This window comes from Amphiura filiformis, chromosome 2 (assembly GCF_039555335.1).
Source record: "Amphiura filiformis chromosome 2, Afil_fr2py, whole genome shotgun sequence".
In the NCBI taxonomy this organism is placed as follows: domain Eukaryota; kingdom Metazoa; phylum Echinodermata; class Ophiuroidea; order Amphilepidida; family Amphiuridae; genus Amphiura; species Amphiura filiformis.
This window is the reverse complement of record NC_092629.1, coordinates 78,397,999-78,628,816: the sequence shown is the minus strand read 5'-3', so window position 1 is coordinate 78,628,816 and position 230,818 is coordinate 78,397,999. Positions and strand designations below refer to the sequence as shown.

The 230,818-nt window shown below is 37.6% G+C and overlaps 6 protein-coding genes and 1 long non-coding RNA gene across 7 annotated transcripts; 6 read left to right on the top strand and 1 right to left on the bottom strand.

Annotated features, from left to right (window-relative positions):
* Window positions 1–8,933: 8,933 nt before the first annotated feature.
* LOC140146651 (proteasome subunit alpha type-7-like) lies at window positions 8,934–35,593 on the top strand. Its single transcript, XM_072168521.1, has 6 exons — window positions 8,934–9,092; window positions 13,267–13,393; window positions 19,466–19,590; window positions 22,754–22,876; window positions 32,095–32,277; window positions 33,425–35,593. The coding sequence occupies exons 1-6, from the start codon at window positions 8,991–8,993 to the stop codon at window positions 33,527–33,529; spliced, it is 765 nt and encodes a 254-aa protein (XP_072024622.1). The 5' UTR covers window positions 8,934–8,990; the 3' UTR covers window positions 33,530–35,593.
* A 2,490-nt stretch (window positions 35,594–38,083) lies between these two features.
* LOC140143605 (bromodomain-containing protein 7-like) lies at window positions 38,084–69,653 on the bottom strand. The gene is given in 16 exon segments (XM_072165421.1): window positions 38,084–40,503; window positions 41,849–42,081; window positions 43,538–43,649; window positions 43,652–43,655; window positions 43,839–43,963; window positions 45,168–45,279; window positions 47,571–47,706; window positions 48,634–48,811; window positions 50,324–50,441; window positions 51,096–51,274; window positions 52,589–52,699; window positions 54,249–54,393; window positions 58,679–58,745; window positions 59,445–59,715; window positions 60,186–60,412; window positions 69,471–69,653. Coding segments are annotated over 16 exon segments (2,283 nt in total). The 5' UTR covers window positions 69,523–69,653; the 3' UTR covers window positions 38,084–40,290.
* Window positions 69,654–69,874: 221 nt separating this feature from the next.
* Window positions 69,875–102,344, top strand: LOC140146650 (pachytene checkpoint protein 2 homolog). The gene is made up of 13 exons (XM_072168520.1): window positions 69,875–69,920; window positions 77,061–77,273; window positions 81,863–82,028; window positions 83,529–83,652; window positions 85,115–85,261; window positions 85,888–85,960; window positions 86,628–86,691; window positions 95,494–95,580; window positions 96,560–96,666; window positions 97,668–97,821; window positions 98,816–98,928; window positions 99,800–99,869; window positions 100,643–102,344. Exons 2-13 carry the CDS (start codon window positions 77,185–77,187, stop codon window positions 100,736–100,738), a joined length of 1,290 nt encoding a protein of 429 aa, XP_072024621.1. The 5' UTR covers window positions 69,875–69,920; window positions 77,061–77,184; the 3' UTR covers window positions 100,739–102,344.
* Window positions 102,345–110,229: 7,885 nt separating this feature from the next.
* LOC140143595 (hyalin-like) lies at window positions 110,230–180,836 on the top strand. The gene is made up of 26 exons (XM_072165411.1): window positions 110,230–110,313; window positions 115,425–115,562; window positions 116,159–116,439; window positions 116,942–117,017; window positions 117,443–117,715; window positions 119,502–119,750; window positions 119,988–120,215; window positions 168,532–168,780; window positions 169,169–169,420; window positions 169,870–170,145; window positions 170,745–170,993; window positions 171,383–171,634; window positions 172,085–172,360; window positions 172,961–173,212; window positions 173,394–173,642; window positions 173,776–174,027; window positions 174,220–174,471; window positions 174,763–175,014; window positions 175,186–175,437; window positions 175,625–175,811; window positions 176,391–176,578; window positions 178,072–178,323; window positions 179,325–179,576; window positions 179,774–180,025; window positions 180,151–180,307; window positions 180,583–180,836. The coding sequence occupies exons 1-26, from the start codon at window positions 110,241–110,243 to the stop codon at window positions 180,662–180,664; spliced, it is 5,751 nt and encodes a 1,916-aa protein (XP_072021512.1). The 5' UTR covers window positions 110,230–110,240; the 3' UTR covers window positions 180,665–180,836.
* On the top strand, window positions 131,476–146,471 carry LOC140171991 (hyalin-like). The gene is made up of 9 exons (XM_072195342.1): window positions 131,476–131,710; window positions 131,886–132,137; window positions 136,478–136,729; window positions 137,053–137,304; window positions 137,489–137,740; window positions 138,685–138,933; window positions 139,907–140,158; window positions 140,464–140,611; window positions 146,366–146,471. Exons 1-9 carry the CDS (start codon window positions 131,476–131,478, stop codon window positions 146,469–146,471), a joined length of 1,998 nt encoding a protein of 665 aa, XP_072051443.1.
* Window positions 151,912–156,253, top strand: LOC140137225 (uncharacterized). Its single transcript, XR_011856810.1, has 3 exons — window positions 151,912–151,922; window positions 154,667–154,965; window positions 156,143–156,253. It is a non-coding gene; the product is annotated as an uncharacterized lncRNA (long non-coding RNA).
* Window positions 180,837–189,508: 8,672 nt separating the features above from the next.
* LOC140143584 (hyalin-like) lies at window positions 189,509–227,842 on the top strand. The gene is made up of 17 exons (XM_072165400.1): window positions 189,509–189,755; window positions 189,950–190,201; window positions 203,943–205,187; window positions 205,598–205,630; window positions 207,292–207,423; window positions 208,030–208,307; window positions 218,570–218,645; window positions 219,504–219,773; window positions 219,869–220,117; window positions 220,381–220,608; window positions 222,347–222,595; window positions 222,873–223,124; window positions 224,649–224,900; window positions 225,202–225,453; window positions 225,724–225,975; window positions 226,817–227,068; window positions 227,703–227,842. The coding sequence occupies exons 2-17, from the start codon at window positions 190,018–190,020 to the stop codon at window positions 227,840–227,842; spliced, it is 4,344 nt and encodes a 1,447-aa protein (XP_072021501.1). The 5' UTR covers window positions 189,509–189,755; window positions 189,950–190,017.
* Window positions 227,843–230,818: the final 2,976 nt, after the last annotated feature.

The window sequence follows — 230,818 nt, the reverse complement described above, 5'->3', positions numbered from 1 at the left end:
TCAGTTGGATTCCTTACAACAGTTCCATTCCAATTTGTATACTTTTATGCTCTTTATGTTACTCCTCCTAAGGTTTGCGTTCACTAATTTACAGCCCAATACGAACAATTTTAAAATATGATCCCTAGATGACCTATGACCTCAAAACATTTTCACTCACTTGATGCCCCCTTACACAATTATTACCACTAGGTAATGTTTGACATTGAAAATTACTTTTACAAAGGAGGGCAATTTCCCCATCGCTTTATCTAAATCAACAATGACCTCATTTGACCACTAAATGACCTTTGACCTCAAATATCTCCACTCACGTGTTGTCCCCCTACTCAAATATTATTATCACCAGGTTTGGATGGCATGAGTTGGAACCGACGTTTGCACCTTTCATAGCTCTTTTTGTTTTTTGAGGATTTAAGCATACAAAGTAACAAGCAAACTTTCAAGAAATATATATTTTTTTAATTACCAGTATATATTACAGGCCTACACAAACTGAACCCCAAAATAGCACCTTTAAAGCCAATAAGTGAATGTTTAAATTGATAATATTTGTAGTAACAAAATCCAATCATTACGTATGCTCTAATCATGCTAATGCTTCATTGTAGTTTTGACATTTGTGTCGGCATCATAAAAATAGACCCAAATATTTGAAAGTGATGTGTGCATCAATAGCTTTTGATCACCATCTTGTTGTAACCAGGAAATGTACACAGGCCTATCTTATTTCCAAGCAGTGATCTTGTTTATTTATTAACACAGGTCTTCCCTTAAATAACTACGGTATGCTGCATGTTGCAGGGTCAAACATGTTACATGTAGTTGAAAATTATCCAACATATATTTGATAACAGACCATGCACAGACAGACCACTATCTATCTATGAAGAGATTAAGGAACATGTGTATTCATTGCTCACTACTCAGCAGGTAGCTCTCAACAGAGATACAGGCCATATATACATGGCAGATACTGAACAACAACAAAGCATGTATGGTACCCGGTGTGTCTGCCCATAGAACCCATAGCCTGCCAAGCTCAGTGTGCTAGTGAAGAGAACCATCAAAACTTCCTAGTCTAGATTCAGAAATATTATTTTCCTAAAACATACACCTATTTTACCTTAAAATGCAAATTCAACACAATATTTCTGATATCTGCACAGGCCAATTTTAGTATTCATGTTTGTCATAATCATTTTGATAATTTTTTTGCAATATTTTTACAAGTTTCCGTTTTCATCTTGAATTACTAATAGAAACAACAGAAAACTGAAATCAAACAATAAGTGCTGGGTTGCCACGCCAACCCAGCACAAAAACAAAAAGGGAGTATTATTTAAAAAGGGATAAACTATTTAAAATGGGAACCTATTTGTGAAAAGCGGGAGGAAAGTTAAAAGGGATTATTTGTAAAAGGGGAACTATTTACAAAATGGGTGAAAATAAAAAGGGTATTATTTGTAAAGGGGTAATTCGAAAACGGGGAAACTATTTGAAAAGGGGGAAATTAAAAAGGGGAAACTATTTGAAAAGGAGGATTCGAAAAGGGGGAAACTATATGAAAAGGGAAAGTTGAAAAGGAGAATCTATTTGAAAAGGGGAAAGTCGAAAAGGAGAAACTATTTGAAAAGGGGCAAGTCGAAAAGGGGAAACTATGTGAAAAGGGGTAAGTCGACAAGGGGAAACTATTTGAAAAGGGGAAAGTCGAAAAGGGGAACTATTTGAAAAGTGGGAAAGTCGAAAGGGGGAACTATTTGAAAAGGGGAAAGTCGAAAAGGGGAACTATTGAAAAGGGGAAAGTCGAAAAGGGGAACTATTTGAAAAGGGGAAAGTCGAAAAGGGGAACTATTTGAAAAGGGGAAAGTCGAAAAGGGGGAACTATTTGAAAAGGGGAAAGTCGAAAAGGGGGAACTATTTGAAAAGGGGAAAGTCAAAAGGGGAACTATTTGAAAAGGGGGAAAGTCGAAAAGGGGAACTATTTGAAAGGGGAAACTATTTGAAAAGGGGAAAGTTAAACGGGGAAATATTTGAAAAAGGGGAAAGCATTTCGCAAAAAGGGGGAAAACTGAAAATTTGGGGAGATGAATTATAAAATGGGGAGTTTGGCGGAGATCAGACACCGTAGGCCTACCAATTAATTCGCATTAGTGTCCACGTTTACAGCCGTTTTAAAGGAAATTATAATCATCCCGGCCGACTAGAACTTGTAGAAGCCAAATTAAATTACAGACTTTATACATGTAGCCGTGAATTGAAGAAGAATGGTGAGAATAACAAGAAGAAGAAGAATGCTACAAGAATGTGGTTATTATAATAATAGTTTGGCCTCCATGGGCCAGTGATCATATATCATTGCGCATGTGTGAGAAATTGTTTCCTTAATCGAATCGTCCCATGATCGTCCTACCATGGAGGTATATAAATAAATGGAGAATGATCGCCAGAATTCTAATCTCCTAAGTGGAGATTATCCCGTTACCTCTATTCATTGAGTCACCAAACTTGAATAGACCAGCCACTTCAGCCAAGCTATTGATCTCCACGATGGTTATGAGCCTCTACCATGGTTCATTGATTGTCACTCCCAAAATTTCCTCATAGGAATTGACCCTACATTGACCCGTACCGGAAGCCTTGTAAAAGAGACTGTATAATGACGTCAGCTAGTCAATCAGCTAGTTCAAAGTCACCAGTTTTGATAGCTTATAGTTTCAATGTATGATCGTGCGAAAACCCGAAGAAATTCGGATGTTCTGTTCTCAAGTTATGAAACTGTTTTCTACACTAGTTGTGCCGTAACTTGACCAATATACTTAGTTTTCATGTTCATATATTAAGCTTTTAAGGGGGTCTGAGGGAGTTCAAATATAGTGCAAATGAAAGCAAAACGTTTTTACCTTCCGATTGTGAAAAAATTATGTTGGGCCAATTTGGGCCATTTGAGTTACGAGCGAGCAAAATTTACCGGAAGTACTTCGGAATTCAAGCAAAAGTGATGATCAGACAATCTTTTCTAGAGAGAAATTGATATACGGAATGTATAGGCCCTATACATACTTTGTTTAAACAGTTTCTCATAGTTTAGTGTATGATAACCGTGATTTTGGTTGAAGCTTCGGGTCAAATTGATTGAGTGCCATGACGGATATGTCATGTTATTGTTTTTAAACTTTTAATTCTGTATTGTCATGAAATCGTATAGGCCGCCTAAATCATCATCAAGTTAAACTTGTCATTGTATAATAAATAATTATCAGTATTTAGGCCTAAATGATTATTAATATTATTAGGAGGCTATCATTTTCTTTGGAGGAAGGGTTTCAAAATATACGGGGGGTCATAACTTATTGAAAAAAAAAGTCATAATTCAATTTTTCATGACCAAAATGTAGGGAGTCACAAGATGACAACAGATAAGGTGTTTCTTTTTTCAAAAGACTGATTTCTTGATCCAATTTAAGCACTCAATTTTTGGCGAAAATGAGATTTTGATAGGCCTATCAAAATTTTATGAAACATGAGCACTTTCCAATAAGTATAAACTTCATTTTACCCCATTGAAATCAATGGCCAGTGAAACGGACTTCACAATGTAATCAGCTTAGCATAATCAATATAAACCTGAAATTGCCTATTCAACAATAATTGGTCATAACCAACGTAGTACAAAAGAGGCTTGGCTGGATCATTCTCCATTTATTTATATACCTCCATGGTCCTACACTCATAGAAATGACTTGTTCGCCTTGTTGGCGCAATTCAAAAGGAGTAAGTTTGGACAACTCAAAAATAGTGTAAAAGTTGCCAAAACAAAATTCATTTTAGTCATCCGAACTTAAAAAATGCTGAAAAAGCTCAAAAAGTTCCGTCAACTAATCAACTTTGTTGGCATTACTTAAAAAGTTGATGTAAGTCGTTGCGTCAACTTTTTAAGTAATGCCGACTTCTGAATTCAAGTTCAGGGAACTTAGAAAAATAAACAAGGTTCAAAGAACCAATTAGTTGAGTTATTGTAACTCAACATGTAAGTTGATGTAACTCGTTCATATTAAGTTACTGGTACTTATTGTTTTGAGTTATTCCAATTTGGTACTTTGTTACTTAATTCACGTAATTGGATCATTTTCTGCACAATTAGCAGTATTCAAATATTTATTTTTGTAATCAGTGCAAAATTGTGTATACTATAGCACACCTCTAGAAAATTATGCTAACCTAGGCTAGTTTCATTTTCTGAGTTGTAACAACTCAATAAAGTAAGTGCAAATGAGTGCGACCAACATAATGATATCGAGTCAGCGTTACTCAAAATTGTACGCGTTGGCATTACTCGGAAAGTTGACGCAACGACTTACATCAACTTACTGAGTAATGCCAACGAACAATTTCTATGAGTGTATTAAAGGCACATGCACATTAATAACATTTTATTCTATGCAAGTCATATTCTCTTTTTCATTCATGCAGGTATATGTTTGAAAACATAAATGTTCGTCACCTTAATTCAGGGGCGACGCTAGAGGGAGGGGGGGGGAGGACCCGACCCCCCAATACACAATTTTGTCGGCAAAAAGTTGACTGTTGTCGTCAAAACCATATGATTGTCGGCAATGTAGTCAAAGCTATATGATTGTTGCCAAATTGCAAGAGTCATATAAAAGATCAATGTGTTACGAAATTGTGCTGTTGTTACGTAATAGACCTATTGTTAATGTTAATGTTATAGTAGTTACTAATTAAAAAAAAAAAGTTTGGCGAACATTCCCCCCCACCCACTTTTTAGATTCTTGAGCGCCGGCGTCCTGGCTAAAAACAATTGGGTCTACAATTCACAAAATATTTTCGTCGGCAAAACATGATGTACACCCCCCGAATCATATTGTTCTAGCGACGCCCCTGCCTTAATTCTGAACATTGGGGACGGCCACACACGATCAAAATATTGATCAATATTGGGGACCCTACATTACCAGTGGCGTAGATTTCTTTTTGACATTGGGGGGGATGAAGTTTGAAAAAAATCTTGAAGTATAGTCAATCCAGCACCCATTTGGCGACACAATTAGTTTATGATATAAATGCGCGCGAAACGCGCGAAAATTTTTGCTATTTTGAAGCTAAACTAATGAAATATGGTGTAAAAGTAGATTAAATGCGCGCGAAGCGAGCGATAATTTGCACTTTTGGGGCTAAAATGTGCAAATATGAGGTTAATTTGGTCAGAAACCCATTATCAGGCGTCAACATTGAGGGGGGGATGATTGTATGGACCATCCCCCCTGGCAAAATATTGGGGGGATAAATCCCCCCATCCCCCCGGGATCTACGCCTATGTACATTACAGGCATTTATATAGCGCATCTACATCAAAAACGATGCGCTTGGAAACACAAGAAGCAACACTGAGAAACAATGTAATAAAAAGACAAATAACTTTTGTTTTGAGATACCTCTTAAAGGGGCATTTCGTGATCCACAGCCTCATCCCCCACTTTTCCCAAAAAAGTTGAGATTTTTACACCACTGGATACCTCTGGCTACATAATGTTTATGTACCAAATATTTCTTGCAGATTAATTCGTTTAGCAAAAATATCGCCAAATTTGAATTTCGTTCTGGTGCACCAGAACGAAATTACTAACACATTGTAATACACATAACTCGCAAACGCAAAATCGGAATCAACTGAAATTTTGGAAATAAGCTTTTTTCGTGGATATCTACTGAAAAATGTCATAAAAAGAGGATGCTAGGATCACGTAATCCTCCTTTAAAAGTGGATATGGAATCATAACCCTAGATGCAGGAGTGGATACAAAATCTACCATTGTGCGTGTTTGATATTGATCAATAAGATGATGGGCCGCTTTAGTCGAAGGGCGAGCGGAATATATATATATGTTTTCTTCCGGCGCCAAAAACCCAAGTTTTTTGCAGATATCTTCGGAAATACACCGATTTGGAACTGCTACTTTGAAGTTTCAATATGTTAATGAGAAAAATAGGATCTCTTTTTTTTTTTTCTTTGAACAAGTTCATTAGGATGATGTTGATATCAACTGTGAATTTTGTTCATTTTGAACAATTCCAAGTAAAAACGATGTGATTTACTCACGTTTCTACTAATAGTGACGTTTCACCACTAGGGCCTACACTACAGTGGCTTAGTCATCCGGCATGGCAACTCAGTCATCACATCTGACTGCTTGCTTTTATAGGCAACAGGATGAACCGTGGAGGGCGTGATGAGTTGGTCAAAGATGTTCAGATGATGGTGGATGCGATATCGCTATTTTTGACGTCGCCATTGGATTAACACATAATCATGAAATCTTCACAAACAATTCTAAATTTGTTATGTGGTGTCAAAGCAAAATTATCTTACTCTAAAACCGTTGGGGTTCTGCAAAGTACCCCACTGCAAGTATGTTAATTGTCCATTTATAATCGCTAACCGTGTATTGTGAATGGGGCTGTCAGCCCTGTATCTTCGCCAGCCTCGTACGTCCGAATTGCGTGTCCTATGCCGCCTGAGATGTTGTTGAGTGCGTAGGCCCCCTCGTCCTTGTTTAGAGTGTCATGTCCTTTTCGGCGGATCCAGATGTGGCTTCTTTCAGTCATCAGATGTGATGAGTTGCCAGTCTGATGAAGCCATTAGTGTACGGTGAAACGTCACTAAAAACGTGAGTAAATCACCTCGTTTTTACTTGGAATTGTTCAAAATTCACAAAATTCACAGAGGATCTCTTATTTGATATCAATTTATTACATGAATAGGCCTATCATTAATAAAAACACTGTAGGCTATATACCGTATTCATGGATTTATTCATGCTCAGGCCGGTCCCTATATTATAAGGCCTGAATGTACAAAAGGGACATTTACATGGTTTTTTTTTGCAAGAACGCTTGATCATGTTGATAGGGAATACATGTTATGTTATAGGGAATTTCCATAACCTGACCACCTTTTCTGACTACCTTTTCTGACCACCTTTTCTGACCATCTTTTTTGACCATCTTATTTGACATTATTTTGATGCTTGCTTCATTGTTATTATCTTTACACTTTGCACAATAATGTTGTACCATTCTGGATGTTAAGTGACATAGAATTGAAATTATCAGTGAAATTTGTTTTGTTTTTCACAGGGCAGTTAACTTCTCAGTTTAGAGAGGAGACAATTATCATTTCAGGTGCTGGGTCAATAATCAAGTAAACACAATTACCACTTCACAAGGTCATATTCATGGTATTTGTCATACATGCCCTGATTAAGGGTGCAGCGCTCAGCATGAATGTGAATATGGGTTTAAGGGTATACGAGGTATTGTTGGTCGAAGCAGATTTTCATTATCTGAATCAATATATTATTGAAAAATAACACTTTGGTGTTTTCCAGAAGTTCATTATACAAATCATATACTTTGGAAAACTTGCTTAATTTATTGTTAATGAGTTACGTATGTTTTACAAAAGTGTTGTTTTAGTGTTTCAGCCCTCTCTACAACATAACTCAAGAACCACATGACCTACAAAAGTATATCTGTGATATTTGAATTATTCTACACGCTATGAATAAGCCCAATCGCCATTGTAACTTTCGGGTTTTTTGGGACACTTTGACCTCTGACATATCTGGAAAATTGCTGTAATCATTAATCATTAATTTATTATTGTAATAATGTTATCATTATAAATAATAAAATAATTAATTTATACAATAATCAAATTTTTGGGTTTGTTTTTATTCTAGTAACACGTTTTAAATTATATTTTGTACGCACAAAACCCCAATTTTTCTGAATTTTCCCGATAGGTCAAAGGACAAAGTGTCCCAAAACTGCAAAATGTGTCCCACAATGCATTGCAAACTTCCAATGCCGATTGGGCTTATTGAGCAATGCAATTTTTGCTAAAGCTCACTACCATTTCCAAGGTGCTGTGAACTACTTTGTTTTCTGCTGCTTCGACCAACAATACATCGTATACCCTTAATTGTCCATCAGACAGACAAAGTCTGAACAGGGAAGTGCTGAGGGTAACACTAGGGAGCACTCGTTCGAATGAAGTCAGGAAAATAGGATGTGTGCAAAATTTAATTTTATTTGTTTTAAATAATTTCATTTACCATGAAAGTGTTGCAGTTTTCAAGTTTTAAGTTCAAGTTTTTATTTGGAAATTGCTTTTACATCAGTGGCACTCGATCCGATGGTGCATCCAAGACATTAAATATAGGCCTACAAATAAAACTGTATTAAACAAAACAAAATCAAAGGATACTCGACAAGCAAAAGGTACAAATAAATAATCTAAAGTGAGAAAGAAATAACAGCCATGTACCCTTAAAAATGTTGTTTATCTATTAACAAGTCCCAGAGAAAAGCTTGCAAATTATCACCCAGCACTTATTATGGTGTAAAACACTAGGATCCAAAACATTCTCATCTATTAGTGCACAGTTCTTTAACTCCAATACATTTGTTCATTCATTGAATGACCTTTGAAAATTGGGGTACAAAAACTCATACTCTGCAACTTGAGGTCAAATTTTGATTAATGATTGTTTAGTTTTATGTTATTGGACTATGGCATTGGGATAAGGCCATTGTGGTCTATAGTGTAAGAATCAAATATCACAGGGCTCACTGTAAAGGCTGGTCAGAAAAGGTGGTCAGAAAAGGTAGTCAGAAAAGGTGGTCAGGTTATGGAAACACCCTTATGTTATACGTCAATTTCAAAGAATTCCATTTTCCAAATATATCAGGTCTCACCTTCCTTTTATTTAATTGTACACACTTTCTTTGCGAAAATCCCTAAACCCGCACTTTCCCTTTTTAGAACTTTTGTTGTAAATTGTAAAGCATGAAATTAGACTCTTTCCAGCCATAGGCATGATAACGGTTAATGAAGCAGACAGTGCGAAGACTAGTCAGTGCATGTTTTTGCATAGTCACACACGGAGGACTAAATTGCAAGCACAATGTCTTCACGTTATGATCGAGCTATAACTGTTTTCTCTCCCGATGGGCATCTTTTTCAGGTCGAATATGCACAAGAGGCTGTTAAGAAAGGATCAACTGCGGTAAGTCAGAGAAAGATTATCAGGAAATGTGGAAAAAAGATGCTGGAAATTATCACTGCAATGCCGAGCCTGTCAAATTCGGAAGCTTTGTCAACATGGTCAATGACAATGCAATGAGTATACTATAAAACATCTCAAAAAGTAACTAACCCACCCTAAACAATTCACAAACGGGCTATTAAAAGTAGTATTACAAATCTGTAAAATGCGTTGGAAGCCAAATTTATTATTTACTGCACATTTTGACATCCAGAAAACATTAAAACAACAGTCAATTTTTAAAATGTAGTGAGGTCCTTTGAAAGTTGCACTTGCAACAATACAAAAAAACACTCGGATTTCATTACACAGATTTCCTTCCATTATACATGTACTACACCCATCAAAAGTGTGAAGCTGAATTTATACTCGATCGACGAGCGATGCGATTAATCGCTTTTGAAAAAGCGATTTGCAATCGCCGAATTTTGCGATGCATCGCCCGTCGCTTTAAGTTAGGTATGCTCATAAAATTTTGAAGTTCAATATTTTTAGCTGAAAGTTCTTTTATTTGAAAGAGAATCAAATTACCTAAACAATAAGGGGTCAATCATGTTTCTAGTGCATATACTTTTGAAGTTACAGACAAAAATAGTGTCACCAAATTGCCCAAAATTTTGTGTGTGAGATTGTGACAGCAGGCACATGTACAATGTACACTACTGTATGTGACCCCAGATGACCTCCTATTCTTTACTGTAAAGAAAGCTGTTTTGGATGGTCTTGATTTACACACAAATTGCTTTTGCGCTTTAACGAGTGTCCACTTGGTGGAACATAGATTACACTATGTGATAGCTTATGAATCCATTATTATGCTAGTACCAACATACATAATACACATGTCACTTGTATGACCCACCCTAGGACCCCCGGGGGATGTGCGTCATGGTTGGGTCATTTACCAACCAATTAGTGACGCAGGGTACGGTCACTTAACCAATATGTGCGCCACAACATACCCCGAGGGGTGCGCCAGTGTCAGTCACTTTACCTAGGTGCGCCAATGGTTAGGCGCATCAGTGTCAGTCAAAATACCTAAATGCCTAAAATGGTGAGTCAAATTTTGCGTCATGAGGACAGTCATAATCCTTAACATGTGCGTCACAATTTTGACCAGGGGCTCAGTCATTGTCGGCAAATGTCAGTCATTGTTTAGACGCACATGTGGGTCATGGTATAGTTAAATCCGACGCACCTATGTAAAGTGACTCACCACTCCCGGGGGTCATAGGGTGGGTCATACAAGTGACATGTGTATAAAGTCAACATCACTTAGGTTTTGGTTGTCAAAATTAATTTTTAGTAATTTTTTCCATTGAGCCCCACAGTAAAGCCATTTTTGGACAGTACAGGCACATTCCACTTCCCTATGGACGAATAGCGCCACCTACAGTGTGTGATGTGAGCCTGGCTATTTAAGTTTTGCATTTATACTTATCACGGCGATAGCGATTGCAGACGACAATTAAAATATTCTAAATGCCACAAAATACATTTTTAAAACATGAGTTGCTGTCAATAATTATTTCTTTGAATTAATTTATCACCGAAAGTTAAAAATCGGGAAAGGTAAATTAATTAGCAAAATAATAGATCCAGTTGGTTGTATATGATTGGTTGACGCATTCACGTGTCAAGCGATATCGCTGGGAAGTTGAGATTTCTTCAACTTGCAATAGCGATGTCGTTTTTGCCTCCGCGATTTGAATCGATTGATCGGCTTGACGCTCTGGAAATGTAAGTAAACATTGAGCATGCGTGAAAATCGCTTTTCTGCAAAAGCGATCGAGTATAAATTCAGCTTGACAGTGTCATCGGCCCTGTAGGAACCCATGGTAGGCATGTTCACAAAATTTTCAAGTAGGACATTTCACATGGAAATTATTTTGTTTAAAAAGGTGATTATTTAACTTAATAAAAAATGAGGGGTCAACCATGTCTGTAGGTCAAAAACTAGCGAAGTTATGGGCAAATGGCTGTTTTTAAAAAACTGCACTTTTCTGCGACCATCATTGACAATGCCTTACAATGACTTACTGTACAAAAAAAGCATGTAATGCATCATTTTTTACCACGATGATCCATTTTAAACAAAGGCGATTTTATTTTATGAAATCTAACTTTCACTGCATGCTGACTTCTGTATCAAGGATAAAGTACCAGCACTTTTAAGACTACGTCGTCAAGTTTCTGGTGTCCAAATTTCAAATTTTTGTATTTCCCTATGGGGATTGGGGATTACACAGTTAAGCCATTGACTGTGAGCTACTGTGGTCCAAACTTTTTGGATTGAATGTCGCCCTCTATAATACGCAATGTGGACATGTCTACCCATGGATTCGATCCATGTACCACTATTGAATATACAAATCAATAGAATTTAATTTACGTGACACACAGTGCAGGTCAGTCAGGGTCGGAGGACAGTTTGCTACATGTATGTACCGCTGTCTGTGTAATAAAAGTCTGGCGATCACCTTTTGTACCGCTGATATGCAGCTGTCAATCATGCACAATGAGTGACATGATGATATGTTAAACTGAAATATTTACGAGTAGAGAATCCATTTAGATTCTTGCAATTTTGTTGAGGAGAATCTTTGCGAGAATGGATTCTCGCCGAATTTCTGACCCTGCCCTGATAACATTAATTTCTGTTTTAAAAATTATACAAACTAAAATCTGAGGGCCTGACAAATTTGTGATAACAAGGTTCCACTGTAAATGTTTCTTGAAATTAACTTTAAAAAAAAATGTAAATGTTTGTGGGCACGTCAGTCCATGTCAAATCAACCAGGAGTCCCCAGGTGACCCTCTCAGTGGCCACAATGAACCCATACAAAAAATTGGCCCCATAGGCCAGGCTTCCCGTATGTTAGTGTGCGTCATTGCGTCCAGACGCGTATTTTACAAATTTGGACGCAAGTTCACATGGCTAATCAAGTATTTTGCGTCCATGCCACATGCATGTGGACGCAGACAAAACTTCGAAATTTTATCATTATTTGATGATAAAAATAAGAAATATTTATTCTTTTATATTTTTAAGATAATAAAAGCCCCAAAATTTTGACCCACCTGCTGAGAATTTAAGTAAATTCTGCAATATTTGTAAATGCAACGTCAGGAAAACGTGCAATTTTTGCATGCTTTCCGAACGATCTGGGATCTGATGGCCTGGGGAAGTCCGGATTGATTTGTTTACAAGCAAGCATGTGCCGCTAACGTGCGGTTAATGTTTATTTAATTATTTCACAAGCTGACAATATTCAATTTTTAATATTTTAAGTTTATTTTCTCATAAATAATCTAGGTTTCCTACTTATTATTCATTGTTACGATGAATAAAAGCAATTTTAAAGACAAAATCCAAATGATAACCCTTTTTCGTGTTATTTGTGGCAGTGCGTGTTTTAGTTTTTGTAGCATCAACAACACGTTAATTTAAAAATAGAAATTTATGCGGAAGTGAAAGTACGAACGAAAATTGCTCAAGATCAATTGACAGACTTTGCTCATGTTTTTGCACCTGTTTTTGACCATGTTTCTGACCAAAACTGACACAGAAATGAGAAAAATTATCATAGCGAATGGAGATGGAATATCACGGCGAAAATGCACTTTTTTTTTTTTTTAACAATCAACATTTGATGAGGTGTAGACCTGGGGTATGTGTGTATCGTCATAATCGTGAATTTCAGATGGACGCACAAAAATCTGTCTGGACGCAAGTTTTTGCAACCTCGTCAGCAAACTTGCGTCATTACGGACGCACATTTTTAAAACCTTAACGGGAACCCTGCCATAGGCCATGTCGTTTTTGAGAAATGGCCCTTTGAAGTTTGGCCCGGACCCCCCTTTTGGCACTCGCATGAAGTGTCATTGGTGATTTTACCAACTTTGGTGGCTCATAACTTCTGAACAGATATAAAGCTGCAATCTTGGATTCTAGCTAACCTTATGTCATATACTCAGAATCTGGCTCTAAATTTCAGATATTTTTGTATGGGTTCATTGTGGCCACAAAAGATTATTCTGATGGAATTTCATCAAAATCTGAGAGGGTCACCTGGGAACTTTTCAGAAAATTGGTTGATTTGACATGGACTGAACTTTCTACTTGTGTTTGCAGGTTGGTGTAAGGGGTAAAGATCTGGTAGTATTGGGAGTAGAGAAGAAGTCAGTGGCTAAGCTGCAGGAGGAGAGGACAGTAAGGAAGATATGTGAATTAGATGATCATGTTTGCATGGCATTTGCAGGTAAGAAGTTGGAACAAATTGTTGAGTCACTGTAGCCGCAGCAATGTCGTATCCAACATTTTTGGCAAAATTGAGTTATTAGTGCATTTAATGAAATGGGTGTAATTGGAAAATGGGCATATTATATTCCAAGCCTCAAACTTAATGTAAAAACATTTGCACAAAATTGATTTCTTCCCTCGAGTAAGCCAAGGAAGAAAAAAATTCATCTTTGACCAGGCTTTGAATCTGAGACCCTTGGGGATCTCAACCAGATAGTCTACATTTTGTACATATAGGAGCTGAATCTCATATGGGCTTATATTAATTATTGAGTTCAACACCCATGTCAACCAATGTTTAATATAAGCATAGGGAAAATGCACCATTTTTGAGAGTAGATGCGCGCAACAGTTTTTGAAAATGCGCACAAATTATGCGGATTTTTCTCCCCAAAAAGTTCAATATGCAAAATATTGCAAATACCCAAATTGCGAAATTTTTGGTGTTTTTTGCCCATCGCACATTTTCCCTGTCCTTGGTTTAACACCATAAGGTGTTAGGATAGACCCTCTAGATCACTGCTAGGGGTAGTGGACGCAAATTGTAGGGTATGTTTTTCGCTGGAAGGCACGAAAGGTCGCACAGGGTAAAAAATTGAAAATCTTCGATCTTGTTGAAAGATACATACATACATACATACATACAATAGGCTTTTATATAGCGCCATTTCAAATGATCACAGCGCTCAAAACAACATAGCAAGATAAATATACAACAAAAACATGATAGAATATAAGAAAAAGTTCACAAGAACTAATAACAAGCAATTATGTTTCTGAAAACAGAAATGTTTTCAGCCCTTTATTGAACACTGGCAAAGAGTTGGAGGAGCGGACTGAAACAGGTAACTGGTTCCACAACTTGGGAGCTATGAAAGCAAAAGCCTTATCAGCGGCTGACTTAAATGAACGGTAGTGAAGTTTGGGCACATGCAGGCGAGTGGCATCAGTGGCAGATCGAAGTCCTTGCCTTCCAGGGATGTATAATGTCAAGGAGGATGCCAAATAATCTGGCCCCAAGCCAGCAAGGCACTTGTAAACATACAACATGGCTTTGTAGTAGACTCTCTCCCTCACGGGCAGCCAGTGCAATTCGCGGAGCAATGGTGAAGCATGGTCTTTCTTGGCTGCAAGAAAAATAATCTTGGCTGCCCAATTCTCTAGTCTTTGAAGACGAGCAATTTCAGTGACATTCGAACCCAAAAGTAAGATGTTACCATAATCCAATCTGGACAGAATGAGCGAGCGAACCACATTGTTACACGTATCAAAGTCTAGATAATGACGAATGCGAGAGATGTTACGGAGATGGTAGGTAGCGCTGCGTGAGAGAGAAGTAACTTGGGGAGACATGGACATTTGGCTATCAAAAACGACACCAAGGTTACGCACAGTCTCAGTTGGCTCAATCACAGTATTACCGATGTGAAGTTTGACAGCAGGCATGCGGCGTTTGTTGAAAGGTGACAAAGCAACAAAAAATTCAGTTTTGTCGTTGTTCAGCTTTAACCAATTACGCGTCATCCAATTTTGAATATCACTAATGCACTTTGTAAGTTTGGAGAGAGCTGAATCAATAGACAAGTTACTGGATGGGTCAAAACTGATGTAAAGTTGAACATCATCCGCATAGAGATGGTAAGATAAGCCATGTTTCTGAATAATTCTTCCAATCGGAATGGTGTAAACAGTGAAAGATAGAGGACCCACTATGGAGCCCTGTGGCAAACCGTAGTCCAAGTTACAATTGGCAGATAGGGCACCATTGATGGAAATGCTGGTGGTACGGCCACTGAAATATGATTTGAGCCACATAAGAGCGCTGCCTTTTATGCCAAGTTCGTATTCCATCCTGTCAAAGAGGATGCTATGTGTAACAGTATCAAACGCAGCGCTTAAATCAAGCATCACAAGGAAGACACCTTCACGATGATAAATTGAGGTCATGATGTCATTTTTAACCTTCAAAAGTGCCGTTTCGGTGCTGTGTGCGGTGCGGTAGGCAGACTGTAAAGGTTCACCTAGATTACACTCACGCATGTGGTTGCTGATGGTATTTACAGCGTGCTTCTCGATGACTTTGGATAAGAATTTAATGTTCGACACAGGACGGTAATTTTTGAGGTTGTTAGGATCCAGGGAGGGTTTTTTGATGATTGGACTGATGATGGCATGTTTCAGTGCAGCTGGAAAAACGCCTGTTGACAGAGACATGTTAGCAATTTTGGTTATAATTGGTACAAATGCGGTAAGATTACTCTTTATAAACCATGTGGGAATGCAATCAAGCAAGCAGTTTTTTGCTGAAAACCCTTGAATGAGTTTGGACATATCATTCTCACTTAACAATGGAAACTCAGATAGTTCATACACAATATTACTTTGGTTACATGAGTCAATTACACTGTTACTATTTACACTGCTTCTTTCTACTTGAGTCCTTTCTGGATCTTATCAACTTTGTCCTTAAAGTAAAAAGCAAAATCATCACATAAACATTGCAATGAGTCATGAGTAGGTAAGGTCTTGTTGTTATTATTGAGAAGACCATTTATGGTTCTGAAAGCAGATTTGCTATCAGCGTTCTTTAATTTATCCCTAAAATAAGCCTTCTTTGCACTTTCAATCATGGTATTAACAAGCTTATGTTGGTCAAGATAGAGTTGATGGTGCACCTCTAATCGTCCAGTTCTTCGCCATTTCTTTTCCAATTTGCGTCGAACTCTTCTAGCTTCATGAATTTCTTTGCTATACCATGGCTGACGAACTCTACGGTTACAAGTTCTTTCCGTAGCAGGGGCATGCTTGTCCAGGGTTAGGATTACTGCTTTCTCAAACATTTCGACAGCAGCGTTAGCATCATCAGGGTGTTATTGAAGAGATGAGCGCTGAGCGAAAGTCACTTTCAAAAGACACTGAATCTATGTCTTTCACTTTACGGGAGGAAATAATTTCCTTTTGATCGCTAGGTTTCTCAACGTTGAGCTTGCAGTGGATGACGTTATGATCTGATAACCTTGTTCCAACAGTACATTGAAGAACCAGATTTTCATCGGTACGGGACATGACATGATCTAATGTGTTACCACTTATATGTGTAGGCCCCACAACATGTTGGTGAAAACCAATTCCTTCTAAAGATGATAAATAGTGGGCAACATCAGCTCTCTCTGGCTTGTTTACGTGAACATTAAAGTCACCTAAGAAAATGATCTTTCCGCTCAACGTATTCACAAACATTAAAAAATCGTCAAACTCGGAGAGGAACTTTGATGTTGTGAATTTGTTTTCAGACGATGGGGGAGGCCTGTAAACAATGACATACTTGATCTTACTTTCTTTGTCAATTATGATAACATGTTCAAATGTCTCTGCAAGGAAATCAGAAGGGTAAATCTGCAGCTTTAGTGCTGATCTATGAAGAACGCCAATTCCACCATGTCGGTCAGTTTTACGGGGCATATTGATGAAATTGTACCCGGTAGTGTCAGTTCACCAATGACTACTTGATCTAAATCAGCAGACAACCAAGTTTCGGTAAGAAACATAATGTCTAATTTGTGATCCATTACCAAGTCCGAACATGTTGTTGTTTTGTTCCTTATACTACGTGCGTTCCACTTACATACATTTAGGTTAGTATTGTTCTTGGAAGCAGTACTGGATTGGGTTGAGAATGTGTGTTTATCATAGTGAGTTCTTTTCTGTTTCACTTTGAGACCAGATTTTACACCACGGCGTGTGGGTCTAAATTCATCTCTCTCTATACCCAATGACCAAATTGTATTCCAAACATCTTGAGGAAGTTTGTCATTACAAGTCTTATTATTCTGATATTGAAGTAGCTCAATTCTGGTATATACACCCATTGTGGTGGTGTGAGATTTGATTGAATTAAATCTCAACAATATTGAATCTAATGAAGCCAGATCAATATGTATTAACACAAGTCCAATGAAGATGATATTGATTGCATAGCTCACTGTCCTGTGCAATGTAATGGTAGTAGCCATGAGCATACAGTTTGATACAGTGCATGAAATAAAAAGCTGGTAAAATACTTGCAAACTACAGCAAAATAGTCAAAAATAAGTTGACCAAGTTGACTGCCAGGCTTATATCTATCATCAGTTCAAAAATAGTTGGAAAGTTCAAACTGGAAGTAGTATAAAATAATACTAGTTGTAGAGAGCTGCCCAAGACAGGCGATCATCAAGAGTGTTTCTAGTCATTCAAGATGTATCAAATTACTTGTTTGATGACAAGGATTAATTATTAAGGCCAAAAAAAAAAAAAGGTTTGTCTCTGGACCTTTTGGCTAAAAAGCTATGTGCTATGCTTTTTTTTTTTTTTTTTGAAAAACAGGCTATGTCCTATGCGATTTTTTTTTTTTTTTTAAGTAACAAGAACGGCGCCCAAATAACAAGGCATACAAACGTAGTTCTTACTCCCGGTTTAACTATTCTAACCGTCACCTCCTAAAACCCCTAACCTAAACCCTAACCCTAACCTGTACTAAAAAATATGCTAAATAATTCAAGTTCCCGTTCAAGTTCTGAAAATTTTCGATCACACGACGTGACAATGTAAATGTTGTGAGTAGTGCCAATGAATTGGTGCAAAATTCAGCACCACAAATGTTGATGTGCGCCGCTATTTTGTCCTACATTTAAACATTACCGTAAGTAAGGAGTACAAAAAGTTGACATTTATGTGTTGAGGAAACTCCAATATTTACTCGGCATGGTATGAAAATTAGTTAAATGATGATCTTTTCTCTGGTATACCGATATGAAATCGCTTATAAAGCAGCAAAATATCTGCACATGGGGAATTCCTAATGACGTGTTCTAGATCTACAAGTAGAGTCGATTGTCCCGCTATTTCGCTCGCAGAGCCGTTACTTGTACTGTTTCAAGAGATCGGTATTCAGAGCGAACATGTCATACAGTTCTTGGAGTATTTATATTTGACATTTTGTCAGAAATGATCGCCAATTGATTGTGCGAAAATGTAATTTTTCTTGAAAACTACGATGTTTTATCATTCAAAAAAAAAAAAAAAAGCACTAGCGCAGTAGCGCCACGCGCTAAATCTCATTTTAAAAGCTATGCGCGGGGTCCTGAGACAAACCTTTTTTTTTTTTTTTGGCCTAAGTGCTATCTCGACCTTTCGTTATTGAGTTATCCTGATTTTTATAGCGCTGGTATCGGCAAGCATTTTCATTGTCGACAATCGATAAAAATTAAAAAGCCGACATCGACAATTGTCGACAATCGGGCCTAATTAATGTCCCAAAAATTCGCACCATGGCAAATTGCGAGATTGCGACGATCAAGGTTCAAAATTCGGCAACCTACAGTCAATGATCGTTATTCAGCCAAGCCCCCCTGACGTCACATGGCGGCCGTTCTAAAAAAAACCGAGATGGCTGAAGCCAAATCAACTTCGACGAAAATGGGAAAGCATGGAAAGGGGTCACAATTTTGCTGGATTTGACCATTTTGGATGCTATATTATGAACTATCCTTTAATATTTAGATAAAAAAGGTTCATAACTTTCTTGTCGCATGAGATCTTTTGGGTTGCTAGTAAAAAAGGAGGAAATTAGCAAAGTTTCTGCCAATCAATTTTTCAATTTCAATCGCAAAATTTCTGATATTTTTTGTCGATACATGCAAAGCTCTTGTCGCCAATCGGCAAAAGTGCTCTTGTCGACAATTTGGTCGACAACGCCTTGTCGATACCAACACTAAATTTTTAACGTAATTTTTAGTAAAAATGTTGATTAGTTGCAAAGAAGGTTATATATGGTACCATGTATTTAATTGAACTAATCAGAGATATCATGTGGTATTATGGTAAGAATAGTAGTAGGGTTTTAAGGGGATTAAGCTTAAAATTTCTACAAGCTCTATCTTGATTGGTAATTCAGATGATTATATCATGTAATTAACCAATCAGGAGCTCTGTAAGAAGGTAGTTAGTGGCCATGGGTGTTAATAAATGTTGCATTTTTTCTTGATATCAGGTCTGACAGCGGATGCCAGGGTGATCATCAACCGTGCCCGTGTAGAATGCCAGAGCCACAAGTTGACGGTGGAAGACCCAGTTACAGTGGAATATATAACAAGATTTATAGCGCAACTCAAACAGGTTAGTTAACACCAACAGCAGAAAAAACTGCCTTCATCATGCTGCAGCTCAATTCGTCACTGAGCGGGAAATACCTCATGTACTTTTGGCCCTTGATCATGGATAAAACCTCAATAGGTATAGACTTTATATTGAACTTGAAGAGGTTGCTTCATCCATGTTCAAGGGCCAAAAGTACATGCAGGAAACACCTCGTATTTACTTTTTGCCCTTAAAATGGATAAAGCCTTGTACATGTAGGTGTAGACTTTATATTGAATGGTTTGCTTCATCCATGTTCAAGGGCTAAAAGTACATGCAGGAAACAGGTTACTTTTTGCCCTTGAAAATAGATAAAGCCTTGTAGGTGTACACTTTATATTGAATGGTTTGCTTCATCCATTTCCAAGGGCAAAAAGTACATAGTTTTTCCTGCCCAGTGACGTCATATAATCAATGGCATGCCATCTGGGGTAGGCTTGGAGTTTGCAACCAGCGTTGGAAATAGCTGGTATCGCGTAGAAAAATGCTACATGTACACAAGCCTTGTAGGTGTACACTTTATATTGAATGGTTTGCTTCATCCATTTTCAAGGGCAAAAAGCACATATAGTTTTTCCTGCCCAGTGACGTCATATCAATGGCATACCATCTGGGGGTAGGCTCGGAGTTTGCAAGTTGAAACATTTCGTGGCTAAAATACTGGGACAAGATGGACCAAAAACCATCCCTAGTCATGTTTATCCTATAATTGTGTATAATTTTGTGTGCTCTGCATTTGTTTGTCCCAGTAAGGTCATCTTTGTGGGCAACTTCTAAAATTTTGTTTGCCCTTGGCCACGTGTTCACGCTACACCAAGAAATGCTTCAGGTACATTATTTTGATACCTAATAGTAAGGGACTGTTGCGTTATTGACCCGCAGAATTTTCCGGGTCGGACGATCAAGTTAGACTAATACATAATCGGGCCGTGTTCTTTACATCATCGTCCCCTGGAATCACTGAAGAATGAAAAGGTCATTCATAAACCAGATAATTGAGATGAGCATCATGACCGCCCGCAGTGAGAATCGATCTTGTAATTTGCCGGTACTCGATGCTATTGTTATAATTGGCAATAACTTCTCAAGACCACTTATCACAACACAAAAGGAGCTGACCGCATGTAATAGCATTTCGCTGTCAAATGTTTGATTCTGATCGATGATTGCTGAATAGGCTGACTATTATAATAAAATAATTATACGAAACATTTTATTAAATTTCATCATTAATTTTATAATAAGTGTCATCTACTGACAATTTACTGTACATATTAACCCTGTCCCAAAAGAAAAAAAATGTCTGAACACTTCTTTCCTTTATTTCATACATTATTCTTTATCTTGTTCTATTTTACTCTGTTTTTCCGTGTCATGTGTGAGTTACTATATAAATAGTTAAACTTTAAAAAAAATAATAATCAGGGTAATTAATTTGCTTTTGAAAGTTATTTATTTTAAATTTTACACAATCTAAAAAAAAATAAAGTTTTATTAATTCTATAGTCAAAAAGTCAAAAGTAGAAAAAAACCTTCAGCAGTATTGACATATTTTCTTAAGAACTATTCGATCTGTTTGGAAAATAGTAGGCCTATCCGCCTACATGTATGTTTTTAATTTTGGCTAAAAAACTAGTAGGCCTACACAGAAATTAATAACTCAAAATGTATACTGAGACAAATCAGCAGTGGTGTAGCCAGGGGGGAGCCGGAGGTATAAAACCCCCACAAACTTTTCAGGGATAAAATGGGAACTGCAAAGAGAAAAATGTCGTTAAAATGACTAAAACGGATGAGAAAAATGACAAATGGGACTAATATTTGGCTGTTCTACTTCACTCTAAAAGGCTGGCTACAACCCGATCACAACCAAGTAATATAAAACACGATTTTCTTAAAGTGCATGCTACTTTTAAATAAATTGTTTTTCCTCATGGCTCAACCCCGGGGCTCAACGATGCAATATTAAAATTAAAGTTTAAAATGTCATATACATCTGAGTCTATTATCTGATTTAAACTATAACAGATTATATAATGAAATATAAACTAGGCCTAAACGAAAGCAAAGTTAAAATTCAATATGACCCTAAAGATAAATAAATAAATATGTCAAAATAAAAATGAATTAATGAATAAAAAACAAGAAACGGCTTAAATATTGAAATGAAAAATGGATATGATAGATGAATATTAAATAAATAAATAAATAAACAAATAAATATAAAGAGTTAAACAAGCAAATAAATATATAAATGGTCAGATATTGAGATGGATATTCATGCAAAAAAAAATCGGATAGATCAGTAAATGGGGCAAAGATAGGTAAACAGATAGATACATTAATGAATTAAAATAAATAAAAAAACTTATAGATAAAACTGTAAATTTTGGAACAAAATTAAAGCTTTTTGAATGAAATACAGCTTTATGTTTTATTATACACCTAAAACATGTTTAACCTTGTCTTGCTTGATATTATAATACTTCTCGTGATTTAAATGTTGTATTATTTTATTTATTATTATAAATTAAGGAAATATATAGTAATTTAAGACGGTTTAATCAGGAATCGTTTCTCGAAATCAATAACATGGTTTATAAAAACTAGTCCAGTACTCCAGTTACGATCAATGTAATCGGTGACCAAACTAATTGCCCACTTCAGCAAAGCACTTGAAATTGGCCACCGCAAATTGCTGCTTGAATACACGATCGATCTTGGGGTCATCGTGGTCATGCTTCTTCCGTCCCGGTCTTTGAATTTCATCGGGTAGCTAAGCTTGTTTCGTCCCGGGTCGTCCCGGGCAGGTCTTTCGGGTCAATAACGCAACAGTCCCTAACAATCCAAAATGGCAAATGTCCCAGGCCAAATAAAGAAAGTCTGTCTCTCAGACACCTGCACACATAGCTATGTGAACTCCAATTTAGCTTTTAGCGCTATGCGTTGGCCATGTTTTTTTTCTTTTTTTCCCCCACCACCGCGGCTTGCTAACTCGCTCTTTACTTGCCCCTATAATTGATGTGGCGTCAACTCTCCGGATCTAATTTCTGAGGAAATATCAGAGTTCCTTTATTGCAAGTAAAATCATCATGCAAAGTTTTGATTATGTTATTTTTGTCCGTTTGGTTTGCGTCATCAGCGTTACACCCAGAGCAATGGACGAAGACCGTTTGGTTTATCAGCGCTACTCGTAGGCTTTGATTATGATGGAACACCAAGGTTATACCAAACAGACCCAGCTGGTACATACCATGCATGGAAGGTAAGCATAGGGCTTGAAATAATCAGGAGGCAAGGGCAGTTGTGGCACTGATTGGACTGACCTGCATAGTTTACTCAGCTGGTTGATAGTATATGCATGCAACTATAATACTTCATAAACTCCTACATAGTGAGAACCAATATCAGAGCAAATGTTAGTAAATTACTAGCTGTGCATAAATATCGTATAATGGCACGGGAGCGAACTCCACATGCTTTCAAACGCGTTCATTTTTCTTACGGGTTGATGCATTTATAGTTGCTTGCATTTTCCAACATTTTTAGTGACAGTTTTGTTTTATTATAAAATAGCAAAAATCACAGGATTTGTTTTCTTGTGTATGAAATAGGTTTATCTGGTTAGTAAATGTGTATCACTTGTTGATCGAGAAATTGTATAAAATAATATGTACACTTGTACTCAGATGTTGTTGCATCTAATGCACTTCCCCCTTCGGGGCTTGTGCATTAGACACATTGTGATGTGCCCTGAGTAATTTAATTTAATTTAATTATTTAACTTTGTTTACAAGCTGAAAGTATTTCATGAGATGGGAAACCCCCTAGTACGTGCAAGATAATGGTGTGGAAAGTCGTTTTGGAATTCCCCCAAATTATTGTAAACAAAGTCAGAGCTATGTTTAGAACTTGGAAAGCCCCAGTTCATTATTGCACCATCAGGAAAACCCCCCAGGAAGTGATGTAATGTGAATGTGTATAATTAATCTTGGGAAATCCCAAGATTGCAGCAATGTTGTGAAAATGTGATTGAAGTAATGGTTTATTAATAGATGATGGTTTTTTTGGCATGAGTACTGATATAAAAAGCTGGAGGTTTTGTTGGGACTTTACAGAATGTCATGTGAGATTGAAAACTCCACATGTGTGTGATGGTCTTCGTGCTTCAAAAAAGAAGTACATTTTAACCAGTTTATATAGCCAATAATTGAGCTAATTTTAATACAGCAACGAAGAAGACAGCGAGCACACAAAAGTGCTCTTCCTCATCAAAGGATTAAAAGTTCTTCTGTCAAATTGCTGGAGTTTGCTGGGTTTGTGAAGGCAACGCATCTGTCAAAAAACAGTGGAGCTGTGTTAAAGAAACCTGTTCCCTGGAAAAGAGTGGTTGGTGAAAGAAACACCATTTTTGGAGAAAGCAGCGCAAGGAGATATATTTGTGGAGAAAGCAGCGCAAGGAGATATTGTGGAGATAGCAGCGCAAAGGAGATTGGAGGAAGCATCATCATTTTCGTATGAGGATTTTATGTGCAAGGATTTATAAATGCAAGTGTACGATGGACTTCGCTGATTTTCGTGAGGACAAGTGAATAAGGATATATTACATCAGTCGTCCAGAACATTGCAAGAACTCTAGGATCACCAACAAGAAGACAGCTGGTTAAGTACTGATATAGTAAAACTGTCATTGTGTGATTTTATTGTATATGCGATATTGTTATTATATGTACCAATCATACTCTGTTTTCAATTAAAGACTTAGATTTTGTTAGCTTAAACAAACAGTGTATTTGTGTTGTGCATTCGTGTGAGTTCGGGAAAAAGGTGATTTTGGCCTTGAGTCAAGTACGACTCAGTAACAAAATTGGGGGCTCGTCCGGGAAATACACTGTAAAAAAGTTGACATTAATATACTGAGTCTTGAAAGTGAAAGTACAGTATGACAGAGTTCAAAGCAGAAGAGTTTCTTGAAACTATAGATTGGGAGAAATTTGATAAGTTGAAGAAGCCTGATTTATTAGCACTTGCCAAACATTATGACTTGAAAGTAAAGCAAACTACAAGAAGACAAGTAATCAAAAATGTCTTGATTGAGGTTTTGGTTGATGAAGAGTATTTTGAGGATTCCATTTTGGGCAAGAGAAAAGAGGTCGAAACTGAAATCGGTGGGGATTCGGCAGTTAAATTAAAAGAGTTGGAAATTCAATTAGAACTGAGGAAAATAGAAATGGACCAAAAAGAAAAGTTGGAAATTATCAAGTTAGAGAATGAAAAACAAGAAAAACAAGAAAGATTAGATATGGAAAATAAAGAGAAACAAGAACGGCTAGACATTGAAAAACAAAAACTAGCAATGGAAGACAAAGCGCGTCAAGACAAGCTGGCGCTTGAGCACCAAAAATTAGAAATGGAAGAAAAGGAAAAACAAGCAAAATTGCAAATAGAAGCTCATTTGAAAGAAAAAGAAATTGAGGAAAAGTACAAGTTTGAACAAGAGAAGTTGGCAAAGCTAGGTGACAAATACTCATCAAGTTTCTCCTCAAAGTCAGGGTTTGATGTTACAAAGTATGTAAAGCTTGTGCCTAAATTCAAAGAGAAAGAAGTTGATTTAGTACTTTCAACATTTTGAAAAGGTAGCTACAAATTTGAAATGGCCTCCAGAGCATTGGACCCTACTGTTACAAAGTAGTTTTGTGGGGAAGGCCAGGAAACTTACTCAGCTCTACCAATAGAGAAGTGTAATGATTATGAAGAAGTTAAACAGGCAGTCCTTAAGGCCTATGAACTGGTGCCTGAAGCATACAGACAAAAGTTCAGAGATTCAAGAAAGCAAGCAGATCAAACCCATGTAGAATTTGCTAGAGTAAAAGAACAAATGTTTGACAGATGGCTTGGGTCAAAAGAAGTCAAAGATGATTTCGCCAACTTAAGCAATTAGTTCTTATAGAAGAGTTCAAGAAATGTGTCCACGTTGACATAAAAACTCATTTGGATGAAAGTGCTAGCAAAATTAAGACGCTAAACGAAGCGGCGACAATGGAGGACGACTATGGCTTAACTCACAATTGAATGGGAGTAGATTTAGTCATAACAGAAGTTATTCAAACAGGTTCAGCCATAATCAACCTAGAGCAAATCAGGGTGGTACACAAGAAGTGAAACCTCAGTCTAATTCACAGCATAGTGCTGGTGGTAGAGGGACCCCAGGGAGTTCAGGTAACAGAGCAAAATTTGGGACTGAATTTAAAGCCAAAGTAACTTGTACTCATTGTAAGAGACCAGGGCATACGATGACCCAGTGTTATTTCTTAAAAGGCAGACAAGACGCACAAAAACAGCAGCAAACTGCTAGTAATACTGTGGGATGTGCAGTGTCACTTGAGTCAAAGAAAAAAGTCAGTCAAATCAAGAAACAAGAATTCCCACAAAAGGGAGGTGACACAGACAAGGTGTGTGAGGAATTTGAACCTTTTGTGTTAGAGGGAGTAGTATCACTAGGTGATAATGGTAGTCCAAAGCCCATTAAGATTGTGCGAGATACGTGTTGTGCACGGTCTATGATTCTGGAAGGAACTTTGCCCTTTAATGAGGATAGTTCAGCAGGTAATGCTTTGATCCAGGGTATTGGGATGGAAATAATTAGTGTACCTCTCCACAAAATTAACTTGACATCTGACTTGGTTTCTGGTCCTGTAACCATAGGAGTTAGACATGAATTGCCAGTCAAGGGAGTGTCCATGTTGCTAGGAAATGATCTGGCAGGGGGGGAAGGTTTTTCCTGACCCAATAGTCACAGATAAGCCCTGTATACAGGATGATAATAGTGAGGAAGAGGAGATATTTCCTGCATGTGCAGTGACACGGGCAATGAGTAAGAAGGCCTCATTAGAAACAATTGAGGACAACCAAATTGACGACTTAGGCTACAATTTGGAAGACACATTTGTGTCAAAGTTGAATGAGAAAGAAGATAAACTTCCTTCTCCTGGGGATAAAAATACCCCTAAAGATGACACAGCCTCTGAGCATGAACAAATTGGGGAAACCATGAAAGACCCATTAAGTCATGACAAGCTAATTCTGGAGCAACAAAATGACCCAGAACTCAAAGAGATCAATCAAAGGGCATTGACCCTAGAAGAAGCAGAACAAAATTCTGTCTGTTTTTACAAACAAGATGGTGTGCTAATGAGAAAATGGCGCCCTCTTGATGTTCCTGCCGATGAAGAGTGGAAGGTAGTGCACCAAATTGTGGTACCAAAAGTATACCACACTGAAGTAATTAACATAGCACATGATAGTCCCATGGCAGGGCATTTGGGTGTTAAGAAAACTCATGAAAGAATTCTGAGACATTTCTGGTGGCCCACTCTCAGAAAAGATGTTTCTGAATATTGCAAAACATGTCACATATGCCAAGTAGTAGGGAAGCCAAATCAGAAAATACCTCCTGCTCCATTGAAGCCAATTCCAGCCTTTGATGAACCATTTAGTAGGGTTATTATTGATTGTGTAGGCCCCCTACCAAAGACTAAGTCAGGTAATCAGTACCTTCTGACAATTATGAACGCATCAACACGCTTTCCTGAAGCCATACCCTTGAGAAATATTAAAGCAGTGACTATAGTGAAAGCTTTAACCAAGTTCTTCACATTTGTGGGGCTCCCCAAGTCCATACAGTCAGACCAAGGATCAAACTTTACTTCTGGAGTATTTCAGCAGGTCATGTATCAATTAGGTATAGAACAGTATACCTCAAGTGCTTACCATCCAGAATCACAAGGTGCACTAGAAAGGTTCCACCAAACATTGAAAAACATGATCAGAACATACTGTTTGGAATTTCAGAGGGACTGGGATGAGGGAGTACACTTGTTATTGTTTGCTGCTAGGGAAGCTGTTCAGGAAACTTTAGGATTTAGTCTTTTTAAGTTAGTGTTTGGACACACAGTACGCGGGCCCTTAAAGTTGTTGAAAGAAAAGTGGCTCAATGAGAAATCAGATATCAATTTATTGGATTATGTCTCCAATTTTAAGCATAGGCTTAACAGAGCAACTGATATCGCCAAGGAAAACTTGAAACAGGGTCAGGCCAAAATGAAACAATGGTATGATAAGCATGCCAAAGAAAGAGTGTTCAAACCAGGTGACAAAGTTCTAGTACTATTTCCAATTCCAGGACACCCATTACAAGCCAGATATCATGGCCCATGTGAGGTAGAGTCAAAAGTGGGTGAAGTAGATTATATTATCAAGACTCCTGGTAGACGCAAGAGCAGGCAGTTATGCCACATAAATATGCTCAAAGAGTATGTTGAAAGAAGTGACAGTGGCATTCCAAAACCTGTGTGTACAGTAAAACATGCTGATAATGTAGACAAACATGCCGAATCGCTAATGTAGACAAGAGTAAAGATGACAATTCTGATGTCACATTTGACCAGGATAAAGAGCTGGAGCACAAAGAGTATAATGTAAAATTGAACAATTCTGATGTGCTCACTAATTTGGACTCAAAGTTAGGTCATCTTTCTCAAGATCAACAAAGTCAAATTGCAAATTTGATTCACAAATTTGACAATATATTTCCTGATACGCAAGTAGAACAAATGCTGCATTTCATGATGTAGATGTTGGTGATACAAAACCAATCAAGCAGCATCCTTATAGAGTCAATCCATTGAAAATGGAACATCTCAAAAATGAGATCAATTATATGCTAGACAATGATATCATAGAACCAAGTAGTAGTGAGTGGAGTTCACCATGTATTCTTGTTCCCAAGCCTGATGGTTCATACCGATTGGTCGCAGACATGAGAGCTGCAAATGTTCATTCAAAGACAGACTCGCACTCCAATTCCAAGAATTGATGATTGCATTGACAAAATTGGGAATGCAAAATTTGTTAGCAAATTTGATCTTTTGAAAGGGTACTGGCAGGTTCCACTCACAGACCGTGCCAAAGAAATTTCTGCTTTTTGTACACCATTTGGTCTGTACCAGTACAAAGTTATGCCATTCGGTTTGAAAAATGCCCCAGCAACATTTCAGAGAATGGTGAACCAAATTGTGGCAGACATAGAGGGATGTGAAGCGTATGTAGATGATTTGATTGTTTACAGTCAAACTTGGGAACAACACATGGAACAACTCCATCAATTGTTTGAGAAGCTGTCTGAAGTACAATTGACAGTCAATCTGGTAAAAAGTGAGTTTTGCCATGCCACAGTCACATACTTGGGATATGTTGTAGGTCAAGGTCAGGTGAAACCTATCAAAGCCAAAGTTGAAGCAATTGAGCAATACCCCACACCTGTAAACAAGAAGGCACTCATGAGATTTCTAGGAATGGTTGGCTATTATAGAAAGTTCTGTCCAAACTTTTCAGAGATAGCAAGTCCTTTGACTGATTTGTTGAAGAAAGATGCAAAATTCATGTGGTCAGAACAGTGTGAAAATGCTTTTCACAAAGTCAAATCAATACTCATGAGTTCACCAGTACTTACTGCACCTGATTTTCAGAAGCAGTTCAAGTTGACTGTTGATGCCAGTGACATAGGCTGTGGAGGTGTTGTGATGCAAGAGGGTGAAGATCAAATAGATCACCCCATTTGTTACTTTTCAAGGAAATTCAACAAGCACCAGAGAAATTACTCCACAATTGAGAAGGAGTGTCTAGCATTGCTATTAGCATTGCTACATTTTGATGTGTATTTGGGTACCACAGTATACCCTGTGCTTGTTTTCACAGATCACAATCCCCTCATCTTCATCAACAGGATGAAGAACAAAAACCAAAGACTGGTGAGGTGGAGTTTGACCTTGCAAGAGTACAATCTGGACATCAAACATATTAAGGGAAAAGACAATGTGATGGCTGATGCCCTGTCCAGAATTGCATAAAAAACTGATAAACAAAAAATTCCTTTAAAAGGGAAGTTGTGTGTGACAAGTAGTCACTGTGTATGATGAGTTAAATACTCAAAGTTGATAATATGTTGAAGTTGATGTAAAAGAAGAAAACATTTAAGAAAGTTTTCATTACATTGAACTTTCTTCTTTTAAGGGGAGGTGTGATGTGCCCTGAGTAATTTAATTTAATTTAATTATTTAACTTTGTTTACAAGCTGAAAGTATTTCATGAGATGGGAAACCCCTTGTACGTGCAAGATAATGGTGTGGAAAGTCGTTTTGGAATTCCCCAAATTATTGTAAACAAAGTCAGAGCTATGTTTAGAACTTGGAAAGCCCCAGTTCATTATTGCACCATCAGGAAAACCCCCCAGGAAGTGATGTAATGTGAATGTGTATAATTAATCTTGGGAAATCCCAAGATTGCAGCAATGTTGTGAAAATGTGATTGAAGTAATGGTTTATTAATAGATGATGGTTTTTTGGCATGAGTACTGATATAAAAAGCTGGAGGTTTTGTTGGGACTTTACAGAATGTCATGTGAGATTGAAAACTCCACATGTGTGTGATGGTCTTCGTGCTTCAAAAAAGAAGTACATTTTAACCAGTTTATATAGCCAATAATTGAGCTAATTTTAATACAGCAACGAAGAAGACAGCGAGCACACAAAAGTGCTCTTCCTCATCAAAGGATTAAAAGTTCTTCTGTCAAATTGCTGGAGTTTGCTGGGTTTGTGAAGGCAACGCATCTGTCAAAAAAACAGTGGAGCTGTGTTAAAGAAACCTGTTCCCTGGAAAAGAGTGGTTGGTGAAAGAAACACCATTTTTGGAGAAAGCAGCGCAAGGAGATATATTTGTGGAGAAAGCAGCGCAAGGAGATATTGTGGAGATAGCAGCGCAAAGGAGATTGGAGGAAGCATCATCATTTTCGTATGAGGATTTTATGTGCAAGGATTTATAAATGCAAGTGTACGATGGACTTCGCTGATTTTCGTGAGGACAAGTGAATAAGGATATATTACATCAGTCGTCCAGAACATTGCAAGAACTCTAGGATCACCAACAAGAAGACAGCTGGTTAAGTACTGATATAGTAAAACTGTCATTGTGTGATTTTATTGTATATGCGATATTGTTATTATATGTACCAATCATACTCTGTTTTCAATTAAAGACTTAGATTTTGTTAGCTTAAACAAACAGTGTATTTGTGTTGTGCATTCGTGTGAGTTCGGGAAAAAGGTGATTTTGGCCTTGAGTCAAGTACGACTCGTAACAACATCAACATCTCAGTACGCATGCATTATTTTGTACAATTTCACTCTCAACTAGTGATATGCATTTCTCTCTCTCTGTGTCAGGTGGCGCTGTGTAGCGCTGCTGTGGTCTTCACAAGAGTACGCCATCTCACTCGATCCGATGCCAAGTGTGTTTATTAACCTATAATTATTTATTAACCTATAAATATTTATAGACAGAGTAGATGATAGAAAGAAGAGGAGAGCGCTCACTGCACACATCAAATAAATAAATACAAGTGAATAGAGGTTAACTGTGGGCAATCGGATTATTATGTTCGAGCGATCTCCTCTTTTTTCATCTTCTTTGGTATAGATAATCGAAGTGTTATCACTTTATCAAACGAAATCTTTACAAGATAGAAAAATGAGATGTTTATTCTTTATTGATCAATGTCTCTGTTGATGAACACAAAAAAGCCAGCGATATTAGGTTTTGGTACTCCTACCAGCTCGGCGATCATCGTCTGTCGCGTCGGACGATGCATTATATTAATTTCAGATTATATTAGTTTTAGATGCAGATATTTGTTTACAGTTTCACAGAGAAATATAACCAGAAGATGATAAAAGGAAAAGATGAGATGTAGGAAGACAAGAAATAGGCTATTTCATTTAAAATCCACACTACCCCTGTGGAAGATTTTGGAAATATCTTTCACAGAGGGAGTATTAATTTCAAATGAAATGAACACATTAGGCAATTCTATTTGAATATCATACACCCTCTGAGAAAGATTCAACCTGAATCTTCTACTGAGGGAGGGTGAGTTACAAATGGAGCTGCTAATGTGTTCATTCCATTTGAAATTCTTACTCCCCCTGTGAAAGATATTTCCAAAAGCTTCCACGGGGTTAACTTCTAGTGAGGATTTTAAATGGAATAGCCCAAAGGAAGATGTGTAGAAATGGTAATGGTTATATGTGTACATCCATATCAAAATGATGCACTTGTCGGCTGCTACATGTGCCTCATTTCACATAATAGCTAGGAAAAAATACCAGATTCATCTCAAGTGGAGGTCGCTTCAAATCATCCCCAAGTGACATGGTTATGAAATGTTTGCTGTATTAATAAGCAATGTGACTTGGGGATGATATAAAGTGACCCCCGCTTGAAATGAGTCTGGTATTTATTCCCAGTTACTATGTGAAATGAGACACATGTAGCAGCCGACAAGTGCATCCTTTTGATATGGATGTACACATATGAGTAAAAATATGTTATGAATCAATGACAATATTTTCCCCCTTTGATCACATCCAGGCCAATGCCATAGGACGGTCAGCAAAAACAGTGCGTGAATTCCTAGAAAAGCACTACACAGACGAGGTTGTAGATTCAGAGCGAGGGACCATCAAGCTGGCTGTGAGGGCGCTGCTGGAAGTCGTTCAGTCGGGTGCAAAGAATATAGAATTGGCGGTCATGAAGAGAGGAGAGCCACTCAAGGTTTGTGTTTTTTTTGTCTTTCTTTGTAAGCTTGCTTTCCGATTATCATAATTATCAGTTCAGATGACAATTCTGGAAAGAAAATAAGCCATAAGGCTAAAAAAGAAAATTATGTTGTTTCCTGTAGGAGCAATTTAACGCATTGAAAATCAATCTCAGTTTTCTAAACCCCACTCGGCACTGATTTGACAATAAATATTCAACTAGTGTTTAGCTATAAAAAGCTATTTTGAAAATTCCAAAGTTGATGTAGTAATCAAAGATAAATCTACAAATTTAATCAATATGATCAGTTATTTGATCAGTTATTTCAATTTGTCATGCTATGAAAAGTTATTTTACATACTGTAAAATAATTAAGGTACTAGTTTTCACCCTTGGATATCCTAAACAAAGACAGGTATGTCAAAATTACATGTTTAAGCTCAGATTTAAGACCTCATTTAAGTTGAAATTGGTCAAGAAATAAAGACTCCATGATAAAATCCGAAGGGCGATGTAAATTGATTCGTACACAAAGTTTTATTGAACAAGAGAACTAGCGCCATGCTTTCCAATGATTCGAACATTAAAATGCAACTTATGATTTTGTTCCTTCGTTGGGTTTTAGATCACTGTTTCTTTAATTCTCAACCGATTTCAACAAATGAGGTCTTAAATCAGAGCTAAAGGGTACAGGTATTTATTGTGACGTATTTGTCCTTGTTTAAGATATACAGGGTTAACATAACTGGTACAATTCTTTTGCAGTCTATAATCCACTTGACATGACGTCATTGCCCAGCAGTATGTGCACAAATAATGGTAATTTCCATTGTTCTTTGCCCTGCTGTGTGCGTACGCATCGTAGTTTACTCAGGGCACATGCATTTTAATCGCCCACCATATTTCATATAGTACAAGAAAGCCATTGAACAGTGTAGCGGCTCATTCAAGCATATCGATAGACCAGCCCCTCACCTTTGTTGATAAACAATGATGTCAAGTGGTCTATATATTTATCAATACTTAGGTTGACTAGATTGAATCGATTTGTAGACCGAGCATGTAAACAGGCTCTGCATGCCTGCTTTAAATTTATTTGACATACACACCCAGAAATGCTAATGAGGTAATTTATTTCTTGTTTCCAAATCATTTCTCGCAGATTTACGACATTGAGGAAGTTGAGAAATATGTGACGGAAATCGAGAAGGAGAAGGAAGAGGAAGCCGAGAAGAAGAAACAGAAAAAGACCAAAGGGGAATCTTAATGTCTACAGTAGTAGGACTTTGTACAGTTGTTAAATTATCAATGTTTTGCTACTCACGGGAGAGTTAGAACCATTAGATGAACTACTCACAGGAGAGTACCATTTAATGGTGTAATTGAAGCAACCGAGACGCCACTTATAATTTAATTTTGGGCCAAAACTTTTTTTGGTCCCCAGGATTACAGTCCAATATGGAGAATTTTCTGTTCTCCCTATCTGATAGCAACACTGGCTTAACAAGTGCGGGGCACTACAGCTAGAATGATATCTATGATCTTACCCCAGAATCCTTGATATACATCCAAATGACACTCCATTACTTTGCACAGGCTCCATGTGTTTTCAATTTGGAGAATATACTAATTAAAACATGGCCAGATATATAGTCAAGAAATACTTTTTTTTTGCGCAAAATCTGAATGTGCTTTGTTCGTCTAGGTACATTTGGTCACTATCGACCCATTTTGCACTAGATAGCAAATCAGTAGAAAAGTAGTTTATTAAAGGCATTATGGGAAGTGGACGATATCTTCTCTGTTTATCTACTGTAAATGGTGGACATTTTCATGCCATTAATATTTCATGTGTTGCCAACATGTTTTAAATTTTGAGATTCTAAGCTTCCCAATACTTTGACATAAAGGGAATTACATTTTGCATGTTGTCATTTTCGCCATAGCTGCTTGGAACATGGAAAATAAACACAGCATGAAAATGTCTACTTTAAAAAGTAGCATTATTAGGTACAAATTATTTTTTGAGTAATTATTGAGTTATAAGATTATTTTTTGAATACTGTATAAGTGGTAATTTTCGCGTAGTTATTTTCGCGACTTGTAGTGAGAGACACATTTTCGCGAATGTTATTTTCGCGATTGCCCAGTCCTCCTCTATACTTGTAATACATTATTGCATACATTCGTGAGGTGTTATTTTCGCGGTTGGAGCTCTAATCACAAAATTCGCGAAAATAAAACCCTCGCGAAAATTTCCACTTATACAGTAATTGGATTATTTGATAATTGGAAAGCAAAACATTCCCTTTTGTAAGATGAAGAAAGTGTGATGGAAAGATTCAGATTCATTTATTTGGTATTTGGAAAGTGGGTAGATGATGTACACAGGGTGTCTCCAAATGATTATTAGCGGACCATTTTTCCTCGGATGACTCAATTGATTCATTTTTATTGACATAAATGGTATTATAAATCATTTTGGGGCACCCTGTACTTACACCATTGAGGAAAGTCTGTAATGTACTTGGCTGTGTAATCTAGGTACACAACACAATATTGATACCAGACAGAAAATGGGTTTTCATCACAAGAATAATTTGTAGGGTGGGGTGGGAGGAGGGTGTTGGGCGATGGTCACATCTGGGGTCGATTTCATCAACATTGCAAGTGAAAACCCATGGTAACCAATATACTGCATAGTGGGATATTTTCGCTGGGTTAATTTTTCACGATGTGATCAATTCTGGACTGTTTAGTGGGTGATTAGTTGTGTTTCCAAATATATTCACATTCAGTACTCTGTGTAATAAATATTTTAGCGGGTTAAAAATTTGTGGCTGCCTGTTTGACCAAAAATTTCCCGCTATACACTATCTTATGGAAGAGTTATGATGGGTTTAGAGTTGCGCTGGTTTAAAGGACTTGAGATGTATTGGGCTGTTCCAGTTGGGACCCATACACCCCCTATGGAAGACATGACCTTAATCTTGTGTGAATTTCAGATGGGGTTACCTGAATTGGTGACTCCATTTGAAATCTACACCCCCTGTGTGGAAGATTCAGGGCATGTCTTTCACAGGGGGTGTAATGATTTCAACTGCCAGTTTTGTGAATTACATCTCAATTTTTGTTGTTATTCATTTTGACTAGGCTAGGCAAGGATAAGATTACTTTGGAAAATCAAAAACATTACTTAGAAAAACAAATGCAATGTATTTTGTTTGCTCAAATTTTGGTCATAGTTTGAACACAGGGACTCATAAGCTTCATCACATACGTAGCTGTTACTGTGTCTGGTATGATAATAAAGGAAAAACAATGAAAGACATATTTTGTGGTTATTGATATTTGTTGTGTTTGTGTTTGTAGATTTTTACACGTGATAAAATTCACATACGAGGGTCATTCAATTTAGAGTTCCTACCTTCTCTCTTGTTACTTGGGTTCTGTAAATGGTAGCTTCTTCAAACTCAGCACGATTATACATTGGAATGTCACTACAAATGAGAGCAAATGTATATATCCTTACCAGTTTTTTGTAAGTGATCTCAGAAGCAAAATAAGATTTGATGTATCCTACCACAATAGATCGAGCATTTTCCCAGAAGTATTCTTACAAAAAACAGTTTAATTGATGGCGCACTTACGGTTATGTCAAGGTCTGTAATTAGGCATGCTTCTGATGTTGACAAACTGGGACTTATAATAATTATTATTATTATCTGTTGATCAACCATCGATGCTGCATCAAATCAATAATTTTTTCTAATGAATTATTGACTAACAAGTAAGACTGGTAAAATTTTGTTGAATAATGCAGCATTCAAAAGAATTACAGGATCAGATGAATATAATCAGCATGTTTGAAAACATAGGATATGATGATAATATTATAGATTATTGTGCTTGATCTTTGATTACATCACTTGTTCCCTATGCTGCAGACAAAATTCACTCATTACAAATATCCGCCATCACCCACATCGTGAGGGGATGGAGAAAAATGGGAGGCCAAAATTTCGATTTTGAAGCCATATTTCAAACGTCTCCACGATCAAGGTCAAATCACATATTGGGGTGGGTTTGTGTATGTGACGTGTGCTTGGGTCTATACGTCACATCAGTGGGTATAAGATGCCCTCAATGTATCCCCAGGGGTGGGGAAAGTCAATAATGTAACCATACAAAAGATGACCACCCGGCCCCCTCCTCGTTTCTGAGGGTAGGGGTCTTAATCGAGATCATTAAATGATACAGAACATATAGAGTATTCATAACCTCATTAATAAACGCGATGCGTGCGATCCAATTACATTCAGTTATTTGTTAAAACGCGAACGCAAATCGAGGTCATTAATATCTCACAATTGACCGCAAAATGCGTATTTGTTCCAATGACGCACACAATTGACCGGCGTTTGCGTGTTGTTGTGCGCCGGACAAACTGCGCGCGCGCTGGCTGCCGTATTTGGATTGCGCGCTACCATATTTGCACAGATTGTGACACGCGCTTTTGTTATTGGTCGTCTTGCTTTAGCCTGATCAATTTTTGGAAAGGGAAGATGTAAAAATCATCTATTTTTATAAACTTTTGAGCTAAATTATGTGTTTTGTAAGGTGAAGCGATTAAAGTGACGGTTATGAATGAGGTTAATAACTTTGCATCTGTAATATGTAGGGCATTGTGAAAAATCTAAACATTTTGCTTTGGACCTCGGAATATCCCTCGGGCTCGCCTCGGGATATTCCTCGGTTCCAAAGGCAAAATGTTTAGATTTTTCACAATGCCTCCAAATAACCGATGCGCAGTTATTAACCTCTAATTCAATTATGCATTATGCTGTACTATTATGACCCCTGCCCTCAGATATGCGAGGAAGGGGCCGGGAGATCATCTTTTGTGCGGTTACATTGACTTTCCCCACCCCCTGGGATACATTGAGGGCATCTTATACCCACGTATGTGACGTATAGACCCAAGCACACATCACATACAGAAACCCATCACAATATGAGACTTGACCGTGGTGATGTTTGAAAAATGACTTCAAAATCAAAAAATTTGGCCTCCATTTCCCTACCCCCTCCCATCAAGATGTGGGTGATAGTGGATATTTGTAATGAGTGAATTTTGTCTACAACTTAGGGAACAAGTGATGTAATGAAAGATCAAGTACATTTTTATCAATAATATTATCATCATATCGTGTTTTCAAAAATGCTGATATATTCATCTGATCCTTTAATTCTTTTGAGGAGTGTATAAAGATTATGAACTGCCCCTGTCAACAACAGCCAATTAATTGATATTTCGAAAATGGATTGACCTATCATCGTTGACCGATCCCAAGTTCAAACCAATTTGGATGAGATGCCTTAAGAATTGAAATGAAAGCCTATACACATGTAGATAATGCTACTGCTCTACCCCTGCTGACTCATTGTTGGTACATATTGGTCTGGTGATCAGAAGGTCCCAAGTTCAAATCCTGGATGGTCAATGCATTTTTTCACTGGCTTTTGTTTATGAGATTTGTGTATAAAGCACTTCCCATGTGATATGGGATATATTCCAGTTGAAATCCATACACCCCCATATTGAAGACATGACCTTAATCTCCCCTACAGGGGGTGTAAATTGCATATGTAGTCACCCATTCAGGTAATCCCATTTGAATTTCACCCTCCCTGTGTGAAAGATTAAGGTCATATCTTCCATAGGGGATGTATAGATTTCAACTGCAATAACCTAATTGACAAGTAGCAACACACTTGTTTTAAATAACACACACATTTGTACAGAATTACCATTTAAATAGTTAACATTTTTATTATTCACTTAAAAACACGTGACAGTTTACTATTTACATTTTGCAGTAGTCCATAAAATACACCTACTTTAATTTGAAAATTCATTTATAACATTGAAATTTGGAATAAGGATAAAAGTTACAGAGTAAAATGGTAAAATTGTATTTCTTGTATGTAATAAGTCCACCAAGCATTTGATGTGATTAGTCAAACTATGCCAATGACATACTATTCTTTGGTTCACCTCAAGTTCGGTAGCGACATCAATGCTTTTTGCGCTGTAAGCGTGCCAACAAACTGACCTTTTATGTGTGCATGAGCGATTAACTTTGCCGCACATGATTAGTACAGACTCTGCCATCTTTGTGAGTTGCTTATAAAGGGCAAAAATAGTGTACCTCCATATAAATTTGTTATGCGCCCGGCAAACTTTTGTTTCAAACTTCAAATCGGTTTGCTTGTGTTCTGTTCTAAGCACATTTGTAACGCCCAAGTTTAAAAATGCCATTTATCGTTCCATTTTGGGCTTTAGCCTATAAATGCCGTAGGTACAGTCTGCCCTTCATGAGCTACAAACTAATATGGCATATTTACCATAGCATTACACACAAGGCAATTTCGAGTCAGTACTCTTTGGGTATAATCTCCATGCTTGGGATAGGACTCCTCTGTATAACTTGTCCAATAACCGGGGTCTGTTTTACCTTCTCAGCATATTCCTAGGCCCAGACAAATTTCTGTACACTTTTCAAAATGGGTTACTTCAGTTGAAATCCACACCCATATGGAAGATCCAATTCTCCCACATAGGGGGTATAGATTTCAAATGGAGTCATCCATTCAGGTAACCCCATTTGAAACTCACACACCCTGTGTTGGAGATTAAGATCATGTCTTCCATAGGGAGTGTGAATTTGAACTAAAATTGCCCATTTTCCAATCATACAGGGAAAGTTGAGTATTACCTTCTTCATGCACTCTTAGATAGTGAGAACCAATCAGATCAAATGTTTGAAAGGGCCTGCACTCCACATATTACGTGCAATGCTTTCGGACATGTTTGCGTAGGCTTGATTCATATTTCTTGCAGGTTAATGCATTCATATTTGCTCGCATTTCCAACAGTTTTAGTGACAATTTAGTTATAAAAATAGCAAATATCACAGGATTTTTTTTTCATGTATGAAATAGATTAATAACTGCATGTATTACTTGTTGCTCTAGAAATTGTACAAAATAATGCACATGTATCAACATCTTAGTATGTGAGCATTATTTTGTACAATTTCACTCCTAGCAACTAATACGCAGTTATTAAATTATACATGTAACCATTCTCAGAGCTACAAATGTAGCCTAGTATCAAGACCAGGATTCCTAGTATCAAGAGAGGGACTGTTTAAACCCTCAATGAAGTCTTGACAACAGGCTAAACTGGTGTATGCAGACATGAAGAAAAGACGGAAGTTGACACACTTTCTTAGCAATTGTAAATTTGATATTATAACTGTAAAGTTAATATTTTATTTCTTCTGTGGTCCAGGTACGCGCAGCCTGGTGAATGACAATTGTAGAAGTGGCGAGGTCTTCTCCCCTTCTACACGCCGATCACCAACGGGTCAACCATTTTGTTGTCAAACCATTGATCAGCCAATCAGCATGACTGTTTATCGCCTGTGTGTTTACACTCGTGTATGTGATACGCACAGCCCAGATCAGGGAAGAAATAAAAAAATTAACTTTAGTTCCCATTTTACCCCTTGTCTAACCTGATCAAATTCCAAGCACCAAGTCCACTAAAATCACGATGGGTCAACCATCCGGTTGTCAAGACCATTGATCAACCAATCAGCATGATTGTTATCGCCTATGTGTTTATGCTTGTGTATGTGATATGCACAGCCCAGACCACAGAAGAAATAAAACCCTTGTCTAACTTGATCAAATTCCAAGCACCAAGTCCACTAAACTCACAAACACCAACAGAACAAAATTTTGGTAATAGTCCATTTGGCTTCCTCAAGAGAGTGATGTCAGTACCTTGTTGAGTTACTTTGCACATGTACAGATGTACTGCTTTTGATCGCATACATGCCAGTTCTTTGAGTCAACACACTGGACCCAATCTTGCACATCTTGAACTGACATCACTCTCTCAAGGAAGCCAAATGGACTAGCGGATCTACCACCATGTCTGATATATTAATGTATCTCTCAACTTTTCGTATCGGATCCTTCTATCAAGTCCATTAAGTTTTTATCAACATCATCTGGAGCAGGCTGGTTAGTATTGGCTAATGTGTCTGTCATAGTGGATGGGCTTGGTTCTTCTATCACGTCTGGTGATGATGAGGAGTCTGCGGGATGCAGGTTGACGCCCATGGCTTTACGAACGCCGGCTGTAGTTGACACATCCCCTGGTGCGGCCTGAAAATAGGATACGATAAATAAAATAATGATATATAAAACAGATAGATAAATAAACATGAGTACAGAAGCATATAAATAAACACACAAATAATAATCAAACTTTGTAACTGGCATATTAATAACTTTTTTATCTTGGGTCATCATCATTACCTACACTGTGACATAAGATAGACGGTAACACTATGAAGAATGTTAATGTATCAACATTTGTTTGTTTACAACGTTACTGGGCAATTCCAGTCGAAATTCATACAGCCCATATGGAAGGCTTGATCTTAACCCAAACCTCAATTCACAAAGCATCTGCAAGCGCGGGTATGATGCGATTGCATCATCATGTAAACAGTCACATGAGCACAGAAAGTTTGGTCGACCAAGGTACACGTAGACAAGGTATGGTCGTGTGCGTGTCTGGCACCCTAGGGGTCCCTAGTTCAAAACCACTCCAGAGAAAACAAGGTTTTTCTTCTTTCTTTCTTCCTTCCTCCTTTCTTTCCTTCCCCTTGCCAAAATAGACCTGAGTGTTAGGGTAAATATTGCGAGTTACATGCACAGGTATGTCTCTTCTGTACACAGGACAGACAGCTTAGCGTCCCATCCGAAGGACAGAATTTTCTCATGGTTCCTTTACCCAACTCTAAATGCACCATAGAGAGAGTCTGAATTTAATCTATAATTGAAGAAGACCGAATTAAAGAATAGTTTGCATATGACGTCCTGTCAACCAGACCAAAAATGCTATACTGCACAGGTCAGCAACCAATCACGTCGCAACTGTCGTCAGACGCAAACTAGTCTTTTTAATTCGATCTTCAATTATACAGATGTTGCCAATTAATTTTTTTTTCAAGTCAATACCCCAGCAAGTTTTCCACCGCTGGGAATCAAACTTGGGACTTCAATCACCAGAAGCAACAATTCTAACCACTGAGCCACGCTCTCCCTCATGAAGAAATGCAGCTGTTAATTGGGCTATTCCAGTTAACCCTAGATTTCAAATGAAGTTACCATTCAGGTAATCTCATTTGAAATTCACACTCCCTGTGTGGATGATTAAGGTCATGTCTTCCATAGGGGGTGTATGGATTTCAAATGGCATAGCCCAATTGCCACCCTGATTATGGATAAAATATCTAATTCTCAATCGAATCATCGAGCATCAGCGCACTTTTCGTGGAACAGCATGATCGTGAAACCTTAGACTGTATTGTCCAATTCTCAAAATATGTGCTTGCTCCGTATGCGTGTGGTCTTGCATGGTACATGCGATGCAAATATCTGTGCGTACCCAAGTTCGCTCTCATGATCGAGAATGAGATATTTTACCTATAGTATAGCCTACCTTTGATGTCAATGCCAACAGTTGCTGAGTAAGCTTCTCTGCAATATCACACTCCTGGTCTGATGGCCCTGGTGTGTAACTCAGATGCACTTGGGGCTTGCAACTCATACGCTCATTCTGAGTTTTCTCCAAGTCGCCAATGAGGGCGCTAGTACTGTTTAGCTTGGTCTCGATTTCTGTTTGCTCTTTTTTGATAGGCTGTGTTTCGGTCTTCTCCTTCTTAATTTCCTTTTCTGAAATTTTTAAATTAATGCATATTTCTAAATTACCAACATGTATTACAGCAAATTAATGCCCACATTTACAATTCATACTTGTTGGCATCACCAGCACCAGGCTGCAAAATAAGGACTCTGAAGGGCACCCATTTCAAGGCAATTTTGAAAGGGCACATCTATTTTACAAGGCAATTAATTACATGTTAAAGAATAGCAGCAATTTATAGGGCATCAAGGCAACTGGTAGGGGCACCAAAGGCAAATGCCTTCGGTTATTTGCAGCCTGACCAGTGCTCAATTTAACCATGGAAATAGTAGATGAGAAGGAATCACAACGAAATCGACCGCCTGTGACTAATCCCGCTTATCTATTCTTCATTACAAAGGAAGAGGACTCAACAAATTCCCTTTTGAGGACACTCATATTGCCGCCATCAGCGTGATTTGGTAGCATAACTGGAAATCCATAGCGATAAATCTTTGCGCACAAACAAATTTTGAACCGGTTGTTGTGACCTTAGTTGATGAAGCGCACTGTTAACGTTCATTTAGACTGGATTTTATAAGCATTTGCAACAGATTTCTGCATTTTCAGTTGCAGAGAAGTCAAAACAATACAAATATTGGGAAATTTAATCAAAATACGTTGTATTTTCGACTAAAGACACTTTTAAACAAGTTTTACATTTTGTAAGGATAATCATATTTTCGCTGACCCCAAATTTAATTAAAATGTAAAGGTATAAAACAAGTTGTTCCGATTGTTTCCGAAAAATGGGAACAGATTCTATCATAAGACAAACGGAAAATCAATTCTATCAAATAGCCTTCATATGTGCCCCAGACCGCCCACATAGGTCAATTTGCCCCTAAATGTTTCAAATATATGACTTTCTACTTCCGATTTTGGTAATACATCCTTCCCACAAGGCATTATTTTTGGGTATGTTATCCCATCAGTCCCATAATGCATTCATATTTCCCGCCCTTTCCTGCTCACAAGGCCGCATTTAGTTCATAAGTATTGGTCGCTTGACTGCAGCTTTAGAATTGAAAATGTCATGTCATAGAAATGTTACGTCACCGATGACCATCGTGTTGGGATATAATCCCGAGGATTATGATATAACTATAGCGGTTGACGTGTATAGAAACGCCAATGTACATGTCGGCAATGTGTTTGGAACTTTGATGATGGTTAGTTGTGATTCCTTCTCATCTACTATTTCCATGATTTAACCAACTTCAGTGCAACCAGCATGAGATGCCCAATTGATCTGTGATGCCAAGAGGGCAATCACAAATCCCCGACCTGACCAAACTTCATTGGTTCCCTATCTGACAATGGGTAATATGCAATTATTGCCCACTAATGAGCTTTCAGTTTCATCCTTAATTCCTTTATATGTGTGCATTTTTAGAGTTTCAAATGCCTAAGGGCAAAGAGTGTAACAACTATAGATATACTTACCAATTGTTGGCAGAAATGACATATCAATGCCCAGGTCAGATAGAGACTTCAGGGAGTCAAAGTCAAACTCAGGCTCAGGTTTGTTGGAATCAGACTTGCTTTTGTCTCCTTTAGGCACCTGTATGGATGGATTGATTACAAATATATATGTTTTTAATCCAGCTATTAATGACAGGTAAGCCAAGTTCTAGGCGCCAACCTGTCAGCTTTACCATAATGATAACAACTGTTAATGCCTGGATATGTCTTGACACAAAAAAACAAGCTTTTTATATGTTTTTACATTGCGTTCATTGCTTACTTTTGATTGTTTGTCAGCATTATCCTTCTCTTTGTCCTTCTCGGCATTCTTTTTCTTTTTCCCTTCTCAGCATTCTTTTTCTCTTTTTCTTCTCCCTCTTTCTTCTTCTGCTCCTCTTTCCTTTTCTAAGGATTAGAAGTGAAAACATTATTCAGAAATGTAAGTACCATAAGATATAGATAATAACTAGATGACTGGCACTCCTTGGAATGGGACGAACTAGCTGTGTTGGAATGGTGGCTATATGCAAATTATTGATGTTCATGGCCATAACATAATTTTTTGTCAAAATTATTTATGCCGAAAAATGATGAACATTTGTACTTTTATTTCTATTACTATTGTGAAAAACCATTCAGTTCAATATGTTAGGAAAATATTTTCCCTGATGATCTCATGTTGACATCAGCTAAATAAGCTGTATTTTCACTCCCAAGGGTGATAGTTCTTCCCAGTGTTTGTTGCAATTTCACCATTTTTATTTTCCACAAACAATTTTTGAGGTCATTTAGTAGACTTTCTTACAAGTCGTTTTTGTCATCCTAACTAATATTTGCCCTTTAAAAAGTGAACTTCAACAGACGAGGTGCGAAAAATTCTTACCACCAGCTTCAATCGTTTTTTTTCTGATCGTGTGGTTAAGCGGTGCCTGAAAACTGGAGGGATAATGATTAACTGCCTTGGTAAGTTCACCCCCACATATATATAAACATATCCATTTCTGATGTTTTCTATTTTTCTTCTTTGTGCCTATATCTCAATTTCATTACTGTCGACATTGATCCAGGGCTGCCGCCAAAGGGGGGGGGGGGGGGGATAAGGGGCGAGACACCCCCCCCCCCAATTCTTAATTTTGCCGGCAAAAAGTGTCTGTTGTCGGCAAAACCGGTGGATCTGAAAATTACAAGAGTCATATAAAATTTAATGTGTTTAGATTCTTGAGCGCCCTGGCTAAAAAAATTGGGATCTACGATTCACAATTTTATTTGGGAAAAATATTTCTGTCGGCAAAATATGGTGTACACCCCACAATCTGATTGGTCTAGCGACATCCCTGCCTCGGTCTGATTGGGTCAGATCATGTCACATGTATTGTTTTCCTTTGTTCTTTTTACAGATCAGTCACTTTGACGCTCATTATGGACTATTCCAGTTGAAATCCATACACCCCCTAAGGAAGACAAGACCTTAATCTCCCACACAGGGAATGTAGATTTCAAATAGATTCCCCCATTCAGGTAACCCAATTTGAAATTTACACTCCCTGAAGATGAAGGCCATGTCTTCCCCAGAGGGTTTATGGATTTCAACTGGAATAGCCCTATTCACCTCATCAATAACTTTGTTTGCCTTAGTGTGTTCTCCATTGGTCAACATGTCCAGCAAGTTGTCCACTAAATCCACTGCATAATCCCCGCAATCCTTAACATAATCCTGTAAACTGTGCACAAGTAAAAAAAAAACCATGAATACCAGTATTAGTAACAAAACAAAAATTCTTCATTTCATATTGTGCACAATATTAATGATCTTAAAGGAGAATGCAAGTGATGAAAACATCTTCTTTTAAATATTATAAACATAAATAATGAACACATATCCACTGGTTTTACTGAAAACGGAAGAGCATTTACCGTAAAATCAAATAAAACGTGTCTGTTCCAGCCCTGTGATATTTAGCCCCGTGATATCCAGCCCCGTGTGTTACTGTCTTTCTGTACGGGTGCGAGTCATGGGTAATTACCAAGGACATGGAAAACAAGATCAATGCCTTTGCAACATCTTGCTACAGAGCAGGCTTCCCGTTAGTGTGCGTCATTGCGTCCAGACGCGTATTTTACAAATTTGGACGCAAGTTCACATGGCTAATCAAGTATTTTGCGTCCATGTCACATGCATGTGGACGTAGACAAAACTTCAAAATTTTATCATTAATTGATGATAAAAATAAGAAATTTGTATTCTTTTATATTTTCAAGATAATAAAAGCCCCAAAATTTTGACCCACCTGCTGAGAATTGAAGTAAATTCTGCAATATTTGTAAATGCAACGCCAGGAAATCGTGCACTTTTTGCATGCTTTCCGAACGATCGCTGTTTGATGGCCTGGGGAAGTCCCGATTGATTTGTTTACAAGCAAGCACGTGCCGCTAACGTGCGGTTAATGTTTATTTAATTATTTATCACAACCTGACAATATTCAATTTTTAATATTTTAAGTTTATTTTCTCATAAATAATCTAGGTTTCCTTTATTAGTATTATTGTTATGATGAATAAAAGCAATTTTAAAGACAAAATCGAAATGATAACCCTTTTTCGTATTTTTTGTGGCAGCGCGTGTTTTAGTTTTTGTAGCATCAACAACACGTTAATTTAAAAAAAGAAATGCGGAAGTAAAAGTACGAACGAAAATTGCTCAAGATTGACAGACTTTGCTCATGTTTTTGCACCTGTTTTTGACCACGTTTCGGACCAAAACTGACACAGAAATGAGAAAAAGTATCACAGCGAATGGAGATGGAATATCACGGCGAAAATGCACTTTTATTTTTTTTTAACAATCAACATTTGATGAGGTGTAGACCCGGGGTACGTGTGTATCGTCATAATCGTGAATTTCAGATGGACGCACAGAAATCTGTCTGGACGCAAGTTTTAGCAACCTTGTCAGCAAACTTGCGTCATTACGGACGCACATTTTTAAAACCTTAACGGGAACCCTGCTACAGAGTCATGTTAAACATCAAGCGTGTGGAGCGGATTCCAAATGAAACCATCTATCACCTGACCAACACCACTCCACTGGTTGCCAGAGTCAAGTTACATCAACTCAAATTTCTCGGCCATATACTGCGTCTTGAAGATGGCGAGCCTGCAAAAGAATATGCTCTTTATATCCCACCACATGGGAAGAGGAAACCGGGACGGCCGCGTACACTGTACTTACAGTAAGTCCAGCACCTCCTAGGAGATACTGAAGGGATGCTGCAGCCAAACAAAATTGTTTCGCTTGCCCAAGATGATGATCTTGATGATGATGATATTTAGAGATTTTATTTCATACATTTCAGTGTGGGTATAGTGACATTACACACAAAGGTTTTGAATAGCTATGACATCACTGTATCCGCACTAGAGCATGAAGCTATCCCATTGGCACGTTCGAGACTTAAATACCATGTAGTAAATATCATATCCTGTTTTCGGTAAAACCTGTGTATATGTGTTCAATAACTATGTTTATAACAGCTTAAAGCATATGTTTAACCCTTCGTAAGTCAAGTAATCGTTTTTGAAGTTATGAATACCCAATAAAAAATTTTGGATTTATAAAGCGCCTTTCTCCGGATCTTAGAGGACTCAAAGCGCTGTAATTTCGCTGCAATGGTGAATCATCACAATCAGATCGCATCAACTAGGTTGCTGCCGAACGGCGCACACCTATCCGCATTTAGATGGTAACATCCACCAATTATCTGTGCAGCTCCCCAAATTCCATTGGGTGAAGGAAGTTTTTGATAACCAAACAACTAATCACCAATTTTTGCGATACAGGAGGAAACCGGAGATCCCGGAGAAAACCTGCGAGAGCGAGCATGGAATCGGGATAAACCAAGTGCACAGGAGTCCTTGGGCCAATACTAGATGTAACTTAACAAAGGGTCCCTGTAGTAAAATCCCTATTACTTATGAAGGGTACCATTCGTAAGTTTAGTGAAATGGAACTTACCTTTGAGCATATTGGTATGCCGTCTTATCTCCATATGCTGCATACAGTAAATCTGATTCTTCTTTACTAATGTTAGAATATGTAGAATCAAAGCTGGGAGCAAATGAACTATAGGCCCCATAATTTAAATACGATACTGAAAGACAAAATAACAAATCAAAGAAATAAACAGGTGAAGGTGAATATTGGTCATTGAGGAAAAAACAATGTTGCTTACTATAGGTCATCTACACCCATGCGCATATTTTTTTTTTGTTGTGGGCTTTGGGGGCGCCAGCCGCCCGGGGTAAAAGCAGGGGGCGGCCAAAATGAAGGGCGGCGGAAGAAGGCGGCAAAAACGAAGAGGCGGCAAAAAGAATTAGTAAATAAAAAAGGGCGGAAAAATTTGATAAAGCATAAAAATTTTTGAAAAAATTGGTACTATACATCAAAATGTGCTGCTTTTAGGGCACTAGCGCCTGAAACCCCTTTTTTTTTTTTTTGCTCTTCACTTTTTCAAACGACCGAGAAAAAATTGGGTCAACCTTTTCGCCTTTTGAGGAAGGCGGCAAAATTGAATTTTGTTCAGCCCCCGGGTTAGCGACCACGGTACACCACTGACACCTGTGACATCATCCGATATATTTCATTATTATGTTTTCAGGGTTATTAGGAGTTAAGAAAACCTAATAATGATAATATTGATGGCTTATTCGCATGATACCATAACATATCGGATTCGTCATACAAATATCGAACTCGCAGTTGGCTCGTCCGATCTTTTTATGACTCATCCGATATGTTTTGGTATCATGCTCAGCCATCCAATATTATATCAACATCCCTACAACAACAAATCTTGCTGGTTGAGCCTGTGAAAGCACTCCGGTGAGTGCACCAACTTTTTTCAGTGTAAAAGTTTAGCCTTGCTTTCTATTTACTTGATCAGTCTCTTAGTCTTGTTTTAACGTGTGGAACACAGATAGGTATTTATACGCATCAAGTGAGCAGGTGTTTGTGTTGCGTTAAATAAAAACCCAGTGCACCCAATTTTGGTCAGTGCCAAGTTTTTGGACAACCTTACCTGGTGTGACTTTGTTCCTCTTATCTTCCTTAAATCCTGGCACTGATCCTGTCCCATGGGTCAGTTTAGGGGTCAACATGCCAAGATTGACCACCCTCGAGTCCTGCTGACCTCTCTTGTCAGGGTTTAGGATGTTAAGAGTTGTGGTTCCGTTTTTGTCTTGCCTGAGAAAACCAATCTGGTGTGAAAAATAACCAAAACAAGAATGTCAATTATTGTGTCTGACAATTAATTTCCACTGTCTTTTACCCAGATGGTACAAAATGTCTCTAAAGTACAGCTACTACTCTTTTGCTGTAAATCTAATCATTCACATCAACATGATCTGACCCAACCAGGGCAAAAGTGCAGTGCTGTATGGTGCAAAAACTGATTGAGGAGCCAATGGCTCCTAACTTTATAAATTTAGGCATCCAAATTTTGCTCCCAAGTAAAAAAACTGAGGTGTCAACTCATCGTATTCCAACCACTCGAAGTCATTCTGCCACAATGGTTTAAATCTACATTCAATTTTAAGGTTTTTAGGCTTACTTCCATTTCCAGTACCATGACCTTACATAACACCTCTAGTACTACTAGCTTCATTAATATGATTTTATTGTTTCATCCTCCTCCTACTTGTTCCCACAAAGTTCATCAAATTCAAAGTTCTTTTTGACTTTGATGCCATCTGAGTACTTTTCCTATTTGCTGGCGATTAAAAGCTTTATAGTTGGTTGCCATTGGTGCCAGGGGTTGTAGGTTTAGTCGCATCGGAAAAAATCTAGTCGCCAATGCGACTAAAATGGTCGCACCGTACAGCAATTTAGGACATTGAGTTATCATTATTAGGCCATCTTAATTTAATATAATAGTTCATCTCAAAGCCTCCGCGTGCATTAGTAAAATCGCCTGCTTTTTTCACTTTATTCCCACTGGATTATGTGATTGTCCAGCCGGAAGAAGTGATCATTGATCAATAATCTGTTGAGGTTTTTTATCCATGATAAGTGAAACCTGAAACTAGTGTATGTGTGGTCACATATATGTGACATTAGTCTCCACAGCAGCCAGTTTGGTTCCGCTCCCTCCACACAAACAGTCTGCCAATGGCCACTTATAACGCCGTTTCTGATTGGCTACACGTATGTACACATAGAACTGTACATACGGGAACTTGATTGACATCAGTCAGCTGGCGAGATGGCGGGTCAAAATTGCTCATGAATAATGAAGTAGCCGTCTAGCCGATCGACCAATTGAAAGCTTTGTTTGACGTCAAGCTGGATGACGTCGTCAGAAAACCGTTAGCCAATCAAAAAGGACCAGTTTGTTATCATTGGCAGACTGTTTGAGTGGAGGGTGCGTAACCAAACTGGCTGCGAAGGAGACTGATGTGACATGATCAAGGGAAATGAGTCACATGTCGGCCCTGGTCGAAAATGAGTATTACATATGCTTCTAAAGAGGACATTTAGAGCTTTCAGAAACTGAAAATCCCATGTTGATACAACTTTTCTTCGTTAAGTTAAATGTCAATTTATCAATGGCTGAAAACAATAGAAAACAAAACAATTTGAACACTTTCTTTGCCAATATCTCAAAATCAATATTAGCGACAATCGGACATCTGACTCATTTCCCTTGATCGTGTCACATATATGCAAGGTCTATTTTTGTTTATCACAGATCACAAATAAGTTGCACTTACCTTACTCTTTGGTGCTCTAGCTGTGAGCCTGTCCTTAGCACCTTTGGCTGCCTGTAGGACTTGCTCTATAATTTCTTCTGCAGTTTCCTCCTCCAAGTCTACATGTACATCTCCATCTCTGTAAATAAACGACAAAAAGTAATTTAAGTTATTGAGATTATACTATACTTTACAATGACTGCATTGTGTGATGTGTTACGAATTTGAACAATTTACGCAGGCGCTACACAATCTAGCCAAATTGCTATGCAATCACAAATCATGTCAAATTGTGGGATAGGCTTTTACGACGGGAATTCATAACAATTAGTTTTGCAACGGGAATTCATAACAATCATGTCATTGCTATACATAATTATTGCTATACAAATAAAACTTTGTCACAATTTTGTCACAATTTTGCTATGCAAAATTCTGACACTAAATTATGCCCTGCTTAGGGTGCATATTCCTCGGTTCCATGTTCAGATATTTCACAATACCCTCAAAACGATGCACAGACATTAACTCTCTTCACGCGGGTGTCGACTGCAGACGACAAGTTTCAATTTTTTTTTAAATTTCAAAAATTTCAGAAATGTAAATGTTCATGACCATATTTGGAATCAGCATGAAAAATGCATTAAAATGAGTACAAACAAGCCTAGTATTGGTTTAGTAGTTATTAAGATAACTCTTGATAACGTTGGGGAAATATTTCAAAACTTGAACTTTTTCCGTTGAAGAGCATGGCTAGCACGCAGAGAGCATTCAGCTCTAAATGATGTCTGACCTGTCTGTTTGGTCCTTGGTAGAGGCATCATCTGTCTCCATGGCTTCACCATCTACACCACTGGAGTCTTCTGTTGCTGTGTCACCATCTTGTGCCTTCTTTTGAGATCTTCTTGACTTCAATTTGGCGTCCCCTTCTTCATAATGTCCGTAGGCCCTCTTGAGTGTCATCAGCCTCTCCTAATGTATGAACAATAACACAAGCACGTTAGGCTTCCCAAGGCAGTGCACAAAATGGATGACGGTGATAGACAATTCTTTCAAAATCACCCTCTCAAAAATATTGATAGTGGCCTCACTTCCATTCTTCCCACTAAATATGCAGGCAGAGGCCATTATCCTACATTGGGTTATTGCAACTGAAATCCAGACCCCCTATGGAATACATAGGATACATGGATTTCAAATGGAGTCGCCATTCAGGTAATCCCATTTGAAATTCACACTCCCTGTGTGGGAGATTAAGGTCATATCTCCCATAGGGGGTGTATGGATTTCAACTGGATTAGCCCATTTGCAGAGCATAAGAAACAACTCAGTTGAAGGTGAAACTGAAATCTCGGGGTGAAAAATATTTTGCAGTGTTGTCAGGGGTAGGAGTAAGGTCATTCCCAATAAATGGAGGGCGAAAAATTAATATTTTTTAAATTTAGGGGGTCATTCACCCCCGATCGGGGGTTAACGCTACCCCTGCCCAATATGGGTGAATAAAAGCATGGTGATGTGAGGTGCTCGGCAAAAACATCTTGTAAGGTAAAAAAGCCTATCTGAAAGCTGGGTTAGGATTAGGGTTAGGATTGAGCTTAGGGTTAGGAGTAGGGTTAGGATTACAATTAGGCTTAGGGTTAGATCGACCCACATGTGTTCCTTTGTGGTGCATATTTGTCTCCCATAATTTATTTTGGCTTCCCCTTTTGTTTTTTTACAAAAATATCAGTAAACATATGGTGGAAAGCATTTTGTTTGAAGAATTGAGTGATTAACATTTAAATTAATAAAACTATTTCATTATGTGTATAAGAATGTAAAATTTGAAATTTAGAGCATCTTAAACTTATTTTATTTTGACCATGTCAGGGAAAAAAACATGGTAAAAATATATATTCCACATCAACTAGATCTCCTTATTAATTAGATATTAAAATCTTTGCAAGCTTTGAACATACCCTTTTTGGCCTAATAGGTTCTTACCCAGGGAAGATATATTGCCCTTCCCAGAATCCTTTGCAACAAAATGCATCACCTCATGACACCAAATGACACTCTTATTACTTTGTACAGGTTCCCTTTGTTTTCATGATGAGAATAGACTGGCTAAACATGGGTTGATAGTCAACAAATAAACATATATTTGCAAGATCTGGATGTGCTCTGTTCATTGAGATACTTGTTGTCACTATAGATCCATGTTACACTAGATAGCAAATCAGTACAGAAAATTGAAATGGAAGAAATGCATTGTGGGAAGTGTAAGATATCTTCTTTAGTTCTTACCTTTTTCATAATCTTAGCTCCCACAGCCAAGAGTTTCTTGGCTGCTTTGTAGTATATTGTATCTGGACCATTGTATATGGTTGCGTTATTGCACATTAAGTTGAAATCATTCTGAAATGAAAACCAGGAATTTGTAATGCATTCTCATTAAAATAGCAAGAATTAAAGGTAAAATAACTGCGCATCGGTTATTTGGAGGGCATTGTGAAAAATCTAAACATTTTGCCTTTGGAACCGAGGGATATCACAATACCCGACATATTACCGATGCTGACAAGTTATTTTCTCATTCATAACCATCACTTTGATCCCATCACTTTACAAAATAACAAACAATTTTCCTCAAAAATAAACAATTTTTATGTTTTGCCTTTCCAAAAATCGATCAGGCTAAAACAGGACGACCAATAACAGAAGTGTGAATCACAATCTGTGCAAATATGGTAGCGCACAATCCAAATATGGCGGCCAGTGCTCTCGCATTTTGTTTGACGCACAACACGACATGTATAGCTTATGTTAATGAGGTTATGAATGATATTTTTTAACTTGAAAACATGGCCTACTGGTAAAGGCACCATTATACAAGGTACTATGAAAACTATTGTAATACAAAATAGCTTTGGTAACAGACATACACCCACATACACCAGCACATATCACTTACCCTGTATTCAAGTCCATAGCAACCCCTCCACACATACCCGCACACACACCACTCACCCCATATTCATCTAATGAATGATACTCCTAATATAATCAATCTTCTTTTTCATGGTACTGAAGTCCATAGGCTGTGTGATGATGGTAGCCATAACCCCTCACACACATACCCATACCAACCCCGCAACCCCTCGCACATACCCGCACACACCACTCACCCTGTATTCGTCTAATGATTGATACTCCTTATTATCAATCTTCTTTTCATGGTACTGAAATCCATAGGCTGTGTGATGATGGTAGCCATAACCCCTCACACACATACCCATACCAACCCCGCAACCTCTCGCACATACCCGCACACACCACTCACCCTGTATTCGTCTAATGATTGATACTCCTTATTATCAATCTTCTTTTTCATGGTACTGAAGTCCATAGGCTGTGTGATGATGCTAGCCATAACCCCTCACACACATACCCATACCAACCCCGCAACCCCTCGCACATACCCGCACACACCACTCACCCTGTATTCGTCTAATGATTGATACTCCTTATTATCAATCTTCTTTTTCATGGTACTGAAATCCATAGGCTGTGTGATGATGGTAGCCATAACCCCTCACACACATACCCATACCAACCCCGCAACCCCTCGCACATACCCGCACACACCACTCACCCTGTATTCGTCTAATGATTGATACTCCTTATTATCAATCTTCTTTTTCATGGTACTGAAGTCCATAGGCTGTGTGATGATGCTAGCCATAACCCCTCACACACATACCCATACCAACCCCGCAACCCCTCGCACATACCCGCACACACCACTCACCCTGTATTCGTCTAATGATTGATACTCCTTATTATCAATCTTCTTTTTCATGGTACTGAAATCCATAGGCTGTGTGATGATGGTAGCCATAACCCCTCACACGCATACCCATACCAACCCCGCAACCCCTCGCACATACCCGCACACACCACTCACCCTGTATTCGTCTAATGATTGATACTCCTTATTATCAATCTTCTTTTTCATGCTACTGAAATCCATAGGCTGTGTGATGATGCTAGAGTATCCTGGAGCAATCACATCATTGACAGGCCATGCAAAGAAACAATCAACATCTTTTCTGTAAAAAAAATCCCAAAACAGAATACAAATCAAATTTAATTTACAGGTTAGGCCAAAAGGAAAGTTGTTTGCTTGTCCTCGTCCGGCCGATCATCTCGGCAGTCCCAACATTGGAACTTTTTTTTTACAATATTCCCAAAAAACTCATGAAATTTTCGTCTACAAAAATGAAGATATGAAGAAATGTGGTAAATTACCACTTCCTTCATGTTTCCCCTGTCCAGTCGTACCTGGCTGAGGGTTTTGTATTATCATCCTCAGCATCTACACAAGTAAAAACATTGTTGAACTTAAAAATGCAGCATTTTAAGTCTGCCAGACATGTACATGGCCCATTTCACGGTTAGGCGCCACTTTTTGATTTTCAACATATCTGGCCTGGTGTGTAAAAAATATTGGGGTTACAGAATTTATTGTTGGTGATTTTTCATTGTCTCTATATGGCCTACCTCCACTAGCTTAATCAGCCTTTCTGCTTTTACCTTTCAGGTGCACAGGGGTCAGAAGTGGTCAAATAACCACATTTCACTAGCAACCTGGAAACAGACATTTATTTTCCAATGCTGCCACTTTAAACTATGTTGAGCCTACCAGCTGCTTTTGTTGTTTTTATATAGTTAACAAGTTGCACTAAACAGCCATACATGAACAAAGTATTAGTTGTCAGTTAAACTAGCATGAGAACCATTTAAATTTCTGAATTCGGATGTGACATTTTACGTTCACATCTATGTACCTTGTTCAATGTGGAATAGATCAAGTAATACTTTACATGAATGGCAAACAAGTGCGTGTTGGTAAAGTTTAGAGTCTTTATACTATTTGTTGAACAAATTACACTTGCTCTTAATATGTAGACACCACGATATTTTGAATTTTTGCCAACAAATTCTGTTCACAATTATGTCACATCCGATTAATTTTCCAAATAGTTTAATTTATTATCAAATATGTGGCATAATGTTTTCTCCTTGATTTTTAAAAATCCCCTGCTACGAGCTATCTAATGACACCATTTAATGAAAACTTCTTCATCAACTTAGCTTGCAGATGTCATTTCAAAGTTTCCGTTCACATGTGTTACATCCATGATACCTGTCACATCCAAAATAGTTTCTTCAAAGAACTAAGACAGGAATAGGGCTAGGATGCTAATTTGAAGTTATTTCATTACAGGTTTGTGGGGTTCAAAAGGCACAACAAATCTTTAATTCAGCATGCCTTCTTTAATTGTGACAGAAGATTCAAAAAGCTTCAATTTCCGTTCACATGTCACATCCTCAAAATTAGTAGTTTTTAGGCAAAACTACTTGAATAACTTGATATTTGACTTTCTAAAATAGGTTTATTATTTTGCACATGCCATATATGATAATTTCATGGTACTTTGTTGTTGTCTTTAGGGGATAGTTTTGTATACAATTCATAAAAGTGGATGTGACATTTTTAATTGTGAACAGAATATTTCAGTATTATAAACAGTGTGCTTGTCAAAAATTAGTATTAAATATGAAGGGTCAGAAAAAACATTTAGCATTGCTCAATTCAATAGAATCTCACAAAATATATGTGTTAGAAGTGGGGAAAGCTTATATTTTTGACAAGTAATCTGTTCATAATAATGAAATATTCCGTTCACAATTAAAAATATCACATCCGCTTCTATAAATTGTATACAATGTTTTAAGGCCAGTGTAATGGGAGAGAACATGGACCTTTTCGAGCATCATTATTTCTGAATTGTATGTCAAAAGTATATAAAACTATACATTTTTGGAAAGGAAATGAGTCAAGGAATCCCATGGTGACGTCAGATTTGTTCTAAAATCTCGAGTTTTGAAAAAATCACAAAATTCACTTTTTACCCCAATTTTTTGTGACAACTTAGAAAAAACCCGTTCGAGTAAAATAAATTCAGTTAGCTTTTCATAAAGAAGAGACATGAACTTAGGGAAGGTTTTTTATTTTTTGAAATTCGTCTCTTTTTCGAAATATTCATAAAAACATGTGAAAAAAGCAATTTTGTTACTCTATTAAGCTAAAAATGGCACAGAATGGTGTATATTTTTGTTTAAAACAAATATTTTGAAAAAATGAGAAAACCTTCCTAGGCTTTGATGTACTCTAAACGATAGTGCAAAAAGTTTACCTTTTGCTTGCATATTTTTCGAGTTATCTTGTCACAAAAATCGTGTAATATTGTCAAAAGTGAACTCTGAGAAATCGACGTTTTAGTAAAAAAATGTCAAAATTATGCACAAAACGTCCTTATATTTTAAAACGGTAAGACTTTCACGCTTGTAAAAGCTGTATCTGGTGCATGGTCTAAATATGCATCTTTTGCACCAATAAATCTAGAATGTCTGCTTTCAGTGCGCCAAAATTCAAAATAATTAAAAAAATCTAAGTGGCATTTTGACTGCAAATTTTTGTTTTGTTTACACGACATTTGCTGGCGTGAACAACAAACCGAATGCGCCTAGACTGCGTTGGACATACGCGCAAGAGAGTTGCGCTGGCGTCACGCTAAACGAATCGCGTTTAATCAAAAAAATATTTCGCATTCACGCATTTCTGACTCATTATTTCCGCCAATTTACTAAGCTGTCTTGAGCCATGTGACTTTTTAGAGTTGAAAAGAGTGAAACAAATCAAGCAAAAATACGAGTAAATATTAGCAAGTTGTATTTTATCAGTTTCAAGTGAAAGAATACATCTTAGTGTTGATAAATATCAAGAAATCTCAAAATCGGGCGTGAACGAATGTGTCTTCCATTACTCTGGCCTTAAAATGAAAACTTACACAGGTTGATGTGTTTCAATGCATCTCATTGGATTTACTGAGTATGTGAAAACTCTTAAAATCATCATTTTCTAAAAACATACTCTGGTTTACAGTGTGTGGTTTCCGTTCACATCACATCTGTCACATTCAAATTTTCACAAACATCAAAATCTTGAATTTGACCCGTGTTTTCAAACTGGCTAATATTATTTGTGAACATTACCCATATTATGACCTTCAAAGCTGTGAAATATCAGAGTCATTCATTGATTATTAAAATTGTTGAGTAAACCTTTTCATGTCAATTTCCCTTTTTTACCACAAAAATTACATTTAAGTGGCCATAAATTTGTCATTCCACATCCACATTTGCCCAAATTTGGTCAGAAGGGAGCCTATGACATACTCATGTATGTTCAATATCTATTATATATGCATGGGACAGTCAAAGTATAAATATACCCTACTCAATATTGATCAAACTTGTTAAAAAATTACATAACATATGAGACAATAAATCACAATTTTCTTCGAGAAGTAGCGAGAATTAAGCTGGGATATGATGTTTTGATGAAAATCTGGTCTTATTTGGATAAGAAAACCCCTATTAAATGAAATTTAATCCATTTTGAAAATTTTGAGTTTTTTTGACCAAAAGTGGCGCCTAACCGTGAAATGGGCCACATGTCAAATTAAGTAGGGTTTACCTTGAATATGTCTTTGGTGGAAATTCTGTGGTCAGTGAGTGTTTTACTAACAAACAATTCAAGTACTTGACATTAATTATACTTTTAGTACTTGGAAAAAAAACCGATAACCCCCCCCCCAAACTTTTCCCGACCGACCTACCCAACTTCTGAAAGTGATATGAACAAGCAAACAATTTTTTTTGCTTTAAAAGGCACTTTCATACTTTGATGCATTCAGTGATTTAAAAATTAAATCAGTTGTAAAATTCCATCACTTCAGCTGCAATCGCTGAAAACTCCTCAAAACAGGTTACCACATGCAATAAGTTGCGCTAAAAATTTTGTATATTTGCACTGCACTGTCATGACCTTAGCGCCACCTAACGCACAAACTAGTTCATTTTTTATTTTCCACACAGTGGGTGCCCGGCGTCTCGTGGTTCGAATGGTCACATAAAATGGTGGTTCCATGTGTCAGACGAGTCAAACCTGAGCACATAAAAGTTGCAGGCCTTATCGAAAAGAGCAGGGTGATCATCCCCGGGCTTGTTACCTGCACCCTCCCTAGGTCCCAGGGCAGTAGTAGTTGTGTATACAGTGATGGTAGTAGATTAGTTGTGTTAATGTGATGTTGTGAAATGGTGATTTTGTTCAAAGTACACTGCTGAGCAGTGGTGCGCCAGGATTATAGGCAGAAAATCCAAAAATCCAATCCAATCCATAGCGCATATTGAGTGCCTGTTTTCATACTTGGAGTTCTTGGACTTGATTACCACGTAAGATCACTTTTCTTCTTTCCTAAATCTTACCTTTGTAATGTCCTCTGCAAATTTTCAAGTACTTTTTGTAAAGGGCTTTTTTCTGATACGGACGAAACTGTAAGAGAAAAAGATATTATTCACCAATAAATTTGTTAATAACAACAAAATAAGATTCTTTAATGCATAATATAGTACTTTAGTTGGTATCACATCAGATTGTGGACATCCGATTCATCTCCCTCTGCACCTTGGCAAACTTCAATTGACCTTTTCGGTAGCCTTTGCGGGTAGACATGAGATGTCGTCAGTTGACATCATGCCGATGTGCACATCATTACCTAACATTGTTACTGCGCATTTCAAAGCCATAAAGTGTGCAGTAACGATGTGCACATCGGCGTGACAACATCAGATCTCAGGTCTACCCGCAAAGTCTTATGGGATTTACCGAAAAAGTCAATTAATATTGAAAGTGTGACCTTGTTTGCGCTCTGTGAAGTGACAATCCAATATGGGGATTTTTAGCACCAGGCCTTTCTCTTTTGTCATCATATAAAATGTATAGCAATGTTAAGGTGTTGAGTCTGAGGGTAGTGGGACCTGAGGTGCTTCCATCCAGCAACTTTAATCATCTGATGAACCAGCATCTGAAAAACCAAAGCCCTAATGAGATAACATTTGTTGAGTTTTTTGATCCTCTGCAAATGCAATTTCCAAATCCAACATGAGACAGTCATTGCACATACAATTATCTTGCACTGACATCATGAAATGTTATAAATAAAATAATAAATCTGTTTATGCAGTTACTCACCAGCGTCTTTCTCCCTTACAGGCCTATTAGCAGGTGTCGCTTTCTTCTCATCACTAGTATCACCCTCAGTTCTAGCAGGAGACATCAGCAATGCCTTCTTAGCCTTGGGAGGAGCGCTTTCCGTCTCCATATCTTCTTCTGTCTCTACCACCGTGTCGTCATTGTTGTCTTCCTCCATGGTGGTGCCATCGCGGCTATAATCGTCATCCTCTTGGCTGTTGGTTTCGTGGGATTCGTACGACTCGTATTCTCGTTTTGTGGCCGTTTTATCCTGGTGGGTAGAGAGAGAAAATATATTAAATTAGACACCAAAATAATTGGAAAATGGTCAATTGTAAACATACATGTATCACAATCAGTAAATACAATTTTGTAGGACTACATGTACTCTACCAAGAGTGGGCCATTTGATCAGTTATTGGCATTCAGAATTGTGTTCAGTGCTGATCCCCTATTGACAGATCTGTCAACATGGTGTGAAAAGTGTGCCAAGGTTCCATATAATAGCATTAATAACATATTTCTATCGGTTGATTTTAATTTAATATCCTCTTTGGTTTATCATTGGGGTGGGTATGGCCAGCTGGGAGTGAAATTAGCCAAAGGGGGTAATTACATGTAGGGGCCTACATGTACCAGTAATTAGGCTTAGTTTTAAATAATTTTTCTTAGCAAAATCAAACTATCCATTTAATTTCAAAAGTAATGTTTTAAACCTCCAGGAAAAAAACAGGATAGTACCTTCTTCTTGCTGTGTTTCTCATTGTTTGACTTCTTTTTCTTTTTCTTCTTCTTGGGGTGTTGTTCTCGAGTTGTGGATGCATCACTGGCAGTGTTCTCTTGAATATTGTATGACTCGTTGGTCCCTGTCTGACTCTTGGTTCCCCCAACCTTCAACACTAACTTTAATGGAGGCTCTGACATACTGGTACTTGCAACTGATGATGGTGCCGGTGACGGTGCATCTCCTAAAATAACGAAAATATCATGACGAGTTCAGATGTAAAATTAGCACTACCTTCGGGTAAACGTCGAACAACTGGATACAATGACAACGTATGGAAAAATATATTTTTGTAAACAATTTGAGGTCATTATCAAATTGATATTTTGTACAATTTGTACAGCTATCGAATCTACCCTATCACAAGCAAACGTACCTGTATGTAAAAAGTGCCCTTAAATACTGGACATCGCCAATATATTTATGACAAATGACCAGAACACGAAAAGTGTCCAGACCTCACGCTTGCTCTCTCGGCTACAACAATGGCGTAAAGCAGATGACGTATTTACCAACTCTGATGATGCGTAATGACCTGACCTTGTCAGACCGATGAGTTACATAGGTTTGATCCACCAGTCCCTTTACTGCTTATGCACGGTCATTTTATTCCGCCATGTTTATTGTTTCGAGATCGGGGCCAAGGAACTTAGGCTACACAACGTGCACAGCTCTGACAATTTCCCACAATGCCTTGCGCATTTCCAGAAGAAGGCCTGGCGATTTCCCACATTTCCGGTAAAATTGTAAACAACGCCTGACGTTTCGATAGGGAAAATGGAGATAGCGAAGTCGCATTTTACATCAAACAGCTGCAAGAGTAAAACGTTCTGAAGGATCGGTAATGATTAACAGCTGGTCTGGTGTATTTGATGTTCATATTGAAGTTTGTAAGTTTGTGACTTTGTACGTCATGTGCAATAGATATTACAGGAAGCTTAAATTGGCACGCTTTCCTGCAATATGTCTGTCGCTTACGAAAGTTATTTGGAGTTCAGGGCACGTCACACCGAGTGTGACGTGACCGCGCTGGGCATAACCTTCGGGCTCTGTTGCTATTTAGTATACTATCCAGAAATCCGCGCACACAACACAAAGATGATTCAGAAAACTCTTGAAGATAACAAAAGCTACAAGAAAACAAAGCAAGGACTTGCCACTGGAAAATCTCAAACAATAGCACTGAAGGGGGAAGATGGAAACATAAACACTCTTCCTCCTTTTTTTCAAAAACCCGGACGTGAAACATGTTTTTTATTTTACTTGGCCTTATGCAAAAAGCAACCAACACGGTCATTGCATGATGATGATTGGCAGTTGGCACAAGTGATGCCGATGGGCGGTACGTACGCGACGGTACGGCGATGCCGATGCGCTGCACATTTTGTGATCATCATCATTTGTGACCGTCCACGGCGAATGAGCCGTAAATTCCTCCCCCGGTCAATTTTGTTTTATTTCGTGTTTAAAAAATAAACATCATAAACTTAATTTAAATGGTATATCATTTGACTTCAAACGATATCCAGAAGCGGGGTTATCATGGTTTGATAAACTTTACTCCTTCAACAAAATTATAGCTTTTTACGTTTTTACATGTGTCTCTTTTTCCACATTGCTGGCAATAAATATACAGTCATAATAAATTGGCGGTCATTTCAAATCATCCCCAAGTCAACGAGGCTTAAGAAAGTTCTCTCATTGTTAATTGTTGGTTATGCATACCTGTACAAAATACAATGCCTGGTAACCCACCACTCGAACAGGATTAGCAAAAGCAAACAAAGACCCGAGCTATTAAAAGTTCTATAGCCATCTAAGGTAGACTCGCTGAGTCTCATGGACGCCGTTCCTATGTCCATCAGACTCAGTATTTCCCATTTTGGATGTCAATGGAAATACACACTTAACGCTTATACCGGTTAAAAACTTGAAAAAAATCTTTAAAATTTTATCAATGTATATAAAAGTGGTACCAACCGTATTGTGCTTGCTAATTTAAGACTCGGTTGAAACAAAATTAACCCTAACCTCCTACCTGGTTTTTCACAGTAGCCACCAGGGCAGACAAAACAATACAATACAATTTCACTTAAACTCTACACCATACAAAAGCATACAAATTTGCTTACAGACTTGCAACAAATTATAACCACTACACCATACAAAAGCATACAGGCATTTAAGTGGGAAACTACTACACCATACAAAACCATACAGGCATTAGAAGTAGTAAACTACTGCACCATACAAAACCATACAGGCATACAGGCCTAAAAATGATAACCACTACACCATACAAAACCATACAGGCATTTATAAACTAGTAAACTACTACACCATACAAAACAACACAGACATTCCCCTAGTAACTACTACACCATACAAAACCATACAAAGGTATTCCAGTAAGTAACTACTACACCATACAAAACCACACAGCTGAATTGAGCTGATGCAAAACCATGCAGGGATTCCTAATGGTAACTACTACACCATACAAAACAATACAAAGGCTAACCCCTACAGTAGCAATATCCCTAGCCATTTTCTTTCTACTGTAATGTGTAGCTGATAAGCCACGGCGCAATTAGGGTCATATTTATACCGTAATGTCTAGCTGATAAGCCACAGTGCAACTAGGGTCATATATTATACTGTAATGTCTAGCTGATAAACCACAGCGCAACTAGTTGTAAATACTATGTAGGCCTACTGTGTCAGTGAAATAAGCTGCAGGACTTTTGATGTTTTATGTTAATTATTTGTGTGTGTGGTTTTTTTTTTTGGGGGGGTAATTAATTTGTAATTAATTCAAATTTAATACGTAATACTGTATCTAAAAGTTTATTATGCTCCATTTTTTATTTTGTAAATTGTTTTTGTAGCCCCAACCTGAAAATTTGAACCAGAATTTTTGGATTTGTTTGACCTATAAAACAATTTATTTTGGTAGAATCGGCAAGTTCATTATACTTCCTTCTGACATCCTCATTGTTATACTAAGTACACCAAATTCTAGTGTAGTAAATCGTTCAGGTGTTATAATGGTATTAGTGACCACTAACTTACATACTAGTATTTTGTAAGAAGGAAAGAACAGCATCTCAATAATAAGATGTAATCTTCTCTGGTTAAATCCAGATCTTAAAAGTCTTGCTTCCTTCAAAAGAAAGATTATGATTTATTCAGTGATTATGATTTAAATTTTACAGTCTAATTATTTTGCATTATGTTTTTGACATGTAGGCCTAAATCTAGGTCTAAATTATATTTACACTAGGAAATCCCCTTCATGTTTGTTTACACTAAAAAAGAAGACAATTATAATTTAACTGCTCCCAATTGTAGAGTGTCAACATTTTTAATATAAGCATACATGGCTTTAGAGGCAAAAGGACTGAAACCTTAAGCTCTCTCATTCAAAAGGCTAGTGGGAGGGGTGGTTTTTTTGGGTTTTTTTTTTTTTTTGATTTTTTGTGTTTTTTTTTCTTTTCCAAATCTTTGTTTTTCAAAAGTTTAAACATTAGGCCCCCTTGACCTTAAATGTTCATGCCAGTGCCTGTGACAGCGCCAGCATAAAAACATCTTGCAAACCGCACATCCCATTAGGGTGAGCAGTGCACTAGACGCCCATGTTCCAAGCATAGGACACAAGGATGAGGCCTTCTAAACGTGAAGCCTCCAATCCGCTTTGTATCGCTGGGGAACTTGCGTCTTCCACATGTGCAGGGTGTGCGGCTGGCACTTGCTCGCTGTGGGCGTCCATGATAAAATGAATCCACTATATATTTTCCACTGTTTATATAGGCATTTCTCCTGCCATATGCTAATTTTCAAGTCATGTGATGTGTAGCATAAAAGAGTAGACCCTTTCCCACTATGCTAATTTTCAAGTCACCTGATGTATTCAATTCAATGTTATTCTGTAAAATGAAAGACCCATTCCCGCCTTTATGCTAATTTTCTTCAAGTTACATGATTTATTCAATTGAAAACATGTAAATTCAAATTCTTCACTGAATTCAATCTATCATGTGACTTGGAATGGCATGCAATGATTACATAACCATTGCCGCCATTCCAAGTCACATGATACATTGATGATTTACATGTTTAAAGCAGATTTACATGTTAAAGAACAATGTTATTTAATTATCATCCCAATTTGCATATAGCGGAAAATAGTCCAATAGCAATGCAGGATACATCATGTGACTTAAAATGGCGGGGAAAAAAGTATATATATAGGGGTCCCAAGCTCAAAATCATTCCCTTTCTTCGTGACTCTCATCCAGTCAAGATGTCTGCACGTGAGCTTAGAGACTTGCAGTCAAACTTGCATGACAACGAGCAGGAGATATTCCTGGATGAAGTTCTAGGGAAAAAGCGAGAGAAGAGAGTGAAGAGAAGTCGAGAGGAAAGGGCAATGGAAGATGTGAGCGAAGAGGAAGAAGCTTCTCAGGTGGAGAAGAGGAAAAAGAAGAAGAAGAAGCAGGAGGCATGCTCACCGCTCACAAAATCAAAGATCCATGGGATCATAGAGACTGCGAAGTCTAAAGAAGATCAGGAGGAGGAGGATCGAGAAGAAGTGCTGCAAATTGGGCAGCCATTAGGAGATACAACGATTCTGTCCCTGGTGAGAGTTCAATGGCTAAGAAGCTTAAGAAGAAGACAAAGAAGATGAAGAAGACGAACCGGCCAGCCACAGAGTCTGAAACTGAAGAGCTGGATCTGCCTGCTAAGAAGGCTAAGAAGAAAACAAAGAAGACGAACCGGCCAGCCACAGACTATGAGAGTGAAGAGGTGGATCTCCCTGCTACAAATATTCCTCTGCGAACACAACCAAGCCAAAAAGAAAAGAGTTGTTCCACCAGCATCTTCTGTCCACGTTAGTGATGACGATGACTGGACGGCAGAAGGGAGCCATGTGAAGGTCGAGGACTTTGATGGGCCGACACCAAGGGGACCAACCTTCAAAATCACCCCTACATCTTCACCAGCAGAGCTTTTTTAAGATTTTTTTCATCTTGGCTATTTATAGAGATAGCCAAGTGGACCTCAAGCTGCTGAAGAGGGCCGGGTTCAGACCTACAACAGAAGCCGAGGTTCGAGCTTATTTTGGCCTGAGAATTGTGATGGGCTTGGTTAAAGTCCCAACACAAAAAGACTACTGGTCTACACACCCAGCCTACCACAACCAGCTGGTTTCGAGGACTATGACTAAGACAAGGTTCGAGAGAATCTCACAATGTGTGGCGTGCCAGGATCCAGATGAGTCCCCTGACAATATAGAAGATAAATCTCACCGCTACTGCAGTAAGAAGGCTCATCCTCTGTTTCATATTCAGAATGTCTGGGACGAGGTGAACAGAAACTGCCTACGCCGCTTCAATCCGCATCAGACCTCGCTCTGGATGAGGCCATGGTTAAATATAAGGGGTTTCTTGCATGGTGTAAGAAGTTTTTATGCCTTTGAAGCCTATTAGAGCTGGATTTAAGCTGTATGCGATCTGCATGAAGTGCAGTCGGCATCTGGATACATGTGTAATTTCATGATCCATCCAACATCTCCAACCAATACAGCAGTGACGATGAAGGAGATTGTTATGGAGGTAACAAGTCCATATCTGGACGTCTTCCATCGATTTTACACAGACAAGCTGTACACTAGCGTGGCTGTGGCTGAAGAGCTTCTACAAAAGAAGACATACATCACTGGCGCTGTGAAATCGAACAGCAAGGGGCTACCACTGGCTCTATCCAACAGTGTCAAGATCCCAGACCACAAGACCATCGCCGCCATGGCAAAGGCAGATCGGGGGTCTCTTCTATGGCAGACAGAAAGGACAGCTGACCTGCGTGATATGGAAAGACAGCAAGGTGGTGCAGTTTCTGTCAACTGCTCATCAACTATATGGCCAACCTTCGGACACCCTGACACGAAAGGTAAAGGAAGCTGGGCAACAGAAACGAGTACAGAAGGCGATTCATGCACCTCGACAAGCAATTAGTTACACAAAAAACATGGGTGGAGTTGATCGGCATGATCAACTGAGATCGTACCACACATGCGCCCGCAAGTCGCAGAAATGGTGGAAGCAACTTTATTCTTCCTCATGGATGCAGCCGAGTGAATGCCTACATCTGTTTTAAGTTGAGCAGAGAGGCTGCAGAGGCAGCTGCTGCAACAAGGCGCACACAACCAGCAGGGACTTCTAGAAGTTGTAACGCCCATCTAGAGCTAACAGTTCTAGAGATGGATAACGACTCTGATTCCGTCAGCATTGATTCTCAGGCCTCATCAGGTGATTCATCGGACAGCGATGACGATGATTTCGGGAGCTCATCTCATGCTGACTTCACACTTGATCTTGCGGTTGGGCTGATCGCTGGATTTGCCGAGGGCATGCCTCAAAAACAACAGCGGGCATCCTCTGTTGCACCAGTTGCGGCTGCAAATGCTCACGGTGGTCATGGTGGTTTAGTAAAGATGGACGCCGAGTATCCGAAGAGATGCTGCTGGTGCAAAAAGGTGGGCAAGACGACCAAATCAGGAAATCCTATAGTCTCACGATTTGGTTGTGCTGTTTGCAATGTGCATTTCTGCAAGGGAACACAATGCTACCAGCTCCATCATGATGCTCCTTGGCTGGATGTTGAGACTACCTCTGAAGAGTCCGATTAAATGTGATGGAAGAGTTAAGAGGGTCAGTCATTCCACAGTGCCTACTGGTTAAATGTGGACTGCTCCAGGACTGAGCGTTGTGTGTCAGGTCGTCTCAGTGTGAGGAGACAGGTCAGCTAATCTTTCCTTTTACTTGTTCTCATTTCTTCACCAAATCAACTCCAGTTGGCAAGGGTTAGTTGTGATTCCAGAGCTACATGGTAGGGTTAGAGGCGCTGGATGCTGTCAACTTACTACAGACTAGTTTGGTCATTTGGATCTTCCATTTGACGTTGACCGGCGATCCCCATATGGGCAAAGTGTCTTGCTTTGTCAATTTATAACCTAGTATGGGTGCCAACTGGTGCTTGATCTTCTTTTATTAGCTGACCTGTCTGGTGCATCCTTCATCTTTAGGCCATAGTCATGCCACAATTTGTATTTTTGGCCACTTCTTTTTCTGTATTTGGCAAAATAATGTGCTGTTTTTTCATAGCTTACTGTGGCATGCATGTATATATATTATTGTACCCGGTATTTAAAAAAGGTTATTAATTGTCTTGGGGGACTTAGATGTGCGTTCGTCTTGCCTAAGCGCCAAGACAGTTCTTAGCTAAAAAAAAATAAAATAAAATAAAAAAATGTGCAAGTGATAGATTGTCCTGGGGGACTTGGATGTGGTACCCTTGCCTAAGCGCCAGGACAGTCTTGATGCTACCAAAAAAAGCACAAAAAAAAAATCCAAAAGATGGGGATCAAGGTAGAAGCGTTCCCGTCGCGGTTCCGAGAAGTTCATAAGTTAGTATAATGAACTTGCCGATTCTACCCCAAAATTAATTGATTAAAAAAAAAATCAAACAATTATCCAAAAATAGTATTCTGGTTAAAATTTTCGGGTTGGGGGCTGCAAAAACAATTGACAAAAAGTGAAGCATAATTTACTTTTTAATATAATAAAAGAATTAATTACGAATTAATTACCACCCCTCCAAAAAAAAACCACAAATAATTATATGACATTTTTATAACATCAAAAGTCCTTCAGTAGCTTATTTCAATGACATTGCATAGTATTCTAGTTGCACTGTGGTTCATCCGCTAGACATTACAGTAAAATATATGACCCTAGTTGCACTGTGGTTTATCAGCTGCACATTACAGTATAATATATGACACTAGTTGCACCCTGGTTTATCAGCTAGACATTACGGTATAATATATATGAAACTAGTTGAGCTGTGGCTTATCAGCTAGACAATACAGTATAATAAATATGTCCCTAGTTGTGCTGTGGTTTATCAGCTAGATATATTGGTGTAACCCAACCGACCCTAAAATTAGGCCCGACCCTAGAGGGGTTTTTTTTTCATTTTATTCAATTCAATTTATTATTTTTTTTTTTTTTTTTTTTAGGCGTAATATATGATCCTACATATAGTATTACCACACCATACAAATCATACAATTGGTGAACTTGTTTGTTACTGGACCATACAAAATCATACAGTTTGATTTGTGCAGAGTACTACACCATACAAAACAATACACAACTTTCACTATTTTCTGTTGTATTGTTTTGTATGGTGTAGTGGTTACTGCATGGGTCCATATCAATACACACAGAGCCAAATATCATTTCAGTACTACACCATACAAAACAACACAACAGTGAAACATCTGGTTCTATACCATGGCCTACAAAACAAGACACAGCTAATATATGTTAAACACTACACCATACAAAACCATACGGTTGGTGAACATGTAACTACTAGACCATACAAAAGCATACAGTTTAATTTGTGTGTGTAGAATACTACACCATACAAAACCATACACTATTTTCTGGGATCGAAAGCATTTTAGTGTCCAAAAAGGCAAAATTATCGTCAAAGTTCTGCCGAAAGCGGCACCTTTGCGAAGGGTTCAGAATTCGAATCGGGAACGAAAATATCCGATCTTTGCGATCAAAAACACAAAATTACAACTTTAAACATACTATTGGCAAAAGACATTATTACCAAACAATACAGAATAGAAAATTTGACATCATTTTCTCAAAATATTGAAAAAATTTGCTCACTAGACATCGAAAAAAGTAGGCAATCCAATTCCCGCTCAAACGCTGTGGGAAACTGAAAGTGCGATAATCGTGACTAATCTAAGGTAGAAGCTTATTATCCACTTCAACAATAGGATTATTGATTAGTTTTTGACTATGAAAATGAGACGGATGTCGGGCCAGCAAGTTACCGTTGAATATGACATTCGTACACGTTTTACACCGTAACTCAGAATACAATAAGGGAATTTACGGCTCATTTGTGCTGCCGGGTCACTGATTTTAACATTTATTCAACATTCAAATTTCGGTGATTGCCCAAAAGCGGTGTGCATCACAATCACTCGGTGATGGACAATACATTCAGCTATAATTTTCTGTACCAGCACAGAGATACGAACAGCAAGCGTCTATTACCAACCCTTTATTCTGACATCAGTGAAATGAAAAGGTTGCCAAATTCGGCACCTATAGATACCCATATAAATAACAAAGAGAGTGTCGGAAGCTTACCTTCGATGGCTGTTTTCTCTGGTTTAACTTTCTTTTTATGCTTTTTACCCATCGTGGTTATTAAAGTGTTATTTCCGCTTGGAAATAAATATCTTCGATTTTAAAACAAAACCGTGTTGTGCTCTACAATACAAAAATATTACCAGTATTTTTTTCCTTCACAACCTTTTGGCAGACGCCATGAATTTAGCCCACAATGCATTTCGCTCAGAAGTAATTTTGTAATTTTGATATATTTATTCAATGCAAATACATAGAATAAAACGAAACATTAGAATGACATAATTAAAAAAAATCGTATTTAATACAGTTTCTATTTTTATATTAGTATTTGAATGATTTAGATTTATTAATGAAAGCAAAATGACCTAACTTTTAACTTCCGGCTTTATTGACCTAGAGCGGAAGTTTTGAAATGTTTTTGCCTGACTGTGAATTTTTAGCCGAAGTGTAAGTTGTGTTTAAGATTATTAAGATGAAGAAAACGGGGTTAAATGTGTTATAATGGTTAATTAACTTCTTAACCATAAGTTGAAGTAAAAATCTAGCACTGCGTAATCGTAAATGTCCGTCATCATAGCCGTTCCTGACTACGTTTTTGCATAAGCTTAAAATTTCCATCAATCCATTATTTCATTCAGCATGTTCAGTGACCGTGAGTACATGATTCATCATGAATGATGATTAATGTGAAAATAAATATGAGTGAGAATTGAACTGTAAGTTGAACATGATGTCATGTGTCTTGAACTCGCCACCCAAAAAAGTTGGTGGAGTCGCGTTCATTTGCGTTGAATGTTATGCGCAGAACTTATTATAAAACAAAATAACCATGAATGATAACCAACAACTTGAGCATGGCCGTATGTGTATTACATCCCAACTTGGTTGCGTAATGTATGGAAACACATTTTTGTGCACAAAATTTTAGGCCTATATAACAAAATGTATATTTTGTACAATTGTACAGAGCTATCATTTCGAATACAGGACACTTCGCCCACAATGCACTTCGCCTACACGCCATTTCGCCTACGTGCCATCTCGCCCCCTAATTTATAGCTATAGCGCCAATGCAACGCATTGTGGATGTATACGATCGATGTGCACAGGATGTTTGTGTAAAATTCAGACCTTACTATCAATGTAAATGTAGGCCTATTCATTAAATCGCCCCCATTGAATGGACAAGAATAGGCCTAGTGACCACATCCTGGTGTAGTCTTGAGAATAGCTCGGTGTCGATATTTATTTATTTATTTTATTTATTTATTAGACTTCATCACTGGCACATGTATATAGTTATTGCACATCAAAATTTTGACAAATATAAGGTCGTGTGTCATGAACTGGGGGCCAAATGCGTTACATGCTCAAAATTAGAAAAATAATCACGCTTTCACACAAAAATGATTGTAATTCATCTCATGTTTGTCAGAAACCTAAAAGTTTTATATCACCATAAAGCTGAAAGTGTAAGGAAGACAATTGTTCAACTTTTAAGTTGATATACGGGGTGCCACAAATATTATATAGGGTGGAAAAGTTACATTTTAGTTCAAAAAGTAAACAAATTGGTTCCTCTCTTACTCACTAACATAAACACCTGTTCTGCTAAAACCTTTTTAGATGTGCTAATAACATTGTAGGCTCTCAAAAAAAGCAAACTTGTAATGATGAGTTATGTAGTCTAACTGAGATACAGGGTGTTCAAAAGTCATACATAAATTTTTATGATTTTTATGACATTTTCAATCAAAACTTTTTTCCTTCATGTCCTACACAAAAACCAATGGCATATTTGAATTCCTCATCAAATTTCCTTCTAAAAATATAAACTATTACAGAAGTAGGGTAACTTCTTCAAGTAATATGACATTCAGAACATTTCGGAGCACAAATGCATGCTTAGTACAGTAACGTATAGGAAAAGCCTAGAACCCATGACACAGAATGCAGCACATTAACAACAAATTAAACCAGCTTGGAGTAAAATTGGTCAAGTTACCTACTAGACATAAATACCAAAACAATGGTACATAATCCATCCTAATACCTTGCTGGGTTGTGAAGTTACAGTAAAAAATAAATTTGAGAGGCACTGAAAATCAATATTCCCTATACTTTAACACACGCCTCAACCGTAGGCACCTCAACCGTAGGCACCACCACCCCTGACTTTGCATCGTTTGATTTGCAATATCTCAAAAAGTAAATCCAGTGTGAAGTTTTTACTTTCCACAGTTTTAGGTAGATAAATTAGCAACAAAATGAAACCATTTCTAGTTCAGTAGCCCTCTAAATTCTTGAGATCTGGGCCAAAACGTCCTGAAATTTAAAAAAAAATGTAACACCACCACCTTTTCCTATACCCCAATTCATGACGCACGACCAGGCATAAATATAAAAGCTTTTTTTATAAAAACATGTTAAAAGACCAGCGAATAGGCTGGGATAAACAGGTGTAAATTCACCTCTAGAACCATCCCACCTAGGCTAGAGACCTAAATAATTTGGAAAAAAGAATGGAATGCCAGAGGCAGTGTTCGAAATAAGTGCTTATCCTCTTGTCCTCTTGTCCAAAAATCACTGGGGACAACCATATTGAGATATGTACTTATCCTCTGGACAACCACTATATTTTACCTCTTAAATATGACACATTTTGGGGACAACCAAAATGTTTTGGGGACAAGCAGAATTTATGCTTCAGTTATCCTCGGGACAACCTCCACATTTTCCTTATTTCGGACACTGGCCAGAGGCAAGACCTTAAATGGGCCTACAATTAGGGCACCGGCAAGTAGAAAACCAAGTGCAGGTATCAGAAGGAACAAATTTGGAATAAAATTGAGACTTCAAAAATCCAGAGCTTGATATTTGAAAGAAGAAATGGAATTGGATAATCTGGTTTCCAGAGGCAGCTGGTTCCACAAGGGAACAATGCGGTTGAAGTATGATTGTTTGTGGGATTCAGTCTTACACCTCTGAAAAGATAACATAAGAGGATCCGCAGAGAGCCTAGTGGTGGGATGGTTCTGTTGGTTTTACTTTTAAAAACAACAAACTTATCTGCATCTAAATCATATTGCCCCAACTTGCATCTGACGATGTGTTTTGAGTTGGTAGATTTTTCGGTACCCAAAATTTCCAATTTGTTTCCTCTTTGAAAATGCACGCTTTTTGATACAAATATAATTGTTTGTTAACTAAACCCATAAATACAAGAAAAGTATACATTTTCTGACAGGAAATTAAACAGGGAATCCAAAAATGATATTAGTTTTCCAGTAGAAAGATTGGTTAGGGAGGTAGTGGACTTTGAATAGCAATATTTTCCATAAAAAATGTTCGATCTTCAGTGAGATATATTTTTTATATATTATACCCTATGCTGAAAAGAACATCATATTTAAGTTCCTGGGCTCAAGAGCTTTAAAAAAATGTATACTTTTATCTTGATACCTGCTATAGGTTTCGCTGTGTGCAAACATATTTGAAACGCACATTTGAGGCATTCCGAATAGGGATTGACACACAAACAGTGCAAATTAAGGCATTTTCTGTAATCAAGTGATTTGCATTAGAAATTCACTAAATTTAAAGACAGAGTTACCTTTTTTAGTTTCTAAATTATTGTTCTTAAGTCTTTACAACATAAAACCAATTAAAAGAAGCAAATATATATCAATATTCCCCCATTTTTTTGACATTTTTAGTTAAATTTACATATCAATCCTCCATATCAATCCTCGGCTCCACCCTGTCATGTTTTCACTAAAATCAAAATAACTTTAGAATGGTTTATGCTACATAAATTGTTATGGTATCAATACAAAGGTCTCATCAAAAGCTTTAAATTGATAGGTAATTTGTCTAGGTAGGTGACACCCTTGACTTAAAAATACTAAGAATTAGCACAAAAAATCTTGCACAAAAGTACTGCTCCACCCTATAGAGGCCGTCAGCGTGACGTCATATGCCGCCATCTTGTAGGTACACGCTGCGATGGTCATTCTATCTCCATGCGTGAACAGCAAAATCACTGCGTGATAACAGCTGTGTGGCAAGCTGCGCCCTGCGCGTAGTGTCCGACGCATGAACACGCGTATCATTTGTACCCACAAGATGGCGAAAGGCTGACGGCCTCTATTGGTGTACCCAGTATAAAACGCATGGCCATCTATGAAAAAAGCCAAGATCACCAAGTTCCCTTCTGGATGATAGTGGAAGAAGGTCAAGACTGCCTAACCGCTCTTTATAGTCCTTGTCAGGATAGTGCATAATGAATTTGGTAGCCCGTCTTTGGACACCTTCAATAAGCTGGACATTTTGTTTTGAAGTCCCGCTCCAAAGACAGCTACCATACTCAAGGTCACTCCTGACAAGGGCAGTATAAAGAGTCTTAGTCACTTTAACTGGTGCATTAAAACCAACTGTTCGCATGATCATCCCCATCTTTCGGTTGCTCTTTTTAACCACTTGTTTTACATGAATACTCCAGTCAAGCCTGTTTGAAACATTAACACCAAGATCTTTATAAATGGCATCAATTTTCTCAAGGGTAGGCCTAATACCATTCATCTTATAAGCAAATTGAACTTGATTTATGCGCCTGGTCATTTTTTGCTTATCAGATTTTTTATAGACTGGAATTACATTGGCCTTCAACCAATCACTGGGTAAATTACCTGAATCAATTGACATATTAAAAATATGACAAAGGGGAGATGCAATCTGGTTAGCACATTCCTATAAGGTGGTACTACACCCCTGGCAAATTTTGTGCCTATTTTGCATTTTTCTCAAAAATTAAAGCGCATTGGTGACAAGTAAGATGGTCATGTGTCATATGTTGGGACCCCAAAATAGTGGGAGGCATTACATTTTTCTCTCCTCTTCCAGATTTAACTTGTTGGTACAGAGCTATTCTTTGTCCAATTGCATAAAGTTTGGGCTCATTATACAGCTTGATTATTCTACTTTTCAAATATGTTTCACAATTTGAAATTATCATTTGTTTAATTAGTGAAAAATATTAAAATGTTAACGAGGATAAACCTGAAGGATAAGCGGTAGAGGATAAGCGGTAGAGGAGTATGTGCAATCTCTATGAGAAATGTTGTGGAAACATGATATCTTTTTGAATTTTAAATTTTATCATTGCTTAATTCTGTGCTATACATGCAAATCATATCTCAAATCAAAGCTTGTTCATTCATTATTCATATTCAACTATTAGTTTGATCTATTTCATGTTTTCAAGTACTCACTGAGAACTGCAAGTCACAAGACCCACAATTTTTCCCTATTCACTAACACAAATGCCAAGGATTTTCAGTCACGACATGCGTTTTGGCTTTAAATTGTTGTTACTTGAGAATTATACACCCTAAGATAGGAAAAGTATACATTTTTGGAATGCATTTTACCCAGGGAATCCAAATATGCAGTTAAAATAAATGTAGGATACACTCTAAAGAAAATATTTTCAAAAATGTAATCAACATTTGGTGCGTAAAGTTACGTACATTTTCACACCCTGTATCACCACTTTGGCCAATCATAACATAGTAAAAGTACACATTTTATTAAAGCTCATAGTGTTGCCTGCCACAAAATTAGATTACATTAGAGGTATTCCATATCAGTAGCAAATGCAATAAATTATCAATTTTCTAGTAAAATTATTTTTTTTCATGATATCACCCTATATATTTTCTTACACACTCTGTATACCAACATCAATTTTGCATTGTTGGATTCCTTGGAACATTAGCTTTCCAAAAATGTATAGTTTTGTTGGTGTGAGATGTATAGTTTTAGACATGTATCAATTTAAGTGAAAATGAAGACAAATGATCAAAATCAGTGTTTGTAACGCAAATGTGCCCCACCATATGACACGTGACCAGATAATGTATATTAGGGGCAAGGATTACATCTACTGCACTGAAAAGTTTATTTCAGCACAGACAACAGTTGTGGAGTTACAGTCAAAAATGAGGGAAAACCAATATTTGATCAATAAATCAATAACTACTTGTCTTGAGTCACTGAGATTTCAGTGTACATGTAGTACCGGTAACTGGATTCCTTGCCCCTATAATATGCATGTATAACTTTTGCTACTTAAGTGTTTTATTACTTTTTGAGAAAAATGCAAAAATAGTCACAAATTTATCAAGGGGTGTAGTACCCCCTTAAGACACGCGGAGATATGCCATCAGGTCCTATGGCCTTATTAGTAACATCTAGATTTTTCAGAATGTCAAGCACATTATCAACCTGAAGTTTAATATTGCCAAGGGTTTCATGTTGGAAAATTGGCACATCAGGAAGTGTAATGTTTACCTTAGGCTGGGTAAAAACAGAATAAAAACTAGAGTCAACAGACGCTGAATACAAGCCGCAATTTGACCCCTATAACTTGACCCCTGGGTTACGGATGGGGTCAACTGCTCTTGCACTGTGCTTAGGATGTCATAAGAAATATTCCTGGTGAATTTCAGCTTAATCGGAACTTATACATGGATTTTGATTTTTTGAAAATTTTTGATTGACCTTTTGACCCCTTTAATGACCTTTGACCTCAATGTAAAAAGAACCTTATGTACACCGACAAAATGCATTGTTCCAATTTTAATTAAAAAATTCTAACATGTTCAGTTCTTGAGATAAAAATTCTTGAAGTTATTCAGCTAAAAACAGGAAGTGACCCCTTAATGACCTTTGACCCCCAAAATAAAAATACCATGCATACATCAGGGAACACTAATTCATGTATGTTGGTTATATTATTCTGGTCTGTTTACATTTTGAGATAAAATTTTTTGAACATTTTTGGTTTTTGACCGAAGTAACCCTTAATGACCTTTGACCCCAAACCTGTAGGCATCCTAAAGACCCTGGCTAGTAGCAATGCATGTGTGCTAATGGCGACTCTCTGCTATATATTTTGTAAAGACAGTGATTTTTTGAATATTTTTAGCTTTCAGACCGGAAATGACCCCCTTAATGACCTTTGAACTCAATTCTTTTTAGGAAGTTTTAAGCACTGCCACATGTTGATTCATATGCATGAGTCACATGATCATTGCATGAAATTTGTGGAAGGAGTAGCATTTTTTGTGAAATCACACTTTTGACCATTATAGCTAGGTCAAAGGTCACAGCAAGGTCAAAGTCAAATGGAAGGTTTGGCCTAGTCCAGTGGTCATTTGGCTCAAGTATGGTTGAAATCTGTCGAAGCATAAGAGAGCTAGGGCGAAACGTGGCAATTCACGCAAAATGTCACGAGGTTGCCAGAAGAAGAAGAAGAAGAAGAATTGAGAAGAGACAGAACAAGCCGACATCCGTCGTCGGCTTGTAATAATTGTTAAACATTGTAGCCTTGCTTATAGGTGAGAAGTCCTACTCCTATTTATCGCACAATTTCCACCTTATAGTCGAGAAGTAGGTCCTATAGTTGTATTTCCCCCTCACCTAATTTAGCTATAGCGGCAATTAGAATAGTACCGTAGCTCAGTATTGCGATTATTCCCTCAAGAAATTGCCTTTTAAGTGATTATAACACCAAAATATGTACAGTTTTATTTGCAGATACGTATAAATTCTCTCAAATCAATCAGATTCAGATAGAGAAAACATTGTCGTCAATTCTCTTCAAACCATCTTGTTCCACAAAACTCTGCTGATTTGACCTTTGACCTTGATGATGTACAAAGTGAGTGATTTAGAGGAAGCTCTGCCTGATACACCTGTGTCATGTGTCCATGTTGAGGTTACGCAGAGCCCATGCAGGTAAGCTGAACAACACCAATTTTTAATTTCGTATTTAATCTTTTTAAACTTTTCTCGTGAAACTGGCCCCTGGATAGTGAACCAAAAATATCAAATTCAAAGCAACTATAGCCAAAATAACAAATTCACGATCATGAGAAGATGTACCTTCTGCGCAAGCGTACATTTCATAGAATAACACGATCGCACAACCTGCATGACCGAACCTTGACCTTGCCTAGCAACGACCGTGTGATTGGTCAATTCTCAAAAGATGTGTTTGCGCCGCAAGCGCCAGTCTTTGCGTAGTACGCTCGGCGCAAATAACTGTGCGTACCCAAGTTGGCTCTCATGATCGAGAATTTATTATTTTGGCTATAGTGGCAGTGCTTATTTAACGCATCCAGCACAGCTTTATTTTTATTGGCCCCTTGGTAATTGGAAATGGCCTCTGGGTCCCAGTTTAATTTGTTGAACCGGATGCAATTTTTATGTAAAAGTAGCCCCTGGTCCATCACTCCTTACTTTCACCCATGGTACCGGTATGTTTAGTTTTCTTCACCTGGGAACCCCAATTATACAACTGATATGAGTCATTGACTTTAAGGCTAATGAAAGTCGATTCCTAGTTTCCCGTTACCCTACTCCGCTCAAAACCAATTGCTGGCCAAATATTTCATTATTTTGAATAAAATGTTGATTTCTAACAAACTTTAACATACCAATAAATAATTGTGGTTTTAAATATATCATAAATATCTTTCTGTTGATTTTCAGGGATTTTCTTTGCAGTAGGAGCATGGTATATGGCTCTGGTTTTTTTAACATGTATCAAAAGGCTAAATGACACTTTGGGAGACCCCAGCAGAAACATATGACCTATTTCCGGATAACTTTTTATATTTTTATGTAGTGTAGACCTAGGCTAATCTCCCATAGCTTAACAAAATTTGTCCCAGTTTTCTTTCTTTACTTGTGACAAGACCAAATGTCCAATTGTTAACGGAAATTTGTCAACCTAACAAAAGTGACTAATTTGCTTTGTTTACAAAATAAAACCGGATCAGCTCTGAGTATTCTGTTCCATATTTTATGAACACATGTTAGTACAAGATCCAAGAAATCCAAGATTTACCTAAATAATTTCTAACATGAAAAAATTTTGAGCACTTGAAAATTATGTTTCGGACGTTACATTTTCCGTTAACAATCTTGCTCTATTTTTAACATAGTCTAAGTGATTGTTTTATCATGTAAAACATACACAAATACTTTAAATGTTTGCCTCAGGGCAATATAAATAATTGCAAGTGCAAATTTTGTATCGGTTGAATGTTTTCAAATTATGGTGAAGCATTACTTAAATGGGTCTCATTTTCCGTTAACAGTTTTGTAACATCCGAAAGAATACATATTGTCTTATAATTATGTGAAGAACAATACTAGCTTTGAATTTTCATTATTAAGTTGAAGTAGACATGACAACAAGTATCTAAATGAAAAATGATTTCACTTCCTCTTGACTTTATGTAAAATGTTGGCCACACAACATTTCCGTTAACAATGGTAACATCCGAATCAAATGTAACATCCGAGACAGAAAGAGTGACATTTTGTTGAAGAAATTTAATTAGAGGGGAAATAAAAAGGTCAAATGGATTGGAAATCATGGGAAGGCCATAGTAGAAATATTTTTACCATACCCAGGTTTGTTCTTTGAGTGTGCAAACCGTTAATATGTCAAGTTTGTTTCGGATGTTACAAGGCAAAATGTTAACGGAAAGTGAGGCCAATAACAGGGCATTGTAAGAAGATTTTAGAATATACACTTAAATGAATGTGAATTTCTGTACATTCTCATTTTCCTAATATTGCTGACTCCATTTCACCTTTGTAAACCTTGCTAGTGGAAAAAAATACAAGTTGTTAGCTCTACAATATCTATTGTCTCTATGCATAACACATAAGATAAAAAGCAACATAATTAATTTGGTTCACTTCTTTCAAATTAATTTCATTACTGACATATACACATGTCCTAAGAAATTTATTTTTAATTTGAAAAGCAACTTACACTGAATATTTCTCCATTACACTAGCAAAATACTTTGATTTAAAATGTGTTTGGATGTTACCCATTTTTGTTAACAAGTCCAAAATGAAGTTGTAATTTCAATAAACTTTATAATATTTTAGCATTAGATGATATCTAAAACTTATTGAAAATAATTAAGTAGCAATTTTGTCATAATCATTTATTTCAAAATTGAAAAAAGCTGCATTTTCATAAAAAAGTAATAATTTTAACATAAAATATATAAGTATGTACATGTGTTAGGCCTATATTGGAATCACTATGCACATATTCCAGAAACGAAGCAGGAGAAATACTTACTATGCTTCATACAGCTTCATTATGTCCGATAAAACAATAAATTATCAATGGAAACAAATTAACCACTTAGAAAAATACTCTTACAACAGGACAAGTTTCATGGGAATTATTTGTTAACACATACTTATGAGCTGTTTTAATACGATCAGTTTTTGCATATTTTATATGTGTGCAAATGATAAATGATTGTGCCTTGCATTAAAAAATTTCTGAGTGTCCATCATGGCAACATACCTGTTGTATATGCAATAATCTCATGTTTGTTAATTCAACTTCCAACCATCAAACTTTGTAAAAATGTTAACATCATGTAACATCCGAATCACTGCCATTAATTATACACGTATTTGTACATATTTTGAATCATTTGAATAATTTCAACAGGTTTTCTGATTCAAAGTGATTGATATTATGCTAAAATAATGAAATGTCCCAAATGTTTCCCTCAATAAGTTCAATTAGATTGCAATTGCATGTTAACGTAATGTAACATCCGAAACACTCTTAAGTTGGGAAGACATAAAAGAAAGCCTGATTATGATTGTAAGAAAGGTGTAGCCCTTTGTATTATCAACTTAATGCTTTAGGGAGCTAATTAATTTGGTTTATTATGATGTCCAATGCACATTTACAATAAGGATGTGGGTAACAATGTATATGAATAAATGCCATATCAGTACATGTATATACGTCTAAATTAAACAATTTCTTCAGTAAGATAAAATATCATTTAATGATGATTAGATTTTCAAGTGATAGGTTTAATCATCTGACAGTGATTATCATTTACATTTTTGAATTAATATGTGCTTAGAAATAGGGCCAGATACCTGCAAATAATGCATGTTAACAAAATAATGTAACATCCGAAACCCACGAGTATCTAGAGTTAAATTTTTACTATAAAGGCATTATCAAACTTATTTTGATATGTCAGTACTTGGTTATCATTACCTTGTTCACATATGGATTAGCAATATATGTGGATGAAATTAATTACATTTACAGCATATTTTTGACCCCCAAACCTGCTATTTTGCCCATTTTTCAGTTTCATATGCCTGAAAAGTTACCTAAAAGTGATCGCAGAATGGCCATATTTGGACAATAGTAACTTGGACTCATTATTTTCCTATGACAACTAATTTGGTAACTAATGGGCATTACAGTAAGCAATATCTAGCTTTGGCAACAAGTTGCTTTTTTATGAAAAAATCTCATTTGACCAAAGGGTCTACAAAGTTTACAGACCAAATGAACAGAATTAAGCTCCAAGTTTTGTATTTTCATAAAATTCAAGTCATCTGCTTTGAGAAATGACATATTTTAAGTGTCTTCTGTCAATTTCATTTTTACCCTCTCAGTTCACACTTTTGATACATGTTAAAAAAACCAGAGCCATATGGTTAATAATGAATTAATAATGAATACCTACTCACTTCTCTGTCCCGCACTTTTTGATCTGCACTGATCTCATTCCGTAAAAAATATTGTGAAACTTTTTATAATAGTTGTACAATCACCTTCATGTGGTTGTAAACTACATCTGTAAACTACAAACTGTGATTTATCACATGTATACATGGGTAGTTATTGGTTTACACCTGTAACAGATGCAATAATGAAATGGCATAAAATAATGAATAATGAAAAATGAAATGGTCACCTACACAGTCATGAAAAATTGTGTAACGGGAAACAAGGAATTGACTTTCATTAGCCTAAACACTGCCATGCTGCTATCAAATAAACAGAGAACATCCATGCCTTTTGCTCTTTTCAGTTTTTGGCCTTTGTCCATGGAATCGAAAAATTAGGTAAATTTTCAAAGCATTTTATTGATGCCTTTGCTTGTCCTTATCCAATTTTACTGGGACTATGAGAAAAGTACAATGTATGGGCTTTCTTCAAGTGCTAAAATCTCAATTTGATGGGGCATAGTGGGGTACGTATGAGGCTTTCAGCCAGACCATCCACCCTTTCTTCGTAAGTAATTAATGGGCTATTCCAGTTGCAATCCATACACCCCCTATGGAAGACATGACCTTAATCTCCCACACAGGATACACATTTCAAATGGAGTCACCCATTCAGGTAACACCATTTGAGATTCACACCCGCGTGTTTAAAAGATTAAGGTTATGTATTTCATAGGGGGTGTACATGTATGCATTTCAATTGGAATGGCCCAATTTCTTTTGTTATAAATCCACAGTACTGTGAAGACCGGTGTGATCAAGGAACATGTCAGTAAATACCTGGAGAAACAGAGGATATCGTATGGAGACATTACTGTGACAGAATTCAATGATCCATTCCTATCAGAGCATGTGCAGAGTGTTGCAATATGTGATACAGAGCTGGATTGTAAAGGAAAACAGGTAGGGTAGGAATAGGATAGGTGCACATATAGGTACTCATCAATACCTGGTAGTGTACGAGGGGGGGGGGAGGGGAGGGGGGTACTCAAGTTTCAGAGTGTACACGTGTGACCAGAAAAACATGAATTAAGATTCCTTTCCAGAGAATGAACGCGATTTGCACGAATTCCGTTTTGGGGGGTGAAAACGCATGTTTTTAAGAACAAGGGTTGTTTATAAACTTTAGGGTAAAGCCATGATTTCTGCGTGTTACAAAATTAAAAATCTGTGTTACAAATTGACGATTTCCGTGATTTTCCGTTTTCCACAATAAACCACTGAAAAGTTCAAACAAACATGTTTTAAAATTGTACTTTGTCTTACCTTTTACTGTAGTATGGCCAGAATCTTGCATTTTGGGCTTAAAATTAATGCTAGAATAGATGGTTGATTACTGCTAAATATACATTTTTCTTTGTTTTATTTTGCAAATCAACACACAAGTTAGACATTTTAAACAGTTTTCACTATTTTGTGGCATTTTCAATTTTCTGTGAGCAAACCCCAAATTCTGTGAATTTGTTCGTTTTTTTTACGTATCACAGAGAAATCATGGCTTTAGTTAGGGGTTATTATAATCAGAGATGCCACTTTTCCTGATTTATCAGGAATTCCTGATTTTTGCTATTTTCAGACATAAAATTCAGGATTTTTTTTGCAATGAATGAGTGCACTTTGTACACTCTGCAAGTTCCTGATTTTTCTCAACAAGCAAGTGGCATCTCTGTATAATGATCCCACTATTTCACAAAGCGTGTTTCCCTGGTATGTTTCCTCGGCTCGACATCACCCAAACATAAAATATTAGAAAATTATGAACAAAAATATCCACTATAAAGGCTTATTTTATCAAAAAGGTGGTACCTTTCAGATAAAATTCTGCTTAGTTGTATCTTTCAGGTACAATACTGTTTAGGGGTAAAATTTGTTGTGAAACGGCGCTAAATTCCTGTTTAGGGATGTGTTTTGCTCAAATGGGCAAATCCTATTGAGGCTATGTTTTGAAAGTTTCTGGTCATGCGTGTTTACACCGTGAAACTTTGAAACTGTGGCCACCCTTCAGTGTAAAGAGTTATTGATTACCATTAAAAAAAAACAGTGATTTCTAGTGCGCTATGCACAGGCACAACACCTAGATGTTGATCCACAAGCCTCAGCACACTTTACACTACGGCCCCACATCATACCATAAACCATTAAACAACAATTCAGGGACTTTACTGCTTCAAGAGTGCACACTCTAGACATTCCACAAATAACTGGTCCTATAGTTAGTGTAAAATATTTGATACACCTGGAGCCAATACTTGGCAACCATGGGCTAAAAAGACCGGTTGCCTGCTTAATATAAGCGATATCCATGATATTGTCAAACCAATTCTTTTGACAGCACATTGTCCATGAATAACAGCTACAGTAAAGTGATGTTTTTTCCTTTTTTTAAATTTGCTTGCCATACAGGCTATAGATTTGTGCAGCACTCAGCTATTCATTCATGTGTTTCAACTTAATGAAGGCGGTCCAGCAGCAGAAGAATTGGATGATGAAGAATTATCAGCTGCAAGTCATTGGCTGCTGCCTTCAGGTAATTATGCCAGGGTTCTTGCCGTCCTTGAAAGTCCTTATATTTGAAAACACCTTTTCAAGGCCTTGAAAGTCATGGAAATTTGCACAACATCCTTGAAAGTCCTTGAAAATTGGAGTTTTACCTAAAGTATAATTTTAAGGAGCTGTCACTTTCGTTAATATGTGCCGCATGGAGAGCCGCATCATGATTTTTGTGTTGTTGTAAGTCTGTGAAAATCATGCTTTTGGACCTTGAAAGTCCTTGAATTTGAAAAGCTTCAAGGTGCAGGAACCCTGTCCAAGCTTGTAGTAGAATTGGGCTATTCTCAGGCGTAGAAAAAATGTTTATTTCCCAGGAATGTAGACAAATTTTCCTCCAATGTATCAGGATTTCCCATGATTTATTATGTATTTTCTGTCCAAAAAAGCACAATTTCCCTCTACATTACCAAATTTCCACGGAATGAGATTCCTGAATTCCCCATTTTTTCCAGGCCTGGCTATTCTATTTGAAATCAATGGAAGACATACCTTAACTCTTCCACACAGGTGGAGTAGATTTTAAATGGAGTCACCCATTCAGGTAACCCCATTTGAAATTCACACTTCTTGTACTGTGTGGACGGATATGGTCATGCCTTCCATAGGGGTGTATGGATTTCAGGTGGAATAACCCATTGGAAGCTTAGCCCAGGAATTAAAGGCAATTGGCATTCTGTCAATAGTCCCATCAAGTAATGATGCTAATTAGCATGTGATTGTTTTTAAAACACTGTTTAAACATTAGAAGGGGAGGGGATGGGTGAGGGAGGCTTGGTAATTTGCTTTAAACCTGATTTTTTTTTCAGTTTCAGCACATTAGCATTGAGGGGTTTGTTTGTTTATATATCGAAATATATTTAAAAAGAACCAGCACTGGCTGGCAGGGGTGTGTTGCAGACCTTCATTTTTTAGGAGCTCAATTGCACCAGAGCTCCTAACAGCTCTCCTTAAGAACATTCCAGGAGTATGATTTACTGAGCTCCTCACTACTTGAATCTCTAGATGTTTTAATACAGATATTAAAAGATTGAGCTCCTTGTTGAGCACCTTAGTAATCTCAGGAGAGTGATTAACAGAGCTCCAACAATTGTCAAAAACGAAGGCCTGGTGTTGTGTTGTACCGTAGGAAGATATAACTTATAAGATACTTAATTTAACCACTGAACCAAGAAGATGAAGACTGAGCACCCATGGAGACGAATTTTCTGACTGCTTACAGAAAAGGTTTTAGAATGCTTCAACATGTGTTCAAGGATTTTACACCAACCTTCCTCCCCATGTCACAAAGAAATTTACGCCACTGCTGTTGCCCCCTGCCTGCCCACCCCCCCTCATACACGCACACCCCTATCATACTTATGAAATCGCTGATCAAAGGGGCCCGTGCGTTCATGTTACCCCCGTTTTATGATTCATGTTCTCTTATGATTATTTTCCAGCTGATATCCATGGTATATGGGACAGTTTAGTATTTGATGGTCGAATCAAGTCACAGCTACTAGATTATGCTACCACAACGCTGCTCTTCTCAGATCACCAAGTCAACCCCAACATCATCGCATGGAATAAGGTAGTTTTATTACATGGTAAGTAATTCATATTATTTAGCTATAATGTCTGTGTCAGTTGGGTGATCGTATAGGTTCTAGAAAGAAACAAAATATAGCACTGGTGTTACTTATTAATAATAGATCTTGCAGCAACTGATTAGACTATAAAGAAAGTAAAGTATATGTATGTTATCGAATGCAACATATCTTGGCATAATTATAATGAGGGTTCACTTACTGAACTGATTTTGGGATCTGAAGCGCCGCAAATTCCACAGATAGTTGTGCACTCTGTAGTTAGTGGTAATGGCTTGTGCATGGAGGATTTAAATTATCACAAGGTCTGGGTGAGCAATCTCAATAGCCAGAGTATGCGCAATGGCCATGGGGACTGTGGAGAAGTCTAGCAACTGATCATCAGGAACCTTGTGGTGTGGTGTAGTATTTATAAGTGATCACACCAATCATATCCTGTGTTGCTCGTACTTGATGCAGCATATGAATGCGATGGCCACTGCCTGGTCAAATACACAGAATTATCAAATAGATTTGTTATGTTTTGATGGTCACACAAGGGGCATGGGCGTTGTCCTCCAGAAAAGGTGTATTATCACATTATACAAAATGCATGTGTATGTCTTTATTTTGTGTTTACATTTCAGGCCCACCAGGCACAGGAAAGACATCACTATGTAAAGCGCTAGCCCAGAAATTATGCATACGATTATCAGACAGGTAGGATACAAAAAATGTAGATATAAAATTATATTTTTGGCTATTCCAGTTGAAATACATACTCTCCCATGTGGGGTGTGTATTTCAAATGGATCACCTATTCAGGTAACCCCATTGGACAACTATTACTGTAAAGTGAAAATTTTTGCAGAACATAAACTTTTGCGCTTTTTGCCCTCATCAACAAAACTAACATGAAAATAAAAATGTGTAGATGTTTACTTTATCAGGGGTGTGAGAGTTCAGATTAAAATCTGAATTCAGATTTGTTGATCTTGATTTTTATCTCTTTTTCTGCACTTCCTCTGTACAAAAGTATAGGAGCTTTCCAAATTTCAGACTTTTTCAGATTTTTTCAGATTTTTTTATCAGTGGTCACTCACACCCCTGCTTTATGCATAGGTTTGAAACTTCCCAAATCGTAAATTTAATAACAAGCAATAAAGTTAAAAATCGGCAAAGCCCAAAAATTATGTATGTATGGACTATATTCAAGTACTTGCCCAATATCCCCTATTCTGAAGCTTATAGGGATTCAAATCTGAAATAACTAAGAAGGTTAGTTTGTAAAGTTTTGTGAAAGCAGGCATAATTTCATATTTTCCTCATCCTTGGTTTACAATAAAATTATGTTTGAAAGATAATAATCTTAATTTCCTTTTACCAGATATACATATGGTCAGCTCATTGAAATCAACAGTCACAGCTTATTTTCAAAGTGGTTCTCAGAGGTGAGTTTATATTTTAAATGTAAGGCACCACAAATATGATCAATCTTGGGATCAACCGTTGATGCTACATGTATTTAACCTAGGCACCGGAGTTTCGCGCGATCGCGCAAAAAGCGCAAAAAATCACGAGACTCAGTACACCGGTCGATCTTACCGTTTCCGATGTTGATTAAGATACTTCTTGCATCGATCCCGAGATGCGGAAAAACCAATAGTCAATTTGTCCCACATAAATGAATAAATAACAAAAACCCCCCGATCCCCCGGTGGACTCACCCAAAAGGTGACGTCACACCATATGATCGTCCTTATCCTCCTTGGTCTCCGACTGACACAGGCGTGCCTATCGATTGTTCATAGCACTGTGTATCAATTTCTCGACCAAAGGAGAGATATCTGGTTGTAGTTTCACACCTTAGGTAAAACCAAACCGGTATTGTTCGGCTGAGGATAGTTTTGACGGCATTTTCTGGCGAAAAAGTGACAAAAAGCGATCCAAAACTTAGCTACATATCGTGCCTCCGTTTGTATCACGGGACACACGAGCAATTCAAAATGGCGCATTCGTTGGCGCCATTCATTTTGTTTCCCACGTAAAACAACCATTGCAGCCTGTAAGTTACAATAGATGTTTGTACATACACATTGTATTTCATGTACGGTAGGTTATTGTTGCTATGTTAGGGTGATTACTCTATCGTTATGTCTTCATTACCGTCCGATAAGACGAGTTAATCAGATATTCATACGGTGGGGATTGGTAGGGACCCGTCTGACATTTTAGTAATAAAGTTAGCCAGTCCTTACTTTACCACTAACGTTAGCGACCAGCCTCCGTGCTCAGGTTTGCTTACTGGGCTTGAGTCGCGTGTTGGGGGGTAGTGCCCCCTCCCTTTCTCCTCGCTTCGCCTCGGCCCTGTCGGGCTTGCCCTTCCCTGGTGACGGAGCGGGACCCACACCCGCTCTGTTTCACCCACAGGAGTGCTCACGATCTTCTAGATGTCTTTCTTTTGCTTAGGACTCTCCGAGTTCCAGCTTGACGATTGGGATAGGCTCCGTCATCGCCATAAGACGAAGAAGAAATCTACCAAGGGCACTGGTAAGGTCGACACGGTGGATTCTGCTGTGACAGCCCCTATGGGTCATGGCAGGTCTGCTTAAGGGGCTCCGGTCCCCGGACAAGCAGGCGGTTCCTTCGGGACTGCTAGAAGCGTCCAAAGGCTCAGCAGCCAGCGAAAGCACTGACTATACGTCGGAGCAAAGTAGCAGGCAGCAGAGCGGTAACCACCAGCGAAAACCCTAGCGGGTTTTGCAGCAGGAGGATACCAGTCGACACGGTAGATTCTGCTGTGACAGCCCCTATGGGTCATGGCAGGTCTGCTTAAGGGGCTCCGGTCCCCGGACAAGCAGGCGGTTCCTTCGGGACTGCTAAGCGCGTCCAAAGGCTCAGCAGCCAGCGAAAGCACTGACTATACGCCGGAGCAAAGTAGCAGGCAGCAGAGCGGTAACCACCAGCGAAAACCCTAGCGGGTTTTGTAGCAGGAGGATACCAGTCCTCTAGCGAAAATCCTCACAGGTTTTTAGCAGGAGGACACCCGTCTGTTGCAGGCATATCTACGGGCTCAAACAGCCACAGTAGTAGCCAGCGACGGGCAGCATGCAAGGGTACCCCGGGCTTGCCTGGGTTGAACCCTAGCATGCATGGGTTCAGCAGAGACGATACCGCGGCTAACGCTGTGGGTGTAGTCTTAGCAGAACCAACTGGGGTTGTCACACGGCAGCGTTCCATGGCGGGACCGCCGAGTGATACCCTGGGCCCTAGAATAGCTGCTGGCTGTCCATAGGGACTGGCTGGCGATTATTCAGGGGTTGGGCTCGCAGTCTCTCACGGGACAGCGACCCAGGTGCATTCGGTGGCAGCTACAAAGGCGAGCTACGGCTTGACTTCAGTGGTAGCCGCTATGCACCCGCCCATAGCTGCCGTGAGTGGTCCGCCACACACAGCGACCTTGGGCGAAGCTCTAGAGGGTACAGTAGGTAGCTTGAACAGCCTAGCTGATCAACAACCCACTTATGTCCTCGAGAGCCAGCGGAGCGTGGGTGATCCATTATCGTCAATGGGTCAATTACCCTCTCTTGATCGATCACTGTCAAATCAACAGGGCATAGCTCCATTGATTGACGCTGCCTATTCAGGTGGCGAGGTGATTGATCGGGGGTATGCACGCTCAGCTACCCGTGGTACTAGGCAAGCTCCCTCTAGCCAAGGGACAGCGGTATAGCGGGTACCCATACACACGGCTTGATCCCCTTGCGGGGAACGCAGTGAGGCATGGGTACAGTGGTACACAGCCGGAGCCCTCACGGGCACCTACGCTGGAACCACGCATACAGCGGTACACAGCCGGGAACCCGCGCGGGTGCCCACGCTGATACCGCACCGGTACCGCAGGTCCCGCGTTAGGCGCCACAGTCTCTGTGGCAACAAGGGGGGGGGGGAGGCGGTGCTGGTACTGCAGTACCATGGGGTTACCCTGGTGGCGGATCCTTTCAGGGTCAGCTGCCGGCTGGGTATGCCCCGTGGTACCCGCCGCAGGGTGTTTCTTCCACGGCCTAGCACCGTGGCAAGTGTCAGGCCAGCCGGCATGGGGCTAACCCAGATCTTGATCAGGGTAGGCCCGGGCTGCTAGCGCTAGGGACGGCTGCGAGAGCATGCGGACCCAGTGGTGCCATGGCGGATACCTCAGGGTCTTGCGGGAGTACTCCCTCTTCTGCTGGCAGGTAGTCGGCGAGCCACACAGTGGTTATGCCTTCTTACCCGCTTTCAGATGCCCGTCCTCAGTTACCGTCATCATCGGAGCATGATACGGATACTGTGGGCGAGGGAAAGGAGTCGGAAGCTGAGTCCGTAGTGACATCACTACAATCTCCTTCCCCGCTGCCCCTTGGGGAGCAACAGCACTGATCTTCCTCGGACACCCCCTAAGGGGAGTCCATGGAGGAGGACCAGGGATCCTTTCAGTAGGATGCTCAGCTGCTGCTTCCTCACAGGGGACGCCTGCACTCTCATTCCCGGCAAACCTCACGGGTAGATATCGTAGGGCTGTCGAGCTCAGTAGAGCTATGACGCCGCGTGCTTGCACGCTTCCTCTGCGTGGAACGCGGGAGGACCACGGGACCTACCTGAGGGGATCCGAGAGGGACCCAGATGTCGTCAAGCGTATCACGCTCAGACAACATCTGAGCTCTTCCGCGAGGTGAGCCTATTAGCGGTGCTAACAGCTAGCCTCAACAAGAGCTCCATGGGCCTAGCCCATAGGGTGTCCACTCAGCGCCGGGGGGAGGGGCCTGCCACTCCAATCGCTCAACGCGATGGAAAGGCATGGTCCTTTTTCTCTTTGGATGCTTCTGCGCACGGTGGAGGACCGTGCAAAGAAGCTACCACGGGAGCACTCTGAAGAAGTCGGAAACTGCCCTTACCATGGGTAGGAGCTCCGACTTCAGCAGGCCGTGCACCACCAACAGTACCCGAGCCCACTACCTCTGCAGCACCCATTTCTGGGAGGCGCAAGGGTAGCACAGGAACAGCTGGCAAGCCCGAAGAAGAGCAAGCGCTCTTCCAAGGGAAGCTAGGCAGAGCATTCCTGGGGGCTCAGCGGTTTTTCCACAGGGGATCTCCCAGTGGACGACCGCTTATGGCTTTCACCCAGAGGTGGGAAACCATCTCTTTGAGCGCCTGGGTATGGTCAGTGGTGAGTGGGGGTTACAGACTGGCAACCCAGTCTCCCCACATTCGTCTGCACATTTCAGAGGTCCACAGTAGTGCCGTCAGACGGCCCCCAGCGTCGGGCACTACTGACAGGGATCACACAGCTTCTCACGAAGCGGGCGATTGTCCCGGTCTACCCCCCGTTCTACGGGTGATCTTGGAGCCATTGGCTCCAAGGAAGGCCGGCGACGGGAGCCCCATCCGGAACCGCAGGCTGTTGAACACGTTCTTCAGGCCCAAGAGGTTCAGAATGGGGACTCTCGCCTCGGTGCTAGCCTGCCCCATCAGGGGCATGGGAACAACATCGCTAGATCTCTCGGACGCCTATCTGCATATGCCAATCGCCTCTCAAGATCGGAGGCATCTGCGCTTCTAGGTACAGGATCAAAATTACCAGTTTTGATACCGCCATCCGCCTGTCCATCTCTCCCAGGGTGTTTAACACTCTTGGTCAGAGCGGTGGCAGCGTACCTGAAGCACAGGGGTGTCAACATCAGTTGCTACCTGGACGTTTGGCTCATATCACGGACGCACTCCACTGAAGACTACGGGTCTCATGGGGTTGATAGTCCGTAGGGTGCGGGACCCTGGATTTTTTGTTCAGCTCATAAAAGTCCAGCGTGGTCCCGACGCAGACACCACTATTTGTAGGGGCCCAGATCACCCTCACGGAGGGGTTCGCGGCGCTCTCACCCGAGCGGGTGACGAACATGGTGCGGTGTGCCTGACTCTTGGCCGAGTCTCGGGCAAAACCCGCTGTGGCATGGATGAAGGTGGTAGGCCTAATGGCCAGTATGGTAGACCTCGTACTGTACTGCCGTTTCTACGTTAGGCTTACCCAACTACACCTTCTAGCCTGCTTGCAGGCCCAGTCGTCACCAATATCCCTCGCGGTTCCCGTTGTCGGAGATCGCGAGAGGAACTCTGGTGGTGGACCCATCAGCCCAATTTGACCCAGGGTGTCAGGTTTCCTGCACCCCGGTATGTCACGTAGTGACGACCATAGCGTCAAAAGCGGGGCTGGGGGTCCACATCCACGGAGACTCCGTCTCGGGCCTATGGGGGCCATAGAGACAGAGTTTCACATCAACCTCCCTCGCTTACGAGGAGGTGATCGTGGAATCACATACCGTTGTCCTGACGGATAACACAACCGTGGTAGCCTACCCCAACAGACAAGGGGACTCCGGGCCACCACGATTGAGCCTGCATGCACGAAACCTGATAGGGTGGTGCAAGTTCAGGCAGATTACGATGAGAGCGATACACATCGCTGGCGTCACCAGCATCCTCGCGCACAATCTGTCACGAGGAAGGGTGCCGGGACCAGCAGAATGGTCCCTTGCTCGCAGAGTCGCTCAGGCGATCTTCAAGGGATGTACCACCCCACGAAAGATCTGTTCGCATCTCATCGCAATCATCCACTGCCGGTGTACTGCTCAAGGGTCGCGGACCCCAAGCATTCACCGTGGGCGCTCTGTCCATAGACTGGGGAGGGATGACAGCTTATGCAGTCCCTCCGATCTCACTACTCATGAGGGTGGTGGCCAAGATCGGGTGGGAAGACTGCATTGTCATTCTGCTAGCGGCAAGGCCGCTGGCACTCCCAGTACCAGATCTACTCCGGATGCCCGGAGCGGAGGTACCCAGTCTATCACTAGAGCACCTGCAGTTAGCTGCATGGCCCTTACCAGGGAACGCGCAGCGGAGGGATACTTTTCATCAGAAGCTGTTTTTCTCATCGCCGGGGCTAGACGGAAGTCTACCCTCCGTACGTATAGCCAGAGTCTGGCTCCATATACGCTTGGTGCAATGAGACAAATAGCTCTCCGCTAGAACCTCTGTGCTGCTAGTTCGGAGTTTCTGACAGAAAAGTTCCAAGCAAGACTTCAGCGGGCCACTGGGGCCAGCTATAAGTCAGCTGTCCTCTCCATTCACCGAGGTTTCGAGGCGGGTCGACTATCATAGCCGATGGTTACCTTATTAGTCTACGCCTCGACGGTATGTTCAACGATTGTCTACCAAAAAGGAAAGTGATCCTCCTAAGGGATCCCAACACAGTCTTAGATTACTTTAAGGGTCGCCCTTTTGACCTTCCGTCAAAAGCGACGCTTAAATACGTAACTCTCAAGATGGCTTTCCGGTTTGGCGTTGGCTTCGGGACGGCGGTGCTGAGTTGCACACGGTCTCGAGGTTAGCTTCCGTGTTCACAAACACTAGAGCGACACTGTTTGGCGCTCTGTTCTCGTGACTCTGAACAGGCGCGGTGCATACCGACATTCGTCCCTCTCCAATCCCCAGGGTTGGGCAAGGTTCGGCTGAAGCCAAAGATAGGCTGGGGTGTCCGGTAAGGCGCTGCAGCACTATTTCTTCGAGAGGAAGCCTTGCGAGGGACTCACGACCGCATTCATCACCCTTACAGAGTTTTCGGTCCAGCCGCTGTCGCAATGGCTGGTCCAGGTGTTGGTGGGGTCGGGGATCGCGAAGGTTTAGCGTCCCACGACCCACTCGACACGAGCTATCTCATCATCTTGGGTATACCGTTCGGTTGTCCCTTGAGGAGATCTAGCAGGCGGTGTCCGGAAGCCACCTTCGCCCTTCTCTACGATACTTCCGTTTACGTTAGTAATCAGAGGCAGGCGGAGGTTTACCGGGACATTGTTCGGCGATCATAATACGGTGGTGTACGGGTACCAGGTTTTCAGGCTATACAGAATCCTCGGCATGGTAAGAACCAGTGTCGCTATTCTTAACCACCAAACTTATTAAGTAAGGAGGTTTATGTCTGTGATCGCGTGGTCTTTTTGTTTTCCCGACCGTTGGGGAAAATATTTTCTGACCTCGCGAAAACCATCGTTACCGCTCCCGATCCCTGATCAGATGCTGACCAATCTTGTACCTCCATCCGTCGGTTACTTGCTAGATCGATCTTTCAGATGTTGATGCAAGAAGTATCTTAATCAACATCGGAAGCGGTAAGATCGACCGGTGTACTGAGTCTAGTCCCAAACAAAATGTTTGGTAGACTCATAACCGGTCGCGATCTTACCTTTCGATGTTGATTATCCCGACCCGCCACCCCCTACAAGTTTGGTCCGAGTAGGGGATCCCAAGTCGGATAAGGGGCGATCATATGGTGTGACGTCACCTTTTGGGTGAGTCCACCGGGGATCGGGTTTTTTTGTTATTTATTCATTTATGTGGGACAAAATGAGTATTGGTTTTTCCGCATCTCGGGATCGATGCAAGAAGTATCTTAATCAACATCGGAAAGGTAAGATCGCACCGGTTATGAGTCTACCAAACATTTTTGTTTGGGACTATTTTGGGGGTCCATCGCGATTTTGGTGGTCCATCGTGAATTTTGAGAATTTTGCCAAACACACTACTTTTCAATGTAAATTCACCAATAAACAAACACAAACTGATAATAAATAGTTTTCATGCAAACATCTAAAAAAAAAAAATAATGACTCACCAAGCTTCCAGAAGTTGTAAAATATAATCCGAATAGTTTATAAACATGGTAAGTAATACTTGAACATGTTGAATAGAACTCTGGGGATTCGGTGAATTAATGATGTAATTAATAAACTATCGGCCTACTTCCTGCATCCACTTCCTGAGATGTGATGTTTCCGTCAGTTTTATTCTTTCTTGGCTCAGGGATAAGAGTGGGAAACCCGTCACGTCATATGAGGACGGGTTTCCCACTCTTGCGGTACGGCGCTACGTTTCCGCGCGGGTATTAAAAAGTTTTCAGAATAAAATTATATACACGGAGGGGGGTTATAATTTCCAGTGTAGCAAAGGCTCAAATATTTTATTCGGAACACGAAGAGGGAAATAACAAGTGATAATTATCTGCTTAGTGATGTTTTTCAGCAGAGAAAAAAAGGTAAGAAATATAAGTCTAATTTGGAAGCTTATACTAGCATTGTTTTTGCAATGGTTTTCCGTGTTCCTGGTTGAGTGGTTGACTAGCAGCAGGGTAAATACTGGAAAACGCATTTTCGCGCTTTTTGACTTGAATTTTCTCGCTTTATAAAAAACCGGCCGCGCATTTTGCCGTTTTAAATCGCGCGAAACTCCGGTGCCTAATTTAACCCCATGAGAACTACCTGCCGATTGGCCAAAATGAATATTGTGTAAGGAGGGCATAAGATCATCAGCAAATGCAAGTTTGACCATGAATAGTTTAAAGCCTATAGTCATAATTGGCAATTGAAATGAGCATTCATAATTGTTATTATGATCAAAAATTAATGGTAAAATGTTATTGGTCAATTCAGTACATACAAATAAAATTGTTATTAACAGCATTCAATGAATTGATATTTTGTATTATTTATAAAGATCGGCCATGCATCGACAGTCAATCGAAATATCAAACAATTTTGGTTCCATTGTCTAGCAAATGGCAAACTCAGGCAGTGATACATCAGAGTCAGATACACACAATTGAGATTTATTCGCCTTACCACAGACGTCCCTCTCCCAATCAATTAGAAAATCCCATAGGAAAATTGCTGAAAAAAAGAGTACCCACTACTGTTAGGCTTTTTGAACTCTGGAGGTGCTTGGTCCTCGGAAGGATAGGGAGGACAATGCACACACACTCCACATCTATCATGTGCCTTGTGTATCAATACAAGGACGTCTGAAACAATGTTTAATCAAGGATCAGAAGGGGTGGTTTTGTGTGTGTAGGGGTGTGTGTGTGATACACGGTACAAAATATGCCTACCAACTGTGGTCGGTATTTTTAATGCACAACAGCGGATGTATCTTTAAAATGCATTTGGCATGCAATTGTGGCCTATTGAAGACCTCCGCTAACCGAGGATGGTGCTTGTTTGCTGGTAGATAGATCTACATTGTATGGTTTAAATGTGAAAAGTCTCTTGTGTGTCCTCGTTGCAGGGAAACACTGTTGCACCACAGCATACAAATTCTTTCTATTCCTACCAATTAAACACAATTAAAAAATAATACAATAATATGAATGTTTTGTGATCTTTTGTATTTGACAGAGTGGGAAACTTGTGATGAAGATGTTTCAGAAGATCCAGGAACTTATAGATGATAAAGATACACTGGTCTTTGTATTAATTGATGAGGTTTGTGTGTGATGCCATCTATTCTACTATTCTATTATACAAATAATGACTGCTATGAGGAAAATGGTTAAATTTATACTTTATAGGCCATGATTTCAAAACCATGTTATGACCTAGCATGGTTTTGAGATTATCAAGGGCCTATAATTGTGACCCCAGATATAGCCCCAGATATAAAGCAGTCAATATTTGTTTTATATACCAGTCAATATGTTTTTTGCAGCCATAAGTTGTTATGGTTGCAGACTAAGATTCCAGGCAAAGATTCTTGTCATGAATTTGAGTTAACCAAGAATTTGGTCAACTTTGGCAACAAATTGACAAATATGCAAGATTGTCATCAACTACCACCAGCGCTTAAAATATTGCAGCTACAACCCTGATCAGGATGCTTGACACGTAGATCGACCATGCCCGAAGCAAGGGGCAAACATGTAGTCCCTGGCAACTATGCCTATAATTGTGAGTTGACGATGCCTATAATTGCGAGTTTTCATCTTACAAAACCAAAATGTTGACACTGACAGTTTCATAATGACACACTTCTTCAAAGTGATTGGTATCTGATCATCCTCTTTGCTGGTGGTAGCATAGCTCCATCTCAAGGGGGTGTGGTCATGAGGAGAGGGCCATACATGTGATTGAAATGGTAGGCTCCCTCATCTCTGTTCATGATGGCAGGACCTCTTTTCAGTTCCATTAATTTTCTGAATCTGAAGTGAGTTCTCTATGCCTGTCGCCCAAGGCATTGGGCCTAGTCAGATCAAAGCCCACATTTTTAGCCAATCAGATTATAGGAATCTATGTAATAAGTATATTATAAACTATTATTACACTATACAATAATCTGAATTTCAGAAGTCACCATTAATGTGGATTTCCAATCGTGTGTGGATCCCTGCCCCACTATCAAAAGCTCATATCAACTGTAATAATTTCATCTTTGAATTAAAAAGAAGTGTTTACTCTCTTTTTGCAGGTGGAGAGCTTAACAGCAGCAAGGAAGAGTACATTGAATGGGACAGAGCCGTCAGATGCTATCAGGGTTGTCAATGCATTACTCACACAGATAGACCAGATCAAGAGGTGTGTGTTTGTATCCCTAGATGCCTTCCTCGAAGAAAATCAAATCAACTTTTGGATTTTCTCAAAAAATGATTTTTGCAGGAATCTGTTATGCTATTTTGATTACTTGCATCATTTCCTTTCTGAAAATGTATACTTATATACTTCTCATCATTATGTTTAGGTATACAAATAAAAAACAATATCTAAATAAATTACTGCCTTGAAGATTGTGTCTGTTTGTCTGCAAGGCCTGTGTGTCACACCGCTTTAGTGTTAAGGTTAGCATAGTGCGCATTATCGACACCGCACCGCACATTACAGGTAGAATACAAATAAGCACATATTTAAAAACAATGTTTGCCGTGCTCATGACCGAATAATATAGCGGCACACTATTTTGCCTTCAGTGAGGGATATGAAAACATGACATAGTTGGAACTCTTTTCATATATGTGACCCCTCGCCACAACTGAGCCCGGAAGTCGCCAATCATCATTTTTGAGATATTCAACCAAAATATTCTGCTTGAAATTAGCTTTAAAATGATGTATATCATGTCTATAGTACTTGACATTTAAGTAGTGAACAATCAATAAAACAGTCAATAAATCCTTTGTTTCCTATTGTTTATTGTTAAGTTCGATGGAGCATATCTCAATAGTGGCACTGGCGACATCCGGGCTCAGTTGTGGCGAGGAGTCACATATAGTCCGTATATCTTTCACAAATCAGTAAAGTAAATTCAAATTTTGAGATTTTCTCAAAAACTTAATTTTTGCAGGAATCTGTTATGCTGATTGGATCCCTTTTATCATTTCCTTCCTGAAAATGTATACTTTTCATCATTACATTTAGAGGTACAATAAAAAACAATATCTTAATTATGACTCGAGGAAGGTATACAGACTATAATCTCTGCGGGTAAACCTGAGATCCTGAGCTGCATATATTATGTTATGATAACCTTTTAAAAAGATATCTGTGATGTATTTTTTATGTTGTGTTATCCTTATTTCCAGGCATCCGAATGTATTAATCCTGACAACATCCAACGTAACAGAAGCAATAGACCTGGCATTTGTAGATAGAGCGGATATCAAGCAGTATATAGGTCCTCCGTCATCGGCAGCTATCTATAAGATATATCACTCTTGTCTGAATGAGCTCATGAGGGTAAGGCTTCATAAAAGTAAAAATTAATTTCACATCCCCATCTTTTTGGAAAAGTGAGTAGGGAGTGAGGTTTTTTGTTGTTGGTGTTGCCAAGTTGACCAAATCTAGCAGTGTTCAGCATCTGGCAGGAAAACAATGAGGCCCTTTTTAATTTTACGGATGAGGGGTTATATATCCCTTAGAGTTCCATAAAAACACTTACAACTGATTGATTCATGCTGACTAATAAACTTTTTTAACATTTTACTGAATTATGAATATTGTGTGTTCAGAAACGGCTGTATTAATTAGTTTTTATGGTCAATATGCGTTTGTTTCAAATAAAACCACATGATTCGTGCTTGATGATTAATTTTCTATCATATAAGGCATAATGTTGTGATTGCCGGAGACATCCTTCAACATGTTTAATATGAAACTTGCACATGTGCAGTACTTTACTAAAGTAGATGCTGATACATTTGATGTGCAAAGGGTAAGATATTGAATATTATCTAGTTATATCTAGTCAGTAATTCTGATGAAAACACAAAAAACTACTTATGCTATCAGTGTGCTCTTTGCAGGAGGGGGTTGAATCCCCAAATCAGTTAGTTTGCTAACTCAGCCCCAAAAATAGTAAAATACAACCTCCCCATAGTGTAAAATTGAAAATTGGCCAGGTATGCACAAAACTTTACCTTTATTTTGGGCAAAAATATTGTAAAATTGAAAATTGGCCTGGTAAACACAAAATTTCACCTGAATTTGTGGCTAAATAGTGTACAATTGAATGAAAATGTGCACTTTGTGCGCAATTATCACAGTAACAGAGGACAGAAAATAATGCCCGCCAGGAATTTTTTGTCTTTGCCCCCTCAACTGACCCGGATATGTCACTGAACTAGTAAAATACTTGGACCCCCAAAGGATTTTTGCAAAGACAACACTGGATTGTGTGATAAATTTTCAACCACTTGACTTATCAGTGAAATGTTCATTCTCACCCTTTCAGACGGGTATCATCAGTCCAGCACAGCAATTATTTGATCTCGGCGGGTTAGAAGTGATGCATTATATCGAGAACGAAGCTACAAAACTTAGTTTAAAACTCAGGGAAATTGCAAGGTAAGCGATCACAAATTGATATTGCAACCAATGAAATGTGCGCGTATATGTCACTACCAAAGTTGCGGACCCATCAATATACACATTTTTTGGGAATTACTCAAGTGTGATTTGTGCAGGGGTGTGCTGCTGAGAATTTGAAAGTAAACCCATCAAAATACCAATTTCTCAAGAAATTTGGACCCATCAATATATGAAACAACAACTTTACCATCATTTTAGGAATTTTTTCGAAAATAAATCTATTTTCCGAGAAAAAAAAATGAAATTTTGACAAATTTGCCATCCATATACTAAAACTGGTCTAGAAAAATGGCTCATTGATATACCAAAAGGCTGAAAATACAACCCATGTGTGCGCCACATCCTGGTATGGTCATTTGTACTGTAGATAAAATAATTGGCGTATGATTTTGTATTGGACGGAGATGGTATTATTATATGATTGTTTTGATATTGCAGGTCAACACCCATTGGGCTATTCCAGTGTTGAAATTCATACACAACCTAATCTTAATCTTCTACAGACAGGCATTAAAATTTTCAGCATTTTAGCTGATTTTAGCTTTTTTTGTTATTGTTTTCAGTGTTTTTCAGCCTATTTTTGAATCAAATTCACAGAAAATGGTAAAAAAAACAATGGTTTTCAGTGTTTTTTCCAAGACCAGTTTTCATGCCTGTACAGAACTAGTGCAAATTTCAAATGGGGTTACCTGAATGGTTGACTCCATTTGAAATTCACATGAATTACCAGTGTAGGAGATAAAGGTCATGCCTTTCACAGGGGGTGTATGAATTTCAACTGGACTAGCCCATTGCTTTCTAGTCTACAATATATTAAAATATTTTTATGTTTTCTTCTCCCAAACAGACAAAGTCAAGGACTCAGTGGTAGGACACTCAGGAAACTTCCATTTCTGGCACATGCCTTATATGTAGGGGTAAGAATACAACTCCATTCATGTTTAATGAAGTCGGAAATAAAGAAACTAGGTCATGTCTGATGATCCTATTAATGAAACTCTTCATGATCCGTGCACATAAAAGGGAGGTTGACTCATCTGATGCCTTCATCAGAGAAAAGGAATTGCAGAAAACTACAGACTTTGTCATTACTTTTACAATGCATCTTGTCTCGGCATCATTGACATGGTGCCTTCAGGATAGAAATTTTAGAGGGTTTGTATGTTTGAAAATAAAAGAAACTAACCATAGAGCATGCTGTTTTATTTTCCACTGCTTTCAGAATTGCAATCATCACAACAAATAATAGTAAATAAACCGTATCAGACACAAACTAGTTTCTTCATCTCTGACTGAGAAAAGAAATCTATTCTACAGGCCAGATCGATCCAGATTTTGTGTTTTGGGAATTAATTTGTTTTAGCTGTATGAAATTAACGACAGCCAAAGTGGATTGATTTGATTTTGACCAAAATTTTGTTTTCAAGATTTTTCAAGCTGTCGGTGATATTTTTAGAAAACCTGTGGTTTTTTTCTATTACATTATTTTATTTACCAGGCATCCTATCAAATCAATCATAACATTACGGTCCCTATAGGAGCCATGCAATTTTGTGTTATAAGACCGTGGCGTGGTCGATAAAATAAGAACAATATCCAATCAGGTGGCAGTAATTATATAAAGTTGTTTAAAATTATTCAGCATTGTACTAAAGTGTTGTTATTTTCTGTCATTCTTCTCTTCTTTCAGACACAGACTGTGACACTAGAGGGTTTTCTTGATGGACTAAGTCAAGCAGTCACCAAACAATTCACAGAGAGGCATGACCTGAACAAGTCAGAATGACAATAATAGCAGGGATAATATTCAACTTTTCTATTGAGAAGTATATTATGTGTGTGACAATAAATTGAAATATTCTGGGAGTGTGTGGTGACAATAGGGCTGCACGAATACTTAGTCGTAGTCATGGCTATTAGTGGTATTTGCAACTTTCAACTATGACTGGTTGTAAATGATGTCGTGAAAAGCTAAGTGGAAACATCCTGGAATGGAAGCATTTACATAACATTTAACTAAATATGAGGAGTTCAGATGCGAAAAGCGATTTCCATATTCCATATTTCTTGATTTGAACTATAAGTAAATCTAACTTATCACATATGAAGATCATAATGAAAAAATGTGTGCTGTTTTTGATTATAGTTTAAAATTATACAATGGATTTTTAGTAGGGTGTCAATTAAAAACTAGCATTAAAGGGCAGATTTTGATGGCCTTAACACAAAAAGTTTGAAAATGGCGTATATTGCCATTTGCATCTGAGCTCTTTATTTTGACCATACCTTGATGAATTGAATAGTATCAGATATCAATTGATACAAATATATTCATAGATAGTGTCACAAATCATTATTTATGTTTTTAGCAAAGCTAAGTTAGTACAATTTTACATTGAGTTTTAGCAAAGCTAACTCATTTATAATAATAGTCATTATATTTATTCATTAGATATAGTACGAGGGGTGATTGATAAGTTTGTTCACCGACACATGAGACCAAAAGAATTGAGCATTCTCAGGAAACGCTGACTGTCGGGGTATAATTATTTCAAACAGAAAAACACGAAAATGTAAAAAACTTTCTGTGTATTCATTCAACTGCACAGAATATCCATCAAAACTGTATGCCTTTGTGTGATTTTGGCCTGACAATATGGTCCAGGACCATCCATATGGTCTGGCACCATTATGGTCATGCACCATATAGTACATGACCATATTTGACTAATAAATATTTTAAATTTAAATACATGCTGGAGCATGTTTGACAAAGAATGCTCCATCCATATGTTTGACAAACATGCTCCATTTTGCTCCTGGAGCGTGTTTCTAATTCAAACATGCTCCTGGACCATATGGTGCAGGACCATATGGTCCAGGGCCATATGCTCCTGGACTGGACCATATTATTATACTGATGTGAGCAGTAACAAAAAGGCAAAAAAGCTGAACAAACTATAGCTATGCTGGTATCTGAGACAAACCTCTTTTTCTTTGCTCTTAGAAAGAAATAATCTCAATTGGTCTCCATGTACGAGCTCCAGGAATCAAATATATCGTCAGCCTGCTATGCTAATTGCCTAAGTCATTTTTACATGTTTCTAATTTGCAATTTTGATTTTCTGAGTAATAAACCAATAATTAATCAAATTTCCAGCCGCATTCTTCAATAACTTGTGGATTACATCAAAAGAGATGTATTCCACAAGTTAATGAAAAATGCGGCTGGAAATTTGATTAATTAGGGGTTTATTACTCAGAAAATCAAAATTACAAATGAGAAACATGTAAAAATGACTTAGGCAATTAGCGTAGCAGGCTGACGATATGGTATTATAATGGTTTGTACAAAGAGGATTTAAATACAGAAATAAAGAGTCAATATAATATCAACTGGATTAGTTTGTTGTATCTGTATGAATTTGTATGACACTATGGTACTTAAAAATGACAGGATCAGACTTATTTATTATATTTAAAAAAAACCCAGCATTATCATTGTAAAACAGACTACACTTTGATCAGTGGCGAGCCTGGACTTTTTGTTACGGGGGCAACAGAAACATGAATAAGTTTAGTTTCATACTATTTAAAATAAAAGTTGATTCACATTAGGCTCAGCAGTTTGTGTGAAGTGCCTGAAAATTTGCAAATTTGCAAAATTTGAAACTATTTTATACGCAAATCAAGGTGTTTACCACATGTTAAAAAGTTAAGTAAGAACTGGGAATATTTCTTTTTATTTTTTATTTTGAGTTGTCAGAGAAATGGTGCAATCCCCCTCCCGTCAGCCACGTCACTGACTTTGATCAGCTTGTAATGGACAGGCTACATAACATCATGATTTGATATAGTATATAGCACTAAAAGCAACGGGCGCAGTATGTACAACATGCGTTACGCAAGCTTCTGTGTATAGACGAGTGTAGGATTATGTTTATGTATCAAAAATTTCTTGCAGATTAATTCGTTTAGCAAAAATATCGTCAAATTTGAATTTCGTTCTGGTATAGATGAGATGACCTCAATATTTATCAACAAAGGCAAGGGACTGGTATCATCTTTATGCTTGAATGAACCCCATGCAACCACTACACTGTTTAATAGTCTTATTGTGATGTGGCGGGAGTTTTAAAAACACGAGCCCTGAACAAAATATGATCTTGCGCAAGATACTGCCAGGCAAAAACAATGGAAATTGTGATGATGCTTGCGCATACTGTCAGGCATTGACGTCAGAAGTCACATCATCTATACCAGAACGAAATTACAACAGTGGCCTATGGAGCTGTGTAATACACATAATCATGCATAACTCGCCAATGCAAAATCGGAATCAACTGAAATTTTGGGAATAAGCTTTTTTTGTGGATATCTACTGAAGAATTTCATAAAAAGAGGATTCTAGGATTACGAAACCTTCCTTCAAATGGGCGATGCCCGATTTTAAATTGGGTGTAGTAGCTACTGCTGAATTTAGTATGGAGTAGCTATCTACTGCTGATTTTATTGGGGATGAAGTAGCTATCTACAGCTGATTTTAGTGTGGATGAAGTAGATATCTACAGTTAATTTTAGTGTGGATGAAATAGCTATCTACTGCTGTTTTTAGTGTGGATGAAGTAGCTATCTACTGATTTTAATGTGGATAGAGTAGCTATTCAATGCAGAATTGAGTGTGGATGAAGTAGCCATCTACTGCTGATTTTAATGTGCATTAAGTAGATTGATTGGTTACCTGGGAACCAAGGGAGAACAGTGCTAGTTCATTGATTGGTCACCCCAGGTTAAATAATAAATAAATAAATAAATAAATAAATAAATAAAGATATCTACTGTTGATTATAGTGTGGATGAAGTAGCTATCCACTGCTGATTTGAGTGTAGATGAAGTAGCTATCTACTGCTGATATTAGTGTGTATGAAGTAGCTATCTACTGCTTATTTGAATGTGGTTGAAGTAGCTATCTACTGCTGATATTAGTGTGGATGAAGTAGCTATCTACTGCTGATTTTAGTGTGGATGAAGTAGCTATCCAATGCAGAATTGAGTGTGGATGAAGTAGCCATCTACTGCTGATTGTAATGTGCACGAAGTTGATTGTTTGGTTACCTGGGAACCAAGGGAGAACAGTGCCAGTGCATTGATTGGTCACCCCAGGTTAAATAATAAATAAATAAATAAAGATATCTACTGCTGATTATAGTGTGGATGAAGTAGCTATCCACTGCTGATTTTAGTGTAGATGAAGTAGCTATCTACTGCTGATTTGAATGTGGTTGAAGTAGCTTTCTACTGCTGATATTAGTGTGGATGAAGTAGCTATCTACTGCTGATTTTAATGTGGTTGAAATAGCTATCTACTGCTGATTTTAATGTGGTTGAAGTAGCTATCTACTACTAATTTTAATGTGGTTGAAGTAGCTATCTACTGCTGATTTTAATGTGGTTGAAGTAGCTATCTACTGCTGATATTAGTGTGGATGAAGTGGCTATCTATACTGATTTTAGTGTGGATAAAGTAGCTATCTACTGCTGATTTTAGTGTGAATGAAGTAGCTATCTACTACTGATATTAGTGTGGATGAAGTAGCTATCTACAAAAGCCTCGCAATTCCAGCTGATCAGTTGGGCTATTCCGCTATTCCAGTTAAAATCCATACACGACATGGACGACATGACCTTGATATCCCACACAGAGGGTGTGTAGTCTAAATTGAGTTACTTAAAAGGGCATTTCGTGATCCACAGCCTTATCCCCCCTACTTTTCTAAAAATAAGGTGAGATTTTTAAACCACTGGAAACCTGGCTAAATAATGTTTATATTAGCTATCTACTGCTGATTTTAGTGTGAATGAAGTAGCTATCTACTGCTGATATTAGTGTGGATGAAGTAGCTATCTACTGCTGATGTTAGTGTGGATGAAGTAGGTGTCTAATGCTGATTTTAATATGAAGTAGCTATCCACTGCTGATTGTAGTGCGGATGAAGTTACTATCTACTGCTGATATTAGTGTGGATGAAGTAGCTATCTACTGCTGATTTTAATGTGGTTGAAGTAGTTATCTACTGCTGATTTTAGTGTGGATGAAGTAGCTATATACTGATGATTTTAGTGTGAATGAAGTTGATTTTAATATGAAGTAGCTATCTACTGCTGATTGTAGTGCGTATGAAGTTACTATCTACTGCTGATATTACTGTGGATGAAGTAGCTATCTATTGCTGACTTAAGTGTAGATGAAGTGGCTTTCTACTGCTGATATTAGTGTGGATGAAGTAGCTGTTTACTGCTGATTGTAGTGCGGATGAAGTTACCATGGTTACTATCTACTGCTGATATTATTGTGGATGAAGTTACTATCTACTGCTGATTTTAGTGTGGATGAAGTAGCTTTCTACTGCTGATTGTAGTGTGGATGAAGTTACTATCTACTACTGATTTTAATGTGGATGAAATAGCTATCTACTGCTGATTTTAGTGTGAATGAAGTAGCTATCTACTGGTGATTTTATGGTGGACGAAGTAGGTATCTACTGCTGATTTTAGTGTGGATGAAGTAGCTATATCTACTGCTGATTTTTTGGGTGGACGAAGTATTAAACTATCTACTGCTGATTTTAGTGTGGATGAAATACCTATCTACTGATGATTTTAATGTGGATGGTGCTTGAGTGAATCTGACATCACATCATAAATTCCAAGATAGCCAAATAGGTAATATGTTTAGATCTAAAGCCAAATTGCTAATCATTTAGAATTTCATAATTATTTATCAATGTAATGTATGTATATGTTGAATACAAGCCTTTCAAGTATTTTTGAAAAGCATGGTAGAAGTGGACGGCAGTTAGAGAAAACTTCTGGATTTTCCTTCTTATGAATAGTTACCTTTTGAGATCTTTAACTCATTTGGGACTGCACCAGCAGTAATAGACAGATTGAATATGATAGTTAATGAATCGATATTTCCTTTGCAATCCTTTTTACTATGTAATTACCAATAGTATCGTGACCAGCACTTTTGTTTTGATCAAATTTATGTGTGATTTTCATAACGTCCTCATTAACAATTGGTTTCATAATTATACATGCCACTGCTTAATGGGATAATCATAGTACTTCTTGCCATTTTGTTTTTATCTTGTGAAGCTAATTTAGGTCCGATTTAACAAAATATTCATTAAATTCATTTGAAATTTTCCGGGGATCTGACACCGTAATCAGTAGCGCAGTGCATGTTGTCATCAACCTATTTGATGGTAGTGCATTTGTTATGTTTGCTTTTTTTGTTAAATGCATTTGAGTAGTCCGCCATATATACGGTATGATATACGTCATATGCACAACCTCTATAGCCGTGCATGCGCAGATCATTGTAATTCTCATTTACATTATGATCATCCTCTTGGCAGTGTATGCGGTTCTCATGAATATTTGGCAAACAGGCCAATGGTGCTCCAATTGTATTGGCTGTGGACGGCGAAATGTAAATTGGGTGATGATGTCACAGCCCATTATAGTCGGTCTATGATAACTTGTTGTAGGGCCTTAATGTAAAAACTTTTGATTTCGTTTCTTCCTTAGGGGTTAGTTCTTCAACGTTTCTTTAATCCTCAACCAATTTCAACAAAAATCAGAGCAAAGGGGTACAGGTACTGGCTGCTTATTTGTCTGTTTAGGATATAGGCCTACAGGGGTGAACATAATTGGTACCTTAATTATTTTTCGCACTGTATGCTGTTCAGGGCTGATCACCCGCTCAGTTGCAAAACACGGACTAAAATAAATCGGGCAAATTAAATGATTGGGAAAACTACAAAGAAATATCCAAATACTAGATTAAATGTATTTGGGTAGGTGTCTTCTGCTGACTCGATGATAGACCAGCGTGAACCTGGCACATCATCACACAGACTGTTAGCCCTGATATGTGTCGTCTACATACCTTCAAACCACTTGTAATATTCATCTACAAGTGCGTACTTTATATCAGAGAGGAAAATCCCATCAACTGTTTGTGAGGCTTCGACTTTGTTGGCATCCAAAAACACCAAAACAATAACATCATCCCCATCGACGAATTATGGTAGGTACACTTCTACAGCTCAGCCACAGACCAGAAACCTCGAGGCGTCGGACTTCTTGTGTCGAAACACATCTATAAGTGAATACAAAGCATCAACTTCATCAGAGAGAAAATAGTAACAACTACATTAATTAGCTTACATTCCATTGCAAATCCCCGGCTGACTGTTACAGTTATCTGTGCACCAACTGAGTCCCCTAATACAGTGCATCAGAAATGGATGATTTCTACAGCTCTCTCACAGTCCATCTGGGAAAGGCAAAGAAACACGACAAACATCTTGTCATTGGCGACTTCAATGCTAATATTGGCCAGGAAAGTCACATATCTCACCTAATGGAGATTGGATCCCATTGTGGTGAAACAAACAAGAATGGGGAAGCGTCTGGTGAATCTTTGAGCCTAGAAATCGCCTTTGGACCCGAATGCATCCTAGAGGCTCCACGCACCAGTTAGAGATCATATCCTCATCAACAGTAAATGGGTGAACGCATTGCTGAATTGTAGAGCCTACAACTCTGTGGAGCTGGGTTCTGATCATCTATCGCATACTCAGTGTACTACTTATCACCAGTCTTCGAAGTACCAAATGGGAACCATTCAAGAGGTCAAAGTACAACTGGAAGAAATAACAAGATTGTGGCACAAAGAACAATTTTTCGATCGAGCTTTCAAATCGTTTACAAGTCGACAATACTTTAACAACAATCACTGAGAGGTATGATCTTTTTGAGTAGGCTGTCGAAGAAGCAAAATTCCTTGCCGAGCTTGGTGTCAGACAAGACTGAAGCTGAGAGTGGACAGAGTTGCAGCAAAGACGAAGTACCTGCGTGTGCAATTCCGGCAGTCGATAGAAACTTGGAGAAGGCTCAACACCAGCCTAAATGAGTCTTACAGATCTGACGAACTTGCTTCGCTACAAATTAAGATGGATGATCTACAGAAAGCTGATAAAAAGGGTGACTATTATAACACCTCTGGTAAGAACAGAAGATCTAACCCAAAGGTAAAGAATCGTGATGGATCAGCCCCGTCCAGTAACAAGGAACTACTTGCTGAGTGGAGAGAGTAGTTTCCACCTTGTTCAACAATGACAATGGATCACTAACATCTGATCTTCCACTAGGGGCCTACCTGCTGAGTTTGGCATACCCATTTGTGATGAGCCGCCCACACTTGAGGATATGATAGATGCCATCCAGCGTATGAAGAGCAACAAAGTTGTTGGGCTGGATTGTGCGATTGCCTGAGAGGTGGCGGTGAAGTTATGGCCAACATCGTATTCACAAAATTTAGTCTTCCTGATCCTGAGCAGTGGATCGGCAATGTCATTGTTCCATCACCAAAGGAGACCTCAGCCTCATGACAAAATATAGAGGGATTACACGGATGCCGATTGCTGCAAAAGTATTCAGCAACATTTTGATGATGAGAATTAGAGACCACATCATGATGGCAATAATAAGGAGGAACCAGAGGGATTGCCCCAGGCAGAAGTTGCTCACCACATAAAATCCACATAAAAGAATCATTGAAGCCTTCCCAAGCTACCAATTTCTACTCACCCTCACATTTATCGACCTTAAAAAGACTTTTGATTAAATCAACAGGCGTGTACATGATGAAGAATGCAACTGAGGCTACCAACTTTGGGGTCCATTTCACTATACTTTACGCAGCTCCGTAAGTCTCGAAACCGTTTGTAACTTACAACGAGTCGTATGTTTCATTTCACTCAACTTACTTTAATATGACCGGTACCTTTTGTAAGTAATAGGGATTTACTACAGGGACCCTTCATAAAGTTACGTCTAATATTGAGTATTCGTAATTTTACAAACGGTTACTTGAGTTACGAAGGGTTTAAAGTTTAGTGAAATGGATCCTAGGTGTAGTAACACACCTTCGTCAGTCAAGTCGATGATTATAAAAGATCTGGATTTTGCTGACGACATTGCTTTGCTTGAATCTTTCATCTCACGAGCACAGGCACAACTGACCAGAACAGCAGGCAGAGCAGAACAGGTGTCAGCATCAGCTTGCCCAAAACTAAACGCATGACAGTCACATGCAACCCACAGCCACATAAACCACTACCAATTGTAGGGGAAGCCTATCAAGCATGTATCTAACTTCACTTGAAATATCTGGGATCAATGGTGGCCTCTACTCCCTATTCCAGTAGTACCAGCGACCTAACCAGGCAGAAATCACTTGATTGGGCTGCTTTTTGGAAGTCCTTCAATCTCCACTGCAACCAAAATCAGGCTTTTCCCAACACCACCTGTTTAACAATGCTTTTAAATGGCTGTGAATCATGGGTAATATCTGGTGACATGCAAAGTAAGATAAATGCATTCGCCACATCATGCTACAGGACTATGCTCAACATCAAGCGCATTGACAATGTGAGCAACGCCCAGATATTTGTTACGACCGACACCTACAGCCTGTCTCAAAAAAATTGTGCAAGTGAAAAGCGCCCTCTCTGGCAATTAGAAAATACCGTTGTGACATGATCATTAATGATGATCAACGTCAAGGGCTTAGCTCTCAAATACTGTTTGTTCTGTTCAATTTGCTCTTTTTAATCTCGAGATATGTTTAGTTAACAACGAAAGGGTAAAATCACAATTGTGCCACTGTTACTAGGGAATAGGGCTGTATATTGCTTATGCATTTATACTTATCACGGCGATAGCGATTGCAGACGACAATTAAAATATTTTAAATGCCACAAAATACATTTTTAAAATTTCAGTTGCTGTCAATAATTATTGCTTTGAATTATTTCATCACCAAAAGTTAATAATCGAGTAAGGTAAATTAATTAGCAATATAGATCCAGTTGGTTGTTTATGATTGGTTGACGCATTCAGGTGCTATAGCGATATCGCTGGGAAGTTAAGATTTCTTCAACTTGCAAAAGTGACGTCGTTTTTGCCTCGGCGATTTGAATCGATTGATCGGCTCGATGCTCTGGAAATGTAAGTAAACACTGAGCATGCGTGAGAATCGCTTTTCTGCAAAAGTGATCGAGTATAAATTCAGCTTAATGCGTCAGTGTAAGCATTTTATAGTCTTATTTGTGACCGACTGCTAACTGTCAGCTGGCTAACTGTACCTGCAAGTACAAGTATTTCGTTATTGTAATGTCAATAAGCAGCTCATACCAAAATCTCAGTGACAGCTATGTCTTCTGTACACATGTTTGTCACCAGACTCATCCTTTTCTGGGCCATCTTCACTCCTACCGAGAGTCAAGGTACTAGTAGATAACTGTATACTGTAATCTTACACTCATAAAATCTGTTTTGATTTTTGTGTTTGAAATTTTTACATTGTGTTCTATATTTCTTATAAAAACACCTACAACAACAATTGCAATAACAACAAATGATCTGCAACCATGGCAGCAGCGTCAAAATTATTCTGGGAGAACATATAATTTTCCATTTGTAATTATGATAATAGGCTATTAAATATATCTTTACACGATATATAGTAAACTGCAAGAATTAATAATAAGTGAACTATAAATACCTAACAATTTATTATTTTGAATAGGCTCACTGAACCTTAACTTTGTTCACTTGTGACTGTTTCGTAGTCACGTATATGGATTCAATTGTTATGCCTCTGTCACACATTGACGGACTGGGTCAACGTACATCGCCGTATGCAAAAATATTTTTTATCCGGTAGCGAAATCACCAGACCGACCGAAGATTTGGGGTGCGGGCCTCACAGGAACGTATTGCAACGAACATGGCCGTTTCGACCGATTTCCGTTCGTTTACCTATGCGTTATGGCCGGTATAAATACTGCAAGTGTCCTATGTATGACCAATATATATTCATTCACTGATGTCCGGCAAAGGATCTGGAGCAAATGTATTCCGTCACCAGCACCAGCGAACCCTCCCGAAGACCTGCAGCATATAAACGAAAGAATAAAGAACAATCACAGGAAATATACAGGACAATACGAACACACATCGCACAACTACCTAACATGTGTATTCGGCATGCGGCACACTTCACTTCAAGTTTTGTGCATGCACAAAACTTAAATGCCGACGGACTTCACAAACATCACCTAACACGAAATGCATTTGGCGGATGATAGCAGGACATATAAAAAGAACACATAAAACGAACAATGACAAACAACAACGGATTTACTAAAATACCGTTTCTTGTACGTAGGGCCGATTCGGCGATGTGTGACAGGGGCATTAGGTTAAATTTTAAGGTTATTGTTATCTGTATGCCTACCTGCTGACACACAGCAGTATATGCCAAAATGAAATTTATTTAATGCTAATTTATTGCACAGACTAAGGAAGCCTGATTACTTTTTTGAAATATCGGAGTGGGAGGGTTTTCAATTAAATATTTTTTGTGTGAAAACTGAAGCATCTTATGTATAAAAGAATATATAAATTATTAACTCTACATCATATATAACGATTCGTGATACCCAATCGCGGTAAAATTGATCTGGTTTAGAAGGAAGGTATGCTAATTTTATATACGCCAATTGTTTTTTGAATTGAATGAAAATGAAGACTGAAATATGGTGAAAAATGTAAAATGACACAGGGCCCTATGTCACTTGATCGATAACGCAAAGTATCCTTAAAAAACTAATTATTTTAGAATATCTCCTGAAATTCAGTGTTACCTTAGAATATCTACTGATATTTTCCGTTATTTTAGAGAATGTTATGAATTTTTGTGTTTTTTTAGGTTTTATTAAAATGTTTCGTTATTTTGCGTTATCGATCATGTGACATAGGGCCTCGCCAATGAGCAAAAATTGAAAATTGCCCAAATGATGGGGGGTGGGCGTGGGGGGCGTGGTGGGTGTGTTTTTCAGGGGGGGGGGGTGTGTGAAAAAAGTATATGTTCAAAATTGGCCATATTTTACTCCCACGAATTTCAAAGCACTGAAAATTAAGGAAAGTGCCAATTTTGGGCTTCAACTTTTCACTTTTATACACATTTCAATGGAGAATGAAAAATTCACAAGCGTTTTTCCGGAAAATTTTCCTTTGCGAAAAAAAATTTAAAATCTTTCTCGTTTTGATTTTTAGAATCGTTAATTGCATATTACTTTTTGGCTTGGAGAAAAAAAGAAAGAAAAAAAGAAGAAAAAAATTCAAATCGACGCGAGTTCCTCAGGTGCGTGTGGGCGGTCCGTCAATATGTGTATGTATCAGGTACACAGTAAATAACTTCCACCCTGATTTGACGTGGAAATTCACTCGCGCATCTCAAGCAAGAGGCCCTATGTCACTTGATCGATAACGCAAAGTATCCTTAAAAACAAATTATTTTAGAATATCTCCTAAAATTTAGTGTTACCTTAGAATATCTACTGATATTTTGTTGGGATTTTACAGAATGCCGTGGGAGATTGAGAAACTCCACATGTGTGTGATGGTCTTCGTGCTTCAAAAAAGAAGTACATTTTAACCAGTTTATATAGCCAATAATTGAGCTAATTTTAATACAGCAACGAAGAAGACAGCGAGCACACAAAAGTGCTCTTCCTCATCAAAGGATTAAAAGTTCTTCTGTCAAATTGCTGGAGTTTGCTGGGTTTGTGAAGGCCACGCATCTGTCAAAAACAGCGGAGCTGTGTTAAAGAAACCTGTTCCTGGGAAAAGAGTGATTGGTGAAAGAAACACCATTTTTGGAGAAAGCAGCGCAAGGAGATATATTTGTGGAGAAAGCAGCGCAAGGAGATATATTTGTGGAGATTACAGCGCAAAGGAGATTGGAGGAAGCATCATCATTTTCGTATGAGGATTTTATACGCAAGGATTTATAAATGCAAGTGTACTATGGACTTCCAGCTGGACTTCGCTGATTTTCGCAGGACAAGTGAATAAGGATATATTACATCAGTCGTCCAGAACATTGCAAGAACTCTAGAATCACCAACAAGAAGACCGCTGGTTAAGTACCGATAGAGTAAAACTGATTGTGTGATTTTAGTGTATATTGTTGTTATATGTACCAAGCATACTTTGTTTTCAATTAAAGACTTAGATTATGTTAGCTTAATCAAACAGTGTATTTGTGTTGTGCATTCGTGTGAGAAAGGGTAAAAGGTGATTTTGGCCTTGAGTCAAGTACGACTCGTAACATGTTGCATTTGTTCTTGGGTTGTCACTGTACAAGCCTGCACCACTAAATATATACCAGGTGTACATGATGATATAATGCTATTAAAATAATTAAGTCAAATGCTTTCAAGCATCAATATCTGATATTATTCGTGACATGTTCATATCGTGGTGCATATCATTCAATGGACATCTAATTTATTACCCTTTACAATGACACCACATTTGTAACAAGCACATTTTTCACTGCTGAGTACATGTCTTGTGAATGATGTGGGTTATCAAACAGAATGTGCCAATTGACCATTACTCTGTGCTCATATAACACTAGTCACTAACTTCAATAGCGAGTGGAAAAATCATACGCAGCCACAACAGCCTGGTATCTCCTCCTCATGCTGCTCATCAGCCTGGTCACACGTTGATGGTGCTGTGGGTTGGCATTCCATTGGTCAACCAGGATTCGTCGCAGGTCATTCAATGTGGTTGCATGTGGTTGCACATCACGACCAAGCGCTCCCACAAGTGTTCAATCGGGTTGAGGTCTGGGCTGATGGCAGGCCATATAGTCGTTGATAACCCTGGCTCTGCGGGGGCGAGCGCGAGCGTTTTATCTCGGAGGATTGCATTGGGTCCCAGATGGCGAAGATATGGAATTGCAACTTGCTGCACACAGTAATGGTTAATTTAGCACAATTTGTTTGAGATCCCACTACATTCACAGCCGCAAAAAAGGCGATTGTTACAAATATGGTGTCATTGTAAAGGGGAATAAATTAGCTAATCATTGATATGTAATGCGATATAAGCATTACAAAGTAATCTCAGATATAGATGCTTGAACAATTTCCAAACTTTTTGGAGGAGCTTAATTAATTTAGTTTGGCACTATACAGTGTGGGCCAAAAACAACTTTACCCAATTCCAGATGGTGGTTGCTCGAATAGTAGAAGAGCTATTCAATGTATATATTTGTAAAAGTATGTGATGAAGAAATGAAAGTAAAAGAAGCTAAATTAACAAAATGGTGCTAGTTTTACGTCCGAGGGTCAAAAATCACGTTGTCCACACGTAATTCAATGCTATGTGTCCGATTGCTAAGAGTACGGCATACATATGCGTTAGGCATACATGTAATTGGTAAACACGGTTGGCTTGTCTTAAAAAAGTGATGATTGTTTTACATGCATGAAAGAAATGCAACCGATTTTAATCCCCATTTATATACTTGTCATGTACTCGAACTTCACTCCTGTTATTGACCAACAATTAGCATAAAAATTACAAAGGTTTTATCTGGCGCAATTTTTTAATTTTAAATAGGCCTTCGTGCATTTTGTGACTGCATGGCTTATTTCTAAATAGGTTGGCAAGGAATTCACAACACAAGAGATGACTTTTATGGCAGAGGTATACTTAATTAAGAACAGAAAGCTTTTTGGTAGTGCAGCGTCAATTTCAGATTCGTTTCCCGAACGTAAGATCCCACCTGAACCTACCATAACTCTACATAAGAACAAATTTCATAACCTCGGAAGTGTGATGAATAGATGAAGCACGGAGCGCACGTCCAAGAACTGGTCGTTCAGCTGAAAATATTGCAGCGGTTCAAAGGGAACTTGCAGCTAACCCCAGAGTCAGAGTGTCGACGCAACAATTTGCCGAACATACCACATACGCAATAAGTTCAATAACTTCAAACTTTCTTGTGATAACATTTCGTAATGACAAAAAAATAAATCAGGTCTGAGGTAACAATTGCTTTGCGCATATTTGAAGAGAATAGATAGTGTTTATCGGGTTATCTTTGCAGCGTGAAAGCTGCATATCATGACGAAATATCATAGCTTGACATTTAAATTGTTCATGTTTGATTTATTTGATTGTGTTATATAAAATTGCTGAACAAATTTGTGCGTACACTGAGTGGTTCTCATTCTTTATCGAACTCGCCATTGCAAGTGATGCGACGCGACAGCTAGTAGGCCTTCGCGTGGACAAAGTTAATTTTGACTCTTTGATTTAAAACTAGCGTCACGTTTTTAATTTAATACATTTTTGGATAGTTTTTTCACCAAATACTCTAAAGAAGATGTTCTTGACGAATATGTTAACACAAGTTGCAGCAGACTTTTCAATTTTGAGATATGAACCTTTTAAATTGGGTAAAGTTGTTTTTGGCCCACACTGTAGGTCAAGAATATTATAAACGTTTTTTTTATATTTTTTTCGGCTTCAGGTTCCATTTGTAATTTTGATAGCACCTTATGTGGATATGAGCAGGTGTATGACGATGATTTTGATTGGAGGTCACAAAGTGGACGTACCTCGTCAGGGAATACTGGTCCATCATCCGACCATACAACTATGTCAGGAAGTAGGTACTCACATACTTTACTCACACACTTTACTCTGTCTTTGTTTTGTTCTTTTTTGTGTCCATTCTCAATCTTATTCTTCTTGTCATTTTAGTATTTGTTTTTCTTTCCCTTTTCTTTCTTTTCTTTCTTTCGTTCTTTCTTTCTTTCTTTCTTTCTTTCTTTCTTTCTTTCTTTCTTTCTTTCTTTCTTTTTCTTTCTTTCTTTTCTTTCTTTCGTTCTTTCTTTCTTTCTTTCTTTCTTTCTTTCTTTCGTTCTTTCTTTCTTTCTTTCTTTCTTTCTTTCTCCCTTTCTTTCTTTCTTTCTCTCTCTCTTTCTTTCTTTCTTTCTTTCTTTCTTTCTTTCTTTCTTTCTTTCTTTCTTTCTTTCTTTCTTTCTTTCTTTCTTTCTTTCTTTCTTTCTTTCTTTCTTTCTTTCTTTCTTTCTTTCTTTCTATCTTTCTTTCTTTCTTTCTTTCTTTCTTTCTTTTTGTTTTTTGTCTTCTTTTTTCTTTCTATCTTTCTTTCTTTCGTTCGTTCGTTCGTTCGTTCCTTCGTTCTTTCTTTGGTTTCTAATTCTTTGTTTTTATTGTTGCTTTTGATTTTCGTCTATTTAGGTGGTCGATATATTTATATAGAGGCATCAACTCCAAGGCAACCTGGAGATAAAGCTCGACTATTGAGTCCACCAGTCAGTGATACATCTGCACACTTTTACCACAATTGCACTCTTCAGTTTTGGTACCATATGTACGGAAATAGCATTGGGGCACTCAATGTATACACAAAATCCACCATTGAAACTAGTGAATTAATTTGGTCGTTGCAAGGCAATCAAGGAAACCTTTGGCATTTAGCTACTTTCCAGTTTACTCCGCCAAATCGGCAAACTTTCCAGGTAGGAGGGCATTTAAAGAAGGATGATAGATCAACAAGCTCATAATTCCCTACTTTACTTCATCAAATATCAATGGAAAGTTCGTAATTATTTTCACGTTTATCCTGTGGAATATTAGGGCTGAAAGATGTTTTGTTGCCAAATTTTGTTGCCAAATGAGTTGAACCACGTGATTCGTGCTTGATAATTATTTTTCTTACATATATAAAGGCATAATGTTGTGATTGCCGGAGACTTCCTTTAAGTTTCAGGGCCAGCGTCCGTCGAATGTAGTGGCGAGGAAAATAGCACATACGAAGACAAAGTAGCCCGTCTCGGACGTGCAGACGGGCCAGATCTATTTTACACACCGGTTAACTCACTTATTATGCACACAGTATTCCATGGGACCTATAAATATTTTGGTCCCTTATCAAAAGGGAAATGGTAATTATACCGGGACACAACTGCATAGGAGGGAATGGCTTTATAACACATAAGATGATTTTAATTTTCGTGACAGATAGTGTATGAAGGAGTAGTGAAAGGTGGTTCATCAGGGGATATTGCTTTAGATGACATAAGCCTTCCAATCTGTGGTAAGCAACAATGTATGGTCATACCTTCATGTAAGCTTCACGAGACTTTTATATCCCTAAACCTAACCATAACCATAACACTAACCCTAACCATAACCCTTGCCCTAACACTAACCCATATAACGAATCCTAACCCTAAACTCTAACCATAAAACCAAACCTTAGAATTCGTGCGTGATAATGCTTATGGTACAACCCCATTTATGATGTTTCAAGTGTGGCGTTACTGTTATTTAAAAATATCATAATCCTATAATTTTATGTTATAAAACAATCATTTTGCCAAGTGATGGAACATATAAAGACTATATCTTCTGCAGGACTCCTCCACTGGGTGACAGTTACGACAGTTACATACTTTATTGTCTTTCATTAAACATTAAATTTGAAAATAAAATTATGTATTATTATCTTTTCTATTTTAGAAAGTCTTTGCCCACTAGATTCAACAAACCCGGTCGTTAGCGGGTGCCCCGACGATATCCATACAACGGTTGAATTAGATTATATCGGCGCGTACTTTGTTAATTGGACTGAACCAACAGCAACGGACGAGGTTAACGAATGTATAGACATCATTGTATCACATGTACCATCTACTCATCTATTTTCTGTTGGTAGAACTGGGGTGGCTTATATCTTCAGAGATCAAAATGGGAATTCAGCAATTTGTTCTTTTGACGTCAATGTTGTAACAGGTTAGATTTAAAAAAGTTATATTAACTTCTCTTTAGAACTCTTATGTAAACCTTTAAAGGTTAATTCAGCAAATGTTCAGGTCCTATGCCACTTGGAAGCAAAAGGAAACCTCACGAAATGTCCACTCATTTTTTATCAGAATATTGTAGGATTCTGGATTGAGTACAAAGTTGATGTTACTTACCAGACTTTCATACACTCTTTGATAGCGAGAACCAATCAGAGCAAGCGTTAGAAAAATCCAAAACATGCATTGATCGTAAATAAATGAAGTGTGACGACAGTGTTGTGACGATCAACAACAATGTTGAGAAAGAAGTCTGCTAGACTTCGAAACGTCCACAGTGTGTACTGATTTATTGGACTAGAAATATGAAATCTCTTCATTTATTTATCAACAACAGTTCTGATGAAAATGTTCAGTAATGCATTGATTGTGTCTAATGCACGGGCGCGCACTCCGCGTACCACGCACAGTGCTTTCGGACGCGTTAATTTGTCTTGCGGGTTGATGCATTTATATTTGCTTGTATTTTCCAACACTTTAGTGACAATTTTGCAACAAAAAAAGCAAAAATCGTGGATGAAATAGGTTAATAAATGCGTATCACTTGTTGCTCGTGAATTGTACAAAATAATGCACTTGTACTGAGATTTTGATGTGTCTAATGCACAAAATCTTAGTACGCGTGGATTATTTTACACAATTTCACACCCAAAGTGATACGCATTTATTAACCTTTCATACACTCTTTGATAGCGAGAACCAATCAGAGCAAACTTCGGGGCTCGTGCATTAGACGCATCAACACCAATCTCATGTGATTAATGCACGATTTGCCGTGATCTAGGGGAGGGGTGCGTTACACACCCAACCCTGGTTACGGGCCTGACACGCCATGTAGTTCCAACCTGTTTCTATTTTTGGGTTGGTTAGCTACTTTGTTAATTTGGTTGTGAGTAATTTGATCGTAAACTTCATTGTTAATACCCCTATGAGACCTACCTGCCGATTGGACGAAATGAATATTGTGTCCAATTTTGAACTAATCAAGGAAGGTATTAATAAAGATCATCTGCAATTGCAAGTTTGACAATAAATCGGTTAAAGCCTAGTCATAATTGGGAATTTCAAGTTATCAACCAATCAGAAATGCTGTTAGATGACCAGTAGTGTCCAGGGGTTTAATCTGTTTTCATATGTGAATTATAGGCATTTATGTCTTGAAACGTTGGTAAAACTGTAAATGGGAATCGATCAATACAGCAATGGTAATTAATTGTAAACAATTTGGTGACAGTAATATGTATGAAACCGATACACGAAAACATTACATTTTCTGGGAAAAATACAACCGTCCCGAAAGCACAAAAGAACTGCGATAAAATTGAAAATCAAGATACAAATTAAGAACTGATTTGTAGTTAGGTCTACAGCTCGATCAAAACAATCTGGATGTTCAGTATTTGCTGATGTTTGCCGATAAATTTATTCATGAACTACCAAGTGAAATAACATTGACTGTAGCTGCAACATTGATGTGACTTTACTGGTAAATAATTATATTGCTAAAATATTCAATTTGGAACATTTATAGTATTCAGCATGGTTTTACATTATATTTTGTACATAGTGAAACATGTTGTGGAACAAAATGACTCAAGTAATTTAATGTTTCTTGTAATCTTCTTTGTCTCTTCTTTTAAAATTTGCTGCTCATGGCTATCGCGTGACTCCAATGGATGAAAGTAATCTATCTTATAATTTTCATATTCTTCCGACAGTTGATACAACACCTCCATCGATAAGTAACTGTTCAAATAACATTACTACATCAGCCGACCTTAGTGATGACGGAGCAACTGTTTCCTGGATCGAGCCTTCTGCTACGGATCCATCCGGAACACCACAAGAAATGCGATCACACGGGCCCTCTACGAAATTCCCTTTTGGGCAAACACTAGTAACATATTCATTTCTTGACACATCAAATAACACAGCCACTTGCAACTTTACCGTGACTGTTAATATAGGTTCGTTTGTTATTTGAAATATCTGACGGTATTCGCAATAAATACAAGTTTTGATGTATAATATATAATATCTTAGAAATAATTGATATGAAACCTATTAAGAAACCTGTTGCTGCTAAAACATTTCAATTATCATGAAACGTCTGGTGAACTAATTCTGAATCAAAGTTAGGACACTCTTGAATTAAAAACATAGGAATTCACAATTTACCCAATCAATTTCCAATTTTGCTGCAGTTGATACAACGCCACCAACGGTCACTCGATGTCCATCTGATTTTGACAGCGTAAGTGGGAGACACGTCACGTGGAGAGAGCCTGATGTATATGACTTATCCGATAATATCACCACAGTCAAATCGCATATACCAGGAGTATTCCTTACCAACCAAACCCATGTATTGTATACATTCACGGACCCATCTGGGAATATGGCCTTTTGTAGATTTACAATTAACATTGCATGTATGTACAATGAGGTGTTAAAGTAACAGTAACATTCGACCGGTTCGAACAAAGTTGGGAAATTTAATTGTTTGCATACACAGCACTGAGCAAGAACCCCCAAATAAAAACAACCAAAAAAACCAACAAGAACAAAATAGGTAATTATTCTTTTTTTTTCTGCAAAATATATTTCTGTGCGGGTCACAACCAATGTCTCTAACAAGTAAATCCTCCCTCCCACAAAAACAAAGTTGCAGTAAATTGTATTGATTTTGTATTCAGTGTAATGGAAGGAAATCTGTGTAGTGATATCTGAGTGTTTTTGTATTGTAAAAATTTGTATGTAAATGCAACTTTCAAATCTGAACCTCACTACATTAAATTGACCGGTGTTTTATTGTTTTCTAGGCTATCGTATCAAATGATGTGTCAAAATGCGCAGAAATAAATTCTGCTTCCAACGCATTTTACAGATTTGTAATACAATAGCCTCTTTTTGAATAATGGCCATTATTTAAGGGGGTTAGTTTCTTTTTTTGAGATGTTTATATGTGACTCACATTGTATCTAACCTTTGCATGTGCTTTTTTTAAATGTTAAAACAAATTTGAAATCCGCTGACGCGTTAATCATTCACGATATTCTTATATCTGCTTGCTTCATTTGTACATACGATCAAATAACATCCTTCTTTTTCTCAACCACTGAATCATTTTTGTCATTACTGCAGACGATACCACCCCCCCGGTAATAAGCGATTGTATTGATACGATAGAGTATGCTGAACTCGGTGTATTAGAGGAACCAGTGTACTGGACTCAACCTTCAGCTACCGACGATTATGGACGAGTTACGTTAATTTATGCCACTCACACTCCTGGTGAAAAGTTTCCGATCGGAACAACCTCAGTGATGTACTTATTCGCTGATGATTCTTACAATATCGCCTATTGCAACTTCTCTGTCGCTGTACATGAAGGTAATTTGTATACAACAAGTAGTTTCAAAACCAAACTTGCGTTGTTTCAAATGTAATGTGGCTGTGTGTTTTTGATATGTGTTTTAGTGTTGTTTGAAGAGTGCAGTATAAAATGTATTTTGGTAAAATTGAACTACTGATGGTTATTTGAATTCAATGAGCACATGAGTCAATGGTCGCCCCCGGAATTTAGCCAATTCGGCTCAAGTCATATGAGGCCTCATCCGGGGCTAAATATGTAAGTTACCTGTTTGCAGACAATTTATTTTTAACGTTTGAACTTTCTACAAACTGTTGATTATAAGCTATTATATTACCAGTCCGGTCCGACTGCCTGCCCAGGAAACATTGCCGGGCGAATGCTCTATTTTTGGTTTAAAGTAAACAATTCGGTAAAATATACAATATTATTAATGGATGTACAATCAGTATTTTTTCATCAATTTTAATTAAAATAAAGGTAATTTGCATATTTAAATTAAATCTTTAAAAAAACGTCAGAAATTGTTTTGTTATTTAAGTTATTTTCCTCCCGGTGAAATGTTGTTCTCCCGGTAAAAAAATTGTCAAATTATACGTGGGTCATGTGTGTAAAAGTCAAATTTCCACCGATCTTTTATAAAATCACCATGAGCAATTTAGGGATTAGTCTGCCAAATTCGGAAGAGTTACCAAAGTCTCTATGTTGCCTACGCAGGCAACATGCTGCCTGGTCTGGCAATGTTCACTGGGCAGGCAGTCGGGCCGGACTGATTACTCATGGCTGAGTCACTTTGATGTGGGTAATTTGTTATTTTGCATCAGATGCGATGATTACCGACACCATTTCATTTAACTTATGAGCATGCATACTTTTCTTTTTGTAGTCGATACAACGCCACCAACCATTCAATCCTGTCCATCTGATATTGATTTAGAGGTTGATCTTGGTACATCTAGAGCATCTGTTTCCTGGATCGCACCATCAGCGTTTGATGTATCGGGTAACGTGTCACTCGTGTCTCAAAGTCATCATCCTGGAGATACGTTCCCAACTGGCAAAACAGAAGTCGTTTATTCCTTCACAGATGATAGCAACAATGAAGCATTCTGTTCGTTTTATATCAACGTGAGAGAAGGTATAGGTGCTAATAGCTAAAACGCAAGTGTAGCAAATTATGTCTACTCATTCTCTTGGTATAAAGAGGTTCCATAAGGCTCTGAAACCAAAACATATTTTCCGTACGATTTTTCCCCGACCAAACTCATCTCATGGTTCAAGGTTACTAGCATATTTAATTCAGGCTTCCGCTTTCCCCATTGTAATTAGAATTTGATAATATGCCACGAAAGCACTCCGGCTTCTAGAAGGAATAGCCATAAAATGAGGCATTAAAGCACCCCATTTCTAGAAGGAAGTGTAATAAAATGAGTTATGAAAACATCCCGGTTTCTAAAAGAAAGAGTAATAAAATGAGTTATGAAAGCACCCCGGCTTCTAAAAAGAAGAGCCATAAAATGAGTCTTGAAAGCATCCAGGCTTCTAGGCGGAAAAGTCATACTTAGATATCAAGGATTATTGAAGTGTGCCGGTACTAATAAGTGCACGTTAAACCACCCATATTTATTTACATTTTTATAGCTATAACGTGGCACCAAATGGTTGAAGTATAAATATAAAATTTATTTTGGAAAATCAGAGTGGTCAAATAATTATTTTTTTTACCACTTTTTAGATATGAATTCGTAACTGCACATTATAAAATAAATGGTCAACGACTTGAATTGCGACTTATACTGGTTTTATACTTTCTACCGCTTGCCGCTGAGCGACGTGATGCTTCATCATGCTGCTTGTACTTGTCTGCAAGCGGAGTGGCACATCGCTGAGCGGCAGCATTATGACTCTGAAAGCCACTCTTGCCGCTCAGCACCACTCCAAAATCGTATTTTGTTCTCATACGTCAGAGCGACACCGCTGGGAATTGACTTGAATTCAACTCCCAGCGCTAGCGGTGCTGCCGCCGCGGCAAAGCGGTGAAGTGATCGATATATCGGCTTGCCGCTGGTCACCGCTAGCGTTTCTGGTGCGAATGCGCAGTGAAGTAAAATCATCTGCAGAGCGGCAAAGCGGCATGTATGAAACCAGTATAAGACGTTGAATGTCAAATAATGTATGTATATTTCTATCAGCATTTGTAGGTAACAATTCATTCCTATACATGGATACGACCCCTCCTGTCATCGTCAACTGTCCTTCGGATATTCATGAATTCGCTGAGTTGGGCACCCTACAATTGGCGGTAGGATGGTTAGAGCCTTCAGCTGTGGATTTGAAAGGAATTGCAATATTAAAAAATGCTACACACAGACCTGAGGATTTGTTTCCGGTGGCATCATCAACAAAAGTTTCTTACATATTTATAGATGACTCTGGAAATCTTGCAACCTGCAACTTCTCTGTTATCGTGTCAACAGGTACGGATATTTCTCCTTAATTGGACCAGTCAGTACAGAAAACGTTGCAATAAATAATTGAAACATCACGATGAATTCAAATAAGTAGCGTAAGATAAAACTTCCATCGGACATGACACAATGATCTATGATCCCACCAGGGGATATTTTTTTGATTTGATTTGTTCGGGTTGTGACAACCCTGGATAACCCAAGAAAGCCTCTATTGAAGCTTATTTCCATTGGGGTCCATTTGAACACCGGGACGGGTTTGGGAACAGTCAGGGGTTAACACCCTACTCTTTTCGAAACTGACTGCGAGATACATGTACAGGTATGGCTCTCTGCACACGGGACCGACGGCTTAACGTCCCCTCCGAAGGACGGAGTACTTTCATGATTCATTTACCCAATTCTAAATGAACCATGGGGGAGAGCGGAAGTCTAAACTTAATCTACAGATGTTGCCAATTAATTTCAGACTTTTTTTTTCCAAGTCAATATCCCAGCAAATCGCCACCGCCGGGAATCGAACCCGGGACCTCATGCATCAAAGGCAAGTACCCTAACCATTGCGCCACGCTCTCCTAGTAACATATATCTAGTAACATATTTGAACAAATTCCAGAAATCAATGAAGCGTTTTCCTTTTGTCTGTAAATTTGCTTGGGCATTTAGTTATGTACAGGGTGTCCCAGAATGATTTGTACCGTGTTTGCAAAAATAACTAAAAATAGAAGACGGGCAGTGTATCTATTGCATACCTTTGAAAAATGGCACAATACGATTAAATGAAGAACGTGTGATGTTTAGCACAGCATTTCGACGACAACTACTGTTGGGGTTGCGCCTTAAAGCTTGCCGGACAGCTGCAATGTTCGCTCTAGTTCTTATATAACAGTCTTACGAGCACCTGAAGCTTCACTCTGCCGATTCCTAACAGTTCCGTGCTCGTGAAACTTCTTTACGTTATACACTATCGTCTAATGAATCTTCGTTGCGTCTCAACATAGCTGCCGGTTTGCCAGTGAGTTTTGAAAGAAATCCACGCTGCTGTACAGTAAATTGAGGAGCCGTCTTTTCTGTACCACAACCAGTTCGATCTCTGCAAGCATGTCAAATGACATGGACCTCACACCACAATAACTATATTTAAAACTACCGCCAAAGAGAGAATGGGATTAGGTCACAAATCCTTAATTCCATATAATTATTGCTTCGTAACGTCATAAATAATAGATAGATATCGGCTATTTAGTGGAAATATGAACAGGGCACAACTAAAATACCTCCATAACTTTTTCCAAATAACTTTGTGCTAAACGGTTAGTAATGTTCGAGATTTTCAAAATAGGTTGAGTTGTCAAAACTTAGAATTCACCATTTTTACGCAATCTTCTATAACTTCTACTAGAAACGTCCAATTTTTAAAATCTAAAAAATCTGAGAAAGCTAAATATTTGTAGAACTTAAAATACAAAACAATATGACCATTCAACATGCCCTTTATATCTAAAAAATTCCATCTTTCCCGGTATAGATCATTCTGGGACACCCTGTATATCCATGAAGCAATTCCTGGAGAGGGCAATCCCTCATTTGCATGTGACGCTTTCTTATTTAAATTAGCCATTGTGTTATTGCTTAATATTCATATGTTATTCATGTGTTATTGCTTAATATTCACAAGCTCTCCTTTGTACACGCGCTCCAAAGAAGTGTAAAACCAAGTTCTACGGCGAAAGATCATTTGCCGCAGCTGCACCAAAGGTATGGAACAAGTTGCCTTTCAAGCTTCGTTCAGTATCAAACATAAAAAAAAAAAAAAAGGACTCAAAACTCATCTTTTCAATGTATCTTGTTAGACAATATGATCGTCATCTCATTTCAGTTGTGCAATTTCATTTCTGCAAGGTTCTGAATTATATTGTTTTTAGAAGTGTGAAATAAGATGGCATGTGGTTTGTTCAAATACTGCCTTTTTAAAAGCGTTTTTTAATCTTATTCATTTTGCTACTTTTTAAACTTGTGTCTTCAGAGTGTAGACTAATTTTATATACCAGTAGTTTGCTGGTCAAGCTTACGGTATTTTATTGATTGTGTAACTTGTACATTATTTTATGTTTTAGTATATTATGGTGTGTATAATGAGTTTATCATGCTTATTTTTCATGTATACTATTTTGTTTTAGCATGTAGGCCCTAGTTGATATTGTATTAGTGTATGTAGTTTTTAAGATTCTGTGCAGCGCCTTGAGGCTGTTTTTACATCGTAGGGCGCTTTATAAATCCCATGTATTATTATTATTATTATTATGGGGAGCACTTTACACCACCAGGTTGGGCAAGTCATGAATAATTTAGCGTTGTGAAGCCAAATAAACTTATTATGTCCCAGGCTTGAAAAAAAATTACAGGCAGAGGTGGGAATCGATCTCGGTACCTCCCGGTTAAAAAGCACAGTGCAAGACAACTAAGTCAGCTAAATATCTGTTGTGAGACGTCTAACATTAAATCAGTAAAAAAAGGAGTAGATTCTTATTTTGGGCTCAAATTGTAGAATAGGGGTAATGTTTGTCTCTGCTCTAAAGAAAATAAAAATTGAGATCTTTAAACAAAATGTTACGGCTCTATTTAAAAAAAAAAAGATTGATATCAAAATAACTTTAAAATCATTTCACGAGGCGGCATTGTCACAGACGAACACTGTATACGCTAAAAACTAGATTTTTACCACTAGACGACGTCGTAGCACAGTGGTAGAGCATCAGACTGGTAAAGATTGTTGGTTCGAGTCCTCCTGTCAGCAATGTTTGTTTTTGTGAATGCAATGCTACGATACCATTCGCTCAAATTTTTCTTATTTATTTATTTATTTGTTTTATTTATTTATTTATTTATTTATTTGTTTATTTGTTTATTTATGTAAATAATCATGCATGTATTTATTTTGTTTAATCACTCACTCCCACTCTTTAGAAAAAAGGGCTCTTGGTCAATCAGTTAATTTATTCATTGTTTGATATGATATGTCTATTGATCGAAATTGAATATCATATAATTTATTCATATTCATTGTTTGTGAATTGATTGATTAATTAACTGATTGATTGATTTGTTGAGCCGGTGCAAGTGAGTGCGTGAAATGTTAGAGGTGAGTTACTTGAACAAGCCTTAATAATTATAATAAATAAATAAATAAATAAATAAATAAATAAATAAATAAATAAATAAATAAATAAATAAATAAATAAATAAATAAATAAATAAATAAATGAATAAATAAATCGCTTTCCCCCTCTCAGCCTGCCACAAATATTGTGACCACCCCCTGTTGGACATTCAAATTATTGGGATCCCAAATAATGATTAAATACATCAGATTTGTAGATGTAGGCCTACAGTAAAAAAACTTTTTTTTAAAAACTAAACCGATATTTTACTCATTATTGACCATGGTAGGCGAAACCGTCAATAGTGATTAAAGAATTTTGTTCAAAATAAAATTTCCATATCATAAGCGTTTCCGGACCTTTACTATTATCCTCCCCTCCACTCACGTATACATAAGGTTTTCCACGAAAATCCTTAGACATGGGTCTCCTTTTAGATTGTCCGTGCTATGTGTGAAAAACATGCCGGAAAACATGTTGCTTTTTTACTATTTTCAAGCTCAAATCCTTAGATATGGGTCCTTACTTTCCTGACAATCCTTAGATATGGGTAGGGGGCCTACCTATTTTCGGTAAAATCGTGACCCTTAGAAATGGTTATGGGTTCGGAAGCTCGGGCCGCACATTGTCGAAAAATAATCCAAGTACCCGCCCCCTGGTTATCCTAAGCCTTTTAAATCGTTTTAAGGCCAAAATCGCACCCCTCTCACCCCAATTTTACCCTCCCCAGGACTCATAATTATTCACAGCCCCTGATAATCTCCTAAATTATTCAATTGTTTTTTTCGATGGGCCTAAACTCCTGTAATATGCATGCACATATTGAATACAGCAAGCTACATTCAAATTATACATGCACGATGCAAGTGCTATTCCAGAAACGCTGCACATCAGTGACATCACTTAATTAATATTACTACCGGTAGTGAATAGCAAGCTTCGAAGGTTGAAAGTGCGCCCGCTTTACTACCTGAGAGCAATCCGGTAGTGGCGTTTCAATTTATTACGTGTTGGGAAATCCACAAGATCAAATAGAACGGTGAGTGATGATTATTTACTTGTTTTTAAAACAAACTTCTTAGGCCAGTAATAAACTACGTTCACGGCCGACAACTATAGTTTGAATGATATTTATTATCACACGAGGAAATAAAACAAACGAATATGGCGCCTCACGTGCTTCAGGTCAGGTCAGTGGTCAAAGGTTTTTTATCGCTAAATCGCTGGCTGAATATCGTATCAAATTCAAGTGATACACTACCGTCGTATTATTGACACCAATTCCTAATTTCGACATTACTATTGCGAAAGGTTATTCCATTATCAAATTAGTAGACTTTCTGTAAAAAACAAATCACTGGTGCCTGATGGGAAATACTAGTGCGCCATCACCGGATTGCTCCCTGCTCTGCTAGCTGGCGCACTTTCAAACCTTGCTACTCGCATTGAACAGGCAGAGTTCGCAAAACTAACGGCGTCGTTATTTGCCAACCCTAAAAGGGATCGAAATTAATTATTCATAACCGATCGATAACTGGCCTCATTTTCTAACTAGCAAACCAGCGGGATTTGTCATAGGTTTGCGTTGATAATAGAACAACCGTGAAGTTAGTGTCACCCCCTTGGTATATCGTTGTGGTGCGTTATATAATTTACATATACGTCTGGTACGAGAGCACGGTGACCGAGCGGAACGGGCTCCGACTCATAATCGGAAGGTTGCGGGTTCGAGCCCCGGCGACGCCATCGTGTTGTGCCCTTCAGTAAGGCACTTTATCTCGATTACTCCTCTCCATTCAGATGTATAAATGGGTACCAGTATTTTTAAATGCTGAGAAGGTAACAGACTCGCTGTGGAGGCAGTGTAGCGATCCCCCTATAGCAACATTACATGGACAGATGGAGGATTCGGGTCCAATCGCCAATGAAAGAGAGATGGGCACTCCGATCACTGCTTATACAGGATTGTCTCATTTACCTTTACCTTTACCTCTGGTATTATTATTATTATTATTATTATTATTATTATTATTATTATTATTATTATTATTATTATTATTATTATTATTATTATTAATGGTTTTAAGTGATTCAAGCATGGTTATCCATTTGTGAGCTAAAGCAAATTAAAACACACATGCTTTAAATTTCTTAACAATCTCAGTTGACACGACACCGCCAGAAATTACTTTTTGTCCCGATGATATAAGTGACACGATTGAAATTGGCAACGAAAATAAAAGTATATCTTGGATTCAGCCAAAAACATCTGACAACTCAGGCAATGTGACACAGGTAACTCAATCTCACATATCCGGTGATTATTTCAAGCCCGGAAAGACCCGGATCACCTACTTATTTGCAGATGAGAGCGGAAATTCAGCATCGTGCGATTTTGACATTGAGCTAACTCTAGGTGAGCTTGAGTGATATTGCAATAAATGTTTTGTTGTTCTTATGCACTGTGTGCTGGCCATGGATTTCAATATAAAAACTCCCAAGTTTTATGATATTTTCCCAAAATATCAAGAGCTATCTGAAGAACCACTGAACCAATACTGGGCTTGTTTGTACTCATTTTAATGCATTTTCATTCTGATTCCAAATATGGTCATGAAAATGTACAATTCTGAAATTTGTGAATAAATTTTTTTTGAAACTTGTCGTCTGCAGTCGACACCCGTGTGGAGAGAGTAAAAATTCAAACATGGTAAGAAATTGTGTTCATTTTATAGACTAGTGATTATCAAATTAGTTCCTTTCGTTGCGTTATCTTTAAAGTGGATACCATTAAGCCACGAATACTACACTGTCCATCAGATATCGTTACCGATGTTGAAATCGGATCAACTGGTACTGTTGTGAACTGGACAGAACCGTCTGCTTCAGATGAATCCGGAAATGTCACCTTGCTTGCCAAGACTCACTCATCTGGGGAATTGTTTGGCGTTGGAACAACTACTGTAATTTACCTTTTTGATGATCCATCTAACAACATTGCAACTTGTGTATTTCAAATACTAGGGAATGGAGGTGAGCTATTTTAAAGGTGATTTGTACATGAACTTTTTCCGTCGAGATGAGAGAAAATTGTATGATAAAACAGAAAAAACAAATGTGACAATATTGAATGAAATAAAACTATACAACAGTAGTAGATTAAATCCCAGTATATAGTCCGAAATTTCCCGCGCATTTTGTTGTTGTTGCGACACATGTTTTGTTTTTGGTTTCCGCAGTGAATTTTAGTTTTTCGATTCCGCGCTGTTCGATTCTGCGTAGTTATTTTCCGCGCAAGCAATTACCTTTTGAACGGCGTTTTGTGTCCTATTCCCAACTTTTGCCACGGCAAATATTGATCTGATGATATTAAACTACCGTGTGCATCGCACGGGCAAAACGAGTACAAAACGTAGGCACGGTGGCGCAGGGGTACGGGCTCTGCCTTGTAATCGGAGGATTGCGAGTTCGAGCCCCAGTGGTGCCATCGTGTTGTGCACTTGAGCAAGGCGCTTAACCCCACTTGCCTCTCTCTACCCAGGGGTGAAATGGGGAGCTGTTATAAATATTGTAGATTGAGCGCCGCCCAAAGGTATGAGCATGCCTTGAGCATTGTATGAAAGCTGACATACTTGTTCTAACGACAGCGGAAGAAATGTAAAACGCTTTGATGCACGTGGAAAGCGCTGTACAAATACCAATATTTATTTATTTGTTTATTTTTCAAAACATCGACATATATTCTGACATTATTTTACATACACCGTTTCATTCTGCTTTTAAAGTCGACCGTACTCCACCGAGAATTCTTAGCTGTCCACGCGACATCCAGGCATCAACGGAACAAGGTTCAATAGGAGTGTCTATCTATTGGGCTACTCCATCAGTCACGGATCTGTCAGGATTTGTTGACATCCAGTCGACACATTTCCCAGGGCAGCTATTCTCCATCGGAGATACTGTTGTTGAATACACATTTAAAGATGGATCTCTTAATTATGATAAATGCAACTTCACTGTGACGGTCAAAGGAGGTACGTTTATATGTAGTATCACAATTAAAAAAAAACCCACCATATTTCATTATGCAATATACGTCGTACAAGTAGTTCCCTCCCCGCTCTATGGGAAATGTTTGGAATTGACGGGGCTTGTAACTTGCGAACAAATTACATTCCTTGACACTGGGGAGAACTGTAGGCATTACATGCCTCATCACCATTCTGTTGTTTCTACCATTGTCACCCCCCTGGTTGATGGGTCGGGAAATGACACTATGTTACAAAACTCTTCACCCCCACACCCCTTGGGAGCATCGACTGATGAATCTCTATGTAATCTCAATGTACAATCCCTACCAGTGTATTATATTTTGATATGAGGTAAAACGTAAATAGATATAAGAGGGACTTATATAGACATTGGATTCTTTTCACATTTATATAGAGCCTATGTGCAATATTGATCTCAAAGTCATTTTCCAGTCGTTTTTTTCAAGTAAAACGGTTTCTGTTGTTTTATTTACCAAGTCCTCGTAACATTAAACATAATACCAATGACGGCCTTTTTAACAATATTGGTACGTAGTTCACGCTTGCCATCAAAATGATTTTAGGAGATGAGTTACCATAAAAATGACATTTGATTTGATTAATTTTCGTCCTGTTTTAAAGTTGATACAACACCTCCCATGATAGGTGTGTGTCCTAGAGACGTGAGTGCAGTCACAGAGCTAGGCAGCACACGTAAGACGGTGTATTGGACAGAACCGATAGCATCAGATATTTCAGGCAATGTGACGTTGTCGAGACAGAGCCATTATTCTGGAGATGACTTCCCATTGGGCTTGACTGATGTTAGTTATAAGTTCATCGACGGGACTGGCAATACTGCTTGGTGCAACTTTAGTGCAATTGTTAATACCGGTAATTATTTCTTTTTGTATAACACTATTTTAAAATCGCTCCATCATGTGTTCTAGTAATATAAATTACAACATCAGTAGCAATGTATTGTGGACATTATCTAACACAACACCTGTACCCATTTACCATTATATTGTTAAACTTCGTAGCATGTATGTTTTTGGTATATCTGCAGAGGATACCGGGGCCCCTACAATAACCAATTGTCCATCTGATATCATCGTCGAAGTTGAAGAAGGATCTGTGTCCTCACCCGTATCATGGAGAGAACCTTCTGCTATGGATGCCTCAGACAATGTCACATTGCTAGTGAAGACTCATCAATCAGGAGAGCGATTTGCGATTGGCGCCAATACTGTTATGTATATTTTTGCGGACTCTTCAAGAAATATGGCATTTTGCACTTTTTCAATCAAATTCACTTCTAGTAAGTTGTACCTCAAATTTTTATTTTTTTTTGCTTGCATGACCCTTTATTCTTCAAAATGAAGTACAGTGTCGAAACAGCAAAGCTTCTATATTGTCATTGATATCAAGTGCACTATTATACATTTCCTACCAACTCCAACAATTAAACGATAGACGGATTTCATCACAAACACATGCTAAGCAACTGGTAAACAGTTAATACCAGCTGGGACAAATATAATACTGGAGATGAAGTATCGTGAAATTATAATTGAATACATGAATTAAAAACCCACCAAGTCCATGGAAAATGATTGTGAGGAACCAAAAAAAACATGTATCATTTTAATTCCTTCAGTTAGATTTACCTGGTACATAGGGCAAGTTTTACATGCAAATGAGTGCGTTAAACTGTATTAGGTATGACGGTTAGGATTTCGGGGACTTCGTGAGGGGTCATTTTGTATGCCGGACTTGGGTGGTGTTTTGAATCACATAGTAAGTGTATTCTTTACCCTTTGCTCTCAGTCTTTTTTCTTGTTCTCTGCCCATTCAGCTTCATTTCTGCGTTTTTCACCACAAAACACAAACAGAAACGGAGACTTCCTACTTGAGTTTGCACAGGAGAACAACCTTATCATCACCAATACCACATTTCAGAAGAAGAAGTCAAAACTTTGGACATGTGTGCTGCCGAGTGGATTCAGAGCACAACTGGATTATGTTTTAATCAGGAAGAAGTGGAAAAATTGTGTAATTAATACACAAGCCTACAACTCTTTCGCAAGCACAGGTTCAGATCATAGGATAGTGACTGCAAACATCCGACTCAGTCTAAGAGCCAACAACAAATCACCTTCAAAGAGAGTGAAATATGATTGGGCCAAACTAGCAACAGACCCTGAACGTCAGGACAGGTATACTCTGGAGATTAAAAACAGATATTCTGTTTTATCTGATGATAATTGTGCAGACCAAACACAAAAGTATAATTACCTGATTCAGGCCAACAAGGAGGCTGCTGAAAAAGTAATGCCTAAACTGCCAAAGAAGCAAAGAAAAGCACTTTGCTTTGACTCAAGAGTAGAACAAGCTAGACAACACCTAACAGAAGTCAACAAGAGACACGTCAAAGAGAATACCAAAGATACTCATTTAGAATTTGAGCAGAGCAAGGATGAACTAGACCAGGCATATGAAAGAGCAAATAGGGAGTTCATAGAGAACAAGTTGAAGGAATATGAAGAGGCCAATCTGAACCACAGACATAAACTAGCATGGGGTATCATCAATTGTGTTAGTGGTAGGAAAAAGGCAAGGAGTGGAAGACTAAAGGATGACAACAAAAGAAGAAAGACTGAAGAAATGGCATGACCATTTCAAGAACCTACTAGGAATCCACCACAAGTGACAATGGAAAATGAGGATATACCAACTATATTTCATGAACTACCCATCAGAACAGATGCTTTTGATATGGAGGAATACCAGAAAGCAAAGATGGCTATTAAGGAAGGCAAGAGTTATGGAGAAGATGGTATTCCACCAGAGGTGATCAAGAGATGCAATATTGACATAATCATACTTGATTTTTGCAATCAAGTACTACTAAACCGACAGAAACCTAACCAGTGGTCCATCTTGAACCTCATCCCAGTACCTAAGAGCGGCGATCTCAGCCTAACAGCCAACTACAGGGGAATCAGCCTAAGCTCAATAGTTGCTAAAACATTCAACAGGATGCTCTTGAACAGGATCAGACCACACCTTGATGATAAGCTCAGACAGAATCAATGTGGCTTTAGAGAAAAGAGATCGACCACTGGGCAGATTCTTGCCTTGAGAAGGATTATTGAGGGCATTGAAGAAAAGAACCTCTCTGCAGTGGTAACATTTATTGATTTCAAAAAGCTTTGATACCGTCCACAGAGGGAAAATGATCAAGATCTTGAAAGCTTATGGCACCCTAGATATCATTGTGAATGCAATTGAAGACACCTACCAGGGTACAGAGGCTAAAGTGACGACCCCAGATGGTGACACAGATGAATTTGAAATTTTAGCAGGTGTGTTACAAGGTGATACGCTGGCACCATATCTGTTCATCATCGTCCTAGACTATTGCCTCAGATCTGCAATAGACGGCAGGGAGGAGAGATTAGGCTTCACTATAAAACCTAGAAAAAGCCGGCGAGTTGGTCCACTGAACATAACTGATCTTGACTTCGCAGACGACATTGCGCTACTATCTGATACTGCCAACCAAGCACAGGAACTGCTCAAAAATGTAGAAAACGCTGCACTTCGTGTGGGATTACACATGAATGCGAAAAAAACACATACCATGGTGTACAACCATTCAACAGATGTTGAAATCCAAACCGAGGATGGCAGCTTCCTGGAAGAAGTAAAAGACTTCAAGTACTTGGGGTCGTGGGTCAAGAGTACTGAGCAAGACATCAGAGTAAGAAAGGCAATGTGGCATGGAAAGCTTGTAACAAGCTCAATAATATTTGGAAATCATCTCTACCCAGACACCTCAAAACACACCTATTCCAAGCTACTGTAGAAAGCGTCCTGCTGTATGGTTGTGAAACCTGGACCATTACCAAGAAAATTGGCAAAGCAATGGATGGCTGCTATACAAGAATGTTAAGATCAGCACTAAATGTGAGCTGGAAAATGCATATAACCAATAAGGAATTGTATGGGGACATTCCACCTGTGACCTCAAAAATCAGCACAAGACGGCTACGGTTTGCGGGACACTGTAAGAGAGCCAAAGGGAGGATTACATCTGATCTGGTAACATGGAAGCCCACCCAAGGAAAACGAACCAAAGGACGTCCCAAGAAGACCTTTGTGGACCTGCTTCAACAAGACACAGGATACACAGTGGCAGAAATTGAGACCAGCATGCAGGACAGGCGGTTATGGCGAGCCATCATTGATGCCCGACAGCAAGAGTCGACGGAGTAAGAGTAAGAGTAAGAGTAAGATGTCGTCATCACAGTTGTTACGACGTATAACCTCAATTTAGCACATCAGCCATCTTGCCCTGTTTGCGAGGGCACTATAATATGTGTAAAAAACCCAAGGACTTGTGTGGGTTTTGGATTTCACATGCTCAATAGACGCACGGAGAGGGTGGATTGTGTTGTTCTTTTATACATATGATAGGCCTATGTACCGGGTGTCCCAAAAGTAACTTAACATTGTGAATTTGCCATAACTTGCATTGGGTTAATAGTGTTGTTACAAAAATTGCACAGTATGTAGATATTTCTTTTAGAAATGTTATGATAGCAAACACGCCTATGTGGTCATGACCCTTTGGCATAAAATTAACGGATATCTACCGTACCGTAAAACCCACTTTTATAAACGCAAAAAAAGTCTTGTCATTTGAGACGTGATAACACAATATAACGTGTTATCGTTTTAAAATATGTTTTGTTTAATTTTGCTGTGTTTGTTTGATTGTTTGTTTGTTTTCAATGCGTAATCTTCATTTTCTGTTTTATCTGGATTTTATATGGAAACTGCTTAAGATCTTTTCTGAGAATTCTTTGTTCTCCATTGAAAGGCAACGTACTGATCGTCTTGGGCTTTTTGCCACCGCTCGTCGTATGACTTAAATGTTTGTAGCCGATCTTCCTGTTCTTCCACGTCCTGCCCGAGGTAGATCATGAACAGATCCAGTTGATAGGAATTTCTGCACTAGTTGCTGGATTGTATTTCGGCTGGGTGCATAATTTACATTAAAATGTTTCTAAAACTTTGCTTGAGTGAGGTTGTAAGACTTTGTCTCGGCAAAGAACCATGCGATCTGAATCCGTTAATCTATAGGAAATTCATCTTCACTAACTGTTTTAAAGTAAAGTTTAATATTGTCAATATATCCTTGACAATTTAAAACAGCAGTCACGCTTACGCTAGGCCATGTAATCCATGAATGTTCATACCTAAATGTAGCGTGTGCAGTGAGTTTAACCAACTTTATTGTTCAGGGAAGCACATCATTCATGTGCTTGAACAAAGAACATATGAGCTTGCTTTTGCTTTAATACACACATACTGTCGCACAGTAAGGTCAAGGGGTCATCAATAATGCTGTTTTTGGTATCAGAATAATTCTAAAAGATCAATCTATGTGAATATGTTCTCCATTTTGGTATGAAGTAGGAAATATTTGAGATATGGCAATTTCACAATGTTAAGTTACTTTTGGGACACGCTGTATATGCAACAATTTCCCAACAATTTCCCATGCTTAACCTAATTTGGCCAAAGTATGGACTTGTGGGTTTTGTATTCAGGTATTCAATTGATTGGATTTTTTTTCGTTCTATTTCAAAGTTGACACAACACCACCCAGAATAGAATCGTGTCCTATAGACATCAGTGCAGTCACTGAACTAGGCAACATACGCGAGACGGTGTATTGGACAGAACCGATAGCCTCCGACTTGTCAGGCAATGTGACGTTGTCCAAACAGAGCCATTATTCTGGAGATGACGTTCCATTAGGCTTGACGGATGTTAGTTATGAGTATATCGACGGGACTGGCAATACTGCTTGGTGCAACTTTAGTGTAATAGTTTACACTGGTAATTATTTTTGTTTATATAACATTATCAGAATAGTTGACTGCAGATCCGTCGGATAACGCTTTTTCAATGTGAAATGAACTTTGTTGCTTGGATGATGTCACGATGAGGTTAGCATTTATTCCGTATTAAAAAGCGTGTTCCGACTCGACCGGCCTTTTATTATATCGCTCCATTACGTGTTCTAGTAATATATATACATTACAACATCAGTAGCAAGGTTTTGCGGACACAACAATAACTAAACAAAATAACAAAACAGCTATAATGCTAGAGATGAACTATCATGAAATTGATTGGATTTTTTTTCGTTCTATTCAAAGTTGACACAACGCCTCCCAGAATAGAATCGTGTCCAAGAGACATGAGTGCAGTCACTGAACTAGGCAATATACGCGAGACGGTGTATTGGAGAGAACCGATAGCCTCAGACATTTCAGGCAATGTGACGTTGTTCAAACTGAGCCATTATTCTGGAGATAACTTCCCATTAGGCTTGACGGATGTTAGTTATGAGCATATCGACGGGGCTGGCAATACCGGTTGGTGCAACTTTAGTATAGTCGTGAATACCGGTAAGTTTGTTTGTTTGTTTTTTGTACGACATTGTTAAATCGCGTCATCATGTGTTCGCGTAATGAACAACTGCAGCAACTTTCTGCAGCAACAACAATAAAAAAAACAATACCCATTTACCACAACATTTTTTAAAAAGCTAATAGCTTTAACATGTATAATTTTGTTTATGTATATCTGAAGAGGATACCGTTGCCCCGACAATAACCAATTGTCCATCTGATATCATCGGCAAAGTTGAAGAAGGATCTATATCAGCACCCGTATCTTGGGAAGAACCTTCTGCTATGGATGCATCAGGCAATGTCAAATTGCTAGTGAAGACGCATCAATCGGGAGAAAGATTTGGGATTGGTGCCAATACTGTCTTTTATATTTTTGCAGACCCTACTAACAATATGGCATTTTGCACTTTTTCAATCAAAATCAATGCTGGTAAGTAATTCATACTCTATCACCAGATCGCTAGTATTCTTTCTTTTTACTTATAAGATCATTTACCCCTTAGAAGTACGAGTTTCATCAGGAACGATTTAATATTGTCTCAAACCCAATGTTAAATGACTAAGGGTAATCTAACAGTGTCTAAAGACAATCCTTTACGCAAATTTTAGCAATAATTTTTTTTACCAATAATTCCTCGTTACTTGAAAAGATGAGAATATGGACATGATGGGATTCTTAACTATAAGTTATATTAAGAATAAGCAATTGTTCATGCTTGCCATCATAAGAATGACATAAAATGACAAATTCGTTTGATTAGTTTTCTTCCCATTTCAAAGTTGACATACACCAGTGAAAATTTAAAATGAGAATTCTTTCAAAGCGATGAAAATTGGGTAAAACTATGAAAATGGACAATTTTCTCATTTCCATGAAACTTCTTCATCCAAATGAATGAGAAATACCATTTAACGTGTCAACAACCTGTCACAGGTCATTAGTATTTCTCATTAATTTGGATTAGAAAGCTTCATAGAAATGAGAAATTTTCATTAAGCCCAATCGCCATTGTAACTTCCGGTTATTTTGGGACACTTTGACCTCTGACATATCGGAGAAATCACTGTAATTATTATTGATTAATTTATTATTGTCATAATGCTATCATTAAAAACTATTTAAATAATTAATTTATTCAATAATAATGTTTTTTGGGTTTGTTTTTATTCTTGGAAAACATTTTAGATTATAATTAGTACGCACAAAAACCATTTTGTCTGAATTTTCCCAATAGGTCAGAGGGCAAAGTGTCCCAAAACTGTAAAAACTGTCCCACAATGCATTGCAGACTTCCAATGCCGATTGGGATTATTCTCATACTTTTGTCCAATTCTCATCGCTTTGAAAGAATTCCCATTATAAATTTCTACTAGTGATAGCACCTCCTAAGATAGAAGCGTGTCCTAGAGACGTGGTTGCAGTCACTGAACTAAGCAACATACGCAAGACGGTGTATTGGAAAGAGCCGATAGCCTCAGACATTTCAGGCAATGTGACGTTGTCCAAACAGAGTCATTATTCTGGAGATGACTTCCCATTAGGCTTGACGGATGTTAGTTATGAGTACATAGACGGGACTAGCAATGTAGCTTGGTGCAACTTTAGTGTAGTTGTAAACACTGGTAACTAATTTCTGTCATTTAAAAAAAATGAAAACAGCAGCAACATACTGCAAGAACTTTTGTGATAACATTAGCAGTATAATAATATATCACATAATGAAATATCATAGCATAACAACATAACAACAAGAATTTATATGCACGTTTGCCTAGAGATTCAAGGCGCAAGAGAAAATAAAACCAAAAAATTCTAAAATACAAAAAGCAATGGCAGCAAAAATTACGGAAATAAGTGAGTTTTGATCATCGACTTAAATGAGTCCAGGCTGATGGCATTCTTATAGATGGTAAGCCATTCCAAAACCTTGGCGCAGTCACTGAAAAGGATCTATCCCCAGCACACTTCCTGGTGCGAGGAATGATAAAATTAACACTCTCACTGGACCTAGTACTCATAGCATGTATGGAACTCTTGACCGTGAGACAGTTGGAAATGTACTGAGGAGAGTACACAGGGACTTGTATACAAGCGTGAGTGTCTTGAAATTGATTCTCTCATGAACTGGTAGCCAATGACGATCTCTTAAGAAAGAGTAGGCTCACATGATCAGACTTGGGCTTGCGATATATCAGCTTGGCACATATAAGTATAACCTATTTTTCTAAGGGGCACTGCTAATTGCATTGGTGACAAAAATTATATATAATTCCCCAAACTGTTCATTTATTTTAACATTAAGATTTAATTTAAATCTGGTCAACCAGATATACCTATTTTTGACGGACGACCGACGACATCGTTGCGACTGAAAACTTACAACACTTTCTCAATCATGTCAAACAAAATCACCTCTCGTATGTAGTTCTTATTATGAGACAAATAGGTAGCCAGCTCACTTTTAAAAAGAGACCAGTTTCATGTCAACAAAGATTGAATGTTGGCCCTAATACTTCCATAAATATACATGTAACATAAAGTTAATAGTGACCGACCGAGTAAACCCAATTATGTTCACACCTTTCACACATTTAGCTGATTCTCGACCGCCTACTATCCTATTCTGTCCAAGTAACATGACGGTGGAGATAGACCAGGTTTCTTTTGGAGCCATCGCCAGTTGGGACGAGCCTGTAGCAGAAGACGCCTCGGGTTATGTAATGCTCTTGATACAAACTCATGTCTCAGGAACCTTCTTTACCATCGGAACCACGATTGTATCATATATTTTCCGAGATAATGCCAACAACATGGAGAAATGTTCGTTTTCCGTAGCTGTTACTGGAGGTAAATCGAAGTTAAAACATTTTCTTTCTTTAAAAGTTTTTGTGGTGCACGAACTCTCTTCGGGGTACATTTAAAAGAGCATTATTAATCTCGGGCGTTTTGAAAAGCTCAAGCACAAGTAGTTTCAACTGCCCTTTTAATATTATCAAGATAGATGAAGGTGGTCCTCAGAGGTCAGTCACTTCAGTTATTATCCTTCTATTCTATTTAGATACTCCATACACACATTCAAACTTGGAAGCACGTCTTCTATTAATGTTGGTGTATGTAGTGTAAAGATTATAATTAAATTCGATTTCTTTAAGATTATCCGCCAGATGTCGGTGCTGTCAACCGTCTTCAACAGTCGGAAGACTCGCGTGGCGGAACAGGAGTATCTTACGCAGCATTGGTTCTGTCGCTGTTGGTCATAGTGTCTATCATATTGGTTGTACTCGGACTTGTTTATTTTCGGTACGTATCAGGAGACTTAACTTGCGCACTTAAGGGCGTACTACACCCATATATTGGTTTGATTGGTCCAAAAATATTTTTTCATATATAGCTAGGCGATATATGCACGAATCATGTGAAATAAAAAAATATGAAAAACATCGTGAAAGAGTGTCCTTTTCACCCATTTGTCTTAAAGTTGGCTGGTTGGTAAGGACGCTTATACGATCCACGTAGTCTTCTTCACAACCGGGTTCTGCCGTTTCTAACATTCATCGATATTCACATACAGTACGTATTAGACTCGCTACCGGTCCAAAATACGACCTGCCTACTAGGGCTGACACGTCAATTTGTATTACCAGGAAATACACAGGTCAGACATTTGAGAATAATTCCCGGTAATAATTCTTTAAGATTTGGTAAAAAAGTTGGTAGCCGCCTCATTATGCTACCTAATCAAATCAAAACAAAATTTTGTTGAAATAAAATTAAGGATCGAATGCGTTTTAGTGTCAAAAAGGCAAAATTACCGTCAAACTTTCGCCGAATTCTGCACCCTTGCGAAGCCCTCCGGCGGTGGCACAGTTAAATCGGGAATAAAAATATCCGACCTTTGCGATCAAAAACAACAAATTACAACATTGGACCATGTTTGGACATACTGTAGGCAAAAAAACACTATTGCCAAATAATATAGAATAGAACATTTGACATCAACTTGACAAACTAATGAAGAAAATGTGCTCCATAAACATTAAGTAAGTGCACAAAACAATTCCTATTCAAATGCGTGTATAAAACTGAACAGGGCCGGACGGCTACAAGACTACCGCAGAAGTTCAAAGTTCTCGTGTTGCCAGATTCAAACATGAGCATGTATGCCTAGCACCTTCTCTTGGTAAAATCCCTGATAAAATCAAGAAATGTATGTTGTGCCTCTTCCCTCCCCGTGAAGTGGCGTCATGGGGGGGGGGGATCATGGGCGTAGCTAGGAATTTTTAAGGGGGGGGGGCAAAGGAGTGAAAGGGAAACCCTCATTCAAGGGGGAATTTGTGACGAAACAAAATAGGCTCAAACGTACAAAAAGACCCTAGTAAAATTCTTCAGGGCGACCGCATCCAAGGGGGGCGGACTTCCCACAGGGGTGGGGTAGCTTCCCCATTGCCCCCCCCTTATGTATGGGCCTACGGCACTGGACGTATGAGAAATTTGCTCAATTCCGCAATTTAAGACATTTTAACAATTCCGCAATTTTAGACATTTTAAATGGTAGGCCCTAATAAAGTAAGTAGAGAACGTGAACATATTAAATAATAGTAGACCTATTATACCCGTATATTAATACTTGGCTTTTGCAATAATATACTCGCCTACGTGCCAAAACTTGCGGCTTGCCCCTTCTCGGCCTGCTGCCTAAAACTGAATACCGGCTGCCATGTAGGTGTAGGGGGATAATGTTTTGGTATGTCGATAGAGGGGTTGGCATGTCAAAGTGGGGAGGGCAAAGATTTGTTGGCATGGGGAAAGCAATTCACCGCCCCAGATGGCGAGTTGCGATAATATAAACTGAATCAGCGGTGTAAAGCACGAGTATAGGCCTACAATTCCGCAATTTAATAATTAGGCGTACATAACACGGAAAAATAAAAGTTAGCCCGGGGTTATAACACTACTAAAATATTCAATAAGCATGATAAGGGGCTCACTGGGGGATTTCCAAATGGTGTAGGCCTACCAACTGAAATTTCTTACCTCTTGCATTCCCCTTCCCTTCCCCGGCCATAATCGCCTTTGTTGTCCCTGTTTGTTGTTATAGTATTAGTGGTTTATTAGCCAAACACCGAGTACTAAAGACAAAATCTCATCCCGAGAAAAAAATCATCAGACATTTTACACGAATCTGATTAGGCCTACTAGCTAAGCCTATGATAGGCCACCTACATCAATTGGCCTACTGCTGATAGGATCCTATGTGCCAAATATTACATTTCAAAAATACCAAATGACAATTTAAATGACTTACCGGGGTATCCTTCACTTTTAGACATTATAATTAATTTTAATTTTTCACACTTTGCTGGGATTACTGGATAGGCCTTTAAAATTGTATAGATGGGAATGTCTAAATGCGAGCGTAGGGCCTACGTAGCGTGCCGGATAACATGCAGGAAATTTTTCATGATTTTTACTGCGTCATACTGTAGGCATAGGCCTACCCGTGACGTGACTTCCAAAAGTGCGTGTTATTCAAAAATCAGTCGTGTCCCATTTAATGTGCACCAAATATCGCTTTCCCCCCTTCGATCTGCCCAATTTTCCCAAATTCCTTTCCCCGGCCCGTCTTGGCTTGTCCAATTTTTTTTTTCATACTCCATGGCTCCGTGTTGGGATTGCCCCATACGCCGAGAATTCTTGAGCTTAAAAATACCTAAATATATACATGCATAAAACACGGCAACTGGTTATAACCAGCCCGGAGACAGCTCGTTATAAAAGTAATTATAACGCACGGGTGATGTAGTCAAAATTCGCGTGTCAAAATTCGGATACCGTGGCGAGTGCAGAATTCTATGGAATATATTTGCTTTTTTTTGCCTTGGATAGCGACAATGATAGGTAAGACACAAAAATATGAATCCACTTAAAATATTATATCACTGTATCAATTTTGGAGTTCCTAGTTGAAATGGATTAGAAAATAACGACAAAATAGTTACCAAAATTAGCAAATCTAAGCTTACGAGTCTTATTGAATATGGTGGGTATAGGTGACGAGAAATGCAATTTTTTTTTTTTTTTTTGTAGTATGGTTGTGGTAACCTGTTACCTATGGCTTAAGTAAGTTTCAGTGAAATAATGTCGCTAGTTACAAATACAAAATATTGCTCAACATTGAAAATAGAAGCATTTTAACCAGTTCGTTTTTGATAGATGTGGAGCTCTGAAAATCACCAAGTTCATGAAGCCATCAGGAACCACTTATTCCCATTTTACATATCAACATTATTTCTCTAATGCGTTGGCAACACGTATCCAAAATTTTAACGAAATCCGTTGATAGCAAGCTTTCCAAAATGAAGTGAATTTAAAGCATGAGTGATGTACCTCCTTTTGGCTTCTATCTTCAAAAGCATGTAAGCTACATTCATACCGATGCCACCAATATAACGAGAAGATTTGCCCCTTCATTTTGCATACCACTTTGTCCATTTTTTCTTATTTCTTCACAAAATGCAAAAAAAAAAAAAAATGCAATGGGTGTAGTACCCCCTTAAAGGAAAAGTAAAAATTTAAAAAGCACAAATTTATTTTACAAGATAGATGATCGAGAGAGGTTGCATACATTTTGAGGGTTCCTGCAACTGTTTTGGACAAAGATTCTGATCGGGTTTAGAATTCTGTTCTTGTCATTCTATCGGACTGCTCCCGACATACCTTCAATCCACAATCCCATTTTGAATGTGTTCGGAGCACGCTCAGTGCCTCAAAGATATATGAACCTGTCCACTTGCCGAAGTTCCACCCCGGGGGCACTCAACTTTGGAGGTGACGCGTATGTAGGGCTGTTAAGACCCCTTTTTTCAGCATGCGCTGTCACCCAAAGACCCCATATTTTTTTACGAACACATGCTCGCTCCGCGCTCTGTCACCCGAAGACCCCTATTTTTCCATTTGATCTGTCACCCAAAGACCCTTACAAGTTCAATTTGAACAGCAACTTTCATTTATCACTGATTTTGTTACTTATTTTGAACAAATAAAGAAATTTGAAGCCATTTAGAACGAGAAATTCGATTTTCGAGGTTTTTGTGGCGCTGTTTTGGTTCTCACCCAAAGATTCCATTTAAAAAAAAGGTCATGTTCTCACCCAATGACCCCATATTTTTTACATTTTGCTCTCACCGAATGCCAAAAATCATGCTCTCACCCAATGACCCCATATTTTTACATGTTGCTCTCACCGAATGCCCCTTAGTGCGAAAGCGCCAGCCCTACACCTATATCCATTTCAAATTGAAGTGCCCCCCGGGGTTCCACCTACCGAAGCTGATGCACAAGTCCGTGGTCTCTTGTTGGCGACCTGCACCTCCGTCTTCGTGATGTTAATTATCAAAATTGGAGCTGCTCAGCTGCACCACATCATCCAGCTACCGCAGGTCTCTTTCGCCACCAGTCAAAAGTACAACATCATCCGCAAAGTGAAAGCTGCAAAGCTGCTGATCAGGCGTTCCCGTTATGCTATGAGTATACACTAGCCCCGATGCATACCCACCGCTGTTCACTGTGACAGCCCATCTTTCACCTTCCTGCTACACCAAATTAAACGCCCCTCAAACTCAATGCATCAACAAAATGGGCCCTTTTTCCTCTTTAGGTGCCTCTCGGACATTCGTCTCAGGGTGATCAGTGGTCGATCCTACATGATCTCTCTGACAGAATCTCTCCACTTATCTTCATGATTCGACATTGGAGATTTATACAAAGCATCACCCCTCTTAAACTGCAGACCCATGCCCCTGCGTTTTCACAGCCAAGCTTTCCTCCAAAAGTTGGCCGGCCATCCTTGGTCCTCCCCAAGCCAGTCGGAAGACCTCCACATTCCAGATTTTACCACAGTGTCAATTTTGAATGTTTATTGCTATTTACCCATATGCTTTCAGCTCTTCCATTGTTATGCAGTCATAAGCAGGTGCCATTCCATCTGGTAACTGTTAAACACCACTGATAACTTATTCTGTTTAATGGGATATTTTGTCATTTTGTCACATAGTTGTAAATGTCCTAATAATGTTCTCTCCCTATGTCTTTCACATCCGAAATTTTAATCCGGACTTACCCATGCTTGTTTGCTCTTCGCTGTGTGCAATTTGATACTTGATTTCCTTAATAGTAGTTGAAAAGACCTATTTTGATTTAGCAGCTTGGTATGCATTGTTCACTTTCTTACATAAGTCTTGGACTCACTTATTTTTAAGTCCTTTATTTTTTTTTAAATATCTCTGTTAGGAAAGTTATACCGTACTCATTTAGTGAAATCCTTCATCTGTTCTAGCCTGGTCTATTTGCTTTGTTTCCTAATTATCAACGCATTCTTCTTCTTCTTCCTATATACGTGCATACCTCAATTTGAGTATTGTCGCACGGGCTTAACGTGCACAGTTTGCCTATGCACGATCCTGGAACCTAGGATTGATTGCAGATATCAGAACCGGGGATGGTCCCCCTTCTCTTTTCGAATAGCTCTGACACTTAACGTGCACAGTTTATTATTGGTCATTAATTTGTTATCATGTTATTAACACTCATTATACCATACAATTTATTACAGGAGGAAGACCAAGAACGAGAACATCTATCTAGACGGACTGGCTATGTCCACAACGAGTTCACTGAAATCATTTAACTTATAAAGCGATATACAGTAGTAAAATGGGTAAACATTTTTTAAAAAGTCCCAAGTATGCTCGCAAATGAGATTCCACCGTTCTTTATTTGAATTATATTTATGTATATACAAAATATCGCATTATTCCGTAAACCTTTCAAGTAAAAGCGGGCAACGACTCTGGTAATTTCAGGATGCTGAAAGCGTCTACCAAGTTGTACTTGAAATCCATCCTCTTCCAAAAGCACCCTGAATACTCCCCCAATATGATCATAGGCAGCTTAGGTGTGTGTAGGTAAGATAGCTACATTCAGATATTTCTAAGCACCTGAATAATAATGTCACATTGTAATTTGGAACATCATCGTACCTTTCCACATGTGCAGCATGGCTTTTGTGGAGGAACTGTTTGATCTCATGAGGGATGAAATCAAAACTCGACCGCCGGTTGACACGCGGTTACCGGCGGTAGAACCGCATTCCATTGTTTAGAAAAAAAACCCGACCGTCAGTTGAGTTTTTATTTCATCTCTATGTGTATGTGAACAATTTGCTAGATGGACACTTTTGTATCACATGAAGCATCAAGATGTTTTGATATGTTGCTGTACATTCTAAACAGCGCAAGAAGCAAAACGACTTCTGGATATTACAGCTAGCAAGATTCGCTGAGGAAAACAAGTCATGATAATTATATTTTCATCGTCAGGACTATGGCTGAACTTTTGGAATCAGTTCGAACATTATTACTATAAATACTAATGTTGTATAAAATTATGATTATAATTGTGTTAACTATGTTAATTGTATATCCATGATTTTTCTGAATTGAAGTCATACTATAAATCAATAAAAGTATTTGTTTTAAAGTTTACAACTGCCTGGTTTGAAATTTTTATTTGAACCTGGATACCATTGATACGCGAATATCAGAATGTCACTTTGATTTTATTGTGAAGTAACAGCAGTATATGACAGAATTGCATATTGATAGAATCCAAGACAACTCGTACCATATCTTCAAACGTGTATTTCAAAATAGATGTTACGGGATTTGTTGGAAGAGGTCTCATAATTTTAGATATACGGCCATGCAGGCATATAGTTTTGAAAAGAAAGATAGAACAGTTTACCAACCCAAAGTGTTACAATTAAACAATTCATCAAATAAACACAAATCCCGACCGGCACACAACCCAACTTCAAACAAGTATGGGAATGTGCCGGTATGCGATTCGAACCCACAACCTTCCGATCTCCAGACGTCGGATTCTTATCCATTAGGCTCCCAGCTCCCACTGATAAACGGTGGTTGAAACTGGGTATAATAATGTAGGCAGTCAAGGTATACATACACACAAACAAATATTACGTAAGTACACAAGTAAAGAAGATCATTACTGATTCTTAATCATTTTCCGAGCATTCCCTTACTTTGCCGGCACATTCCCTTACTTTTTTCAAGTTGGGTTGTGTGCCGATCGGGATTTGTGTTTATTTGTTGCCTTGTTGCCTTGTCCCACTGTGTTTACATATAATTTTGATCAATATGCATGATATGGGTATCCTCCACCAACATAGATATTACATTTCTGAGTTACTTTCTTCATTGGCCAAAAATCCGGCAAAAAGCAACAATTCTTGGCTTATAAGACTAGTTTGTACATACCCAGGTTTTCCCAATTTTGCGAGGGCGTACTTACATTATGACGTCATATCGTCATTACGTTGGTACTTATTTTGGTATAACTCGATAGAGGTGACACATATATAGCTATTCTTCAGTGGTACAAAATAGAACAGCATGGGGAGGTATTTCAGAAGGAATTCCAGAAGCATACAAACCAGTAACAACTTGTAATAAGCCAAAATCTTCAAGGTCTGAAATATACGGGACCTCATCAATTTTCATTGGTTCTAAGTTAAAATGTTTAATTGTAATGTTACACAGTCCTTCATTCTGACACTGTATAAGACATGAGACTCGCAAATCAACATCGGGTAATTGCGTGAATAGATTCCGTTTTACTGACTTTGGTGACAAAATATCACGGGACCCCGCGGACACCCGGGCAGCGTATCGGCGAGCCCGCAGTGAGTTTCACTCTCCATTTCAAGTACTGAGGACGAGGGTTGGCAAAAGTGACGAATTTAGTATATTATATGAATAGCTTATTTCCAAACCATGTTAAATCCACAAACATATGTTTCTAATTTACCTGTGCGATATTGCAATGGGTTGTGATGCTATTAGTTTTTAAATTTAAGTTGGATGCACCATTACAAAGCAAACACTGGATGGACAGTAACAATACTGTGTGAGGCCTTTGGTTCTCAAATGAGAACAATAGTCTGCATATTGTTATGCAGCATTTTATGGTAAATAATGGCTTGTTGATGGTACAACCCATCGTTGCTAATGTCAAACTTGTCAAAGTAATTGTGATTGTATCACACAAGTAAATGAGAAACATGTGGTTGTGGACTGAACACGGTTTGGAAATAAGCTCTTCACATCTTGAACAAACTAACAAAGAGGAAAGAGCAAACATAACGGCGCGACACGGCGGCACCCAGTGAAGACGACAACGTTTTGCATGACATAAAAGCGCGAATTATACATGTTAAGGTATGTATATTCGAAAATGAATGCATTTTTCAAACGAAGGTCGAGCTTTATTACTGGAATGTGCAACAGGCCAAGTTAATGCAAGAGTATGCGCTTTGGAATTCAAATGCTGAGTATAACCGCCTCTTCAATATAAACAAAAATAATCTCCCCGGGCAACATCCTGTCAAAAACAACAACAATAACCACACAAACAAACAAACAAACAAAAAACAACAACAAAGGACACAAAATGACAAAATACTATGCATATTAAAACTAGGGTCAAAACAAGTCTACTATATGCAATCATTATAATGGAAAGTGGTCAGTAGATGTCTTAGCAGCCTGGTTCACAATGAAAATACGATTTTCTGAACAGTCAAAAGCGTTCGTCAAAAATGTTCTTCAAATGGAAACAAATACCCCCCAAAAAAAAACAAAAAACACGCTACACCTTGATATCCCAGTATACACCAGATACTGGGATACCCTAACCCTCCAAGTGGTTTTTATCGGAGAGAAAAAAATGAACGAAAAAGGAGAGAAGATGAGCAAAAAACTTACTTGGTCGGAGTTGGTCTCCCCGGGGTTTCGATCCCAGGACCCCTCGCGTGCCAAGCAGTGTGTCGCAGACCGGTATGGATGTTTAGCCAATTCTTTGGATGGTTATGAAAAAAGAGGCATAGGCGTAGATGATTAGGAAAAAACAGGCATAGGCGTTAGATGGTTAGGAAAAAAGAGGCATAGGCGTAGATCCCGGAGGAATGGGGATAAATCCCCCAATATTTTGCCAGGGGATGGTCCATACAATCATACCCCCAATGTTGACGCCTGTATGTGGGTTTGTGACCAAATTAACCTCATATTTGGCCATTTTACCCCCAAAAGTGCACATCAGTTCAACAGTTAAGCTTCCAAATGGAAAAAAAAAAAAAATTCGCGTGCATTCCCAGCTAGCCAAAATACGTTTTTATAACGTTAAAAAACCGTTTCACTTTGGTTTGGAAAACGTTTCAATATTGCGTTTTAAAAACGCAAAAGTGTGGAGTTTTGAATACGCTTTAATAACGTTTTTATGTAACGTTTTTAAAACGCTATTATAACGTTAAAAAAACATGTCAGTTTGGTTACGAATGCGTTTCAATATTACGTTTTAAAAACGTAAAATGTGGCGTTTTGCAAGCGTTTTAGTCACGTTTTTAAAACGCCATTATAACGTTAAAAAATTGGTAAAAAACCGTTCTTGGGAGGGTTTGTGTTACCTTTGGGGAACAACAATGTAACGAACATGGAAGTTTGTTTAAATACATTTTAATTTTTGTTAAGTATCGAAAAACAGTTTAACAATAATTCTTTACCGTACTTCTGCAGCAAACGATGCGACGTTATGGTTACATCCGTACATGTATAATGTTTTGTGACTGGAGTCCAGACGCAAACTCTGTAGTAAAACATGAAGCCGTGTGCTGTTATACATCAGCCATGGCTGATAAATTTACACCATTAGCTAACGTATGACCCCAACAGCTCCATGTTCCTATAGGCCATTGATAAGTTTCTTCTTACTGGCTGCAGGCTGCAACATCAAACATGTACATGTCTACACCGGGTGTCTACCTGTTTGGATTATGATAAAAGTCTAAAATATACTTTAACTTACCCGAAAATGTCACTCTTTTGGAAAATATTACAGCATCCGATTGCAACAGTTATAAGTCAGTTCTGAGTCATGAGAGTGTAATGCAGAAACAAAACAAAAAACCTGCAACGATATATTCCAAAAGAACATTTGGTCCCCGAACTTGGTCAAAGCTTGTGTATAGGCCTATACACAGACATTTAAGTCATTTCTCAATAATAATCCTGCAGCAGAGCGACGAGTTGAGTTGATAAATATACATGCAATAATATAACTAACTGCCAGACTAGACTGTCCAGTGCGATATGTACATGTTTGTAAACCGCTATACCGGTTGCTATACTTGAGTTCAAACCCGGAGTTCAAATACCACTTTCAAATCGCAGACCCTCTCAGGGTCAAGTTCGTATAGTCTCATTCCCAGTAGGCCTACGCAAATTGCCAGCATACGTGTTATCCACTTTGCAGCCAAAGCAGAGCTACGAGGTTGCAAAGTCATTTGAAACGCTTGCAAAAACAATAAATTTACGATCTTTCATAATTACAAACGGCAAGACAACGGTTTAGAAGTTCATTGATCTCTATTTTTGCAGGTCAGTACAATGAATGTATAGAAGGCCCATGTTTTCCTATCAGAAAAGTCTGTTCAAGATACATTTCATCGAAATATTTGTACAACATTTAATAGATACTTTTTTGAGGAATAACTTTCAATTCTATATTTTGACAATTGACTTAATGATGATGTTGATGATGATGGTGTTGATGATAATAATGATGATGATGATGATGGTGATGATGATGATAATGATGATGATGATAATGATGATGATGATGATGATGATGATGATGAGGATGATGATGAGGATGAGGATGATGAATGGCAACATACGATTAATTTAATAATGACAAAATAAATAATGCCTAAGTTACGAAAATATTTGGTTGTAATAAAACGTTATATGAACGGTTGTTTTGTGAGCATTTTGCACACGTTATTATTTGGTTATTAATACGTTTTTGTGCAAACAATCAGCAATCAAGAAACTACGGTTACGTGGTAGCGTTTTTAAAACGTTTTTAAAACGTTTTACAAAAACGAAACCAAACTAAAACCAATTTGAAACGTTTTGAAAACGTTTTGTGTTTGCTGGGTTTGTATCATAAACATATTCTTTCGCCAAAAGGCACTAAATACACTATACATGTACTTCAAGAATTTTTTCCAACCCCATCCCCCCAATGTCAAAAAGAAATCTACGCCACTGAAGAGTTCAATTAACCGTCAATTTCAGGACTCAACGTATTTTTGTCGCGGTCCATACCGCTGAGGAAACATATGCTACCTTAGTCTTGTGAAGAGGTTAAGGGCAACTCCCTACCTTTTGATAGAACCCCGTCTATTGTCTCAGTCCACAATGTGTAAAGGTAACTGGCAACCCATATTGTAGAATACTGCAATATCGCAATGCTACAGTATCTGTAATGTGTCAGTGCGCGCATTTTACAGTGTGATTCGTGAACCATGACCAGTGTTGTTTCAAACTCTGAACTGAATCTGAAAACGGAAGTAGTCCTATTGTATATCATGTTGCTGCAGCTCATGCCCAAATGACAGCTATGTTTTCTGTACACATGTTTGTAACCAGACTCGTTCTTTTCTGGTCTATCTTCAATCCTACCGAAAGTCAAGGTAGATATGCTATATTATTATACACAATATTGATTTCACGTTTAAATCCGTTTTGTCAAATCCCGGAAACCCGAGTGATATTATATCAGTTCGGGGGCACTCGTAATAACCGGACGTCTCTGATTTCAAAGACGGGTCAGTGATTTCACATACGGGGGTCTGTGATATCACATACGTCGAGCTTTGTTGACATTTTGACACTCGATGCAGCACATCGGAACGAAGCTGAGTGTATTAGAATAAGCTTTCCTATGTTTAGCAAATATCTACCTGTGCAAAAATTATATCTAGGCCTATCTGTGCAAATTCTGACAAATGGTCCCAGCACACACTTAGATTGCAATGGCCAAAATCAAATGATTTGAAGTAAAAAAAATCCCAATTTTATTATCCAATTCATGAATTGGATAGTAAAATTAGCAGGCACTCAACATGATCAACTACAACCCTGATAAGGCCTGTACACAAAATTATTCCCACTGCGCTGGTACGTTCATCAAAATTACTTATATCGTTTGCGACTGGGTTTTGAAACTAGGGAGTATGTGATTTATGAGACGTCTCTGAAATATGATACTGTTATGTGACATGAGGCTTCTAGAGTATTTGATATCAGAGACGTCTTTGAATTAGCAGTGCCCCCGAACTGATATTGCGAAACCAAATATACCCACCTTTGCAATTCATCAATTAAAGTACCTCCAAACATGTTAAAACATACTTTTTCGTTTCAATTTTTTAAAATCGTGTTTTATATCACTATGTGGAATACGGTTTTGAGGAAATTATAACAAAGTAGGTAATGGGGATACGCATCCTGCACAAGAACAATTAAACACAATGGGGAACGATTGCTCGCTACAAGAGGAAACTGAATATATTTAATAAGAAAGAGTGAACAGTTTACCAACCCAAAGTGTTACAATTAAACATGACAACATAATAAACACAAATCCCGACCGGCACACAACCCAACTTGAAAAAAAGCAAGGGAATATACCGGCATGGGAATCGAACCCACGACCTACCGATATCTAGACGGACGCCATATCCATTAGGCTACCAGCTCCCACTGATAAACGGTGGTTAAAGCTGGGTCTAATGTTATAGCAGTCATGGTATACAATACCCACAAACAAATATTACGCAAGTACACAAGTGAAGGAGATCATTACTGATGCTTAATCGTTTCCCCAGTATAATTATAAGTAAAGTAGGTAATGGGGATACGCATCCTGCACAAGAACAATTAAACACAATGGGGAACGATTGCTCGCTACAAGAGGAAACTGAATATATTTAATAAGAAAGAGTGATACAATTAAACATGACGACATAATAAACACAAATCCCGACCGGCACACAACCCAACTTGAAAAAAAGCAAGGGAATATGCCGGCATGGGAATCGAACCCACGACCTTCCGATTTGTGTTTATTATGTTGTCATGTTTAATTGTAACACTTTGGGTTGGTAAACTGTTCACATAGGTGAAATCCACATATAAGTAAAGTGGATGATTTAAAAAGGATACTATTAGTAAAACCACATACTTGGTGTTTCTGGATTTCAATGTAGATATTTGTCCTTGCAAGTAGGCAAAAGAACCCGAACTAGCTCTGGTATCAGTCTTTCAGAGACACCCTGCACCTATTCATTAATTTGAATGGGCCTACTGAACCTTAACGTTGTTCACCTTTGACTGTTTCGTAGTCACGTAAACCCATTCGTTCGTTAGAGTCAAGTTCAAGTTTATTATTACCTATATGTCTATGTCACACAAATTAATACAAGTAAACAGGAAAATTAATATAACATGGCTTGATCACACGAAATAAGGTAAATGTATTTATTGTGCCCAAAACATCTTTACAATTCAAACAAATGTGATTTCTTAAATACACTAAAACAATATTACAAAATAAAGATGTAGATAGTTATGGACAATGTTATTCTGCGTATTATGATACCTCATTCGGCACGATCCGACTTTATTTTTCCAAACTATACACATTTGAATTACAAAAGGTAGAGTTTAAAAAGTGACGAATTTGACTATTTGAAAAAGATACTAGGTAGCAAGTGGCGTCACTGTGCTTCTTAATTTGTGATAAAATCTGAATCTAAGAGCTGAAGTCACGTTTGACCCCTATGACCCCATGAGTTTTACGTGACATGTGAGACGAAACTGTAAGATAAGAAGATCCTTTAAGAAAAAGGACACAGCAGTCGCTATTTCACAGCTGTGTAAGAATCAGTAAGAAAACAGCCACATCAGTGACCACGTTACGGCTGGGTAAGAAAAAAAAATAGCCTGAAAAATAACGATACCTAGTCGTTATCATGACTGAGTAAGAATCTGTAAGAAATTAGACACAGTAGTGACTATGTCACGGCTAGGTAAGAAGAAAGATCACGAAAGAAACAATACCTAGTCGTTACAAAATCACGACTGAGTAAGAATATGTAAGAAAACAGGCACAGTAGTGACTATGTCACGGCTGTTGACACAAGCGTGTAAATACGAACACTTGTAAGTAAATAAAACACTTGAATCAAAGCACTATTTCTAAAAACAATAATTAATAACAGAAACTGTCCAGGCATAGGCACCACTAGTTAGTATTTGCTCAAATAAACAAGTTGATTGTTGAAAGGCTAACTTTAAAACAGTATTGAATGATATTATTGTTTTATACAAAGACATCCAAACTTGAATACGATACAATTATCAATCCTTACAGATGCGGACTGCAATAATGCTCTTGGGATAGAGAGTAGGCTCATTTCCAACGAACAAATAACGGCCTCTAATTATTATCCTGGCTATCCTCCACACGATGGCAGACTCAACCATGCTACCTATTGGGCAACGACCAACTCACATCCGTGGATTCAAGTTGCTTTCGAAAATACTGTCTTTATAACTGGGATGCGCACACAAGGTAGCGGAAGACATGGCGAATGGGTGACACAGTTGCAAATACAATATGGTGATGCAGAAGATTCACTGGCATACATTATGGATGGTTCCACAACTAAAGTAAGTCTTCATGTGTTAATGAATGCGTACATTAGAATTTAGTCATATTTACTAGATTGCCTGGGTGCGATGATTTACACAACTATTTAAACAATCGCTCAGTAAATAATGATTAAAATCATCATAACATTACAATGTTCTACGTTGAACCTTTTTTGTGTCACAAAAAAAGGTTCAACGTAGAACCTTTTTTGTCCTGTAAACAGACCCTAAGCAGTGATAAGGTTTTAAAAAGAACCTTAAAAAGTTCTATAAAGAACCTGAAAGATTTAAATAGGTCTGGGGATATTCTAATTAATTCATTCATTCAGGGACTCATCACAAAGTTAACATGGTTAAGAAAAGTAAAACGTAGTGTTAACCCTTTTTGGTACTAAAAATCATTTCCTTGGATAAAGAACTTTTTTTTCTGTTCTACTTAGAACCTTTGAGGGTCCTTTCTTTAAGATTCCTTAAAGGTTCTTAAAGCTTAAGGTTCTACAAAGAACCTTTTTCTTGGCTAAGAACCCTCCAAAGGTTCTTAGTAAAACAGAAAAAAATGGTTTTTTTTATCCAAGAAAATGATTTTTAGTACCAAAAAGGGTTAACACTACGTTTTACTTTTCTTAACTTTGTGATGAGTCCCTGAATGAATGAATTAGAATGTCCCACTCCCCAGGCCTATTTAAATCTTTAAGGTTCTTTATAGAACTTGTTAAGGTTCTTTTTAGAACCTTATTACTGCTTAGGGTTCTGCATACAGGACAAAAAAGGTTCTAAGATGAACCTTTTTTTCTGAGAGTGCAGAGTAACATAACATTTGTTTGATGCTATAGTAACACACATTTCGTTACACTTGCTACAAAACAATGTTGTATGAGAATTATTGACAGAAAATTATTAAAGATATTAATTTAATTATAAAAAGAGTGCGCCTTAATTTTGCAGCCATAATAATGAAATGCTAGCTTCCCTACAACAATTTTATAGGATATAACAACCAAACATTGAATACTAGTATCTGGCTATGCATTCCTTTTTGTGTGGTGCAAAGGGGCTTGGTCGTAGGTGTAGGTATGTGGTTTGCGATGGTCATGATGGTTGTGGGTTAGCGTGTAACGGTTTGAAGGAGTAAACCATTATTTGGCAGCAGTATATCTAATCATTTTGTCAAAATGTCGGTTTATTCTAATTGCAGACATTTAATGCCAACAGGGATCGAAATAGTATTGTTAGTATCACGTTTCCTCAACCAATTTACGCCAGGTTCTTGCGTATTTTACCTACAGGATGGCATAGCATTGTATCATTTCGCTTTGAAATCAGTGGCTGTTATGGTAAGATTCCTTTTCATCAAACAAAGACTATTACTTTTACGAAATAGTGCTGACATCACGTGTTCGGCGTGATCGGCGAAAATATGTATAGTTCAAAATCTAAATCCTTGGAATCGGCCAGGATGAAAAAAAGGGTAATTTTACTCTCAATTTCATGCCGAATTTGTTTAAAAATGTCAATTTCTGCGCACGTTTTCATACTTTTAATTTTGTCCATATTATTTTATACCTAAAACAAGCGTCAAAAAGAAATTGCCACGGATATATACAGACTTGTTTTAATTGTGCAGTGTGACTTTCGCCTTCCCAAATCATTTGTCAACGTTTGGGTAAATGTTTATTTTTATGAAAGCGTTGCCAGAAAATTGTAAGACGAGTACGATACTGCTTAGATATGATCCGTTGACGACCTGGGAACTGTATTTAGTGAATTATGAACTTGAGATTATAATCTGATCTACTATACTGGACTTACGTTTTGATGAGTGGCAATATTTCACATCCTATCTCGGATGCATCATCAGGCTCACTGATGTTATCGCGGGAAAAGTTCGTTGACCTGTGTTGAAGATGTTGTGTCACATGTCAAGATGAGCCGAACCTCTGAGGGATCTTCTTGATCGCTGAACAATAGGCCCCTGCCAAGTTGTGTCGTAGGCCGCCTCCCTTGTTGAGTGAAGGCTCCTCCCGCACACCGTCATCGTCCCTATATCTTCGTGTTAAAAATTGCCGCGATAGTACGATGAATCCTCACGTTTTTCAACAGCTACGCATGGTGATTTTGTTCGAGATAGGCCGTGCGACTCAGGCTAAGCATACAATTTGAGATTTTGAGAGCCTGCCACACTGTTTCTATTCTATGTTTTACGATTTTCGCATGATCAGTATATGGCTGGCCGTAACCGCCACAACGTGGAGCTGCTACGCATAGCTTACTTTTGGCTTCGCGGAGCTAAATTGACCAATCATGTTAGGGGAAGGTGGGGCATAACGGACCCCCGGGGATAAAACGGACCCATAGGGAAAAATAGGCCTTGGCAATACTGTCGTCTATGCAAATTATATTGAGGAACACAAGTATGGCCACGCAGATTTACAACAAAAATTTGATCTGAAACAATCGACTGACATCCGAGCAAGATCGAGTCAAAAAATTACAACCTGTCTGACGTAAGATATGTAGATGTTTAATGTGCTGAAATATTACTTCATTAATATCGGATTCCCAAATAATTGTGTATATGTAAACACTAAGGTACTAGCTTTGAGCTGTATCTACTGCATGGGCTATATGCTACAATGTATTTATGCATGCAACATATTTCTAAAAAATCGGGTATGGGGCAAAACGGAACCCCTAGTGTGGGGCATAACGGAACAGGGTTCCGTTTTGCCCCGGGCGTTTTGCCCCACAGATGGGTTCCATTTTGCCCCAATTGTACATAATATACGTCTTCACTCAAGGAAATAGGCGTTATCTAGGGGCCTACTCGAGCATGGTAAACACTTCGCTGAAACATATTTCTTTCTAATCAAATATTGGTCATACATATTATAGGCCTACTAGGTCTATAAGAAGTTAACCATTCACTCCACAGAGATGGTAGGCCCACTTAATATTGTAACTGAATATAGGCCTACATATATATAGGCCTAGGGCCTACCGATGGAACTACTGATATCAGTTTACACCCAGGGTGCCGTTTTACCCCATAGGGGGGTTCCGTTTTGCCCCGATAGTGGGGCAAAACGGATTTATTTTTTTGAAAATATTTCTTCATTTTTATAAAAAACTGTAAGATTCAAGTTATATTGGTTAATGGTATATTTAAGGTAAATACAATCTTCAACTGAACATATAATTTTTACAGTCATATTACTTATGGTGACATCACAGAGCATCCTTGAAGCTAAGTGTTCCGTTATGCCCCACCTTCCCCTAGATCTTTTCATTACGCGGAGCCAGTGGATGCATCCTCGTTCCAGAGAGAGAAAACTCTTGCCAAAATTAATGTTTACTATGGGGATTTTAAATGAATCGATTGTAAATAAACCACGACCAGTTGTACAGGATCAATACCATTGTTTGATTAGTGTATAGTCAATGTTACCTTGCATGCATGTGTCATGTGTGTGGCGTGTTTGTTTGTTTGTTTGTTTGTTTGTCTACTATGTCAGGCCAGGATCACTGACACCCACGGTACTGATACTGTCATACTATCACGGTGATCATATTGTTGAATGTTGTTGACTTCAAAATAATCATGATGCAGTCATGTCTACAGTAGAACTCACCACGACCTTTGAAGGACTTAAACCCTATTAAAAGCTATTAAACCAAGATAACACTCAGTGAAAACAGCTCAACTATGTTACATCAGATCTTCTCTGGTTAAATACACACTGCACTTGTGTCTGTTTTACCTGTGCAATGAGCAATGAGCTGGTATTATAGTTTCAGTCGGGTGAACGATTATAAAGATTATAAAGCGAACGCAAGGTAACAATACCGTGGGCTTTTGTTTACGAAATGAGACAATAGTCTGCTTATTGTTAACCAGCGTTCTTGAAAATGAGAAGCTTAATGACTTAACACGGTTTAGAAATAATTTCTTCATATTTTTTGGTGTTATCTGTCGTTTACATATCCTTCCTAAAACACAAAAGTACCAATATTTCCAAACACCTAAATTAGCTAAAAATTTAGGACATGTTACAAAACTATATTTTCTAGAATTTCAGAGAATACTTTAAATATTGGCCGGTTATTTTTACACAGTGACATCAACTAGGCAATGGCCTATACTTCTAACATACACTATTTGTAGAGGTCACGCGTCAATGGTGAGCGCACTGAGTATTGTGTATAGGAAAACGGACAGTAACTACAGTATGTATGGCCTACTACTAGTATATAAAGTAAATCTGAACTGGTTTGCAGTTTGCTGAAGGTCGAATTCCGCAGGCCACACCGCGCAAGTTATACAAATTAGCTCCCGGCGATACACTGCAGATCGCAGAACTGTGTGCATGGTTTACCACCACTCTGCCTAGCTATATAGTTATCAGTAGCGTAGCCAGCGGGGGGGGTTTGGGGGGGCAGAAAATGAAAGAAAAAAGTGCCCATCTGACAAAAAATAAAAGGGTAAATCAGGAGGGCAAAGGAAAAGAAAAGGGGCAAGGAGCCCTTTTCTACCGAAATTCAGCCCGAAAATACACAATTTTTCCATCCTGATAATGGGCGAAAATAGTGTAAAAACCAATTTTTTGCGCACATCGTCCCAATAAAGCCTTTTGTCTCTATGTATTGTATGATGCAACTGTAGTTTTTTCGTCTGTGCCCCAAAATTTTTTATTTTGCCCCCCCTGACCAAAAAAGCTGGCTACGCCCCTGATAGTTATGTACAATACTGTATGAGTCCCGGTATGAGTTTCTTATGAGTGCATGTCCATCTTAATAATAAGTCGGTTCGTACTTTTCATAAACTACTTTTTGAATCATAACTTTCGTGACCGAGGATATCTTGCAACTACGTGACGCTCGTCTGGCAAATTCTTAATGAATAAATTCGCTTCACGTAATGAGTAAGTCGTACTTGATTGGTCAGTTTTACCTCCGAGTAATGAAAAACTCTAACATGATCATGATTGGTCAATTTGGCTCCACGGAGCAAAAAGTCAGCTACGTGTAGCAGCTCCACGTTGTGGCGGTTGCGGCCTACCATATCAGTATCCCATATGATATTTCTATTGCAAGAAAATTTTATTTGTTGTCAAATAAATCACAGGTTTTATCTTAAATACACTAACTGGAATTTAAATGCACTAATTAGTGAGGACCGGTATTTTGCTGTGGATATGTTTAACTGCAATTTTGCGGTAAACTTTTGAAATCCTGGGTAAAAATTGTGATCATTTCAACTCTTTGAGAAAATAATTATATAAAGGAATGCATGTAAAATCAAGGTGCAATACAATGTACATTATTGACACACTATCACTCTCTTTATCTACGTCAATAATAGAATGTCGATTTCAATCGAATTGAATACATTGCTCAGTTTTGAGTTTGTAGTTGACTTCTAAGCGACCTAAGCGATCGATTGCTAGCCAATCAGATAGAACTCCTTTTCTTGCGTTCGGTGAAATACCACTCGCCCGTCGCTCACCAACGGAGTATTAAATTTATATTTATCGTATAGGACGTCGACACTGTGTCCCGTTTTACATAAATCGCTTCCTTGACACCTCTCTCAAACCATCTACTTTCGCGATCTAATATCTTGACGTCTTTGTTGTCAAACGAGTGATTAGTGCTGTCTAAGTGCGAGTACACTGCCGAGTCTCCGCAACCAGTGCTAGCCCTCCTATGTTGGTACATGCGCTTCGCTAGAGTTTGTGTTGTCTCCCCTATGTACATGTCGTCGCATCCACTGTCATTACACTGAATTGCATACACAATGTTGCTCTGTTTGTCCTTTGGTTGTTTGTCAACGAACTTTTCCCGCGATAACATCAGTGGGCCTGATGATGCATCCGAGACAGGATGTGAAATATTGCCACTCATCAAAACGTAAGTCCAGTAGATCAGATTATAATCTCAAGTTCATAGTTGTTATTACCTGGATGAATGATAATCTTCACAATCGTGTATTTAGTGAAGGAAATCCGTTAAATAAGTAGGTGCAGTCAGAACAATTAACACAATTCTACTATTCTACACATACACTAAAATCTTAAATTTAATTCTCTGCTGGACTGGCAACCAACGCAATTTACGATACGAATGAGAAGGACCGGGCTGGTATGGTGCGTTTGCTGACCTGATAAATAAGACGTGGCGCATGATTTTGCAGCTTTTACATACGCCGAATATCAAACAACCAGGGGCGGCACCAGGACCTTTTTTGGGGGGGGGCATGGGGGGGGGGCAAAGTGAATTTCAGGGGGAGGGCAAAATCATCTTCCTCTGACTTAGGATTGAAACTAATGTAGAGTTGCGTATCATCAGTATAAGCACCAGAAAACGCCTGATGATATTAGCGACAGGCTTCTTGGCAGAGCCTGTTACGCAACATTCCCTCTGCAATCGACCATGACCTATTTTATCGAATGCAGAGGAAAGATACAAAAGGAACAACATTATTGCTTTACCTTTGTCAGGTTTATACAACATGTCACTTTTAGAAAAGTCATATTTCATTGAATTTACAACCGTTTGACCAAAAAAAGGCGAAAATAATAACTTTGTGCACAAGATATGCGAATTGGCCATTGCTCATTAAAATGAAGCTAGTTTATGGACAATTATAAGTGTGCTCTTTCATTTAATGACATAAAATTTGAAAAATATTGTAAGGAACTTTTAAAACTACATTTTGGTCAACATTGTGCTGGGATAGGTCGTTTTCAACAGATTTACCACATTCGCTTTTTACGATCGTCCGGATGAGCAAATCACTGAATCGGCCTTAAGATTCACACAGTATCTGCGCACGTAATACATGCGCACACAACGTTATTGAATTTTACTAGTGTCATGTTTCAGAGTACAATAAAAAGTTTAACTTTTCTTTTGATCATACCTCAAAAGCTGTTTATTATAAATTATTAATGACTTAGTTATGGACTCATGAGAATTGAGTCTAACAGTCTTTGGACTAGCAACCATTAATTTTCATAGATGAGGTTGTGAAAATGACAACAAAAACTACGACGGTGATTATATTGATTGTGTTGAAGATGATGACGACAACGATGATAATGATGAAGAAGAAAGAAAATATATGGTGAAAATATAAATTGGATTCAAATACTGTTATACCCATAACTTTCGCAAAAGATCGACATAACTTGATTCAATTAAATGCTTAATTGGTAAGCCGACTACCGCAAATTTTGTTATATCAATTTTTTTTATCACAAATCTTCATGAATATTTTGTTTCATTAGATGTTGATGAATGCGCAGAAAATACAGACAACTGTCATGCCAATGCTACATGCAGCAATACTCCTGGTTCCTTTACATGTACATGTAATACAGGTTACATTGGCGATGGAGTAACATGCACAGGTTAGTTTGTACCATCTCACCATTTATACTCATTAAAATGATTGTCACCTATACGAATCTCAAACTACATTTTGAAAGTAGTGTCTTCCTATCAAAATGTCTTGCTCAAATTGGTTGAAGTTTTCAAAAAAAAAATATCAGTACCAATATTTGTGATGTGATCAATTAAAAAGACACATGTTGTCAAGCAAAGCCAGTTTCAGAGTACAATAAACATTTCAACTTTTCTTTTCGATCATTCTTGCATAAGACGGAAAATCCCTGCGTCGTAATGTTTTCTTCAAGTTGTGCAAGTCAACCGGAAAATACACAAACCCATAACATTATCATTCGGAAGGGTTTCGAACCGTTTTTTAAAATTGATATAAAATAAAAGCTTATCTTTTTTGATGGATCACAATGATTTCTTCATCATGACACTACAGTTTATTTACTTCAAGTTGTCTTTGATTTCTTTACAATGTAGTAAACCTAACCGAACATAAATGCAAATTTGACTACGGTATTAGATATATTTACCAAGCGAATGAGTCTGCAAGATTATTTTTTTGCACTCAAGCATTATAGAGCCAGAGGTTTCCGATGGTATAAAAATATCAACATTATTTGAGAAAAATGGAGGAATGAGTCTGCATCACGAAATGCATCATTATATTTCTGTTGTGTAATATAACGTAGAACTAACCCCGTTCACGACTTCCCTCGAATAGCGCGAGCGAAGCGTGCTGTAGCCTTTCGTTTAGTATCAGTATCCGAGAGCTCTGAGTTAGTGCTAAATATAACGTGTAAGAAATTTCAATTAACATATTGTAACAGTGATATACTTATACAGGCTTTATAAACTTTGGTTTACCACAAGTTTGGTATTAGTGACGTGGGTGCGTATTTCGCTTTTCGGCACGCTTGCGGCGCAACAGCGAAAAAGCATTGGCGTCAATGCTTAACTTGAGGTGAGTGAAACAAAATCGTAGAACATAGTTTGAAATTTAAATTTTATACACAAAATTATTACGAAGGCACACAATAACAAATAATTTTTGCGTGTGATTTTATTTTCTTCTTTCACTACTGCACTGTACCGCTAGTGGATTGCCCACTAGATTCGACAGCACCAATCGTTAGCGGGTGCCCCGACGACATCGACACAACAGTTGAACTAGGAGATCCCGGCGCGTTTGTTAATTGGACTGAACCAACAGCAACGGACGAAGATAACGCATGTATAGACATCATTGTATCACATGTACCATCTACTCATTTATTTTTCGTCGGCATAACTGGAGTCGCTTATATATTCAGAGATCAAAATGGCAATTCAGCAACTTGTTCTTTTGACATCAACGTTGAAACAGGTTAGGGTTTTTTATTGAATTGTTTTGAATTTCTTCGCCATTTTTTTTGTTGACATTAAAGTACTGAAACCAGACAAACCCTGCTTTTGCTACGGAACGGTTTTAGTGACATCCAGTTACTGAGCTAATTACCTTGCAAAGTTGACTTCTTGTCTACAGGCAGTGGCGACGGAAGCGTTAAAATTTAAGCCCCAAATGAAGGTGTGTTTTTCTAATATATGGCCCAGTACACTCGAAGCACGCAAAATTGTGCAGTTTTACCCTTTTTATTTATTGCTTTATTTTTTATTCTATTGTAATTTTTTTGAAGGGGGGGGGGGGTGGATCTGGTGCCACCCGCTTCATACCTATAAGGTAAGATAAGATATCTCAACAAGTCGACTTCACAAAAAGTCGTTGGGATAATGTCGACATTTGATATCATTATTTCGACATGGTAAGACATATTATCAAGTTAACATTTCAGACATAAAAACGGGCCACCATAGAGGTATTTCTGCCAAAAGTAATAATAATTTCAAGCTTGTTGCAATCAATATTTATACTTTGGCCTCTGAAACAAATTTCATTTGCCGGCATTAGTAAGTAATTATCCCCTCTAGCATTTATCTTCAAATTTAACCATTACCGTACCAAACATCAAAAAACCTCAATTCAAAAAGCATAGGCACAAGCAGATATCCCACGTGATGCTATTGCGTCATTTTCCTTCTATATGTTTACCTTAACCCTAACCGTACCAAACATCAAAAAACCTCAATTCAGAAAGCGTAGGCACAAGCAGGTATACCACGTGATGCTATTGCGTCATCATGCGAACAGTCATATGGCGACAGAAAGCTTGGCCGTGCAAGCTACACCCCCGTGGCAAGGTAGGCCCGTGCACGGGCGTGGCACCCGAAGGGTCGGGGTTCAAAACAGCACCCGAGAAAAAAGTTTTCTTTTCTTCTTCGTTCTTTCTTTCCTCCTTCTTTCCATCCCCTCGCCAAAAAGCAACTGGGGTGATAGGGCTAAACAGATGATTACCAACTTTATTTATCTCTCGTACAACTTAATCCAAAAACACATTTCACATCATATGTGACACGACCTGGTGCATGGAGGCCAAAGGCGGCAAATTTGAAACTGAGATAAAGGCAAAAATATGGAGTAAAAAACAATAGAATACATACGAAAATAGACATAAAAAACTTCATAACTTTAGAACCAAGTATGCTAGACCTTTGGTGTTTTCAGTAATTGATAGCTTGTTGTATGTATAATGTAATAATTAAAATAATAAAAATGCCTCCTTTGGCCCCCATGGACCAGATCGTGTCACATATTAGAAAATTATGATAATGGAATGGAATATGTCGAGAATTCAAGTTTGAGTCCGGTTTTGATCCAGACTTAACTCCGGACGCTCATTGACTCAGATGTTCCAGACTCTGGTTCCGTTGGACTCTTATTGACTCGGAGTCTCGGAATAGGTCAAAGATGAACTCGCACTCTTCCGGTGTATGACCCGGTTTCGTATTAGGCTAGGTGGACATGAGACAAAATTTGATACTCAAAAATAAGTTTAGATACAACTCAATACAGGTTAGAAATTATAGCGTTCATAACAACGTAATTCACGTGAAATTTTGTTTTGAGGAAAAAGTTTGCATTATTTGTATTAAATTATAGTCAAAATTTAGGTGGATTCAGGGGCCATTTTAACGTACCTCCTGGGAAATTTAAAATCCCAGCAGTGAGTATTAAAATTCCGCGGTTAAAATATTTCCATGCATTTGACAAACTCAATAGGGATGCTTATAGCGTCTACCGTATGGTCACTTTCAGGTAAAAATGTCAAAATATTTGTATTGCGCACACTTAATTTTTCATATTGCCTGATGCATATAAAAAAAAACCTACAATTCAACCCCATTAGGTTGTTCATATACTGTGGGCCTATTGTACCTGATTTCCATGTAGGCCTATTATGGATGGCGATCATGGATGCATCCGTTTTCTTCATTGTACGAAATAGTACAGGGCGCTATGGGTTTTGAATTTTCTTTTGCTACATTAATGGAACCAATGCTTTTTTGCTATACGTAAACCTGAAAGGATAACAATTTAATTGGTTCCATTTTTTCTTTGTCCCCCGTGCTTCCCACGAGGGGTCGAAGACCACAGTGGGGAAAAAACTTAGAAATAGCCCCTTCATGTTGTAATGTATCTCAAATTATTTCCCTCATCACAGGGAATAAAAAGGTTTTTCTACGGTGCTTAGTTCAGGAGTTATAAGGTCGAATAGGTCAAATGTCAAGACTTTCATATACAAAGGTCAACATTTAAAAATGGTCCGATTGCATCGAAACTGGTGTCAAATTACTCCCCTTAACATAAGAAATCTCAAACATATACTGATATACTTAATTTAGAATTTCGGTGCAATTTGTATTGTCATGTCCCCCTTCAGCGTTAATGCAGCCATAATCCAATAGAAATTTGTACATACATAACCTTTGACCCATGATTTCATCTAATTCCGAGGTTATACATTTCTAAAACAAATTATTTTTCGATTTCATATGTCGAGAGGAGTAATTTGAGAAATACGTTATTGAATCGGTGCATTTTGAAATTTGGCCTCTATTTATGAGATAGTTGACATTTGACCTAACTTACTCTATAAGTCTTGAACTAAGCACCCTATCGCAATATGACATTGACTTTTATATTCATAGCAATGAAAGCAACAATTTGAGGTATATTACAATGCAACAATTTTTACATTTTGGCCCCTTGCGACCTTCGACCCCTTGTGGGAAGCACAGAGGGCATAGGAAAAATGAAGTAATTCTAGTTTTATCATTGAGGTGTAAGGATGCCAAAAATCTTTGGCTCCACCAATGTAGCAAGACAAAATGCTAAACTCAAATATCACTCCATGTCGCCCTGTACTAAAATCAACAAAGAGCTTTAAATGATAATGCAATTTCATCATTCTTCAGTACCAGTGACCTATTATTACATACTGAAAGAATTTAAACATTTTATTTTACAATTTTCTGCGTTTTAACAATGTCCTTTATTTTATTTCTATATTCCCCTGACAGTTGATACAACACGTCCATCGATAAGAAACTGTACGAATAATATAGCTATATCAACTGAACTTGGTAATGATGGAGCAATTGTTTCTTGGAATGAGCCATCTGCTACTGATCTATCCGGCACACCACAACGAATGCGATCACATGCGCCCTCTACGAAGTTTCCTCTTGGACAAACACTAGTGATATATTCATTTGTTGACACATCAAATAACACAGCCACTTGCAATTTCACCGTGACCGTTAATACAGGTTTCTACAGTTAGCTTACTCGCATACTACACCCTTTCAGGAAAATAGCTACAATGTCAAATCAATCAGGTCTTTTCAAATAAATCTTTCATTATAGTAAAGAAAAATATATTCCCACCTCCTTGAAGAGTCTTGTAGCAATTATGGTTTTCATTATTTTTTATAAGTTCCATAAATTCTGATATTTTCGATATTTTTTAGCTCACAAAGAAGGTGTTATGGTTACTAAACTTTCAGGGGTGGTAAATAAGATTTTAAGCTTAAATATCATACAGTTGAGAGTAACACTGTGTTGAATAGTGTCAGATTTGAATCGTTGCTGTCAACATAGTCCCATGGTGCATATACACACGCATATAAAGGCGTTTTGTACGTACGCTAGTGACACAACTGCGTAAACGCACTAATTCGAACCTACTGCTGAGAAATACAACATTTCGTTATTCTCAACTTCAGACGAGACACACTATAAATTCTCTCTTCCGTTTTTTTTAGTGTTGAATTTTTGAAAAGAATTATTTCAGAGAAAGAAACACTTTAACTTCAACTTCATCTGAAAGTTTAAGGTTCTTTTTGCTGAGCTTTTAGTTTGACACAAATCAGAGGAGAAAAGGCATGATCTTATTTTCTTCTTCATTCCTTCGTTCCTTTTCTACCTTCGCCAAAAAGCAGTTAGTCCGCTACAGTTAAGCTATAGCTACGAATGTTGCAACTGAAAAAGCTTCATTATTTCGTAAAACGTTTTGTGAGCATTAAGTAGGACAACTTCTTAATAAAAACAAATATCATTTCACAATTGACTCCATCCATTTCCATTGTTACTGCAGTTGACACAACGCCTCCAACGGTCACTCGATGTCCATCTGATTTTGATAGTGTAAGTGGGAGACACGTCACATGGAGAGAGCCTGATGTATTTGACTTGTCCGAGAATGTTACTACACTTAAATCGCATATGCCAGGATTATTCCTTACCAACCAAACCCTAATAGTGTATACATTCACAGACCCATCAGGAAATACTGCTTACTGCAGATTTACACTATACATAGCATGTATGTATCATGGGAACCTTACACTTATCGGTTGCAATAAAATTTTAAAAATTTGAAATAGCTGATAATATTATAAAGTAGCCATGTAGGCGTACTATATACGTTTTAAAGTTTGCCAAGTTGTGACAATTTGCCATACTTTTCAATATGATAACCTGTAGATAAGAGCGGTATAAATGCCATATGTATGTGTGTAAGAATGTATAGTTTTAATACAGTTATAAGAAATCCAACTATGGGGAAAAACAAGACAACAAACAATTGTTATCTTTTTATGAAATACTTCAATTTAATAATTCGCAATGTGTTAGGAAATAGACATGAGATATTGTAAGCAACTTGGCATTGCAGTTAGAAAAAAAAATATTTATGACAATTTCTAATAATCCCTTCACCACTGAACCATTTTTTTTATTTATTTCTGCAGACGATACCACTCCCCCTGTAATAAGCGATTGTGTTGATATCATAGAGTATGCTGAACTAGGTTCACTACAGGAACCAGTATACTGGACCCAACCTTCAGCTACCGACGATTATGGCCGTGTTATGTTAATATATACCTCTCACACTCCTGGTGAAAAGTTTCAGATCGGAACAACCTCAATGATGTACTTATTCGCCGATGATTCTTACAATGTCGCATATTGCAACTTCTCCGTCGTTGTACATGAAGGTAATTTGCACAGTAAAGAGTATTTTGAAGTTACTTCCATTGTTCAGAACTAATACTCAGGTAATTCGAGTAACAATTCTAGAAGTTATACTGTAGTCAAAATGTTAGTCTATCAATTATATAACATCAACATTTCCTCTAAGTGTAAAACTCTAAACTAGTCATTTCTGAAACAAGGAAATAATTACTTTGGGAACTAAAATGTCAAAGAGAATTGCTAAATGTATAATTGTGGGATAGGCCTTTAGGTCTCATTCTTGGGTACTTTATCCTGAAGAAGTCAGAGCTACTCCTGACGAAAGCTTGACAGTTCTAAACTTGTCCGACGACAAACACGCTAAAAAAATGTATAATGTTAACATTATGAAATCTCGTTTCTGTTCTGTAGTCGATACAATTCCACCAACCATTAAATCCTGTCCATCGGATATTGATTTAGAGGTTGAACCTGGTACATCTAGAGCATCTGTTTCTTGGATCGCACCCTCAGCATCTGATGTATCAGGCAACGTGTCACTCGTGTCTCAAAGTCATCATCCTGGAGATACGTTCCCAACTGGCAGAACTGAAGTCGTTTATTCCTTCACAGATGGCAGCAACAATGAAGCCTTCTGTTCGTTTCATGTTAACGTGAGAGAAGGTACAAATGACATTATAATAGTTTAAACATTTTCCTGGTATAAAGGGGTTACACTGAACCCTTCCTCAGAACCCGTACGTATTTGCAGTAGAAATATTTCAGCCAAACCCATTTTATGCTGAAAGTTTCAAAATATGTTAACATTCCTGAAATTATTAATTGGTGAACTTGTCGTAGTGCTTAAAAATATTATCAGTGATCAGACAATCTATACCAAAAATCGAAAATCAGATTTTTGAACAATTGTAAAAAGTTTATACTCTGCAAGCTACACTCTGGAGCTTCATATTTATAAACACAGTTGTTTTCTTCCTTTTGCAATTTTCGTTTGATATTAAAAAATATATAAACACAATTTTGTTCACCTTTCCGTCACGTTAAGCCATTGCCAACACTCGCATAGATATAGAGGTTATATAATTTAAGTGTACTTTCATTAGTATTTGTAGGTAACAATTCATTTATATTCATGGATACGACGCCTCCTGTCATCGTCAACTGTCCTTCGGATATTAATGAATCCACTGAGTTGGGTATCCTACAGTTGACAGTATCTTGGTTGGAGCCATCAGCTGTGGATCTGAGAGGAATTGCTACACTACAGAGCGCTTCACATAGACCTGAGGATTTGTTTCCGGTGGATTCATCTACAAAAGTTTCTTACGTATTTATAGATGACTCTCGAAATATGGCAACCTGCAACTTCTCTGTCATTGTATCAACAGGTACCGATATTTCCCATTAATCGGATCAGTCACTGCAGGAAACGTTACAATAAATTAAAAGCATCATGCTGAATACAAGTATTATTATAGGCACCACAACCAAATTTGCTCCATCGTTGGATCGGATATTCCGGTCGACCGGCGATACTGCTTCGATCCTTGTTATTAATGATTAATCATAATTACTGGTAAAATTGTATTTGACGATACATTATGTTCAAAGATTAAATGTTGTAACAAATAACTAATTAATGGATATTCCATTAATATCAAGGATCAACAAATCATCGATGGTCGTTCGAAAGCTCAAACTAATTTTGTTCAATTGCTTAAGTAGCGTGAGATTGAATCTCTTACGAACACGATAATGATCTAATCACATCAAGAGATCTCTAGAAACAGATTGGAACAAATTTCAGAAAGTTATAACAATTGTTATCTTTTTATGAAATACTTCAATTTAATAATTCGCAATGTGTTAGGAAATAGACATGAGATATTGTAAGCAACTTGGCATTGCAGTTAGAAAAAAAAATATTTATGACAATTTCTAATAATCCCTTCACCACTGAACCATTTTTTTTTTTTTTTTTCTGCAGACGATACCACTCCCCCTGTAATAAGCGATTGTGTTGATATCATAGAGTATGCTGAACTAGGTTCACTACAGGAACCAGTATACTGGACCCAACCTTCAGCTACCGACGATTATGGCCGTGTTATGTTAATATATACCTCTCACACTCCTGGTGAAAAGTTTCAGATCGGAACAACCTCAATGATGTACTTATTCGCCGATGATTCTTACAATGTCGCATATTGCAACTTCTCCGTCGTTGTACATGAAGGTAATTTGCACAGTAAAGAGTATTTTGAAGTTACTTCCATTGTTCAGAACTAATACTCAGGTAATTCGAGTAACAATTCTAGAAGTTATACTGTAGTCAAAATGTTAGTCTATCAATTATATAACATCAACATTTCCTCTAAGTGTAAAACTCTAAACTAGTCATTTCTGAAACAAGGAAATAATTACTTTGGGAACTAAAAATGTCAAAGAGAATTGCTAAATGTATAATTGTGGGATAGGCCTTTAGGTCTCATTCTTGGGTACTTTATCCTGAAGAAGTCAGAGCTACTCCTGACGAAAGCTTGACAGTTCTAAACTTGTCCGACGACAAACACGCTAAAAAAATGTATAATGTTAACATTATGAAATCTCGTTTCTGTTCTGTAGTCGATACAATTCCACCAACCATTAAATCCTGTCCATCGGATATTGATTTAGAGGTTGAACCTGGTACATCTAGAGCATCTGTTTCTTGGATCGCACCCTCAGCATCTGATGTATCAGGCAACGTGTCACTCGTGTCTCAAAGTCATCATCCTGGAGATACGTTCCCAACTGGCAGAACTGAAGTCGTTTATTCCTTCACAGATGGCAGCAACAATGAAGCCTTCTGTTCGTTTCATGTTAACGTGAGAGAAGGTACAAATGACATTATAATAGTTTAAACATTTTCCTGGTATAAAGGGGTTACACTGAACCCTTCCTCAGAACCCGTACGTATTTGCAGTAGAAATATTTCAGCCAAACCCATTTTATGCTGAAAGTTTCAAAATATGTTAACATTCCTGAAATTATTAATTGGTGAACTTGTCGTAGTGCTTAAAAATATTATCAGTGATCAGACAATCTATACCAAAAATCGAAAATCAGATTTTTGAACAATTGTAAAAAGTTTATACTCTGCAAGCTACACTCTGGAGCTTCATATTTATAAACACAGTTGTTTTCTTCCTTTTTGCAATTTTCGTTTGATATTAAAAAATATATAAACACAATTTTGTTCACCTTTCCGTCACGTTAAGCCATTGCCAACACTCGCATAGATATAGAGGTTATATAATTTAAGTGTACTTTCATTAGTATTTGTAGGTAACAATTCATTTATATTCATGGATACGACGCCTCCTGTCATCGTCAACTGTCCTTCGGATATTAATGAATCCACTGAGTTGGGTATCCTACAGTTGACAGTATCTTGGTTGGAGCCATCAGCTGTGGATCTGAGAGGAATTGCTACACTACAGAGCGCTTCACATAGACCTGAGGATTTGTTTCCGGTGGATTCATCTACAAAAGTTTCTTACGTATTTATAGATGACTCTCGAAATATGGCAACCTGCAACTTCTCTGTCATTGTATCAACAGGTACCGATATTTCCCATTAATCGGATCAGTCACTGCAGGAAACGTTACAATAAATTAAAAGCATCATGCTGAATACAAGTATTATTATAGGCACCACAACCAAATTTGCTCCATCGTTGGATCGGATATTCCGGTCGACCGGCGATACTGCTTCGATCCTTGTTATTAATGATTAATCATAATTACTGGTAAAATTGTATTTGACGATACATTATGTTCAAAGATTAAATGTTGTAACAAATAACTAATTAATGGATATTCCATTAATATCAAGGATCAACAAATCATCGATGGTCGTTCGAAAGCTCAAACTAATTTTGTTCAATTGCTTAAGTAGCGTGAGATTGAATCTCTTACGAACACGATAATGATCTAATCACATCAAGAGATCTCTAGAAACAGATTGGAACAAATTTCAGAAAGTTATGATATGCTTTCCTTTTTTTATTTCCTATAAATTTGCATACCAGTTACTCACATGTATCGGTTACTGGTGAACCAGTGTAGTTCTACAATCATTGAAATACCCCCGTGCCATCATAATGAGTTTGGGAGACGATCTATCATAAAATGACTTTGATTTGATTCATTTTTTCAAAGTTGACACAACACCTCCCAAGATCGAAACGTGTCCACGAGACGTGGTTGCAGTCACTGAACTAGGTAACATACGCAAGACGGTGTATTGGACAGAACCGATGGCTTCTGACATTTCAGGCAATGTGACGTTGTCCAGACAGAACCATTATTCTGGAGATGCATTCCCATTAGGCTTGACGGATGTTAGTTATGAGTACCTAGACGGGATTGGGAACACCGCATGGTGCAACTTTAGCGTAGTTGTGAACACTGGTAATTTAATTGCTTTGTTCGGTATAGCTAAATTAATTCGTCACGTATTCTGGTAGCTAACATCATCAGCAATGTATTTTAGCCTCAGCAATAATGACACAAATAGCGATGCATTGTTATCATTGTATTTTCAAAATGGACACTGCCATGTATGATTTCTTTTATTTATATAATTATGCAGAGGATACCATCAGACCAACAATAATTTGTCCATCTGATATGATCGTCAAAATTGAAGAAGGATCTACGTCAGGACTCGCATCATGGAGAGAACCTTCTGCTATGGATGCATCAGGCAATGTCACATTGCTAGTGAAGACGCATCAACCAGGAGAGCGATTTGGGATTGGTGTCAATACTGTTATGTATATTTTTGCAGACTCTTCAAACAATATGGCATTTTGCACTTTTTCTACCAAAGTCACTTCTGGTAAGTAGTCATCTTTTTATCACAAAAGGTCGTTATCAATATTTTTTTTTTACTTTCACGACATTTTACCTCTTACTTCTGAATTCATCATAACATTACATTTATTTGATTAATTTCTCGTCCTTTTTCAAAGTTGACTCAACACCTCCCAGGATAGAATTGTGCCCTAGAGACATGAGTGCAGTCACTGAACTAGGCAACATACGACAGACGGTGTATTGGATTGAACCGATAGCATTGGACATTTCAGGCAATGTCACGTTGTCCAAACAGAGCCATTATTCTGGAGATGACTTCCCACTAGGCTTGACAGATGTTAGTTATGAGTACATCGACGGGACTGGCAACGCCGCTTGGTGCAACTTTAGTGTTGTTGTGAACACTGGTAATTATTTATGTCATTATGTTCTTGTAATGAACAGCAGCCATGTACTGCAAACACACCAACACCAACGTGTACATAATATGACATCAATATGAAGTGCGATTTTTTAAAACTGCAATTCATGCTGGCCATAATAAAGATGGATTTATCATTAAATGATATTTTGTTGAATTTGTTTGTCCTATTTCATAGTTGACACAGTACCTCCCAAGATAGAATCGTGTCCTAGAGACGTGAGTGCAGTCACTGAACTAGGCAACATACGCGAGCCGGTGTATTGGACAGAACCGATAGCTTCTGACATTTCAGGCAATGTGACGTTGACGAGACAGAGCTATTATTCTGGAGACGACTTCCCATTAGGATTGACTGGTGTTAGTTATGAGTACATCGATGGGACTGGCAATACTGCCTGGTGCAACTTTAGTGTTATCGTGAACACCGGTATTATTTTGCTTGTTTGCACGACATTGTTAAATCACTTCATCATTATGTCATATAATGAACCACAGCAGAAATTTTCTTCAGCTACATCCAAAAAAAACCAAAAACTAAAAAACAAACAAAACAGAACAAAACAGAACAAAAAAAAAAAAAAAAAAAACACACCAAAAACACCAAAAACAAAATTAAAAAAAAAACAAAACAACAACAAAAAAACCGATAAGAATTTCCATTTACCACAACTTCAAAAAGCATATTAACATGTATGAGTGTGTTTCTGTATATCTGCAGAGGATACCGTTGCCCCGACAATAACCAATTGTCCATCTGATATCATCGCCGAAGTCGAAGAAGGATCTACGTCATCACCCGTATCATGGAGAGAACCTTCTGCTAGCGATGCATCAGGCAATGTCACATTGATAGTGAAGACGCATCAATCAGGAGAGATATTTGGGATTGGTGCCAATACTGTTATGTATATTTTTGCAGACCCTTCAAACAATATGGCATTTTGCACTTTTTCTGTCAAAGTCACTTCTGGTAAGTAGTCATCTTTTTATCGCAAAAGGTCGTTTATTTTTACTTTCATGACCGACATTTTACTTCTAACTCATTATTTTATATTTTCGAATCTTATTATTTTCCAATCTTACTTCTGGATGTATCATAACATTACATTTAATTTGATTAATTTGTCATCCTATTTCAAAGTTGACTCAACACCTCCCAAGATAGAATCGTGCCCTAGAGACATGAGTGCAGTCACTGAACTAGGCAACACACGCGACACGGTGTATTGGACAGAACCGATAGCCTCAGACATTTCAGGCAACGTGACGTTGTCGAGACAGAGCCATTATCCTGGAGATGACTTCCCATTAGGCTTGACGGATGTTAGTTATGAGTACATTGACGGTACTGGCAATACCGCCTGGTGCAACTTTAGTGTAGTCGTGAACACCGGTAATATTTTGTTTGTTTGTCTGACATTCTTAAATTGCTTCATGTGCCGCGTTAAAAACAGTAACAGCAATATTCAATAGCCACAGCAATAAAAACGATAGCATTAAAGCATTTAACACAACCGTTCAGAAATTTGGGGACTGTTGAAAGCATTGACATGAATAATTTTGTTTATGTATATCTGCAGAGGATACCACTGTCCCTGCAATAACCAATTGTCCATCTGATATCATCGCCAAAGTGGAAGAAGGTTCTATGTCATCACCCTTATCTTGGGAAGAACCTTCTGCTAGCGATGCATCTGGCAATGTCACATTGATAGTGAAGACTCATCAATCAGGAGAGAGATTTGGAAATGGTGTTGATACTGTTATGTATATTTTTACAGACCCTTCAAACAATTTGGCATTTTGCACTTTTTCAATCAAATCCACCTCTGGTAAGTACTCCTTGTTCTCTAATGCAAATTTATTCTTTCTTTTTATGACCCTTTACCCTTTTACAAAAAGAAGTAACGAATGTCATAACAGCAAAAATTCAATAATTGTCATTAATGTGAAAGTACACTATACATGTAATACGATTATAACGTATATTGCACACTTGAGTGCCATAGTTCCAACGTTATAAAATTTCTTTAGGCGCCTCCAAAAAACAAAATTCTGAATTCAATTTATTACCGACACTTGCTACCCAGTTAATGTCGTTTCATGTTCAAACTTGTTGTGCTTCTACCTTTACCAATTCTTAATAGTTACTTAAATAAAACATACATAACAAAATGAGAGTCTTAACAACTGGTGTATAGATACATACTGGCTATAATAATGCTTTTGGAAGATTTCCTATCGTAAGGTACATTTTATTTTATTTATTTTCATATTTCAAAGTTGACACAACACCTCCCAAGATAGAAGCGTGTCCTAAAGACGTCAGTGCAGTCACTGAACTAGACATCATACGCAAGACGGTGATTGGACAGAACCGATAACCTCAGACAATTCAGGCAATGTGACATTGTCCAGACAGAGCCATTATTCTGGAGATGACTTTCCAATAGGCTTGACGGATGTTATTTATGAGTACATTGACGGGACTGGCAATACCGCCTGGTGCAACTTCAGTGTAGTTGTGAACACCGGTAAGTGATAATACCGCCTGGTGCATCTTCAATGTAGCTGTGAACACTGGTAAGTGTTGTCAAGAGTTCGTGGTATGAACTGCAGCATTAATATATTGTAATAGTCTAAGTCGGATTCTGGCCCATAGTATTAAAATTATTGTTATAGTCCATGGATTTGAGCATCCACCCGTTGCTAATTAAAAAAAAAAGGTAACACGTGGTGGACATCTCTGCAAAAACCTAGTACAATTTTAATTTTGTTAATTTCATCTTCATTCTGAAATTCCTTTGTATTATTATCAATTATGTATAGTCCAGTCAAAGTGAGTTTTGACTCGCCACTAATTGCAACAGAATTTTTTTCACTCCTATGAATGTCATAGATGTCCCCTGAACAGCATACAAAAAGTATACTAAAATATACTTGGTGGAAAGGTAGTTTTTGGCGGGAAATGGTCATACCAGGGTCAAATTTCAAAATCGCTCCAATCATTTTAAAAACTATACCAACTTATTCCTCTAGTCATTAGGATTCAGAAAAAAATATAGTTTGCCATACTTGTGATGTACGGTTCTTGAGTTATAACCGAAAAGGTCAAAGGTCAAATGTTGGGTTCAACAGAGGTCAAAAAACTAAAAATTGTCCGATTTTAACCAAAATGGTCTCAAATTGTTCATCTTGCAAACATAATTCATTTAAAGAATATTTGCACTGTTTAGGTTGTTTAATTACATGCGTAACATCGAAAACTAGGTCGGGGTCAATAGAGTTCAATGGTCAATACCCTCTTTTACCCTGCTACCTAGGTAACGAAGCATCCAAGATATGGCAAACTATTCTTATTTTGGAGTGCTTTTAAAGGACGAACACATTGAGACCATTTTTAAGGAGATCGGAGCATTTTTTGAAGTTGACCTATGTGGAGCCTAAAATTTGACCTTTGACCTTTTTGCTTATAACTTGAGAATGGTACATCACAGATATGACAAACTCTACTTTTTCTGAATCCTTATGACTAGAGGAATATTTTGGTATAGTTTTAAAAAAGAGTTGAGCAACTTTGAAATTTGACCTCTGTATGACCTTTTCCCGCCAAAAACTACCTTTCCACCTAGTATATTTTAGTATACTTTTGGTATGATGTTCAGGGGACATCTCTAAAATGTATAAAAGTGAAAAAAATTCTGTTGCAATTAGTGGTGAGTGACACCATTAACTCTCTTCACGCGGGTGTCGACTGCAGACGACAAGTTTAAATTTTTTTTTAGAAATTCAAAAATTTCAGAAATGTAAATTGTCATGACCATATTTGGAATCAGCATGAAAAATGCATTAAAATGAGTACAAACAAGCCTAGTATTGATTCAGTAGGTCTTAAGATAGCTCTTGATATTTTGAGAAAATATTTTAAAACTTGAACTTTTTCCATGGAGGCGCATGGATAGCACGCAGAGCATTAATTTGTTTAGATTGACTGGACTAGTATTGAAATATTTGTTTTTGATGATAGAGGACACAACACCGCCTGAATTAGAATTTTGTCCAGAGGACATTTACCAAACACTTGAAATTAGCACATCAGGTGTTCACGTATCTTGGGATGAACCATCAGCTAGCGACAAGTCCGGATATACTTTGTTAGTAAATGCTACACACAAATCGGGTGAACTCTTTGAAGTGGGTTCAACTCTTGTTAGGTACACATTTGCCGACGGAGCAAATAATACTGCAACATGCGAATTTCACATACATGTGGCTGAATGTAAGTGAATGTTTTGTTCATAATCTTTGTATAGGGTGCACAACTTATAAGTTCCCCCTAATGCTTTTTGAAATAAATCGAAAATTATTTAACGAAGTGTAAAATTGTAAAAAGTTATGAGTAACCTTATTTGTTTTGCAAATCTGGGCCAATTTGTAGTGTCACACATCATTGCGTTTGGTCACAATGGTTCATTATGTAAAAAAAGAGTGCGTTTTAAAAGTTGCACCTGAGTCCATAGGAGTCAATGTCAAACAATAAAGTATGTTAGGCCTGTCCATGTGTTTGTAATGGAAATAAAACTTAAAGTCTAGATGTTTAGTAGGGGATGTGTCATCCGGCACTGTTGACAAGTGCATTGCAACGTCGCCGCATGCTGTTTATTAAATTCCATACATGTTGGATTGGTCGGGTTAGCTCTTGCAGTGTTGTGTTTTCATTGATAAGGTGGTCAACTTCATTTTTAACATGGTCCCAAAGATATCCCTTCCATCTCAGCCATTTATTAAAAAGAAAAGAACTAAACACCTGCTTTGCTTTTGAGAAAGAAGAAGAAGAATTCCAAAGATTAAGTTTTCTTTTACAAACACATGAATATCCCTGGCCTACTGTATTGTTTGAGAATTCAGTCATATGGACTCAGATGCAACTTTTAACACAGTTTAAAACGGTCTCTTTTTTTACATACTGAACCATTTTGACTGAACGCAATGACGTGTGACGCTGAAATTTGGTCCACATGTGTAAAACAAATAAGGCTACCCACATCGTTTTACAGGTTTGCATTTCGTCAAATATTATTCGATTTATTTTTAAAAGTATTTAGGGGGGAACTTGTAAGTTGTGGACCCTATATTCCTCGTATATATTGCCAGACACATTCGTATTTTCTGTTGAATATACTCTCCTTGCCTTGGTCAGTTGGTTGCGATTGGTAAAGATACGGCAACCGAAATCACCCATAAGATATTAAACATACGTACATACCTCTTACACCTTAGCTGATTCTCGACCACCTACTATCACACTCTGTCCACGTAACAAGACGGTGGAGATAGACCAGGGATCGTTGGGAGCCATCGTGAGTTGGGATGAACCTATAGCAGAAGACGCCTCCGGTTTTGTAATGCTGCTGATACAAACTCATGCCTCAGGAACCTTCTTTACCATCGGAACAACGATCGTGTCATATATATTCCGGGATAAGGCTAACAACATGGAGAAATGCTCGTTTGCTGTGACTGTCACTGGAGGTAAATTCGAATTGAAATATGTTCTTTTTTAAAGTTTTAGTTAAAGGTGTCTCTGTTGTTACAATGGTCCGTTATGACTCTGTTCACTATACATAGTGTGCATATAAAACAAAAAATCAAAGCCAGTTTTGAAAATATATATAGTAATAGGATAAAATAAAGAACCATAAATTTGTATCTTGCAATTGATCTTAAAGCCGCTGAAGCATTTTCAAAGATATTCAACTGCCCTTCAAATATAGTCACGAGAGTTGAACCAGGAAGAGACGCAACCAGGGTGATTTGGACTGAACCATATGCCATTAATCTGTCAACCCCTACGAAGATATCGAGCAATCACAAGCCAAATGAATCATTTCCAATTGGTTTAACGCCAGTTGTATACACATTTGAAGATTCCGAGGGTCACAAAGTAATGTGTAACTTCACAGTTGTTGTTCTTGAAAGCGGTAAGACTTTGTACTTTCAATTTGGATACCAAATTATAAACACAAGTAAATGATGCATGACTGATGAAACCTGAAAGCACATGATATCGGTGAAGGGTAAAATTTTTCCCTTTTTTAAATTTCAGATTATCCACCGGACATGCCTGATAAAGGTGTAGTGAACCGTCTTCGACAATCAGAAGGCGCGGGTGACGGAACGGGTGTATCTTACGCAGCCTTGGTCCTGTCGCTATTGGTCATAGTGTTTGCCATCATTGTGATGCTGGTACTTGTTTACTTTCGGTACGAAAAACCAGTCCACCAATAATAGTACTAACATACCATTCACTTAAATGATATTGACTGAACTGTCTACTTAACCACAATGACATGTGCTCTCTTTCTACATCTACCTACCTTCCTACATAAATACACCCATACGCATCCCCAGCCCACATAACACACAACCAATTTCACAATATCGTTTGTTATATAATCGCGCCGGTTTTTTTGTTCTCTTATCAACACACATTGGTAATTTTTATCAACACTCATTATCCCAATACACTTTATTACAGGATGAAGACCAAGAGAGAGAACATCAATCTAGATGTTTTGGCGATGTCCACGACGACTTCACTGAAATCAATTAACTTATAAACAGAAACACAGTAGAAAAAATGGTAACGATTATGCAAATGAAGAGATCCCGTCGTTATCTATTTTAATCGATATATTTAAGCATATATAATATTACATAACCATTATATTAATGTCGCTTTATTCCAAGATGTTAATGGTCAAATTTGATTAAAAAGGCAACTCTCGCAACTCGCCTTAGTCTGGGACAGTTTATAATAAATTGTAATTCGACGATATGTAAGAAGATCATTTCAACTGTTAATTTATGTAATTAACCTGGATGTTAAGAGAATAAGCTAGGCGATGATATAATATCTAATATTAGTTACTGGTGTAATAAGAAAAAGCTCCAAAGAGCTAACGAGAATATAAAAGCAAATGGAAAGAACAAAATTGGCCAGTACAGTATTCTAATCGAGACTATAAATCAATATTGCTGCTTAACTCTCTTCACGCGGGTGTCGACTGCAGACGACATGTTAAAATTTTTTTAAAATTCAAAAATTTCAGAAATGTAACTTTTCATGACCATATTTAGAATCAGCATGACAAATGCATTCAAATGAGTACAAACAAGCCTAGTATTGGTTCAGTAGATCTTAAGATAGCTCTTGATATTTTGAGAAAATATCTCAGAACTTCAACTTTTTCCGTTGAAACGCATGGCTAGCACGCAGAGCATTAAGTGACTAAAGAAAAAACCCGAAAAAACCACTGTGCGGTGCTCCTCTTCAAAAAGGAATACAACTGACATGGGAAATTGCGATAGCAGAACACAGAAGTACAAAATAAAGCACATGTGTTGATAACGATATGTAAGAAGATCATTTTAAAAATGGCAACCAATGTAAATAGCCTGGATATTACGAGAATAACCTAGACAATGATTTAATATATAATATGTAACACGATCTGGTCCATGGAGCCCCAAGGCGGCAAATTAAAATTGAGATAAAAGCAAAAATGTGGAGTAAAAAACAAAACAAATACATAAGAAAATAGACATCAACTTTAGAACCAAGTATGCTAGACCTTTGGTGCTTTCGGTATATGATGTTTGTATAAGTTAATAATTATAGTAACTCTATTTTCAAAAATGTAATAAGATACATTTCTAGAGAGTTGACGAGAATATAAAAGCGAATGAAAGAACAATTTTGGGCAGTATTCTAATGGACTATTTTAAAATCATTGAAATTTAAAAGTTTAGGGGCCTGAGCTTTCGATCCTAGCAGGATCTTTATCAAAGGCAAAGTGACAAGACAACACACAAACATGCATATATATAGTGACATGGACATAAAGGAAAAGGAAATTAGCAAGACAATAGAAGACATGAGTGGTTCCTGGGAACTATCAATTGGGGCAGGAAGTGGGATGTAATGAATGGAGATGAGAGGGATAGGGAAATGAATGAAGACAATGGGCTGAATAGAAAAATGAAAATGTGTGGTAAAAATAAAACTACATGAACATAATACATGATGATGGAAGTAAAATGAAATAAAAACTAAAATAATAAAGTGGATGGAAATAGCCTGGATATTACGAGAATAACCTAGACAATGATTTAATATATAATATGTAACACGATCTGGTCCATGGAGCCCCAAGGCGGCAAATTAAAATTGAGATAAAAGCAAAAATGTGGAGTAAAAAACAAAACAAATACATAAGAAAATAGACATCAACTTTAGAACCAAGTATGCTAGACCTTTGGTGCTTTCGGTATATGATGTTTGTATAAGTTAATAATTATAGTAACTCTATTTTCAAAAATGTAATAAGATACATTTCTAGAGAGTTGACGAGAATATAAAAGCGAATGAAAGAACAATTTTGGGCAGTATTCTAATGGACTATTTTAAAATCATTGAAATTTAAAAGTTTAGGGGCCTGAGCTTTCGATCCTAGCAGGATCTTTATCAAAGGCAAAGTGACAAGACAACACACAAACATGCATATATATAGTGACATGGACATAAAGGAAAAGGAAATTAGCAAGACAATAGAAGACATGAGTGGTTCCTGGGAACTATCAATTGGGGCAGGAAGTGGGATGTAATGAATGGAGATGAGAGGGATAGGGAAATGAATGAAGACAATGGGCTGAATAGAAAAATGAAAATGTGTGGTAAAAATAAAACTACATGAACATAATACATGATGATGGAAGTAAAAAGAAAAAAAAAAAAAAATAATAAAGTGGATGGAAAATATAAATAACAAAATAGGAAGAAAAAAATGGGGGGGGGGGGGTTGGTTGGAATATTATGATAATGAAAATCAAGTTAATCGTTTCCCTCTTGGATGTTGAGACCATGTGGCTGGATGGTACGTAGGCGCTTCATCCAGAATTTCTCAATGCTGGCACGGACGGTGTCAGGACGGTTACCTAAAGACTCAATCCCCTGAAGGATCATGTCGGAGATAGAGTGGTTGGGGAGGTTAAAGTGACCACCAACAGGGGTGTCAAGCTTCTTGGTGTTGACTGTGGACCGGTGTCCATAGAACCGCTTCTTAAGTGCATTCTTGGTTTCTCCCACATACTGTATACCACAAACTCTGCAAGAGATGAGATACACTACATTAGATGTGGTGCAGGTGATGTTGCCCCTGATCCTGTGGGAGGAATTGTTGGAATTACTGGTGACAGAATCCCCTTCTTGGATATGGTCCTTGCAAACAACACACCTGGAATCACATGTGACAGTACCCTTATGTCTTCTATTGTCTTGCTAATTTCCTTTTCCTTTATGTCCATGTCACTATATATATGCATGTTTGTGTGTTGTCTTGTCACTTTGCCTTTGATAAAGATCCTGCTAGGATCGAAAGCTCAGGCCCCTAAACTTTTAAATTTTACTTAAACAGGCTATTTTTGTGGATAAGCAGTTTACAACAGCTCACCTTTTAACGTTAAAATCATTGACTTTGAAATTATGTCCAGTAATTTGAACTTATAGTTACAAGTTTCAGTGATTTTACATTGAAATCCACACATCCCTATGGAAGATATCACCTTGTGGTTACCTGAGTGGGTGGCTTCATTTGAAATGTACACTCCCTGTGTTGGAGATTAAGGTCGTCCATAGGGGGTGTGTGGATTTCAAATATAATAACCCATTGTTGGCGTAAAAACCAAAATCATAGCAGCTGATTATAATTGAAGACTGAATTAACAAGACTAGTTTGCATCTGACGTCAGGGCAGCGGCGCGGGTTGATTGGTTGCTGACCTGCGCAGTACGGCATTTTTGGCCTAGTTGACAGGACGTCAGACGTCAACTTGTCTTTTTTTTTTTATCTTTGTCTTCAATTATAGTAGTTAATATTGTAAGACAAGTTGCCGATGAGTTTAGAATTTTACAACCAAGTAGCTTGGACTATTACCTTTTAGCGTCTATGGCTGCTTACTGAATTTGTGTGAAATGTTTGATATCCTATGATTCCTAATAACAAACAAGGGAAGGGGCTTACGCAGCATACACCGGGACATATGAACATTCATTTGTAATATCATGTTTAATAATTATTGTGCTAGTGTGCAATGCGTAATTATTTTGACTCCTAATAGATTGTGCAGATATTTTTTATAGCTGAACACATTAGACATATCGCAAAAAGCGTTTCAGGTACAATCATGGACAAAAAGTTGGCACACTTTGCCTGTCTTTTGGTATTGAGAGATGGGGATTTCATTTTATATTTAGTAGAAAATTTGAAAATTGCAAATTTTGACTATACTTTTGTACATAACCTGCATGGGTGCGCTCACATTATGACATCATAGCGATATTTCCTGGGGAATGTTTGTACTTACATTGATTTCACAGGATAGTGAAGACCCATAACTATACATTGGTATCAAACATAAAGATTGAAAATTGGGGGGGTATGTGGGCGTTGGTGGGTGTTCTCCACTTCGTAGTCCGTGTTGCAAAATATTACTCAGTAGTTCCAGGTTTATGCACAAATAGTTTGCAAACAAAATCTCTTTACTTCAGCTAAACCAATGTCTTATATTGAAGATGACCAGATTACGCTTTCAGGAAAGAAGCCTAAAAATCTTTCTGGACTAAGTTGCATTTTAAATATAACATTAAATATGTAAGTGACCTTGACAAACACTTTTTTTTTTATTTCTAGACAAATTGTGGTTGACTTCAAATTTTTTTTTTTTATCAACAAACAAAGATTTGCCTGATCCAAAACTTCCAAACTGTCCTTGAGGATACACAAAGCTTAGTTTCTAAATCACAGTACCCTTGGACGTATATGATAGTCGTTTCGATTAATTAACATTTATAAGATCACAACGAGCGAATCAATGGCTAAGCGTCGAGTTGTCGAGTGTGCCGCACAGTGTCATCATTCATAGCATCATCATCCTTATATCTTCGCGTCGTGCGAATCCATTAGTTCTTCAACAGCTATGAATGGCGATTTTGTTCGAGACAGGCCGAGCGACTTAGGCTAAGCACATCACCTGAACGATATGAGATACCATAGCGTTTCCATTCATTAGCTGAAATGACACGTTTTTACGATCTGTACAACTATAAGCTTATATTGTAATACATTGTATATAGAAGCTACTCTCGGAGGCCGGTGGGCAGTTTATAAAGACATGCGCTTTGATGGCTATACAAAATAATTTTTTACCTGGCGCTGACGACGTGTGCCGTATTCGGACTCGCTGAAAATCGCGAGAGCTCATACACACTCAAATAGTGATATCTCTCTGATCTTAGAGAATGAGTTCGATCTGAAGTTACCATGTACGTTAAGGACGCATCCACCCCACGGTTGTTTGATGTATATAGAATGGGCTTCATTATTAACTAAATGTAAACTGTAGATGGCGCTATTATCCTAAATCATATTTCTTAATTTGCAAGGGGTAGGTGATCAATGCTGCCTTTAAAACAGATGGAATAGGTGAGACAAGCGGCAAAGAAATTTTATAAACATGTTTCATCAAAAAATAAAAGAAATTGTTTGTAAAAGCTTGAAAGAGTAATTTTAAGTAACTAAATAGCGCCACCAATTTCGTCATAAATAGATACATTTTTATATCCAAAAAGCTTTTAAAAACAAATGCTGTAAAAGTGAATAATTTTGTAAAAGAGGTGAAATTTAAAGTTGGAAATGACTCAAAAGCATCTGTATACATTAGCATGATATCGCTTTTAGCTGTTTAAGCCTAAAACGTGGTTTGTACATGATGTTTTGTTTGAAACACTAATAAATGATCACATCAAACAGCCGTGACCCACAGTCGGTAGTAAGCAGGCATGTTGACAGTAGAATATCATAGTTACAAGTTCAAATTTGACAGTAGATTATTATTGTTACAAGGTCAAATTTAATATCTTTGACATAAAGATCATATCAAGATGGAGTCCATGTATCTAGGCAATGTGTTTGTTCCCATTATGCAAAGCACTTAATCTCATAAAGTATCACATTACGTCACACCATCCTTCCATTCTCTGTTCTGTCACAAGACTCCTCCACCTGGACTAAACTCTCAATAAGTTGCACTAGACAAGGAATGACGGAGAGACTAACATTGCATTTAAATGTTGTTCTTCTTATTGTAACTGCGAGACTAAGAAAAACAATCGGTTTTTTCCTTTCCTTGTTTGATGTGATTATTTACTAACAAACCATTATATACATTTCAAATCTAGACTTGGACAATACCAACAGCAATATATGTGTTCAATCACCAAGAGCTCAAGATGGAAGTGGGGTGGGGTGGCGGTTTTGAGGCAGGGGTGAGTTTTCCGGGGGCGGAGTTGGGCAAGCAAACTTTGGCACGCCGTTTGGAAATTTTACCACCAAGGTGGCTCATAATTATTATTGCACAACCCCTTAGTCGTGTGAAATTAAGTGAAACAACCGGAACTAACTTTGTAACCAAAGCTACAATATTGCCACAGTCAACACTGTGTAAGTGCAACTAGCAACCCATTAATGCAGATTGTTACTGTAGTGTGTCAATGCATGGATTTTAGTCTGATTTGTGACCAACCGTGAACTGAACCTGCAACTTCACAAATATTCTTATGCTATGTAGCTACAGCTCATGCCGAAATGACAGCTATGTTTTCTGCATACAAGTATGTCACTGGACTCATTTTTGTCTGGGCCATCCTCAAGTCTACCGAAAGTCAAGGTAGATATTTTATACTTACATTCATGAAATCTGTACAATCATAATAATCTGTCAAATACATCGACCTTTGCGACTCTCATTTAAAAATTGAAAAATGTCTAACCATGGTAACTGGCTGAAAGAAGCACGTTCACTGGAATATGGGCACACAACTGACAACAAAATGAGGGACATATATGAGGGAATATTTCTCAATATTTTTATTTTTATGATGTAAGTGTATTCATTTATGGTCCAAGCATGTCATCGAAGAGGTCCGAACATAAGCCTCGTTGAAATGATACTAATACAAGAGTTGGTCATATGCATTTTGTCTCTTCTGTAAACAGCAAGAATAATGGCAAGTGAACTTGCGATGTAAAAGAAACGTATATTTAGTTTTAGTACCTGCATAATACAAATCTATTCATTTTGGTTTGGAATAGGCTTACTGAACCTTAACTTTATCACTTTTGACATATTTGTGTAGTCACGTAAACCTATTCATTCGTTATAGTTAATTTTAAGTTTATTGTTAACTAAATGCCTATGTAATACAAATACACGATAAGTGAACTGGAAAATATAGCATGGCTTGATGATATGAAATAGGTAAATTTATATGTACAAAAGTCACTAATAATAATTATATATCATAATATATAAGTTGATTATCAAAATCAATAATTTAACCTAAGTTTAGTTTTTTATTCAAAAATTATTGCTTCAAATTGCTTGAGTATTCTGGTACAAAGAATAAAAATAAAAATATAAGATACTGTATTTTTGTTTTATATGCATCTAGCTGCCTTCCTTGTCACGTGTAGCAACTCCCATGCTTTTATCACAGAGTGCAAAGTGTTTCAGGTTACCAGCTACACTATTTTGGTTTGGTTATATATTTTGAAGCAGAAACAAAATCCATTCTTGAATGCTTATCAACCCAATCGCACAGACTGCAATGTACTATATACATGCGTGCATTTCAGTAAAAATGTTCAGGTTCAATGAGCATATTCCAAATAATTGAATAGGAATTAAAATACAATTCGCATTTCTTTGACCTAGTCATAATGTATTTCTGTTTAGTGCGACACACTCTACTATGAAATGAGTTATTCCAATCAAGTATATTTTAATCTATACCATTTTCACCTTGATGTGGCAGTGACGTTAGTGCACGTTTCATTGAAACTGTCAACATTGCAACAACAACAGCAACAACAACAACAATAATAACAGCGAAAACAATAACATTTAGTTAGAACTGTCTGATTTTAAGAAATTGGTCACATATAGCTTAATACTTGTTCAAAAAGTTAGTAGAGCCTACTATTTTTATGCATAAGCCAATCTGTGTTAAACAAATTGCAGGTAATTATAGTCAAGTGAAAGGATCTGGTTTTTAACATGTTGTAATATGTTTGAATTAAAAAAGGTCGATATATTTTGTTTGACTTACTGAACCTTACTTTTATGTAATTTACTCACGGCTTCTGCTTCTGACAAAGTTCTTACATTTTTACAGTAATGACATTAAATTTTGATGAATTTAAGATTGTGTATAATGTAATAATCTACCTTGAATTGCGACAGGCATAAAGAGTGCGGAGTACACACCAAAACAAAACAAAAAAGTCAAGAAATTGTTTCAGTGAAGCAAGAAAAACAGAAAAAGAAGAAACTTGAAAATATATATCAAAACACTCTTGTAACTGTGTCACAGGTCAAAGCCCCGAGTTACATGCCGATTGGAGCAACTTTAAATTTGACCTGACCTTTGGCCTCGGATGACCTCTGCAATTTCCCCAAGTGTCGGGGATCATTTCCCGAGTTAAAAGATGACCGGAGCAACATTAAATTTGACCTGACCTTTGACCTGGGATGACCTTTGCGGTTTCATACTCCCTAAGGCCCAGATATCATTTTCATCATGGTAAATCCTCCAATTCTCTCAGAATCCACTCGCTGTACAAATTGAATAAATCCGGCGAAAAAACCCACATCCTTGCCACACTCTTTCAACAAACTCCCCTACATCATTGTCCACTCTGATTGCTGTTGTCTGGTTCCATTACACATTTCGGATAATTCTCAGGTCTTTTCCATCAATATTGATGTCACTCAAAATATTCATCATGTTTTACGGTGTAATCAATAAAACACAAATGCAGGTCTTGCCTCATTTCTATCGACCTCTCAGGTAACACTATTAGCATGAACATTACGTTCCTGATTCAATAGTCCTCCACAAAGCCACATTGCAGATTAGTTATTTCTGGTCTTTTCTTATTTCTTACTCTCTTCATCAAGACCTTCAGGAGATCTACACAGCATGACTCATTATGCTTATTGTCCTATGTAACTCACATAATATTGCCCCATGTTTCTTTACTAACTTAAGGCAATAAACGTTACCATCCCCTCTAAATATGATTTAATGTATGTACATATGTATGTTTTCAACTTCCACAGATAACACATACGTTCCCGAAACGTGCGGACGTAGCTTTATCTTCACATACCCGGCGACGCATTTTAATATTCAAGATGCCTATGTCATGATAACGACCTACTCATCCTATACGGTAACTGTCAACGTCTCTGTTCCCGGCATAGGGTTCACAAATACTTCTACGACATCGCAAACTAATTATCATAAAAGACACTTGATTTGTTTCATTTTCGTTAAAAGTTGACACAAAACCTCCTAAGATAGACGCGTGTCATAGAGACGTAATTGCAGTCACTGAACTAGGTAACACACGCGAGACGGTGTATTGGACAGAACCGATAGCATCAGACATTTCAGGCAATGTGACGTTGTCCAGGCAGAGCCATTATTCTGGAGATGACTTCCAATTGGGCTTGACCGATGTTATTTATAAGTACATTGACGGGACTGGCAATACCGCCTGGTGCAACTTTAGTGTAATCGTGAACACCGGTAATAGTTTGCTTGTTTCTTTTGTACGACATTGCTAAATCGCTTTACATCATGAGTCGCGTTAAGAACAATGACAGCAATGTTACTCAGCCACAGCAATAAAAGCGATGAAAATACCTATTTAGCACAATTTTTAAAAATGGAAAACTGCTAAAAGTATTAACATGTGTTATTTTGTTTATGTATATCTGCAGAGGATACTGTTGCCCCGACAATAACCAATTGTCCATCTGATATCATCGTCGAAGTTGAAGAAGGATCTATGTCAGCACCCGTATCATGGAGAGAACCTTTTATTATAGATACATCAGGCCATGTCACATTGCTAGTGAAGACGCATAAATCAGGAGAGAGATTTGGGATTGGTGCTAATACCGTCATGTATATGTTTGCAGACCCTTCAAACAATATGGCATTTTGCACCTTTTCTGTCGAAGTCAATTCTGGTAAGTAGCCATCTTTTTATCACGAAAGGTCGTTATCATCATATATTTCTACTTGTACGACATTTCTTACTTCTTACTTCTGGAGTCATCATGACATTACATTTTATTTGATTAATTTGTCGCCCTATTTCAAAGTTGACACAACACCTCCCAAGATAGAATCGTGTCCGAGAGACATCAGTGCAGTCACTGAACTAGGCAACACACGCGAGACGATGCATTGGACAGATCCGATAGCTTCCGACATTTCAGGCAATGTGACGTTGTCCAAACAGAGCCATTATTCTGGAGATGACTTCCCACTAGGCTTGACAGATTCTAGTTATGAGTATATCGACGGGACTGGCAATGCTGCTTGGTGCAACTTTAGTGTTGTTGTGAACACTGGTAATTATTTATGTCATTATGTTCTTATTAAATGAACAACAGCAGCCATGCACTGCAAACAGAGCAAGAACAACTTGCATAAAATAAGACATCTTTATGCCAAGTACGAGTTTTGTAAGCGATTTAGTTTCATTCTGGCCATAATAAAGATGGATTGATCATAAAATGGTATTTTATTGGATTTTGTTTTGTCCTATTTCATAGTTGACAGAGTACCTAACAAGATAGATTGGATGGATTTTTCATTACATTACATTTTTATTTTGCTTAATTTGTCGTCTAATTTCAAAGTTGACACAACACCTCCCGGGATAGAATCGTGTCCCAGAGACGTGAGTGCAGTCATTGAACTAGGCAACACACGCGAGACGGTATATTGGACAGAACCGATAGCCTCTGACATTTCAGGCAATGTGACGTTGTCCAGACAGAGCCATTATTCTGGAGATGACTTCCAGTTAGGCTTGACGGATGTTAGTTATGAGTACATCGACGGGACTGGCAATACCGCCTGGTGCAACTTTAGTGTAGTCGTCAACACCGGTAATATTTTGCTTCATCGTAATGTCGTGTAATGAACCATAGCAGAAATTGTCTTCAGCCACATCAAAAAAAAAAAAAAACACCACCAAACAAACAAACAAACAAAAAACTAAAACAAACACGATAGGAATAACAATTTACCACAACTTTTAAATATTGAGGACTGCTATAAGCATATAAACATGTATGAGTGTGTTTATGCATATTTGCAGAGGATACCGTTATCCCGACAATAACCAATTGTCCATCTGATATCATCGCTAAAGTTGAAGAAGGATCTATGTCAGCACCTGTATCGTGGAGAGAACCTTCTGCTAGCGATGCATCAGGCAATGTCACATTGCTAGTAAAGACTCATCAATCAGGAGAGGGATTTGGGATTGGTGTCAATACTGTTATGTATATTTTTGCAGACTCTTCAAGCAATATGGCATTTTGCACTTTTTCTGTCAAAGTCACTTCTGGTAAGTAGTCATCTTTTTATCACAAAAGGTCATTATTATTATTTCTTTTTTACTTGGACGACATTTTATTACGAAGTACGACTTTTGTAAGCGCGTCTAGTTCATTACATGACATTTTATTTTGTTTAATTTGTCGTCCAATTTCAAAGTTGACACAACACCTCACAGGATAGAATCGTGTCCCAGAGACGTGAGTGCAGTCACTGAACTAGGCAACATACGCGAAACGGTGTATTGGAAAGAGCCGAAAGCTTCTGACATGCCAGGCAATGTGACATTGACGAGACAAAGCCATTATTCTGGGGATGATTTCTCATTAGGCTTGACTGATGTTAGTTATGAGTACATTGACAGGACTGGCAATACAGCATGGTGCAATTTTAGTGTAATTGTGAATACCGGTAAATATATATATTTTGTTTGTTTGTACATTGTTAAATCGCTTTATCATGTGTTCTCGTAAAGCCATATTAATAAATACAATAGCAATACTCATTGCCCACAACATTTTCAAAATATGGTACTGCTGAAATCGTTATATGCATGATTTTGTTGATGTATATCTACAGAGGATACCGTTGTCCCGACAATAACCAATTGTCCATCTGATAGAATCTCCGAAGTTGAAGAAGGATTTACCTCAGCGCCCATATCATGGAGCGAACCTTCTGCTATGGATGCATCAGGCAATGTCACATTGATAGTGAAGACTCATCAATCAGGAGATAATTTTGGGATCGGTGCCAATACTGTTATGTATATCTTTGCAGACTCTTCAAGCAATATGGCATTTTGCACTTTTTCAATCAAAATCACTTCAATCAAAATTGGCTCTGGTGAGTACTATAGTCGCTAATGTATTCTTTCTTTCTAGTTGTATGAAATATATGAAGTATACGAGTGTCACTGCAGAAAAGATTCATATTCTCATTAACATTAAGGCGGGTCCGAGGGGAGCAAGACCCATTGTTGTTTGAACTTTATTATGTTATTGGGGGACTCCTGAAAGCATTGACATGTATAATTTTGTTTATGTATAATCTGCAGAGGATACCGTTGTCCCGACAATAACCAATTGTCCATCTGATATCATCGCCAAAGTTGAAGAAGGATCTGTGTCAGCACCTGTATCCTGGAGAGAACCTTCTGCTATGGATGCATCAGGCAATGTCACATTAATAGTAAAAACGCATAAATCGGGAGAGAGATTTGGGATAGGTGTTTATACTGTTATGTATATATTTACAGACCCTTCAAACAATATGGCATTTTGTACTTTTTCAATCAAATTCACCTCTGGTAAGTACTCCTTAATCTGTAATGCAAATGTATTCTCTCTTTCTATTACCGTTACTTTTCAAATAGTACGAATGTCGTAACAGCAAAAATTCAATATTATCATTAATCTTAAAGTACACTTTAAGGGATGGGGTATGAACGTTTGGACAGTATTTATTGTGGGACATCAGAGCACATCAGACATATCGAATTGCATTCTGAATACGAAGAATGTCCTTTGGAAATTCGCAATGTAATACAAATTTTATGGCAAATGATTAAAATTTGATATTGTTGATATTTAACAGTACTCGAAGTAAACTTTATAAATCTGATGATTTATACTTAAAGTGTATGTAGGTGGGATGAAAAGCCGACGATCAATTGATCAACTTTTGACCTTTCGTATTGAAGATATGGATTTGAAACAAAAAAAAAAAAAAAAAATTAGGTCTTTTTGGGAAAAAAATCCATATCGTCAATATGAAAGGTCAAAATTTTCAATTGGTCGTCGGCTTTTCCTCCCAGCTACATACACTTTAAGTATATATCACTAGATTAATAAAATTTTCTTTGTGTACTGTTATATATCAAAATGTGAAAAATATCAAATTTAATAATTTGTCATAAAATTTGTATTATATCGTGAATTTCAAAAAATGAAAATTATTTGATATCAGGAAGACATTCTTCGTATTCAAAATGCAATTCGATATGTCTGATGTGCTCTCATGTCCCACAAAAATACTGTCGCAACGCTCAAAACACTCATTCCAGATCCCTTAGTACCATTACGATTATAATGTATATTGAACACTTGCATACCATAGTTTTAATGGTATAAAGTGCACATTTATTTAGCCACCCCAGAAAAAAACCTGAATGCAATTATTATTACCGACACTTTTGGGCTTCTACATTTACCAATTCTTAGTTAATACTTAAATAAAACATACGTAACATAATGAGAGTCTTAATAACTAGTACATAGTTAATACTGGCTATCATAATGATTTTGGAAGATAAACGGCCATAAAGTACATTTTATTTAATTTGTGTTCATATTTCAAAGTTGACACAACACCTCCCAAGATAGTAGGGTGTCCGAGAGACGTCAGTGCAGTCACTGAACTAGGCAATATACGCAAGACAGTGTATTGGACAGAACCGATAGCCTACGACATTTCAGGCAATGTGACGTTATCAAGACAGAGTCATTATTCTGGAGATGACTTCCCACTGGGCTCAACGGACGTTAGTTATGAGTACATTGACGGGAGTGGCAATACCGCCTGGTGCAACTTCAGTGTAGCTGTGAACACCGGTTAGTGTTGTAAAATGTTCATGGTAAGAATAACAGCATCAAGGTACAACAAGCGCAGCAATAACTACAATAATAAATCAAATCGGCTTCTGCCCCAGAGTATTAACATTATTACTGTTGTCCCTGGATTCGTGCATACCCGCTTCTAATTTAAACAAGTATAACCCGTTGGGGACATCTCCGTAGACATTTAGTACAATTTTTATTTTGTTAATTTAATTTCACCATCATTCTGAAAACCCTTTGTTTAATAATGTATTGTAATAATTATTTGTTTTTGATGATAGAGGACACAACACCACCTGAAATAGAATTTTGTCCAGTGGACATTCACCAAACACTTGAAATTGGCACATCAGGTGTTCACGTATCTTGGGATGAACCATCGGCTAGCGACAAGTCCGGATATACTTTATTAGTAAATGCCACACACAAACCGGGTGGACTCTTTGAAGTTGGCTCAACTCTTGCTAGGTACACATTTGCCGACGGAGCGAATAATACTGCAACATGCGAATTTCACATACTTGTGTCTGAATGTAAGTCAATATTTTGTTCATAATTTGTGTATTCCTGATAATTGCCAGAGACATTCGCATTTTCCATAAAAAAGGTCATTTCAAAATAACTATCATGTTTTATTGAATATACTCTCCTTTAGTTGATTCTCGACCGCCAACTATCCTATCCTGCCCAAGCAACATAACGGTGGAGATAGACCAGGGATTGCTGGGAGCCGTTGCGAGTTGGGATGAACCTGCAGCAGAAGACGCTTCGGGTTATGTAATGCTCTTGATACAAACTCATGTCTCAGGATCTTTCTTTACCATCGGGACGACGATTGTATCGTATATATTCCGGGATAATGCTAACAACATGGAGAAATGTTCGTTTGCTGTGACTGTCACTGGAGGTAAATTCGATTGAAAAGTTTTTTTCTTATAGTTTCAATTGATGATGTCACTGTTGTTTCAATTGTTCACAATGGCTATGTTCACTCTTATAATACATAATAAAATTGCAATAGAGTTCAAAGTTAGTTTTGTAAATATATAAATTAGTAATAGCATAAATAAAGAACCATAAATTTGAATCTTACAAATTGATCTTAAAGCCGCTGAAGCAATTTCAAAGATAATCAACTGCCCTTCAAATATTGTTACGAGAGTTGAACCAGGGAGAGACGCAACCAGGGTGATTTGGACTGAACCATATGCCATTAATTTGTCAGCAACTACAAAGATAACAAGCAATCACAAGCCAAATGAATCATTTCCAATTGGTTTAACGCCAGTTTTATACACATTTGAAGATTCCGAGCGTCACACAGTAATGTGTAACTTCACAGTTGTTGTTCTTGAAAGCGGTAAGACTTTGTACTTTCAATTTGGATACCAAATTATAAATACAAGTAAATGATGCATGACTGATGAAACCTGAAAGCACATGATATCGGTGAAGGGTATAAATATTTCCTTTTTTTAAATTTCAGATTATCCACCGGACATGCCTGATAAAGATGTAGTGAACCGTCTTCGACAATCAGAAGGCGCGGGTGGCGGAACGGGTGTATCTTACGCAGCCTTGGTCCTGTCGCTATTGGTCATAGTGTTTGCCATCATTGTGATGCTGGTATTTGTTTACTTTCGGTACGAAAAACCAGTCCACCAATAATAGTACTAACATACCATTCACTTAAATCACATTGACTGAACTCTCTACTTAACCACAATGATATGTGCTCTCTTTCTACATCTACCTACCTTCCTACCTAAATACACCCATACGCATCCCCAGCCCACATAACACACAACCAATTTCACAATATCGTTTGTTATATAATCGCGCCGGTTTTTTTTGTTCTCTTATCAACACACATTGGTCATTTTTATCAACACTCATTATCCCAATACACTTTATTACAGGATGACGACCAAGAGAGAGAACATCAATCTAGATGTTTTGGCGATGTCCACGACGACTTCACTGAAATCAATTAACTTATAAACAGAAACACAGTAGAAAAAATGGTAACGACTATGCAAATGAAGAGATCCCGTCGTTATCTATTTTAATCGATATATTTAAGCATATATAATATTACATAACCATTATATTAATGTCGTTTTATTCCAAGATGTTAATGATCAAATTTGATTAAAATCGCAACTCTCGCAACTCGCCTTACGTGTTAGTCAGGGACAGTTTGTAATAAATTGTAATTCGACGATAGGCCTATGTAAGAAGATCATTTCAACAGTCGATTTATGTAATTAACCTTGATGTTAAGAGAATAAGCTAGGCGATGATATAATATCTAATATTAGTTACTGGTGTAATAAGAGAAAGCTCCAAAGAGCTCACGAGAATATAAAAGCAAATGGAAAGAACAATATTGGCCAGTACAGTATTCTAATCGAGACTATAAATCAACATTGCTGCTTAAGTGACTTAAAAAAAACCCCGAAAAAACCCCACTATGCGGTGCTACTCTTCAAAACGGAATACAACTAACATGGGAAATTGCGATAGCAGAACACAGAAGTACAAAATAAAGCATATGTGTTCATAACGATATGTAAGAAGATCATTTTAAAAATGGCAACCAATGTAAATAGCCTGGATATTACGAGAATAACCTAGACAATGATTTAATATATAATATTTAACACGATCTGGTCCATCTGGTACACGCAAAAGTATAGGCGAAAATGACAGGTTACAAGGAAAATTGGTTTTGCAAAATAGTGGCATTGATTGCAAAGGGCAAAATAATTTGACCCGAAACATAAACTCTTTATTTAGATTTTCCATTAAAAAAAAAAAAAATTATGACGGAAAAGCTAGATATAGCTGATTTAAAAAGTTATATTTCATTATTTCCGTGCTAAATGGGCGTGGCAATTGGCCATATTGATGACGAAATATGATTCTTACTGCCATTAAGGTCAGATCTGGGTAGCTGCCGATGATGTTATTTGATAATGTTTGCACGTAGGGAACTTAGGGGCTGTCATTTTCTTCGGAAGGAAGGGGTCATGGATTTATTTATTTGGGAGTCAAGATAAGTATCCCCCCCGTAGCGCCGCCAATGAACATAACTCTGACCCTAATTTTAACTCTAATTATAACGTAAATTGAGGAAACTATAACTTTAGCCCTTTTCGGTATAATGACCCTCTCAAACTAATAGGCTAGATGTCCCGCCCGACCTCCTCAATTCTAACTTACTCATTCGCTCGCAAATGGACAAAAACAAATTCAAAATGTGTTTTTAAGCACATTTTGTGTCCCCATGCTAAATCGGTAATCTGTACACCCTTTGTCACCCTTTGACGTACAATTTAGAGTATAAACACGTAGATGACTGTACATGATCTAATCATCCCGGCTGGAAGACTCGTATACTATACATCACGCTCATACGTTATATGACAATATGACGTACAATCACGTATGTTATGCATGGTTTGAGGTTTATTCAGCTAGTAAGTTAGATCTCGTCATACACATTATTGTCATGGTATATTGTAATTGTATACGTCAATTTTGTTCAGTTTGATTCAACCGGCTTATAAAGTTTTACTTTACACGGAAGGGGAAAGTTAGCAAAAAACAATTAATTTATGAGTGTAAAAGGGAGGAGGGGTTGTTTTGGGGGAAGGGGGGACAAATAATATTTATAAAATTATAAGTAAGGCGAGAAAGAGAGAAACCCTGTTCTACGGGCGAACGGACCTTTCAAGTAGGGTCGGTCGGTCGTTTGGTATTTTTAAAATTTTTTTTTAAATAACCCAAAAAATCACAAAAATCTGTAAATAAATTTCAATTTGAGAAAATACAAAAACAAATTGTCCTGAAATTGTCGGCATTCATTTGTACAGGAAAAATTTGTTTCCCAATTTGTTCAAAATAGAACAGGCTTTTCGTTTTTCGTCGCATAAATAAATAAATAAAAATAAATAAATAAACATTAGTTATGTTTGTGCAATAATCATGATCCTTTGATATCCATGATTTATCCTTGCAAATTTATAGCATCGAACCTCCAGCCAATGTTCCTTGCCAGTGCTAGCCACGAAACAAGGTCACAACTGTAGCCACTCCTTCAATGGTCGCCATTTCAGTGATTGACAGTGATGTAATGCAAATATGGCGCTGGCCATCTGGTCACGTGCGTATTTATAAAGGCGCATTTATATATACAACCGAAGTCTACTGACATATCGCAAAAAGCGTTTCAGGTACAATCATGGACAAAAAGTTGGCACACTTTGCCTGTCTTGTGGTATTGAGAGATGGGGAGTGGGGAAGGTAAGATGCAGGGGGTAGTCTGTGTTGCACTTAATCGCATGTATGTATCACACGCCTTTCCAATTGTCATAGAGCACGCATTTCAATTGTTCAGTACAAGTGCGCCAACAAATTTCCCCAACTCCCCTAAGAATTTTTATCCGTCATCAATTTATCATTTAATTTTATATTTAGTAGAAAATTTTCGTAGAATTTTCAGCCGAAAATCAATTTTGACTATACTTTTGTACATAGCCAGAATTTCTCAAATTTGCATGGGTGCGCATCACATTATGACATCATAAAGATATTTCACAGGATAGAGAGGACCCGTAGCTATACATGGGTACCAAATATAACGGTATATGATGTTTAAAATGGAAACTTAGGGCGGTTTTCCCCGTCATAGTTCTAGGTTTATGCACAAATAGTTTGCAATTAAATCCACACCTTACTTCAGCTAAACCAATGTCTTATATTGAAGGTGCCTAGCTTACGCTTTCAGGAAAGAAGCCTAAAATTTTTTTCTGAACTAAATAAGTTGCATTTTAAATATAACATTAAATATGTAAGTGACTTCAACAAACACTTCTGATTTCTAGACGAATTGTGGTTAATTCCAATACCAAACTGTCATTATTTTTTATCAACAAACAAAAATTTTCCTGATCCAAAACTTCCAAACTGTCTTTGAGGATACACAAAGCTTATTTCTAAATGACTGTTCCCTTGGACATATACAGGATGTCACAGAAAAAACTACCGGGCGAATGAATTTGGACGTAAGTCGAGAAATAGACATCAAAATCCAAAAATCTAACAATCAACCTGTAGCCCATCCTTATCTGCATCTTATACGCTCATTTTACTGGAATCGGTTGACTGATTGCGAGGAAATGAGTGATTACTCAACGCATGCGTCAATTCACTTCATTCCAAGTTTGAAAGAAAGATCATTCAACACAATGCGCACTAGTGGTTTACTGTCAATGGGCTTCATATTTTGTTCGGTGATATCCTTTTCGTTCTTTTTTCAAATTTAAAAATCTGTACGAATATATTGAATATGAAAGCCTGCATGTAAGCTGATGCTCGCTACTTGTAAATATCTTTTTTCGTTAATGTTGATATAATATAAATGTTGCATAAAGAATTATTGCATAAAGAATTCCACCTCACACACATTAATGTTTTTGGAATATTTCCAAGAAATTGTAATGCAATTTTAAATCTTTTAAAGCTTCAATATTAATGTTGCATGGAATCAAAAATCACACGTAAGCTGTAAGCATATGATCATTGTCATTCTTGGCTCAAAAGTTCTTTGGAAAATTGATATATAATATATTTGCACAACTTAAAGAATTAGACTTGGAAAGCTTTCAATTGAAGAAATCAAAGTTTTCTCGCACAAACTGGTATTCATCTTCAGTGAAAGCATGAATAACATAACACCGTCGGATATGAAATAGCTAAAATTCAATTAGATACACAAACTTTAGGAAGCGGTGAGCGAGTATGAAAAAAGCGTCTGTTGATCAAACCTGGAATGAACTGCATTGATGCGCGCATTATGTAATCGTTAATTTCTTCGCAACCAGTCAACCGAATCAAATAAAATTTTCGTGTGTGTGCACAATAAAATAGGCTATGCGCTACATTTAAAACTTTTTGATTCTGTTGTCTATTTCTCGACTTTCAATTCTATTCACTCGGTATTTTTTTCTGGGACACCCTGTATTATAGTCGTCTTGATCAACTAACATTTCTAATGTCGTACATTACAACGAGTGAATCAATGGTTAAGCGTCGAGTTGTCGAGTGTGTCGAATTCGGACTCCCTGAAAATCGTGACAGCTCATACACACCCAAATAGCGATATCTCTCTGATCTTAACGAATGAGTTCGATCTGAAGACACCAAGTACGTTTAGGACGTTTCTTCCCACACTCGATAGTAAGCAGGCATGTTGACAGTAGAATATTATGGTTACAAGGTCAAATTTGACAGTAGATTATTATGGTTACAAGGTCAAATTTAATATCGTTGACATAAAGATTATATCAGGATGGAGTCTATGTATCTAGGCAATGTGTTTGTTCCCATCATTTAAAGCACTTAATCTCATAAAGCAATGGCGCTATTTCACATTACGTCACACCATCCTTCAATTCTCTGCTCTGTCACAAGACTCCTCCACCTGTACTAAACTCTCAATAAGTTGCACTAGACAAGGAAAGACGGAGAGACTAACATTGAATTTAAGTGTTGTTCTTCTTATTGTAACTTCGAGACTAAGAAAAACAATCGGTTTCTTCCTTTCCTTATTTGATGTGATCATTTACTAACAAAACATTATATACATTTCAAATCTAGACTTGGACAATACCAACAGCAATATATGTGTTCAATCACCAAGAGCTCAAGATGGAAGTGGGGTGGGGTGGCGGGTTTGAGGCAGGGTGAGTTTTCCGGGCGCGGAGTTGGGCAAGCAACCTTTGGCACGCCGTTTGGAATTTTTTACCACCGAGGTGGCATATAATTATTATTGCACAACCCCTTAGTCGTGTGAAATTAAGTGAAACAACCGGAACCAACTTTTAAACCAAAGCTGCCTATTGCCACAGTCAACACTGTGTAAGTGCAAGTAGCAACCCATTAATGCAGATTGTTACTGTAGTGTGTCAGTGCATGGATTTTAGTCTGATTCGTGACCAACTGTGAACTGAACCTGCAACTTCACAAATATTCTTATGCTATGTAGTTACAGCTCATGCCGAAATGACAGCTATGTTTTCTGCATACAAGTATGTCACTGGACTCATTTTCTTCTGGGCCATCCTCAAGCCTACCATAAGTCAAGGTAGATATTATATACTTACATTCATGAAATCTGTACAATCATAATAAGCTGTCAAATACATCGACCTTTGCGACTCTCATTTAAAAATTGAAATATGTATAAACATGGTAACTGGCTGAAAGAAGCACGTGCAAAGGAATACGGGTACACAACTGACAACAAAATGAGGGACATGTACACGAACATACAACACAACTTAAGTGAGGGAATGGCAAACACCCTTACTCAGTCAAAGACTTGTAAATACAACACATGCACAAATCAAGAGGAAAGTTGTTAGCAGCAAATTATAGCAAAGACCTGACAGACCTAACCTCTAGCAATATTTGACAAGTACAACGTCACTCGATGTAATTGGGAATAGCAAATTATAAATACTATATGGCGACCGTTCGGCAATTAGCAGCAATCCGGGGTAACGACGAGTTTGAGCGGAGATTGATTTAAGCAACAAACTAAACGTCGACAGTTCGTCATTACCCCAAATGATAGTTTCTAGAATGGTACATTGTCGACAATTTATCGTTATACAAGAATGATAATAAATCTAAAATATTTCTCAATATTTTATGATGTAAGTGTATTTATTTATGGTCCAAGCATGTCATTGAATAGGTCCGAACAGCGCACGCTACTTCATTCTTCATAAGCCTCCTTTAATGGTACTAATAAAAGAATTGGTCACATGCATTTTGCCTCTTCTGTAGACAGCAAGAAATATTGACAAGTGAACTTGCGATGTAAAAGAAACGTATATTTAGTTTTAGTACCTGCATAATACAAACCTATTCATTTTGGTTTGGAATAGGCTTACTGAACCTTAACTTTATCACTTTTGACATATTTGTGGAGTCACGTAAACCTATTCATTCGTTATAGTTAGTTTTAAGTTTATTGTTAACTAAATGCCTATGTAATACAAATACACGATACGTGAACTGGAAAATATAGCATGGCTTGATGATACGAAATAGGTAAATTTATATATACAAAAGTCATTAATAATATTATTTATCATAATAAGTTGATTATCAAAATCAATAATTTGTGACCGTCCACGGCGAATGAGCCGTAAATTCCTCCACCGGTCAATTTTGTTTTATTTCGTGTTTAAAAATAAACATCATAAACTTAAAATGGTATATCATTTGACTTCAAACGATATCCAGAAGCGGAGTTATGGTTAGTTAAACTTTGCTCCTTCAACAAAATTATAGCTTTTTCCGTTTCTATGTGTGTCTCTTTTTCCACATTGCTGGCAATAAATATCAAACAGTCATAATTGGCGGTCATTTCAAATCATCCCCAAGTCAACGAGGTTTAAGAAGGTTATCTCATTGTTAATTGTTGGTTATGCATACCTATACAAATAACCCACCACTTGAAAAGGATTTAGCAAAAGCAAACAAAGACCAGAGCTATTAAAAGTTCTATAGCCATCTAAGGTAGAAGCTTATTATCCACTTCAATAATAGGATTATTGATTGGTGTTGTGACTATCAAAATAAGACAGATGTCGCGGCAGCTTAAGTGACCGATGAATACGACCTTCGTACACATTTTACACCATAACTCAGAATACAATTTAGGGAATTTACGGCTCGTTTGTGCTGCCGGGTCACATTTAACCTAAGTTTAGTTTTGTTTTCAAAAATGATTGCTTCAAGTTGCTTGCGTATTTTGGTACAAAGCATAAAAATAAAAATATAAGATACTGTATTTTTGTTTTATATGCATCTTGCTGCCTTCCTTGTACTTCACGTGTAGCAACTCCCATGCTTTTATCACAGAGTGCAAAGTGTTTCAGGTTACCAGCTACACTATTTTGGTTTGGTTATATATTTTGAAGCAGAAACAAAATCCACTCTTGAATGCTTATTAACCCAATCGCACAGACTGCAATGTACGATGTACATGCTTGCATATCGGTAAAAAATGTTCAGGTTCAATGAGCATATTCCATCTTTAAATTTGACCTGACCTTTGACCTGGGATGACCTTTGCGGTTTCATACTCCCTAAGGCCCAGATATCATTTTAATCATGGTAAATCCTCCAATTCTCTCAGAATCCACTCGCTGTACAAATTGAATAAATCCGGCGAAAAAAACCCACATCCTTGCCACACTCTTTCTTTTATTTCAACAAACTCCCCTACATCATTGTCCACTCTGATTACTGTTGTCTGGTTCCATTACACATTTCGGATAATTCTCAGGTCTTTTCCATCAATATTAATGTCACTCAAAATATTCATCATGTTTTACGGTGTAATCAATAAAACACAAATGCAGGTCTTGCCTCATTTCTATCGACCTCTCAGGTAACACTATTAGCATGAACATTACGTTCCTGATTCAATAGTCCTCCACAAAGCCACATTGCAGATTAGTTATTTCTGGTCTTTTCTTATTTCTTACTCTCTTCATCAAGACCTTCAGGAGATCTACACAGCATGACTCATTATGCTTATTGTCCTATGTAACTCACATAATATTGCCCCATGTTTCTTTACTAAGGCAATAAACGTTACCATCCCCTCTAAATATGATTTAATTTATGTACATATGTATGTTTTCAACTTCCACAGATAACACATACGTTCCCGAAACGTGCGGACGTAGCTTTATCTTCACATACCCGGCGACGCATTTTAATATTCAAGATGCCTATGTCATGATAACGACCTACTCATCCTATACGGTAACTGTCAACGTCTCTGTTCCCGGCATAGGGTTCACAAATACTTCTACGACATCGCAAACTAATTACGCTATTATCACATTCCCAAGAGATGTCATTATTGGCCGCAATGAGGAGGTGGTTAATAAGACTATTTTGATCACAGCAGATGAGGCTGTTTGCGTATATGGCATCTGCACGGATATAGCTTCTGCTGATGGTTTCAATGTCATCCCGATATCTTCTCTCGGGCAGCGATACGTCATAGCATCGTATGAACCTTTTAATTCATATTCATCAGAATTTGTAGTAACCGCTCTGGAAGCACCCACTGTAATTGAAATAACATTTAATCATGATGGCTATCGAACCATACAGAAAACATTATACCCTTACGAATCGTTTCAATATCGTGATTTTGCTCATGATCTTACTGGTACCCTGATAACATCCAACAAACCTATTTCGGTCATGTCAGGTAATGAATGTGCTAATGTCCCAAAAGCGTTCAGCACATGCGACTACCTCATAACTCACCTGCCAGGCACAGACGGATTTGGTCGTAACTTTGTGCTGAGTCCTTTTCTGGGTCGGATTTCTGGCTACGTGTTCCGCGTACTAGCAATTACAAATAACACATATGTGACTGTTTCTGACGGGAGTACGGTACAGCTTTCTGAATTTGAGTTCTATGAAGGTGACGTACTGACTGCTGCAACTGTTACCACCATATCGACAGATAAAGATGTTATTGTCACCCAATATGCTAAAGGATTCAACAGTGATTCTAGAGCAGGTGATCCATTTATGCTTCTAGTTCCACCATATAATTTCTTCAGTAACAACGTCACATTCCCAGTGATAAGTATCCTTGGAAATCAGGCTCTGGAAACTTCTATAAATGTCATAGTGCGTTGTGAAGAGAACCTTAAAATTACTATTGATGGGGCGATTGAGCAAAACTGGTTTGATCGCCTTAATAGTGACGGGGAGTTTTGTGTTCTACGTAAGTCTGTAGAACCTGGTTTACATTCCGTGGGACACCCATCAAGGGATGCAAAGTTCGTGGTAGTTGTGTATGGCTTTATTGAGAGTGTTTCGTATGCATACTTTGCAGGGTATAACCTTCATGAAGTCAATACAAGTATTCCAGGTAAGTAAACGTAATCACGAGAATGCTACAATCCCAAACAATATCATAAGTTATGATTGCTTCCGGTTTTATATGCCAATATTTTGACAAATAGAAACAAAGACGCAAAAAAGTCTATCCAAATGAACAGATTAAAATGTAATTTGTTTTACAACTGTAACTTTCAATTGTAATCAATATACTTCAGACTAGTGAGGCTGTTAAATTGATTTATTTGGTTCCGTTACGTTGATGACACAATAAAAGAATGACGGATCATAGCTACTTAAATAGAAAATAGCTCGCGATATCAAACATGCAGACTTATATAGCTGTTGTCATGATTTTATTGGATGTAGTTTCATTATAACTTATGTTTAATTGGGTTTTAGGTACTTTTTAAATTTCCAATTGTTGTATTGTCTGTTTAGTTACAGAGGCTCCACCAGCGACGTTACCTACAGGTAAATTTATTAACTATCGTATAAGTTTTTCATGGCTTGTAGGAAGCTTCAATTTGATTAAATTTATTAATGTAAACTGAGCTCAAAAAGAAACTTATATTTTTTACAACTTGTGAATCACAAGGTCATATCTTAAAATACTGTCAATCAAAATGAACCAAAATTACACACAGGATTACCTTAATACTCTACTCAAAACACATGTCAGTAACCAAGCAGTTGTCCAACTGACACAACAGCAAAATGCACTGTCATGGGACAGCTTCATGGACTTCCTTCTCTTTCACAGCCCAACATTTGGTACCCAGGACAAAAAATCTGTGAGAATGCACACAAGATCCTTGCACATATGATAAAACGGTGCTGCTTTCTGCTTTTCATACACCTTTTTCATGAACAGGGCTGGGCTGTGAATGTGGTCCAGGAAGCTGTCCCATGTCAGTGCATTTTGCTGTTGTGTCAGTTGGATAACTGCTTGGTTACTGACATGTGTTAAGAGTAGAGTATTGAAGTAAATCTGTGTGTAATTTTGATTCAATTTGATGGACAGGATTTCAAGATATGACCTTGTAAAAAATTATAAGTTTCTTTTTGAGCCCAGTTTAGTTGAAACTGGCTTCTGGAATCGAAGCTCCGGCGGCTATTAAGTTTCGGCTTTGCAAAATAACTATATCCGAGCACTCTCTTATTATAACAAAACGTCAAACTACAGGCCCAAACCACAGTGTTTTTCGGGCTAAAAAGGAAGAATCATAGAGCAATTATTGGGTTTTTTAATTTTTTATTCTATTACGATTTTTAGGGCTGGGGGTCGTCCATGGAAAAATAGAGGTTACAGGACATACCCCCGTCTCCCTCTTCCGCCGCCAATCACAGCAAGTCCAAACTTCCACATTGCTATTACAAGTAGTCATTCCCACATCAAATAAACAAATTACTGCTGCCTGATGGGATCATATAGTTTTTGACCTGTTTCTGGTATCTGACCTTCCCCTTCCTTTTCTCTCTTCACCAGGAAATAATATTTACTACACTTATGAAACCATAATGCAATGTAACCTCATAACTAGGGCCGAGTGAGATTTGGTGTGAATTATTTATAGCTTGCACTCTGTAGATCGCAAACCAACGAAATTCGCCACAGGTTTGCGTTGCTAATAGAAAAACCGCGAATTAAGGGTCATTCTACTGGTTATATTGATATCCCCATGTTCGGTATTGAGATGTAGATGCGCATTATGCTTTTCGCTGTTTGGAATATTCGCTCAATACACAGATATGTACACGTAACACATTGTGTCCATAAATGCCGTGCTGATCTCACACCACCAAATCAGAGGCCCATAGAGATATGTGCTAAATTTGCCTTAAGAAAACGTCATTTTTTCTTCACAGGAGCGACTCAGTTTTAAGCGACAGCTATGATGGTTGAAATCAGCTCTTGCCTGATCCCTCTGGCTGGGAAAAATATAGGTTGACAGTCATTATTTTTTACGACTGGCCCTCGAAGTCTACTATATTTACAGTTTGTATTTTATAAGAATTATGTTTTTGTATGTTTTGTGCAATATGTTTATTGCTATATGATGATATACTGAATAAATTCATATCAAATTCAAATCAAATCAACTATTAGGGCCTATTGTTTTTTTCTTCGTCAGGTTCAATGTGTAATTTTGAAAGCGGCTGGTGTGGATATGAGCAGGCGGATGATGACGAGTTTGATTGGAGATTACAAAGTGGGGCTACCGGGTCATCTTTAACTGGTCCATCATTTGATCATACTATAGGAAGTATGTACATAGTGCATTTACATAAGATACACACCTTCGTGCAGGAGTAAAAGATCCAATTATTCTTTTTTTACCTAATTTTTTTGCTAAAATTTAATGCAAACAAAATAACATTATGGCTGATTTCGCACAGTAGATTCGTTCATAATGAAGAGTAGAACATCTTCTCTCTTTCTTTCTTTCTTTCTTTCTTTCTTTCTTTCTTTCTTTCTTTCTTTCTTTCTTTCTTTCTTTCTTTCTTTCTTTCTTTCTTTCTTTCTTTCCTTCCTTCCTTCCTTCTTTCTTTCTTTCTTTCTTTCTTTCTTTTTCTTTCTTTCTTTCTTTCTTTCTTTCTTTCTTTCTTTCTTTCTTTCTTTCTTTCTTTCTTTTTCTTTCTTTCTTTTTTCTTTCTTTGTTTTTCTTTCTTTTTTCCTTTCTTTCGTTCTGCCCTTTTCTGTCTGTCTTTTTTGCTGTCTGTCTTTGCTTCTGCCTTTTTCGCCTTAATTTACTTTGCTTTTGCTGTCTTTGTATTTTCAGTCTCTTCTTCTTTGTTTTTACTACAGTCGTTATTTCGCTAAACTAATACTTATTCTTTGTATTATTTTCCCTTCTTTTTCGTGTCTTTAGATGGACAATACATATATATAGAAGCGTCATCTCCAAGAAATACGGGAGATGCAGCTCGTCTATTGAGTCCAATAGTCAGTATTGCATCTGTAAATAGTTACAATTGCACTCTTCAGTTTTGGTACCATATGTACGGAGCTGTCATTGGGGCACTCAATGTATACACAAAATCAACCAGTGGAACTAGTGAATTAATTTGGTCGTTGCAAGGCAGTCAAGGAGACCTGTGGCATTTAGCCACTGCCCAGTTTACGCCACCAAATCGGCAACATTTTCAGGTAAGATATTATTTAAAGGAGGCTGAACAGATCGACAACCTCATCGCTTCTTTTAATATGGTCTTGCTGAAATGTGAATATACTACACGATATTAAAAATGAAGCTTGCATGTAAGATGATGCGCGATACGTGTAAACATGTTTTTTTGCTAATGTTAATAATTGCATAAAGAATAATTATTGCATAAAGAATTCCAGCTGGCTAAAAGGTTTTCTCACACATTCATGTTTCGAAATATTTCCAAGAAATGGCAATGCATAATTTAAATCTGTTTAAACTTCAACAAAATGTTGCATGATATCAAAAATCACACGTAAAGCTGTAAGCACTTGATCATTTACATTCTTGACTTAAATGATCTTGGGAAAGTTAAAATACATCATATATTGGACAATATAAAGAATTAAAGCGGGGAAGCTTCCAATTGCAGAAATGAACGTCTTCTCGGAAACAAATGTTACTTCAAATATTGTCATGAGTAATGAATACAAAACTTAATACATTAAACATGATATTGCACAGTATGAACAGTTACAATCTTCAAGCTCAAAACTCTATCATGTCTTTCTTAGTTTTTGTTAAGTTAAACATAGAGAATTAAAGCTGTTAATGTTATAGCTATCCGATTTCAGGAATCCATGTTAAGGTTGGTCTGAACCCTGGAATTATGAAAACTTTCGGGCCTCATAACTGCTAAATGATTAGTCTAAAGAATATAAAAGTATACAGTTTTAGAATGGAAATGATTTGATGAATTCATCTGTGAGGTCCAATTTGGGCCAAAATGCTCATTTTGAGAAAATCTCAAAAACGGGTTTTGGTTCAAATTTTTTCGTGTAACGTAACAAAAAATTGTTTGGCCAAAAATTTTTTTATTAATTTTTAAAAACTAGATATCTAGGACCCGTATTTTTATTTTTTTGAATTTTGACCAACTTTGAGAAATTTGCACCAAAAATGGTCAAAAAATGCAAAATTTTCAAAAAAATCATAAAAAAGCCTGATTTTCGCCCAAATTTCAAAAAAAATGAAAAAACGGTCCCTAGATATTTTTATCTAGTTTTTAAAAATTAATAAAAACAAATTTTTGGCCAAACAATTTTTTTGTTACGTTGCACGAAAAAATTTGGGCCAAAAAACCTGTTTTTTGGAAAAAAAAAAAAAAATGAGCATTTTCATCAAGTCATTTCCATTCTAAAATGTATACTTTTATATTCTTTAGACTAATAATTTAGCAGTTATGAGGCCCGAAAGTTTTCATAATTCCAGGGTTCAGACCAACCTTAAGTTTCTTATAACTCCACCACTGTTTATTAATGTGAATGCGTATCAAAATGTTAGTAAGGTTGTTTTCCTTCAGTGACAGTATCAATAACATACCCCAGTAAACACAAAACAATTTCGACATCATTCGCAAAAGATTAGAAAAGGTTACCAGAAAACGTTTAGATGTCGGATTATAAAGGGTATATAAAAAGGTATAAAACGTTTTCATAATATTCAAAAACATGTTTTGACAACTTACTGCAAAAATTCTAACATAACATATTCTAACTTTCTTTGGCAAAAATATTTTACAATAACATTTTGAAAATATTTGAAAATTATTGTTGTAGTGTGTTTTCATACAAAACGTTTTGAAACGGTTTCATGAACTATAATAACCCGATATTTTATGTTACCAAAACCAAAACCTAGAATACAGGGTGTTCCAGACAACAGAATCCAAAAATCTAAAAATCAGCGTGTAGCTCATCTTATTCTGCATCTTATACCCTAATTTTACTGGATTTGATTGACAGATTGCGAAGAAATGAGCGATTACATAACGCATGCGTCAATTTGCTTCATTCCATGTATGAAAGAAAGATCACTTAACACAACACTGTCAATGGGCTTCATTATTTTGTTCGGTGAAATTCTTTTCTTTCTTGCAAAACATTAAGAGTATTATTGCATACCAGTCAAAGAAAATCAAAAATAGTTGGCAGACTTCAAAAAATGGAATTTCTTCTTACTTTATATCAGGATGCAACTTTGGTCAATCAGGATGCAACTTTGGTCAAAGTCTACAAAAATCAAAATTATTTCATCACTGAACCTTCGTTACCATAGCAACGGCCAAAACATCAAAATGGCAGGTTTTAGACTATTTGGGCACTTTTACAAGGCTAAAAAAATAACAAGTTTCAGGATTCACCATATAAAAGAAAAATAGTGGTAAACCTTGAGAATTCCACGACATAATTGGCAACATCTAAGCTTTCTAAAAATATAGTTGTTCTGTCTGTCCTACTTGGGATATTCCATTGTTTCAAATAGGGGTGTTTTTCTTAATCTTTGACTTTCTGAAATATAGCAATATTCAATGAGCTGTAACCCCAAAGTGGTGCTTTTTATATGTTATATTTCTCAGTGTGGCTGGACTAGATAGTACTGAACCCAAATAAATTAAAAAAAGTAATTTTAATATAGGCAAACAGTGTTGCCATGAAGATAGGTATTTTTTCCATAAAATAAGAGTTAGACCAGGTTAAAAATGTTACCACGCATGAAAGGAAACATTCTCACATAGTTTTTCTGGACCAGTTTTTCATGAGCAACAAGAATTTATGAGGTAAAAATAAAAACCATGTATCCTGAGAACTTCCTGTGAGGGCGATTTATTCAAAATGGCTGCCAAAATCCAATGAAAAGCTACTATACGTTTAAAAAGGTCGCATAAAAGATAAAAGTGACTAGATTTCGGATTTGTATTGATGAAAAGTAATGTATAACTATGTCAAGGTATTAATAGAATGGTACCAACAGGTCACAGTTGGGAACGCTTTTCAAAATGGCCGCCAAAATCCAATGAAAAGCATATGGTTAAAATAGTTACTTATGAGGTATGATTGCAGTGGCGTAACGTCATAGGGGCACGGGGTTACATGGCTCCCAATCAATCTGAATTTTAAAAATCCCAAAAAACGTACTGCCACCCATATTGGTTGGTGCCCCCTCCCATATGATAACTGGTGCTACGCCACTGTATGATTGACCATCTTTTGGTTAAGCATTGATAGCAGTAATGTAAATACGTCAATATATTAATAGGAAGGTGCCAGGAGGTCACAGCTGAGGGCACTTTTCAAAATGTCGGACCAACATAGTACACCGTAAAACTTAAAATAGTCACTTAAAAAGAGGTATAAAGAGGTATAGACCAGATCTTGAATTAATATTGATCCCAGTACAGTAAAATTAAGTCAATGTAATAATAGATTTTACCGGGGGTCACAGTTGAAGTTGCCTTTCAAAATGACCACCAAAACGAGCGGGATGATATCAGCCACAAAGCCACAGATAAAAGTGTTAAGAAAGAAAGTTGTCTTTGATAAGAGAATGTAATAGTTGTCTTTGATGAATCATTCAATAGTTGTCTTTGAGCATCGTCACCTCTAAGCAAGTGTTTCAGAGTGCTATATAGCGAGCTACAGAGTGCTATATAGCGTGTCAAGATGGCTAATATGATCACCAAATCTCCAAAATGACCACCAGAGAATTGTCCCTATGTATTGACAAAGGGCAGGATATTTACTTCATACTCTTCTTGGTTTCACTGAATTCTTTTATTGTGTGTTTATCTTCGAGATCACTCACATCGATATCACTACATTAAGAAAATTATTCTTCATTATCTAGCCTATCTGAAATCAAAGCGGCATATAGGTCATATATATCTTCTTTTGTGAAAACGTTGCATTCTCTGAAAAGAAGATAGCTGCACTTTGAGTCTGCTAAAACCTTTTCCTTCTTTGACACCAATAGACTGCTTTGTTCTCGATGTTGGTAAAGAAACTGTTGAAATCACAAGACAACTGTGATTATATATTAACTTTGGATGTCATTATTGTCATACCTCTGATGCTTTATGTCAAGGAAAAATGCAACAATGATCAATTGTCCTCATACATGACTGGTACGTGTAAATGTCCTGACTAAAGCCATCGGGTCAACGGCACATGCAATGTCAGTTGCCTCTGCTGTAACTTCAAGAAGCAAAGTTACAAACATTTGATTAGACGAAAATCCAGTTTTAAAGTTGCCCTTCGTGAACATATAGGGACAATAAATTATTCCTGTGGACATTTTAGTGGTCATCTTGACTTGGTGACTCGTTCTTTTGCACCCTCAAAATGATAACTTAGAGGTGACAATGATTGAAGACTACGATTACATCAAAGACAACTATTTCAATGTTTCAAATATTTTTTTCAATAACATTATCTGAGGCAAATTCAGATCAATTATGCTCTTAAGTGACGGTGTACCATATATATATAATGTCGAAAGCTCGAAGAATGTAAATAAATGTACAAACTGTTCCTTTTACGTCCATGTTGTGTAAATTTCTCACAAATATAAATAATTGCATCATGACATGCTCCGAAAGTGTATATATATATATATATTTCATTGGATTTGGCAGCCATTTTGAAAAGCGCCCTCAACTGTGACCTCCTGGTACCTTCCTATTGAAATCTTAATTTAGCGTTACATTACTGTCATCAATACTTAAACTGAAAAATCTGGTCAATTATACCTCATAATTGACTATGGTAACCGTATAATGCTTTTCTTTTAATTTTGGCGGCGATTTTGAAAAGCGTCCCCAACTGTGACCTCCTGGTACCTTTTTATTAATATACCGGCTTATTTATACTTTACTTTCATAAATACAAATCCATAATCTTATTTTAAGAGCATAATTGCTTTTCATTGGATTTTGGCAGCCATTTTGAAAAAAAAGCGCCCTCACAGGAAAGTTTTGAAAAAAAGCGCCCTCACAGGAAAGTTTTCAGGATACAGGATTTTTACCATATACATTATTGTTCCTCGGTTTCTCCTTTCATGTGTGGGACCTAGCTCATTTTTAACCAGGTCTATTGGCCGTTTTTCAGCATAGCTGTATGATAGGTAATAACAAGATGAGCAACAGCTTCACTGAGAGACGTTTTTTCTGGCAACACTGTCATTAAAATAGTGTCTCACTTTACGATGTATTGATGCCAATTTCTATTGGTATATTATCAACCCTAATCAGGATTTTCAGTGAAAGTAAATGCTCAAAATCCCCGTTTTTCCACACTACCTTATAATGTCAACAATCCTAAAAAGTTCTAAGTTTCTGGCAACACTGCTCTCCAGTAAAACAATTACTAAAACTTTTTTTTCTATAGATAGGTAGACCAATACCTTATCTACCTACCCTGCAAAAATAATTTTAAAAAAGCACCACTTTGGAGGTTACGCCATTTCTAAGAAGATCATTTTTTTTTCATAATTAAAATAATGAAAACCACCCCTATTTTACAAAATGGTATCTACCATATTGAAATAATTAATTGTTATGTTTACTTCATTTGTGGAAAGGACAAGGATGGATACTTCATTGTATGGGAGAAGATTATTTCAATTCACGTTCTTCATACAGAAATATGACCTAATATTTAAGCATTTTTCCAGTTGTGAAAAGGGTAAAAATAGTGAAAATTGGGTCAATTCATATTTTGGCCGTTACCATGGTAACCATAGATGAAGAGGTAAAATTTTAACCAAATTTATACATGTTGACTCAATTTCTAACCATGCGCAATGTATAAAGAAAATCGATTTTTTGAAGTCTGCCACCACATCTTTGATTTTTATTATGTTTTGTTCACATTTGAAAACATGAACGATATTGAAAATGAAAGCGTGCATGTAAGATGATGCTCTGTACTTGTAAATATCTTTTTTCGTTAATGTTGATATTAATTTTGCATAAAGAATTAATTCATAAAGAATTCTAGCTGGTTTAAAAATTTCTCACACACATTAACGTTTTTGGAATATTTCCAAGAAGTTGTAATGCAAAGTTTAAATCGGTCAAAAGTTCAACATTAATGTTGGATGGTTTCAAAAATCAAGCTGTGTAAGCACTTGATCATCGTCATTCTTGTCTCAAATGTTCTTTGGAAAGTTAAATATAACATATTTGCCCAACCTAAAGAATTAAAGTTGGAAAGCTTCCAATTGCAGAAATCAAAGTTTTCTCGGACAAACTGTTATTCATCTTCAGTGAAAGCATGAATAACATAACACCGTCCGATTATAAAATAGATAATGTGGACTAAATTCAATGAGAATTAGTGGAAATAACAACATCAAGACTTTTTATGTCAAGGGGAAATCCCTAGAGATTGCAAATTGAAATGACATAGTGGGAAAAACCCACAGGAAGTGATAATGTGAAAGGTGAATGTCTATTATTAGAACCTTGGGGAAAATCCCAGATGGTTTGCTATAAAGCATCATGTTGGATTTAATTCTAGGCAGACCTGTATCGATATGATTGTAATGTGAATGGATGTAGCTATAGCTCTCAAAAAGAGAGTAAATAATGTTAACCAGTTAAAATCAGGAAGCTGGAAATATGGTTATTTCGAAGCTACGAAAATGGCCCAAAGTAAGACATATGGTCTACTGCGGATTGTGAAGGACTTTATCAGTGGACTTCGGGTATATATAAAATGCGCATTTATAAATGCGCACGTGACATCTACAAGTCGCCATACCGTGTTCAACGATGTAAGGTACCCGGATGTGCACAAATTCCACACGCAAAAGTATAGGCGAAAATGACAGGTTACAAGGAAAATTGGTTTTGCAAAATAGTGGCATTGATTGCAAAGGGCAAAATAATTTGACCCGAAACATAAACTCTTTATTTGGATTTTCCATTACGGAAAAAAAATTATGACGGAAAAGCTAGATATAGCTGATTTAAAAAGTTATATTTCATTATTTCCGTGCTAAATGGGCGTGGCAATTGGCCATATTGATGACGTGATTCTTACTGGCATTAAGGTCAGAACTGGGTAGCTGCCGATGATGTTATTTGATAATGTTTGCATGTAGGGAACTTAGGGGGCTGTAATTTTCTTCGGAAGGAAGGGGTCATGGATTTATTTATTTGGGAGTCAAGATAAGTACCTCCCCCCGTAGCGCCGCCAATGAACATAACTCTGACCCTAATTTTAACTCTAATTATAACGTAAATTGAGGAAACTATAACTTTAGCCCTTTTCGGTATAATGACCCTCTCAAACTAATAGGCTAGTTGTCCCCGCCCGACCTCCTCAATTCTAACTTACCGTACTCATTCGCTCGCAAATGGACAAAAAACAAATTCAAAATGTGTTTTTAAGCACCATTTGTGTCCCCCATGCTAAATCGGTAATCTGTACACCCTTTGTCACCCTTTGACGTACAATTTAGAGTATAAACACGTAGATGACTGTACATGATCTAATCATCCCGGCTGGAAGATGTTGAGGAAGACTCGTATACTATACATCACGCTCATACGTTATATGACACTATGACGTACAATCACGTATGTGATGCATGGTTGGAGCTAGTAAGTCAGATCTGGTCATACACATTATTGTCATGGTATATTGTAATTGTATACGTCAATTTTGTTCAGTTTGATTCAACCGGCTTATAAAGTTTTACTTTACACGGAAGGGGAAAGTTAGCAAAAAAACAATTGATTTATGAGTGTAAAAGGGGAAGGGGTGGTTTTGGGGGAAGGGGGGGGGGCAAATAATATTTATAAAATTAGTAAGGCGAGAAAGAGAGAAACCCTGTTCTACGGGCGAACGGACCTTTCAAGTAGGGTCGGTCGGTCGGTTGGTATTTTTTTAGAAAATTTTTAAATAACCCAAAAAATCACAAAAATCTGTAAATAAATTTCAATTTGAGAAAATACAAAAAAAAATTGTCCTGAAATTTCCGAAATTTGGGGTCGGCATTCATTTGTACAGGAAAAATTTGTTTCCCAATTTGTTCAAAATAGAACAGGCTTTTCGTTTTTCGTCGCATAAATAAATAAATAAATAAATAAATAAATAAATAAATAAATAAATAAATAAATAAATAAAAAAATAAATAAACATTAGTTATGTTTGTACATGGGGGGTGCTGTGCAATAATCATGATCCTTTGATATCCATGATTTTTCCTTGCAAATTTATAGCATCGAACCTCCAGCCAATGTTTCTTGCCAGTGCTAGCCACGAAACAAGGTCACAACTGTAGCCACTCCTTCAGTGGTCGCCATTTCAGTGATTGACAGTGATGTAATGCAAATATGGCGCTGGCTATCTGGTCACGTGCGCATTTATAAAAGCGCATTTATATATACAACCGAAGTCTACTGTTTATGGAAAATGTTATAATTATTATCATCTGGATACGGATCTGACAGGCGGCCATAGCCTTTATTATGGCCGAGATTTCATTCAAGACAGAATGTCATGGGAGATTGTAAACTCCACATGTGTGTGATGGTCTTCGTGCTTCAAAAAAGAAGTACATTTTAACCAGTTTATAAAGCCAATAATTGAGCTATTTTAATACAGCAACGAAGGAGATTGCGAGCACACAAATGTGCTTTTCCTCATCAATGGATTAAAGTTCTTCTGTCGAATTGCTGGAGTTTGCTGGGTTTATGAAACCACACTTCTGTCATATACAGCGGAGCAGTATTAAAGAAGCCTGTTCCCTGGAGAAAGAGTGATTGGTGAAAGAAACACCATTTTGGAGAAAGCAGTGCAAGGAGAAATATTTGGAGAAAGCAGCGCAAGAAGATATATTTTGGAGAAAGCAGAGTCATTTTCGTGTGAGGATTTCATACGCAAGGATATTTATAAACGCAAGTGTACACTGGACATCGCTGATTTTCGCAGGACAAGTGAATAAGGATATGTTACATCAGTCGGCCAGAACATTGCAAGAACTCCAGGATCACCAACAAGAAGACCGCTGGTTAAGTACTTATAGAATAAAACTGTGATTGTGTGATTTTATTGTGTATGCAATATTGTTGTTATATGTTCCAGTCATACTTTGTTTTCATTAAAGACTTAGATTTTGTTAGCTTAATCAAACAGAGTACTAGTATTTGTGTTGTGCATTCGTGTGAGTTCGGGTAAAAGGTGATTTTGGCCTTGAGTCAAATACGACTCGTAACAATCTAAAGCGAGAATATTAAAGCAACAATCCCCTAATAACAGTACGTATCATGTATTTTGGGTCCAATTTTTAAAAACCAACAGCATTGGAGAAAAAAAAAACAAGTTCAAATAACCAAATTGGGTAATATATACATTCGATAGAGTTTCAATTGACTTCCTGTTCAGTACAAACTTCTACAGAGGGGAAGAAATTTAGAGCTTTGTTTGGAATTCAATATTCCACTATCCTGTCCAAATAATTGGTGGTCGGATCTATAATCATTGATAATAGGGCACTAAACATCTCCAGGAAAAACAAAAATATCATGTATCTACCACCTACTGACACCCAACAAGTGCAACCAGCCAAGTTTATGATGAAACAATCATAACAAGCAATATACACTTCAAAATAGCTATAGTTCTGCATTGCTTTATGTGATACTCTATACTCTATCCAGTATTTTTAAAACTCTTCTCTGTGGCTACAGCAAACTATACTATATCAGGACAGACAATTTGAGACCATTTTTGTGAAAATTCGACCTATGTAACAACGTTTGTTTACCTTTGACCTATTTGGGCTCATATCGTACAACCAAAGCATCTTAGGCACAACTGACGATTTGCTTTTTTGTTCCTTGTGACCAACTTGATCGGAGCAAAACGGGGCGTGAACTATGACGTCATTAACGTTGTCGAATTTACGGTCACTCAATTTAAGATTTACATTTAGCCAATAAAGTAATCGCACACCAAGTTTGGTGCTTATATCCAGAAGTGCACGGTCAATATAGTTATTGACCCCACTAACATCTGTAGAGGACGTTGAAAAGACGAATAAAGCCCAGAACAACGCTAATAATTTCTGCGGAAACAAAAGAAGGTCGGAGCAGCGGCCAATCAAAATTACAGCTATCAACGGTCTGACGTAACGGCAAACCGCCCGCATAAACGTCCAAGTTGGTTATACATATTTTGTTGTTTTGTTATTTAATTTGGCGACTAATGTTGTTGTTATTTGTTAAGATTGATCTTAACCCAGGATTTTGTTTAAATTTATTTTCAAAAACTAGATATAAATATCTCGTAACACATTTTAATTTATTTGATTTGGACCAACTTTAGGTGAAAATAGCGATTTTTGTGATTTTTTTTACCAAATTGAGAATTTTTAACCATTTTTGATGAATATTTCATTTTCATTTTCTCTACAGATAGTGTATGAAGGAGTGAGAGGAACTAATGTAGGAGGGGATATTGCTTTAGATGACATCAGTCTTCCCACCTGTGGTAAGTAACCATTTATGTATTAAAGTAAACAAAACAAAAATTACTAAATGGTATTAATTATAGTTTATTATCCAACTCGTATTTATGTACCTGTCTAAAATATAATCTTACAAGGTATATCGTGCTGTATTTTATTTATCATTCATATACTATTATATTGTTATCATGTGCCTTGTTGCTATATAAGATGGAAAAGCATTATGAATATTACTTTGAATTATGGTGTTTCAACTGTGTCCTTATTGTTGTTTGCTGTTTTTAATCATAATCAGTAACTTTATGTTTTATAATATAGGCAAATAAATACGTCATTTTCAATTAACATTATTCTGACCATTATAGACTTTATAAAGTATTTCGTTAAACATTGAAGTTTGCATTGAAGTTTGCATTGAAGTATTTCGTTAAACATTGAAGTTTGCATTGAAGTTTGCATTCATTTCATACCCCGGGGGGGGGGGAGGTCAGTCCCATTGTGGCCTGTACACCATCCGCGATAATGAAAACGCGTAAAAAGGGTAGTTTTTCGAGGAAAGGCACGATACGCGCGTATCGTGTTTAGGGTATCAAAAACATGAAAAAACAGAAAAAAGGGTAGCAAAATTGCAATGGCTATAATACGCGGAAATGAAATTTAGGGTATAAAATTTGATGCAAGGAATAAAATCCCTGTTTAGGGTATCGTTTTAGCCAAGGATTAAATCCGTGTTTAGGGTGCATTTCATTATCGCGGATGGTGTACAGGCCACAATGTTAGTGACCCCCCGGGCTTCATACACAGCTACATAGCAACAAAATGGATAACAAGACACAGAATAACCATGCACATTTTTGTGTGATTTTCACTTCTTATTTTAGGAATAGTTTGCCCAAAAGATTCGACAGCTCCGGTTGTTAGCGGGTGCCCCGACGACGTCGACGCAACAGTTGAATTAGGAGATCTTGACGTGTTTGTTAACTGGACTGATCCAACAGCAACGGACGAAGTTAACGCATGTATAGACATTATTGTATCACATGTACCATCTACACATCGATTTTCTGTCGGTACAACTGTGGTGGCTTATATATTCAGAGATCAAAATGGCAATTCAGGAACTTGTAGTTTTGACGTCAACGTTTTAACAAGTAATGGTTTTAATGAATTATCTTGAATTATTTTCACAACTTTTCTGTTATAGTGAACGCCCCCATTTACTCATCTTTTTCTACTTTCCCGGCAGTTGATACAACACTTCCGTCGATAACTAATTGTTCGAATAACATAGCTCTATCAACTGAACTTGGTAACGATGGAGCAATTGCTTCCTGGAGTGAGCCATCTGCTACTGATCTATCCGGCACACCACAACGAATACGATCACATGCGCCCTCTACGAAGTTTCCTGTTGGGCAAACACTAGTAACATACTCATTTGTTGACGCATCAAATAACACAGCCACTTGCAACTTTATTGTTACTGTTAATACAGGTAAAACATCTCACTGTATTCTTAAAATTGGAAATAAAGATTGGCTTCTTTTTAGGTAGGAGGCCTATTTTAGTACTTACAAAGTAAATATCTTAAGAATGGAACCTATTAAGCTACTACTGTTAAAGCTGATAGCTTCATTATATTATGAAAAGTTTCGCGATATGTAATAATAATAACAAAAAAAAAATAGGACATTTTGTTTAAACACGTGGTTTTTACTCCCCGGGTTTTACTCTTTCCATTTTCCATTGTTGCTGCAGTTGATACAACGCCACCAATGGTCAGTCAATGTCCATCTGATTTTGATAGCATAGCTGGGAGACACGTAACGTGGAGAGAGCCTGATGTATTTGACTTGTCCGAGAATGTTACTACAATTAAATCGCATATACCAGGATTATTCCTTACCAATCAAACCCAAGTATTGTACACATTCACGGACCTATCCGGGAATACTGCTTTCTGCAACTTTACACTAAACATAGCATGTATGTACCATGGGAACCGTAATATATGATCCATTCCATTAAAATTGGGGAAATTGAAATAGCTGATAGTATTACAAAAATAACCATGTAGGCGTACTATATACATTTATAAAGATATTGCACAATTTGGCAAGTTTTGCAATATGGCATGTATCATGATGATTATAAATGCATTATGTTTGTAAGTATGTATAGTGTCAATACAATTATAAGAAATACAACGATGGGGATAACAAAAACAACAAACAAGAACTTTTTATGAAATTTAATAATTTGCAATGTGTTATAAGTAGTATAGCCTATATGCATTTAGAGAGGTTCACTTCCGGTTCCGGGTCAACCGAGGTCAAAGGTCAACTTGGGTCACTTCCGGGTTATGGAGTCACGAGGTCAAAGGTCAAGATGTCACTTCCGGGTCAAAAGTTAAATCGGAAATGATCAAAGGTCAACCGGAAATGCCACCATTTAAATTGTTAAAAAAAATTCAAAAAAAAATTACAAAACAAATTTTCAAAAAAATTTTCAAAATAAAAATTGCAAAATTGTGAAAGCGATAAGTATTCCGTCAAAAATGCGTTATTGCGTCGTTCTTCGGGGTGTATGTGTCGTACTTGCGCGCGATAACGTCTTCCCACATAGGGAACAAGGGTAAGATTTAAAGGTTGACTAGTTGATGGTTAGGATCGAAATGACCGAGAGGTTGAAAATAACTGGCTTATATAAGCTTTTGCGTTACGCAATTTGTTGCGCGATTGACGCATTTTGACGCGATTCGTTACGCACTTTACGCATTTTGATGCAATCTGTTACGCATTTTGTTACGTAGTTGGCGCTATACGTGACGCAATTTATGCATTTTACGACAAAATGGCGGAATTTGTTACGCTTTGACGCATTTTGTTGCGTAATTGCCGCAATTCAGTTACGCTTGGATGCATTTTGCGACGCAATAACGCATTTTTGACGCACTTTGTTACGCGTTGACGCATTTCGTTGGGCAATCCCCATTAGAGCATTTTGTTGTATATGGGGATGTGGTGGGAGGAGATAGGAGAACCTGTTTTATCCGGTTCTAACCGGTTTTATCCGGTTCTAAACAGTTTTATCCGGTTCTATATCACGATTCCCCTTGATTAGTAAATTAAACAACAATATAAGTTTGTCCGCAAAAAGGAAATATTCACTATTAATGCTCATTGATTCATTTCCCTGCTCATTGACTCATTTTGCCGCTCATTTGTTCATTTCACCGCTCATTTACTCATTGCACCGCTCATTCACATGCTCATTGGCTCATTCACGATTCAAAATGGCGGTTTTTTTTCAAATTGTTTTTTTGCAATTTTTTTTTAAAGTTTTTTTGAAATTTTTTTTTCGATTTTTTTGTTGACTTTTTTTGGAATTTTTTTTCTCCATGCAAAATGGCGGCATTTCCGGTTGACCTTTTGACCCGGAAGTGACCTTGAGACCTCGTGACCCCATTACCCGGAATTGACCCAAGTTGACCTTTGACCTCGATTGACCTTTTGACCTCGGTTGACCTTTGACCTCGGTTGACCCGGAACCGGAAGTGAACGTCTCTAAATGCGTATATACTACTGTTATGCAATAGACATGATATATTGTGATAAAATTGGCCTATAACATGCCTACATAATTGACAATCGTTTGGTGGTACAGTTTAAAGGACAATTTTTAGTTTTCGCTCACCGCTGAACCGTTTTGGTTATTTTTACAGACGATACCACTCCCCCGGTAATAAGCGATTGCGTTGATACCGTAGAGTATGCTGAACTCGGTGTAGTAGAGGAACCAGTGTACTGGACTCAACCTTCAGCTACCGACGACTATGGGCGTGTTATGTTGATCTATACCTCTCACACTCCTGGTGAAAAGTTTCCGATCGGAACAACTTCAGTGATGTACTTATTCGCTGATGATTCTTACAATATCGCCTATTGCAACTTCTCTGTCGTTGTTCATGGAGGTAAATTGCTGATAAAAGTGAATTGTTCAGAAACTTAGTTTAGAGTTAATAATTTTAGAAAGCTGTCGTAGTGTAAATTTTCCGAATAGATTAGCATATCAATTACGTAAAAATTGGACATCAAAATTTCATATATGTGAAAAACTGTAAACTTTTCATCTCAGAGAAAGAATTACTATGGGAACTAAATATGTCAATAACAGATGATAAATGCTTAAAGGGACATGTACCTTAATGCTAACATTATGAGAATCTTTTTGTTTGTTTGTTTTTGTAGTCGATACAACGCCACCAAGCATTCAATCCTGTCCATCTGATATTGATTTAGAGATTGAACCTGGTACATCTAAAACACCTGCTACTTGGATAGCACCATCAGCGTCTGATGTATCGGGCACCGTATCACTCGTGTCTCAAAGTCATCATCCTGGAGATATATTCACAACTGGCAAAACTGAAGTTGTTTATTCCTTCACAGATGGAAGCAATAATGAAGCATTCTGTTCATTTCAAGTCAACGTTAGAGAAGGTATAGGTACCATAGCTAAAACATGTCTGCTATAAAGGGTTTACATGAAGCTCTTACTCCGCAAGCGTATTTGTAATAGGAATGATTTATTAAAACTCATATCAATTTTGAAATTCCAAAGATACTAACATTCATAAAAATATTGAAAGTTAAAGTAACTTGATGTGTCGGAATTAGGCGCAGTGTTTAAAGTAATCCGTTTCATGATGTCCTGGGCCCAATCCACGGCAGTGGTGACTTATCGTAAGCAATGTTAGAACTTTGGTAGAATTTGCCTACACTAGATTTCCAATGAGAGGGAAAATGTTCTTAAAAGTGTTCTTATCCTATTTTTTTTATATATAAGAAAATTACTTTGAAACTTCCAAAACCATTTCAAGCACATTTCTTGTCACAGTAAAGATTTGTTTACTGACAATATTCTGTATTATCGCTATTTCATATTTCATTTTGCACATTATATCATTGTTAGAATATGGAACAAATTGCGGTGACTGGATTTTAAGCTTGATGTTGACTTACAGCATGATTATTATAATATTTAAAAGTTACCAAAGCATAAAGAGAAGTATGTATATTGCCTCCCTAATAAGATCATTGTCCAAGATGACGGGGGTTCACCGGTCGGTGGTGGTTATCATCCCAAAAGCAGATATGTTTTTGTTGATTCATCCTTTGCAGTCATTTGAACAAAAAACCGGTCTTTGTAGGTAACAATTCATTGATATACATGGAACGATCCCTCCTGTCATCGTCAACTGTCCTTCGGCGATTCATGAATCCGCTGAGCTAGGCACCTTACAGTTGGCAGTATTTTGGTTGGAGCCATCAGAGGTTCAGCTGAGAGGAGTTTCTACATTACATAGTGCTTCACATAGACTTGGAGATTTGTTTCCTACGGAATCATCTACAGAAGTGTCTTATGTATTTGTAGATGACTCTGGCAATTTCGCAACTTGCAACTTCTCTGTTATTGTGTCAACATGTATGAATATAACATTCCTCCTAATTGGATTAATCTGTACAGAAAATAATAAATAATTGAAACTCATAGCGTAAGATAGACGGATACGACGATGATATAATCACACCAAGTGATATGTGAAACAGTTTTCAATACATTTGAGAAACTTATGAAGTGTATGTCCATTTTCACCTGGGCATGTCTTATAACATTGTAATATTGTGTCCTCGATCTTTAATTCCAAAGGTCAAATTAATTTGTGAATATTCTCAGTCATCCAGGTAGATGAACATAATATTAAATATTAAATCTGTTCATCTGGACTTACTATTTTTGATAGCGACAGTATCGCGTCTCATCCAAGACGCATCATCAGAATGACTGATCAGATGATGTTTTTTTTGTATGACATTCTTCAATCGCTTCATCATGTGTCGCTTTAAGAACAATCAACAGCCATTTTTGATAGCCACAGCAATAAAAAACGACAGCAACACCCATTTACAACATCTTTAGAAATATTGACATGTATTAATAATCCTGTTTTTGTTTATCTACAGAGGATACCGTTGTCCCGACGGTAACCAATTGTCCATCTGATATCATCGCCCAAGTTGAAGAAGGATCTATATCAGCACCTGTATCTTGGGGAGAACCTTCTGCTATGGATGTATCAGGCAATGTCACATTGTTAGTGAAGACGCATCAATCAGGAGAAAGATTTGGGATTGGTACTTACACTGTTATGTATATATTTGCAGACTCTTCAAACAATTTGGCATTTTGCACTTTTTCAATCAAATTCACTTCTTGTAAGTACTCTTTATTCTCTAATGCAAATGTATTCTAGTATGAATGTCATAACCATTATGATTATAACGTATATTGAACACTTGCATACTACAGTTCCAATAGTTTTAAATTGCACATTTTTTAGCCACCCTCAGAAAAAAAAAATGAATGTAACTTACTACCGACACTTGCTGCCAGTAATAGACATATCATGTTTACCGATTCTTAGTAACATACGTAACATAATGAGAATCTCACTAACTGGCTATCATAATGCTATCGTAAAGTACATTTTATTTGATTTATTTTCATATTTCAAAGTTGACACAACACCTCCCAAGATAGAATCGTGCCCTAGAGACGTTAGTACAGTCATTGAACTAGGCAACATACGCAAGACGGTGTATTGGACAGAGCCAATAGTTTCTGATATTTCTGACAATGTGACGTTGTCGAGACAGAGCCATCATTCTGGAGATGACTTCTCACTAGGCTTGACGGATGTTATTTATGAATACATTGACGGGAGTGGCAATACCGCCTGGTGCAACTTTAGTGTAGCTGTGAACACCGGTTAGTATTGTAAAATGTTCGTGGTAAGAGCACCAAGGTACTACAAGCGCAGCAATAACTACAGCAATAGCTAAAATCGGCTTGTCCCCATAGTATTAAAATTATTTCTGTTGTCCCTGGATTCGTGCATAAACCCGCTTCTAATTTAAACAAGTATAACACGTTGTGGAGATCTCCGCAGAAATCTAGTAAAATTTTATTTGTTAATTTCACCATCATTCTGAAAACCCTTTGTTTAATAATGTATTGTAATATTTGGTTTTGATATAGTGGACACAACATCGCCTGAATTAGCATTTTGTCCGGAGGACATTTACCAAACACTTGAAATTGGTACATCAGGAGTTTACGTATCTTGGGACGAACCATCCGCTAGCGACAAGTCCGGATATACTTTATTAGTAAATGCCACACATAAATCTGGTGGACTTTTTGAAGTTGGCTCAACTCTTGTTAGGTACACATTTGTCGACGTAGCAAATAACACCGCAACATGCGAATTTCACATACATGTGTCTGAATGTAAGTCAAGTTTTGTTGTTCAAAATTTAATATTCAATTCCTCATTCACATGTGTATTTTTTCATAAACGTCTCATTTAAAAGTTAAAAAATCATTATTCTATAGAAATAATTATACTCTCCTTGCCGTGGTCAGTTGGTTGTGATTGGTAACGATACACCATCTTGAATCCATATTAAGCATACGATCATGAACGAAAAAGATTAAACACGGTTGTTTGATGTGATCATTTATTAGTTTTTCAAACAAAACGTCATGTACTGCCTAATTTTAGACTTAAACAGCTAAAAGCGGTGTCATGCTAATGTATACAGATGCTTTTAAGTCATTTTCAACTATAATTTCCGCATATTTACAACATTATTCACGTTCAAATCATTTTTTAAAGGTTTTTCGGATATATCTATTTATCACAAGATTGGTGGCGCTATTTAGTTACAGGAAATTAACCTTTTTAAGTTTTAAATAATTCCTTTTCTTCGTTGATGAAATATGTTTATAAAATTTCTTTGTTACTTATTTCACCTATTCAATCTGTTTTATTGGCAGTATTGACTACCTACCCCTTCCAATTTATGAAATATGATTTAAGATAAATAGCGCCATCTATAGTTTGCATTTTCTTAATAATGAAACCAATTCTATATACATCAAACAACCGTGTAAACAGATCGCGTACAAGCAGTCAACCGCTCAGTATCATCCGATAATGAGGGTCGATTGTTCCATAAAATGCGACAGGCAACGGGCTATCGCGTAATCGCGAAGGCATATGATCGCGTATAAGTAGTTTGTGCATTCGATATTAAAGATACGATACGCATACCTCTCACACCTGTAGCTGATTCTCGACCGCCTACTATCCTATTCTGCCCAAGCAACATGACGGTGGAGATAGACCAGGGATTGCTGGGAGCCAGCGTGAGTTGGGACGAACCAGTAGCAGAAGACGCCTCGGGTTATGTAATGCTCTTGATACAAACTCATGCCTCAGGAACCTTCTTTACCTTCGGAACGACGATCGTGTCATATATATTCCGTGATAATGCAAACAACATGGAGAAATGCTCATTTGTTGTGACTGTTACTGGAGGTAAATAATAGTTGAAGCTGTTATGCCAATAGTTAAGGATTTCCCGGTTGTTCCAATGGTCCTCGAGCTCTCTTCGCTATGCATACGAAAACAATGTTTATACTTGTGGGCCTTGAATATGTTTAACACTGCCTAGAGGTTACATAGGATATTTTGCTTTACACGTGTTCAGGGGCCAATTACCCATAGGAGGTTTTTTTCCTGCACAGCGACGATATAAAACGGCACTTTCGTTTAATGTCAGTGTGAAATAGATATTGTACAATATAGTTTCGTGTGTATTTTACGGTTTATCATCAGCCGCTGAAGATTTTCAACTGTCCTTCAAATATTTTTTCACGAGAATTGAACCAGGGAGAGACGCAATCAGGGTGATTTGGACTGAACCATATGCCATTAATTAATCTATCAGAAACTACGAAGATATCGAGCAATCACAATCCAAATGAATCATTTCCAATTGGTCCTACTTCAGTTGTTTACACATTTGAAGATTCAAATAGCCACAAGGAGTTTTGTAACTTCACAGTTCTTGTTCTAATAATTATTATATTAAGGCACACTATTGTATACATAAATGTTCTATATTATGCGAGTTATCAAATTTGAATGTAATAATGTATCTTCGACATAGATACTGGTGCGGTCAACCATCTCCGGCAATCAGAAGGCTCGACTGGCGGAGGAAGAGTGTCTTATGCCGCCTTGGTTCTGTCCCTGCTGTGCATAGTGTTTATCATTTGTGTCGTACTGGTACTCGTTTACTTTTGCTAAATACACTTTTACATACACCCCTCACAAATCCCTGTATACGTTCAAAATTGACAAGATCGCTTATAATAGGGTCATTTTTATTGTATTATCAACGTCTATTGGACATTTTTGTTTTAAAGCGCAGTAACGTATATGGCGCTATATACAGGCTTAAACCCATAAGCCTCAGCACACTTTACATGAATTCCCTGACCATTGTGACCTAAGACACTCCATAAAAACCATGCAATTATGGACTTTCAGCTAAGAAGCTAGACTCCGTATAACCAAAATACACCGTCGCAGCCATTGACACTAAATTATGCCAATATGCTTTTTTACAGGAGAAAGACAAAACATGAGAATATCAACCTAGACGGTCTGGCGATGTCTACAACGAGCTCACTAAAATCAATTAACTTATAAACAGATGCACAGTAGTAACAAGTATGCAAATGAGGAGATGTCGTCGTCACCTATTGAAATATATTATAAGATTCTTTAATTATACTAATTTCGCTTTATTTTATACGGTTTATGATTTTAAAAAAAGCAACTCTTGTCAGATCTCATCCCTCGATGGTGCAACAATGATGTGTTACAAGCCGTAATGACTCAAGGCCAAAATCACCTTTTACCCAGATTCACACGAATGCACAACAACAATACACTGTTTGATTAGGTTAATAAATTCTAAGTCTTTAATGAAAAGTGTAAGATGATTGGACAATATACTGGCATATAAACATGTATACATACATCAACAATGTACAAGGTTAAATCAACAATGTTTACTTATCCGATCCTCTTCTTGTTGATGATGACACTGTACAGTTCGCTCAAAGTTCCATTAATGTCCATTTCCAACGTTGCAATTATTTCACAGCAAAATGATGCTAATTTCATAATTCACACAATATCTTCAGGACAACAGGCCTGCCTCCATATCCGCCTGTTTCCACTAATATTAACAGATGTGTTGTTTCACAATCCAAACCAGGTTTTAGAGAGGTTAGGAGCACATTCGTGTACTCAAAATCTCCTGTATTCACATTACAGCATACACACAACACAATTTCCATAAATCTCCTTCTGTTCCACTTCTTAAACTTGACAAGCTCTTGAATCAGTTATCAGCATGACGACGAAGATTACAATATATCCCTCCTCTTCGGGATGTCTCCACACTATCTTCTCCGTTCAGCGGCCAAACACTTAAATATAGGACCTCCACTACAACTCCAATGCTGATTCAATGTTCAACTTTGTGAACATACAAAATGCTGTACTCCTCACACAGTTCACACACTTCATAATAATCAAACATCTGTCTTAATAAAGGCTATTTCAGCATGTCAGATCTGTATCCAGATGATAATAATTGTAACATTTGCCATAAAGTCCAACACAATCCGCAGTAGACTATGTGTCTTACTTTGGTCCATTTCCGTAGCTTTGAAATAACCATACACTCACAACGTGTCGGTGAAGATATTACACGTTAGCCCTGTGGTCACCCAACGGTATCTGTACTTGACGAGATCCATTGATCTTCATCGCTCAGAGGCTGATTTAACATGTGGGAAATTCATGATTTCCATGGCCACACTCAGTAATACTCCATGAGTATCCCATTTAACTGGTTAACATCAACCATACATTGCAATCACATCGATACAGGTCTGCCAAGAATTCTTTTTGGCAATTCTATTTTTAAAGTAAACCATCAGGGATTTCCCAAAAGTTCTATTAATAGACATTGCCGTCACTGTTCACTGTTACAACACACTGATATCAGGGGATTTTCCCCTTGAAATAAATAGTCTTGATTAATGATGTTGTTATTACAACCATCTGGGGTTTCCCCAAGATTTCATAACACACAAACTCTTGCATAATTATAAGGTACATTCTCCTATTTCATGATACACAATTATACAGGGTACATAACAGGTGTATCGGGATCGGTTCTCTTTTTGTCACATATAAAAAGTGAAACCAAAGTAAAGTCCAATTATCACGCTTTTGGTAGCTACCTATTAATGATATAGGTTACAAAGATACGTCTTAAAAGAAAACTATCTGTCAAATTCATGCCACGACCTTGTTAAAACATAGATGTGCCATCTATAGTTCTTCATTGTTCGGCACAGTTACGTGACGTGCACTAAATGACATAAATAGGAGTTCAATGTAGTGCTAACCTAAAAGTGAGTTCGGATTCTAGCAATATGAAGGTTATGACCAAATATAACCAAATTAATTCAATCTTTCGATCAACATCATGCTTGGTCAGTCATTATTATTTATGAAATCAATTAATTATCTGTTGTTGATTGTCATTTTATAATTATGAATCTGTGCACGTGATGATATTGACCAATACATTCAGCATTAATTTTGATTAATCGGTTAATAGTTCATTAATTGCAAGCATCATATCAGCATCGACGGTCGATCCAAAGATCGAACAAATTTGGTTCTGGTGCCTTATTTGCATTGAATACATTTGTATTGAATAATATGCACGTTAGCTCCATTAACATTCTCTCCATTAATATACTCAGTCGTTTGAAATATTACGATTATTTATGTTATTGACCCTTAAAATTGTTTTTTCTCCATCAATGTAAATATATTACTCAAACAATTTCTACTCAGAAAGTAAAAGTCAGTTTAGTACATGCAAATTTATATTTAACTTATGTTCAATTTTCATTGAATGGCTACAACGAATAGTAAAATAATAAATAACAACAAGTTACGCGTGCAGATCAACCCCTGTCTAACTATGAAAAAAAAAAGAGGATTTTCCTCCGGAATGTCCTTGTGCGCGGAAAATATTAACGACTGATTGTGGATCCGGTTGGCTGATAACTGGCTGAGTACGCAGCAAAAGCAACACACAAAACGTTTTTAAAACATTGTATACAGGCTATATTTTGGGTTTTTGGTTTTGGTAAAAACGTTTTAATAACATTAAATGTCGGGTTGTAA

Bases quoted from the DNA above. Each gene is read 5' to 3' on its own strand.
- LOC140143584 (XM_072165400.1), top strand. From the start codon at position 190,018: ATGTCAGCACCCGTATCATGGAGAGAACCTTTTATTATAGATACATCA. The intron at 205,631-207,291 runs GTAAATTTATTA...TTTCTTCGTCAG, and splicing joins ACCAGCGACGTTACCTACAG to GTTCAATGTGTAATTTTGAA. The intron at 208,308-218,569 runs GTAAGATATTAT...TTTTCTCTACAG, and splicing joins CAAATCGGCAACATTTTCAG to ATAGTGTATGAAGGAGTGAG.
- LOC140146650 (XM_072168520.1), top strand. From the start codon at position 77,185: ATGATGTACAAAGTGAGTGATTTAGAGGAAGCTCTGCCTGATACACCT. The intron at 77,274-81,862 runs GTAAGCTGAACA...ATAAATCCACAG, and splicing joins GTTACGCAGAGCCCATGCAG to TACTGTGAAGACCGGTGTGA. The intron at 98,929-99,799 runs GTAAGCGATCAC...TCTCCCAAACAG, and splicing joins AAACTCAGGGAAATTGCAAG to ACAAAGTCAAGGACTCAGTG.
- LOC140171991 (XM_072195342.1), top strand. From the start codon at position 131,476: ATGATAGGTGTGTGTCCTAGAGACGTGAGTGCAGTCACAGAGCTAGGC. The intron at 137,741-138,684 runs GTAAGTAATTCA...AATTTCTACTAG, and splicing joins TTCAATCAAAATCAATGCTG to TGATAGCACCTCCTAAGATA. The intron at 138,934-139,906 runs GTAACTAATTTC...TCACACATTTAG, and splicing joins TAGTGTAGTTGTAAACACTG to CTGATTCTCGACCGCCTACT.
- LOC140143595 (XM_072165411.1), top strand. From the start codon at position 110,241: ATGTCTTCTGTACACATGTTTGTCACCAGACTCATCCTTTTCTGGGCC. The intron at 171,635-172,084 runs GTACAAATGACA...TAGTATTTGTAG, and splicing joins TCATGTTAACGTGAGAGAAG to GTAACAATTCATTTATATTC. The intron at 174,472-174,762 runs GTATTATTTTGC...GTATATCTGCAG, and splicing joins TAGTGTTATCGTGAACACCG to AGGATACCGTTGCCCCGACA.
- LOC140146651 (XM_072168521.1), top strand. From the start codon at position 8,991: ATGTCTTCACGTTATGATCGAGCTATAACTGTTTTCTCTCCCGATGGG. The intron at 19,591-22,753 runs GTTAGTTAACAC...TTGCGTCATCAG, and splicing joins TTATAGCGCAACTCAAACAG to CGTTACACCCAGAGCAATGG. The intron at 22,877-32,094 runs GTAAGCATAGGG...GATCACATCCAG, and splicing joins GTACATACCATGCATGGAAG to GCCAATGCCATAGGACGGTC.